Source organism: Larus michahellis, chromosome 1, assembly GCF_964199755.1.
Source record: "Larus michahellis chromosome 1, bLarMic1.1, whole genome shotgun sequence".
In the NCBI taxonomy this organism is placed as follows: domain Eukaryota; kingdom Metazoa; phylum Chordata; class Aves; order Charadriiformes; family Laridae; genus Larus; species Larus michahellis.
The window spans coordinates 73,727,185-74,015,542 of record NC_133896.1 but is presented as its reverse complement, the minus strand read 5'-3'; the positions used below and the strand labels follow the sequence as shown (position 1 = coordinate 74,015,542).

Sequence of the window (288,358 nt, the reverse complement as noted above, 5' to 3'; positions counted from 1 at the left end):
TGATTACTCCCCTTGATTTTATATAAGATCCTCAATCATTTGAAGAATTTGGAGGTCACAGAGGCAGAGATAGTGAAGATCACTAACAGTCATCTTAAAGGGGAAATCCCAGGTCCCAGGCAGGCTTCAAAAGTGTAGTATCTCTTGCCAATGCCTGTTGTTTCAGTACATATCCTTACACCATGATTGCCTTTCATTAGTGTTGTGTAGTTCACTCAGAGTAGGTTTCAGTGGTCTTTTTTGTTACACTGGGCTAACTTTGGAATAATCTCTTTTGGTCACCTGAGCACCTATTTTTTCACTTAAAACTGCCAGGTGTACTCCAAAAAAGATACTAGATAATGTGGGCTGGTGTATCATGATTTTGTGAAACTGAAAGAAGTAAACTATGTAATAATTTTTAATAAGCTATTATGGAAAATAGCTGATTGCCTGAAATTTGAAATAAAGTTTTCTTTAGTCTTTTGAGTAGAGAATGCTTATGGGGTGACTTACGATGAATTTGTATACTGCAAATCATACACTTCCAAGTTCATGTGCCACACGAATGGATTATACCTCATGAAAGTGGACAAATTTAATGCCCAACTTGATCACATGCACATAGAGTCAGTTGCTCAAAATCTTCGTCTTGATCTGGTCTTGGAGGCAAATCTTAAGTGGTTTGTGTGTGTGGTTATACCCCCTTAAATAAACTTCTTCACTTGCCTGTGTTTCATGTTTTCAAGTAGCTGGTTTCACAGCACTATGTGCTTTCTGCCTGTGTTTGTAAAAAGGTAGGATTCATCTCTCTCTTTTCTGAGCTGTCAAAGCCACCTCAGAGTTTCTATAGAAGGATAATCTTGTAAATTGAGCAGAACATCTAGAGGATTATTTGGCAGGGTCTTCTTTCATAGAGTTCCCTTTTTGATTAGGCCTTGAGATCTCTACTGCTTTGGGCTGTTTGGTGGTGCTTGCCAGGAGAGTTGAAGAGAGGGGAGAAGGATGGATGGTAGCGTATTGTCATCACGTTTGCTAACTTTGGCACAAGAGGTAGGGGTTAGCCCTTCACCTACTTCTGACTCTATTAATTTATTTTTATCTGATCTTTGTCCTATTCAATATATATTACTCTCCTGTTCTGTGCTATTTGCTGTAGGGTGATCCAACGTGTTCTGACCTTAGTTCATTTCAAATCAAAATGAATCATATAGAACTCAGCCTTTTGAGATCAGAGAGATTTTATAATACTTGATCATTTCAAGTTCTTAATACTTTTAAACTTTGAGCACATAGCTTTTCCAGAGCCTATGTGGGAAGTTTGTTGTGTTTTTTTTTTTTTAATTATATTTTCTATTAGTATTCTCTTAAAACACGATTTCCTCTTTCCAGAAATAACTCCAAATGAGTGTAGTTACACCCAGCAGGACTAATTATCCTAAATGTCAGCATTATAAGAGCAATAATAAGGTATGTCTGTGGAAGAAAACACTTATTATCTGTGAACCTGTTGCATAAATGAGTTAGAAAAACTTGTCACTAATGTACTTGTCCGAAAAATCCTTGGATGGTAAGTTTATTTCTCATTCTTAAGACAGATTTGCCTATCCCCATTTCTGATCCTAGGTACATTTATGTGTATGGCTCTGGTTTAATAGAGTTTTCCCACTGCTAGAGATACTGGAGGAAGGAGAAACATTTGGGAGCAGTCCCATTCTATAGCTGTCTCCCTCACCTCTGTAGCATTACAGACCGCTTCCCCCTAAAAGGGTTGCCTTTATTTTCTTTTTGCAGATGGAAGGATTTTTTTAATTTTTCGTAAAAAGTGTGTTAAAGGGAATAAGCAGTGAGCAGTACGGAGGCAATGATACCAAATTATTCAGGTTAGTAAAAAGCAGGGCTGATGAAACTGAATAGATATGGTGTGAACTGGCACAGGCAAGATGCAGGAACAAACACAAAAACGCGGATGAAATGCGAAGAGTAAATTTATTTTTGTTACCTTGCCAATCCAGGGATCCCTGAAGCAGCACCCTGGCAGAGGCACACAAGTGGGGATGTAGACACAAGCACCATGGAGCTCGGTCCATGCTAGAGGATCAACAAACCTGCTGGTTTTGCCTGTATTTCAGGGATTCGCGCAGGCGTAGTTTACTGTTGTTCTTTGATCTTTCCCACAGCAGGGCAGGAATCTCAAGTGTGTTCGATAGGGTGCCTCTAAGTCTATCACAAGACTGTGTTATCTAAACACATGTTCTACTTGTCCAACACACAAGGCCAAACAACAATTAGTATGGTATATGTGTTTTTCGACACCCCAGCTGCAAGTCACTTGAGTGTGTTTGCAGTCTTCCTCACCAATCTTCTGTTATTTTCCTGCAGATATCTATAATAAGATGAGCTTAATAGAAAAAACAATCCTAATGTATATAAAAGATAGCCATTTCTACCGACCAGTTATAATCCAGAAAAGTAACTGTTGGTCTGAAGCGTGTGCTAGCAGTTAAAAAAACGAACTGAAGTTCAGAAATTATTAGGAAAAGGACATAGAACAAAAAGGATAAAAGTAAGTATTCCACTGTATAAATCAGTGATTTGCATGTGTCTTGAATACAGCGTGTTTTGTTTCTTACATGTTAAAAAGGTTGCAGCACTCAAAAGGTTTGTGGGAGGATAAAATGGATGTTGAAAGGAAAGAATCAGGTTCAGTGTAAGCAATAACCAAGTAAGAATCCTTCACTTTGGAAGAAGTATGTTGTGTTAGCTATCTGTAAGACTAAGGGACAGGGAGCTAGGGAAAGATTACTGAAGAAACTAGCAGTGACCGAAAGCAGATGCCTGAGGAATGTAATTTGCCAGGTTTGGTTTGGCAGAGCTTTACAGTTCAGTTTTCCTGTGGCCTCAAAACATTTGCAGCTCATGGATTTCCAATTACAGACGTTTAATAAACCTCAGCACACTTCAAACAGCCTTTGGCCATGTGTTCCGTGAGTCTGACACCTGATGTGGTTCCTCTGGTTCTGAACCTTGGTTTCTTCCTCCTGTTTCTTGTATGGGAAATACCCAAGTGCATTTTTATCCTTACTTCATGATACTTAACCTTACATCTATGGTTCATTCTAAAATGTTAATGTGTAGCTCTGACACGGCATTACTGTTACCGATGGGAATTAATCATCTAATCTTAAGAACTCATTGAAAATAGGGCAGAACTCTGTAAGAGTATGATGACATCAGCTGAATCGGCATCCATTGGTCATAAATACCAATGCTATGTTGTTTAGGAAGTTCTTGGACAAAATCTAATTGGAGGTTGGGAAAATATTCAGGAAAAGTATCGCATGCTTGTCCTATTTGTTCACATACTTTTGCAGGCAAGTTTCTAGGCTAAATTGATGTATAAATGAGCTAGCATGGCCGCTCTCTTGTATTAAACATGGAGATAGTCTCCCCAGGGATGTAACTTTTAACTAAGGCTGTAGTTGCACAATTTTTTATTGCCTGTACAGTCCATGTAAGAGTTTGACTACCTTTATTCTCCTACCTTTTTTTCCTGTCTTGTCCAGAGCAATGGAGCGTGAAGTTGGCAGGGCAGGCGTCCCCAGACACTGACCCTTCTGATCAGTGATGCCCGACTGAAGTGTTGCCACTGATTAGGTGAAGCCTGGGCTAAAAAGCTTGAGAATGGGATGAAGTAATCTGATCTAGACAAATGTGAAACACCCACATTCACTTGACTTAATGAACTTAAAGATTTCTTCAGAATGTTTATCATGATCTGCCTTTGGATTCACTCAATTCTATGAATGCTGCCATGTGTTTTCTTAAAGGAGTTGGAGCTACACTTGCGCTAGACTGGAGTATGAAGGGGTTTTACGGGCAGAATACAACCAAGCCCTAGTTCTGACTTGCCACATCAGTATATTAACATCCTTGTGTCTTTGTGCACTCCCACTGTAAAAAAAAACCTGGGCTGTCTGCAAGCCATGCTGCTTTTTACTTCTTGCTCTTCTATGCTTCATACACCGCCAGGTTTTTACCATCATGTCCTTGAGCACCTTGGAGCTCGTAAGAGCGAGGCTCCCCGAGTTTCCTCTTTGTTTGTTTAAAGGAAGCACAACTTTGATTTATAATGAAAGCCAAGAGATTTCAGGGGGTTTCAGGATGAAGTTGCAGGCAGTGCATGGCAATGTAGAGAACAACGAGCTAACTGGATGCGTGCCTTGCAGTGTGTCTGTGCTGATGCTCCTGCCAAGAAGCAGGGGAGCTCAAGTCTGGCCTGCTTCAATTAAGCGGCTGTCGTTGGTGTCTGAGCTTGGACAGTACAGAGACAGATGATCTAGCTTTATATTGCATTTCATTTACCTGCCAGTGAAGTCCTGCTCCACCTTTTTGGTTTGTTGCTTTTTTTTTTTTTAATTGTAGTATAGGTAAATCCTTAACTTAGCCAGTAGGCAATGCTGTAGTCTGATGAATTTCTCATCCTTCTTAAGTAGCTAGGCAACCAAGTGCAGTTTGAACAGCACAGTGATACCTACCTGGCTGTTGGATTAGGTCTAAGTAGCTCACCAAGGTCACAAATGACAGAGAATAATACACCACAGTTATCCTTTGTTTTAGTGAAAGGCCTTGCAGGCAGAATCTGCTTTTATTACTCCTAAGCGTCAATATTTGCTTATGCGTGAATGCCGTCATCTGTCCCATCATCCTGTCTCTGCTGTGGCTGCTAGTAGATTCTCAGTGGTGTGGACTGATTGTTCCTGGGTACATTCTTGCAGACATTGGCAATCAGAAAGGAAGGACTTCATACGCCGGCTGTGCATCAGGACTGTCCCTAAGTACGCAGAGACAGACCTACCACCCTCAAACCTGTGTCTGACTCCCTTCAGAGTCTGCTTCTGCTTTTGAGCCCCGCAGCATCTTGCAAAAACGAATGCCCAATTCTTGCACAGAGCTTTGCAGTTAAAACACTGCGGTCAATAGATGTCAGTGAAGAACAAACATTTCTATTCCTTTTGGAGGCAGTGCTGCTTCCCTTCTTGCTGGCAGAAAGCCTGGATGGTTGCAGAGCCCGCACCAGAGTGGACATGTCTCTGGTGCCGTGGGGTGTTGGTCATTCACAAGACAGCTATTTCTCCACGTAGTGTCGGCCTGTGGGACCAGTTTGGAAAGAGGCCGAAAGGAGGCACAGTAATGTAATTTGTGGCTTTGTGCTTTTTTGTTGCTGGCTTTTTCACTCGAGCAGCTGTCAGGTGCTCCTGCTCACTCCCTGTTTGGGGCCACAAGGTGCCACCATGCTTCTCTTGTTGGCCAAGGAGAAGCTTCAGGAGCCCAGGAAGGGCAATGTCTCACCACGCACACCCACCGTCTTTCATTGTGCTTTCCTACAGTTTATCGTCGGTGGTATGCAGGACAGGTAGACAGATTGAGGAAAAGGGAGGACTGCCTCCTATCGAAGTTAATAGAGAAGTTGCTGCAGAATTGTCTCTCGTGGTTGCTGGTCCCTTGAAAGAAGGTGGATTGTGGCCACCTGTGAGGCTGGAACTGGTGAAAGAGTGATAGGGCCACTTGGTCCTTTTCCCCCTTTCTGAAATTGGCCCTTCAGCAATTGCCTTCACCCTCACGCTCAGCCCTTTCTCTCAGGCTTAATTCCTCCTGTCTCGTCCCCACTGGGTCTTAGCAGCAGGAGTGCCCTTTGCTCTTTGTCTGTGGTCTGTCACTGTCTTTCTTATCGGCTGGTCGTGAAGCGAGCCCCACGGAAATTCCCTCTGGTCCTCCACATTTACTTTTTCAGCTGACAGATGGTTACAAGTAAAGCCCTGTCTGGATCCCCTGTGCATCTCTGTTCTACTTAGACCCAGTGCAGAAACCCACCAGTTGATCTCCTGCCCTGAGTCTTCTCTATTTTCCTATGACTCCTGGCTTCAGATTCTTTCCCCCGCCTGCTCTTCCCCCCTCGCTTCTCCAGACTCACTTGCATCTTTTACAAGGCGTTCCTGAAGCTATTTGGAGAGATTTTTTTCACTAGTCAGTTGTTTTCCTCCAAGAAACTGCTTTAGGCATCAAACCCATTGTATCAGAACTAACGTGATTTTAAGTCAGGTTGCTGGGATGTTTACCTGAGCACCTTTTCTTCTCCGAGAGCTACTTTAGAAGATAGCTGTGTGGTGTTTTCAGGGAAAAGGTCCTTGAAGCAAGGCCTGGAATTCACTTGTTCCTCTCACAAGAGTTCTGGCCTTCCAAATGCTCTTGCTCTCTTTTTCATCTGACCCAAAGGCCAGGTAATCCTGGGTAGCAAGCAATGCAGGCTAACTTCAACAAGAGCAGGTAGAAACCTCACATCTCACCTCTGATGGTGTAAATGTTTAATGCTGACCTCTCTATACCTCAGTCAGTCTTCAGAAGAACACTTATTCAGGATGGTGGACTATATGACCCGAAAAGGAAAGCAGTATTGTAACCACTTACATGTAATAGAGATTTCACAGGGCTTTGTTTCTTCCAAATCTAGTATTGTTGTGGTGTAGGTACATTTTGGACCAGTATTTTAACATTTTGTAGGGCTGAAATTTCTCTCTCTCTGAAAGTTTTAACTGCCATAGGAAAAAAGAAAGAAAAACAGCGAGGGGAAGAGACATCTTTACACCTCACTATGGAAGTTTTGAAAATTTTTGAACATCTCCATGATCTGCCAAAATGACTTGTGGAGCCGGGCTGGCAATTCTTCGAAAAATTCAGTTTGAATCCCCCTGCTGCAGTCATAGGAGGGGGAGGGGAAGTAGCAGCCCAGTGGGGAGAGCAGGAGGAAAGATGGTGAAAGAAATGGTAGGCGCAGCAGCTGCTGGGAGACCCTGGTTGCCAGGAGCTACCGTCGCATACCCCCGTCCTTTAGTAACAGTGCCCAGCGTAGCTTTCCGGACCCCTGACGTAGGCGAGTTTTGCTACACTGTCCGCAGCTGCCCTGGGCTTAGGATGGACCTGCTACCCCAGAGTTGTACTGGCAGAAGCCGCTTTCTTCCTCGGGCTATTACTCGCTGCCATCCGGTTGCGGCAGTATACCTCAGGTGTGGCTGCATTGCGTAAAGCTTGAGTAAAGCTGTATGCGGAGATTAAAGGCGCCGCGTGAGTACAAAGTGTGACTGAGAGGAGCTTTATTTTGAAAGACCGTTTAACTCCGCAGTGCAGTGCGGAGAGCTGGCAAAACACTCGCTACCTTATATTCTAACGCTAGCCCTTCAGCCGGCTCAGGACTGTGTGCCTTAACCCCCTCATTGATCCACGTGACACGTCCTCACCCTGTCCCTTCACGCACAGTTTCATATTGTGGATATACATATAAATGCTTACAGCAGTCTTCTTAATGCAGTTAATAAACTTCACTTGCCCAAGGACCCTTTGGCTTTTTTCCATGATCAAAGGGCTAGTAAAAATAAGTCTTTAAGTGAAATGTTCGAGCATCTTCATTAGTTCATCTCTGGTCATTTGTTAATAGTGGAAGAATGACACCTGAAAGGAGGGCAACAGTGGTTCGTAGCATTTTAGAGAGAGAGTGAGTGATTTTAGTGTCAGAAGAGCAATGCGACACCGACTGATTTCTGTTTTCCAAACGGGTCATTTGCATAAAACAGTGCTCAGGGCGGCATCTCCCTTAAATTGTGTTGAAGCGGCAAATGGCAAGGGCCTGCAGTCAAGCAGGCATTTCTCGCACTGATTTCTTCAGCATGTAACTTCTGTATCATTTGCGCAGGTGCAAAATTGGTAGGTATTGACGTCGGCTTGCACAAGCAAAGTATGAAATGAAAGGGCCGTGTGGCCAGAGTGAAACGTGCGGCTAGAGAGAGAGCACTGGTGGTCGCTGTACGTAAGGCCATACCTCAGCTCTTCAGAAACCACCCGCCCAGAAGATGAGCTTGCCTTACAGGTGCGTACCTTCGGAGCACACAGGAGTCAAAGCAGAGTAATCGTGCTTGTCTGCGTGCGTTTCTTTTCAATCAGCTTTTGCTATGTTTTTTTCTGCCTGCTGGTGGATGGGGAGAACTAGTTTGGGGAGAAGAGTCCTTAAAGCTAGCCTACAAAGCAAATGGAAGGTGAGGGCAGAAAACACACCACGGAATAAATCAGAAGAAAAATCTTCACGGAGTGCCTAGAATAGTCCCTCGAATTTGAACACAGACAGCTGATTCTTGGAAAATCTGTCTTATCAGGGCAGGGTAAATAAATAAGTGGTGTTCAGATTAAACTGTCTCTGAGCAGCGGCTTGTTTGCCACAGTGGAACTGTGGAGTTCTATTGCACAAGGACTGGGAAATAAAATGGTTCTCATCAAAACACTGGAAACAAGCATTTTGCAGGAAGAAAGTCAAACGAAACAAAAAAGCATGTTTATAGTTCCTTAACATACGATATGCAGAAATTTACACGGATTTATATCAATTGCATTTAAAACACAAACGCTATACAGTACTTAACCCAGAAATAAGTTACATCGAAGAACTACATGTTGTAAAAAAAAAGAAAAAACATTATATAAACAAACTTCACTTCAGATCTTCAAATGTACAGCTGTGGTTTTCAACTTCAGCATCAATAACAAAGTCCGGTAAGACAGGCACTTTCCAAATCATGGTAGATCAGGGATGGAGCAAGTCTGGGGTCAAATCCTTGGTCATTTTCTTATGTGTTTTTAGACTTTTTACATATCTAGATTCTTACCGATTTGGTTTTTGTTTTGTTTTTTTTTTTCTTAACGTCTTAGGTAAAATTCCTAAATCAAATCTAAGAAGTCCATTTTTATGCTTACTAGAGAAAAAAATAAATAAAGCTGAATGGGAGCCCCCATTTTTAGAATCTCCCAGCAATTGCTCTGTCTGTGTTTGTTGATAACTGGATGTTGTTCTTCACACGGAGTCAAAATTCATAGGTGAGACTTTTTGCCATTTTGCTGAGTTTCATTTTCTCATTAAATATCTCCTCAAACCTTCGATTCTGTTTTGGAGTGAAATGGTTCTTCCAGTCACCAACAGTGCCTAGGAGAGCAGGAGCAGAAAAAGAACAGTGAGGCTAGCTATATATGGTGCAGAAAATGATTTAAAGGCAGACCAGTTTTGTGAATGTTGCATTTGGCACAAATTACTAATACATCATTAACCATCGTCTCTGCGGTAGGTCATGATCATGCATAATTGTTTTATCGGTCTGGTGAGACTCTGATGGAAGTAGCTGGACCATCAGCCATAAAGGCTGTTGGACCCTCAGCCTCAGACTTGGTTAGTGCCAACAACGCTAAGCGGTACACGAAGGGCAGTAGGTTTCCTAGGTGGAATTAGAGCTCTTGGTCATCTCAGCAGAGAGGCCTCTTGCCGCACCTTAGATGTGTGCAGTTAAGGTCTCCACCTGGGCTCTTTCACAGTCAGTAGAGGAAATGGTTACCTCCTAGTCACCATCTAAAACTCCTCAAATGAATGGTGCCCCACAAGCAGCCATATGTCTCCGTTGGCTAAAGAAGACTTCTAAAAAAGGAGCCCAGAGCGACCTGATAGATGAATCCCATCCTCACACCTGCTCCTAATCTCTAGGGCTTTCTACGGATGAGATGTCCCACTACTTAAGCAGGCAGTTAACTGCTTGTGGGTGACCGTGCACACTGATGTTTCACAGAGTGTTTCAACTGTTAGCCAGTTTGAGCAAACAGGAAATTGTGCTCACATGTACATCCTCTAAAGACCCTGCATCCTAAAACTGCTGAATAAAATAGCATTCCAGACAGTAAGGACAAGAAAAGAGAGCCTGAAGAATAATATATACAAACAAATCTTCTGTAAACTGGTTGAAACTAGCTAAACCCCTGGGTTTTGCATAGGAACTACTTGGAAGTGAAACTATTGGGATTTTTCAAATTTTTCAACATATCTTTGTCAGAGTTCACTGATTTAGAAAAGTGTATCTGAGTTTTTTTGTTTGGTTTTTACTGACATTGTATTTTGGCATTTGCTTCAGCTCATTGGTAAAAATATTCTGAAGGAGCAAAAGGTACCATTTCCCTCTTTATTAATTGAAACAACTCTTAAACTATCAATTATTGTTCAAAAATTAATAAGGAAAAATAATCAAACTCCATCTAAACATGACGGTTTTTGATTTACTTATTATCCAAATGTGAGGAAATGTCTGAAATGTCAGGAGCAAGAAAACAGCTTCTGCAGGTGTTTTGAAGTTACATGTGAGCTAAGCACTGTTGAAGATTTTACTGCAGATTCCAGCTTGGCCAAGGTCTGAAGGCTACCTATGAGGCCATCAGGGATTGAGTCACCCATTTTTTCGTTGTTGTCATTGTCAGCATATTCCTTTTGAGGGAACATTTCAGTAAGATAAGAGGTGGTATGGAGGATAAAGGCTACAAGCAGTCTCCTTCGGATGGAATGTGTCTCGCTCTCTCTCATTCTAGTCAACTAAGTGACCTTCGCAGGTGATATCAGCGGGGACATGTTGTAAAAGACTGAGGTGGTCAACTTTTAGATAAAAAGAGACAGATAAAGAGTAATAAAGACTAATGCTTCACGAACCTTTCCTTTTAGCTCAAAAGTTCCCACAGAGCAATATTAGTCAGACTGTTGTTCAGGCTCCTCCGTGTTTCTCTGGTATAAGTTTGCATTTGCAACCAGAGAACTTAGAAAGAAAGTGATTTTTTTAAGATGGTTTCAAATTGAAGCACTGACCCAAAGCATCACTACAGTCCGGGAAAGACTGGACTGTGGCCTCTGGCTGGATTCCCACTCCTGCTGAGTTAAGCCTGGCACAGGGAACTTACCTTTTCGGAAAATCAGCTTCCTGTTGGATGTCAGCGCGCAAACGGTGTGACTGGGATCGCTGTTCTCCTTCTCTGTGTCGCTTTTCATCTCTGAGAATGAGGACTTCTTGCAGATGTCTTCGATATCATTGTCACTGACATTTAAGCCCAGGAACAGACTAATTTCATTTACAATCTTAGGGAGATCCTGAGGTACAAGGCAAATAAAGCTTTTATATCTCTGAGCTGATCATCAGCCTTTTAGTTGATATGAAAAGGATCCTTTTTATTACATATCAAGGTTATCATACATCTGTTTGCTTTCAAGCAAAGCTAAACATGTCATTAGACTGTGTAGATGACAGGTACGGTGAACCTGATTCCCCTCTTATCCATACTCACAGAACTGAGTAAATGCTGAGTATGTGATATCAAATACAGTTACACTGCCAATTTTACTCCCAGTTCAGGCAAAATATTCTCCTGTCTCAGAATTATTTCACTGGGAATAGAGAAATACTCAAAGCTCAGTTTCTGTGTAAGTAGCTTATTTCTTTGGAGGTGCTATATCTAGAGATCCAACAAGTGACTCAGGATCCAAAATGGCTTGTTTCTATTCCTCATAGTGGATTTGATTTTATTTTTCCCAAAACTGAACAGAACTATTTTAACGCAAACACGAGAAAGTGTTCTATGTACCGAAAGATTCATTCTCTTTAAGCTAAGGTATGTTGGTGTTTGAGTTTTCTGCGTAGTAATTTCCTTTCATAAAAGCTTTTTTCCTACCCCCCCTGCCTCTAATTTTCTTCTTTACTGGGAGCACAAGTCCTGCTGACCATGAGTAGTTCTGTTGTCTCACATCACTTTTTGAAAATTTCACCTGAAATGTCAGGCATAGCAGGTTAATGTGTGGCCCTCAGGAGATGACCTTGGTTGCTCTTTCCATAGGACCAAGAAGAAGGAACTTAAAATTCTTCCTGTAGCCTGGGGAAAGTCATGTAATATGTGTCCCACTCCTGCGTCTACGAAATGCAGCTCTCACGGGATTTGATATTTATATAACTAGTGCAGTCAGAATTAGCTCACTGATAAAAAATATGCAAAATATGCAAATATAAAATATGCCCAAAGACATACATTCACATTTTCCTTCTTTCTCCTTCTTCGTGATAATTTGCTCTTTGATATTTTAATGATGTTAATTTACAAGTAATGCATTCTGAAATAAGAGCAGAGAGCATATTTACCTTCTTCATGTCTTCGTAGAACAAAAACAGGATGTTTTTGTCATTTTCATGTTCTTCCCAACTTAGGAAATGATCAAACCAGGATCCGCAGACAACTGAAAAGAAAGGCCGTGTAAAAGAGATTCATGTAAACTTTATTCATAAATAACTCCAACTGTATCTCACAAATTTAGGGCAATGATCCCTTCTTAGTGTGTACCCTGTATTCCTCTAAAATGGATTAAATTCTTTTTGTGAAGTGACTCAAACTTGCAGACCAAAGAGGTTACCATTCTTGTTGGAATTTGGTTTTGTATCAGAGGTGCAGAGATACTGTTCTGAGATATGATTCTGCAGCACAAATAGGCTCCAAATCTAAGGAAAGGCCAGTAATGAAGGAAAACGTACTGGCCTAACAAGATGTGAGCATCTCAACAAATGTCTGCATGTCTGTGATCACAGCTAGAAATGTGATCACCCTAGAAATATGGTCACTTCACTAGGAAGTGCAATAAGGAGTCTGTTAAATGGAGCACACTGTCGTTAGCTCTATTTTTGTCCCAGCAGAGGGGAATCTGTATTATTTTTAAAAGTCAAAGAAGAATTATGTAAAGAGGTTACTATGCAAATGCATCATTTGGCCAACAACACAGATAACATGGTTGACTCATAGTACTTATTTTGTCTGAATACTTCTTTTGCGGAACCATGGGAGGAGAGCTAAATTTCAGCTTTCTTTTAAAAAACAAAATTCTGACCCTTCTCGTTGAAAGACAAGGTGGACTGCATTGAAAGGTGAGTTGAAGGACTCCTGTAGGGCCACAAGAAGAGGCCTGGACAGAGCAATCACAGCCAGCACTCTCCAGAACTGTGACTTTGCTTTAATAACCGCCCGCAGAAAAGTATAATATTGTAACGGACATCATTTTGGTTGCAAACTTTGAGTTATAATGAAGTATTTTGTTGAATGCTCCAGTCTGTAGCTGCCTCCTGCACTCTAAGGCATGTGTGCTCCATGGTATGCAATTAAACCCTGCTGAACTGGTCAAACACACTGGTGGTGTGGCCAACAATAGCATGGAATAGTCCTGTTGGCTTCAGGGGTACAGCGTACAGCCTCAGAGACTCCAGGGGCAGCATCACTGCTGTCTCTGTGTGTCCTCATCCTTGTTCTCAACTGAGATTAGCTCTGCAAGAATACTACAAGGTCTGAATCAAGCAGCACAACCTTCATATGTTTCTACTAGGAGCAAAAATGACAGCCTCTCTCTCTGCATCACCTCTTACATAAATTTCTGTTGTAACCAACATAGTTATCTTTTTATGCCATGCGTAAGCACACACAAAATAGAAGGTGGCTACTAATTTACAGATAAGTGGGAGATACTTTTTAAATTTAATATAATTCTCTTTTCCTTTTTTCACTATTGTATGTTCGGAGTTGATACTAAACAAACCAAGATCCTGCAAATCACTGAAGTACGTGCCTTAGGGCTGCTCTGAACTAGGAACACAAGATCTGAGCCAAAGCCCACACAAGCCAGTAGACAAATTGTCTTCTGGAGCTCTGATATGAGCCCATAATGACTGCAATGGCACTTTTCTTTCAAAGTTTTCAAGCTGATCTATCATCGTTCCTGTTACCATCACTATGGTTGTGTAGCAGGAACACGTGTCCTCAAAGGAGTAATAAAACACTAAAAATGGGAGTGGGTATCTGAGCTCTGTTGTCAACTTCCATGCCACCACGGCCACTCATAAAAAATCTCACTCTTGTCCTTGGTCTTTGGACCCTGCTACTAAGACAACACGTCAGGTGGAGTGTGTGCAGGAGGGCTTTATGAAAGCATGTAGACTCCCTTGGAAGGGCCACCCAAGGCTGCCTTCAAGATTGGAGAAGGCACACCCCTGCAAGCGTAGGTCTCAGTTCAGCCTGGGTACAGTCTCCCCGGCTGCCCCATTGCCCGCAGTTTGTCACGGCAGCGAGCCACGTAGAGCTGGCTGGGCACCTTCAAACAGAGCACGTGCCCCACCAGCCTGCTCGCCGAGGGCAGGAGCTGGCTGCGGCGAGCCCAGCTGCCCTCACGTCTGCTTGGGAGGATCTGTATACGCATACCTCCTCTATCAATCTATGAATTCTTGGTAGGAAGCAGCCCGTTACTGTGGTTCACAAGGCAAGGTTGGAAATATTTTAACAGAGGCAAATCTGCATCAGAATCAACACACTGTCAGGGGTTTTAGAGCATTTGGGGGAAGGAATGAAATCAGTAAGTTGTCTGTGAGAACATGTTTTTCAACAGATATGTCAAAGAACAGCAAAAACCTGCAAAGAGCAGTTGTGCTGAAATAATGCAGCCGCTTATCAAATTGTCTCCTGTCTCTTGCAGGGCTGAAGATAGCATCCTATTATTTGCTCTTGTTTAGTTTGGCATTAGAATTTATCCTTAAAAAAACCCAAACCCAACTAAAGCCATATGAATGAGGATTTTTGACACAGTTCACATTTCTTAACTCTTTCTGTGCGTAATAAGCTAATGTAAGCTGCAAGGAGAAAACATAACCTTTATCCTTACCGTCTCCTTTTAAGAACAAGTCAAAGAAGGCAGTCCAGGTGTCGACGGTGGGAAGGTTTGGGTTTTCTCTGTAGTAATGATACATGGAAACTGCGGTATCTTTCGGATTTCTGCTGATGTAGATCATCTGTAAATGAGGACGATGTGGTTATTAATGACAATATCCTTCCTTTATTTCAGAGGAGCTCTGTGCATAAATGTAGCATTTTCTTAGGCAGTTTGCAGTGTCAAAACCCTTTCTTTTTGGATTCCTCCATCAGTGACCATGCCATTCAAATAGAAATGTATTTGTCCCTGCTTAGGCAGAAGTCAGTAGTGGTTAGTAAACACTTCCATGTGGACAGAGGTGTGTTTGCTACAGCTGGTTAATGTTTATGTTTTATCAAAGAGGCTACGTTCATTTTAACTCATGAGTCATTATACTATCTCATATATCTAACATATGAAACCATTTAACTAATTAACATTCACAGGACAGGTGTAAACCATTAAATTTTTGGCTTTTGTCCAAATTAACCTTGTCCCAAAAGTCTGGATCTGAGCTTCTAACCTAAAATCCGATGCCCAGAGCTGATTTTTTAAAGACCTCCTACACTAGCATGGGAGGCACCCAAAACTGTGATCTGAATCTGTCTCCCGCATTTCAATTCTCCTCTGTTTGCCCAGTATCTCTTTGGGTCTTCAGAAAGCTTCAAGAGGAGGGGCAGGGTACTGCCACCCCCAGAACAGCCTATAAGTACCCATAACTATTTTGTAAGCCAGTGCTACAACCACTAGGAAATGGGGCCATGAGAACACCCACCACCCCTAATAATATATTTCTGATTGAAATACGTTGATGTTGTGTTTTGTGTGGTGCCTGGTATACAAATCACCCCGTGGGAGCTGTGGGGCAGGAGCAGAAGAACCCAATCCCTAGCCTAAATCTCCCTTCATGCTGCCTTCAACTGCTGGTCAGCTGTGTCTCCAAAATTCACAGCAAAGCACTTCTGGGAACTGTAAATCATTTAACAGTTATTAAGGAACAACGAGACAAAATAGATTCTTAGTAGACACTTAGCATATTTTATTGCTTTTGTATCTTTTTTTTTGCCTTACCTTGCATTTTTTATTCTTAAAATTTGGAGGTAACATGTTGTAGTCTAAGTGCGTTGGGATGATTCTCTTTGATGAGAGTTTATTCAGTTCCTCCAGTTTGGAAATATCTCCAAATTCAATGGGAGATGTTAGTGTCACTTGAGTATTGTAAAGCTTTGTTATGACTCCTGCAAGCCAGTGAGTGCCTGCAGAAAAGTAATTTTAAGGAAAAAAAAAAAAGGAAAAAAGGAAAACTTGTTACTGAGAAAATCTGTGGAACATGCATTTTGTGTATGGAAACAGCTTGCTAGTGCACAAGGGTCACTTCTAATCCCCCAGATTCAAGAAACTTCACATAACCGAATAATCCTGTTGGCTCCAAATGTATAAATATTGGAAAAATTAGGGCTATAGCTGAAGTACAAAGTAACTCTGTGAGAAGTGTTAATATTGGTAACAAAACAATCTCATTAGACGTATTACTTGTCAGTTGAGAGGTGGTTATATTCTTTTTATGGTTATATTATTTTTATCATTTATTTCAGAATAACCTGGGATTTTTTTCCTCATACAGACTTGAGTCTGTAAATTTAGAAAGTACTGATTGAGCTTCCTCATTGGTGTGTGCTTCTGTGTGTGAGTGAGGCGGGGGGAAAGGGAATAAGAAATTAATAAATATAGAGCCAAGAGCCATACAAATAACTCAATACAACTCTTGACTTGCTCATAATTGAATGTAGAAAGTCCTCAGAAAAATCCTTCAAGTACAGATTTTGCTTACAAGAAATAAATACTTACTTGCTTTCCAATATGAAAACACCTGAGATTATTTGCAAGTAAAGAATCAAAATTTAGATAAAAGACCCATATTTTTCTGTAATTTGAACACTTACCAACAGAATAATACACTCCCATACTCAAGCATCCTTACCTGGTTCTTGTACACAGACATTCCCCAACTAGTTTAAGCAGGGAACATAAAACAAACAATTGAGACTTCTTGCAATGAATATTTACAAGTAGAACTTACCAGATTTGGGATAGGAAACTAAAAGGACGTCGTCTTCTCTAGCATCAAAAGTATCCAAGGATTTTAAAAGCTCTGGAGAAGACCTGGTGGTAAAGGGAATCCCCTTAAACATATGAATGAGTTCTGCCTCACTGGACATGGTTGCTTAAGTCTTGGATTCCTGCAAATCAGATAACAGTGAAATGACAGAAGGATTTAAGAGTCACTTCTAAGTCAGATGGTTTGCAGTGACAAATTGAGATGAAGCAACACAAACCTCATGCTTATATACTTTGCTAAATACCATGGAGTCCTATCAGATATTGATTTTTCCAGGTAGTTGATAAAGTAAAATGAAATATTAGACGAAACTTGATAAATAACTGAAATGCAGAGTCATGACAAATTGCATGTCGTTTGTCATTTATTAGCTCTTCAGATAAAGTAATGAGGTGATAGTCAAAATGTATTAATTGTGGAAAATTACAAGAATGAACGTTATACGTTGCCTTAAAATATGCTTAATATGATTATTCGATAAGTTATACTTTCTTGGAAGTTGGTTTACCTTCCAAGGAAAAAGCTGTATCTTAAAATACTTCTGTGAATACAAAACCAATGTCTTATTTTATGTGAATAAAATATTTTTGGTTTCTTTTTACAAAGTATACAACAGCCTGAGTTTTCAAAAGTGCAAATCCATTCCAAATGCTTGAATTTTGTGATGTTAAGGAACTAGCTTTTTGAACATTTTAGAATTTCAGCCTGAGGAATCTTAAAAACAGAGACACTTAGAGGCACAATCATTTTTTTAAGCTGTTATATGTCTCCGTAAGAGGAGTACAAACAACAGAAATCACAAATTTAAAATAGATATTTAACATTGGCTTGAACCCTACAAGTTTCATGACTAGAAGTGGTTGAAAAATTTTAAATCTTGCCACAGAATATGCAGATTCATCAAAATAAGTGTCGCTCGCATAAAAAAGGCAGTTCTCAATTAATTACCTGTTTTGAAATGTATTTTTTGAAAAAATTTGAATCTGTGGAAATCATCGTTAATGTTTTTCAAACTGAAAGCTCCACTTTTGTTTAAAGTGACTTGACGCAATGTGAATGCACCACAGTAAAATAAATAACTCAGTTTTGAATCAAAATGTTTTGGAATGCTTAATATTTTCAATTTTCCTTTCCATGGCCACAAATTAATTTGCTCATTTTGACATTCTTTTCCTCAAACATCCAGTGTCTTCACTATTCCTATTGAAAACCTCCTACAATATATTGAGCTGAGGCCCTTCAACGTCTTCAACTTGAGAACTTGCATGCCAATCTTGTTTTAAAATAAAGCAGTCCTTCAGGAATTTCCCAAGTTTATTGAGGTCCCAGTTCTTGTTTTATTATTTATAATGACTTAAGCCTGATCATGGGAGCTGACTACCAAATTTGCCTCCCATGACCCATGGTAAGAAGTTAATGATTAGAGTTGCCCTTCCAAGAAACAACTGAGCAGTCAAGGTTACTCACAGGAAGTTACCAGCTTCTGTACTTCTTTCTAATTCAATCTCCAGAAAAACCAGCATAGTAAAACGGATTCCTTCCTGCCCCCCACTTTGCCTATAAAATTGCCCTTAAATCACTGTCCTCTGCAAAATGTGCAGTGTGCCACCAGTAAACTCCACGTTCCAGTTATGCAGGGCCAGGTGGGATCAAAATCATGGGAAATCTGCTCTGGAGAGACGTTCCCTATCACTAGGGATGAGAGGAGATGGGGGAGTCTTTCCAGAAGGTAATCAAGAGAGTCAGTGAGAGTACAAGAAACACATGGATACTGATGCTCAGGTAGGAGCTGGGGGATCTCTCAGTGATGAGGAGCTCAACATTTTTCTTGTACTCCCGGTCTGAAGACCTAGGCCATCGCTTCATGTCTCAAGGTGTAAATCCTTATAAATCTATCCTGTGTCAACAGATTTCGCTTTGGTTACTTCATGTATACAAAGTAAGCGTGGAGACATAAAGACATCTGTTTCTGTGTTATTCTGAAGATCTTTATTAGTCTGAATACAGAGATTTCTAAGATGTATTTTGCAGTCATCATTCCAGCCATATGCATTTAGCGCAAGCTAATAAAACTGTATTATCGTAACCTAGCAAAAATAATCTTATTGCAATATGCGTTGCATACTTACTACGCCTTTTCCCTTTCGTTTCTTCCTGCATTCCTATTGTGTTTGAGTCAGCACATTAGCCTAATTTAATCACTTGAACCTTAATTAATCTTTCACAAATGAAATGGCCAAGGTGTAAAACAGAAGCAATACACTAGCAAAGAAAATTACGATTCTCTTAACTCATCTCAATTGCTTTTTATATTAACTTCTCTGTTCATCGTGCATAATGTTAATCCGGGGGAATCAAACTGAAATTGCTCCTCCTCAAATGCTACCTCTACTTGGAAAAAAAGACCCAGCCCTGCAAGGCTACAGTATCTTGAATTGCAATGACTGAAGGAAAAAGAGAGTATTCAGCACCTTGCAGGAAAAAGTTGTTTTAAAAACTACATTAGCATAACACTGTTATAGCTACATTACACAAAGAGAGCACGGGTTTAAATATGCCATGCCAAATCCTCCATCCGACTTTAATTTTCTCCCTTATCAGTACTACAACGCAGAATGTAGACTGCAACTGATGCATTTTGAACCGGCTGAACACAGGCGCGGGGAGCTGCTGCTGTTCAATTCCTGTACCTATCGGCTACATCTCTGCCACAGGCTCTGAGCAGCTTCTCCCAACAGCAGGTTGTCCTTGTCCTGGTCTCTGGCCCTGCTATCAGGGCAGATGGAGTGCACATTTTACCAGCAGGTTTCACAGATACTTGCTAGCAAGAGAGCGATGTTAAACCGGGAGTTTGGGGTTTCTCTGTGGTTTGAGGTAAACGCAGCTTGGTAGCTGGACACTGCACTCCTGGGCTGCTTCAGTCCAGCTCCTTCTGCCTCCGTGTCTGACTTACCTTCTCCCGTCTATGTCCTTGTCTGGGCGAGTTACTTCTTTCTGTTGCTTTAAATGACTCAAAAAACCCGACTGTTCTGTTCCTGCCTCTACCCTGCCACCCCCACTCCAGGCTTGACGTTCTCTTCTCTGCTTGATAAAAGACAGTACCATTTACACCTCCTTCAACTGAAGATTTCTCAACTGAGGCCAATGACAATACTGTTCCCCTCCAAACACATCTCAGGCAGCACGTACTAAAAGAAATAGTGACAATGTGGAAAATATGCAGATGACATCATATGTGTTGGTTACATGAGTCAGAATTGGGATGTACATCCACAGGGTTCTGAATGTTTTTAGCTAGCGCTGTCAAGCATCAAGTTTCTCATTTTTTGAAGTGCCCTAAAGCCATAAAATATAAGAGTCTGGTCATATTGACTAATAAATGGAGAGGTGAAACTGACACTGCTGGTCATAAGGTTTTGTTACTGTGATTCTCCACCAGATACACCAGCCACCTGAGATTAGAAGTTATGTCCATAAAGATTGTCCTTGTGCCTCTACGTAAAATTTGTACACAGGCTCTGCAACAGTGATGAAGGAGCGAAATCTTCCAAGACTATTTCAGTGCAGAATATCAGACACAGCTGCTGTTACAAAGTGTGCAAGGCTGATCTCCAATACACAGCTTTGGCCAGAAAATCCACTGTTATGGACAAGCTGGGTAGTCCCTTCCACAGCTCCAACTTCTGTCCACAATGGTGCCCAGAGTCATTTCTGTACGGATCACTCTGTCCATCCTTTGCTTTCCCGTATTGCAGAATGACATCCCTCCTTTAAGTTCGTGGTGAATGACTACTTAATAGAGACAGCCTGCAAAATGTTAAATAGAGTATGAGTGCTCAGATTGATTGGGAAATTAGGGCACCTCAGTGCCTACATGTTAACAGTTTAGGAACCTAACCCTGGGCTTCTATGTGGTTCTAAAAAACCCCCAGTTGCAAGGTGGGTGTAGGGCTGTCCACAAAACAACAAGACTCGGTTGAGCTGTAGTAACTGTCCCTTGGTGCGATGTGAGCTGGTCCTGCCTGTAAGGTAGTGTGACTTAGCCCAAACCACTTAATTAGGATAGAAATTGCATTACTTTACACTTCTAACAGCAGTCCTCTACCTAGTAGGCTTCCTTGCAGTGCCTGTACTCTTACAGAGAACCCTCCCTCATTGTCTCATAGTTCAGGAGTAATGAACTACAGTGATTTAACAGCTGATTGCAGAAGTCTCTGATTTCATAGGCATTGCTGTCTGTAGCAGCTATGCCTGCAATTAGGTGTATACTGTGAAGGAAGTCAACCGTATGTGCCGAGTCATGTTGCATTTATGGCATGTCAGATTATAAATTTCCTTGACTTTCTTTTATCCCTCTCACAACAAATCATTGCCTGAGGACATTTTGTGACAGCTGATCATAACAATTCCATTGCTCTCAGAAGACCTGTGCCCTTTGGAGAGTTCACATGCAAATGCCATGGCTGTTAGGTTACCACCACTCCCCCAGCTCCTACTGTGCAACAGCACTTCAAGGCGTGAACACACACGTAATGAAGACATTCAGGGGAGAGGGGGCAAAAAAGAAAAGCAAACAAGGGTTTTAACTTTCATTTGGGTAAAAAAGATGAGGCTGTGTATGTGCAGGAGGGCTCAGCCAGGTGAGTTCTCTCTCTGACAAGTGCATGTCCATCAAGTTGGGATTGCCTGGAGACATTCCCAAGTCCTGAGGGTGAGAGGAGAGGCCTTGGAGGCCTGGTTTATTTTCTGCTTATCTTTATTGTCATAACTAATGTGGAAGCTTACTGGAGTAAGATTAAATGTAAGAAATTAATGAGTCACCCTGTTATTGCTAGTGCATGAGCACTTCAAGTGATGTCAGTAACTACACTAGTGACTTAATGGTTCCACCTTGGTTTCGTTTGTTAGCATAACTGCATATAAATTATCTGATATTTTGAAGCATGTATACAGTACTAGGCTAAAGTATTCTGTAGGGATCCAGATAAGTTCCAGAAAATAAACCTTTTTGACCTGTGTGTCCTTCAGAGATCTACACCCTGTGGAGCATCACTGCACACAGGAAAATCAGAGCAAACAAGTTGGACAGTGAATGCTACCCTGTCGGTTCGCACACTGCCTTTAAATCCAGCAACTGGGGAAACCAGCAGTCCAGATAACCACAACTACTCTTGGGACGGCTTGTGGGCCACAACCAGTGAAAGGACACCAAGGGGAAGAGGAGGCCTTGTGTCCATACGCACAGTGAGACAGTGCCCAGCGTGCAGGTGGTTGCACTCTGCGCCACCTTTCTGGTGGCTCCAATCCAAATGAGCGGGGTGATCCTGAGGTAAGAGACAATACAGTTTACATTTGAGGGGACTGACTGGAAACCTTGGGCAAATGCCAGAGAGGAGCAAACCTTGGCCATGAGGGCTCAGAGGCCTCCAGGTCCCCCAGCTGCACACAGAGCTTGCAGACCCTCACACAGGACAGCTGACAGCCCCATTGCACCATGTCTCATTTGCCCATGTCCTTATGACAGTCAAAGGGCCAGCTAACGTGTTGCAGCATAGGTCTGGTGGCCAGGAGCATGCATCTCTGGTTTTGCTGTCCCTCCGTCCAGCCCACTATGACTACTCTGCAAGAACATCTCTTCTCCCATGAGGAAGCAACGCAGCCATCCACCACTGCCAACCTCGGCGTTACCTCTCCCTGACCTAAGGAGGCCGACCCGCAGACTCCAGGTCTGCACCCTATCAGTTGGGTGGTTCCATTCAGGACATCGACATTGAGACCTGATAGTGGCTTTGCTGCAGGACCCATATCAGCAGTACAGACCTCACATTGCAGCATGGCTCCTATCTGCAGTGGAAAGGTCAGAGGGAACATCTTGTTCTTAAGAAGGGACACCTCCGTAGCACCTGAGAGGAGTCAGTGGTAAATGCAAATGTGGCATGTCTGGTCAGATCTCAACAGCCTGTTGCAAACAGGTGTGTTATCCATCTAGTCTTATTTGAAATATAATAGTTCAAAATAACAGATAAGCTGCTTCAGGCATTCCTTTCCTGGTAGATAATTACTGTCGCTGTTATACCTGTGTCTAACTGCTAACTTAGGAAAGAAATTTTTCCAAACGTAAATAACCACATATCACTCTAGGTTGTTTTTTCTTCCACTTTTCTGGGAGATGCTGAAAGATAAATGAATAAAAAAACCTTTTTTTTGCCTGGATTTTCCATACACACCATTGTCCTAAGAGAAAGTATTACAACCAAGACTTAAAACATACAGTGCCGAAGACTGAATGGGTTCCAGTCTCTTCGGGATTTTATTTCTATTATAACACTTGCACAAAGCAGAGACAAAGGAGGAGGATGTCTCTGGGTGTGGGCAGCAAAATGCCATGGGGAGCTGGCCACTAATTGCTCTGGGCTGGGAGCTAAAGCTCTGTTGCTCTCTGTCCTGGTTCGAGGTAAAACAGAACCAACTTTTTTTTAGTAATTCTACTTTTCAGTTAAGCTCTGTGAAATTAATGTCATATTCTTCAGACAGTCTCTGCTGCCAGGGGGATTAGGCCCGATGTTTATAGTTAGTGCCAAGGAATGGTATACAGAAAGGCTGTTATAGCTTATTGCCATAACAACCAAGGTCAGCTAACTTTGTTATGCACCAACTTGGAGGGTCGGGAGTGCAAGAGCACAGAGGGGTCGCCCCTGTGGGAAGGAATGGACAGGACAGGTGACTTGAAACTGATCAACAGGCTATTCCATCCCATCTGCATCATCCTCAGTATAAAAGCTGAGGGATCAAAGGGGTCAGGCTCGTTATTCAATGGCCGGCATCCGAGAAGGATGCTCTCTGTTTGTCTGCCTTTGATCCCAATCTCTGCGTTCCTGAATCCAGATTCGGAATCCAGTTCCCGTACGTCGCTGAGTCCAGTCTGGAACTTTCCCAGTGCCTGCTGGTGACATGATCATCATCCTGTGAGCTCGATACAGTTTTGTATATATTGTATATATTTCATTATTTTCTTACTAATATTATTGTCTTTCTTTTTTGACCCATAAGTTCTCTCTTCCTCTCATTCTCTCTCCTCTGAAGGGAGAGGCTCTTCCTTCTCTGAAGGGAGAGAGGTCAAAGAGAGCATCTGTCATTCATTCAGTGGCTGATCCAGCCCAAACCATGACACACTCAGATATCCCAGGTGTGACCAGGATCCCGTTGGGCTAATGCAGCGCACAAACTGGGACTTGCAGCAATCTTCCTGTGCTCCTGAGTGCTCACTCTCTCTGCTCGGATAGCCCCAAAAATTCATGAAACTGGCAAGCAAGCTGATTTTGGGCCGCTCTAGTTCCTCTCTGGCTTGACATGATGATGGTTGTAATCTGAAGGTTTAATAGCCCTTGTTCTCTAACAGATGTTCAAAATCGGGTAGGGATATTGGCTCAATCAAATCAATTAACCACTTTAGTTATTAGATTCTGCTTCTATTTATTAACGTATATTTATGGAATATACACATAGTCTAGTTATTAGATTCTGCTTGTGTTTATTAACGTATATTTATGGAATATACACATACACGTAAACACCAATTGCAGTAGCTATTTTGTGCATTCAAGTTGCTGCAATTTTTTCCCTCAAAAGAAGAAGGAAGAAAAATAATTTATTTCTCAGCTTCTTACCTGCTTACAGGGTATGGAGTCTCTTCCCTTTGTGTTGGAGGTCTATGCACAGCCCTTCATTAAGAGCCACACAGATCTGCCTACGTGTCACTAGGACAATCCAAACAAGCTCTCAAAGGCATTGTGCTCAAAGGCTAGTACAGTCACATTGCTGAAAATACAGACAGGGCTTGCAAAGAGAGATGTTTCCTGTCCAGCTGATTTTGTAATGACGCTGGGGTGAACACAGATCTGTGCAAAACATGCACAGATGAACTACTCTTGAATGCACTGCTGAAAACAAGCCTGGCTATATGTGATCTTTACGCAGATATGAATATGAGTCAGCAGTGGTGAACTGCATATTGGGCTGCATAAGAAAGACTGTAGCCAGCAGGCTAAGAAAAGTGATTATTCCCTTCTGTGGGGCACTTCTGAAGCCACACCTGGAGTACCATACCCAGTTTTGGACTCCCAGAAACAAGAGGTATTGGCAAACTGGGGTAGGTCCAGCAGAGGGCCACCAAGCTGGCCAGGGCTGGAGCACGCATTGTAACAAGGAGAGGCTGAGAGACCTGGGTCTGCTTAACCTGGAGAAGGTCAAGGAGAGTCTTTAATGCTGTTTGCAACCACCCAGTGGGTGCTTGTACAGAAGGTGGAGACAAACTCTTAGCAAGAAGTGCACAGCAACAGGACGTGGGGCAACAAACACAAGCTTCGACAAGGGAGATTCCAGTTAGATATTAGGAAAACTTTTTCACCATGGGAGTAGTCAAACATTGGAATAGGTTGCCCAGAGAGGCTATGTAACCTCCATCCTTGAAATGGTTCAAGACTAGAGTGGAGAAGGCCCTGAGCAAACCGATCTAACTTGTCACTTTGGTTGCTCTGAGTAGGGGTGGGAACAGATAGATAGTCTCCTGAATTTCCTTCCTACCTGGATTGCTCTGTGGTTCTGTATTTCAGAATTGAATGATAGGACCACTGTTGAAACACAATCCTCATTTGCACGAATTTGAGGAAGGTATTTTCATCTGATGAATGTTGTCTTGATATATATATAGTGTTCTGTGGATAGAAAGATAGTGTAAATGTAAAACTTAATTAAAATAAATGGAGTTAAGATATTGATGGGATAACTGCCAGTGCAAGTTCATATCTTTCCAAGTCAGATCTTAAAAGTGAAACTTCCACCTAAATAAGCAATGAAAGAACAACCACCTCAAATCCAACTAGTGTTCTACTTAGGTCTGTTTTTCTCTTCACTAGCAACTACTTTTTTTCTGCAATTTATCGAAGTACCAGAAAATCCAAAACTTAACTGATGCAGAGTGGAAGTGTGTTCCCCATCACTAGTAGTGAATGATCCTTTTCTGTCCTAAAAGTGTTGGGTAAGGCCTCCAAGTTCTTTGCAGCTTTTAGAATATAATTGAGGAATCATATATTATATGTAATGACATCATAAAACCCATGGTGTAACTTAGCTGAAATAGTTATCCTTGTCTTGCAGGACTAAAAAATCAGAATCCAATCCAGACTAACTAGCCTGAGAGTCTTTAAAGGCTGCTGGGCCGACATCCTCATCGATTTTTAAGTTCGTGGATCCACATTAAGACCTCTTAAATGTCATCCAAGTCGCCAGGCTTAACTTTTCGTATTGGCTGTCTCTCTCTTTTCGGAGTTATCTTGCCAGAAGATATAGTGAAGTCCCTGATTAAGGTGTAATACAGGGCGATCTATTAGTTCGGGTTTTTCATTCTATTTGTCAACTCACTGGGTTCCACACTGCATCAGGGCCAGCCAGCTTCAGTAGCTTCCGTTCACAATAGCAGCACCTTTATTAACTGGCTGAGTGCATAATTTCTTCAGATGCACTTTAATCAGCAGACTTTTTCAAAATTCTCTCATGCTGTCAGCTTAGTATGAGCTATTTTATTTTTCTCTAAAGGAAAGCAAACGCTTCTGAAGACCGACAGGTTAAATGCAAAACCGAGCAAATTAGTACCGGCATTGCCGACCTAGAATTCCAGCTGCTTTTCACAAAATTGCCCTCAATTTCCTGCATTTTCAGATCATTATTTCTTATGCTTGTACCATCCTGTTATTATTGTACAAAAAAGAAGAAAAAGTAGCTGGCTGAGAGATAAAAAGAAAAGTTAATGGAAGAGAAAGAACATGCAGTTCATTTCTGCACACTGAATGGCAGTCAAATTCCTAAAAATGATCTTTAAAACAAAATAAAATACAGATACCAAATACAACTATTGAACTCCAGACTCATATTTCTTAAAGGTTTCAAGTATATCCAGCGTTTTGCCTCAAATCCATACACTTAATTAAAAAATGTTTCTTTCTTTCTTTTTTACATGATTGTAACTCAGTACAGTGTTTATTATTCAGAAAATAGGAAAAAACATTGAGTTTAGTGGGAGCAGTATGTTCATGCACGGATGGCAGGATCTGGATTTTTCACTAGGTCTGACTGATGGGAAAAATTTTTTTTCGGAGAACGGAAATAAAGATATTAAATGTTACCAGCTGCAAGAATGTCACTTTGCGATGGTTCTTGATGGCTGAATATACAGTGAAATAGTTATGCGCATGGCTTCTTTAAACGTGTATGCGAAAGTCATGCACATGTATGGAGGACATGGCTTTAGAATGTGGAAATGAATATATGAATATATATGAAATGAATATATGTAAATGTAATCTGGATTTTCTTTTATTCTTGAAATCAGAGAGATCTTCAAATTAATATTTATGATTTGTGCAAACATCTTACACAGTTAGGTCTATTTTTTTTTTTTCTTTAAGCTTGTAAAATGATTTATCCTGCTGGATTGGAAGATTTAGCATCAGAGTTCTGCCCTCATTGTCAGGCAGCACAATAAGCAGTGACTACATCACTCGCGTTTGGTGAAGATATATTAAAATCTCCAAGCTATTTTTCAATTACTTCTGCTGCTCTTTTGATGAAATGTGAAAGAGAAGAGCAACAGAAAAAACAATGCAGCCAGCCAGTACCATGCACCTTAATGCAGAAATAATGCTTAGTAATTTTGGAGACAGAAGCCTAGAGGTGTACTTTTTGTGCTGGGCATTGTGCCACTGGTTAGTTTTAAATCAGCAGATAACATTTTGATTGATCCAAATTAATTTCTAAATAACCGCAAAATTAGTTTTGCGGTATTTATTTATCCACTTAGTGAACAGAAGCCAGTTCTACCATTAAGGCATGTTTCTACTGACCAGCAGCAAAGAGAAGTCAGTGTAACATATATTCCTTCTGTTATAAATGTATAAATTAAGGTGTGGCAAAAAAGAGTGCTTGAATGCTGTTCCAGATCTCTCAGTTTTGAGCTCTGGAATGTGAAGATCCTGCTTTTAGATAATAATAATATAAATACCAATTCTAGTGAGTCTAAAATTCATAGATTGATAGTAACGCGTGCTATTAACGTCTGAAGCTGAGCAAATGAAGTTCTCCCTCTGGTCTGAAGGTGCCCTTTTAGCTGACTGACAAGATTCATTCTGGCTGCCTGATGCTGGTAGCTCTCTTACAGTACGTTGGTAGACTTGAGTTTCACAACTCAGTCACAGGCGCGGAGCAGCAAACCAGTTTGCCCCAAGCCCTCTGGCATGCGTCGGGGGGAATCGCAGGGCCTCTTCTCTCGAGCCTCATCCTCTCTCAGGGAAAGGGGAGGATGAAAGTCTGTGCAAAGGCACCTGAGCTCTGCCGTGAAAAGTGCTGCGGAATGAGGTCTGCTCTGCTCTGGAGCAGGTTGCAGACCGAGCTCAGGTCTAGCCGTACGTAACTGTACAGGTACAGCCTCGGTCAACGCCCTCTGATCTTGACAGACATATCAGCAGGGACCCTGGTAGCTAAGTGGGGGAAGCTGGTATTTCTCTCTTGTTGTACAGTAATTTCCCCTCTACATGTCCTTCTCCTTCTCCTCCCCCTTCCAGTGCTTCCACCACTCCCTCACCATGATGTGCTATTGAGCTATTAGTACTAGTGGTAAAGACTTTACAAAAAAAGACGATCTTTGCTGACTGACAGTTCTTGCTGCTGTGTAGGCACATCACAGCCAGCAGTTTATTAAAGGACGTCAAATCAGGCCCTTAATAGCTGATACATCTCCCCTTCTGCTGACTCTCTCTCTTTCCCTTCCCTCAATACCTGTGAAAGATAAAAGACCCGTACTGTTTCTCATGCGAGGGAGGTAATGAGAGGTGCAAGAACCAAAGGCGATTATAATTTGGAGGTCTTGTAGAGATGTCCAAGACCCCGAGGCTAAGTCCTATATAAGTCCTCCAGGACTTATAGCTAAGTCCTGCTGTATATGAGCAGGTTCAGCGCAGGTGAAGGTCTCCCCCGGCCTGCAGGCCAGTTTCCCACACCCAGACTGCAGGCTTCTCTAGACACCAGGACGTGCGCTGTGGGCCAAGAAAGCTGATCAGTCTGGCCGCTTTCTAGCCAGGAGTCCTCCAGATTTCTGATCAGCAGAGGAAGGGAGAAGACTGGTCAGCCATGATCACACCATGGAGAGATGCTTCCAGTCACTGTCTCCCTCCCCACCAGCTCATGCGGGATCGCCCTTTCAGATCCCTCGCTGTATCACCAGTGTCCACTCACTGTCATGTCCACATCAACCCCTCCATACCGCCTCTACTCTCAATCTCTGGCTAGCCGCGGTACTTGTAATCTGCGGCTATTCTCCTGAAGCTTTTGTCAACAAGAGTTCACCAGTGCAATTTTTATTCTTTAAAATGTACTTCAGGTTTTGCATAGTTGAAGGCAACTGCACCTGAGAGCATTTCTTACCCTCTCAAATAATACCAACAGTGGCTTTCTTTTTTTGGTTTCTACCTGTCACTCTCAGGTTAATGTTGTCCGAGTGCAGTTTAGATTTGATAACACAACACAGCCCTTTGGACTATTCAAATCACGTGGAAAACAGCTTTCTAGAAACCGTCTCAAAAACTCTTCCTGCACATATGTAGGACAGTGTATTGGTATGCGAGCATTTTGCATAGACATATCCATACAGCTTCACTCTTTTTGAATGTCATTATATTGGTACTGTCCCAAATATGTAGAGGTAACTATGCAGCAAATAATAAAATGTGGAATGTCTTAGATTTGGGGACCGTTATAAAAACCCGGGAGAATAAGAAACATTGACAAATACATTGTTTCATTTTTCAAAGCAGCAGGGTTATATTGGAGAAACCCCTAATTTAAATGACCCCTTTTTTGGCTCGTTAGCCTTACTCTACAAGCCATTAATATGCAAGCAAATTTCAACAGAACAAAGGACTTAAATCGCTTAGAACTGACATTTAAATTGTATTCTTGTCATACACTGATAATATAAATGATGCTCTAGCGTGATACAGGGTCACAGGCAGGATGATTTTGTGTGTAAAAGGAATGAGATACTTTTAGGACCCGTTTCTCATACAGAACCCAAGTCCTGTGGTCTGGGCTGGTGATTTATAGTGTATCACCTACACTCTGGCATGCGCAGGAGGCAGTTCAGACCACATCATGGGAAATGCCCCTGCAACCTGACAGATGATTTGCTATATTGGATATTTTAAGAAACCAAAACTGTGATCAGCCACATGACAAGACAAATAACAAGATATTTTTACTAGTGATCTCTTCAGGAGTTACAGGAGCACTGAATCCATGACCTACTAACAATACAATTGTTTGCAGCACCCCTTATGCATGAGACAAACGGCCAAGACACTCTCAGGCAAGTATTTGCAAACTGGGGGAGGGGACACACACACACACAAAATCCTCAAAATATATGAGGTTGTTTGAATGGCCAATCCATTCCAGCTCTTCCTGATTAGACTTACACCTATTGGGACAAATCCTCCTCTCGCGTCTGCTTCTGCAACCTTATTATCCTCTTTTGGCCCATTGTGTTTAAACAAACCAAAGGAAAAATGAGAAGTAAAATGAGCATCTAAGCAACATTAATTCTATGGATTTGCCACAGGTTTCATATTAAATTAGTTTCTGGAGGATGCTGCAGCTGCTACCTAGAAGATCAATCACTTGACTTTCATTAGATTTGACAGCTATAAATGCTTCTAGATGCAGAGTCTGGCAGGCTTAGATTAGTCTCCTTACAAGTGAAACATCGCACATCAATGCAAGCTTAGGATAATTGCCCTAGTTGGCATTTACAAGGGGCTAAGACAAAAAACTTTCATATTTGGGTAACTGAATATATTTGGAAAACAAAAAAAATAAAGTAAAACATATTAAATCTTGGAAAGTAAAAATACAAATATCTGAGTTACTACTTCTGGCATAATAGAGCAAAAGGCACCACAGTGAGGTGAGACTCAGAAATCCAGATTCCTTGCTCTGGAAAGTGATTCCACTATTCATTTTTGTTTGTTTGTTTGTTTGTTTGTTTGTTTTCAGGGGGCTTTGTTTGTTTTCTTGCTTCTCTGAAATACAATAAGACCTTTTTGAAAAGCTGACTGATCAACTGTACTAGGCAGATTTCCAAAGCAGAAGCATCTTCCAAAGCTGATTGAAATCAAAATAAAGGCCCTTGTGTATTCATCTGGTCCAACGTAAATATAGAACTTCCTTTATTTGGAGACCATCCTATATAATTATCTGTCTCAGGCAGTCCAGTCCCTTGGGTACTCAGCCCAAATGGGCTTAGTTCTCTTCCCACAAAATAACATATACTATGTTGAAAGCCGTCAGAAAGAGTGCAAAACAGCCCAAGACATGCAACTGATCCAGCTTGAAACATCCTCATGACACCCTTTTCTGCAACCGTCTTCCTTGTAAAATTTCTGTTGAAATGCATGAGAGTGACAAAGGACTGCATGGTTTGGCCTACTGAGCGTTAGCTGAGGGGGATCTTATTTCTAGTAGAAATATTTCAAAGCTTCTAACTGTTCTTTTGGGAAAAAATCTGATTCTGGGTAATAATTGGGCCTGTAGAGAAAACAAACCATTTAGCGGAAAAAAAAAAAAAAAAGAGATAATCCTTACCCTGATGTTTTTCCAATATACTTTCCAAAAAATGAACCATTACAAATTTTGCTCTGCAAAAAAATGCAGACTCCGATCAGTCATTTGCCATCAGCTGGGAGAGGCATTATAGGCGGATGAACACCGAAAAAAAGCAAAGTGCCTTCTTCAGCTCCATACAAAACGCTCCGGATCTTTACGTTAAGTAGATCAGCCTCTGTCTTACATTCTGATGACACTTATACTGGAAAGCATATGTTTCTGTAGACTGCTTGGGTTTCGATAAGGTGGTATTTTCTAGCAGAAAAAAAGTCTTCAATTATCTAGCCAGGTCCATTAACATCTCCAGCAATTCTGTCTGATCACTTTACTTAACAACCTCCCCAGCTGTGACAGGTATGTACTCTCACAACTTAGCACAAATGGTACTCACAGAGCTTTGTAAACACTGAACTCGGTGAGAAATGAAGGTATTTGGAATTTGATCCATTGTCTAATCAACCTCTGCACAACCTTGAGGGAAGGTAGGTGAGGTTTTTTCTCCGCTGGTGATGCTGTTGTTCATTTTCTCCTTTTAGAGCTCAACTCTGGTCCCAGAGAAGTCAGTGGGTCTCCGTAATTCTCTCTGTGGCCGTGTGATCCCAGTGGTGCTATTTCACACGTCAGAGGGTGTAGGATGCTGTCGTGCTGTAGTTGAGCTTGCTTAAATTAGGTGAACTAAGATGTAGTGAGGTAACAGCAGAAAGAGTCACAGATGGGATTTACACAGTGGATTTTATGAAGAAATGTTAAAAATGCATGGAGTCTTAAAGGGATTAGTGCCCAGGTGTCTTACTAAATGAAGTTTCATAACAACATCCCTACAGAAGAGACTGCATGTATTTAGGCACTGACTGAAGGGTGGAACTCCCCTTGTTATTCACCTGTGCTGGGTTTGAGCCACTGATTCAGATGTTCAAATCCATTACTAAGCCCTTAAGTTTATTCAGTCCTTCTGGGTGTATTTTTGTTTTGGTTTCTAGTCAGATTTGTTGCTTAAGAATTTAACATCTCTACTTTGGCTTTTCTGATGTCTCTAGATTAAATCTCTCCCGACCTTCAGAAGCCTGTTTAATAAAGTTTGGCAGAAGAATTTCTACTGAGAAAAGAGAGAGAGGCAATCTTTAAACAGGAGGGTATTTTAGTAGGGATTGTATTTCAAGAAAATGCAAAATAATAACTATAAAAAATTCAGGTGCAACAGTCTCCATTCCCCAGGTCGTTGCCTCTTAAGGATGCAAGGACGTGCATTAATGAAGGCTTTACACACTTTATAAAAGTATTCAGTCCAACCATAAATAAAATTTAGCCTGAGTTTGGGGAAAGGACAGACTCCAGTGCCCTTTCAGCAGCTTAGCTCCATCTATTCAGTCTTCAGCCTCTGCCAATCATAATGTTCCCACTCCTTTCTCTAGTATATCCAAAGCAAAGACAATGTGACAAATACAGAACAACCACTGAAGTGATTGATATGCATCAATAGCCATGTTTTAAAACAATTCTTTGACAAAAAGACACTTTGCCAAGGCCTGCCTTCACATAAGAAGAAAAAGTTAATGTATGTTGCCAGTTTTGTAGCCCTTACTGTGAGCATCCTGTGTCCTAGTCTGTTAGTTCCTTTGAACTTCATTATAGGTTTGACTAACCAAGGACTTTGGAACTGCCCTTTTACTCCTTAAAACACAGCATAATTATTAAATGTCAACTCAAAACCTGTTTCTTGGTCTTAGTTTTCTGTCCCCATCTGCCATCGTTGTACCTTTTGGGTTCGGGCAAACAAGAAGAAAAGCCCACTGAAAGAGCAACAGGAAGAAAATTGACCCAAGCTCCAGTTCCCCAAAATGTGTCAGCATCTGAGTTCCAGCAAGGGATCAACAGATTTTTCTAACACCATTGAATAAGGTTTTTAAAGGTATGATGTGTATGATCTGCCTACCTATTTTTTCTTAGGACTGAGCCATAATGAAGACTAGGGATGGTGGGAGGAGATTTTGACTGACAAAACTGAAGAAAGCATCAGGGATGATAATGGATGGTATAGGAAATAAAGAAAAAAGATATTACAATAAAGATTGGATAGAAGTGTTACTGGCAGAGGATATGTACAGAGAGAAGAAAGAACATTAAAACAGACATGAAACAAACATCTGGGAAAGGAGAATGACCCTGGGGAAACTATACCTATGAGGAAGAACTAGCCTAATCAGACATTAAAGAATCATAGAATCGTAGAATCATAGAATCATTTAGGTTGGAAAAGACCCTTGGGATCATCGAGTCCAACCATCAACTCCACTCTACAAAGTTCTCCCTTACACCATATCCCTTAACACCACGTCTAAATGAGTCTTAAACACATTCAGGGATGGTGACTCCACCACCTCCCTGGGCAGCCTATTCCAGTGTCTAACCCCTCTTTCCATGAAGAATTTTTTCCTAACGTCCAGCCTAAACCTACCCTGCTGCAGCTTGAACCCATTCCCTCTCGTTCTATCACTAATTACCTATGAGAAGAGACCAGCACCAACCTTGCTACAGTGTCCTTTCAAGTAGTTGTAGAGAGCGATGAGGTCTCCCCTCAGCCTCCTCTTCCTCAAACTAAACAGTCACAGCTCCTTCAATCGCTCCTCGTAAGATTCATTCTCCAGGCCCTTCACCAGCTTCGTTGCCCTCCTCTGCACTCGCTCCAGCACCTCGATATCTCTCTCGTATTGAGGTGCCCAAAACTGGACACAATACTCAAGGTGTGGCCTCACCAGTGCTGAGTACAGGGGGACAATCACCTCCCTCCTTCTGCTGGTCACTATACAAGCCAGGATGCCATTGGCTTTCTTGGCCACCTGGGCACACTGCTGGCTCATGTTCAGCCGCTTGTCAACTAGAACCCCCAGGTCCTTTTCTGCCAGGCAGCTCTCCAGCCACACTTCCCCAAGCCTTAGCTTCGTGTCATCTGCAAACTTGCCGATGATACACTCTATGTCCTTATCAAGGTCATCAATAAAGATGTTAAACAGAAATGGTCCCAACACTGAGCCCTGAGGGACACCACTTGTGACCAGCCGCCAGCTGGATTTAACTCCATTGACCACCACTCTTTGGGACCGCCCATCCAGCCAGTGCTTGATCCAGCAGATCGTGTGCTCATCCAGGCCATGAGCTGCCAGTTTTTCCATGAGAATTCTATGGGGAACAGTGTCAAATGCTTTTCGAAAGTCTAGGTAGACAAAGTCCACAGCCTTTCCCTCATCCAATAATCGGGTCATCTTGTCATAGAAGGAGATCAGGTTCGTCAGGCAGGACCTGCCTTTCATAAACCCATGCTGACTAGGCCTGATCCCCTGCTTGTCCATTATAGACTTGTAATGGCACTCAAGATGATCTGCTCCATGACCTTCCCTGCTACCGAGGTCAGACTGATAGGGCTATAGTTTCCTGGATCCTCCTTTCTGCCTTTTTTGTAGATGGGCGCTACATTTGCTACCCTCCAGTCCATTGGGACCTCCCCAGTTAGCCATGACTTGAAGTAAATAATGGAAAGTGGCTTGGCGAGCACGTCTGCCAACTCTTTCAGCACTCTTGGATGTAGCCCACCCGGTCCCATAGACTTGTGCGCATCCAAGTGGTGTAGCAGGTCACTGATCACTTCCTCTTTAATTGTGATGACAATTAAAAAAAAAAAAAAGAGCAGCAAACCTGGCTTTGCCATCAATCTCTGCCTCTCAGGTAAGCGTTTTGTCTACTGGGTAACACTGTAGGATTCCAGTTGCAATTGGAGCTGCTGTGTGCAGCTCTGATATATAAATGGCAGATGGTATGAAACTGGCAGAGGGTTTAGGAGATGTATGAGGAAAAGGGAGAGCAGACAGAGGTGGGCAAGAGAATGCTTGTGGCAGGCAACGTGCTCAGAGGGCGTGCAAAATGCCATGAAAATAAAAATTCTGAGATCTGCTCAGCTCTAGCCATAGGGGAGTACAATGTCAATGATACGAGGGAAGGCAAATGTGTGATTCCCATTAACATTACCAAAATACATGCAGCTAAGTCCCCCGCTGAGACCTCCAACAGCTGGATCTAACAACATGGATAATTTACTCTGTCTGTTTTCATGTGCTTCTGTTTCGTTGACCTGCTAAAAATTTCTAATTGAAACATCATCTCTGTAAGTCGATGGAGCACTTGTGGGGACAAATGTCAGATGTGTTATTATTCATGCCAAATCACTGCTGGAGGTAAGTCATTGTAAGCAATGGAATTACAGCAGGGAGGAGTTAGCCCTGCAGTAGTTAAAATGTCTATTTATACAGCTGTTTCAGGTAGCTGTGCATTAGGTAGAACTTCGTAAGCGACAGTGGTGGTGACATTATAGTGAGGAACGAAAGGAACAATACTGTCAATTTAATTCTATCTATGGCCACAGTCATATTAGTCTCGTTAACTTAAGTACAGTGGGATTCTCTTCCATTTTAAAGGAGAGTAAAATCAAAATTATGGAGGGGAACATTTCCTGTTGTAGTTGCCAAACCAGCTACGGTAAATAAAACAACATCAGTGCATGCTTTGTGCAGACATGAGTATTTAGGCAAAAAGTCAGCTAGGTCAGGGTTTTTCATTTTTGGAGAGAATTCTATCACAGTAGTAGTTTTGAGAAGTATGCTGGTTTTGTAATCTGTTGTTTTGAAAAGGGCCATTTTCAAATGAAGAGAAAATAAAGTCCTCCCTCTCCTCACGTTTACCTATTCACTGCCCAAGCAAAAAATACGGGGAACATTTGAGTCATTTGCATCACAGTCAAACAACCCCCCAGGGAGGCCCCCATGTGCACCTGTAAACCTGGTGAGTTTAGTAGTCACCTCAAAGATAAATTGTGATGAAAAGATGAATGCCACTTTTTCCCTTTTGAGCTGCTGTACGTACCTGCCCTCTGAACTGGGACAGCTTTTTTTTCGAGGCACGTCGCAAGTACCTGCAATGACACTGTGCGTTGCTCAGCCTTATGAAGGGAATTGAAAGCAATCAGAGATGCGCTGCTTCTACGGTAATCCAATTTGTCAGTGTCAGAGCAGCCTGGAGATACCCTGATGGCTGGAAAAGAGACGTTTCTCTTCCCGGTTCTCACTCTGGGGAGGCTTTTGGGTGGATAGGGCCTGCTGGTGCCCTCAGAGGAGCTAAATGGGCATGACAACTCTATCCCACCTGTGATACAACTTGCACAGCTCATCCCCATGTTGCGGACGCTGACAGAAACCAGCCACCCTGGGCTGGCAGTGAGTTTGAGGCTGGTGGCACTTGGGCTCCAGTTTTTCAGGATGCCATTGGTCTATAATACCAGCTATGAGTTGCTGACCAGGGCTATAGTGGATTTGCTCCAATGACCAAGTGGTTGGTAGTGATCAGGTCATTTGCAAAAGCAGATGAAATTACCACTGAGGTTTGTCAGAAGAAAATGAAAATTTATATTGAGGTGAGGGGCTAAATGTAAATATCTTCAGCTTATAATTTTCATACAGCCTTTGGAAGCATAAGAAAATGTCACCCTCCAGCAACATTTTTTCTGCAGAAGCCCTGCATGGAGATAATATTTTAATGATTCTCATCTTGTTGACCGTGGACCCAGAGGAGAAATACTGATTTACTTATTCAGACTGATTACAAATGGCATCAAAAAATATTGATTCCTGAGCAGAAAATATTGGCTGTTTGCCCACGTTTCACTGCTACACTTTCAACTGCTCATTGCAACCTTTATTTTACCTTGGACAGAGAGAAATATATAGCCTATGTGAGAGAACACTAAAGATGCCAGTCTTGAAAAACAAATATCCCAGTCACACAGTCAGCAGCAAGGACACCACGGCCTCCAAACCAAATTACTATTTTAGCGACCAGGATAGTTGCTCGGAAGGGAAAGAAAATGATGGGGGGTGGGGGGGGAGCGGGGGAAAGGTGTGGTGTGGAAAATGGGAAATGGGATAACACGTACAAAAATATGTAAGAAAAAGGAGGCCATCCAAAGTGACTGACGTGAAAGGAGAGAAGTGCAGAAGCTCCTAAGCCTGACCCAGCAGTTCTGCAAGCTCAGTTCTCAGAGGTGAGCAGGTGGATGGACGCAGGAGAAGTATGGCAACACGAAAGCCAGCTAGCAGCTGCCGAAAAGCGGGCGACAGGCTGGCAAGCACTTTGGAGCTTTATCAGCCACTTTGGAAGAATGGCTGTACATTATGTATTGTCATAATGCAATTTTGATAACATGCTAGTGGTACTGCCACAGGTATTAATAGCAAACACTTACTACAGGATTAGATATATTATTCTAAGTTACTACTACCATTTAGACTGAACTATCAGTGACCCCAAAATAAGAATGTGTAGAGTGAGCTTTCACAAGAGGATAGGTGAGGTTTTGAGAATGGAGGCATGGGATGAAGTCAGCAGCCCCAGGGCTATAAACAGACATTTTGAGTGGCTGATTACTCATCATTAAAGGAATACAACTATGAAAGGGACTAGTTTTATGTCCTAACAAAATAAATAGCCCTTTAACAAGGAGGTATGCATGGCTAGATTGTGTTAATGAAGCCATTAGTTGCGTTGTGAGCATGTTACATCTCAAAGGCTGTGGAAGGGGACCGGCGACCTCGTGGTGAGTAATTGTATACACATCCTATAACTAAACCATAAAGAAATGTATTATGTATGCCCATAACTGATTATTTTGAACAAAGACATCTTTTAAAGTGTATGAAGACTGCAACTGAAACCATTCATTGTGCAAGCACTAATGCTTCAGAATTAGGTATGCAGAAATGATCACTCCGTCACCTTGCAGCACTGTATATGTATTATCTTACTACTGCACAGTATATGTATTATCTTACTACTGCTGAAGGGAATTATATCTCCAATGCTTGTGTTCGGTCTAGTAACCAAAGGTTTGGCTGTAATTTGGATGCAGCAGTATGAATTAGTAACAAAGCGAATGAAGAGGGAGGGCTGCAGGTAGAGGTGATGAGTCAGTTCGTTGGGGAGATTCATTTTTCTGATAAGGAAGTGATCTGGGGATGCAACACACTCTGAATTTCTGCCACCCAGCCAGCTGGGCTGGGGTGAAGCAGTTAGGAGCCTGGGCTCCGTGTCCTGATAGAGCCTTGAAATGAAGCCAGTCACTTGCTGTGTCTTTAACGGAGTCCTGCCTGTGGGCTTGCCTGTTTGGATAAGCTAATGTTGACTCGGCCAGGCTGTGAATTTACTTATAAGTTCAGCTTATCCTGAGCTACCTTCCAGGGTGGACTCCGAAGCTGTACTCAAAGGCTTAGGGGTGTTTAGAGCGGAACACAGGAACTTAGTAGGCAGAAAATTGGAAAAAAAACCATGTAAAAAAATGTTGACAGAAGTTATTCCAAAGTCATTCTACTTGTGGTGAGTGATATTTCTTAGAGTTCTGCTATGTCGATATAATAACACCAGCCCCAGTTACTGCAAAATAATGTAAAGCCTACCCAAGCAATTTTTCTTCAGGACCCCCAGAGGCATAAACGCTACATTCTTCCCAAAGCAGAGCCGAAATCAATATTTCAATTTGAGGCAGCATTAAAATTTTCAAGGCTAATTTTGGAGGGAAAAAGTACATTTCAGCTCTGTAGGACAACCCCCACTGCCCGTTTTCAACAAAGGACTTGAAATTCATTGTTTACAGTTACCATTTTTTGATTCACGTATTTGAGCAGTAGTACTAACATACCCTGGTTTCTGCTCCACCTGGTATTTGAAAGAGGGAAAGGGGTCCCCAAAGCTTTTTTTTTCTGAAGAGTGGCCTCCCTCCATCCAGGGCAGGCCTATCTCTCCCCTCTAGAAAGAGGATAAATCCCCTTTCCATTGACAGCAGTTCATGGCGTGTGCACCGCTCACCCCCAGGAACCACAGGGCGGTGTGCCGGCTCCACGTCTGCGTGACCAGAGAGTTTCTCACGTGCCTCAACACTACACCTAAATCACAGCATGGCTTCCCCCACCATACATAATAGGCTTTCGGGTTGATCACCTGGCTCACACTATGGCAGCCTGGGGACCAAGAGGCGACCAGCCGTGCACTGGAGTAACAGTGACAGACAGCTGCCTAATGGATTAGTGACATACCATGAATTTTAGCACATATTTTCATCAGATGAAAATGTATCTGTTATCTTCTATTATTTCTACCTGAAATAATTTCAGCCCTGAAAAGCTTCCTTCTCAACTAACTTGCATTGGCCTAATGCCATTGATTGACATCATTAACAAATAAGCATCAGGCCAGTTGAATTATTCCATCGGGCATCCAAAGGCATAAACATGCATATAATATGCTGCTGATTGCCCAACGCTCTGCACGGTATCATTGTTTCCCAAGCTACCTGTCTCTGAGAAGTGCCTCAGAAAACACAAGCTCAGCTAATGAGATCAGGTATGAATGACAATTAATTTTCGCCCACTTGAGCCCACTAGCAGAAATCCTGGAGGCTGGGCTTTTGCAAACACATTGTCTTGCCACGGCTACTCCCTACACTAAAGCTTATTGACTTTCTGAGATATCTATTTTACCCCTTAGAAATATTCCTGCCTGCTCACACAGCAGATTTCTGCATCAACAGAGAACCTGCTTGTGCTGTGGGGCATCCAGCGAATGTCAGAGCAGTTGAGGGAATTTCTATTTCATGTCTTTCTGTATCCTGCAAAGAAAGAACTGCTGCTTCAAGAGACAAAGATTTTAGCAGGAAATCCACGGAGCACTTAAAGAATTCATTCAAGTTCTCCTCTCTGTGATCCCGAAGCAAAATAGTAGCAGATTCCATATAGACAGCATTTTGACATTTTTGCAGGCAGTAGATTGTGTATTGGACTAACGTTCAGGACTCCTGAGTTCAGTTCTTGACTCAACAATTTCTGGGTGACCGTGGCCTTCCCTGTGTTTGCACAGCAAAGGTGAAGCAGTGGCATTGGTACAGACCTCCTTTGCAATCTAGAGCCAAATCCATTACAGGAGAATCAGATATTATTCTTTTCAAATAAGTGGTTAATAGCAACATCTTATGTCTTTTCAGAAACAGATGAAGTTGAATTTGGGAGGTAAATTTGGGAGGTGGAAGCTTGTTTTGATAGCATCAGGGTGAGAGTTTTGCAGTCCCAGCTCCCTTCCCTTTTTCAGCTCCTCTTAATAGAGCACTATGTGTAATTTAACTAGATGGAGTATTGATCTGGTAAGACACAGAATAAAACACTAACAACAAAATCAAGTGGAAAGAAAAGAAAGGGGACAAAAAAAGGATCCTGAAACTGCTTTTAAGTGCTTATATATTAAAGAGTTATTAAAGAATATTAAAGAGTTCAGTCTTCAGTAACCCAAAGGATGCTCCAGTCCTTCATTTTCTTGCAAGCTTTTTCAATGACTGGGAAAGGATGCATTCATTTGACATAAATCAGTTACCTAACTATCAGGCCAAGGTAAGAAGAAACCAAAGTATGTATGACAAGCAGACAACACAGTTTCCAAACACTGCTGAAAGCACAGGAACAAACAGCCGGGTGCACTGGGATTCATCTTACCCAACTTCAGTGTCCACCCGAGGGGACCCTATGAGCTTGTTAACTGAGCTCCCTCTGTGATAAGGGGGAGCTAGGTGTGTACGGTGTGTACAGAGGAGGGCTGACATAGTTGCTATCAGCTGACTTTGTCTGTGGAAAGACATATGCATTTCAGGTTGCAGCTCACTTAGTTCGGAAGTCAACGACAGACTGAGACAAATTGGACCCTAGAAATACTAATTTCTCTTTGCTGACCAGAACCAGAACTTGGGCAACAGCTCAGAAAACTATGTTGGGTCAGATAATTATAGCAAGGCCTTCCCACTGGGCTAGGAAATATTTGAAGAACACACTGAAGCCTCTTTATGCTTTACCCTTTGTAGCTGATTTAGTCCCAAAAAGAACATGTCTTTGACAAATATTGTGACAGGAACTTCTTGTGTCATGCAGACTGAATGATGCCACAAGAGTACTACTAGTTATAAATCCTGCAAACAACCGACGGCTCTGTAAACAGACACTGGTGCAAGGTCCTGGCACAAAGAGGTATTTCATGATGGCAAGTCATTAACTCATTAAGCATATTTATTTTCAGCTGAGTGCTAATGAGCATTTATAACTAATGAATGCTTGCTTGCCTTTTTTTTTTTTTTTTTTTTTTAACTGGCCAATTTGACAGAGAAAGTGCACAAACAATCCTCACAAACAATTCCCACCCCGTCATCTTTGATAAAACTCTGATAAATATAATATACCTCCTTCTGTCTGTGAAGCTGTTGAAAAGAGTCTGACTTTGTCTGCAGCATCTGCAGTCCTTGGTTATTCCTGAACAACGTCTGCCGACAACGCAGGAGTTCCCCCCATGTACCAGGAAGCAGTAACTGGTGTACCTTAAGCACAGATTTTAACTGTGTGTTATTGAAGCAGTACAGGGAGGACTCAGAGGAAGCAGGGATGATGAGCTGAGACAGTTGTGGCGGTGGAGGAAGAGAGGACGTGGCACACAAATCTGTAGGGAATCTGACTTTAATTGGTTCTGTTGCTCTTTTGCACGTTTGTTTTAATCTTCAGACCGTCAAGTGAAGAAGTGGCAGCTGCAGGGTCAAAGAGAATTAAATGGATTAAGTAGTAGCCCTGGCAGTGCTACTGCATCTGCGCTCATTTCCTTTTGCTGAAAATGAATTCTTTGCAGGCAGCAGTAAAACACTTCCTAGGAGAGATTTTGTCTTAGCCATATTATCATAAAAGGATCCTTCAGATGAAGAAATGTTTCTTGTATCTTCTTCTTGACTAGCCTAAAATCCCTGAAGAATTTTCCTTACTGTTCTGTGGGAGGGAATAAGTGGTTAATGACATGATTTTTACCACACATGAGAAAAAAGGGTAGTCTTGTGCTTAAGACATGATAAGAGCAGCTTGTGTTTCAGGTCCTGATTTGCTTCAGAATTTGCAACATGTGAGAAAAGACTGAAGAATGGTAAAGGATAGTTATGAAACACGGTTCATTTTGTGTTCTTTTAGTCCAATATCTGCACATTTAATTTCATATTGGAATTACATGTCTGGATGTGTATGAAATTAAATTTTGTTTCTATTATGAATTTATTTAAAAACGAGACCTTCAGGATGCACTGCAGGGTTGTGATCGGTCACAGACTCACAGTATATTATTTGCGCTCCAGGGCTAAAGGAACATAACTTTAGCTTTCAGGACATTTCTCACATGATTGCTCATTGAAACTTTTGATTAGCTTCCTGCAAATACGTTGGCTTGAAAAAGTCTGGGAAAAACTTGTTATCCAGAATTGTGTCCTAGTCTTCCACTTTTCCGGGTCAAAATAAGATATTCCAGTTCCTCTGTCTTGAGCACTGGCTAAGCACCAATTCATAGCTTGTGTTGTCTTGTCTGGTAATCTGGATGGGGGGGTACAGAAATCTGACCCTCCCACAGCACAGCGTAGTGGAAGAGTGGGAAATTAGTGGCATATTCCTCTCAAAAATAGAGCCATAGTCCATTAAAAGTCACTGCCATGGAAACCAGGTGCGTGGCCTTCATGCGAATGGCATTAAGTTCCAAAATCCTGCAGTTGGCAATGTTTGGCTATCCAGGGTAGCTTCATGAAAGGTGGTACATTTATAACTGAGTCATTAGGAGGGAGAGTAAAAGATCCCATCTAGGAAAGCAATCAACTGATTATCAGAAAAGTGCGGAGAATATCACTTTCTCTACATGAGAGAGGACACAAATACTGCCTGTGTCCATATCCTCTGGGTGCTTCTGAGAAGATGAAGTCTTGTAACAAGCTTGGTACCAGCTGTTTTGCTAAAAGAAATGAGGTGAGACACAGGGGAAAAAAAAAAACAAAGCACCTAAATGAATTGGAAAAAATGTTTTCTCAGGAATTGCTCCGCTGTTTCTTGACACGACGTCGTATCACCATGTGGTCATTGGCTTCTGAAGCAATTAGGAACACTGCCTGCTTGTATTAATTACTACAGATTCTTGAAAGAAGCAATAGTCCTTTCCAGAAGGGAAGAAGTCATCAGGTTATGACAAAATCCTGCATTAAATCTGCAGATTAAACATCAGTGCTGGATTAATTTAATTTATGGGCATAAATGAATGGCTTTAACCTTGAAATGAAAGCATGAAACAAAGGCTTCCTTTCACCATGTGAACAAAACCAAACTTAAAGTGGATGGGAAGGAAACAACGTTGGTAAAGAATACAGGCAAATTACCTCTTCTGGTTCCCAGAAAATCTGAATTCTCTTCCACTATTTACCATGACATTGCTGCAGGATTTGGGGTAAGACTCTTGAGTGGGATGTCTACACAGATTTAGGTGAAGAAGCACCATCTTAGGCACTGGTGTGCCTCCAGTTCTTGTCACAGAAGCTTCTGCCTTCAGTGTTTTCCAGGCATGCAAATGTCTGCCTCCAGAGATGACATTCCTCAGCAGGCTTTTGCATTCCCCACTCCATCTGCTGCACGTGTTTAGTAAAGCAGGGCATATATCTCATCCTAAAGACGGGTGAGTCCTATCGTGTCTGATTCTCCACCTCACAATGTATTTATATATGCAGATTTTTAATTTTTGGAACATCAGACTTGCTGCACATGTTCTGAACGTGTTCCCAGGAGGGATGGCACTATCTGTTGAGTCAGTCACGCTGCCTCTGAGTAAGTAGATAAGTAATTGTGGGTTGGCAGAGAAGACAGAGAGCAACACCAATTTATGAGAGGAGTAATCAGAAGAGACATGAAAGAAGCAGAGAAACTATCGTTTCCACGCGCAAGGAGGTGGATATGTAGGCTAAAAAGCAATAACAATTGCCTAGGAAATCTCACTACTTTTTATTCTGGCACTGGAATAATTGAAGTATCAGGATATGTGGGAGATACCACATCGATGGGAACAAAATAAACTGTTTTCCGTCTTTCCCACACTGCTCTTCCCAGGCGGAGAATCTTCTCAGTGTTGTTGAAAACTCTAGATATTTACACGTCTATTCTTCACCACCACCCAAAAATAATCTTCTGCTGTCGAAGCCATCTGTCTTGCTAGCAGGATGGAAACATTAACCTGATCCTGTGGAGATGGAGACATTAAGTTGTTCTTTATGGATGCATTACATTTCATGCAGTCAGAGGGAAACACACAATAATTCTCTGAGCTACCCACTTTGTTAAGGCAGGTTTTAAAACCATTAATGTAAGATGAAAAATGATTATTCCATGGAAGGAGGAATCATTCTTAAACTATTCAAACTGGAATTTCATTTAATACATATTTCTTCCTAGAAGAGCCACATGACTTGTCTCAAACAGCCAAGCCAATTATCTTCAGAAGAGCCAGAGGTGTCCACTTTTTAAAAAACACATTTTCTTGGCTGGCACCATTCTGTTACAGTCCACTGACTGATTTGACAGTGTACATTCTTCTCCAGTGAAAATACATTATAATTTTAGATATACAACACAGGCAGAACTAAAATGGATGAACATATGTTTCTTTGAAGGCTGTTTGCTAACAGTAATTGCTTTTACTTCCAAAAAATTTGTGAGAACTCCTCTAGCATTTATCTTGCAGGGTTATATAGAAAGTGAAAAACAACTTTCAAAGATAAATCTTTCAAAACCACTATGAAATTCATCAAGTAAATTATTCAATGGTTCAACCTATCTGAACTATTAGGTTCAAAGCTGGTGGCAAGGAAATCTTGCTGTAATTTATCACACCTGGAAGACAGGTAAGATGGATCGTTGTTAAAACAGAGAAGCCAGGGTCAAATCAAAGCTTATTTTAATGAACACTGTACTTCTGGATCCAAATTTTCTAAGGTTCAGACCCGTCTTCAATACTACGTCTATAGAAGTTTCCCTGCACAAAGCCACAGGTTCAAGTTTGGAGCATGTGGTGGGTCTGTCCTCCTTTTCTTTCATTCCCCTTGCTTTAAATTTACGAGACTTAAATGGCCCATGACAGCTTGTTCTTTGCTAAATACAAGAGTATCTTGCACGGAAGGCTAAAATGTGTATTGGAAAGCGACAGGCATGCACATTACTTCTGACCTCTGGAAGTCTGTGTCCATGACTTGGCTCTCTGAAGGCAGTTGGCGGGAGGCAGTCTAGCCTGACTGGAGGAGTGTGGGGGCTTTGAGTGTGCTAGTACTGACTCATTTCTGGCTCTGCCTCTTCTGCCTTCCTACACACTCACCTACCATCTCACCAGCTAAGACATTGGAGGTCCAGGCATTCAGAACATCTATATGAATCTGTACAGGGAACGGATAATTTTTAAAGCTCTTTAGGTGAACACCGGTTGTAAAAATATCCAGTAGCCAGAAGCTCAACTACAAATTAGAAGTAACAAGTCTTTAGTGAGGCAAGCAAGTACAGACACCAACTGAAAGGAAATATTCATCCTCACTCAATCTTTAAATCATGATGTGATGGCTTTCTGAAGGATACACTTCAATTTAACTGAAATTTGTTGAAGTGCAACAGGGTTCTCTTGCCTAGGAGACAACGTTATTTCCGTCTATAGGTGGAAATACAAAGTCTATAGTTTACACCATGCAAGAGGGCCAGCTAGCTTAGGGCAACCTACTCTTTGCTTAAAAAAACCCAAATGCTCCCTGTGTCAGGTAAGATAATGAGAGAAAGACGTGGTGCCCAATTATATAACGCCACGTAGTATGCCAGCCCCCTGCCTCCCGCTCTTCTGCAGAGGTGGGAGGGGTAAGTTCCCAGGGCTGTGGGAAAGGGACAGAGGAGAAATCTACATCTGTATGAAATTTTGGAAAACTCTGGTGTCTGGCTTTAGATGCCGCAACAGTTCCAAGACAAGCTAGAGTATAGTCACCTCAGACTAGAAAGTTGCTAATTTTCCTTTGTGTTTGGAAATCTCTGTGAACAGTTTCCCTGAAGAAGCAAGGTCAGCTTACAGCTATGAGCAAATAGAACCTTGACCATTCTGCATGAACCAGCCACATCACAACTCATGATAGGAAAGATAACGTGTTTCTGATCAACCACTCTCGTTCAGAAGGCCCTTTATGTTTTGCGTCGTACACAATGTATAAATAGAGCAAAGTCAAAAGACTGTGTTCTACATAAGGGTGGACTGCAGAGGCATCTAAGTTTAATGAGGGACAGAACAAGTGATCAGAAATTAGAGGGCTGGGCTGGGCTGCGAGTGCTGCATAGATATGAAAATGTCCTTGCAAATCCTTATTGTCTTGCGTAAACAGAGAAATAAACTGCGCTTTTCCCTATTGTCATCTGACACACATAAATCAAAGATAAAAAACTAGCTGATGTACCCATTCAACTGCTGTTCTCAAGTTGGAGTGTCTTTCTGTGCTTCGAGGAAAAGAAACATCAGCATAATTTTCCAGACTAACGGCACAAGTTATTCTAACGCATCCCTGTGGGAATACCATAGTGGTTTCTCTGCACCTTTGTTTCTTCATTTCACTAAGTGTGTGGCCCTCCTTCAGGTACAAATAAGTCTGAATTGCCATAGAAAACACATGAGTGACACCACTGAAGCAGGTCACGTGAGCTTGGTTACATATAGTATAATTTTCCTCTTGTGATGGCCGATCCATGGCTGGATTTTCCCCTATGTTTTGCAGAAAAGGGAGCTGAATAAGAGGATATCTGGAAGGAGGACAAGAAATAGTTGTAGCATAACAGATGACAAGAAATTAAATAAGTGCTTTCATTTCTTCTGAAGAACAGGAAGTTAACCCTGTAAAGATATTTCATGTTTCAGAATAGTATAGGAACCCAACAACAATAATAGACATAGATTAGAATTATAATATCATCGCATTTTCTTCAGAAAAAAAACCCCAAGATTTAAGGCTACAAGGAAGGTTTAATTCCCATTTTGCTAATAACACACAGGAAACCAGCATTTCCCTTGTGGTTTCAGTTCAGTCCATTCCTCCTCTTCTTGCCTTCCTGTACTAAATTTTCACGTAACGCTGCAGTTCACCATTAATCAAATATTTTGCTCTGTCTTCTTGTTGGGTGAGATGATTATTGTGCTTTGACTTTTTTCAACATAGAAAGTACTTTCTATGTCTGACTTTGATTTGCGGCTGCCTTCTCTGGTTTTTTTTTTTCAGAAGACTAAACCTTGGCTGTTTTATTTATGGAGTGGTTTTCCTCGTTAATGACTGAAGGACTCTTTCTCTCCATTGCACAAACAATTGGGTAGCCGGGGAAGACTAATTGAAAACCAGCCAGGAAGAACCCTGTATGGGAAGGCATTTGCTACCACAGGAAATTAAGAAGCTGGCAGGAAGGGGACTGACTTGTTTTCAGATAAAGACCTATTTATATTCTGAAGTGCAGCTTGACCTAACTGTTCAAAAGCTATTATTTTCTGTGAGGGAGAAATGTCAAGAAAAGAGTATTGTACCATCTTCAGCTTCAATTCTGAGTTCCTGTGTGTGGCTACCCTTGTACAAGAAGCCAAAATCAGAACAAAGGGACTTCTTATTCAAAACCAATGCCTACTGAACAACCAAAATCTGGCATGGCTTTTTATTTCTTCAGAGTCAGTCAGAAGCAAAACTCTCATATTTTGAAATGGCCTTAAATTACTATGCCTTTTTTTTTTTTCTGCATAAGGTCCATGACTTTAAGAAATTGTAGACATATTCTGCATATCCATACGATCCTCCGTATTTTTGTACTTATGGTTACCCCGTCTGACTAGCAATTAAGGAGACTCAGTACAATTAAAATTTGAACGCAATTAGTGTGTAGGGATGCAGCTGCTATAAGCAACAGATATATCTTCAATAAATAAGCCAAGCAACCTGAAATTTCACAATGGAGGGTTTCATCCACAGTATTTGTCAATTTGTTACAGCATCTGCAATAATCCTCAGCAGCCGCAAGTACTACGAAAACTGGAAATAAACTGGATAAGCCAGGAGCCTAATGCCAAGAGAACATTGACATGCTCGTATTGCAAAAGTATCAAGGTAGATATTTCCTTGCTTTCTTCAAGAATATATATTGGATCCAGACAGTTTTGGATAGCCAGACTGAAATAGCCTATAGGGAACCCCAACCTCTGACCATTTGTTCTCCTGTGACTCATTTGATCTCCTTGACCTCCTGTAAGTCTAAGGATATTCCCAAGATCCCCTGAGCCTCTCTTTTTCTTCTGTCTGCATCAGCTGCCAAGTGCCTCAGCCTTCCTACCACCTGCTTTTGACCGGGCTCTTTCAATTTCTGACCAGCTCAGATATGAAGTCTAAAATGGTGCTGACAAAACTTTTTACAGTGAGCGTAGCTGCAAGGATGCGGAGCTCAGGAGTCAAACATTTACACAAATTGAAACTGAAACTCACTGAGATACACATTTTTGGTACCTCATCTAGTCATTTACTTGCATTGAGGGTGCTTATTTTGACATCTGAAGAGTGGAGCTTTAGTATCAGGATACTGTACTTCAGCAATCTGAGATTAACCTCCTATGGTCAGGAAAAAAAACTTATAACTTGCATTGAAACCATCTCAAAGCATCTCTGTTTCCCTAAAACTGATGCCTGCATGAAGTCAATAACTGTGCCATTTACTGTATGAAGTACTGAGGGGGAAAAGAAATGAATAATGTCTTAATAGCTGCCATGGATGTGGGCTGTTACAAACCATTTTAGCTGCTTGATGGACTGCAGAAAGAGTAATTTTCTGTGAGGCAACCACAGGGTACAGAGCTTTTGGAAAAAGTGTTCAACCACTAACTAAGCCGAAATGTACCACAGCGTCTCAGCTGGACAGGATTTGCTGCACAGAGAATCATTGCACAGGTGTGCTCTGGTGGGTCTAGGAACTGTGAGCCGTTGAAAAATTTTCTTTTCTCAGAAGTTTTTAATTATGACTGCAAATTCTTCAAATATTTCACAGTGGAGGGGAAGAAATGGTAAAATCAGAGAGAAGTACAAGGTAGGAAAATATGGAAGGGAGCAATAAAAAAAATATTAAAGATGTTACGAAACCTTAAACCAAGAACGTTTTCTTTTTTAAGTTAAAATGTAGTTAAGTTGGCAATATTTAAGTTGGCAATGTTTTAAATGCTTAGATGTACACATCTATGAACACCTGAGTTTATATCTACCATTTATTTTTTTTGTTGCATGTTTCAATGTGAGAACAATACAGACTGGCAAAGTAATCTGCTCCTGTGGAGTGGTTGCAATGCCACATGCACGGTGACTGAATGTCTCCTGATAGTGAAGGGACCTAAAAACCTCCTACCAATAATGGAGCTTCTCCCACATCGGGATACAATGAAGTTTCTTTGTTTTTCTCCTTTTAAATACATTAAGTAAAGACTTATGTTAGACTTCAACGTATTAGAGACTGAAACCTAGTCTCTTTACCTGAAAACAGAAGCAGCAATTTTAAGGTATCATAGGTGGTAATACAAATATGCCTTCATAAAAAGTTGAATAACAAAATAACTAATGACAGTCAGTATGTGGTCACAAGAATAAAGACGTAGTTTGAACTAATGTATTTAATTTTTTAATTAGACCGACACATACATTGCTAAATATGGGAGCTCAAGATGGTTGATGGAGACTTGCTAAGCTGCACGATGCTTAAGAATAAAAGTTCAACTATGAAAAAACTCAAACATGTCTGGCATGTTTCTCCACAACCAAGATACAGGCCAATAGGAAGGAAGAGATACTTTCTTTGTATTTCTGGAGTTGACCGGCCAATTCATCCACCATTTGTCCCTCTCTTTCCTTCCAGGCCATTACTGCCAATAAATTGGCAGATGATGACAGTGCACTTCATAGAAACTTCTGCCACATAGGTCGAGTGCACTTGACTTCATCTGGACCTTCGGAGAACTGCTTGTTATTCAGGTCATCATAAATCACCTACAGCATGGCTAATTCCCTCAAGTACTGGATAACTCTCTCCATGGCGGTCCACTTGCCTGGATGACATAAAAAATCTTCCTTGAAGGGATACCTTTCCTTCACGCCTGATAGGGGTCCCATCCAGAGGCTGAGGACTTGTGCCACTTTTCCAATCGCTTTGTCAATGCCTCCTTCCCTAGAAAGGCATCCCAGCTGCTTAGCTTTCCTACCCTCTAATTCCAGGCTACTGGCCCCATTATCACAACCTTGGAGCAGACAGATGACTGTGCTCACCTGGATGATGGCTGAAATCCTTTCTCATATCTCGCAGCTAGCTCAGGGATAGAGATCAGGCGGTTACCACCTCATTTATGAGTTTTTCCTTTCCTTCTGAGAAAGTGGAGGAACCCTCCCATCGATCTTGAGCAGCCGCAGTGCCTGCTGTGGGGGGGTTGAGTAGCTGCAGTGCCTGTTGCTGGGGATGATCTCTGAGTGGTAGCCTTAAATAGTTGTATAACCCTAAACAAGACCTGAACCACATTCAGGAGACACAGCAATAGGAACGTGCTGGTTTGAACGTTCTAGAAGGGGACAATGAAGGCAGGTGCCTCCCCGACAGATTGGGTCTCCGAGAAAAAGTGTAATTATTAATAGTTTCCGATAGATGGCTCCCGAGGTATGGACACGACGGCAACGCTGGGTACAAATACCAGATTAGTCTCATGACCAACAATTTTATCATATCATAAACCAGTATTACAAAGTACAGTAAGACGATAAACTTGACCCATCTCCTAGAGGTGATAAACAGCATAACAGGGGACAAATACAGCAAGTAAGACGTTACATAGCACAACTCCAAGAACAAGCACAACTTTGAAAGCAAATAAATCAGCACTGTGATGAATGACTGTTAAGCTAATATAATGAATGCTTATAAAAAACTTGTTCTAACTCATTCTCGTTAAATCTGTCATTATCTCAACCCATCATGCCCCACGTTGTGTGCCAAAAAGGACTGTCGTGGTGTAACCGCAGCCAGCACCTAAGCACCACACCGCTGTTTACTCACTCCCCACTGTTCCCCCCAAACCCCAATGGGATGGGGAGGAGAATAGGGGGAAAAAAGTAAAAGTCATGGGTTGAGAAAAATACAGTTTAATAAAACAGCAAAGGAAGAAATATTATTATTAATAATAATAGAATATACAAAACAAGTGATGCACAATACAATTGCTCACCACCCGCTGATTGACGCCCATCCCTGAGCAACAATCATTACCCCTCAGCGAACTCCCCCAAGTTTATATACTGAGCGTGACGTCACATAGTATGGAATATCCCTTTGGACAGTTTGGGTCAGCCAACCTGGCTATGCTCCCTCCCAGCTTCTTGTGCACCTCCCCGCTGGCAGAGAATGGGAAGCTGAAAAGTTCTTGAGTTAGTAGAAGCACTACTTAGTAACAACTAAAACATCAGTGTGTTGCCAACATTATTCCCTTACTAAATACAATCCACAGCACTATACCAGCTACTAGGAAGAAAATCAACTGTATGCCAGATGAAACCAGGACAGTACCAAATTTTAATATCTTTTCTTGCATGTAAGAAATATAATATAAGGAACTACTGGAGGGAGTCCAGTGGAAGGCTATGAAGATGATCAAGGGACTGGAGCACCTCTCTTATGAGGAAAAGCTGAGACACCTGGGTCTGTTTAGCCTGGAGAAGTCTGAGAGGGCATCTCATCAATGCTTATAAATATCTGAAGGGTGGGTGTCAGGAGGATGGGGCCAGACTCTTTTCAGTGGTGCCCAGCAATGGGACAAGGGGCAATGGGCACAAACTGGAACACGGGAAATGCCATTTCAACGTGAGGAAAAATTTCATTACTTTAAGGGTGACAGAGCACTGGAACAGACTGCCCAGAGAGGTTGCGGAGTCTCCTTCTCTGGAGATGTTCAAAACCTGCCAGGACACATTCCTGTCCAACCTGTTCTAGATGACCCTGCTTTGGCAGGGGGGTTGGGCTAGATGATCTCTGAAGGTCCCTTCCAACCCCTACCATTCTGCGATTCTGTGATTCTGTAATGAATTAAAGCCTTATGCAGATCCTGCAGTGAGTATTGAATACAACAGTGCTGTAGTTTAGCCTAGCGCTTGCTATATACAAGTCTCCCCAAGTTAACCTTTCATATATCAAAATAAAATCACTCAGTGAGAGATTTTGCCATTAGTATGCCCTATAAGCACATAAAAACACTGACAAATTGTATTCCACACCCACTATATTGCACAATATTATCGCTAAGATAGAGATGGAAATGCAGCGTTGGGTCATTCTGATACCGGCAAGTCTATGAACCATTGAACAAATAACCCTTCCCCTGCAGTGCAATGATACATAAGCCTGTCTATCCTCAGACGAGAATGAAAAATACGCATGCAAGGGAAGTTGAAGCTTGACCTGGAAAGCTAATGCATACCCTGTATTTGACAAACGTATTTTATATTGTATACAGATCTACTACTGAAGTAACTCTTCTGAGGGAAGGATGGGGAAAGATGAAGTACTGTGATCTCTTAAAAAGTCAGGATGTATTTTTAACGGAAAGCAACGATATTAATAACGCTTCATGTTTCAGATATAACTTATTTTTTCCATAGTCGCTAATGCATTGGCTTTGTCATATAATAAAATAATTGTAACTTTGTGGATTATGAAGTAAACTGAATTATTCATATGAATGTCACCGAGACATTTTTACCACTAATTGTGGTGATCTGTTCCTATTTTGTTCTGCCCTGCTATCAGACAGTCATCAGCTAATGGATTAAAATACATGCAGCGGATTAAAATGATGATGTTACGGACCGTTCACCCAGCTTAAAACAAAATGTCTCTAAGGATATCAATGAATTACATATAAGATTAATAACCGTGATGACAAGGAGGATAATGTGTGAGTACAAATATAGCGATAAGCCTTCACTCACGCATGACCGGGGCTGAAGTCATAACAGATATGCCCAAATTGCATTTTGAGGTGTGCTCCAGAACTACCTTTAAACACAGATTTGACTTTTTCCCAGACAGCGAGCCGTGGCATACAGGCACAGGCCACTGCTGGAAGGTGCCCTTTGGAGTGAGACATAGAAAAACGTGTCACCCTGTATGCAGAGGGAGGCAGCCCAGGAGACCCCAGTAAGGTACTGAGACAGGAACTCGCCGCCCAGGCGTTGCACAGCCGTCCTGCGGCCGCGGCTGCATGTGTGTGTGCGAAAGGGCTGGGAATAGTCTCTGCTTCTTGCCACTAATAGGAATAAAAGGCTGTTGGCTGTGCTGGCCAAATTCTCTAAGTATTGATTAAAGAGATTTAGAACCCAATTAATCAGATGTGAATTACCAACCTGGGGAATTTCTGAAGCTGCAACAACTGAGGTGGAAAAGCTTTGATGTATCTTTGTAATACTCCTGTATCTAGATCTCTCTCTTTACAACAAGAGACCAATAAAATTTCTGAACATCATCACAGCCAGGGAAGCCAATTTCCCCCGTTTTTTTATCTTCTTTGAAACATAATATTCTATGTAGCAAATTTAAGAACATCTTTCCTGGTCAGTCCCTGATGCGTCAGGCTTGCTGAATAGAAGCTATCAACAGGACCGTATTGTCCTTTCTGTTTGGTATTTTTACCTAAGATGTGTAGTGTTATCACTTATTACTTTTTTATTAATCACAAGTACACTACTTAGTTTAAGAGGAAAGTATACCCTACCATGCAATTTGTTGGCTACTGCAAAAATCTTAATAAAGAGGATTCCTGGGAGTCGTGTGATTGCAGTTACAGCTCTAACAGGAGATAGGATGGTTCCTTCACAAGGTGTCATAAGGTGAAAAAGGTTTTTATCCCTACACTACTTACTGAATCTTACAGAAAAGTGCGTGCACGCACACGCACACATAGACTATGGCTCCCCCTCCTTACATCCTGCCCACTTAGCTACCCTGAACCTTAATTGTGCTAGGCTGAGGCTGAACGTTTCAGAATGTAATTTTCTTCAGAGAAAAAAATAGACTTTAATTGCGCTTAAGGGCCAGATGCAGACCAGAAGGGTGGCAGCTTGAAAAACAGGCACTTGACTTTAACAATGATTCCTATTACCTTCTTGTTTGGAATCAGTTTTTTCCCCCTTGTCTTTTCTCACTGGTATCTCTTGTTCCTTGAGCTACAAATCTCTCATTTAGTCTCCCTCCGTCCCTCTGGACACAGGAGTCCCTCCTGCATGCAGCCAGCCACCAGCAGAGTCCTGGCCCGGAGCATGGGCGCGTAGATAACCAGGGAACTCCCCAGAGACAAAAGGTGGCACCAGTTGATTTAAATGCTTCCAAAAATACGTAGTCCCAAAAAGAAGATGTTCTATGCCTTTCCCTGTGTAAGCACCTCCTGCTTCCAACCAGTGCCCGGGGAGAGAGACCGTGTTGGCCTTGTGGGGCAGGTTCACAGCCTTTGCATCCCTCCTGTGAACCCGCAGCAAGGTCCAGAGCTAGCCTGTAAGCAGCAGCATCCTCACTTTGAATATGTGGGGAAAGGAAGGGAAGCAGAAATCAGAAGATTTGATTATGACTGGGCAGAAAAATTTTTACAGATGTGGAGAAAAAAACACCCCAAATCTCCAGTGTCTCATCACTGGTAAATAATAGCACCTTCCATTTGCTGATTTTTCTACTTCAGCAAACATGCTATCAGTCTAAATGTATATGGTAGCACTTCATGTGTTACACTGACCAAAGAGGCAAATGTCAAAAATGACTAAAAAGTAAGGTGAGGTCAAGGCTAGGAAAAGCAAGTGATAGCATTGCTGAGATTTTCATACTTCCTCATTATTAGGCTGGATTCATTTTTAATGACTGAAAATTTTCTCTAGCCATTTTGATGTTTGGAAATGCATCCATTACGTGCAATTCTATGACAGGTAATCAATCTAACATTTTTTTAACAAGTGGGAAACTTTGCTTCAGCTATTCAGTGGCCATTAATTGGGTGGCAAATTGCCTCCTTTCACTTGGCTTTTTTCCCTTTCCTAACTGGCTGAAGAACCTAAAACCAGAAAAAAAAACACCAACAAACAAACAAACGAACAAAAAAAGAACTAGAAAAAACAAGCTCCTACACTGAACTTTCATATATAATTCTGGGGGTTAAAACTTGGAATTTTCACTCAGTTTCGTTGCAGATTATCCGATATTCGTACATAACTAAGAAGGCAGCTCCAAATATTTGGCTCATGTTAATGGCCAAATCTGATTATCTTGAAGGCGAAGATGAGTGGGAATCAGCTTCAGAGATGAGAACAACACATATTCTCCTGCCTATTGTGAAGCATTCTCTTCAGGCATAATCAAAGGTCCTTTCACCCATGCCACAAATGCATAGATGCCCATGGCCATACATCTGCGTGGAATGCCACCCTTACGGATGAGCTGGCAATGACTATGTATGAGCCTGTGCTCTGACTTTTCAGGATTGCTGGACACCTGCATATGCAATCATTTCAAATTGGCTGGTGTGGTTAAAACTCGGCTCATTAATCTCTAGATCGTATAAAACTGCACTTGTTTGCATTAGCTTGTACTAGCTGCTGCCTTGCTTTTTTGGCACTATGCCAGGGGACTATAGTGCTTGCTTTCATTTATGTTATGTTAATGCATCAAAGGAATTAGCATAACATGTGGCATTACTTCAGCATCAAACACCGAAGAGAAACGCTTAGTTTCTGCAACAGCCAGTGCTCTCTGCAGCTTTTGAAAGGAACATTTAGAAACAGGGTTTGCCAAAGCCTTTTTCGTCGCACTCCACGGTATAATCTCATGCGCCGTTTGTCTGCAAGGTTGACAGGGGGGCAACAATATCAAAAAGTTCAAGTTAAAGCAGTGGGGAAAAGATAAGAATGTCAAAGCCTTAGCAAGCAGAAAACAAAGGCCTGCTTTTATCCTGAGATTTGGAAATAACCTTAGAAAAACTTGGTGAGCTAGGAGTGTTAACCTGGAGGTGACCTAAGTAGCTGGAGCTACAGCTGGGGACCAGCTCCCAGGCTGCTTGGGCAGAGGGGAGAGGGCAGGCAGTGGGGTGTCAGAGACCCAGCCTCCCCTCTCACACTCGGATGAGGGCCAAGGATTCTCCACCTGTGCCCCACCGCAGTGCCATCACCGCAGGACCAACCCGCGCTCACGGTGGGTACACCGTGGAGTTGATGTTCTCCTGCACCTTCGCCAATTTTTGAGACCTCCAGATGGGCAGAAGTGCTGGGCAGCTGAGCTGTGCTGGGCACTCCTGATATAGCCCCTAATGTCCCCTTGGCCCCATGGTAAACCTGCTCCTGTTGCACAAAGAGGGGAAGCTCTCAGGTCTGTTTGAGATTTAGCCAGGTAATCTGGCTGGAGGTGTGGTTTTGGTGTGAATCTCTATTTACAAGGGACTTGCTTAATTGTTTTGGGCTAATTGCCTGGACTTATTTATAAAGTATGTGTGTGGAGCCACTCATCTGGTTACCCCACCACCTAATCCTCTCCCGCCTTTGGTTACCTTTACATCAAAGGACAGTCTGTTTCCTGAGGGAAAAACCTAACCATCCATCCTAACAAAGCATTGTGAGAAGGAGGATATTAAATACTGTGAGGTCTATAGCGCGGTGCTCAGTGCCCTTTCACAGGAGGGGAGGCCAGGCAAGTCCTAAGGAGTGATCACAGCACTCGGTAAAAGCAGCAGAGGCATTTTCCTCTTTCCCCCCTACTTGACTTTGTGCAGGCTTCACTCACTTGTCTAAGCAGAGCACTGGTCAGGTGATGCTCACCCAACAGCAGGCACAAGGATACAGTCCCGTCCCGGCTTCTGCCCAGCAGCTTTTTACGGTTCCAGTGGAGCAAGGCGCTTTCTCGGGTGTCCTCCCTCTGCCCAGCAAAACCTGACTCCAGCGCGACTAGAGAGAGTATTTTCTGTAACTGGCTTTAGGGAAGCCCTTTTTTTACTCCACAGCCTGACAGTCAGAAGTCGAAAGCTACTGAAGGAGAGCCTGATAACCGCTCTTCAAGAATGGGAACAGCCTCATCAGGGAAAAGCCTGCAGGTCAGCTTCACATGCCCTGTATCGTGATGACTGTAGCCATCAAAATATGTCCTGGCTTCAACCTTTTATCTCCATCTCAATGGGTGGTGTGTCAAGACTTCCCATATGGTAACTTCTCTTTCCTGAGCAAATCTCGCTGCGTCTCTCTTGCATCCTGAGGGCAAACATCGGGACACTTGAGTTTCTTCCGCGTAGCTACCCAACAATCACTGCACTGCACAACAGAGCTCTAATATTATTTGCAGGGTTTTCTCAAAGTTTCTCCTTCTCTACTCTCCCCCGCTATCCCCAGCTTAACTGAACTTGAAGTCCCTACAAACCTCTCCCAGTAAAGGGGGTTCAAAGATGTGAAGGGAGGAGGTGGTCCTGAAAAAAAGGGAGACCTGGGATCCTTCTTCACTCCTCGTGGCAAGACTAGCGTGACAGGGCTATAATGTAGGGGGTGGCTTTGCTTTGTGGCAGGATATTGCAACAGTAATATTGCTATGGCATGGTCCCTGGCGAGGAGAGCTCGTCCCGCAGTGCTCTTCGTGCTGCCTTCCAGCACGGTGCTTTCACCTGGGCTTTCCGTGGGGCACCGACAGACAGCAGCTCCAAGTACCCTGAAATGATCCACTTGACAATATCGCACTTCAGATATGTAGCACTCCCCTGAGAACTGTTTCAGCACAGTTAATTAGTAGTGTTCATTAGTAATAAATGCAAAGCATAGAGATAAACCGTGGCATACATGGAGAGGAGATATTTCATCCTCTGTATGTTTCCCTAAAGAAAGTACAACTCTGTCATATCTGTTCACCAGTGGCAGTAAAACACTGTCCTCCCCTTCAAGGAAGCTTTAATTATTTAATGCCTGGGAAATTAAATAGATGGTCTTATTCATTCTGATATACCGCAGGCAGGTTTGATTTAGTAGGGAAGAGATATCTGATTATTCTGCTGAGAAATGAAAATAGCTAACAGCAAAATTAATTAACTACTATAGTAATGAACAAGTGGCTCTAAAATTAATCTGAAATCTAAATTGAAGTGTATGCGGATGGGTGCTTGAATGAACTTCAATATTCAGGTTAAACCTAAAGTGAGATTGGTGGTTCTTTAACGTTTTTGACCAGTGGAAACTTCCCTTTCTTTGACTGATGGGAAGAAAAGTCTCCTTCCCTTTGTACAAACCCAGTTCCCTGGGTTAGGTCCTTACGTGCGGTGAATCAGCCTTTCTGTGCACAGCGTGCCCACTCAAATCAGCAAAATTAACTTGTTAATACACAAGGAAAACAGTGAGTCAGAAAGCAACCCGGAGCCTCCAGTCCCATATCCCAAACAGGATGAAATGTGCGCTGCGAATATGGATACCCGCTTTATAAAGGTAACGCTGGCTTGAAAACTGAAGCACTCCCATGCTTCTCTCGCACATCAATTGCCTTAGACAAAAAAAAAAAAAACCCAAAACAGTCAAAAAGCAGTTGAATCAGGACCAGATCCAGGCTTTTCCCTGTTGACAGGTACACGGGGTAAACACGGGTTTATGCAAGTAAAGGATCCAGGCCAGCTCCTTGGGTTTCTAGAAGGACTGCGTTTGGAAACTGTCCAAGATGAACAAAGTTATACTCATACACAGCTACTGTGAATGAAGACAGAGAGTTCAAGAAGCCAGACTTTCATATGAAGAAGCTTGGGAGCTAGCAAATCTGCTATTTTGCCCCTCTTTTTTTTTTTTGTTACAAAGGTTGTATTTCGGTCCTATTCTTTGCAATAACTTAAAATGACCAATTAAATCTTGTGCTGAAAGCATTGGCTGGATTTTTCCAGCAAGTTCTCGAGATTACAAGAGTTTTCATTACCCCCCTGCAGGAGCTACCTCCCACGCACCCTTATACACTGCAGAGAAAACTTTGTTGCAAAAATAATGGAGAGCGCTGTTCTTACAGATTACTTGAATTTATAAAGGCCCTAATGGCTTTTTTTTTTTTCTTTTTTGACGAGTTTACCACAGGGAAGCATGTGGTAATTACCTGGATCTCTGTGTTTGTTAATGGAGAGCTTTCATTCAAAATTAAGCAATTACAGTGGGAGGGGCAAGTGTTTTTTACGTGTCGGGTTTAGGCTTTCTCAAAAGACAAACAGGAGAGAGGCGTGCAGCCCGGAGAACTGTTCTGTAAGTGTCGCTGATCTATTTTTGTCTATGCCAGACTGTTTTGGTGATTGATCAGAGACCTGAATATTGAAGACTGGGGAACGTATCCCCATCTGAGGAAAATAAAACAGAGATAATTTGTTTCCGGTTTATACTGAGCTTGTTGCAAATAGTAGCTGGCTGGGGTTTGTTTCAGGTTCCCTTGAGGCTATGTGAGCTATTCAAGTTGCATCCAGATGCTGGCATGAAATCTTCTCCATAGACATAAATAATGGATATTTCTGTTATTATGCAGGACAGACAGAGGAATGAACGCCTGTCAATTACAGTCGTAGGCAACAAAAGGTAAGAGATTTTCCCACTTTACAGTTATCTGTATTTCTTAAGAGGCTTTGACCTTCACGTAACATTTGTTTAGTCCTGTAGGCACATCTATGTCATATCATAATGGCTCACATCTGTAAAAGCATGTGTCTGTCACTCTCTGATTTCCCTCCTGATGAGTGACCAGAAGAAGTACACGGGTAGGTGGACTGGCAGGATGGACACGAGAAGACATCTTAACTCAAAGCTGGGGAGAGCTTCTTGTGCCCTGCTTTCCAATTCTGTTTAGGAAACCCACCCCGGCTGCACATGTTGTGATACACAGTAAAACGCTACAGCTTGACTGTGAAGATGACTTTCTTTGGTGTTTGTTACTAACATAGATCTTTTTTTCACTGCAGCTGCAGGTCACGACCTCATTTGGACGTCTCCTGGCAGATTGCCCCACAAGTTACCCTGCAGGGGAGACATCTGCATACAGGGATGCTACATGTACGGTAAATGTGCTAGGGATAAGCAGAGCCCTTACTTTACAAGGATCTCAGTCAGGGGTTCCTTACAACGGTTGAATTCACAGGCAGCCCCTGAAAAGCAAGACTTGTTTATAGACCGTGCTCTGCTGAGAACCGCGTATCGTTACGTTGGATCATGTCACTGCTCTCTTTGCAGCCCACGGCTAGCCTGGGAGTCAGCCTTCCTCTCAGTAGGTGGGAAGACTCACCTGAATACATGGCCGCAGGTCCGCCGTGTCTCAGCAGGGATCATTTCCCATCCGCCAGAGTCCCTGGAGGAGGTGCCAGACCCACATGCCTGCCTGCAAGTCTTACAGCAGCATCAAGCAGATGAGAGAAAGGGAAAGGACAGCTAACACTCCCCCGTACCAGCACAGCGTGTCCCAGAAACCTCTAAAGGAGTCACTGTTAATTTTCCCTCCCACAGTCTGGTGGGATGGTGTGGGCACAAGAGTGTGGAAAAAGCTTTCAAAACTGTGACTTGTGATTTCCCCCATGGGGGCTCGGATGGCAAGTTTAGGGACAAGGGAGGGAAATGCATGAGAAGAGGCACTTAACTGCTCCTTGCAAACTGCTCTCCACCGCCATCAAGTAAAAATCCCTCTCGCACTTCCCCAAAACAGGGGGGATATGGCATTTTATTTAGTGTAAAGCCGCCTGAAGAGTTGCCAGCACCTGGCTGGCACCCTACAAGGCACAATTCTGCTTCTAGTTGTAGGGCTGTGCTGTGAACTCAGAGGTGAGAGATCTAAGTTAAAAAAATAGGCTTCCCGTAGAGAGATGAACGATGCTTTCACCATGACCATTTCAGAGCTGGCCTTGCCATGCGCCCCAGGAAGAGCTGCCTTGGAAGAGGTGAAGGAACCACATGGGGAGTGAGAGGCTGGGAATGGGATAGGGGACCTGGGCAAAGGGAAGAGGGTGAGTGGGCAATGGTGGAGGAAGGACCTCTTTTGGCAGCTTGGCCACCGCTGGAAACCTAGACTCTAACTGATCTCTATGAGAAAGAAAGAGTGCAGCATTTCAGCACACACCCTTCCTGATGGAGAAAGAAAGGAGGAGCACCTGTTTTGGGAAACTCTTTCCCACTCACGTGCATTTCATATCCAGGCTGTGCCCGCAGACAGCCCAGCAGGCAGCTATAGGCTTCTTCTGGCCAGGACGGAAACCAGTCATCCTGGTGCAAGTGGCCTATTCCATTGCTGCATGCTCCAGAGAGCTGCTGTTAATGCATGGAAGATAGAGGCATTTCTTCACAGAATGGGACAGAAGAGGAGATTCCCTGCAGGCTACAGTCTGCACTTTCATCCGGATAATGCCGGGGGGGGTCATTTGAATAAAAATGTTTATATTTGTTTCAAAACCATCAGCGTTAATCGGAGTGGTGTTGTCTGCCCTCACACATTATTCCCCATTGCTTTCTCTTTCCCCTTATTTCCTTAATTTCTTTTTTTTTTTTTTTTTTTTTTTTAAGCATTAGTCCTTAAAGCAAGCTGCACTGTACTTGGCAAGCTGTGATTTCACTTCCGTTTCAAAAGAATGTGGTAGAGAGGCACCCATATTATACTGGAGTCATCTGAAATGGAGAACCAGCAAGCTTGGCCAAAGGAGGAAAAAGCATTGCAAAAGCCTCATAATAACCAAAAATTAGCTTTATTGGCAAAGGGGAACATTGTTTCTCCCCATGCTCTGCATTCCAGAGCGGTCCAGGGTCAAGGAATGCCCCGCAGGAAGGGAGCTGTGAGCACTCAATTAATGGAGAAAATGGCACCATGCAAACGACTGCGGCACCTCAGCGGACCGATCACAAAACCAGGGCATACCCAGCTGTACCTGGGTGCGCCAAGCCTCCTGCTTGTACCAAATGGCACCTGCATGTGTCCAGCATCAGCAGGCCGCCACCGGCAACCCCACAAACGCACAGGGTCTCACCATCACCTGGCGCCTCTGCCATAAAACCTATGAGGACAGGAAGAAGCTAAGAGGAAACCGTGCTTGTTGAGTTGTGGGGATCCACACAAAAATGGTGAAGTCAGCTGTAATGGGAGGAGCCTGGAGGCATCATATTCTGGCGTGAGGATTAATCCTAAAATCTCCGTTCTCTTTTGTCAGCAGTTTGGTTCCTGTGACATGTGTGTACACACCTGCACATAGGAGGAACGGAGGTACTTACAGGTAAAAAGCACACCATGAATAGAACTGGTCAAAAATCCAAAGCGTGTTTGATAAGTGGGACTTATTTTCCTTTTCCATTTGAAAAGTTGGGTTGGTTTTTTTTTACTGTTTTAATTAAGTAACTTGAGTCATGCATCAATGGATATTTTTGTATATGAGCTTGGAATTTATCTGTATCCTAAATCTATTTTGTATGCATGAATAAATGATGTACATACCCTAACATCAATGGGTATGGGGCCTGTTTAACAACCTTTAAGAAAGATAAGCAATTAAAACTTAGCAGAAGACAAAGTATATGCAATTTTTAGGTAATTTCCTTTGGCAGTATTTTATGTTGGAGGCAAAGAAAGTGCTGTGGAATCCTGGTGAAATGCAAAGCTGTCATGTAAAATGCTACATTATCCGTGCACCTCATGTCTCCAAAACCTTGCAATTTTTACAACATGCTGAGTACAATTTAATTAAGAATCTTCATGCAGGGACTGTTGTCAAAGAGTGTGCTTTTCTCTCCATGCAGTAGTTAATAGTAAAAAAAAAATTACAATCCAATAGCAAGTGGAAAATCTGCAACCAGACTCCTGCAAAGCCTCTGAGATGCCAATTAAAAAAGATTAAATAAAACAGAATGTAATTTTGAGTTATTATTTCAGAAAGCACATCCATAAATTATAAAGCACTGTTCCCACTGGAAAGTTGCAGAAGCTGCATGCCTAATACAAGCACATTAAGACACTGGTGCCTTCACAAGGGACTGTCAAATAGGAAATAATATTGTTCTTGAAGAAAAAAAAAATATTAAGCAAACCCACCACAATGATTTAAAGGCAGAATGTATTATGCTGAAGGACGGTGTGTTGACAGCGCTACCAACAGAAATGCTTTGTTGCCCTGTAGCACAGGTACAGGGCTGGCCCTACCTCCCCATCCCCAATTCCAGCCATTTATCCTTTGCAGGGTATGTTTGAGCCTCTCAAGCTTGCCAACAACTAGGGTTTGAAAAATCAGCCTCTCCCATCTCCAAAATAGGGCTTGCACTTTGAAATTGTCCAGCCCTGCTGCTGAGAAGGAGACAGAAAGCAGAAAGACAAGAGAAGAAAAGACAGAGAAGCATTTTCAGGACAAGCAAAAGCAATTTCGCAACATTGTGGTCTCAAGCAAGGTAGCAAAATTGAAGTGGAATCGTTCCAGTGCTGTTGGAGGAGCGAATTCTTGTCCACAGGATTGTAATTACTGATTTTTATCAACTTGCCGTTGCAGCAAGTAGTACAATATCTATGTGAGGCATTTAAGCACTTTCATCTAATCCTAGGACATCCCTGCTACAACTGGCTTTAAATGTGTGCTAATTTTATATACAGAAATTATATAACAATTCGGCCACTGCAGGACCTCTAGCAGGTATAATTTCAAACTGTTGGAGCAGTCAAGTAGGAAAATACCGATTTCAAGCCCACTTGACATAATTTTTGAACATACTAGAAATAATTTGCCTTTAAAGCATGCAGTATTTCTAGCACGCATGCCCCCACTCACAGCGATTGCCTCACTCGGTAACGCACGTAGGACAGCCTCACACCAACAAAACGCGAGTGGCTGAGAGACCCTGAACTCTTACTTATTCGTTGGGTGTTAACATTAACACCAATTGCTATAAAAATACAAACAATAATTTGGAAAACTGGTAAAAACTACCTCATCTAAAACCATTGCTGTGACAAATCTACGCTTCCTTCAGCATCGGTTTAAGAAACGTTAAGAATGCCAAAGTTCTTATGACACCGAATTCGGAGGTGAATTTTGATACCTGATTACACAGAGGACACTGCCGCATTTCAGCAGTTCGGATGTCTTTCAGATCCTTGGTTGCTCTACATTTAGATGCCAACATATTCAGAATTATCTAACTGACCCAGAATGCTACATTACAAAATGCAGGAGTACGTCCATACAGCGAATGTGCTTTGCTCTACGATGTCAAATTTATGGTGCTATATAAATGGTTAATAATGATTTCATGAGCTATGTAAGTAAAACATACAACAACCATACGTCACAGAATACTCAAACTATAGATCACACAATTCAAAACAGAATCTAAAAATGGATTGTGTGAGGCTATAGTTTTCACTGTTTGGATTTATGGAAGTGCAACTTTATTTTACACGTTACCTGCCTATACAGTGCCCTGGATGTCCCTGAGAAATTTTTATTTAATGCATCAGTGAGGAATCCTAAGCTATAAGCCAGAATACCTCACATCTAAAGGTTTAGAACCACCATTAATTTAATAGTGTATCTTAAATACAGAGCAAATAGCTCCTAAAAAAAATGTACAGATCCCTTAACATCTAAAGAGGGCTTATAACCAATATGAATGTAATATTAAATTTCAAACTGAGCGAGAAAAAATTAATTTGTAGTCTTGCTATGAAGATAGAGCAGTTGCAGAAATCCCTGGAGACTTCAGACCAGATATCCAGCTGTTTATGAAGTGATGTAGTTTTATGTGTGCAGTAGGTTGTCCACTATGGAAATTTTCTAACACAAAGAATGATAGGGCTCGACTGACTGTGGTATGAATAATTCAGTACACAAATCTGAAGTAGCATCTGCTCCGAAGGAAAGGCAAATTAGGCTTATATTACTTCTTGCTTTTCTTATGAGTAAGACTATTAGGTATGTAAATGCGTGAATTTAAGATCTTGTAACTGTTTGAATGCTAACTTCTGTGCCAGAAGAATAAGGAACCAGATTATTGGCCTAAATCCATGCTCATCTGGTTTGATGTTGTTATATCTGGATATAACACAGACAAGTGTTAAACCCACACATACAGTTTAAAATGGGAGGAGGTGGGCCAAATTCTGGCTCCCCCCGAATGATCTGGCTGGTGCTGAGGCGTTTGAATGTTGTACGTTGTCTTTCCTATTCTCTAACTTGATGACTTTAATTCTTACTTACCCCATCCAATTATCCTGCCCCCTAGTAATATGCAGTGACACGTTCAGAATATGTGAATCTAGCCAAAAAACTGTGTAGAAAATACATGGTTTTGCATTTTTCTTCTTGCACAGAACACGGGTGGGGACACCTCTTTGTCGGTGGTGCAATGTGCAGGATCCAGTGAGGCACGACAACTTGATCCTTAGATGGTAATTGAAAACACGCCGATAAAGGACCCAGATCATCAGTTCAACTTCAGTGGAGGTAGGTGGCTAACATCATCTGACGATTCACTTCACAGATTATTAATAGAGCAGTCTATTACACAGCTAGCTCTTATAAAGTATTTATCTCTCTGCTATTACAGTAGTGTCTCAGTGTTTCTGGAGTGTTAAAAACATATTTACCCTCATAAACTGGTAAAGTAAGAAAGTACTCACTTCACAGATAAAGACATAGTATACAAGTAGAGCATCGAAGGAGTTTAGGTACCTGCATTTTGGTAAATAACAAGTCCTTTGGAGCATCTGTGCCTAAATTCCAAGCAGAAGTCGCACGGGAGACCTGGAGGGTGAGGGAGCAAAGTGAGACAGAGGACTGGCCCTGGCTGTGCCGAGTTTCAGATGCCCATACCTGAGTTATTTACCCATTCTGCTTCTGTTTCTTGCTTATTCCAGCAAGCAAAATTTCTAAGAATACCTGATCTCCTATGCTTGGTCCAGCGAAGTGCCTGGATAGCCCTGTATCCCCTGTTTAACAAGGAAGGCATGTAAAGAAGGGTCCTGTCACAACTATATATTCTTAAATTCTGGCAGTCAGTCATTTAGTATTGTGCTATGACTGTATTTAATAGCGTCTCGCAGAGCTTTCTTCTGTGACTCTCTCTGGCACCTTTTTGAACTTCTTTAGACTTTTGGCCTCCCAATATCCTACAACAGTAAGGTCAGTAGTTCAACTGCAAGCTCTGTGAAAAATATAATTTATTTGTTTCAAACAGGCAGCGCCATGAATTCATTGGATGCACTCTGTTTCTTGTATAACAAGAAAAAAGTGACCAGTTGTTCTCTGCCACTGCATTTTGGGGTTTTTTTGGTAACTAAAACGTTCAGACTGCTCTGACTCTAATGATTTTGGAAAAATATGAAAAAATTCACCTGGCAGTGGCATTTTGGGTAGAACTATTTCTAAAGATATAATAAAAAAAAAAAGGAGAGTTAATAAAAATAATAGGATCTACAGAAAACTTGCAATTTATACAGTACGCTTTGATCATACTGAAAACAAACTCTAAAACTAGAATTCTCCTGCAGTTTTTTCTAACACAGCAGGTCTTTGTTCTTCGTTAAATAAGCCTTATGACACCTCCAGAAGTTAAACAATATTCAGACAATTTTGCAGACTTGCCAAGAAGTCCTAAAACAAAACCCTGTTAAAGAGAGCATTTCTATTGGGAAAGCTCTTGCACACAGGGTTAGTTAATGAAGTGAAGATGACAACTTGTGTGCAGTTAAGCGTATGTTTGCTTCTGTCCTGAACTGGGGCTTTCCCAGTGATACAACTACCACTAAGACTCAATATTACAGTAAACAGAAGCCCATTACTTCTTGCCAAGTTACCGGAGTTGGAATTTCAAATGAACCTACTGGAATTTGACATCCAAGTCCTACTGAATTTCAACGGTCCGTTCTTTCAGCAACCTTTCAAAACCCTACCTTAAGGAAACAGTTGGCCCTGTGCTTTCACAAAATGGACTAAAGCTTGCTAGCATGTTCTTCCCACATAAAATGTCCCTTGGATAAAGCTTGATACAAGTCATTTGCCATGCACGGTAACTTTTGGTAACTTCACAAAATACAGACATTAAATGGCAACCAGTCTTAGAAACCAACAAGAGTCAGTGGTCTTGCTAGTCCATAACAAGGAAGACATTGTTCCATGGCATGGCATGTACATCAGTCATCGCAGCAGCTTCCAAATTACACAAATGCTTCAGAAGAGAGAGTTGGCAGCTATCTTATGTTCCCTTATCCTCGAGTCTCGTACTGCATCCATCACGCTATAAAGCAGTCCACAAGCTGGAAAAAATAATCCTACAGAACAGCACCAAATATATACTATTGATCTGTATAGCTGGGATTTGGCAAAACCCCAACCTTCTCCTCCTCCTCACAAAGCAGCCACAGGTTCAAAACAATTTCTGACAGGAAGACACAGAGGCCATAAAGTCTGAGACTCCTTCAAAAGTGACTGAAACAAAGCTTTCACCCCATTAGATTTATAGCTTGGAAAGTCGTTACAGAATTCCTTTCTCTCCAATAAATTAGACGTCCTCTTCTAACTGATCGATCCACAGGGAGAATCCACACTGTCTGAATGCTGTGCCTGAGCTCAGATGCTATATTTTAAACATGATGCAAACCCGTGGACAGTTGGGACAAGGCCCCATGAAATTTTGCATAGATGAGCTAGATGGGAAAGAAATCCCCAGACTTCCCCAAGCTGCTCCAGCCTTCCTGGCTAGCAAATGCTCTCACGTACCCCGCCATGGAATCAGGGTGCCAGACCCAAAATATTTTAAATGAAATCACAGTGTTTGCAACACGTGGGCTTGTCTGGTGTCCCAGGTTGCATTTGTGCTTTTTCTCAGACTGTACAGGAAAGGGCGACCTGTTACGCTGCGTTGAGATCCCCAGTCCTGATCTGCCTCCCTCTCTGTGTTGTCACCGCACCGTCCGAGCTGCCTGGATGTGAAGCTGAAGGGAAGTATGTGCCTATTAACAGGCAATGTAGAAACCAGGCCATACTTTGGACATATGGAACCTATTAGCTTTTAAATCTCCCCCGGAGACTGTCTGTATTTATGATGCCACAAAGAAAACCTGTGTGCTTGGACATATCGAGTGAAACTGAGACTATCAAATGTGTTTACACAATGGTGGAAGCCAAGTGATTGAGAAAAAGGTTTAATTAAAAGTTTATTGCTTTGACAACTGCCACCAATGTTTTTGTACAGAAACCTGGTTTTTTATCATTATGATTAATGCTTTTTCTTGTCGTTTTAACTAAAGGGTTTAAGCAGAGGACATTTATTTTGTATGGCATTTAAGCAAGATTCTGAGCAATGCTGGAGGATGGATAGCTAGAAGGTAAAATAACGTTGCCCAGTATAACCCTTTAATAACTCAAACCGAAGAGTTCATAGTCTGAGGAGCAGTGGCTCACTAACCTCCAATAAATATCTTGCGATACTACAACATGTGTCTTACTATTAAAGAGCAACACCAAGAAGGATCTGCAAAGCACTTTTACTAATTCTGCCTTCTTCTTGGTGTATAATTGTGACACTTAGAATTCCCTGTGCACCAATCTTGCGTTTCCTTTCCATGCTGTGTATCATGTGGAAAATCTTAGGGCATGGATAACCCCCCAGAAGAGCTCCCTTTAAGCCCCAGGTTTGATCTACGCATTCCTCCTAAGCTACTCATGAATGCTGTTTTTCTGTTGCAGCCTTTTGGTAGCAATAGCATAAGACAACATGTCTGAAAGTGTACCAAAGTCTACATCTTCCTGTGTTTAGGGGCAGGTAGGACTCTTCACTGGCAAGCATGGAAGAGGACACAGTGTTAAAAGTCTAACTCCTTCTGCTTTACCCCAATGACGTATTCATTTTGTTTTGTCAAACCTCCTTCTTCCAAATATACAAGCTCTGATGTTTTCAAGAAACGTGATCTTTTGGGGGGAGGGTAAGAAGAATGGGTCCTCATGAATTCTGAAGACTAGTTAATTATGCAGTTGATTAAACACGCTTTGGAAGGGTCCAAAGAAACTGAAGTTTTCGCTTTTGTTACTAGGCCCTCTTTCATTCTACTCCCACCTTCACATCACTGGCACCGGCGCCCGGCTTTAACCATACACGCACTATTCCAAAGAAGTTCCTCTGAGTGTGGTTGAGGGAATGCCAAGTCCTTGCCCACACATCCTGTGTAGTTGCGTCAGACGGGGACCAGTGTCCAAGTCAGAACAAGCAATCATTTTGCTTACTGAAGTGCAAGCCCTCCGCCTGCGTAGGAGAGTGACGCCAGCATTAAATGCTAACACACAACTGTGCTGACAAAGTGCGTATTCAGCCACCGGAGTGCGCTCATTAATATTTTGGGACTGGGTTGTTAGTTCCAGTGACCTCTGGCTGAGAGATTGAAGAGCCATCTAAGATGCTGCAGCAATTACTGAAGCTCATGTATGTTATGAAGCAGCAACTGCCTTCTCCCCTTTAATGAGGGATGTAATTATACCTAAAACTACAATAACATGCCCCCTCAGCCTAAACGAATCTGAGACTCCCCCTACCCTTACCAAAATATTCCAGTTGATCGTTTTCCCCTGCTGCCCCCCTCAGCAATTGCCAGCACAAGCTGAGCGTGGTGTGTGGGGCAGGGCTGAGATGTGCAAGAGTAGGGCTGAGAAAGGACCTTTTATTTGACAGATGTTCTTCGCTTGAGAAATAATTTTACAGCATAGTAAGAGATTGAATCTGTTACCAGTTAGCTCATCTCCTACACAATTGAGCTTGTGGTTGTACAGGCACATTCGTGATTTTTTTTCCTGCATCTTTGAAGAAAACTGCATTCGTGGAAGGCAGCAACTTACGGACCTAAACTCCTCACAGGGTCTACCAGCCTATTTCAGGTGTGACATTTACACTGCGTTGAAACAGTGAATTGCTATTGATCAGGAACCATTATCAGCTTTCCTAAAGTGAAATGAACACTCTGGCAGTACGTTTTTACCTCTGTATTCCAGGGTATTACATACAGACATATAAATTGACTGCAAGCTGTATAAAGAAGCTTAACAGAAAATATAAGCTTTATTTTTTTTATTTCTTTTCCAGCAAGACACTGAGTTCATCAGTTGGCTAGGACTTAGGAGCTGAGACATTTTCATTGGCACGTCTTTACCGACAGAATTTGTTTTTATGTTATTCGATTAAAGCGCACTCAGGGAATACTTTGTGCTTAGTGAGGATAAAACAATATTTAAAACTTAGGGGAGTTTTCTTGTTTTGCTAACACCATTTAGGTTTTAAAAGTAGAAAATCCTAAAAAACAATTTACTTTTGATTGCATTGATTTCTGCATGTGCATGAAGACACCAAAGTAAAGCTAGCTAGTTTCAATTTGGTGTACTGACACATTGGCACAATTTCTAATTAGCATATTGCACATGGAAATCCAGGCATCCATAAAACCTTCCATAGTTTTATAATGATCAGTGAAATTATTCAAAGTTATTGACAATTAAATTATTTGAAATTACTTTATAGCCTTTTTCCCAACAGCTCATCTATTTATAGAAACAGGGATCTTCACAGTCTTTAGATGAATAAAGAGCAATATTTTCCCCAAGAACACTCTTGAATTTTCCTTCTGGGGACAATGGGAGCATTTCGTTGTGTGCTATTCTCCAGCAAGGAGTGGGCAGCAAAAGAAACCCCAGGTTTAAGTGACTGGACTCACCAGTCAGTAAGAAAATCAGCTGTGATACTCTAAATAACAATTTACCTTCAAGTGGCAGAGGTTTGGTGGGGTTCTTGGTGCATTGTGTCATTAATAACTTCAGCTCACCTCTGCTATGCACTAAAGATGGGGTTTCAGCTCCTCATCTTTCAATCAGCTTTCAGATGGCTGGATTCATTTTGCATCATACCCAGATATGATCTGCAGTGTGCCGAAACCTTCTGCTTATTCACAGCATCTCTTAACAGCAAAGTCAAGGGCATCAAGCCCTTTCAGGGTGAAGTTTTGACAAAGAAGAAACCCACTGCTACAGTACACGGACTTGTCAGGATTCTTCTTTACTCTGCATTTGCGTCATCCTTTATGGCCACTGATTATTTTTGGCCAGACAGGACTGTAATGGTCACAACTATATGTCACCATCCAAGGCATCCTACCTTAATTCCTATCCCAAGCTCAGGTTGAGCAAGACCATATCTTTAAAAAAAGTATCCTATCTTGATTTAAAGATGGCAAGCGGTATAAAAACCCTGTCCCCTCCCCTTTGCAAGTTGTTCCAGTTCACAGCGACTTAATTGTTTTAAAATTTATGTTGTAAGCAGAATTTTTCTCTCTCGGTTCTAGACACCTACGCCAGAGCTAGGCTCTTTTTATAGACAGTGGGAAAAAAATAGGCATTGCCAAAGCACAGCTCGGCTGGCCTATTTTATATCTGCTGAAGAGTGACCTACACAACTCACTTCTTTTTCTCTCATTGGCTAAAAGAAGGTCTACTTCAGGTATGTGTACCAGTGGTATATTTACCAGAGATATATAATCTCTGTGCTTGAACTCCAAGGTACATAGCCTCAGGTAACCTACATTTGGAAGGGTGAATCCCCCCTTACCTTTACCTGGATCCTGATAATTTTATCTAAAGAAAGATCTTTCTGCTCCAGCCACAATCAAATTATGTCCTCATGCTCTCTCCAAAGAACTAAATGAAAGCGATTTCAAAATTTTTCAAGCCTTGAAGTCACGCTGTCGTCATTTGATGAAGCCCTCTCCAGTTTTTCAGCATTTTGGGGGATGATGGACGGCTATATGTGATTGCGCTTTGCAAGCCTGATCCCAGCTGTATTGTGTATTTGGGTACAGAGGCACTAGCAATGGCCCTGGAGGGACATATAGACACCTTACTGAGATGCTGTGCCTTAGCTAATTAGTCATGTGCCTCAGCCACTTAGTTCAGGAAAATTCTCATACTGGTGTGACCCTATTCATTCACAAGTGACTTGGTTATCTCTGCGTTGCCTTGCATTGCACATCTTAGACATGACTGCAGTTGGATTTAGAAAAATGTCATTCTGATTTGGATGTCTATCACCGAGGAGCAGGAGAGCAATGAATTTAGCTTAATATACCAAACGATGGAAATAAGGAAAACGGCAACAGGGAAACAAAATACCAGACATTAACTAAACATTATAATGGATATATTTCAATTTGGAGTGTTCCTTAAATATTCAGCAAGGGAAAACAGCTTACTAGCTGGAACACATTTTATATAGCAAAACTTCCAAATAACCAAATCTGGAAACCTATCAATATCAATAAAATTGTTCGCAACTACATGATCTGTCTTTATGCAGCAGCTGGTAGTTCATCCCTACACGATAATTGCTTATTTGCCTTAAGCAAAACAAATCACATACACAATTAAGGTTCACAAGAATGCTAAGGTAAATGCATCTGGCTTCGGTGGGTGTGTTTTATCTACATATTGCTCTTAGCATCAGAGGGAGCAAATTCACACCCTGGTAAAGTCGATGACGAGGGAATTCGCAGCTAGCTCTCCAAACAGCGCACATGCCACTAGCAGATGAAATTACATGGATGGGTGCAGCTGCTGCTTAATTAGCAGGATGACAAATCCCAGGGGAATGTTTGCCCTCTGTATGACAGAAAAGCAGTGGCAGCCCAGTGGTTGGGGGGAAAAGTCAGTCCATTCTGCTAGCACTTAAATCACTGCTGTCTGCTCAAACTCCCCCTAACGCTGCAATCCTGACGCCTGACCTGGAGCCTCACAAACTGCACTGGAGACCTGAGGGGGAAAAGGGAAAAGCTGCAGTACATTTGAAGCAGCTCATTTTGAGCTGAATCTAAAGGACTGGCAGAATTGGCAGATTTCTTTTTCCCTAAGCTCAACACACCTTGCCTTTACATTCTTATTTTATTGTGCAACTAAGAGAGAGAAATGAGTGCTCCAGACCTCCTACCCAAATTAGGTCAAAGTCAGTGCGTGCTGAGATCTCATCATGCAAGAGGCCTGGCAGCTACAGAAAAGACAGGATGGGAAAACACTGAGAAGTACTTCACTGCAATATTTATGCTTGAGTCTCTATCAGTATTTCTTCTTCTGATTGATATAGTTTGCTGTGCATTAACAATCTGGGTTTTTCCTTGCCTTATTTCTTTAGAAACCCTTTTATGATACAGCCATTTCCCTTCTTTTTAACTTTTCCAGATCAGTCATTTAGTCATTGGACAAGATTTGCTTTCTGTCTCCATGGAATGAATGGCATTTCCTTGTGAAGAAACTTTGCCTCATCATAACGAGGATGCCCTTGTCAGCACCATTCATTCTTAATGACAACCTGAAGCAAGAGGGTACACAGAGAGACAGCTGAGCTTTGTAGCAGGCTGAAAGGCTAATAATTAGTGGCCCCTGCATTCTGTCATTTCTCAGGAAACATTGCGCTGTAACAGCTTAGATGCCTGCATGGGAAGAAATCAGTCTAATCTCATTGTCTGTATGAGTTTCAACCCAAAAAACAATTTAGGGTAGGGTCTAAATTATTTCAGAGAGGACCTTAACTACTATTTTAGTTGTTTCATGCTTGATATATGTAATTCTTTAAGAAAACAACTCAGATAAAGTAGAATTTTTCTGTTTTGAGAAGTCACCAAGGCCATAAAATGGACTCTGTACTGTAGGATTTTTTCTTTTATCTCTAATTGAATGGTTTCTCCTCTTGTTTTATGACCTCCATCTTCTTCAAGGTCAAAGACAGATAAACTGTTTTTCAACATGGGAGTAGTGCAAGTGAGACTGAAAGCGAGAGCTAACACCCATCCAATTACTTTTCTCAAAGGTACAACACAATACAGGCTTATTCTTTTTTTCCGGCCACCAGCAATAAAGAATTATATTTCACCGGCAGAAGCAGTCACTCATTTTTAGATCTGTAGAACAGGGAGACAACATAATATATAGCATCATACATATGTTCTCCTGCTGAGGCTAATCCTGGCTTGCTCCCATACAAATTGATGTCAATGTTATGGTGATAGGGCAGCTCTTTTCAGAGATTAATTAATTTAGAGATGGAGGGAGAGCTGAGCGAGCAGCTTACAAGTCACAATTTCTCTGACAAACAGCAACTGTCTTTCCATTCCTGGTATCTTGCACCCCAGTTGGGGTAAGGGGCAACTTGTATCACAAATATGAACTGGAAATAGAGTCCCTCTGTGGCTCTGCTTTCTCCACAGAAGAAGAAGGAAGGAGCAATACTAAACGAGCAAAACAAGAGGTCTGTTGCCATGACAGCTTGGCTCTTCTATCTGCTTCGTAGGTACGTGGAGCCAAAGCTCCATGTTATTATTGTTGTCAGCGGATGACATCATCAGCCTGACCCCATATTTTGGCAACCCACAAAAAGCTCTAAGAGAGGAAGTACGTACTTTCACTCATGTCTTTGCTTTGGTGTGTAAGCCAAATCACGTCCTTTAGCCCCTTCTTACTTTTTGATGAGGTGCTGAGATGTTTCGTCTCACAGCTATGCAACGTCCAATCCAGAATCGAAACCAATGTGGCAAGCTGGCCATGTTGGAAGCCCTCTAATAATGGAAGAAAACACCTAATGGAATAGCAGCCTTACTTGTCCTCAGAGGTGTCAATGGAAGTTTTGATGGCCAGAGAATGAAACTAGGTAACTTGCCAACCGACGGATCGCAAGTGATTTTTAAAACTCTGAGTTGTTGTTAAAACTGGTAGTGCTCCCTTGGCTCTAGAGCATGAGCTAAGACAACGGGGAGAGGCCATGGAGCTGCTAATAGCTGCCACTTATTGAAAAGGAGCGAGCAACAAATCCATGAGGCAAGCTGAGGTAACGCCAGATGACTGCAAGGGATTACTTAATGAATAATGTAATTTCATCCCTCTGCACACAGAGTTAAAATGCTTCTAATTATTACTGCACAGATGGGACCAAGATCCTCTGTGGTTGGTTTGCTGCTCCCTGGAGAGGCAGAGCTCCATTAGAGAGGGATATAAGCCTAATAAAAAAAGAATTGATGGCTATTAAAAGAAAATATGTTTTTTCCTTTCCTTATATTGTAATTTCCCAACTGACAGGTTAGGTAGCAAAAATTTAGGGTAATAAAGAAACATTTACCAGAAATGTGCTGCAGTATTTCTAAGGGCACCAGCAGGTGCTGCTGAATAATTAATTTTGAATGTATTCATTCTCTTTTACTGTGAACATTGACAGCCATTAGCAACATAAATAACAGTAGATTCTCTTTTGTGGACCAATCTCTTGTCAATGTTCATTTTAAAAAGAGTAGGACAAAATATTCTCCATAGAAAGAGGAAATGCAAAAATTTCACATTCAGATGCAAATACACACACACACGCACAAGTGTATACGGCATTTTTTTCAGGGAATGATCTTACACCATCAGAGAAAATCAGATGAGGTAGCTTAACAGCTCTTTGCCCTCTCTGACCTCCGATTTTACTTTGCATTTAAAAGGCATATCTTCCTATTTACCATCTCTTGAGATAAAGGACTGTGACCTGTATTGTACAGCACAGATTAACAGGCTAAGCAAGTTTGTTGAAACAAAATTATTAAAACTCTTTAGAGAAAAAAACCAAAAGCGTGAGACAGATAGCTCTGTCAATACATCAATCCCTAGCAGTACAAGTACAATAACACTGAGTAATTAAACTAGAAAATCAGACGGTGAATATTAGGTTATTTACTGAAGCCAAGAAAGCAATCTTGATTTGTTCCACTGATACGTCATGGCTATTTTTCCTTCCAGTTAACTGAAGTCCACTGTAAACAAAGAGGGTAAATCTGATGCCATGCAGTGATGTATCTCTAAATAGCGGTTCTATTTGAAACCAAGGTCATCCCCTTTGATTACTGCCCCTTATTAGCATGCCAGGGGGTGCAAGAATTTAGCCCAGAGCCTCCAATGATGTTTGAGCACCAGGTGAAAGGGAGAAGTGCAAATACTGCTACCCATGCGACGTAAGGGGTGTTTGCTGTTTGACTCTGATGGGTACAGACATGCGTTTTGAGGTTCTCGTGGAGGTGCGCTCAAGACCCTGACGTCTATTTCAGGCCATTTTGTTGTAACTGGTTTCATACCAGTTCCAGAAAGTGGAAAAAGCCAGCGGAGTCATTTGCGCAACCGTCGTTCACTCAGCTAACCCAGACTGTGTTTGAGGGAGGTCCTAAACCTGGCAAGTCTCCTCTGGATTTCAAAACAAAAAGTTTCGGGCACCTCTAGAAGTAGATGAAAGGGCTATGCTTCTGCACATCGCAGTCTTTCCACTTGCCTGCTGGGTGCCACTTCAAATACAGCATTTTGCTGTCGTCTGAGAACACGCTTGGTGGAAAGCCTCGGTGCAGAGCAGCTGCGTCATGTGTCACTGGGATGGCTGAAGCCCGACAAGAGACTACAGTGTTTTCTCCAGAGCAGCTACACTCTCCCAGCTTCAAATCTGTCAAAGCTTCTGTAAATGTGCATTTAAGCATTTCATGAGCACATATTTACTCGATGGACCACAAGATCACATGCTCTCCAGGTCTAGCCTTTGACTATGAATGTAGAGGTTGACTAAATGTAGACATTTTTTACAGTGATCTTTGCTTAGGAGAAGAAGTAACTGTTATTAATGACAGCTAAAGCACAGAGAGAGTCCTTTCTAACAAACTTATTTGCATTTTTCTGAATTCTTCAATTCAAAATGGGGACTAGGATTCTTACAATAGTAGCAGTGATAGCAGCAGAGAATTTGGAGCATTTCAGCCCCCTGCCACACTAGCAAGACCAGGACCTGAGTTTGTCTTGCTGTCCCTGCCCTGACGGGAAGTACGTGAAATGGCCTATAGCGCAGAGAAGAATAAAGGCTTTTACGACAGTCCGATAAATTTGCCCTTTATCTTATCCAAGCCTCCGGTCCTTCTTAAAGTCCCTATTTTGTACATCCACCACAGGTGTTACTTCGGCCTGTTACAGAAGAATATGGTCCCAGACCCAAATTCCAGATGTGAGCGCTGCCTGTGTTTGAAAGCCCTTTTTATCCCTATCTCCTGTACAAGACCCATGGGTACAAAAGTTGTGTGCTGGGATCCAGTTAGCAACTATCTGATGAATTCTTTCTTATGGCTCTTAGGCATTTCGAGAGAACTTGCCAGAGGTGTTTTGCTGGTGTGATTAAGTGGTGTCTCCTAGCATTACTTTCTGCTTTCTTCCAAGAGAAAGCACAACATGATATGTTTGGCTTCAATTGAGAACGATCCTGTGAGTTGAAATAAAGCATATTTACACAAATCCCTTGGGAAACCACCAGCTTTCATGAATTCTTGGTGTCAGTAAGCTCTGCAGAAACAAAAGGATGTAGCACATTCTCTTAAACGTATTGGGAGAAAGGCATTTCTTCTTTTATTACAAAGGCTGAGCATCTCCTAAATTACACATACCAAGGCCTCACAATGAATGCACCAGGATGTTTCAAACAAGCCTGCAAAAGACCACGAGACAGAGCAAGCCCTTGCACCACAAACTAAGTACCAGACAAGAAGTTGTCAAATAAAACTACCCGGGAACATTAGAAAAGAGAAAGGAAGCTATACTCAAGATCCAACTGAAATGGTCAACTTTACAACATTCAGGGGAAAACATTCCCCCTAAAGAGCCACAGATTAATGCTTGTTGTTCACATCAACAGTGCTGCAAAATTAAAAGGGCTATTAATCAAACTTCAAAGGACATTCGTGCAGTCTTCTGGTAATAATGCAGTCAAAGGAGTGCGAAGTTCTTCCCAAGCAAAGTGCTAACCATGTTTTAAATTGTTTAAAATGCTCTTTGTGATGCCGGTGGCCTGTCTCCCCCTCCAGCCTAAGAGAGAATGAAGAAATCTAAACAGCGATATGCAGAGACCTTCCCCATAGACTTTTAAGGTGCTTTTGAAAGCAGGGGTCATACTAGCGATGGTCTGCATGCCAGAAACAACTCCCACGGCAAATTTCCAGAAGCATGTGGAACTCCAATGGAGGAAGAAAACAGGAAAATACAAAATCTGCAGGGAGGTTCATCTTTGGTTTTGTTTAGGCGAACACGTATGCAAGAACAGGGGTTCCCCCGCAGGGAACAGGCAGGCCTGGCAAACCGAGGCATTTAACAAGCAGATGCCTCTCGCCAAAAATTTATTCCAGGAGGAGCAGGCAGGCTTTGTGGAAAGGTGAAACAGCACGGAGGAGGAAGTAAGATGATTGATCTGAAAACAAATTTCTGGAAACAAGGCTCACGGGTCCGATAAACTTCTGCAGTTTTAAGATACAGGCTGCATATAAAAACGTGAATCCATTGCCATCCACAAATAAGTGACTCAATAAAGACAAGTGAAGTGGAGAAGTCAATGTGCAGATTGGCATGGCTAGGAGTCAAATCAAGGCCCAAGCCCCCAGACAGGGCAGCTGCCTTCTCAGATGCGCTCCTGCCTCAAAGGAACGGTGGTGGGAGCATCTTAGACCTCGCAGGGAGACCTTTGGCTTCCCGTGGCTGTGTGTTCAGTGCTTTAGAAGACAGTGGTTTCAAAACAGTAAGACCATGTGACAGAGAGGGAAGGACAACTCATCAGATTAAAAACATGCCTTTTTGATTCTTTCCTTACTGATATGGCTGGGACCATTTGTGTTGTTCCATGATCCTGGGGAAAAGGCTGCATGATGTTTGTCAGAACTGTGTTGATGGCAGCTACAGCCAAACTCAACAAATTCTTTTAGCCAAGAAGGACTTTCATTTCTGGAGGATTGGGCATGGAGGGAAGAGAAAAAGGAGTGAGAAATTCAATGTTTTCATTTTCAGACTTCTTGGCAAAGGACTTTGTTTCACATTTTGCTTAAGTTTAGTCTTTGAAGGATCTCAGTAATCATAACTAAATAAAATACCAGGAGACAGAAAAAAAAATATTTTGGTCAACTAAAACCAATATTTTTAAAAATTATTGTTTTTCTTTTATCAAGAAAATAACATAATCCCAACTGGAGGAAAAGACTGGGGGACAGGAGGGCGGGGTTTGGCTTTATTTAGGCTCCACAGACAAAGCAAAAACTCAGTTGTTCATGCTTTCTTACTCACAGTCTGTTGGCATTTTTAGGATAAAAAATTCTAGTGTGCTGCCCTTCTTCTATGCAGAGCATATTTACAGAGCCCTCAGATCTGCTCTCTTGTTAAACAGAACTGAGTTTTAATATCAGACATAATCCTAAAGCTCATAGGCAGGGCTTTCTTCCCATTTTATAATCTCAAAGGGAAACGCATAAATGGAGTAAAAAGGCAAGAAAAAATAAAACAGCTGTGAAACACTGGTAGAGAAAGAGCTGGTATAGTTAGAGAGGTCCTGTAGCCATGTCATGTGAAAAATTCATCCAGGACACTGCCTCCAATTTGTGTTATTATCTTCCAAGACAGATTTTAACAATATTTACTTATATAACTGTCCTCCCTTAGGGCTCCGCTACGCTGCTGACTCATTTGAGGCCAAGGTTCACCAGGCATTAGATAGATCCAGATAATAAGAAGGAAAGATAAATTGAGCCTAATGATAAGCTGGGGATGACACATGTTGAAAACCACTGCTGCTGCCGCCACCTGCCTCCTCGCAGCCTCCTCTGGGGAGGCACGCCACCCGACCAAGGGTATCGTATGTGAGACATAAAGATGTGACAGCGTAACAATTTCCCCCTTCATCAGAGCGGGACTGTCAGACCAGGGTAAGCTCTGCCAAGGAAACCTGCCGCCACCAGCTCCAGCCTTCTCTGCCCTGTATTCCAGGCCATGAGCAAAGGAATTTTCTGTGCGCGGCATTGATGGCTTTATTCAACTTGTGCTGCATGTGACATATGTTTCCTAAAGAGAAGGGAGAGTAAGTGCAGAAACAAAAAGGCTCGCGGAGAAGCGCACAGCACCGGGCAGGGTATTACGCAGTCGACGCTGAAGCAAGAGGCATTGCAGGTTTATGAAATCCCTCAGTCTTTCTCTCATTTAAAGCGCACCTCAGCAAAAGGCCAGTGAGGGAATCAGGAGGTTTTCTATTATCTGTAGAGCGCTGTATCAGTCTCTTCAGAGGATTTAGATGAATGCAGGTGAACGAGACAGTTAAAAACCTCACCTATACAGTAATAAAGTCAGTGCGAGTAAAGGCTATCACCCTGATCTAATGTGGACAGCAAGGTAATGTAAGGAGGAAGACATGACTTGTACGTCTTAGATCAGCAGCTGAAAGACAGTGAACACTAATTTCAACTTTAACTTGTTTCGTTATTCATGTTTCCAGGTTAGGCATTGCCCATTAATAAAAGTGACAACAGAAAATCTTTACAGACTTTGAAGAAAACAAAGTTCTTTAATCTTAAGAAGTTATTTCCCAAAGCTGCCTCTAGCTTAGGGGGGCAAACTCTCCTGGCTTCACCCACCATACAAGATCCTCTCTGAGGGCAATCCAAAGCAATTAAAGCCCAGCTCTGATCTGCTGTTGACTGTAACAGGAATTTAGGAGGTGAGCTTTTGAAAATATCCTCCTCAGACCTCATTTGGCTGGAATACGGAGTTGAATAGACTGTGAAATGGAAGGGATGAACAGAAAATTTTGCCTCATAAGGGTCCCAAAGAGGTTCTCTTATTTGTAGCGGGGAAGGGGGGAGAAGGAAAAAAAAAAAAAAACCCACATTAAAAAAGTCACAGAATCGGAGGCATTATATGCAGTGCTTCCCTGCTTATTTCTGGGGATTATCCTCTCCTTCACAAGCAATAGACATTCAAATCAGCTGTAACCAGATTATTCTTCTTAAAGATTTGTATTACAACTACAGCTGGGGGCTGCATCTGTGATTATAATTGATGTCGGCACTGTAAAACTGAAGCACAGAAGAACCTTAGCCACACACACACAAAACCAAGTTTATTGTCTAACCATACAAACCAGACAAAGGGATAGAGAAGAAACAAAGATGAAGAGGGCAAAGTTGCACCACAGGCCAGTGAGAGAGGAGAGCAAATTTCCCCAATGCCAGCTCATTGCCTTGTCTAGTAGTCTATATGCTGCCTCTTTTGATGAAACCCGTGATGAACTAGTGTTGGCAAGAACACTGCCAAGAAATGCTATATTAAATAAATGACTAATATTTGTCCTAGAGCATTGTCATTAAGGCTGAAGGGTATTGGAAATCAGGTTTGGAAGACAGAGTAGGGCTAACGTAGAAGCCTTCATGCATGTGACTCAGAAAATCAATTTCAGAGGACAGCACTTTCCTACTCCAGGAAGCCAGCCAAACATCAGTCCAAATAGAAAGTAGCCACACTGCAAAATAAGAAACACAAAAGGAGGGAGGAGCAGAAGGAGCCAAAGAAGCCCTCAACCCTAGCTTCTCCCAAGTGTTATAGTACACAAACCTGTGTGGCAGCAAGAGCTTTCTTTTGCAAAGCCTTTCATCCACAAGGGTTTTTCAACAGATGTTGAAAAATGACTTTGTACGGGCCAGCTAGGAATCGAGGACTTGAGGAACGGCTACTTCTCAAAAGCCTCTGATGTTCCCCCCCTCCCTGCCCCAAATGTAGGTGAATGGCAACTGGGGTCCTAACTCAGCTTGAAAATTTTCCCCAAAGTCAGTAGATATGAATGGAGTCAGCATGCTGACGAGTCATTCGGGTCAGCAAGTCTCCACACAGAGAAAATTAGATGTCAGTAAAGTCATAGTCTTCAATATACACTGGTTTAAAATTGGAGGTTAGTCTTAAAAACTGAAAAAACTCTCTTTCTGAATAAGCAATAAGTGTCGTGTCACTGTATAAATAATCAAAACCTTTTGAAAATGCAAGAATGTGAATAGAGTGGATAAGAGTAATTAACTTATGTCAAATCTGTAACGGCATTCAGCTGAATATTAGCTTCAATCTTACTTCACTCAAACATTCCTTCAGATAAGTCAGTTAATGGTTGAGTTAGGGAAGTAAAAATTAGAAGATGAGGTAAGAGCAATAAAGGCAGCAGCAAACTCCTCAGAAGCAAGACACAGGAGAGAACATGAATGAAGGGAACACATTCATCCGCAGGCAGGAAAGACAAAGCAGTCAAATAAGAACACTTGAACAGCCAAGTAATACAAAGCAGGAAAAAGGCACAAGGCGAGAAAATTCAGAATGAAAAGCCTAGGTGAAATATGCGAAAGAAATAGAAAGCAGCTGAGATACTCATGCAAAGGGGCATGTCGCACTAATTGTCTATCATTATGTACAGCAATTTTTTCCCTGAAGAAAAGATTAAGTCAACATAGATATAAATTAAGAATTTAGCAGCTGGCTCAGACAATACCTGACAAAGAAGTGGTTATAAAGTAAATTAAAAATACCTTAGTAGTAAACTATGTAGCCCACTCAAATACATAGAGGAACAGCAAAAGTTAAATAAGAGTCATCACAACGTGCATTTGTCAAGTAGGTGTACAATTTGGCATCCAGCTTGTTTAAGAAAATACACAATTTGGGCAAAATAAACAGACAGTTTACTATGCTACAACAAAGGAATTCATTGGGACAAGCCGTGCACGCCAGGAGTGGGTAGGGATGTAAAACGTACAAATCTCATTGTCGTATGACTGCCCCCACCTTCATTGTTCAACTCAAACGCTTTTGTTGTTCGGCTTGCAACTGCTATCCTCTCACACCCTATTTATGTCGAACTTCCTGGGACCTGATGCCCTACTAGCTTACCCTGAGAGTTCCAATACCTTCTTGTCAAATCAGACTTCAAAGCAGCACAGTGCCCCATTCCCAGGAGAACTGAATGTTCCCGAAGCACCTGGCTTCCCATGGGAGAAAGAGGTGCTTTCTATGCACGGCTGAAAAGGTGCACTGCTCCTTTCCACCGATGCTCCTTGCCTGAATTACGTTGGCACTATGCAGCTGATTGATTGCTAAACTAAGTTAATAGTGATATCTACCAAGCATCAGCTCTGCTATCCAAGAAAGGGCATTTAACATGTGGAAGAGCAGCTTGCAATAACCCCGTGCTGGACTCTGGTTTCTATGCAGACAAGCAAAAACCTAATCCAGCAAACCGCTGCTGGCGCTGAAGTCCACAGCAACCAGACCCAAAGACCAAGGGACTCAGCTTTTTCCAAAGCAGGGCAAGTGAAGCCTAGGACCTTTATATAAAATCAATTATTTTCTGAAGGGATGGAGAAAAGCAAGGTGCTAAGCTTCTCCCTTACCTGTGTATCCACGGCCTGAATGTTGGTTATGTGCTAAGCAAAATTGGTCAGATGCTTGCCAACAAAATAAGAACAGAATAAAATTTCTCATAAAAATATGAGCGATGAGCAAACATTCAGGTCCTCGACCACTTCGGTAGCGCCAGTGGCAACAGTACTAGGCATTTTCTGGGGATATCATGACAGGTGTATTTTTTTCAAAAGACTAATACGAAGAAGCATCCCATTGCTAGGCATAGCGCTATTAAACCTCTGAACAACAGTTTCATGTTGCTCCAGGGGACAGTGGAAATGGGTAGCATGTTTCTATCCCTATTGCCCTACTATCCTTTCCTCCTGCCTGCCAGATCTGACCTCTGGAAGGGAGCCCCTGGAAGGGGCTCGTCACTGCAGACCCCGCTCCACGGCCAGGTGGGCCTTGATGTCCCTCCACCAGCACAGCATCGTCTGAGCCCCCTGAGCCCATAGGCCCCGCACAGCAGCCCTGATCCCCTCCTGCTCAGAGGAGGAAGAGCATCCGTGAAGAACGGAAGAGGAGGGGCAGCAGGAGGGATCCCTTGTCACTTGTGCACTCTCTCTGTGGAAGACTGTGGAAAAAGTAGTGGCCCAGATCCACGGAAGAGCCAGGGAGAAGGCAAGTTGAGGTGGGACTGGTTAGCAAAGAGCAGAGCTGGGCTACCCACCCAGCTGAGGACAGCTCACACAGGGCACAAAAACAGTGTCTAGAGCATCGAGAGATTAATTTTGCTCTCCCGTGCATATGCAGGATCCTGGCACTAGCTGATTAGCCCTTTCTGCACATCCTTACTGCAATGTGGAAGTTTGAAGTTCAAGCTCCTGGTCTGACTAAAAAAAAACCAGATTAAATAGATTAAAAAAAAAAAAAAAACAGATTAAAAAAGATTAAATAATTTCTGAGAAGTCCCTTAGCTTCCAGGCTGTAGTGTGAGGATATTCTGTGTTCTTCTTTCATCTTTCTTCTTTTTTCCCATCTTTCTTTTTTCTTGAAAAATTCTTCATTTCATTACGATGTAAAAATGGCAAACATTGAGATCCCAAGAAAATCCTTTTGGGCAAAATGTGTTGATGACATACACAAGTTTATTATCAGAATTCACTGGAATTTCAATGTAGCTAAGCGTATTCAATCTCTACTGAAGTTTAAATGTATATTTTGTAAATTTAGATCTTAAACTTATAAATGTTTTGCTTCCAGTTTTGGCCCATGGAAACAATGACACGTGGATTATTCTCAAACTGGATGAATAACTAAACCACAAACTTGATCTCATGGACTATATAATATTGGTTGTATTATGAGAAAATCATTACAAACAGGACGTTCCCTGCTGAGGTATCCGTGCTTAATAATACCGAAAATTGTTCATTTCCAATGAGGTAGCAAGACAATGTGGGACAATACGCTACTAACACCCACTATCTAACGCCAAGTTGTCCACCGGCAGAGACGTGTCACCCCCACGTGCAGATCTCTGCACTGACTCAGAGCCCAGAGCACATCAGAGAGTCCATCCTTTCAGAAATACAGGACTGTGATGCAGATGTAGAAAGTTATCTCAATCTTGAGCTTTTATTAAAGATGGTTTACTTGCCATGCCTGCAACTGGCAGCACATACAAATAGCTGCTATGTGCCTAATAGAATTTCATACTAATAAATGCATCACCAGGAAAAGAGATCAGGCAACTATTGATTTACACTGATGTGATCAGCAAGACGTTTTGCATTGCTCATGCAGGAAGATCAGCTAGCCTGAACGGCAGCAGCTGCAACAGGAATCTAGAAAATTATTCAGAAATACTGATTTGTCTCAGAGTGAATCAGAAAAAAACCTGCAAATCACAAATTACTGAATATAAATAAATAGCAAACAATGACAAAAATTTATCCTAAGCAGAGGTAGATGACTTGTGACTGAGATCTTGAAGGAGATCTACAGAAACAGGTGGTTTGAGGATCCTGCTCATAGACAGCTGATGACAAAATGATAATCAAGAATTTGACGTTTCTAATTGTACACATCCAACATCCAGATATTTTTCTGTTTGTTTAGTCTGCTTTCAGTGATGTGTGCAATAACCTTTTTCACTTGGTCTGAGTAAATGACTAGAATGGAAAGACTAACTGCCAGTGGTATGAGTTTGGTGTCAAATCTCAAGCTTACGTTCCCACATCATCAGTTACAAATATGAGCGTATTTGTTATCTAAAAAGACATTCTTGGGCTTCATGACATACTCCAGTTAGATGTCTATGAATACGAAACCAGTACTTAAATGGCTCATCTCTAAAGGCAATAAAATCTACAGGTAGCATTAGAAATAGAGATGATGGACAGCTTTTTGCATGTGATAATTTACTCAAAGTGTATATCAAACACACAATCCATGCTACAGCAATTTGTTAAACCAACCAGGAATTAGAAACTTTACTAAAGAGTATATTTTTCCAGGTCACCATTATCATTATTTATTAGAGCTACTGAAACCTCAGGTGGCAACTATAAAATATGCTCATTTTTTAGTATTGCAGAAATGTTATGCAAAGTGTCTATTAATATTATGTAACCATTTCAATGGTGCAATGTGATGGAAAAAAACCAGTTAGCTGGAAGCTAGATAATGAGCATTTCATATCTTAAATAATTAAGAAAGCTCAGTAGTAGACAAACAAACAGCTTTTTGTTTCCAGTGCAAAACATTCAATATCTTGGTATTTTCACACACACACACACACACACACACACACACACACAAAAAAAATAAATCTGGGAGTAGCACACAGTACACCCCTAAAAAAAGTCATGTATTACTAAAACAGATGTTCTACACATGATTCAGTAGACCCAGTGTGGGGCTTTTTGAAAGTAAATCTGGAAAGACAAGGCTAGCAAGTTGCTACACTCCATTCAGCCAGGACTAAAATAGAGTGTTGGCTGGTAGCTGCCCTCTTGCCCAAGAGCTCTTTTTTGTAGCCACCTCCTCGAGTCCGGATTGCAGCTGTACTTCTGGGTATAGGACTCCGCCTGGGCCCCCCAGGCCCCAGATCTCCTGTGAGCTGCACAGGTGCCCCCTCAATGCTGTGGTGGGACCCAAAGCTACGTGCCGTCCCTCCTCCCCAGCCCCCTGGGGCCCTGCAGAGGAGATGCTGTTGTCACACAGAGCAGGGGGGGAGGAGCTGGGCTGAGTCTGTCTTGGGCGGAGCAGAGCCCAGGGCCAAGTGCCACGGACCCCAAAATGGGGATCACCGCCTCATTCTTCCCCACCAGAAATCTGACAGAGACCTTCACAACTCTTCTCACAGTGAGAAATGTGCTGCAGTTCAACAGAAGAAATCCCTTATGCTTTTCTCTCCTGTCCAAATACTCCCACCCTTCGTCCCCAAGGGAGGCTCTAGGTACAAAAGATGACCCACAACTGGCTACTGGCAGGTCTGATAGCTTTTGTGCATTACCCTTTTATTCAACCTTTTTTCTCGCATAATCACCTGGAGAAGCACCCTTGGGTTTTCGACCGATTCTTCCACACTTACTTTTGCTGGCACATAAATATCTATAATTTTTATCCCATTTTTTCCCTCTCAGGTTATAGCAATATGAACCTCTTTAAATCAAGGGGCCCGTTCCTTCCTGAAATATTTTTTTTGATGGAGTTGGCAATGTCACTTAGGTCAGAGAAAAATGGAAGCAGAAAGTGTAATGTATTTAAAATTCTGGGAGGTAAAAAAAAACCAAAAACCAACCAAACAAAAACCAACCAGCAACCTGTAGAAAGGAAGCATGTTAAAATATGTGGGAAGGAAATTCTTCCAAACATAATCCTTCTGGAAAATTATGCTGGCTGCTACATTAGCTTACAGCGATCTTAATATACAGTAAAGACATCTCTCGCTATCCACCTCATACTCATTTTTGTTGCAAGCTTCTCTACCATCTTAACGCTGCCTGAAATGACCCTTGGTTGCTCCACGGCTTTCAACTTAGAAAGTGAACACTAAGGTGTGTTTGAAAATCACAGATTTGCTATACTCAGCAGGGATTCATTTTGCACCTAGACCCTTTTCCTTCGTGACATAAAAGCCTGGCCTAGCCATAACAAAAGTAAAGATAAATAGATTGCAAAATATTTTTTGTCTCTCTTCCTCTAAAACACACACCTCCACACATTCCCTGCTATCATGGCCAATACCTTCCTAATAATTTCATCAGTCCCACAACTGATATTCATTTCCATTGATGGGCTTTCCCATTTTCAGACAGGGCTTACTTATTTCCAGGTCCACTGGGTGCTTTAGACGCTGTCTTTTTCAGGTGTGAGGTCTGAAGGCAAGTATTGCAGACTGAGTGACAAAATATCTTGCTAGGCTGTTAAGAAGAATATGACCTCTGAAAATACAATGGAGTTGAGATGTCGTCTGTCACCCAAACACTCCCATAACGTAATTTGGAAAGGGCAGGTGGGATGCAGGTATGACGTGATCGCTTTTCTTCCACGTACTGCAATAATCTTGACATACAAAAGACATTTTGCTGATAAACACAGACTAAGCTTTTCCCTGTGCAGACAGCAGAGCACGGTTATTCTCCATGGTGGAGAGGTGGACCAGACCTCAAATTCTGATACCCTTTAGGTCTAGATAAGACATGTCCTTAAGCAAAACTTACCAAAATCTATCACCCTTGGGTGGGTGTTATTCAGCTTTTCCCATGACTTCCGAGTGCCAGCTCCCACAGCTATTTCCTCTTTTGCCAAAATCAGAACCACTGGGGAACAGAAGCGTTTTCTGCAGAGCTGAAATGCTTTTAAAGTGCATTTCCCAGGCACGTTTCATGAAAATCTATCTAGAAGAAGCTAATTAAGTAAATAAAAATAGTATTGGGTTTAAGTTAAGTTAATCATAGCTTTCTCATTGACTTACAGGAAGAAGGATCAGACTCCCACTTGCAATTATCGTACTGAATACAAGTGGCATGTCACACCATCTTCTTTTTAACTCCTGTTTATTAGGCATTGCTAAATGCCAATGAATAGAGTTTCAGCAGTGTTTTCTCTCATCAGGTAATGTCATCATTAGTACAAAATGATCCAACATCAAATGTACCCTGTTCTTTTAGCTTGATGCTTTGAAAGATCTTAGAAAATAGTCACTTGGAACAGCAAGGAAGAATATATACAAGATTAATATGTGTGGCTTGGTATTAAAGATTTTTCTTCTCTCTTTTCTTCTCACAATTCTGTCTAAATGAAAATTCCTTTGGGAAGCTGGGCTTCCAGTTTTTGCTAATCCTGTTTTCTGGCATGTCAGAGCAGCATACCACAAATGGTAACACAGATTAGAGCACTGTCACGTGTCCCAGCCAAAATCCAGGAGAACAATGACAATGTAAGAAGGGGAGGAGGACAGACTGGGGGAAGGTACTCTTTGGGGCTGTGACAGACTCTAAACCAGCTGCAGGTTGAACTTACCTGGAATGAGCCCTCTGAAAAAGGTCGAAAGGCTTTGAAATTCAAGCCAAACTTCATTCAAATGAAAACTAGAAACTTAACTTCTAAATGAGAGAAGAATTCAGAGCAAGCACGGAAGGCAGAGCAGTCCGACTCCCAGGACACAACCCCATGGCCCTTTGAGAGGCTGTAACATATAAGCACACAGAGCACACAAAAGCAGCCGGTGTCACTGGTGAAAGGGGCATTTCAAAACCTGGTAGTAGGTTCTGGTGAAGATGTTTCCGGGCTTCAGATTTGTAGCTGGTTCTCCACCCCATCTTTTTCCAACCTGGAAGGGGTTTTGTTGCAACTTGTTATCCGAGTTGTGGACATCTTCATATTTTTCAACCACTTCAGAAGGTCTCCTTTGTTGTTCCTGCCCATCCAGCAGTGATGAGGAAAAAATGTGGGGAAGAAAAAAAACACCAAAACCACCCACATTTCATCATCTGATTTCAGGTACACCATTAGTTTCCACAGGCAACCTTGCTTATGCACTTCAAACCAGATTCACAGGACTGTTTCTAGAAGACACTCTGTGTCTGATAAGAATCTTATTTCTCAGCTAAGCCTTCCAGAGCAGTTTCTTCTTTTCCTTTTCACTTTTTCATGAAAAAAGTGAAAAGGACTAGTGGGCATGATCCTTGCCCCCTACTATCTGCTCTTGAGAAGACCCATACAGCTAGGGAAGCAGCACGTTATCAAACAAACAGTCGTGTGAGGGAACCTGGACTTTACAGCACACTGCTGCTTGCTCAGGCAGCCACTTTGCTGGCAGCATTGCTTCCCAGATTCACACAGTACGGTCTGTGCCAAGAGGCGATCTCTTTCCCTATGAACCTTAATCCACCTGCCTTTGCACGTCCCAGCTGCAGCCACACTCACAAACTCATCACATATTCCAAGTAGAACAGGTAGACACGATTGTATAAAAAGGGCTAATAGTTATTAAAGTACTATTCTTCTATCTCTATTTAGCTGTTGTCAAAATAAGTAATACACAGGAGTCTCATTTTCAGAAGACCTAAATGGACAGAGTAAGCTTTAGCAAAGCCAAAAGTTGATAAAATTACCGCAAATACCGTGTAATTCCACTGTGCTAAGGAAAACAGATAATCATAATGCCTGCTAAATTTTAAATAGCACTTGTTATCTACAGAACTCCGAGGTCAATATCGCAATATTGATATCAGCTGTTACTTCGTCAGAAGCCCATTACCAGATGGCAGCAGGGAGGGAATGTAGCTTGCTCAGTGCCCTGTAGTAGGTTATTAACAGAGCTGCAAATAGAAGCAGATCTGAAGTGTCCTAGTCAAAACCTGTACACACTTGGCTGCCCAGCAGCTCACAGAGTTAGGATTCGTAATTCTGGTTTATCCTTTAATAAACAGAAGCTTTATCCCAGGATTACCAAGCACCATGATAGTAATTAAGAGAGGGGGTTTTTTAAAGGACAAATGTGAAATAGACACCTGTTAGCTTGCAACAGATGCTAAATGCCCGATTGCTCTCTTTGCCTTTGAAAATCTCTTCCAATCCCGCAAGCAACGCAATTAACGGTGCTATTTTTCATCTGGGAAACAGCCTTACAAAGCAGAACATGCCCAAAGTCTGTGAGTCCCTGACCGTTATCTGGGGAGGAATCACAGGGCTGGGAACAGCATCCCCTGCCTTACAGTTAGACAACATCTCGCTCTGTTAATTTCATGTACTTTTTCCAATTCATTAACTAAAAGCGAGTCATTACCAAGAATGGAAAATAAATAACTTGCACGGCTATTTTTCTGGTTCCAGTAGCAGTCCTTTCCCAAAGGACGAAGCATGATGAGCTGAAAATTATATGCAGAGATAATATGCCAAGAGCCCTGTTCTGGGCCAGGTTATGAAGAGGGGGGAGCACCATGGAAGCTCTTAACAGTTTAGCACACTGCCACTTTTTAGGACCACCTGCTGTAAAGATAGTAACCTGACAAGACGACAAATTCTGTTGAAACAAGGCTATTGTAAAAGGAAGCCTTTAAGCAGCATGATTAAGCAGCGTGATGTGAATCTACTATATATACATGCACAAATGGGTCTATACATTGTCTAAAATCTTCAGCTTGTGTAAATATCTGAAGGTAAAAGCTGAGTGATGCCAGATGGAAACATGGCCCCACAGTGTGGCTTTGCAAAACCACCAAATTCTCATCCCACCTTACTCCTCCTCAAAACAAAGCAGAGCTCTTCCAGTTGCAGGCTGCAGTAATGGTCTCTCATGTCATTTTGACAGTCTTGAAAGATGCAGTAGTGGTTCCTATCCATCCGTTTTGATGATATGCACTGTACAGCTGCCACAGGTCTGTTCCTTCCGTTGCCTCTTGGCTCTGCCCCAGACACTCACCTCCTGTGTCCTCCCCAAAGAGCCCGATGCCAGGTCCCCAGGAAACTCCTGCAGCCAGTAAGAGGGTCACCACAAGGCCCTTTGTGAACCATGCAGGAGCGCAACAGTCAGGTTCTCAGCTCGGGCATTTCACAGCTCTGGAGTCCAGCTCGCCCTTATTCAAGGGATTAAAGACAGCTTGGTTTATGTCCTTGAGCTCTGGACAAAATCTCAACCTCAGAAATCTAAAAACCAGTGAAACAACAAAACAATAGATACTCATGATCAAAACCAGTCCTATACTAAGGACTTTCTGGTCAGCAGATGGCAAACAGTACCAGGGTAGGATCTCATTATCCCAGTGGCTAACTACAGGCAGGTTAACACCATCACGTGAGGCAAGAGCTCTGCTTTGCTGCCTGGAGAGCTAGTGCTTATAAACCAAGGGAGGAGATATTCCTTCTTGGCGCTGGCTGGCTTTCAGTCAGGAGTACTGCACTTACAATATGGGTGCTTTGCTTAAAGAGAGACAAATTAAAGCCTTCAAGTAAAGAAACAAAGCACCTGGAACAGGCCCAGCAATGTCAAGGATTGATGATTTTCAGCAGAGGGGAGGAAGACTGAGAGGAGACATTAACATTTTTACTAACGGACAAAAAGATGCTTTAAAGACGACCAGGATAAAAAAATTTCTCATTAGCACTGAAGATAGAGCAAGCAATAATGAGCTTAAACTGCAGTTGTGAAAATGTAGGTTAAACAAGAGAAAAAAATTATAACCATTAGAATAAGCAGCTAAGGGAGGTTATGAAACCAGGAACCATGAAGGTACTTAAAGCTACATAAATATGCATATATTAAAGATAATCTACTGCCACTCTGCTCCGATTTTACTGCCTTGCATTACACCGGCAAAATCGGATTGAGCCTCATTTGTAGACGAACTGAGGCCTTCTTACATAAAAATAAGTATATCTATCCGTAGACTCTAGAATTGGTTATTCCCGTGACTGTTTTCATGGAAATAACAAAGGTTTTATTGGCACTGGCTTCTCACCCGAAAGTTCACCCTCACAAGGTACACTTACTTGCACCTCCCAGAAAGAGGAACCTGCTAGGGACATCGATGGCAGTTTCAGAATCCAGAAATCCAGTTTGCCTCAGGACACCTCCAGCACGCTCATCCTCCCAAGGCGGGCAGGGGTCCGCAGCCCGGTGTTGGCAGTGCCAGCAACGGCAGAACGGACCAGGACCTGGTCGGAAAGAATTAGTGAGTGCAAACGCACACACAAAAAAAGGAGAAGGCACTTTAGAAACAAGGAGTAAGGTGACCTATTACCAAAACACAGAGAGCAGGAGGTCCTGCTGCCTTCCACAATTGTCAGAATTTTAAAATGTTAAGTGTTGCTGCCGGTAGTTACAGCTAAACCTGAATATTGTAAGGGACTTTTCCTACAGCATCTAGTCTCTTCCAAGGCATCTAGAAATAGGCAAATCCCAAATCTGACAGGACATACAAGAATTCATGTCGAATTTTGCATCAAAATCAATATAATGTAAGAGGAACCACTCATAGCTGCGGTAACGTCATCGCATCTGGTTCCACTTTTCAGAGCTCTTCCCTCCATTCTTAACAACTTTTTTCCTTTTTTATAGTTTTGACTTTGCAGACAGTGGGTCATTTGGTAAAAAGCAAGATCACTAAACCCAGCCTTGCCAAGGTCAAAAACAATTTGAATGTGATGTTGCTGGCATTCTGCTTTTGACCAGGCTGGCGATGTAGGATCAGGCTTCCTGCATCCCTTCCTGCCACATTCCCTGACATTCTGCCCGGTCCGACTGCTCCACATCCCCAGGAAACCACGTCATACCATTAGCACCTTTCACAAGCAAGAATCAGAAACATAAAACAAAAGGTGACATTTTCAAAACCTTAGCTAAAAGCAAGAGCTTTTGTCTCACCGAGAGTCAATACAGAAATCATCTTATCACACGTAGAAAGATTTTAACCTCCCCTAGAGAATTCTGTAAGTGCTAGAAAGTATTAGAGATCAAAGAGACAATTCTCTGTCCAGTTCTACAGGTTTTTAGGCTAATTTTTGTTGAACCTTGCCATATTCTACAAAATACTTCACCAAAGTTTGAATTATTTTTGCCCTGACAAACTCTTTTCCAGCTGGACTGTTGATAACTGAAACTCGCTGAGGATAATAGATGGGAAGGTGCATCTCAGTAATTATTATCTCCTGGGGTTTGATCCCTGCCAACAAATGTATCTTAAAATGCAGCATTGTTCCAGGCAGGATTCGGGACTGTTCAGTCAAAGAAGAAACAACTGAAGGGAGATGTAACAGCAGTGTTCAAATACACCAAAAACAACTGCCGCAAACAAGAGGATTATTGGTTCTCCAAGTCCGGAGCCCATCAGGCTAAGAAGCAATGAGCTTACATTACAACAAGGGGGATTTAAGGTAGTGATTATAAAAAATAACTTTCTAATCAGGAAAATAGTAAACCACCAGAATGGGTTGAGCAGAGGTGACTGTGGAGACTGCCTCCCTCAGCAGACGTTCTGAAGAAAAATTAACTAAATATTTTTTTTATATAGTTCAGGTCAGACTTGATCCGACCTTGGTGTAGGAGAAAGGACTAGATAGTGTCTTCAGGTTCCTTTCCTAATATTAGCCACACTTTTTTTAAAAGCGATTTTTGCTATCAAGCACGAGGAAGGCGATTTATGACCCTTGTGTATCCATCATCACACCCAGAAAGAAACCAGTGAACCAACGACTGACCCATGAACAAACCAAGGCACTGTGTCAGCAACACGCACAAGCACAGCAGCCCAGCTTGGCTGGCAGCATAGTTGGAGGAAACCTACTGCTTATTCTGACCAGTGCTCCTTGAGTTATCTGGTGGATTAAGGTGCACCCGTATAAGCTGATCTTTTTGTGCTGGGTCCAAACAAGCACATTATTGGCACGGCAACTAGCAATAATAAGTGAATTTATGCCACTGTCAAACTCAGCCACATTAGTGCACCTGTGATGATTTGTTCCCTACCTTACACGCCTTCCCTGCTTATCTTCATTAGGGAAGTGCCTGATGGTGGGTCATTAAAGCATGTTACTTTGATGGATGCTGCAAAGAGATGCCAAACAGTTGTGTTGCTCTAGCTAAATGAGTAGCCTGTTAGCTACAACTGTCTTCCCTGGAGACTGCTACTCCAGCAAGGTTGGAAGACCTTCTTCAAGGTGAAAATAAAATTATTGCAACTTTTCAAGGGGGAGGGGGCTATTCCTAGCTTTGTCAGTCCCTAGTCATTACATCCCTCGCCTCACGCCCTTCTGCTCCCCTGCTGCTGCTAGCTGTTGCCACCTTCCCTCATCCAGCTGTTACTGCTCATGACCCTCAGCAGGCTCCATAGGCACCCTTGTCAATGAGCATTAGGGAAGTACACTAAAAAGCCAGCAGGATCAAAGCCCATCATCGGGACTTAGGACTAAGTGTGATAACTAAAGAGGAAGCTTTACTAGAGCAGAGGAAGTCAGTATTATGGGACTGCAGGCAGTCTGAGAAAGGCATTTTGGAGGTTTCGCTGCTTTAATTGATCCTACATCTGTGGCTTCTACTGTCTCCTGGCAAAAGGAGGTGGGGAAGGCTTGCAAGCAACACCAAGCAGAGTTATCGGTGGTACGGCCCATGGGAACAGTTATTCTCCCCTGTACTTAGCAGAGCCAAAATCTCTGCTGTAAGTGTATGCGGTAGTACTTTCCCCAGGGCTGCTCCTGCTCTTGGGAAAGTGTAGTGCCTCGGCTGGGAGCACGTCGGAGCTCTTGGGGGATTTGGAAAGAGGCAGAACACTGTATGATGAATGCGTGAAGTGACAGTAAAGACGGAGAGATGTTTTTACTGCATAGTAAGGTACCCAAGTGCTTCAGAGCTGATTAGTATGCATGCGTGAGTAGCACCAGGTATATTATCTGAAGGTAAATGGGGCCAGCACAAGTTCAGTGCAGTGATTAAATCTCTTTTTGGATCTAGCCCAAAATATGTATAGGACAAATCAATTTTCCCCATCTCAAAGCGTTCATTTTCCATTCAGCTGTTAAGAGAATTTTTATGAGGGATGATATAGATGGAAGAAATGGAGTTTTCTCCCAACACACCATTTATTTTATTTGATTTGTGATTCGCCATCTTTATATGTATAAACCCCATCTTATCTAGTGGGAAACGGGGACCGTATTTTTCTGTCTCTCCCCTCTTCTGCAAAATCACTATTCTTTCAGAGGTAATATAATTGATAGAACTCTAATTCCCCAAGATTTCTATCAGTTGATTTTTTTTTTAATTTAAGAACTTGAGATTAAGTTTCAGATCTGCCTACAGACTTTTATATATCATATTCCTGATAAGTGACAGGCTGTTTAGTATTATGAAACCAACCGGATTTTCATTTTTGATATTACAGTCCTATATAATGGAATTAAACCTTGAAGCAATCAGTGAATTTGTTTAGAACTGAATATTGGAAAAGGAGGTGGTTTTCTAGATACTGCTTTCATCTCTGACATTGCCAGATTTTTAGTCTCATTAATGCTGCTTATAAAAAGCAGAATAAGAACTGACAGCTAGAAATAAAAACCAGGAAACTTCAAATTAGAAAGAGGGCAAAACTTTGCAAATATTTTTGCTAAAGTTGACTACCAATTAGAAAGAAATCAGTGGAGAATGTAGCAAAATCATTAAAACAATTTCCAAACAGTCCTGAATACTTCTTGGGAGGGTGAAAGTTACCTAAACGTACGTTATTTAGCTCAGCCCAGACATCTACTAGACAAAATTTTGCCCCGTGTTACTCAGGAGACCAGATTAGGTGAAAAACACTGCAAGGCCAGGACATTACTATTACCATTTGCAGATCACAGCTATTTTCATTTCAAAAAAAACGGAAAACTCAGCAACTAGAAACTAGATCTTGGACCTGCATTGGAGTGTCTGGTGGGATGTGTGTATAAGTCATACCTATATAATTCCTGTTTCTATTATCTGTCCCTTCATCTGAAAAGAAACTTGCTTTGCAAATGCCTACACATGCATTTGCTGTTCCCGCTTATTCCTGTGACTTTATTCTTTCTCTAGCTTTGCTTTGCTCTAGTTCTGACAATATCTGTCGCGTCTAAATGAAATGCGACTTCTGTCTATTGTTACAATTGTCATCTGTTGAGACAGTTCCAGCAGTAGCATGGATATTCAATTATCCCCTTGGATATTCAATTATGTTCTCTTTCCTGGTGTCCTCAAATGCTGTATAATGAGCTGCCCAGGAAATGCCAGTGCTTGTAGGAAATGCACTTTTTTTTTTTAAATATGATTCTTTACAGATTTTGGATTAATAGTTCATGAACAAGAAGTAATAGGATTAGCACAAAGCTTCCTGTAATTGAACCAATAAGAATTATAGATCACTTTGTTACACAGCTAACAGATTATCTTCTCCCATGCATTTGCAAAGGGCTGTACTTACTACATGTCTCTGGGCATTAAGATCCTCAGCCTTATACATTTCGACATGAAGAGGAACATCCTTGTTGATACACTCCGCTAGTTTTCTATTAATCACTCTTAATGGATACAATTTTAGTATTGATTTCACCATTCATTTAAATGGGACCAAAAATTCATAAGACCGGGCTAATCCTCTGAACTCTTAAGCTGTGAGAAAGAAGGTAATGCTAACTGCTTTCCTTTTCTGGACACAATTCTAAACTAGGGAAAACTAGTTTTTAAATGTTTGTTGTTTTTGTTTTTTTTTCCTCTGGAAGAAGGAAATTTTTGTCAAAATCACTTACTTTGAGGGGGGAAAAAAAAATCAAAAGGTGAAGACTACTGCAAGGAAAAACTGACATGACATTTTCTGAATTTCATTCTGAATTTCCTCATCTTGCTTTAGTTCTCATTGTCTCACCTTTTAAAATTGAGTTATGTAAGTGGCCATGTATAATAAACTACTGATAAATCAAAATGGCAATGGCAGGCGCCTTAGCTAATTCATGTCTGGGACCTGTGTAGGTACAAAAGAGACTCACCTGCCTAAATATCAGCAACCCACAGTGAAACATATGTTGATTTCTCTGCTCCCCTTCCAGCAACATAGCTTAAGGGTTAGGGTCTGCCACGCATCAGTCCAATCATTCAATTATCTGTAAAATTGTGAAGGCTGCTACTTTGCACTGACTGAAGTTTCTCTTTCTACATCAAAGCCTCCCATTTCTATCATAATTGAAAGATTCTGCTCCTGTACAACACAATGCTTTTGAGCTGTGCATCAAGTACTTCTTTGATTACAAAATGAAGGCAACATTTTGGTCCTCCAGGGATACGAAAGGCTTCATGCTCTGTTACATCCATACTAAACTCACTCCTGTAAGAAGTTCCATTTGTATCACATGCATCTCTAGTGGCTCACACATTTGAGACATACAGAAACTTTTTTTTCACCTTTTCAGCTATGAAATCACTTACAACATGATCAAATTTTAAAATAACCTGGCATAGTCATAATGTTACCTCCGTTATAAGTCTAAAGAAGGTTTCGAAAACTAACAATACATTGCTCACAGTTCTGTGGTTTCTAATCACTGTTGCTTAATAAGTGGCATAAAACAGCATGGAAGACTTTTTTTTTTTTTTAAAGCAAAATAATTTGAAGTTATTCTAGCACAATAATTTCATTGTAACATTAAATGTACTTTCACACACTGAGAAGAATGATTCATCTGCTCTGTATTTTTTCTTTTCAGTAGTTTGTACTGTCACTAAATTAGACCTAGAGCTCACAGCCATTTGCACTTACAATTGATCTTCCAAATCTGGGCTGTTGAAAGCGAGATTTATATGCGTAATAATTAGATATTTCTCTCTTCTCTTGCTTTAATTTGGTTTAGTAGACAACTCATATTCTTATGTTAGAGTAACTGAATCATTACTTTTATTTTAGAAAAAGCTGGTCCTTGCAAAGGAGTACACTGATCACGAGGGTGGTGAGGTATCTAAGGGTTTATTTTTACTCGCTAATTCAACATTACAGTGCAGCTCTGGCTTTACACCAAGGACGCATTAGCAACACATGGAACCCCTACTGTTATTTCATCTGTACTTCATCAGGCTTCATCTTGCCCGTTACTTCTCTTTTGCACCCTGGGCACCAGGACCAAGCGAGATGCCAAAGCAATACTGAAAATGCACAAACCCTCTTGTTCAAAATGAATTTGTCATGCAGGTCATACCATGGCTCAGTTTCAGCTATGGCCAAACAAATAATGGCATTGCCAAAAGAAAGCAATGTGGGGATACAGTGGTAATATGGAGCTGTTGCACCAGAAAAGCGTGACAAGAAGACTCCAAATGAGGTCCTTACAGATAGGAATAGAAGATGAGGGGAAAACAAACCCGGCACTCATATTTCTATCACAGTAAATTGCCTCCAGTTTGTAGCAGAAAGAAGAAATTATCGCGTCACCTGTTGAATAACGTTAATAGAGAGAGGCCCTACTGTGCTATAATTGTCTTTTAGGAGCACAAAACTTCAGAGTGATACCAAAGAGCATCAAATGTGCCTTTGAAGAGGGATGGGGTGGGGGGGGATACTTCTCAGAATGTGAAGCACTAAGGAGGTGGTGAAAGATCTCACCATGAAGAGAAAAGAAGGAAAAAAGGGTAGTACAAAACATTTAGAAGAAGCAGCACAGTCACTCTGTCATGGCTCTTTGACACCACATCATCCTTTCAAGCCCTGTTTTTGAACTAACCTAGGAATATCTTTTTCTCTTTATTATCACAGCCATCTCCAAGGGATCTATCAAAAAACTCATAAATACTAAAAATGACCCAGGTAAATAAGCAGTGCTCAGTACAAATCATTTTAGGTTTTGAACTGAGTTTCAGCACATGTCTAGGTAGCGGAAAGCAGCACACCTTCTGTGACTCTGTTGTAAAACTACAAGAAAATTAATATATTTAGTCAGAAGTAGATTTTTTTTTTTCCTTTTTTTTTTTTTTTTTAATCTGAAAACAATGTCACCAGACTATATTTCTATCCCCCGGCTCAGATCCCCTTTCACTTGCCTCTAGAAGCATCCTGGATTCCTTATGATTCATGCCAGCCCACTCTGGCCTACATCTGTCTTGCTGCACTACAGCATGTGTACATTTAATCTTCCCAAAATATTCAGCTCCCAGAGATTTGAAGACGACTTCTGAGAGTCAACTCTAATTTCCCCCAGACTTTTTATTTTGTTTTTAGCTGTGAAATCACTCATGGTTAATTCTTTATGAACTCATGCAAGCTTCCTCATGGAAACAAAGACAGACTGGCTGGAGGTTGTCTCCTGAATCGGCAGAATTGCCACACAGCTATAATCGTCTGAACCAATAATCCAGTTTTTCTTCAGTCCTGTATGTGTTCCCCTGACATGTAAATCCATGAAATGTTGATGCTCCACTCTCACTAAAGGAGAGCTTTCATAAGGAACTTTCTCATTTGGAAAATTTCCTACTTCAATTAGAATTACTGCCGCAAAGATTAGATCCCATGCTTGCAACCATGATTAACAAGAAAAGGAAATTGGAAGTCTTTTCGTCCTACTGCCTGCCGTCATCTGTGGGGGATCAAAGCATGTGATGGTGGCTCAGGGTGGAAGATGGAGGTTTCACCATCTGATTAGCTTGTCTTCTCTTGCAGGTCTGCTAAATGACCGGCTAATCAGAACATAAAACAATGAAAAAGCTATAATGTGGGAGAAGGCAGAAAGGTAATAACAGGTTGAAGAAAATATAGCAACTATATCATGTTAGACCTAGGGTATATGCAGCAGGAATAACATCGGCATGAGGGATTTCATGCCTTATTGCATGGTATTAGTTAAATATTTGATATGTTTCCCAAGTATGCTTTTCACTTGAAATGACAATTAATTTGTGCCCGTTGTTCCCATCTCCAAGGGTCTGCTTTTCACGATAGCAAAACATCTGCGTTGCTCTAGGCCAAACTAATATGAATTACCAAAAGAATTGTAATTTACCCATTTAGACATTTGCTGTCAACTGTTGGACAGTTGAAAAAGTTTTCTGTTTTTGATTATCACAGTAGTCAGTTTTGCACAGCTGACTAATTGCTCCATAAATGGTGTGTTTTACATGAGGGTTCACACTGCACGGAAAGGAGAGAGCATTCAAGAGAGCTTGATTAGCCAAAAGTAATAGCCAAATGCCCAGCACAGGGACAATTAAACAAGCCAAGTCAAAATGTATCTTTTTGCTTCATTGCTGACTCTATATGAGTCCCATAAATACTAAAAGAGTATAAAATTGCTTGTGCTGAAGCACAGCCTGCTTTCCAACCTATGATATTTGTCTATAGTAATGCACCTGCTGTGGCTGCATGGCACAAACCAAATTGAAAAAGAAACCTGTTCATAGTAACTCTCTACATTTTTACTTAGTGGCTTGATCAGGTTTTGAAGCCTAGGCTTAGTCTGTGGAACAACGCTGCAATCTCATCATACCCATTACAGTTGATACGACATATGAAATCGATAAGAATATTAGACTATCATCGTATTAAAAAAATGTAATAAGCTGTATGAAGAAAGAAGGAAATAAAGACTTCATGAATTGATGTAATTAAAATGTAACCTTCTGTTAGGATAAAATCCAGACAACGGCAGTTCGTACTCTATTAAATCTGTACTTACTACTGATATGAATGCCTTTCGAATACTACAAGCTGCTTTGCTGCCCGCATTTCAAGAAAGCTTTTGAAAAAGCAGAAGACTGAGGAAAGCAATCTGGGAGTTGTTAAAGCATTACAACACATTCTGCAGCCAGTCTTGAGGAGCTCACATTGATATTTAGTGAGGCAGCGGGGGCACGATGTTCACAGGTCTGCAGATATTTCTGTGGGGGCAAATATGTGCAAATATAGCTTTCTTCAATCTAGCAGGCAGGCACAATAAGATCCAGTGACTTTACCATGAAGTCAGATGACTTCAGAGTAGAAATGAGGTGCACAGAATTATCACTGAAGTTATCTCATCACCGGAACTATTTCCAAGAATGTCATGGTTTGGGCCCGACTTGCCACTGAAATGAATGACGGATGGTCTACCCCACCTCTGTCTCCAAGGAGAGGGAAGAGAGAGAGAGACTTAGGAGTTTAGAAAGAAAATAAACTACTTTCATGAAAATATCAATAAAGTAGTAAAAAAAAAACCAAAACCAAAATATAATGTGGCTCTCACTGACAGACCATCTTAAAAATTAATTAAACTTCTTAATACTTCTGTGCCATCAGAAACAGCATCTTTCTGCTTTGGTTCCCTTGCAGCTTATGAAAGTTTCCCCCTGTAACCATCCCTCTCTGGGTCACTTCTGTTCAGATAGATGCAAAAGGACACAATTTCTGAGAGTACAGAGCATCCACATCTTCGCTGACACTCCCAGTAGTTGGCGAGGACTATGTGCTGCTAAGGTAAGCGTAACTCAACTGCTGGCCAGGTACCAACCAGCTGGGTAAGTGTAGACATCCGTGGTTTCTTGGGAAAGGATGATCACTGAGTTGCTTCTGGTTCTGTTTTGTTCTTTTTCCTTAGGGTTTTGTACCATTTCAAGTCAGTAGTCCTCTTTTGTATCCTGTAGTTGCCAATATCACCGATGCAACAACTTTACTCCGTCATTTCACCTTTCTCATCTTGCATGGCTTTAGCCCATGTACTTTCTCACAACTCAAAAACACTTTTCTCAGTAAATATGACCATGGCCACACAGCTCTACTGAAGCAAACTGGGCCGTGGCTCACCACCAGCAAGACCTCTAGGGGAGAGTTTATGGTTCTGCTGGGAGACCGTCTTATTCTAGATGGCTCACGGGGAGGCAGGGGAAGACCTGCTGAAGGCTGAAGGCCATTAGAGACCATGTTTAATCAATGCATCAAAAGCAGGACCGTTCAGCGTTCATTACAAGAGTTTCCCTGGTAGAGGTCTCAGACATTCCTAGTACCTGGAAAGGCAGGGAACCATCCCAGCACAGGGTGTTGAGAACATTCAAGAGGTTAACACACAAGTGTTAAAAAAAAAATAAAATCTGTAAAGCCAGTTATCCCTTGGGTAGACAGCAAATCAAGAATTCAAGTAGGGTATAAACTGTAGCACTGAGGGAGCGAGAGCACTGACCTGTTCTGTAAAGCCTGCTACAAAGAGCATAGCCTATCAGTGAGAAAATTTTAATTGATCTTTTTCCTGTAGCAGAGTTGCTGTGTCACCAGCAGAGCTTGAAGCACTGCTCACGATACTTGCACACGACCTCCACCTCAGATGACACCACTAAAAACATTTGTCCTCCTATAATTACAATTTCCCAAGACTAGGTGTGAAGACCATTTCTGTGACCCTGGAGTAATTACTTAGTGAAATTACTTACTGAGACTTTTCTGCATCTACTTTACAATGTGGCAATTTTGCACAGGAAAGCAGAAAAGCACACTCCATAACTGAGGTTTCACAGGCTGTTTCACGCTGATGAAGGTGGCATGTAAACTGATCCTGAATTTTTATTCCAGCGCTGACCTTGTTCTTACAACAGCTCAGGCAAACCGAGCACATAATTGTCCTCCTCTGGGTAATTGTCTCTTTACTAACACATTAGTAAGAGTCATCCTAATAAGGTTTGTGGGATTTAGTTCAGCCTTGTCCCTGGGAAAACTCTCAGTGAGGTAGCGTGGCTAACGCAGTATTGTACTTCCCCGTGCTGTGTTTAGACATGCCCAGGACAGAAGAGAACACTTCCTAGTTAAGAAATGTCCGAGGCTGGGGATACAAGCACCCGTACGAAGCCTGTCTTCCACCACCCGTATGACACCCGGAGACCACTCAGCCTCGCCCAGGGCATGGCGTGCGGAGGATGCAGAGGGGCACAATGAGCAGGGGTTGAGCGCAGCCCTTCCCTTGCAGGCTGCCTACCCACACCATCCACCCCCAGGTGGGACTGCGGTTAAGGTGCAGGAGCGGGAGAGGGAAGGATCATGACTCTCTTGATCCTTCCTAATGCGGTCAGCGAGGATCACGCCTAAGCCTGATGTGACCACCACTTTCTCTTCGTGCACAAGGGCTTCTTGTGTTGCTCCTGATGTGATTTTTCTCCTACAGATGCTTTCTCTCCCTCAAAAGATTATGCAGACCTGCCCTGTTCTTGCTCTTTGATCATGTCAGATATTGTCAGTGCTCAGGTCAGCACTTTTGGTGCTTTTCTGTTAGCAGGCACAAAAGGAAAACGATATAGATGATGTTTCAAATGAACACAGAGACAGAGTCCCATTACTTCCATGTGTGGAGGAGGTCACCTCTAAAAGCAATACATTAAAATCAGTCAACCTTTTTCAAGACCTCTTAAAATATTTATTTCTCTATTAAAGGGAGAGTAAGGTGTCCAAGTTCTTAACTTGTCTCAAAAATGGGTTAGATTGATACACTATACTTGATTTATAGATTAATACACTATACTTGATTTATAGTTCTGGTGATAGAGCATTTAGAAGATTTTCTTTTATTATTTTTTTTAGTAAACATCACTCCCAAGTTCATCCTATCACTACAATTATAAAAAGTAAAAATTTCTGCAAGCTTCTGTAGTTAATCTACAGTCCTGTATTTTATACACAGGCCTAGTTTTATTAGATTTCTGATTTAATTGCAATATATTAGTTTAATCTATTTTGCAGTATTACCTTATAATACATACGGTCAGGATTTACAACCGCAACTTCTATCACTTGAGCATTCAGAAATCCTCAGAGAGGACAGAAATCTCCCTCTTCTGCTATTTACAGCTATAGGGAAGAAACCCAAGAGCTATAAAATTACTTGCTGACAGTCCAATTTCATTGCAGATTTCCGAGTTGGAAAAATGTAATGCTTTACCAAATCAAAAATTACCTCTGTGCAGGGAGTGCGGAAGCAGGCAGGAAGACTGGGGCTGGCTGGCGCCCTCCTTGCCCACACTGGGACCTGCTGGTGTAGCCATACCAGGAGCATGCAGGATGAGGGCAGAGGCTTTCATCACCAGCGGTGGGAGAGGGGATGATCCCAACTCCCTGCAGAACAAATTCCGAGGCCTGAAAATGTCACTTCAAATGGCTACCGTAATTATTCCATTGTAAGGAGCAAAAAGGGAATGGAGACTCCACTTATCCCAGCAAAACATGGCCAGTAGATGCGGCCTAGGTCTACTGGTGAAAATCCTCTATGCCAACAACCCGTATTTCAGGGGACTATCTTCCTTTACCTCAGACTTCTTTCCAAACAACGCACAATGAACCAGAAAATATTCAAGCACCTATGTAGGAGACTATCTCGATACACAAGATTAAATGCATGCGTCAGCTTCTTCCAGGAAGGAAACCCATAAAAACACCTCTCCACCTTAGGTATGTCTAGCAACTTAAAAAAAGGAGAGAGGAATGAGAGAGGGGAGGTAAAAGGAAAAGACATGAAAGGCAAGACTCGAGGGAGCTGTAAAAATTTATTCTGCTGAAAGTTGTCTCTCAGCTACAGAAGAGAGCATGTGAAAGTATGGAATCTAGCCTGCAATATATATCACTGTTTGTTAGACGCTAAGAACCAGGTGCCTCTCTCATCCTACCAGCAATGCCTTGAAAACAATAACAGCTTTCCTTTCTGAATTGTTTCTACAGCCTCAAAGTACTCTGCAGCCCCCAAAATACAGCACAGGTGGGGTCCCACCAGGCCACCAGGCTTTCTGGAAGCAGCACTTTCTCCCATCGAGGTGCTAGTATGTATAAAGGCATGGTTTTTCTGAGCAGGGGGTGCCTGCAGGAGAAGAGCTCACAGAGCACTTTGGTTTGGGGCCAAAGGAACTGAGGCAGCTTTCTGGCAGGGGTGTATGTAGAGGCAGCCACAACAAGCAGCAGCGGGTTTGGGGGTAGTTTCAGGCTACCCTCCACAGCTGGATGGACGGTCAGTTTTTCCTAATCCAATTTGCTGCAGGTCATGGCCAACATGACGGTTGGCTCCATCACCTCGCCGTGACCGAACCGTTAACACCCCAGGGCTCAGCATTGGGATGGAGGGGAGGGACTGTGCTTGATCCAGGTAACCCCTATGCCTCCACCCTCAGTAAGGACAACTCTTCTTCGCCTGGATGTTACGCTTACGACGCATGTGCAACATGAGGATGGCACTGAACATCTTCATGCTCGCAGAAAGCCAACAAGACAGCCCTGGGAGCCCTAATTGCCGTTTTCTTCATGAGGCTGCTCTATAACCACTTTCACGTATTCAGAACCCCCTTTTTAGAGGGGAGAGTAGAATAAATGCTGCAGAAAGTTATTGCTGTGTGGTTTCTGCTGCACTGCTCCCAGGAGAGAGATAAGGTTTCAGTCTCAGCAGAATAACCTTGCAACAGCCTACAGTAACCAAAAGCAATTTGGATGCAGGGGTAGCTTTGATTTCACTAGGCTGTACCGAGGTTACACCAAAATAAACTCCTTTGCCGCTGTTTTCTCCACTTCTGCCAGCCCAACATAACCAAGGAAGAAAACGCAAAGGCTAAATTGCCCTTTTAAAGACTGAAACCCCGCCACTCGCATGCCTGCATTTAAGGACTCTTTCAGAGCAGGGGCAGGTTGCTCCAATTCACCTCTTTCCGCTCCTGCCACAGTCCCGCGTAAGGTCCTTCTCACTGGCAGAACATGCTGGTGTTGGCAAATGCTCCCCAGAAAGCCGTGCTCTCGCCGGCGAAGATCTCCACCACTCTGCGTGGGAGCAGGGCTCTGGCAAGGGCACCGGCGGCTGGCACACGACGAGAGCCACAGAAGGGCTCGCCAGCTTTGAACAATGTCGGGGCGGTTTCCACCAAGTCGACGTCTGTGCTCTAAACAGCCGAGCAAAAAATGACCTGGCCGAGCACAACTGCTGAGTCTGGGTTCAGAGCAGCCAAACTCATCCCGCCTGCAACTTCAGAGGGCAGTGTTTCTCTGGAGCATCGCGGTGAGGAGAGGCTGCAGGGAAATGAAACTGCGGGTAACCTAGAGGTGAGGAGATGTGGAGATATTTTATTTTTATGCTAAGAAACATTTGACTTTATTAAAGGTGGCAGCTAATTTAGGAACTGGAAGAAGGCAAATCGCAGTTCTGGTCACAAAATAAATCATTCCAGTACTACCCACAGCTGAATAGTCATGACACGCTGCAAATGGATGTTACGAACAGGAGAACAGGCTTAATGTAGATTGGGATATGTAAAACATAAAATGCCCATGACCCCGCAAAAAATCCACAGGCAAGTAAAATAAAACTGAAAAAGTAATTCATGTTGAAAAGCCTTAAATATGGGAAAATAAAATAAAAACCAGCGGTAGTAAAAAGAAAGCATTCTAAAAGTGAAGTGAGAGCAACAATCGCACCAGATGCTTTGGGACAGGTACAGTATCAGAAATACTCATGGATCTGCAAACCAGACGTGGTTGGAAGCATTGCAGAAGGCAACCTATCAGTGTGGGAAACCATAGAATCTACTGTTCCTAGTGCAAATCCGGATTGTGCTGGTGCACGGGTGGCCTCCTGCGCGTCTGTGAACCTGTGGACCTTCACAGCACCGGCTGCACATGAGACACGGAGGCTGACTGCAGCGGCAGCCTGCGAGACAGTTCTAACCAAAAGCTGTCGCTACCAGACGGGGCTTCTGGAGAGCTGCTGTGAACCGAACGGTTGGCTCCATCCAGCTCAGTTCCCAGCAAGCAGCTGTCCGCCCTGTTAGACGTCACGGGAGAGGCTGCCAACACCACGAGTTTGCACCCTCGGAAGCAAAGCCAAGGACCAGCTCTGGTCCTGCCAAGACAGTCGGGTCGTCAGAGCAGTGTACAGCCTCGCCTTTTCTGCTGCCTTTGGACCAGCACTCCAGGGCTGCTGCTCTTCTGGCATTTTCACAGAAGAGAGGGAAAAAATTATTTCAAAATATAAGCATCACCTGAAGTGTCTAAAAACAGAAAAAGGGGGGGGGGGGGGGAGGGAAGAAAACAGTAAGCCAAAAATGAGAGAGACAGTATCTACATAAAAAAAAATAAACTGCAAAATGTCAGACTAAAACAAAGATAGATCAAGATAGATCATCTTGGCTCCACGGCAGTGTGACTTTAAGAGAGGAAACGAGTGCAGGGAGTTTTCAGTTGCACCTTCACTTCCCTTCAAAGTTAGTTAAAATCAAGCAAAAAAAAAAATTCACTTCCACTAATTTTCCCCTGAGCTCCTCATGAGAATAGAACATTCTGCTACTCATTTTACCCTGTTTGGCAAAAAAATATTTCAGAAGCACTGAAATCTATGTGTTGCTTTCAGCGGTTTGACATTTCCAAGCTAGTCCCCAAGAAGCGATCTCCGTCGCAACTGGACCTCTCCCTTTGAGCCAGCCCCAAGCTTCAGATACTGACTGAAACTGAGAGCCTGATCTGAGATCCCAGCTAGCCACAGAGGGGGAAGTGGGAAAACACTAAGGATGGGTCCCTGCATTATTGCTTTGCTCCCGCTAGGATACCTTTGAACTTTTGCCCGAAGGCTTACCTTCCTGAGATTTCCAATCTGTTTTTCATGAAAAAAACAATGCCACTAGTTAGCCAAAAAACACTCCTTCCTCCAAATCCAGATAGCGTGCCCATCCATTGCTCTTACTTCATAAATTTCTCCCCTTACTCTAGTACACATCTGCCTCAGATAGAACCAGATTTACTAGTGGTGTTTTTCCTCTTAGGCTTTTACCCACGTCCTTTCTCGGAGGATAGTGCTCCGACTATAGTTTCCATGTCTGCAAATACATGGATCGTAGGAGCCGCTTCCTGGCTGCTACTCTGAGTGTGAACAGCACGACTGCTCTAGGAAACCCACGATATCCCCGCTACATTAAAATAGACTACAAGTTGTAGTAACAGCTACACACTCCAAGAGATTACCTTCATCTATCAGGACACGTTAGATGAATGCCTATGCAATCCTGGCATACCTAATTGCTCTGTGGAGGTCATCTTAATTGCTGCAGAAAGAGCTTCTCTTTTGTGACAGTTCCTTTTTTAATGACTTGTTTACACACTGGAGTCAGTGACTAATGCGCATTTTGCAAACAGCTTTATGTCGTATGCTCTGCCCTGGAACCCCCTTGGCAGGGTGGAGCAGGAAAATTAAAAGATGCTAAAATCTCTTGTTCACTGGCGCAGGTAAGGCAGGGGGAGGTGGACAAGCTCTGCACCGACCCACTTCGAACTAGGCGAATAGGGTGCTGTGTTTCATGCCCTGTCTTGTGGTCCACACATCTGTCTGAGGGAGAAGCACAGGGACAGCTTCCACCTCACATCGGTAGATCTCCCCACCTTGCTTCTAACTCCCCTGGCGCTACCAACAGGCTGATGTGCATGGGCGGCCAAAAGGGCTGCGCTTGCTGCAGCGCACCAGGACTTAGGAAGGCACCTTTCTGCATTTGGTCAGCTCTAATAGTGCTATCGAGATACCTGCCAATATAGACCATAGTAGCCATGGGTTTTTAATTTGAGGGACAAGGTATAATCATCTAGTTAGACACAGTATGTGTGATCGCACAGCCTAATCTGCTCTCAAACTCCCAGCACTACCTTACTGTGATTTAGGTCCATAAATAAAAAGCCCACAAGCTGTGAGAACCCTCTGTTTCGGGGCCTGGGCTTCAGGCCCTCATGACTGATATTGTGGCACTCCACATCATACCACAGGGATGTCGAAAGTCTGGCTTGGAAACTAAAAATAAGAAAACCCCAACCAACGAATCTACTGCTCTTTCCTCCCACACAGACCCCAAACTACTTCACCTCATTTTATAAATGACCCAGTTGACAAATCCAGATCCAGAGGAGTATGAGAGCTTTGCAGACACTTCTGCTTCACTTTTGTCTACCATAACTACCAGCCACATTTTTCTTCACATTTGCAAAGCAGAAACTACAAGCATTATCCATTTCCAAAACCTTCTTGCAACAGATAGACCCAGGGACTACACCTATACCAATAAATCATGCCCAGTGATTTCCGTGGGCCCTTTTCCATTCTTGCCTACATCCATAATTTATAAACTCCTGTCCAAAACAGGAGACTGGCATACAAAGTGATTTTGGGAATGGTCCCTGGATTGTCCTAATTCCTAAACTGTGCCTGGCAAACATTGGGAGGCCTCCAGCTGGCAAAAGAGCGGGATCATGCTGGCAGCTTACTGGTATAAATGGTTGTGTCCATGCGCCTGGGAGCCAGGCCAGGGACCACGGAGTTGACTAGGAGAGATGCAGCCATGAAGCCTCTGGCAGTGACAAATAGCGGATCATAACTTATCTTCATTTCTGCAGCATAGGAGCCCACCGAGGACACCAGGAGCCACTCTGTTACACTACATTTAGACCCATCTCCCCTTACTGAAATGAATGCACTTACTCCGGCATTTACTGCTACAATGAAGTCATCGTTCAGTCACCAAATAGCCTCGCATGTGTTTAGACAAAAAGCTTTCTGCATGGACCTCAAAGTGTTATACAAACTCCCCCCCGCCCCCCAGTATTCAGATGTCAGCCAGTGTCAATAGCTGTGGATAATGATCACATTAATCAGTTACATGGGATTTGCCCTCCTCGACCCCTGCGTTGGCTAATACACCTAGCTCTTGCAGAACAATAGGAGAGGTCTGTAAGGGATATTTACTTCTTTCAGTAAAACAAACAAACAAACAAAAAATCATCCCCACAGCAAGCTGCATTTTTAGTGATTTTGGGAGGATCAGTTTTTGCAAGTGGAAGAGCCTGTCCAAGAGCAGCATCGTTCTTAGAAAGGGTAATGCAGACAGCTACTGAAAACCAGGTCCCAGCAATGCCTCAGGCTGAATCTGGAAACTGCCCAGGATTTAGCTAAACCACCACTGGATCCTTTTGAAAATTCAGACCTTAATCTTTTGTTGTGGTAACAAGAAGTTAAGGTGAGGTATTTAGCACTGAGATTCTCACATCTGAAAACGGAGTGTGGAGAGAGAGTATCAGTAACTTTCAACAATAAACTCTGCTGATGATTTTTATTTCACATGTGCTTCTCCAACACTGCCCGGGTAGCACTTGAGTCCAGTTTTCTCTTCCTCTGGAAGTCTGTCTTTGAAGGGGTAAATGTATACCAACCCTTCACAAACAATATCTGAGCCTGACAGCGATATCAAAGGCTTACAGGGATGTTGAAAATTCCCAACAATTTTAATAGAAACGTAAATTACTAGCAAGATTCTTCACTATATATTTCTGTGCGGTTTCATTTCTGCTTTTTTCAAATCAAACTGAAGTACAGTTTCTAATTATTTTGCCTTCAGATTTTTGGTGAACTGCACTTGAACTCAGCTTACATTTTTAATAATCCTGTGTAATTTTCCCAGAAATCCTGCTACTCTTCTCTTTAAATCCAAACCATCTGTCCACAAGTTTCTTTCACACAGAAGTGAACTTTTCCCTTTACACATCAGACTTATATGGTTCACACTCAATCTGAAATCAGAAAAGTCTGGTTCATATTCTGTTTCATTAATTGCACGGCAAAAGGCTTATGAACTATTGACAATGGATTAAAATATGACCTCGTTCCTTCTAATTGCATTATATCTCGAGACAGACTTCGACAATCATGTTTCTTGATGAGAGGCAGGAGGGAAGAAGGAAACATTGTTCTGGCAAGTTACGAAATAGTAAACACCCTGCTCTTTAAGCAAGCTGCAAAAAGAGGTCCACATTTTCCTCCAGAAGCTTTGTTTGCCGAAACTGTTAGCTCTAACTGGGCTCAAACTCAGCATTTTCAACACAGAGACACATCTGGGAATGTACACAAAAGGCACCTTGGGGACAGGGGCCAAGTGAGAGCCTTGAAAATCCAGTCCTTTCAACACAGAAGTGATACTGAGGCAGAACGTAGTTGGGCCTGCGTTAATCCATTAGTAAGGCTAAATGCACGTGCACATCCACACAGATAGCAGGGCAATTTGATAATATAAAAGAAATCAATAAAAAATTTTAAAAGGGTAAAAAGAAAAACAAAAAGAAGATAAAAAGAACCAGAGATCTAAAGATCTTGCCCAAATCGTTTCCCTACTGCCAGAGCACTGCTGATGCGGCATCAACACAAGGCGCTCGCTGCGTGGAGCGGGCCAGTGACAGGAAACTGCCCAAGCCGTGGCCATCAGTTGCTAGTTACTCAGTAATTCAACAGTTGAGAGAGAAATTATTATCTATCTGGCTTGAACTTGAACCATGCAAAAAGTATTTTAGGCCAGAAAATCAGCTAGTTGAGACCAAAAAAAACCAGATACAAAAGTCAACCAGCTTTAGTTACTGGACTCGCAGAACTCCTTTTTATTTATATCCCCTCTGACTCAGCTCTTCGCAGTGCAGACACCTTCCCAAACTTTGCCTACTAATGACATCTATTCCGCTACCAATTTTATGCTGGAGATGATTGTTTATTTAACATCCTCCATAAACTTCACCTTCACTAACCTCCAGACACTGCCCTGCTGGCTCCAGAGACCATGAATTACTTCTGCTTCTTGGAGTCTACAGTATGATCCGATGATGCCCTTTTACCCGAGGGCTTCACAGCGTACTTAGCTGGATGGTGATCAAAATTAAGAGACTTTTCTTGAGGTACACAAGAGAAAAGGAAGAGATCTGCCCTACTTCTTTTCAGGTGCCCAGCCTGTATCCTTGCCCACTGAAGTTTTCCAAGTGCATTATGACATATATGATTCCCACGTGCACACAGAGAACACTCCTGTGGCCAGGAAATCCCATCTCCCATGGGATCCCCCTTTTTCTTGACCCTTTCCAGCCCTTATGGACCTGCAGTCTCTTTGCTGGAGCTGGAGCAGTAGCACCAGTGAGAGTCAGTAACAGCCTCTATTAAGAAACCTCTATTAAGTAACAGTCTGATATTAAGCAGACACAATAGAGAGATCAATCTTTTGAAGGCTAACAGTGTTATAAAAATATTACTGGTTCAACAAGGCCGGACTCAAAAACATACACTGAGATTGCTGGGTCTTATCCAAGGTTGCTTCCCAAACTATCCTTGTGTATATAGCACCTACTTGAAATGCTAAGAGCACTGGCCTTGAAATAGGGGCAACAGCAAAGAAAGATCTCTGGCTTGGTGAAGGCTGCACTGTGAATCCTGTGCTTATCACCTGCTATTAAAGCAATTTGCATTGATACTTCCAGGCTTCATACTGCAAACCTTGTGCGATGTTGTGCTCTGCACAGCCTGCTCCGATCACACCCTGCGTAATCCCACTGGTCCCACCGTGCCCTTGACCTTCCATCCCTCCCTGGGACTGCGGCAAAGCATTTGCACCGCTACACGGTGAGCATAGCTCAGGGCTGGGATATACCCTTGTTTGAATTTGTACAGTTTATGGCACTCTTCCCTCTGCCCTGTTGAGTCCGGAGAAGAAGAACTCCCTACTCATAAAAGGGAATTTTGACACCCTGTCTGCATTATGTTACTGCTGTGCCGTGTACTGCAGCACGGCGGGGCACGCTGATGGGACCTGTAAACAACCCCCTGGATTTTGACATGGTTCCCAGAGCAGCTGGGCAACAGGCAACGGCACAGCTGTGCCAGCCAGGGCGCCTGTGACCTCTCTGTCAGATACTCTGCTTTAGGGATGTTCTAGCAGACACCAGTTCACAGACATCACTTGTAATACCAAAATAATAACAATTTTTATTTGCAAGGCTTCCTTCTGCCACTTTGCATAGAGTATTTTAGATCAGCTATCCCGCCCTGTTCAATGGGTTTGTGATGCTGGCAGTAAATAACGGAGATTGCCAGCCCGTGCCAGGCATTTGTGGAAAAGGTTGCATAATATTTGTTTCCACTTTCTAAATACATCTGTTCTGAGCTCTGCCTGGTGCCAGCAGGGTTTGCAGAATTCAGCTCAGGGGATCTATGAACTCGGGATTGCACACGCTTTTATAAATATTAAGTTTCATAACAGGCTTGTGCTGTAGATAATACCCATCTGGATTATGGATGGATAGCAGTATTTGTTAGAAGTGCGACACTGGCATCATCTACAAAAGCACCCTTTTAACAGTATTGGGTTTTGGTACTCCTCCTTCTCTCCCCATGGCACGGTACACTGGTGTACGTGATTCTTGTCCTTCACTTATTCAGGTCTGCTGATATTCAACGTTACAGAGGGCTAGGATAAAGTGGAGCAACGCACAGTGCAGCACAGACATAGGGCAGTGCTAAATCAGAAACTGTCTTGCTTTTCTCTGTTATGACCATTTCTTGCGTGACTTATATGGAGGCATTAATTTGAAATTATTTTGGAGGTTTTGCATGAGGCGTACAAATGCAGAAGAGATCTACAAAGCCATCAAGCATCAGTACTGCCATGCCTAAATGTCTGGTTTTCCCATTCACGAGCAAGAAGACACCTGAATCTTTGCGCAAGAGGCAAGGGATGGAGATCAGACACCAGGGTTTGAGAACACCAGGCCTCCATCAGCAGCAGCCGCTTTCCCTCCCCACCCTTGCACCGCCAAGAGGATTGCAGAAAAAGAGCAGTTTAACACAAAGCTGCCTGGAGCAACACACGGCGGGGTTTCTCAGGAGGGGAACTGCTGGCTGAGGCTGTTCCCATGGTGTTCAGAGAGGCAGGACTTCAGGTGCATCCTTTGAAAAGAAGGAAGATGACACTAAGAAAACAAAATCTGTCCATTCTGTCATGATTTTGTCCTCTTTGTGTTTACCGCTTGCAGCAAAAGGGCGAGAATCTAACAGTTTCCTAAGGAAACCCTATCTCAGGAAAGATAAAGTGTGGACTGGCTCTTTTGGGGCAGGGGGAGTACAGACTCGCCAACTCGTTTGACGTGCACAGGACCCAGTGTCGCCCTATGCACACCCAAGCGTCATGGGGCTCTGTTTCCAAAAGGCAAGGACCAAAGTCTGTCCAGCACATCCACCAAAAGCTCAGAACAATAGTTCTCAATACGCTAGGCCTCGGGTGCTTAGAAGAGCATCACAAATAGAGAGAACAGACAAACAGAATGTCTTTGTCTTCGATCACAAAGGCCCTAACATGCCATTGAGGAGCTTCCCTACCCCAAAATGTTTCACAGTGTGATATATGGCCCTTGTCTTGGGAAAAGCAATGGTTTGTTATCAACAGTGGGGGAGTGCCTAGAATACCGGCAGAATGATGTTAGAAAAGATACTAGCTTAAAAAGACACCAAAACCCAAGTCAAGAAGGTGAAGCTAAGGTGTGACCCCCCCCAGCCAAATGAACCTGACTACAAATGCTGAGGTGCAGCTGCCAGAGGAGCTCACAAAGCATATGCTCTCCCCTGCTCTCACAGCAACAGCTGTGGGCTTTCGGGGGGCTCCATCAGAAATCTCCAAAGCCTCTGAGAAGAACAGCATGCTGACAAGAGAAATGGAGACAGTACCCTCAAGTGACTTTCCACCCCATGTTTTTTTGGCTCTAGCACCACTTTGATAGCTTCAAAGTAGTCTACTGTAATGACCGTGATCAATAACACAATCTGTTGAATTAAAGTCAGTTCAAACCAAGGTTAGCTATCTGCTGACTTTACGTTAGGGATGGGATCACAAAAGCTAGTGGTGACACTTCATGACAACTCATACTTCAATATATTTCATTTCTACCGATAGCAATTGACTGGGAGAGATACAGCAGGACCGCAAAAATCAGCTGGAGAGTTGCTGGTCCCAGTTGGGTGCTATTAAGAGGCACCTTATCTGCCAAACGCCTGTGAAGAAGTTGAACTAAACTGTGTGCCTAAGCTCAGGATATATAGTGCCAGCCATTGTTGTAGGATAAAATTGAGAGCAATATATTCTGAAATATACAGTATATGGGTTGGGTTTCTTTCGGTGGCTACATTTTATTTTATTTGGAGGGAGAAGGGAGTAGAGTGCCTCCCTTCAAGATGTCATATCCAATTTCTGCAATTTCTGGCAATGCCAGTGCTGCTTTTCATTGGATGAGCACTCTTTTTCAATGGCATGGATATGAATCAAGTTTTAGAATATAAGGTACTATATGGGAGCACTGTAAATGCTGATTTTGGTGCACTATACTGTACAATGCTGAAAAATCTTCCTGTACTTTAAATGGATAAACTGCAGTAGAAATGTGAAAGGAAGAAAATTAAAGGGACAAGGACACCCATTATGCTATATTATGTTATGTTTTTATCATTACACAATATTATTTGTATTGCGTTTTCACCTAAAGATTCTGGATGAAGTTGTAACACTATCAGGCTAAATCTAAAGGAAGGGAAAAAAATTTACAGGTAGGAAACAGAGGCACAATGGGATTTTTTCAGCACCGGAGGTAGAAATTCAACATGGACCTTCTAAAGCCCATGGTAAGAAAGAAAGGAATAAACACATCAAGGGTGTAGCTCATCTGATCTAGTTTAGGACAGTCACCGCACCCCAGCGATGCCCATTTCTTCTCACTGACTCCAACTGGGCAACCTCAGGAGCCACAGCAGGATTGGGTAAGGTGATGAGGCTGCTCCAAACCGGGGCAAACTCACAGTGCAGCATGAGGAACAAAATCAGTCTTCTTTGCCTTCGCTTCCTTAGCAGCCTCACACGCTTGTGGCTGCCTGCTCCAGTTTGCTCCCTCGATCTTCTTTCTGTCTGAAGACCTGAGTACAGACTGTGTCAGAGCAGAGCACACCCTGGAAAAATGCTGTTAAGCTTTAATATTAACACTTAGATTAGATTCAGGACCTTCTTACAGGTGTGATCTGTAGAGGTACCTGTGAAAGTTTCTATAGAAACACTCAGTGGATTACATCAAGCCAAGCTTATGCATTTACTCCAGCTTTTTAGTTATCCTTCTTCCCTCCCCGAGAAGCATTCAAAATTACTGCTATAAACGTCGGAGGAAATGTACAGAAAAGTATATCTGAAAGAACTACATTCAAAGCACAGTAAATCATAAGCCCAAGCATTTCAAAATTAGAAATGCAAGAATTAAGTTTGTCTGTGCAACATCCAGCTCCCAGCTCCTTCCATTTCCCTTGTGCGCCTGCACTGTGACTTACATACATTTTTTTTACTTTTTTCTGAACAGGAATCTCTTCTTTGTATGCTGAATAAATAGTTATTTATACTTCTTTTTCATTCAGCGCAGTTGCCCTGAGCTGTCTAGGGTTCATACCATCAAAATATGCACTGATGAAAAAGCATTTGCTTTCTCCAGGCTACTTTTGTGGCATTTTCCCTACAGCACCTGCCTCAGTCTGTCAAATATCTTTAATGCAGAGCGGCAGTTTTAGTAATGCCTGTAGGGATCCAAGTGGAAACAAGTGGGAAGCTGAGACAACGCGAAGCCTGTGACCAGAGTTGGGGGAGCGGGCAGGGAGCACCGCAGTCGGCAGGACCCAGAAGGGAGGCAGAAGGTTTGAGACCAGAAAGAAGTGGGGGGAGAAAATGGGGGGAGACGAAATGGAGGAGAAGGCGGCAAAATGCGGCGTACTCAACAAAATTGGGAAAGATGAAAGGTCTGAGAAGGGCTGGGCTGGGCAGGCGGGAGTAGGAAAGGATCTGAAAGGCAAAGGGAAAACCAGCCTCACCCACCGGAGCCCAACCCCATGGAAACATGAAGGGAGGTAGACCATCCGCCCGGTCCCAGCCACCCTGGCCCTGTCCTGCCAGCCCACAAAGGAGATACACACCTGTATGCCATCTGGTTGCCCTCCTCTGCATCAGGCTTGAGCAAAAGAAAATTTAGACTTGCAAAAGGAAACCGTGAGGTCCCGTAGGCTGTTGAACAGCCCCACTGAAGAAATAGCAGCAGTCTCACCAGGCAATTTGTTTCCAAGTAGGCAGGCCAACAGCGTCAAAAGAAGTGCTTTTACTTGAGTCCATCTGGAATGAAAAAGAGATTTAGGAGGATGTTCTTCCTTCTCTTGTAACAACACTAGTATGATGTAATTGCTCTTGTCTCCTGCAGTTCATGGAAAACAAAAGGCAGGCTCTTCTCTTGGCAGTCCCATGTCACAAACGTAAGAGAACAGAGCTTCACATCTGGGTGCTGTAGCACCCCACAACCAGACAAGTTTTAGATTTGACCCTCCAGGTCCCACTTTGTCACACAGCAGTATTAGTGGTGTCTCTGCTACTCACAGCATAATGCAGGTTGGAAGGGGTTTCTGGAGCTCAGTCCTAACTTCAGGGTTCAGGCAGGTTCCTCAAGCCTTGTCCAGTCTCATTCTGGATGGACGTCTCCAGGGGTGAAGACTCCACAGCTAGCCTGGGGGCCTGGTCCAGTGTCCGACGAATCTCATAGAAAAATGTTTTCCTTATACCTAAGAGAAGGTTCCTTTTCTGCAGCCTGTGGGTGTTGCCTCTTATCCTTTCACGGTGTACCTTTGAGAGGAGGCCGACTCTGCTGTTTCTCACCCTCCCAGCAGGAAGCTGAAGAGCACCATGAGCCGCCCTGGCAGACTTCTTTTGTTCAAGCCGAACAAAGGGGCATCTCCCCCTCTTCTCTTTGGGTTTCCTGTGCTCCCACGCCACAGCCATACCAACTTTCTCCGGACTCACTCCAGCTTTTTAGTACCTCTGTTATACTAGGGCATCCAACAACAGACATAATACTCCAGAGGCAGACTCACAATTACCTCACACAGGAAAAATCCCCTACCTCAGCCTCCTGGCTACGCAATGCAGTTGGTGTTTATCATTGCAAGCTCATGCTGTTGACTTAAGGCTCAACTCGTTGTCCACTGGAGCCCAGGCCCTCTTGCTAAAAAGGCTGTACCCTGGCCTGCTGGTGTCTGTCCCATGCGAAAAGATTTGCACTTGTCATTTTCTATCAGCCATGAACTTTGCTGACGGCTGATATCTCTAACAATTATTCATCCAGGCAGCTAATAATTCCAAGAGCTGAACCACGTTTGACAGGCCACATGCAATCCAAGCCAAAAGTGCCATGTCACTCAATGAACCTAAGGCCATACCGCTGTCACTCATGATTTCCTTTCGTTGTCATGTTTTTGTCACTCTTCCACTGTCCTCAGACATGTTCAGTATGTCGCCAAGGGTGGTTTCTCTCATTGAGGATTTGTCAGTAACCAGTAAGGGTTTCAATGGCGATGAATGGTAGACTTGGAGATGGGGAGGGTGAGGAAAGCAAGCGGTTAACGCTGAATGGCAAAGCGCCTGATCTACCATAGATGGGTTATCAGATTTTTTAAATTGCCTTTGCTTACAGTACATGTTCAAACTGTTGAAGCCTTCAAATTAAATCTTTTTATAACTTGAATGAGATAATTTTTGAGAGATCTAGGTTCTAAAAGGGACTCTGAAAAATACATTAACCCGAGATAAAAATGCCCAGTTATGGCATAGGATTGTGAAAGAGATTGTGATAGAACTATTTCGAAATTTGTGTTGTCTCTCCCATGCATATTTTCAGTCTCATCTCCTTACTGGAAAATGTTACACTCACTTGATTTTCAAGTACTTTGTTTTATTTTAAAATACCTCTTTTTAAATTTAAACACCACACGCAGAGTCTGATGATGATTTGGCATACACAGTTGTATTTTATTTTTAGTATCATGACAGATCGTTTCTAAAACAGGGATTCTGAATAGCTAGTCCTCATCATCTATAATGCTTCTCTTGTAGTAAGCTTGCATAACACAGTAAAAGAATGTTCCCTTTCTTGGGAAAGTACTCCATGTCTTATGAAATATTTTTTGTATAATAACATGGGTATCGATTAATTTCAACAGGTACATCTGTAAGTATCACCAGTTTTAATTCTAAATAGTGAATACAAAGTTCCAAGAAATCCATGTGCATATGCTACCTGAATATTATCCGGAAACTTTTTTGCGGTACTGATTTTTCCTTTGGCAGTATATACATGTGCTTATCTATTTTTGACCATTTTGCAAGTTGTTTACATTGCTGGTACTGATTAAGAAAACCCTACTTCTTACACTCATTTATGGGTACATAATAAAGTAAAAGTACAAAGTGGATGAACTGACAGATCAAAATATTGACAGTACTACAGGAAGCTTTTTGAGAACTGGATCAAATTGGGTTGACAGGGACTAAAACACATTACAGTCTTATTCCCGTTAAATGACTGGAAAATAAAAGGAGTCTATAGCAGAGCGGACCAGAGTCAGTAATTCCATCTCACAGTATCTTTCAAGGTAATGAAATTAATTCTTTTTCTACTTTAGAAAAGAAGCCCTTACAGATCTTTTCACAGAAAGTATTTGTGCCCTAATGTTCTTTCTAAAAAATATCCAAATGGTTAGGGTTTCTATTTGGATTTTCTACTTAGACCTCTCTTTAGTCAGAAGTCTACTCCAGGTATCTTAAGAGTTCTCATCAAAACCGAGGATGTATGCAGAAATGAAATAGAACATTTACATTAAAAAATAAAACCAACCAAACAAAAAAACCCATAAAGACAAAAATGTTCTAATTTTATATTTTAGTTTCAGTAGCTAAACTCAACAGAATTGGAGATCTTGAGGTTGCCTGGGAAGAGGCTAAGAGCTGGAGATGAGTAAGGCATGATCTGACAGCCACTGAAAATAGTGAAAAGACACCTGGCAATTTAATATCCATAGGATTCTAAACCTTCCATCTCAAAAAGAAAGAAGTAGGACCAGAAAGACTGCAGGGAAGAGCAACAGGCATAAGCAAAGTTACTGGGTGGCTTTCACTAAAAAAAAAGACTAACTAGGCTAGGGAGTCTTAGTCTGGAGGAGAGAAGATTCAAGGCCTTTGGTCTGATAGACGGAGAAGAAGGTGCACTGCATGATTGGAAGTTAATTACCACACTGAATGGGCAATACAGGAAGGCGCGTTATGAAGCATCAGTTTAATCAAGATGAACATAATGCAACCTCTCATGGCTGTGGTACACTTGAAATATTCTCTAAGCATCTACGGCAAAGCAAAAAGTCATGGTGACCTGTGACTAGCATTCAACTGGGTGAACTTCTATAGGCAGAGCAGCTCTTTTCTTTCAAGACTCCAATTCTCTCTGCTAGAATTTTTCAAAAAACATTAAGAGTGTTTTACTCTAACATCTGTGAGAGTGGGAAAAATTAGTCCTTGTTGACAGATCGCAGCAATTTGACATAAAGAGATTAAACAGTTTGAGGGGGTAGGCAGGCAATCTGTAGCAGAAATCACAAGCAAACTCTATTCTCTTAAGTCGCATGTGAGCGTCTTCTCCTGAAAACATCTACTTGAAGTTGTTATTTGTATTCCATATAAACCACTTTCACGGTCACTAGGAAGACAGCACATGCCGTGCATCATCTGCTACCTGATGGAGGCTAAAATCTCTTTGTTGCTGAACAGGCTTGAGCAAACATGCCTCAGCCAACTGGCAGATCCCCCCTGACACAGCAACTTCATAAAACTTCTGAACGGAGTCAGGCACAATTGCACCAGATGGGAACATGTCTGTTAAACCATACTTATTAACGTCACAATACTTACATTGCAGTGCTCACGGACAGGTGATCTTTTCATTTAGTTGTGTATTTTCTACCAGACATCCAGATCAAGCAATGGGTGATATGTAACACCTGCTAAAGTGCCACGAAGAGGTGAACTGGGAAAGTACGTAAAGGAAACAGATACTCAGAAGTTAATACCCTCACCAAGCCACCCAAGCTGGACAGTGGGTGAAAATCTGGGTAGAAGAGGATTTAAAATGAGATACCAAGAGACTTTCCTGCATTGGATAGGTTTCTTTTAACCCAGCAATGACCTTCCCTATGACATTCAAGGATCTCCTGTCAAAGCCAGATGGAGAGAGTCTGAGGTACTGATACTGTTGATGTTTTGCCTTTCCATGGAACATTTTCATACAAGGAATGAATATTAGGTCATTAAGGCTAAAGGCCGAGGAAGAAGAGGCACAGGGCTAAAAAAATATGCCTGCGGTCAGTGGTATAGCTAAGGTATGATTCCCTTCCAGAGATAAAAACTTAACAGTAGCTGCAAGATATAGCTTTCAAGTAGCACTTGACCTGATGAAAGCGAGATGTAGCCTCAAGGACTTGAAGACTGAACTAGGTTTCCCACCGCCCAAGACAGTATCGGCAACGTGCACTATGCAAAAAACAACACAACAGAGAAACCCTGTGCAGAAGCTTCCACCCATTGACAATCCACCTGGCAAAAGTCCTCAGAGGAAGGGAGTGATCATTTTTTGAGCCCCCGTTGATACTTGTCCCTCCTCATAACAGGAAGAAATCTAGTGAGTGACCTTGAGGGAGATGGTACATTCTGAAAATAAAGAAATATTAAATGAGAAGAACAAGGAATTCTTATTTACTCACTGGGTAGGAAAATGCATTTAGGGAGAGGAAATAAACGTGCTGGAGAGCCAAGGAAAGTTAAGGCATCGTCTGAGGATTTCTGTCCTGGGACTTCAACCCCAACTGGCTTCAGCAATTTGTATCTGAGTGAATCAGAAGTTAAATGGTCTCTCATTCATCTTCTGTTCACAGTTGTTTGAAAAAGAACAATTGTGGCTAAAGGAAAGGGAGCTTCTGTCTTCCCTTAGCAAAAAACATCTTTGCTATGGATAATTCTTCCAATAAAATGAAAATGGAGATGCTTGCTTTTTGTATCTACCAGGCTGAGGAACCCTACTCCAACTGTCCCTGGAATGGCCAGGACCATTTCATCCTATATCTTCCATTGGTGGGGGAGTCAGGGGGATGTTTAAAGTGAGGGAGGATATTTTCATAATTTCAAAAGGAACTCTGTATGTATCAAACTCCAGCTATCTTGAAGAGGTTTGAGCACAGAAAATCTAGCTTTTCTGGCTTGAATATCTAGAGACATCTAAGATAGATCAATCTGATGTTTAGATACTAGAATCACCATTTGCTTTAGAAAATGTACTCAAGACATCTTATATGGGTATTAGATTGAGAACTGGAACATCCAGTCCAAGCAAGTGGGATTCAATTACACTGATTCAAGTGCAGAATGGGAACCTCTTTGACAAAATGCCTGTGTGTCCTTGGGATTCCTACGTGCACCCAAAGTTGTGTTTCTGGGTTATTCTGGGAAGGCAAAAATGTACACGTCCAGCCCCAGGTTAATTCTCAGACTAACATTGTAGATAAATTTGTCTCATTGACTAAGCTACAAGGGAAAGGAATTGAGTACGCAGAATAACCAGAAATATCAGATGAGGACAATGGATGCAAATCTTGACGTGACAATAGACTATATGGGACAACATAAAAAGGAAGAGGAAATGATCTTGATTGTTTGGACATACTGAGTTAGAGAATGGGGAAAAGAAAAGAAAAATAAACCCCACAAATACTACTTTCATTTCTTAAAATGGAGATATTTATTTGTTAAGATAATTAAATCCAAATTATAAATAACATAATAGGTACCTTTGAAAAATTCCATCAAAATTAAACAAAACAATGAGCCTGTCCCTTCTGATCATGCTCATTAAGACTCTTCAGCTATGAAAAAAGGCATGGACTACTACAAAATTGAGATTTCTTTCTGTCCACTTGCACGAATATTATAAATAAGACTTTCCTTATAAAAATCACATGAGATGCTTGTGGCATATTTTGTAAAATGCAACTAGAAAAAGACAACAAGATACTGTTAATAAATAATACATTCAATAACAAAGCAATTTTTGCTACTGAGAGACATCTAGACATTTTGGGGTACAGTCACCATGAAAACACCTGAAAAAGAGACATTCTTCAAAGGAGCGCTGCACACTACTTTAAAATGAACAAATCTACTGACATAATAGAAAATACATTATTGCCGGGCAAAGAAAGACAAACCCTTAGTCCTTGTAACAGTGTTATCCGACAGCAAACATTTGCTACATTGGAGAGAATTAGATCGAAGCCCTAATCACAAGACTCTAAACCACAACACGCTTCGTGATGTTTAACACACTCCACACAAGTACCTTTGCCCCTGGTGTGCCAAAGTGATGGTAAGTCAAGGAGATGTTTACCCAAGGGCTCACATCATTTTGACACAACATCCAGCCTGTAGCGCTTACATACGTCATAAATGATACAATAAATATTACATGCCAGTCACTGGAGGTAAGACAAATCCATGGACTTACACAACCTCAGAGGCATAATGGTTTCCTTAGCTACTTTAAAACCACCTCAAGACATTGAACTACCACGTTACCATCACATTTTCCAATAAACTGGGCAAGATAAGAAGGAACGCAAATCAAAGTACTAGAATTACACAAGGGCAAAATTCACCAGCTAACACTGACATCCCACATCACATTGCTCCTTTGGAAATATTGTGTGAGAGAGCAAAAAGGGCAATTACGCCCAGTCCTTAAAGAGACAGGAGACACCTTGCATCTGTCCTGCCTGGGCTATTGTATACCAGCATTACTAGAAACCACAGACTGATCCCAAGCCAGCTTGTTTTAACCAAACGCTGAACTCCTTCCAAACATACGGTTACGGCATGGTATGTTTCACCATCGGTTCAAGCATCACTTGCTTGAGCACCCCAGGAGGAGGAAAGGCTAGCCCTCCCGCTCACAGCCAGCCTTGCAGATAGGGCCAGCTACAAAGCAGCAGGTCTGAGGCGTGCAGATGGTATGAGAGGGAAGGTGAGAGCAGGGACCTTGGAGCTACAGGTGGAGGCAAGCAGAAGCCAATCGTGATCCTCCCAGCAACGCTGCCTGGGCTGCTTGCCTTCACATAACCTATTTTGTTCCCAAAGCAAAACACGAGGGAACTGGTATAACCCCAGTGACGAGCCAGCTGTGGGTTCCCTGCGTGCCTGTGGCTGGGCAGGTATTTCAGGATCGCTGCAGCCTGGGGATAAGGGAACAAATGTCAGGCCCTCCTGAAATCACTGACTTCTCATAAATACCTCAGTCAGGTAAATTCAAAATTAATAATTTTGAAAAACCTCTGCCTGGCCCATTTCTGTTCCACTGAAGCTCAAAACTCCTTCCTCAAGTTGCGCGCATGCCTGTGCCTACAAGAAACAGAAGGGAGCTCACGGCATTTTAGGCTGCACTTCAGCTTCCAGCCATAAGCAAGCAGCAAACCGCACCAAACCAGAGTCACTTTCTTCCTGGCACAGGAACAGACTATAGAATTCCATGGGCAGGAAACACACGGAATGGCATCATCAGTGAGCCCAACTGCTCTCCCTGCCAGTGCAGCCCTACGAGCCCACGCCTGGGAAGAGGTCTGATTTGCTGGAAATGCAAATAGTTTTTCCCTTACAATGCTGGAAGGAAGCGTATTTAACTTTAGGAAGAGAGCAGGTTTTTTTATTACCATCCTAACGGTAAAGCTTACGTTACCGGAATCTGAGTCTGTTTGCAAAAAGGGAGAGACAGACAAAACTGCACTGCAAAAACCGATAAACTATCTTCTTTCCATTTCACTTCTCTTTTCGGTATTTTACCACTACAGAGCTCATACTAATAATCCAGCTCATGGACACCACGACATTCAAATAAAAACACATGCAGTCTTTTACATTCATCATCATCCGCATGCTACATTTCACAGTTCGTTATCAAAGCAATGTACCACTCTATAAAAATATCGCAGCGAGGCACCTTTAATTTCCTTCACATCTGTGTTTGTTTGCTTTTCTCTTGAGCTTTCAGAAATAGCCAGATGGAACCAACACTGACCCAGGTTAAAGCAAGGTGTCTGGTATGCGTAAGAAACAGAAAGGTTTAGAAGTCCTTAAAGGACTTGGACCGTGAAGGCAGGATTGCTGCGTCACCGTGAACTGACAGAGCTGGAGAAGATGAAAATGACTCTACAAGATTTCAGTTGCTAACTTAGATACTTACAATTGCTCTTAAATACATCTTTTAAGAAAAAAATCTGGGTTTCTAAATAAAAATAGGAGACATTTCTATCCTATGCCAGGGGTGAAAAATTAGAATTTAGAGCAAACTGTTTGCACATTCAAACTTGCTCTTGACCTGTAAGTGGCTAAAGCATGGCATGAAAACGCTTTGCACTGTCTTTCCTCCCACAACAAAGGAGGAAGAGCCTTGTTGCTGTCACTGTTGCACTTGAAGTTTCTTCTGCTTTTAAGAGGGCCCAGACACCTGCTGGCTCATCCCTCAGCAGAGGTCTCGGCTCCACTGTGGCACCGGGAGGCTGCAGTGCGGAGCCGCTTGGCCGAGGGGAGCTGCCAGCACCCAGCTTTGGTGATGAGCTGCTCAGGACCGGGAAAGGCAGGGCTGGAGACAACATAACCACGCTCCATGATTTTTCAGCTGGGAGACAACTTCTCGGATTCAAAACTGTCCTTGCCAGCAGGGTCAACGAGGCTGGCTGTGTCTGAGCACCCGGCGGCCCATGCCACATCCTGGAGAGAGAGCCCGGAGGAGGCTCCTGCTCAGCCTCCACCAAGCGAGGGCTGGGACAACACTGTGCATTTCATCCGGGGCTCGTACCACCTTCCGCTGCCCCGCTGGCTCCCCTCTTGCCCGAATGGACTGTGAGCACCCAGCAGCCTCAGGAATAGCCCAAATCCCTGTGCCAGCCTGGCACAGCCCAAAGTACAGCCCTAGCAGCGCCCCTGAGCATCTCCCAAAACCCCAAGAGGTGCTGGAGCCAGGGGTTGCCCTCTGTGCCGGGGCACAGGTATTCAGCACAAGCAAGACAAGACCCAGGCAGTGGGTTTTAATGCCTTGCTTTCTCACCCAGACAGTTCTCCCTCAAGAAGAGGATAACCCAGCTACATTTAAAATGCAGACTACCAGTAAACTCTCCAGTGGAACAGAAACCTTACTGAATGCAATTCCTGGGCATAATAATTCAGGTATTGGACGACAATCTGAGAGATATTCACTGAGATGCCAACAAAAGAAAAAATGAAAAATAATGCAGTCAATGGAAAGAATACACGTACCAAAAACAAGAGGACAACCAGACTGATACTGATTTCAGTTGTTTATATGTTAGTCTAAGCTTGTAACTTCCATGAGACATAAAATGAAAATAAAAAATATTTTTATCACCGTGGCGGTTACACGCCATTATTAAGAAGGTTTATTAAAGGCCCCTTGTTTTTCACCAAGGTTGAAAGCAATTTTGGAAATGAATTTCTATTTTATTGATGCTTGATTGACTATGAGTGCACTAAGATACTGAAAAGATTCAAGATTTGCATGCAATTTAGGCTGAAACACGAAGAATCTTACAGCCAAGACGAGATTTTATGAAAGCCAGAAGAATTTTTAGCACTCAAAGACTTTTAACGGTTAAGAAGAAGATAATTTGTTGAGACTTCATTGTTGATCATCATATGTAGAGTCATAAAAAGAAGATACTGTGCACAACACAGGAAAAAAGCATAAGACCAACATTTTTAAGTCAACCAGCATCTGAAACTAGAATTGAGTCTTAGATATAAACTGTCGTTACAAAAAAATGAGAATAAAGAAATATTTCTTCCCTGCAAAAACTATCAGAAAAGAAAAACTGCAGTTGAATAGCGGGGTGAAAAGATCATATCATTACATCAATAAAGTCTAACAAAATTATTTAACAATGAGTGGAAACGCTAGCAGGCATCAAATCCATCATGAACAATAAATTACTTGAGGATATCTAATTCCCAGATACAGCCAGTCAATGGTGAGGCTTCGCACTACAGAAAAATCCTTTTTTCATTTTCACTCGGCTCATACAATGCACTTGACAGATAGAGCAGCGCATGGATCGCTTCTACGCAACTTGCTGAAACAAGGACATGACTTAGATCATGATTTGATTTCAGACTGTGACACCTTGGCACAGCAGATGTTTCAAATGCAGCAAGATATCTGTGTTACCGAAACAGCCAAAGAATAGCACAAAGTACGCATGATGTACACTTGTGGAAAAAAAATATCAGTAGCTTACAGAATAGGAACCTTGAACTAGGTAGCATAATCTGGCATTGCTTTAAAATACCTTAATTTAAAAGTTTAGTCCGATGAATTCCCTTAGATTTGAGAACAAGCAACTGGTTAAAATCCAGGCAATTCTATTGATTTGACAGGAGTGAGAGCTGTAAAAGAGAGCAGAGAATTTGGCATATAAATTGAAGGTCAGGGCAGAGAGAAGAAAACCTTCTTCCCTCATTAAAATGCATGGCTTTTCACTTTCCTACAATCTATGTGTTATCTGAAGGTAATGTCATAGAATCATAGAATCGCTGAGGTTGGAAGGGACCTTTAAGATCATCGAGTCCAACCTTTAACCTACCCTGACAAAAGCCACTTCTAAACCATGTCCCTAAGTGCCCCATCTACCCTTTTTTTAAACACCTCCAGGGATGGTGAATCCACCACCTCCCTGGGCAGTCCTTACTATACTTACTAACAGGGAGGGTGGATTTAAACACAGAGGTATAAATTCAGTCAGAAAAAAAAAGGTTGGCTTGTTTGCTTGTTCTCACTGTTCAAAACAGTGAAATCTATATTTTATAAAATTTCTGGTTTTTTGACTTTACTTCCCAAGCATGAGTTAACTAACTCTCAGAACATCTAAGCTAAACACATTCTCCATTCACCCGACAGAGAAATCACTGTAGGAAGAAAGATTGCAAACGTTCTAGGTTAAGTTGTATTGGAAATAAGAAAGCCTTCATTTTAGTTCTGAGTTAATGCAGTAATTAGTACCAGGAAGATGTGAAATACTGCATACAAGCTTGCTTGCACTCAGTATTAATAAACCTGGAGTGTTTTATGTGTCTCTGTTATGTTTTTAGGTTTAGAGCCCAGAGGAAAGTTCACGGGAGTGCACAGGAGATTTTAAACGACTTGTGAACGCAGCAGGTTTCACCCCAGTAAAACAAGAACCCAGGGAAAGAGAAGCGAAAGAATAAAGACCTAACACCTGCTAATAACTTTAGGTCACAATTCAGCCAAGCATTTAAACACATGCTTGCATCCCTTTATGAGAAATCTTGCTTATTTATCTCCTTTCTGATCTTTGTGTAGTTCTTCAGACACCATGACTAAATGGCAGTACATAAACAATAACAGAATTCAGAAGACCTGAACCTCTGTCCCGAGTTTGTTTTTCTTTCTTTTTTGGCTACATTTGGAGTATAACATTTAATTTTTTTATCTAAGGACACCACATGGAGCAGTCTAAAATTGGAAGCTCTGCAGAAGTTCGGACTTGAACACAAAGCTAGAGGCGCAGAACAACTTGAAAACCAGGGGAAACACTCACGTATCTCTAACATAGCGCTTTTTCAGTTATCAGTGTATTTTAGGAGAAAAGAAATGGGATCTTTTTTCACATGTAAAATTTGTGCAATTTTTTATTCATTAAATGATTTTAAAGTAATTCTAATTAGTGCTTGAGCTATAAACTTCAGGCTACCGGCTAGTTTGTTTACAGTTATATAATTGTGTGCCGATATATTGTTTGGGTAGTCTGTAGAGACCTCTAAAAAGGGCTAGTAAGGGTTCTGACTGACACTTCATTCCATTTCCAATGCATGGTGTAGAGCGCGAACAAAAGAAAAATCTACTGTTTCTGCCTGCGCACGGAACAATTCTTGGAAATGCTTATGGGGTAGGAGTTTTAAGAGCACTGAATGCTGACCTAATGCAATATTGGCTCAATGGGGATTTCATGATTGGTATAAATAAAATCACAGTAAGTGTTTTTTGGAAGTCCTTGCCCTATGCAGCATCATGCATTCACCTTCCAGTGACCTCCTCATAGATGCAATGTCTCATACTCAGATAAAAGGGCTTTCGCATACAGAGAAGTCTGTTTTATAACAGGCCAAACAATCCAGCATGACCAAATGATAACACTTAAGGACTTATTTCAAGTTATTTCAATGCTCGTTTCAGTTTTCAGTACCTTCGAAGTCCGTTCCTTTAAAATTAGTCAATGTATGGTCTTCAGGAACAAAGCCCTCGCTTGAAGAGCCCTCACACAACTAAGAAATACCACTCAGCATATGGGAGACATCGAGCAGGCAGAGCTGCAGCTAAAATATCTTTTTTTTTTTTTTCTTGTCAGTGCAGCACGCTCTGGATCATCTGCTGAAACGCTACGGGTCAAGAGGCAGCAATCAACGTGTGTGTTTGCAGGAGCCCTGACAGACTACTCCAAAACAGCATTCTCCTGAAAACCGGACATCTTCTGTCAGTTTTCCGCCGCATACTGAAAGCTATGGGTATCCGAAAAGAAAACTTGCGCACTTTTGAAAAGGGGAGTGTTTCTTTTCATCGCACGTACAGACTATATAAAAAAGTGTTCAAGCATTTTCTACAAAAATTAATACACGTGGAGAAGAAAAAGAAGTTGTGATTATGGCACTCCCGCAGCACACCAAGATCCTGGTCGAAGACATCCGAGCAGGGACTCAAATCTGGGTCTCAGTGCTCCAGATTATACTAGTCCAATCAAAATCTCTTTTCCTCTGTGCATCTGTTCTCAGTGGAAATGTTTCCTTTACTACACAGATAATCACACAATAACAAAGCTCCTCGCAGGATATGTAGATACCCTAACTTCTTGGTAAGAATTTAGCTTAAAATATACTATGCATCTGAAATTGCTCCCTTCCAATGAACAGAAAATGATGCAACTCATCTTTGCTATGGGCCCCATCTGAGCAAAACAATTCATTGACTATACAATTAGAAATCAACAGGAACTATTCAAAAGGTACTTTAGTGTTTTATTGAACACCAGGTTATTCATAAACCCAGAGAACAATTACCTGTGGCGTTGCTCTCTTATACTCACTTTAGAGTCACTCACAATAGTTAAATCTAGCGTAAAAGAAAAAAAGGGTTTAACTTGGAAAGTGAAGACACCAAATAACACAGTAAATTCCAGGTGGTCCGAGTGCTAAAGGTTCACTTGCCTCAGAGGGACCCAAACCGGATAAACACTCAGCTCCACAGAATGCTGACCAACTCAACAGCAGCAGGGAGTACACACAGATTATTTTAAGATGCAGTTTTAATAGGCCCTTCTGAGACTTGCCAGGGATCAAAAGTGTTTCAGGGCAAGAAGCAGGCTGGTCTCCAAAGGGATGAGCTGCCATCATTTCCAGCAAGCCCAGCACTTCTGGCTGTGAAGCAGGAGAGGGCTAACCTTGCCACAGGTAATTATCTAGGACCTGCTCTGCAACAGCACTTCCGAAATTGTACCGAATCTAAGCGGAACCACTCCGGCGACTGCCAAATCCCAGCAGCAGTCAACAGCCTTGTCCTTACCTGCTACCGCCCTGAACGTACCTGCTGCCTTCACATGGGTGAGGGCTACTCACTGTCCCCAAGCCCCAGCAGCATGCCAGGGCTGGCTGAACTCAACACACAGCTGAACTCCTAAGAGAGGGCTGGCGTCATCCGCATGGACTACCAGGAGCAGGCCACCGAGCCGCATCCCCCGCCCCATGCAATGCCTGAGCACCGGTTAGGACACCATCGGCGGGCACCTGACAGAGCCACAGCAGTACGCTCACGAGCAAACTATGCACCACTAGGGGAAACGCTTGAGGTTGCGCTGGGCCCTGCACAGCTTAGCCTTACAGACACAGCTGGGGTGGTTTCAGTCTTGTGGAGACCTCCAAATGCAGCCTATATTCAGAAAAAAGCATGAATTACCATCTGGAGATGCCCATCTCTCCTGACTGTAGAGAGAACCTATGCAACCATTTTCAATTAACAACACTTTTTTTTTTTTTTTACAGCTGAAAAGACAGAGTGAGATTCATTTTTAAGTATACGCATTAAGCTGAAGAGGCTGAATACACTAGGGCTCAACCTGCTGTAATAAAAAAATGAAGAGAATGAACAATCAGGGAGGAATAAGTAGCTGCTTAAGTTCTCATTGCTGCCAAAGAAATATCAGCTAGGGAGAACAGGTTAAGCCTCCTGTTGGGCGTTTGTGTTGCACTTAGGAAAATGAGTTTGCTAATATTTAATAAAAATGCCAGTAAGTCTTTTACTAATTGTTCTGTTCAAAAACTACCAAAAAGTCAAACATCTGATAGATTCCAAGTGATGAAATTGGGGAATTCAAGGAAAGAGAAGCTAATTTACAATAATCACTTTGAAAAGTGCAGCCGCCTTCTATCTTTTTCCTCTTCTCCAGTGATAGAATTACCAACGCGTAACTGAAGTCATGTTTTCGATTTGGAGCTAACTCTTGTTGGATTTACCAACACTTTAGAAGAAAAGATGGTTCAAAACAACAAAGTATATTAGCTACCTTATGGCTGATTTTTTTAACTCACACTTCTAACCCCAATGTGGATGGTTATCAGGAAGGACAGAACATAGAGATCCTTTAGGATGACACCTTGGGGCAGAAATACAAGTCCAGATGATCCCAGAAGGAGATCTGATGGAACCACATGACATTAGGAGCAGGTCCCATTAGGGAGGTCACAGCACACCAGGACAGCCACAGCCCCCAGAAAATTCCCCAAATAGCCATGGAGCTGGTGGATAGGCATTTCTGGACAAGGTCTCGTTAATTTTGTTTACTAGGAAGTATCAGCTACCAGAAATCCCACCATATCATTTCATAAAGGAGACAAGTGACTTAGAATAACGGCTGGTTAGTCCATTTTATCTATGTGTTTCGGGGAGAGTGGCAGGAGAGAAGGGAAAGACAGATTTTTCATCACAATTCATTGTTCCATTGTATTTCCCTTTCTGTTTGATCCGAGTTTCCCCTCCTCATCGCCTTTTGCTTTGCTGCCATCCTGCAAAAAGCCATTGGTAGGTCATAGGTAGTTCATTTTTTCACAGTCACTACCAGAAGAAAATGTCCTACTGTTGCTTAGAACTGCAGATCTTTATCAAGACTTGCTACGCTCCAATTTGTTACACCACCGACTTGATCTTCCTTTTTTCCAGCATCATCCAGCTCTTCAACAACTGCCTGTCCTTCACATAACCTGGACTTCTTCCAACACTTACTAATCTATCGAGCTGAAGAAAAGAACCAGAGCAGGCAGCAAACGGTGAGACAGCATTCACCTCCTTCAACGTTCTCACTCCTGTTCTCCTCATTAACCGCAGGCAAGGGCGAGACAGATATTAAACCAGCTTCCATGAAGATGGACAGAGGAAGGGTTTTACGTAACTATCACAGCTCAGCCGTTCAGTTTTAAAAAAGCAGATGCTTTGCTTAGTTTCAGCTCCCATGGAGGTGCGAACTCAGCAGCGTACGCTGTGACACCATTTTGATGAAGCTAACAAAAAGGTGAAAGTAGTCAAGTCGACAAAACAGCCAGTATTTCAAAATTCTACAAAAGTCGAGCTGTAACTGAGGCTTGGACCTTTGACTTTTGTAGCTGCTTCACCCCAAACCTGTTATCTTCGTTTCAACAAAAATATAAAAATAGAACATTCATGAACAAGAGTCCTTAGTATGATAGCAAGGTCTGTGCCAAAATTATAAGTGTTTTTATTCTCATGAGCACACACAGCCCTTTCTCTATGATTTTAGTTTGCTGGCTTCTCTTTTGCTTGTCTGTTTTAGAAGGAGCTCCAAAGGCTTCGTAATCAACAGGAAGGAGAAATTTTACATAGCTTTGGTGCAAGTTCAAAAACTGATCTTGATTTACTCAGAAGCATATACACCACCAAAGAGATTATATCTAAAGCGATTTCAGTGCTGAGTATCTTCCATGTACAGCTCTTGTAAAGGAACTGAACTTACTCTACTTAGAAACTTGGGGCAATGCTTCCTATGCAGAGCAGTGACTCCAGAGTCTGTACCTTGTCACCTCTATGATAAAATTAAGAACTAAGAACATTAATAAATCATTTGGCCAGTCTGAACTAGTTTTTATTGAAGATGAACTGCAGTATCTTTCAACCTGGCAAAGACTTGTGCAGCTTTATCTACTCTATTAAAGAAATTCAGAGAATTTCCGTGGCAGGGGAAACAGAGAATCTAGAGTAGGAAATTTCACTAACAAAATAAACATCAGGATTTCAAGTCACTTCAAGGAAAATACAGCAACGCAAGCAATGGGATGTGATTAAGGGAACTGCCATCAATGGATTGGAATCCATCAATAGGTAAATGCTGGATCGATATAATCACTCTGACCAAAGTTTGCCATGACTGTGAGATGCTGATTTCTCACCGTTAATACAGTTAGCCTCCTGGATTGGCCTGTGCCTGTCTTTAAGCAGAAGTACTGTCGTATCCCATGGTGTGACCCCCTCCTGAAGAAGGGCACAGCTTCAGTCACTTGCATGCAGTGCTATATTTCACATGAATGATCCTATACGTGGATCCTCGCCCCTCCTAGATTTAGACAAGTCAATCCTCACACTGAGCAGCAGCACGGGCAGAGAGTATTTGCTCCGATGTTTCTGTCAGGCAGCTGCCATTTCCATGTTCCCAGCTGCTTTGCTTTTGCGTTGTGTGTGTGTGTGCGCTCTTGCCACAAAACATGTGCAGGACTCTCCTGTGTCCCTTTTTACTTGCTGGGCAAAAGGCCGATCGTTCACCAGTGTTTGCACGGACTGACAAGTCGGCCAGCTAAAACAGGTTGTGCTCTCTCAAAAGGGGCATTTATTTCTGGTTCTCTTCTTTCCTCGGCTGCCAGTTTTCTGGAAGTTACAGAAAATTATTTACCCTTTAAGCCTTTACTTCCCCATCAAACACAGTCGTCTTTGTAAGATGCAGTTATATTCACTCCACATAAATGTGAATAGAGACAGAATTACCAACTTCTCCAACACCAGTCAGACATCACACACAGTCTCGGTCTCTCCTACTCCCATAGTTTTTTTGGAAGCTATCTCCTTGCAAACGTCAGAACTGTAGGCATCAGAAGGGACTCACAAAGACCGCAGGCCACAGGTTCGGTCTGCCTCAGTCTTACGGAGGTGGGGAATACAAGATCTCCAGATACCCAGGGCACCAGATGAACATGAACAAGCTAGACATTACGAAACACTGCACAGAGTTTTCCTACAAAAATACATGTTTTTCTCTTGTTCTTCTAATCCGATTATTTTCCCAAGGCATGAAAAAAAGGATTACCAAAGGGTTGGACAGCCGTCAGAGAGGTTCAGAACTAAATTCCCAAGTATTGGTAAAAATACACAAAAACGACCAGCAAAGAGGCAGTTCCCCGCTACTCTCCTCATTCCCTCCTCCCCCCCAAGGAAATACCGGCATCCTGCTGAAGTGCCATTTATCACACCATATTTCAGCTGTTGTTCTCACAGATAACATCATCTTTAAAGCACTAAAAGGCGCAAAACTTGATGCGTACAATAAAAACCATACAGGCACCTCTTCTTCTCCAAGAAAGGCAGCTCAGTAAAATTCTGCCATAACAAGCAGTAAAGAAAATATTTTACTTTCAAATTTTTCAAAACTTTACTCATCAAATCTATGATGAGTACCCACACCATAGATAAAACAAACATAATGAAAGGGAACGAACTATCAAGTGATGTTCCATCAGCGTGTTGACTGTACTTTTAACAAAAATATGGACAAAGATAAAATGGCTTATAGAAGCACATTCAGATTTTAACAGAACAATCTCTAGAACACTGTTCAATCCAAATCTCCACGTTACAGTTTAGCACTGCCCTGTAATCCTATGGAACAGTGCCCACTTTATGCTCAGAATATCCATATTTAGAAAGAAGATTTTATTATGAAACACAGGTTCAAAAAGCAAAACATGATTATTTTTTTCCTTCATAGATAGTTGAATTATTCATATTTTAAAGAAGAGCCACGGATTTTGCTTTTTTTTTTTTTTAATTATAACTATATAACTCGCAGCTGGTAGTCTACAAAGAGAGACGTTGAGATATAAGACGTCTTATGATAGGACACACCCCCCCAAAACGCTAGCACTTCGGAGCTAAAACAGGTAGCACAGGAAATTGTTGTGGAAACCTGATGATAGTTTTGTTGTTTCAACACTTTGACTAGAATTTCAGCTACTAGTGACGGAAGGATAAGAAAGAGAACACTGGTCTGGATTTTAAAGTTAATGGTGATAACACCTTGCAGTTGAAATTGCACCATGGACCGAGCTGGTATTCTCTTCTTGTCCTACAGTGCTAAACCAAAGAAAGCAAACAAAAAGATTTCTCATTTACATGGCGATAGGACCATCTGCTGCCCAAGTAATAACCCAAAATAAAACAGTCCTTCAGGCGCTGCGCTGACCGGAGCAGCGCTCGTGCAATGCGCACGCTGACATAATTCACCCACTGCGAGGAGAGAGGCTGCTTTACGTAAGGGCCTGCTGTTTTCCTTTGGTTTTTTTTTTTTTTTTTTACTTTTTTCTTGCTGGCTACGCAGTTTTTCAGTGCTCCCAAAGGCTGTTTCATTTTATTTTTCAGACTATCTTTATCCAGATACAATCTTGCGAGAAAAGCACAAGTCTTTAAGGCTAACGTTACAATCCAAGCAGAAGAGCTAGTCACACACAGAGAAAGGATTTTTGAAGCTTCAAACTCGTTTTAAATGACTTACATTCATTTCTGCAGTTTTTCTGCTATAAGCAAATGACGAACCTCATTCTGCGTTCCACTGAACACCTCAAATCCCCTTGAACATTCCATGAACATCTGGAGTCCAAATGAATACAGAATTAATCCCCAAGGCCGGACAGCAAAACAGGTCAGGAACCATCCCTGCTACAAAAGTCACTGTGGAAATCTTGCGGCAGGTCAACCGAAACCAGGCTGCACTTCGCTACTGGCTTTGTAACACAAGTTTTACTTCCAGACCAACTTCCCTTTACCAGCTCTTGCCCACAGTATAGCCTTAGCGTAGCTACACGTGCAATGACTTCAGCTATCCTGATAAAACCTACAGCAAGCAGGCCCACCCCTACTCAGTCGCAAGGCATTCCTAGGACACTCTCCTAACCAGATTCTTAGCACCCGTCACTCTCCCAAGAGTCTTTGGAGGAGTTGATGGTATACCCAGCTCCTGGGGCTTTTAACCCTTTCCTTTTCCTTCCATTGGGGGGGGGGGGGGGGGGGGAAGTAAAAGGAAAAAAAAAAGAAAGAAAAAGGAACGAAACAAAGAAAGTCAACAACACACACATGCTCTCCTACACACCCACGCGCACAGAGGGGGGAAAAAAAGGAAAAAGGGAAGTTGTACGAGGTGCCAATCTGGAATGAAATGGATTTTTGAACAGACAGTCATATTTGGCACTGTCAGCAATAGCTTGTGGGTGGCCCTGTGTCTCTCCGAGCCTTAATGCCCTTTTTACATCGGTCATTTAAAAACGTCCCTTGGAAAGTTCAGCTGTGCTACTTCTGACATTATTTTCACAATGCTGCTGAATGGACTCGATGGAGAGATTCACTTTCCCCCAGCCCAGTTCCATAAAGCACTACACATTAAGGACGTATTCCAATTGGCCTTCAAGTTGCATTTTTACGGTCCATGCAGATCCACGATTATTTTCCCTTTAAAAAGAATCAACAGAAGACAGAACTCCCTGTTGGAGAGCGTGGAAATTAAAAACTGCTGGATCTCCCAAACTGACTCCTACAATCCTCAGGCAGAGGACTGGATTAAAGGGTCCTCACATGGTTCTAGCTGCATTCTCAGTACACCACTTTTATGAAGAAACCAGAGCTGTAGAAATTCCTCCGGCATGGCGTGGAATCCAGAATCGGGTAAGACATTGTCATAGTAATGATGGCTAATAAACTTCCCGTGCAGGTCCACCGAGAACGGCCAGAAGCCATAAATTGTTACTTCTTCACACAGACCAAGGGCGGCACTGACTAGGAAAAGTCCCGTGGAAAGCCGTTTGGCGTGGATCCCTTTGCTCTTCCAGAACTTGCCGATGTCACGCAGGAAATTGGGGTTGGCGAAAAGGACCGCCTGCTTGGCACCGAAGTCCTCCAGGGTGTAATAGACACGTAGGGAGGGTCCTGTCCCTGTCTTCATGGAGAAGGCTGGCATGTAGATGTAGCTGTGGTTATACACCTTCACACTGTCCACAAATGCTTTTCGAGACCACAGCAGATTCTGGAACCTGTGAAACGAAAGAGAAAAACAAGTTATCACACAGAGGTTTTCACAGTCATTTCAAAACCCAGCTAAAGGCTGCTCTTCATACGCATATTTACAATTACCTGCACAGCTTTCTCGAGCCCAGAGAAAGTCGAGCCAAACTTCTCACTGTCTGACGCTGCCTCTCTTCCAAAAACACAAACCTGAATAGACAGTTGAAAACTCTCTGGTACCCTGCTAGCTCTGGAAACCAAAACATTTCTGATTTCATCTTTTCAAAAAACCCTGAATGAATACTGAAAGTTTTCCTGAAAATCAATCATTTTTAGTGACATTTTTGGTTTTGTCCAAAACCCAACTTACTTTTTTTCAGGCACGGGAATCTTTAAAAGAAATTTTAAAGCCTGTGTTGTTCTCGTTTCTTAAAGGTATACTAAAAAAAGAATCCAAGTTACATGCTGAACAAGCAATACCAAGAAATACTTAAATAGAAATTTTGGACTTATAAAACTTGTAAGACTTGTAAGAACTGCTTTTGTTATGTCAAGTTGTGCTGACACAATAGTTAATTCTTGTTCTGGAACTGAGAGAAATCTCAAAGAACATACTTTGTTACAAACAATAAAACAGAAATCAATGAATTTTTAGGATAAGTGGCACCACAAAAATTTAGCACCAGGCTCCAAATACTATTCGGAGTGGGTGTTTAAGACAGCATGATATACACACTACTATACCTTTCACGGCTATAACCTTGCCTTACCACATGCTTCTGGATATGCCAAGATGAATGAGACATCTGGCAGGAAATCCTAGGCCATTCTCACACACCAAAACCTGCACTGATGTTTGACCTGTCCTGATGTCTTGACACTAAACAAATCACATTTCAGTAAGATATTAAAGTATCCCAAACATGTATCTTGCGATGTAACCGATACGGAGATCACGCAGAGCCACAGGTAAAATCCAATACCTAAACCACAAACTTGCTAAGTAACACTCACTGTCCCAGCGTGTTGGCTGCATTGGAGGGTACCTTTGCATGAGAAAGTCACTATGATTTACACTTGATAACCTGCTTTCTTTCCGGAGTCCGCGTAATCTTCACAGCACCAGTAAGTCCTCCCTGCCTTTACGATGTGATGGTATCCGTAGACTTCATGGTGCAGGCAAAGTTCACTACCCTCACATGCACTCCTTTCAGGGCAGCTGGGCTGCTCTCCCGCACGTGATCCCTAATTTTTTCTCAGCTCCTGAGTGCCCACCTTGCCTTTGTTGGTGCCTCCTCTACCTGTCTCCTGCAGCTACAGCAAATGTGCCGTGACTCATTTCATGCAGCAGAATCCTCAGAACAAAAAACTTGAGACAGCAGCACTGGATTTTTTTTCCTCTCTCTGGTGCGGGCAGAGATAGGAACACGAATACCTTTTTTAAAGGGCTATGAAGAGATAAGTTTTATGTATAGAACTCTTTGAAACAACAGCAAGACTCACATACACAGCAAGATAACACAGGTTTAAGCAGGATGCCAGACAACCTCATGAAGCACCAGGTAAAATTTCAGCTGAAACAATTGTCAACAAAAAAATATAGCTTCAACAGCACTGAAGTGTCTTATGAACGTGTGCCAGTTTTTGGTTTTTTTTGAAGTCTCTGCTTTGGCAGAAAACTTGAAATATTCCTAATAAATTGAAAGCTGAAAGGTTTTGTTGACATTTTCAACATGCAATATTTGGTCTCGTGATTTGCTACAACTTTCTTTCAGAGTTTCCTTCAAGCAGGATTAGAAGAAGGCTGTTTTGAAGCAAACCCCCTGAAATCTGCCTGGGTCTTCATTCCTGTTTTGCTCTGCAGATCTGCTCCTACTGCGTGATGCTATTTGCTAATGTAGACAAAGCCACTCTCTTCCAATCAAGAAATCAATTCAACCTGAACGTACAAAACAAAACAATAAAAATCATTTCATAGCTTATTGCATTTGGCATTCTTTTCTGTTGAAACAGACAAGATACAGCTGAATATGGAAGGCCAGCCAAGACCAAGGTGCCCTGGCAGAAATTCATTGTCTGGCTGTAACTTCTCACGTGGGCCCTCTCACTCCGTTACTATCAGACGTCAGTTAACTAAATGTTCCCCAAAACAGGCTTTACCATCCTCTCTTTCTAAGGACCAGCAGGACAATCTGTCAGATTATCAGGTACAGGAGTTGGGTTTACCCTATCAAACTTGTTCCATTTCCATCAGGACACAGTCACTGAGGGTAAAAAGAAAAATCCCTAGCTTAATACTTTCAATATTCACCTTGGTGCTCAGAGCCTCAGCATCCAAACCCTTTTTTAATAACTCTGATTGAGTTTAAAAGGTAGAATAAGACCTGCAGCAGGCTTTCGGACTATTGCCCTCCCCAGAATCTGGGACATCCACTGGGAGGTGGGAGATGGAGGTTCAAACTTCCTTTCGCAGCAAGGGGAACTTGAGCACACAGCTTGACGCGATGGTGTCCCTGAACCTTGGCTGAGGGGAAGGCAGAGACAGGTCCTCTGTCACTCCTGGAAGCCGATGTCCTTTCCCACTTACAGCTAGTTAACAAATTTCCTTTCAGATGGCAAAATAGATGTGGTTATTCTAAAACTGCATTTTTTCAGCAAATTTACCATTCACAGAAAAGCACCGCGCAGCTCTAAGACAAATACACTAAAATTGCTCAGATACAGTCAGAGAGGGCCAGGAACTGGCTCTGAATATTCATTTGCTATTGTTGCCACAATGCGTTTACATTTCTTCTAGATGAACCTCCCCAGATGCCTTAAAGTAACGAGAAGTGAACGGCACTGCCATGAGAGCGGTGCATGGGACGGACTTCCTGCAGAAGGGACAGCATTTGTCATGCTACTGCAAACTGCCCTTCAGGAACATCATCACCCCCTGGAAACCCGCGCCTCGTCCCAGCGATCTGGATCGCAGTGTCGGTAGGCATCACGCCCAGTTCAACAGATGGACGTTACACAGGTGGCCAGGAGCCCACGTAGAAACATAAAACATGCTGATTACGGCTGGTCTGGTGGCCTAACACAGCCAAGAAGCTGCTGCCCATCTTGTGCTCCTCGTGAGGGGAGATACTAGAAGGAAATGAAATTTTCTGTTCCCCGTTTGTAAAAATAGGAGCCCTGTCCAGCTTTGTGATGTTTCACAGGCTGAGAAATCTGGGGACAAACACTGCGCAACAGCAAGTTTCTAGAAACGGTACTGGAAGCTCAGGTGTATTTTCCTTTAACTCCCATTCCAGACAGGGAGTCCTGCAGGTAACCCCATTCCAGTGGTGGCTTTGAGGGTACCACACTGCATCCATCCTGGCAGACAGCGAGGAGGCCTGAGAGAGACCAGGAGGGCTCTTCCTCTGCAGCCGACCAGCTCTGTAGCATACGCGTGAGAATGACAATCTGCTTTTTTTCCTGCTTATCCTGGCATGGACGCGGCCAGCCTGGCGCAGTCCTTGCATCTGCATGGGCACAAACGCCTTCCCTCGCGCCGATCCTCACCCAGCCTTCTTTAAACGAGGAGCCGCTGGCTCCTGGTTGCTGCTTGCCTCTACCTGACATGCTCTGAACATTGGGCACTCTCAGTGGCACAGCCCAGAAGCTCCTCCCCACTCACCGGGCTTCAAAAGAAACGCATCAAATGATCCAGCCCCTCGTGCAAGAGTGCATCTCGGGTGACATTATCTCCCCAGCTCAGCTCTGAGCAAGAAAACAGCTGAACCGCTTTCAGGGTCATCCGCTGACCTTCTGCAGTCAAGCTCACACAAACGCAGGGCGGCTTGCCAATTTAAATAAAACTGGATCTGGAATCTCCGGAGCCCTGAGCAGCACCTGAAGCCAAGTCAAGTTGCTCAGTAATTTGCAGTGATGTGTCCCGGCAGCTTGACGGCAGCCTGAAGAGGCGCTGGTGATTGTGAACGCGGCACGTTGGGCCCAGGCGCTTTGCTTCCACTACTCTCATTAATGGACAGCGAGCAAATAAAATCATCAGCAACGCATTTTTGCTGTCAGGTCCATACGACAGATCAACTTAAAAAGGACAATTTTCAACAGGCACGTGTGGGCACAGCTGCACAGATATCAGAGAAATAATTTCCTTGGTACCAGATGCAGTATTCCCTTAAATGCTCTGCTTTTCCAGAGAGAACCACGCATCCAAGAGAAAACTGCCAGAGTACATTGTCATGACAGTACAATCAAAGACTTAAGAGCTTTAAGCGTTTTGCTTTTTGTTTTTAATACAGTTTTAATGTTCTTATTGATGTTCTTTAGGAGATATTTGAGGACAGGACTGCTCTCTGGTACTGAGAGACGAACTCCAGTAACCACAAAGAATTTGCTGCAGTGACATTGAGCTAACCCGCTTGCAGATAATAATGGCAGCATTTTCTCACATCTTGGTTTCTTTTTAATCTCCCTGGAGAGTCGCTATCTCATGCCTTCGATATCCCAGTTATTTACTGGGTTGGCATCTGCAAAGTCACAAGTTCAGCGTCTTGGATTAATTGCAAGTTGGCTTATCAAAAAAAAAAAAGATTGAGTAATGAGGGGAACAGCTTGGATGTCAAAGAATTAGTGTATTATTTTAAAATTAAGACAAATAGAGCTCAAGGGAATAGAGCAGAAGGCATATAAAGACTTATGTATTTGTCCCTATGGCAAAGGATAACCTTAGAAGAATTATTTAGATAATTTGATGTCAGCATTAGCCAAGAATGATTTAGCAATTTGCTGCAGCTGTTGGAATATGCTTACAGATGGGGTCACAACAAGTCAGCTTGCAACCACAGAGCTGAACCTCCACTGCAGCGACAGAGGAGTTTTACTGCACTCATTTCTCAGAGCGCTTTTATGCTTTCAAATAGTGATGCCTTCCTCAATGCCCTGTGCTCTCACTCATATCATGCGCTTCTTGATTATCTGCACCTTTGGGGCTTGTGTAGCCAATGTTGCCCAAACACAGGCTGTGTCTGAATTAACAGCACACTAGTTTCCCTGTGCTCATTCTCCACACAGGCACTTTTAGCACGCATTAGGTGCAAGGTAGACTATTCTAATTGTCCACACAGGGAGCCAGAAATGAGCACTGGAAGTACTATAAATTGACGTCCTTTCTTATTTTATCCCAGCTTCCCCAACTACACAAGCCACCGTTTACTTAGCCTAAGGATAGCTACCTGACTTAAGATTCAATTAGAATCCCATTCAAGTCAATGGCAAAACCAACTCTGATCTCACTGGAACCACGCTTGGAGCTTCAGGCAAAAAAAAACCCAAAAATAATCAGGCCTGCAATGCACTTCAGGGAGATTAGAAAAGGTATGAAAAAACACGATCGAGTGAAATTACAGACACCAAACGTTCCCCACCAATTGCAGGAGGCTTTTATTCCTGTTGTAGAAGCCCAGTGCTTTGCCTAATCTCGTTTCAACCAGCTTCAGCAGGAGGGTTTCCCCCCTCTTCTCACTGCGGGTCCTTCCACAGGCACCATGGTCACTCAGTGGCATGGATGGGGTGATGCTATTCCCCTCTTTTCCTTTCCTTTTGCCCTCTTCCCTACCTCACCTGACTACCCTTTATGGACCCAAAGACAGCAAATCTTCTACTCAGACTCTCAGCAGAGATGCTCCCTCCTCTCAGACTGGCTCCAAAACTCACTTCAGCTGGTCCCTCAGGCACAGCCTGCAGCCTGCCGAGACCCCACACTGCCTCCTCTTTCTTATGGACGGGGGCTTTCAACCTCTAAGAACCTGTGCCTTCCTCTTGCCTCCGGTCCCAAAGATTAAAGACAAACAAATTAGCCCGATTCTCCTGTTTATACACCTTTTCAACAGCATTTTCCAGGTCAGGGATTCTGGTTACTCCCACCATCAACTCCGAAGACCCAAAAGCAAGGAAACACACTCTTTCCACAGTGACTGCAGACCACATCTTTCTCCACCAGGCTGTTTCTTTATGACTGGCTGTCCTTAGCGCATGACCTTCAGAATAATTTGATGCACTCAAAGTCCAGTTGGGCATTGCAGAGGTAGGCTCTAATCCCCATGAAGAGGCAGGCTCCCCTTCTGACTGAATTTGGTATTAATCAGGGGATTTTTTTTTAAACCTCCACCCATTACTGCTCTTACACCGTCACCCTGGGAATACTATATATAGTGCCGAGGGAAAGCTGACTCTCTGTTTTTCAATGGAGCACAGAGCTATCCGATATAGCAAAGCAATGAAACATTAAAATCAGTGTTCACTGGTATTTTGGGACTGTGTGTGATCCTTATTCTGCCAACTCAAATTAGAATGTGCTTTTAATAGCTACTCTTTCCAAAACCAGCAGAGCTAAACATCAATCCTTTCTGTTATCTGACAGCTTGAATCTTAGCTTTCAAAAGATGAGCTGTTCATCTTAGTTTGACTCTTTGAAGATTGTGGCTGCTAAAGTCACACACAAGTGGAAATAACATAAAAGAATAGGCAGAACAGCATGGCTGTAAACTACTTGTATTGTCAAAATGAAATTGCTGCCTAGTATTTCTAAACCTTCTGAATGTTTCACAGCTCTTAGAGCCGAAAGTCTGGAGGATGAGAAAATAGAGAACCAATGAAATCAGCTAGGGGAAAAAAAAAAAAGTTACAGAACTAAGCCTGATATCTTTAGCATTTAATTTCACTGGACTGCATGCCACAGTGAGCCTGTAAGAAGAAACATAACCAGATCACACATTTTTCTCCGGTTTTAATGGGAAAAAGAACTGCAACAAAGCCCAGATACAGTCTTCAAAAGATTTACGTTTGATTAAGACGGGTTCCCTAAGACAGTCTGCTGTGTCTTTGGGACAGCAACCAAATACGAACAGAACCGTGCAGCACCTCCTGTGCTTCTAGGTCTTCTACCCGACTACTGTCCAGACACAAGTCTACCTAGATCACAGCCTGCAATCGCATCCCAGCAAACACAAAGCTAATAACATTTTGCTTTCCTGTCTCTTCATGCTGGCCTTCTATGCTTTGTAACCCAAATATAAAACATACCAAATGTTTGTAGCCATGAAAGACCTATTTATAGGAAAGAACACTTTCTGGCTGGTATACTGCTTGATAAGTCTTTTGAGTTTTCTCTTTAAGCTCCATGACCTCCTTAGCATATTAATAATTTGCAAGCGTCAGTGAAGGTGACATTCAACTGTATGCTCTCTTCAATCTCTCAGAGTTGTTTCCAAAGAGAACTGGATGTAGAGGGAAACCGCAATGTTTGAATTAAATGTGTTTTCTTGTTAAAGACACTTTGTGCTACAAAAGTGTAGACTGAAGAGAAATTATTTAGAGCAGTGGGTGCTTTGACAGTCATTATGACAACAACCGTAACTAGGATAGGCTCTTTTTTAAACTATGGTATATGTATCACTGGTGATGTCTGAGGTCACAGCACATGGCCTGCAGCTGGAGCGCAGATCCCTATTAAACAACATCGTCAACTGAAAAATCAGTAATAAAAACAGTTGTTCAGAGCCCATAGGAATATGTGGTGAATCTACAATATTTCAAACGGGGTAAAATCAATTCACACAACTCTAAAGTATGCAGAAGACAATCTCCGTATTTCCTCTACTAGTGGCACCCTCTGGACAACCTCACCTGTTTTGGCATCCCTAGGGCAATGAGCGTTGCAATTAAATGATAAATTAGTGGCCAACTGAGTAGAAGCAGAAGGGGTGATAAATTGCTCTGCAGCGGTTAGATTAGCAGAAGCCAAACATGAGGCCAACAAGATGGAAAAAGGGAGAAAGAAACAAGTTTTCTCAAGTGAGGAAATACACGCTAGTGTTCTTTCAGCAGTCATGGGTGAGTCCAGTCCTGCCAATACGTTCACACCCATCCTGTATCTGTACCATAAATTCTCTAACAGTTACCTCAGTGTCAGCCTGCTGAGTCTCCCTATAGGCAGAGAGAATGTCCTCAGTTTCTTCCACAGCAAACGCAGATGCAAACAATTCATACTGTCTCTCTGTGCCTTCTCTGACTCCTGTTACACCTGGTCGCCCATTGCCCATACACACATTATGGCAGATGGGGGGGGCAGGTGGGTGGGTTTTGCTCTTTTTTTTGGCTTGTGATGTTGCCTGGAAGGAGGATGTAACATTACGCTTTCATTCCTCTACTTCTTTCTGGAAACTTTTTCTGCCTGCCACATAGATAAAATATTTAATCAGCCAGAGCTTATAATAAATTCCATTTCTTTTGGAAACAACTTCGGCTTTTGGTAGGACCTTTCCCTGTCTCCATTAATCTCCCTCTTCTTTGCCCTTTAGTGATATCAACTTCCTTTTACCTTTTCTTAAGGCTTGATGGATGCTCCTACCACTGTGCTTCCGGTATGGTACCCTTAGGAGAGTCCACTATTTTGAGTGGATCATCCAGATATATTTTCCAAGACGTATGGTGATTAATGCAAAAATGCCACTTAGGTCTTTTCAACGCTATTAAACTGCCAAGGCTTCTCCTCAACTGTAAGTACAGCTTGTACTCAATTTAAATTGCTGTAGCTAGAACACTCTTGATCAAAAAAAAAAAAATTAAAAAAAAAAATCCAAGTACAGATAGCTGAAACATGCTTGAGCTTTTGCTAATCTCTTCAACTGTTTTGATACCTGTGAAAGTGACGGAGTTCCTTCCTTTACCTTTTTGCCCCTCATTAACTTCACTCAAAGGAGATACAGCATAAAAGAAGTAAAACACAAACTTTTTTTTTTTCTTTTAAGGTAGCAGGAAATAAATGCTATTTGCTAGGACTAAAGTAATACTTTTGAAAGGCAGTGCATGTCACCGAGTACAGCCCTCGACGCACTGCCTGAGTAAAGCGGAGCAAAACGTTCAATTCACTCAACTTCTCTTAGTTTCCAAAGGCCAGAGAAGGGTCAGTGATACTATATTATTTAGGAGCAGCTTTGTAGCTGTGTAGTTTGCGTTCTTCCCCCGTCACGCATCCAGAGGTGCTTTGCCTCTTGTTTTATGTAATACACTATAACTCTGACGCGGTCCCACCTTCTCACATTCGGAAACATCCAGCAAAAAACCCTTTCTCTCTTTTGTTCCCTGTCTCAGGGCACAGTCAGTAATAACAAATTGTCAGAACAGGGTGGGGTTTGGCTCCAGAAAACACCATCGCCAGGACATTCACCCAGGCAATGCAATCTCAAATTTCAGCAATGAGTGAAGAAGGGGTCTGTACTGGGTTTGCGTGGCAAGGTTTTAGTTGCAGGGGGGGATACAGGGGTGGCTTCTGTGAGAAGCTTCTAGAAGCTTCCCCTATGTCTGACAGAGTCAATGCCAGCTGGCTCCAAGACGGACCCGCTGATAGCCAGTAGCCATCAGCAACGGTGGTAGCGCCTCTGTGGTAACATATTTAAGAAGTGGGGGGAAAAAACCCTGCGGGCACAACAGCATTCAGGAGAGAGGAGGGAGAATATGTGAGGGAAACAACTCTGCAGACACCAAGGTCAGTGAAGGAGGAGGAGGAAGATGTGCTCCAGGTGCCAGAGCAGGGATTCCCCTGCAGCCCTTGGTGAAGACCACGGTGAGGCAAGCTGTCCCCCTGCAGCCCATGGAGGTCAACGGTGGAGCAGATATCCATCTGCAGCCCATGGAGGACCCCATGCTGGAGCAGATGTGCTGGCAGGACTTGTGACCCGTCAGGGGACCCACGTTGGAGCAGTCTGTTCCTGAAGGGCTGCACCCTGTGGAAAGGGCCCACACTGGAGTAGTTTATGAAGAACTGCAGCCCCTGGGAAGGACTCAGTGGAGGACCGTCTCCCGTGGGAGGGACCCCATGCTGAAGCAGGGGAAGAATGTGAGGAGGAAGAAGAGGCAGAGACAACGTGTGATGAACTGATTGCAACCCCTCTTCCCCTGGGGGTAGAAGGTAGAGAAAACTGGGAGTGAAGTTGAGCCCAGGAAGAAGGGAGGAGTGGGGGAAAGCTGTTTTAAGATTTAGGTTTTATTTCTCATTATCCTACTCTGATGCAATTTGTAATAAATTAAAGTAATTTCCCCAAGTCGAGTCTGTTGTGCCCAGGACAGTAATCGGTGATCTCTCTCCCTGTCCTTATCTCGACCCACAATCCCTTCATTATATTTTCTCTTCCCTGTCCAGCTGTGGAGGTGAGTGATGGAGTGGCTTGGTGGGCACCTGGCATCCAGCCAGGTTCAATCCACCACAGGGTCTTTCAATCCCTCCTGTTAAAGCTAATTTTACTGGGCATAAAATACTCATTAAATCAGAGAGGAAGACAAGAAGAGAGTGACCATCTAAACTGGTGGTGGAGGCACCTGGCCTTCAGGCTTCCCCTGTTTAGTCACATGGACTGGAACAATATCAGCAGATGACACTGATGACACCAGCCCAGTATGCCCCTTGCTAATGGTTAGGACTGCCTCACACTAGATGAGAAGCAGAGGTTTAAGTCTTCTCAAACAGAACTGAACTTGGACCTACCACAACTCAGTGACTGAGGGGACTACTCACCTCTCACATAAAATATGGCATCGCCCTTGGGCAGTTTCTTGAACTGAGCTCTGTGTTGTTCAGCTGAAACTACTCAGTCTGATTTTGTGAACTGCTTGAGGACAACTTCAACTATATTATCTGAAAGTTTTAGTCAGCAAAAGAACATACATCTAGCCCCAGCTTCATTTCTTTTTATATGACTCGGGTCTTTGCACCAATTCCCTTCATGACGGTACCAAAACTTGACTGCAAGAGCAGTTAGATTGAGATGACCCACTGATACCACATGGGTTGCAGAGGAGATGGTAAGCATCTTCCCAATTAGTGCTACATGTGAAACTATAGTCAACCTTTAAACTAGTTTTGTACTCATTTGAGCCACCTTTTCTCTCTGAAACACAACGAACATCAGCTTTTGCAGATGTTCACATTCAAATGATTAAGGAAAGCAAGTTGCCATCTCCTACAAAATCAAGATTTCTTTCAGATTCAGGCAGCACAAAAAATAAGCTCCTTTTCTTTAGTGCTCAGAGTAATTAATACTGAATTATGTTAGAAATTCTATCAGAGGCCTTCTGACAATCACATTAATACTAAATAACTTCCACATGCTTTATGTGATTACAATAAACTCCAAAGATGTGAACACAGATTAAGCCATTATTTTAAAGTATTACTGAATAATCAGACAGGAACAAAAGCTATCCATTAGGGGCTTGTCTCCCTGAAGCAACAGTAGCACATTACCAGAAAAAAAACCTATAGACTTGGACCTAACAACCAGGCCAAAGGGTATTGTGGAGTGAGGAGGAAGGTATGGTCTCGGGTCTACAGCACAACTCAAAGACAGGAAAACAGAATACCTTAAGGGCGTGCATTTGATAAGGCCAGGGTATTTTTCAGATAAGGCCAAATTGTAGGTTTGAAAGTAGCTGTAAATGTCAAGGCTGTCAGCAGCTCTGAAGAACCTGAGGTTGTCCATGAATCACACCGGACAAACAACAGCCACTGCCATAAACACCCCCTTGAGGAAGGAAGGGGGGTTCCCAGAAGGTTTCCAAATGCGGAGAGGAACATTCAGTGATCAGTTGCTTTGGCTGCTAGACCTTTAAGTCCCTAGCAGCTCAGTACACATACTCCCAAAACAGCTAATCAAACAGTAACACTGGTGAAATTCAGCCTTTTGTTTCACAGAGGCCAGAATAGTTCGTACAGTGATGTGCAACACTCGGAAGCTATTGCTGAGATTTTTATCCAGAGGCTTTATCCAGATAATGATTTGGAAAACAAATACATTTTTTAACAAGCAACATAATTTTATCTGAATTTGCCTCAAGGCCAAAATTTGCCTTCCCTAATCTGCTGCTCTAATAAGCCACAGTGCACAACGCTGCTGTGCTTTACCAAGCTGGAGCCAGGAACCTTACATGCTCCAGCAAATCTAGCACTTTGCTTGTAATACCAAGTCCTCTTCAGACTGGTCCTGCTTGTTCTAAAAATTAGACCATTTCCTCTATCTCCTCCCATATCTGCATTTTTTATGTTAAAAAGAACAACCTGACGAATGTCGCATTTTAAAGGACTCTGCTATTTTGAATATACCTTGAAATGGAGTAGAAATATAATCATTAAGGTCCTGTCTTGATGCTTGAAATCGGCACAGTTCCCCTGACGTCAACGGATTTACACTAACTTTTCACTAAATGCGTATATAGGTCAGTCTTTATGATCTCATCCGCCAGGTATTTAAAGTTTCAGAAACACCAGTACACTGCATCATTCAGGAAGCACACTGTGAACATACAACTAAAGACAATGATATTATCTGGATGCACAAGGCTATGGAGATGATTCATTCAGCATGATCATTTGCATTCCTGAACCTTGGATGTTTAATGTACCAGGAGAAATGAGGGATGGCAGCAACTGCGCTGGAGCATGAAGTGAGGAAAAAAAACTTAGTGCTCTGCTCTGGCAGAAAAGTCCCATGTGCTCTATTCCAGCAGCCGTACCCAGTTCCATTTCCAGCTTAATGGACCTAGGAGCGTGGCGTCAAAAGCATAAACAATTTGCACGAGGCCATACTAGTGTGCCTAATGAATTCCCTTTCAGAAAGCCAGTTGGCAAAAATAGTTCAGTCAATACACGCCAGCTAGTTGTCTGGTTTCTTTTTCTCAATGCCGTTCTCTGCAGTCCCACGTGCTGGAGTACTAGGTACGCAGAGGGCAGATGCACGACCTAGTTCAGCTACAGTATACCAGCCACCACGTCTCTTGGGATAGCCCAGCAGCGGTCTCTTTTTCAGGGCAATCTAACTTCAATCGTTCGTGATCAACTCATTTGTATGTAGCAGCATGTACAAATTTCCCCAACAGCCAAGGGAAACAAAGGCGCAGGTACAAAGGACCGGAGGGATCACCTGGGTTTACGGTGGCTGCCTCAGGGCCACGCTGCAGATGTTCTGGCAGAGCTGAGATGCCAGAAAGGAACCCGAGGAGGAACGGAGAAGAGGCAGAGCAAAGAGCTTGTTGGAAATCCTGCCGTGTCAGCACTGTAAGAGATGCTGACTTCAGAGAAGGCTCTTTAGGATCTTCCAGCGGCCCTGTAATGCTTCCTAATGTCCTGCGACTAACATAAAACCTGTAATAAAGAATCAAATACTACAACTGACAGATGTTCAAAAAAAAGCAGAAGAAATCAGGGGCATCACCAGCATCCTCTTGCCTCTAAACTATGATGATATTTGCTATAAAAAAAAAAGGTCACAGATGATCTTAAAAAGCCGCCCGTGGCTTGTACTGCAAAATCTCTGAGCAGACCCACAGTTCCCACCAGTGACATGGAGAAAAAAAACCTTCTTGCTCAGCCCAGACGCAGTGATCGGTTTTCTCCCAACACTTTCTCTAAACTTTTTCTCCTTTCCAGATCAGGATGCCCAAGCTCCAGCTCTCAAATCCCACCCAACATGGTTCCAAACTCGGTGGTCTCAGTTTCTAAGACTGGATGGTTCAGACCCGCACAAATTGAGACATACAAAGCTAAACATACAGGCAACTGAGTGCAGCCATACCATCTTCACTGTCTAACCCTTGTTCTAAAAATTCTCCTGCCCAAGAGAACACTAAGAACTTGTGCAGGTATCTGTTTTCAGGACAACAGTTTTGTACAGCCATACCTTATAACTGCTGGGGACACAGTGCTGTAATAGTGCTGAGAAATTTATTGTCCCTGTTAAATTAAAAAGGACCTCAAAGCCAGCGGCAGTGCTGGACATTGCTCACATAGCTTAATGATGTTAGCTCACCCTTTGGCTCTGGTCCAGGTGCTCCAGCTAGTTCTCTCCAAGACAAATACGCTACAGGGGCCTCAGTCAATGCCCTCATAAGCCAGTCTGCGCTGCCTGGCTTCGGAGTCATGGATTGGTCCCTAGCCCTCTCTGTTTACTGGTGTAGCTATGCCTCCACTGCACATCAGGTAAGGCAAGTGCACCAGTTCAGTGCAAGAGAGAGAAGGAACAAGCCACATTTTGCCATTGTGACAAGCTAACCCTGGGACTACAACTGGGAGCCCAGGGCCGCACGGGGAGGCAGACAGTGGACCTGTCTTGAGGCTGTGTAACTTTACTAGCCAGGAACAACCAGTGAGGGTCTTAGTGATGTCCCTACAAGTCAGGTCTGGGATCTTACAAGGGAATTAGAAGCAAAGCCCTGAACACTTTGCTGCTGGTAAAAGGTTTGTGATCACGCTCGGGTAGAGGTCACACATGGGCTTACTGAGCCGAGCCCGCCAAGGGCAGTGCTTTGCTTTCCTGCCAGGTTCACATCTGAAACTAGGAGTAAACTTCATGCTCCAGATATTTCCTGCAGAAAAAAAAAAAAAAACAAAACCAAAAAAAAAACAGGGCAAGGCCACCAAAGGCCGGGGAAGGGCAGAGCACTCGCTTCAGGCTATACCAAGCTGGTATCTCAGGGAGGAAGGACCCAAGGAAGGACAGTAAGTAAGTGCCTCCCTTTGAAGGATCACAGCAATACACTCCCCACTCTAACAGGAGGGGACAGAGTATTGCATAATACCCTTTACAGCACAATCTGTGCACTGTCAACAGTTTTTAACATTATTTTTACATTTATGCTGAGTATGTCGCTATATGCTTTTACATTCTTTCAGCTTCCATATGCGTGCAATCTTGCACTTAAAATATCCTGCTTGTCATCTTGCCGAATTTCATTTCCTTTGTGAAAGTTCCTGCAAGGTTCAAGTAGCCACATTCTAATTCGCTGCCCTGCGTGATGAAAACATCCCCAACTTTCTTCCACGACAACATTCTGAAACTTCACAGCATGATATGTTTTCTGAAATAAATGTGATAGATTAGCAGCCCATACCCTCCACATAGAAACCTCATCCAAAAAAAAAAAAAATCCTTGTTGTGTTTGAAAAAACAGTGATGATAAAGAATAAAATTCTAGGATCACAACATTCAAACTCACAAACTCACAATTTAAAGAGTTATGTTACCAGTTTTACACTTGAAAAGTACAACAATATTTTAAATAAAGCTCCCAAATAACTTAAAACCATTAAATTTGTATTAGAAAGCTCCCTATTTACATTTCTTTAACATTAGCCTTGGCATTCACAGCTAAACTGTAAATTAACAAGAAATCTAGTCCATAAGAATAGCTTATTACAACCATAATGGACAAAGTTACTTTCTCGTTTTCGTTCCACAAATCCTCAGATTTCAGTGGCCCGAAACTTTTAAGCATCTGCACTGCAATTGGTGTGTTTGATGGAAGATTAGGGGCTGTCGTCAGTGAAGTACATATTAGCTAAGAAATCTATTACAGCTGAAGAGAGAATTTTGCTAGGGGTTTTTCAGCTAGTATACTAGAAAAATTCTCCCTGCGCCCCACGTGCCACGAATTAGCTACATAGGTAAATAAAAACTGTTTAATCTATTTTTCTATAAACTATTTTTCTAAAAACTGTTTAATCTATTCTAAAATAACTACTGTTATTTTTTCATTGCTACTGAAACAAAACGCGTAGATTCAAATTCTACTTTTAATTCATTCTGGGGAAATTTTTCCCTCGTGAGAACTGCATTATTCTCTGCCCTATTAAATTGCACTATACATACTGACAGCCTGATTTTCTCCATCCTGCTTTATCTTTCAGAAGTACCATTTGGTTCTCTCTCAGCAAAATGACAGCTTTTGGCAGGTTTCCGTTTCCTCTTCCAACAAACCAGCTATTGTGGAAAAACGATGAAACCGAGATGAAAAATTCCAGCGGATCAGCTTTAACCTACCAAACTGCTCCATGTATCTTGAAAGCCACTGTGCTTTCACTATTTACTTTTTCAAATCAGAAATTAAAAAAGCATGACTGCTAGAGAAAAAGAAAAAAAAAAAAGAGAGGAGGCAGGGAATAGAAATTAAGTATTAGGGTGGCACATCTCTCATTTAACTAATTCTGTAGAAGTTCTTGCCTGTAATACATTCCAGACCAGATGGCAGAAAACTGCCATGAAAAACTGATTAAAACAAACTTCCCTAAAAAGAGTGACCCAACTTAGGATGAAAGCGGTTTGTGCCATTTGCTGTGTTATCCAAATAAAGCAGTCAGACTAATTTCAGCCATTCAGCTTTTCCCCAAAAGCTACACAAGATAGAGAAACTCAGTCTTTAAGTTTGAATGTGTCTAACTTAGCTGGTGAGATTCATTATGGGAAGGAATACTATTCCTTTTACAGACAAGTGCATTTGTTGGTATAAAAGATAAAGACAGAAATCCACAGAGGATTTACTGGCTTAAAAATAGAAATTTTACCCCCAAAAAAGCATGTACAGAAATCATAATTCATTATTTTTGTAAGTATAGCTACTCTCTTTAAAAAAAAAAAAAAAGTAACTTTTTACTGCTTTTTCTTCCTGTTCGTTTTGGAATCCAAGAAACACCAAAATTAGGCTGACTTTCTTATGTCTTACACATCATCAGCTCAGTTTCTTAGTAAGGGTTGCACCCACCTCCCATTCGGCTTTTTCTGGGCAATGGATCTGAGCTCAGCTGAAATCTATTATACTTCTTGCAGAGCACCAGAAGAGGATAAAACAAGATTGCCAACATTTTTAAATCATTCTCCATGTGCTGGAGATTGCAGGATCCTTTCCTCAAAGGATTTTTCAATTTCCTACTGTAATGAAGCAGTGAAAGAATCTAATGGGCGAAGACAGGAGACATGATCTGAAAGACAGGATTAAGCACATATGAATGCCACCTGCACGAAGTACTAAATCCAGATGGGTTCATCAAGGCAGAGAAAAACAGAGCATCCTGGAGGCTTGTTTGAGTGGCAAACAGAAAAGAAACAATTCGTCATGAACTTTGTGTTCAGAGGTACAACAAGAGATTTTTGCTCTTGGTAGAACCACTTATTTCCAGCACACGCTTCCCCTAACATTCTTTCCCCTTGTGTTAGTCTTTAGGACGTTTCTGCCTAGACCTTTGTTTATCTTGGTCAGTATAAAATGTTATTTCCTCTTTCTACTCCAATCTACTATTTTCATCTGTTACCTCTTTTTTTCTGGTGTTGCTGGAACAATTGCTTAAAACTTTCTATGCTGCCTGTGCTCCTCTCTCCCTTAACGTACATCCATCTGGTTCTTACATGCTGCTTCACCAAATACTTCAACAACCAATTTTATAAAAGCTCTCTCTTTAAAGTTTATATAAAGAAAAGATACTATGTGGTATTATTTCTTTTTAAAATTGCTTTTTAGTTCCTAAAGAAATTGGGCAGGGGGAGGCGGGGGGAAAGGTAAGGGTACGTGGAAAGAGACCGTCTGCTTCTTTAAGGCTATCTGGTCAAGGACCTCTTCAATAAATAAATATTTTTGTGGGGTTCCCACAAAATCCATAAACAAGAACATACAGGGACACAAACCTGACCAACAAATGACAAGGAAAGTAGCGAGGAGAAGCAAGCCTGGTCAGTCACACTAACCAATAAAGGTATGAAGGAGTGTGCGAACGTTTATTCCAGCAAGGTTGTCTGATCAAGGAAGTCCCAAATTGGGATGATAAGAAAAGGAGATGATAAAAAAACCCAAACATAGAGAGAAACAGACCTGACAGAACAGACATAGAGACAACAAGAAATAAAGCTCACCATTCATAGTCATTGATGGGCTTTCAAGAAACTGCAGGTGCTACTACCAGGAAGATCAACCTGGGCCTTGCAGCTCGAAACCAGAGGAGGTCCTGGACACCGGCCTGGGAGGGATGAGGGGGACCGGTACAACTACAGAAATCAATGAAAAGATGGATGAAAGGACATGCAGGGGAAGGGGAGCAGGGAGGAACAAAGCGAGGGTAGACAGAAAAGGCTATAAAAGGGGCTGGTCATGTGTAAAACACTTGTAAACTACACTTGTCTGGCTGAGCCCTGTGCCTTGCCACCACAGCCTATCCTACCTTCTTATTAAATCTTTTCTTAACTATCTCTCTGTGTAATCTCACTCTCTATCCCGTCTGTGTGCATGCTGCAAGGGAACAGGCTCCAGCTTTTGAGGCAACCAGCGTGATTGCACTGGGGGCCAGCTGCTGGAGTCAGACCAGGGCTGTAGGTATCCTTGGGTCCGTGCTGCCAGCTGCTGAAGCAAGGGGAGGTCTCTGCCCCCAGCCACTGGGGCAGCGGCGGTGTATTTCCCAAAAAACAGCTACTGGGAGGACTGGGACAAGTCAGGTGCCAGCGGCTGGAGTTGGACTGTGGATCACAGCCCATATGCCTGGTTGGTGCTGGCTGCTGGAGGCGGGCGAGTGTCTGTACCTTCCCCAAACCTGGCGAGGGCCAGCTGGACAAGGTGGTAGTATGAGGCTCTGGTTGAATCTGCAACTGGGAAAGCAGCAGCCATGTCCCTCAGCATGGGGAGAGACCCTGGGACTCCTTGTCCCCAGGGCATTGGGCTGGGCAGGAGGGTCCTGGTCAGGGCTGCCGGAAAAGGTGGCTAGTCCTAATGCCCCTTAACAGGAAAAATATTTTTCTTTCCTTGGAAAGAAAAGGATAAAATGTTTCATTTTATGCTCTGATTTTTACTCATGCCAATAGAAAATGCTCGGTTTGAATTTGTTACCCTGCACGTCATGCTTACTTATAGATGCATCTTCAGTACATTTCGGAGAGGGATCTTACCACCTTCTGCAATATAAAATCATTTCCTGACCTGAGATCTCCTGACTGCCAACCTTTTCTGTGTCTATACTTGGACCTTTTCTTTTTTTATGTTCGCTTCTGGACTTTCAGTTATACTTCTTGCAGACCGTTTGGAAAATCTCAAAATGAACTAAGATTTTTATTGAATAAACTACTACTGTCTTGAGAAGAACTTGTAAACCATTTTTGTGTCTTCCAAAATGTAATGAATTGTATTTTTCGATGAATAAATTATTCTTCTGGAAAACGTACCCCAGAGCTATCCAGCAATTGCAGCCCCACCACCAAGGCATGGGAGCTGTTTGTAATAAATAAGTTATGGATCCCAAACCTACCTCCTATACTGTGAAGGGTGATAATAATCAAGGTTCTGGAAATCCTTTCAAGACAGCTACATTCGAAATTATGCTCATGATATATTAATGCTTTATAACCACAAGCATCAGAAAGACATAGATGCCCTGATGAACGACGAACACAACTTTAGAGCTCAGATCTAAAATCTCAGCTTTTGTCACTCAGCTTTTGTCCTTTCCCACCCACCCTCCCCAATTCATAAACATTATATTAAAAGAAAACACTAAGAAAAAAAAAAGTGGCTTAAACTCCAAGGGCACTGGGCAGGGACAACCCCAGAAGAGCACTGGACTAAGAAAATCAGAGCTTTAAGGAGCCAAGATTGGTCAGTGATTAGGAGACAGCCGTCCTACTCCATGGACAGACACACTAGGAGGAAAGCACGCCCTGAAACAAAACACTTCTGCCCGAAATAACAGATGCTGTGATAGCCAGGGACAAGCTGCTCAGCATGCACATGGTGGCTGTTGATGAAGAAAAGTAATGAGGAGGAAGGCCAGAAAGACATGTTCAGATTACTTGAAAGGCAACAGGCTTCCTTGCACACTCTTGCAGTTCTCCACAAACCAGAGGCAGAAACTGTGTGCAAACTTAAAACATCTTTAAAAGTGTATTTTGCTGGATTAAGGCTGTCACTGGTGCAAATTGTATGCACATTTCTGATGAAGAGGGTATAAAAAGGGAATGCCAGTGAGCAAGCGGTCCTCATAACACTTGAATCGCCAGTCCTAGATGGAAGCTCAACACATGCTGGATGTATGGCAGGGAGTGGTCCTCCTAAGTATGCCGTATCTTCAATGTGACCGAGCAAAAAAGCACAGTATAAAAACCATGCCTCATCAGCTCAATGAGGTGCATAGAAAGCTATAATGAGACCAAGGGAAAAAGGCCAGAAGCAGACATTAAAATGCATGTAGAAACAAACAGCTCAGAGATGGTGAAACACAGAAAACCCTGGCACGCTCTAGAAACAGATGCCATCGAAGAAAAGAGACAACAACAACTTTCAAACAGGAGTGTCTGATCCCACTCCCAGAGAGCTTAAAAAGAAATTCCTGTTGCCTTCAGCATCCAGGAACACACTGCATAAATCAAATGTGGTAAGAATTGTCTGGAAAGTGAAGCTGTCATCACTTGACGAAAGTGGACTTATTATCCAGCTGCATCATTGCCACACCAAGAAATTCACTGGGATGAAGTTATCTAAACCTAACAAAGATTAATTCAATATCACCCTGATATATATACCAGGCGAATGCACTTTTGAGATGATATATATCAGCTTAGCTTGAGAGATTGCATTTATCCTTGTAAATTATGGGGATGATGGATCAGTATGTTATGCACCAGCAGTGCACCCTGAACATGTTGTGAGAAGTAATCTGCTTGCCAGCAAAGAATAATGCCTTATCTAATGTCGGGATGTTACACCGAACGTGCTGGTCAGACAACGAAATTATTGAAAACGACAAAAAGTCTGCCAGTGCAAACACTGACCACATCCAAATCCCCGCGCTGCGACTTTAGTGCTGAGGCTGCACCTCCTGTTTAAAGATGTTATGCATTTGACGTAGTTCCAGCGCCCCAATTCGGGACTAGGGAAGTGTGCTGTGGGACAGGAAAAATGGACCCAACGCTCGCTGCCTGCGCGACGCTGCTGATGTCGTGTCTGACCTTGGTGGAGTCGCTCCAGGATTGTTCTCAATTAGGGCACAATTAGTCCGGCAGTAGCATTTTGAAAGACGGTCAGGGGAAGGAGCAAAGGAAGAGAGGAGGAATCTCTGGGGCCTTATCCAGGCCTTTTGGAGTCAACAACGGTCCGTCGGCCTCACTAGGCCCTGTGCGAGAAATGGGCCACGACCCTGAAGCATGGCGACTTAAAAAAGCCTCCTTCGCCTTTAACTACTTAAGACACATACACAAATATTGAAAGGAGGTGTGCGGATATGCCTATCAGGCAGAAAACGACAGGAGTGATGAAAACAAACAATTTCACCAGACGCACAGCGAAAACACTGCAGCTGCGATCATGAATAAAAACAGAGCCCCATCAGCACCGCCTGAAAGCCTGCTTGTACAGCACAAGTGCAGGTGGTCAAAGATCAGGCATAATAGCGTCATAGCGGTTTTTAACTCCCCAAGGCAATGTCTTGCCCAGCAGACGGCCCATCCTCCTGCTTTTTCATTGTTAACACCTCGCTTGATCTGTTTAATGCACCCCGTCCTCGCCCTGCTAAAAAAAAAAAAATTGCACCGTGCGAAATTATCTCTGCCTTGGAGCACTTCGAGCGTGTTAGGAAATGAGGTAGCTCCACAGACTAACACCAGCTAGCAGATGCAGACTATTTAAACGGCTAATCGTGCCTTTGTTGCAAGGCTGGGGCTGTAATATAATGACACAAGCAAAAGGCGGAGCCGAAAAAGAGGAAAAGGTTAGACAGACCACCCAGGAACAGGCGGAGGTCAGAGCCAGCAAAGAGATGCTTTGAGGGCTGCAGCGTAAAAGCCGAGTGAGCCAATTCCCAATAACACATCAAAAAGCCATGAAGTGGAAATAATTTTTTTAAAAAACTGGCAATGTGCAAGCCACAAGAGAGTCACAGGTTGAGTTCATTTTATGAGAGGGTGAGAAAGGCAAAGACACCACCTTATATGGAAGTATAAACACCTTTCAAAAAATCTCTCCATTGCCTTCTCCAGGCTATGGTTCGTGCCCAAAGGCTCCAAACGTGGCAGGGCTTCTCTGAACCCTTTCATGCTTTGCTAACATCTGTCAGCAAAATCTTTTCTCTCTCCCCTAGCACCAATTAACGTTAATTTAGATCCTGGGGGCCACCACCGTCCCTACAAACTATATGCTGACCCAACACTGAAGAGTTAGCTCCATCATCCAGCCGCCTCCTATTTCATTAAGCAGAATCACAGGGCCAGGCAGCCGATCGCTTAAGAAAAGGCTATGCTGGTGCTTCTAATTGTTCATGATGAAGTACGACATTTCCCCCCTTTTTTTTCCAGTTTTATCACTATTATCGCACTCAATAAGCAGTATCTGAAATGGTTAGTATAGTATGTCCCCAACGCAGGCTCTGCAATGAAAAAGTTACGGTTTAGGAAGGAAAACAAAGCAGACTTACAGACGCTGTCAAGACACCAAATAATATAGAAGAAACTTACACAGCTATAACTAAAGCCTCACAGAATATCATAGAACCATAGAATGGTTCAGGTTGGAAGGGACCTTAAAGATCACCTAGTTCCAACCCCCCTGCCCTGGACAGGGACACCTCCCACTAGACCAGGCTGCTCAAAGCCCCATCCAGCCTGGCCTTGAACACCTCCAGGGATGGGGCATCCAATATGAGGCACGTCAGATGTTTTTATACTCTTTTACTGACCAAGCGAAAACAAAAGCCAAAGCAGCGGCTACACTAAGGAATAAAACCCTCCAAAATATTGCAACTAGAGAGACATGAAAAAAATATTATTTTTAAGGAGACTTTGCAAAGAGTTCTTCATACCAGAGTTTCTCCAGCAGCTCAAGTGACACGACGGCACGACACGTTTACCCCAGATGTGGATCTGCTGTTTGTGCGTGCACATGTTTGCGTATGTGCAGTGATAATGTGGCTTAATGATTACAAATAGGGGCCTGGCCCAGCCTGTGCTGTCACATGCTCTCTGCTCCCATTAATCTTTTTGAAATTGTTGGGGGCATGGCGGGAAGAGATAAGGCAGATGAGGAGGCAGGAAATACACGGCACGTGCTCAGCTCCTCAGAGTAGGGGCGCATACAGCCACAACGAAGAGAAGCCAAGAGAAATACACACAGGGAACAAACCCTCTCAAGGAAGGGCAGTGTATTTTAAACACTGCACAATATGGAAGGAAAGGAAGAGGGTACACAGGCAAATTCCTTCAGGAAGCTACTTGAAAATAGAAGGAGGTAACAAGTAACTGACAGGTTATCACCGAAGACAAGGACAGGGCAAGTGGAATGGTAAACTAAAGGAGAAGCAGAGCCGGTGGCCTCACTGCATCGTTTTTAAATACTGATTTAAAGGGCAGAAGCAAGGAAGAAAAGGGAAAAAAAAATCAGACTGCATGCAACTGCTTCTGGTGTGAAATGAATGGGACCCACCTGCAATTTTTAACTCATTTTCTCACCCAAGGAGAGCTGCTCTTCACTGGAACCAGGCGGTTCCTGCTAAAGGCAGAGTTTAGCAAGGAGTAAAAATGCTCATCAGAGCTGCTCCTGAGGATCCTGGAAGTCCCTTTGCCACATCTGTGAGAGAAGCCTTATCCGCAAGTGGCGAGAGCGGTTTGCCTGACCTGCCTCTCTCACGCCAGAGGGAAACCGAGCAAACAAAAAACCAGAGAGAGAATCTGCCCCCTGGTCAGTACTGCAGAGCTTTTCTGCACAGTAACAACTAATCACCCCTTTGATCTAGCCACTATTTCTCTGCATCTCAAAACCTCTCAATACCTTCATCATGACTGACCGCGAGGGATTTTCCTCATCAAAGGCCAGTCTCTATTGTTAGGCTGATCAGGAGACATCTTTGCAAATTATTTTGTAGCTAGGCTGATAAGGGCAGACTGATTTTTGGTGGTTTGTTAGAGGTTTCACATTTTGATGAGCAAACGGCAGAGAGGAGAGCTCTGGGGAAGAAAAAGCAAACCTAACCATTGCCTCAAATGTCTAAGTCCGCAGGACTTGGATTTATAAATATGTAAATAAATACTCTGATTTTATTTCTCACATTTCATTCTGTTGGAAATGGGAGCTGCAATCATGACAGCGAAAGCATTTATTTTGCTTATAGGAACACTAGCAAAGTAATAATCAAACTGAGATGGTTCAGTAACATGCTCCCCATCCCACTAAACTCTCTGGAGGACCTTTGTCAATTGACTTATAGCACAAAGTAAAATCTCATAATGCTTCCTGATAAATGATTTTTGTAGCAAGTACCTACACTGCACAATATTTCTCACCGCCTCCCTCCCTGTTTCTCCTATATCTGCCTTTCCTCCTCGCCTCCCAAGAGCATCTCATGAACTCTCAGATGTCACCACAAGCCCGTTTCCTAGTGCTTCCTCTTCCTATCCCTGCTCTTCATTAATCTTTTCACATCCTCCACAGTACAGTAACACACAGGTGGATCTTACCACAAAAATAATACACAGCAACATACACAGCATTTGCATCAACTGATGGCGTTGACTGCCTTGAAACAAGGCCTCCAACAACAACAAGAAACTGCCTTATTAGCTGTGGACCCAAGGGTATTTTTGCCTTTGCTTCCCAGGAAGCGACATCCAAGAGGAACCAAAGTCTAATGTTGTAATTGAGTCAAAGATCAGGGAGGAAATAAGCTTTAATCATCTTTGGGATTTCAAACAACAGCTTTCACTCTCAGATCTCTTGAGCACATATTTATAGAACTTTCATTTAATTTGTACTGAGATAAAGGAAAAGTGAGTGCAGAACAACATGTAAAGGCCAAGTAGTTTTACCGCTTTCCCCTTCATCATTGAACCATTGCTCAAAATATTTCTTTCCTGGGGGTAGATCTACCGCCAGAAGCAAGGCAGACACACTGTCCCTTTCTTTGTGACTCTGCTAAATGTGCCAGACGTATTTCGGGTTGGGAGAAGAAAGGGCTGCTTGTAACAAAGAAGGAAATAATCAAGGACCTCTATTCCTCTTTCAGTCATGCACTCTGAATTACATGTTTGTCGCAGCTTATCAGTGCAAGAAATAAAGAAAATTAAAAAAAATATTTTCATTTTTGTGAGGAGAACATTTTTGAGTTTCTGGGGAGAAAACCCTTGATATTGAAAACAGCTGCCTCCTATCCATTTTTAGCTAGCATGGCTGTTGTGTAATTCAGGGATCAACTTCCCACTTTTGCTGATTTAAAAAAGCTTTACTCTAAGCTCTCCCTCTCATTCTACAACAGGGAACTCTTAGCAAGAGCGTCTAAGCTTCTGCTGTGCTGAGGCAAACAGGCTGATGCCACTTACTGAAAAAAAAAAGACGCTCCCTGTGGAGCATTCAAAATTGTGGACTATAATGTTCCCTCCAGATATCTCAGTATGGCTTACTCCAACTGTCCTTCTATCATACACTGAACAAATATAAATTCCCCGTACCTCTGGGTTTTTTTTCCTAAGAAGTATATAGCCATCACAAATCAATTCTTACTTCTCACTTTTAAATGCACTTCAGGCGTGATTTTTTTTAAATTATGTTGGTGAAATTACGACATCAAGAGACACTGATGCTGGCAGACGTAAATGACGGTCGGCCACACAAAAGCAACACTCCTAGGTTTGATGTCCTATATAGCAAGGACAAGAAAAAAGGATGCCTATTTAAAAGGGGTTACAATACACAGTCGAAAGCTAAACAGAAACAGTTGGATGGATTTGCAGAATTGCTTCAGGCTTTGACTCACATTCATTGTGATGATTTCAAATGTAATGACCTGTTCACCCAACTGTTTGTTCCTGCCTCCTGCTAGGGGTTACTACCTCCAAGGAAAGTCAGTAAAATGAAACTTATGAGGGCTGCTTCAATGCAAAGCTCTGCAACTTCACTAATGCCGCACTCAGAGGCGCGTTGAGCTCCAGCCACGGAACACGCACTAGAATCATAGAATGTGTTGGGTTGGAAGGGACATTTAAAGGTCATCTAGTCCAACCCCCCTGCAGTAAGCAGGGACATCTTTAACTAGATCAGATTGCTCAGAGCCTCATCAAGCCTGGCCTTGAATGTCTCCAGGGATGGGGTCTCCACCACCTCTCTGGGCAACCTGTGCCAGTGTCTCACCACCCTCATTGTAAAGAACTTCATCCTCATGTCTAACCTAAACCTACCCTGCTCTAGTTTAAAACCATTGCCTCTCATCCTATCACTACATGTCCTTGCAAACAGCCCCTCCCCAGCTTTCTTGTAGGCCCCTTTCAGGTACTGGAAGGCCGCTAGAAGGTCTCCCCAGAGCCTTCTCCAGGCTGAACAACCCCAACTCCCTCATAGCAGAGGTGCTCCAGCCCTCTGATCATCTTTGTGGCCCTCCTCTGGACCCGCTCGAAGAGGTCCATGTTCCTCTTGTGCTGAAAGTTCCAGAGCTGGACACAGTACTCCAGGTGGGGTCTCACGAGAGCAGAGTAGAGGGGGAGAATCACCTCTTTGGTGATTCTCAAATTCCGCCTTGAATCAGTAGCAAGCAGCGAGGGATGGGGGACAGGTAGCACTTAAATCCGCCTCCAGTGTTGGCTAAGTAAATACCTAATGCATAAGGCCCTTGTGTCTAAGCCTGTGAGCCTATGGAAAAGGGCCAGAAATTTAAAGCTTACCTGAAGAATAGCCACTTGGAGGGATTTCACCAGCTGGTGTTGATATGCTTTTATCTGAGGGAATGATTCATCGTCCATAAATTAGCTGATTATCCTTTAATCAGCATTTTTTTGAAACATCAAAAGTTAAAGATGTAACACTTTGCACTCGTTAGCTTATTTTTAATTCATTACAATGGTAAGTAAACGGGGAAAAACTGATTTTCTTAGTTCACAGCAGAACTCCATAACCAGCTAGTGGGGATTAGGATCTCCTCATCTCCCACAGGGAGGATATAAATTCACGTTTCACTGCTGCTAAAAGAGGGTGAAGCAGTAGGCATGGCTGTCACATGGGAGCAGTCTGTCCAGCTCGGCCACCGACTCCAGGGCTTCACACGTGTGTCTGGTCTCAGACTACGATTGCCAGGTGCAACTTTCAGCTCTCGGTGCTCAGCTAAAAGATCCATATCTTTTCCCCTCACTTTATAATCAGTTAAACTGTTCTCACTGCCATTGAAGCTGTGAAACTGCAGCCACTCTGGCCATTTAAATGCAAGGAAAGGCAAAGGAGCTTTTCCTCATGTTCAGACTGCTCAAAGTGTCCCCTGGCAAAAGCAAAATCAAGCAGCAGCGCTGTGCAAAAATGCAGAGGAAACCAGTCATGGAGCTGGCTGCAGCGAGGTGCGGAATAGATGGTACCTGTATCTACACTAGAGACCGGCTTTGAAGGTGACAAATACGTTAGCAATTAAATTCAGTTGCAGGAAAAATTCATAAATCATAATGGGCAAGACCCACTATGTTGTCGTTAGAGTCACAGGGCTGCTTCTTGGTTTTATCGGCCCAATATCGTAACTGTTGCATGTACAACACTTAGAAATATTAGCCCAAAATAGGAGGTACTCCTCTGTCTGGAATACTGCAAAGTCGTACTTAAAAATGAAGACTACTTTACTAGAGTCTATCTATCTCCTTAGTTATAGCATTAGCCTATTAGAAGAACGTACACTGTGACTCAATGCTTTTATGTACGTGCATTACAGTAAATTAAAAATGGGATAACATAGCCTTTTTTTATAAATAATACACTGCTGCTGCCGCACGTATTACAGGCTGTCTGATTCCTAGAAAAATGAATGTTAGCATTCTGGTGGCCAAAAGCAGACTGCTGTTTTATGGGTAGTCATTAAAATGTCATGTTTCAAAATATTAGACAGCCTTCCCTGCTATACACAATAAAAATATCCAATTACACTTTCTAAAGAAATCACATGAATTTAAAGGTATAGGCACCAGAAAATATATAGGAACTGAGAGTGACAGCCTTTTGGAAACACTAAGACATCTATTAATATTAATCATGGCTAGAAGGGCTCTCTTAGTCACTTTGAAGTTCATCATTGAATAAAAACAATGTGAAATTACAATTTCAGCTAATAATCAGTAGCTTCTTGTTCTTAATACCTTTGGGTTCTCTACAGAACAAACCCAAATTCTGCTTTTAATTATGTAACTGCAAACCCAGAGTAACTGATTTGGGAGATAAAATGCTACTGTGAGAAGCCTATTAAGAGTTTGATTCAGAGTTTTTCTGCTTGCTGACCTTAACTGATGGGAATTAGGCAATGTTTTTGATGGAGCCTTTTATCCGAAATGCTCAGATGCAAATCATCTCACAGTAAGAGCTGGAGGGGAAAAGTATCAGGACATTTCAATATATTCTAAACAAAATAAAGTCAGGGCTTGCTCTAAGTTGTAGTTCAGATTTCATTTTTCTCAAATATAAATACTTCTAGCGCTTCAAAACAACATTAAACACTCCAGTCTGATCCCTCAAAAACATTTCTTAAAACTCAAAACAATTATTTTACTTTCTTTGGACCTTCCAGCTAACAAAATAGCTATTTGCACTGTTCTTAGATTAGACTGTCAGAAGTGAATCTTGATAGTTTATATATATATGCACATGTATATGTACATATATAAGAGAGGGAGAGAGAGTTGGGTACATTTTACTGTTTCCTTGAATGGTACACACAGTCTGTTTCAGTCTATTTGCAGTAACGCTCATTAGCAAACAATTTTTGGTTTGTGTGGGGTTATCAAACTGACAAAAAGAGCCATGTCAAGTCTACTGCACAACAGTAACAAATCAAAATTTCTTATATGGAACATCTTCCTAAATCGAAAGCTGCTGCTAGTTATCAAAGACGCTTTCTAAAGTGCGACCCAGCAGCTGCAAACATTGCTCATCAGAAACGGCTTCTCTCTTTGAGAGATGGGAGAGGATTAGTTTTGGAGAAGGGCTAAGGCACGTTTCAATCTAAGCAGGTCATTTTAACAACCCCTGTCGCCAGCTCAGAGCAATAAACACCTTCCAAAGGCAATTCATCTTCACAAGGCACTCCCCCCTCTCTCCGTTAACCACAGAAGCCCAGAGGAAACCCTAGACTTCGTGATACCCACCGTTAGGTGAGATGACTTACAGCGGGGTTGGATCTGAAGCTCTGTAGCTGTTCCGAGTGAACAACTGCACTTACAATAGCAAATTCTGTATTTTGTGACATGGAAATGCAAGGGTATTAAATTTCATCCAAAACAGTGCTTCATTTGTCCACGTTACTCCAGTCTTACTCTTTTTAATACATTTGGCCAAAACCAGAAATAATGCTGGAGTGTTGTTTTCTGTACTGAAAATTTTCCCAAGGACTAAGGAAAATGCCATTTGAAAAATATTCAAAAATTATCGGCCTATCTTTAAGAACTATAGGGTTTCTGTAATAGTTTGTATTTGTTTGTGTTTCATTGTGGACGGCTCGAGAGCACATACAAAAGTGGAAACGGGGAATCTGTCTCTGATTAATTAAGGGTTACAATATGAAATGGTCTTGTGAATTGCTAATTTAAATGACGAGCCTTAGTTCAGTGCTACCTTAATTACAAATGAAAAGTAGAGTAAAAAGCACAAGTACCTCACGAGAAACCTAGATCTGGGCCTCCAGAAGCGCTGCGTACACCTCAATTTCAGGGAAAGGCAAAAGCACCTCCCAGCTTTAACGCTCAGTCATTCGAAAGAAAAGCCATTGTTTATAGGGCACTCTGCCCTACTCAAACACAAGGGATATCATTAAGTTCTGCTGGAGAAGCACAAAGGCCCAAACATAAGCTTTGGCAGCTGAGAGAAAGAGAGCAATTGCAGAACTATAGCTGTTCAGATGGTGAGAATTAGTGTAGCTCCCTTGACTTCACTAGAATTATAGGGATATAATACACCAGCTGAGGATGTTATCCATTATCTGCAACTCCAGCTGTGCCTGCATCGCTAATCCAGCCAGATCTTTGAGTCAAGACTTATATGGCATGAAGCAGACTGCTTACTATAATTTAAATACAAAGAAAAGGCTCGGAGATAATTTCTGCCTCAACTCACAATGACTCGGAGCAAAGTTAACATGGCAGAGCAAATAAACCAACACCACGGGTTTTGACAGGGTTACTGGAGAGTCCACTGAGCGGTCCATGCACACACACAAAAAGGCATTGAAAATTATCGGTATGTTGAAATGACTTGTGTTGTGCGATTTGTGAGCAGTTTGTTGTGAGCATTGAACACTCCAAGTCGTCACTCGGCATAAAGTCCAAAGCTGCTGCAAGATGGGACATAGCCAAAGGGTTCCTACCTTATAAACAGTTTGCTCTTAAAATTCTTTGCTTACCCACCCTTCTTTTTTCTTCCCCTTAATATCCCATAGAATTCAGGACAAATTTACAGATTCAGCAAATACTTTAAGAAGAAATGTGCTTATCTGTTGTAAGCAAATGTAAAAAGGGAAGAAAAATCTAGGTCTGAACAAATTTTCTCAGCAAGTTAAAGGATATGCACAGAAAAACAGTGACAACATATGCCCGGCTCTATTAGTGAGCCACCATCCTGAAAGCAGTCAGTTCATCGTGTACTGGGATGTCTTCCTTCCTCAGGCTGCTGCTGTCAGAGCTGCCTGAACAGCTTGCGCTTCTTGATTACAGTCTATGCACGCAACCGCTCAGTCACTTTGCACGACTCAAAACTTCTGGCAGAACTGCGTAAAAGGAAGTTGCAAAGAACCCTCTGAGCAATTCACAGAGGAGTCCTTGCCAGGCGGCCGCTGAAGGACGTTCATGACTAGTCAGTACGCAATAGAGAGGAGCAGAAGGAACACAGGTCTCGTTAGGGGCGCATGTTGCCCCTACATCCGTCAGACACATTAGCGTTGCTAACTCTCTCCTATGGCACCGGCATAGTTTTGCTTCCAATCATGCGGAGCTGGCATTACACGTTTAGTGGGTTCCATGCTCAGTGAGGAAAGGGGGAAAAAAATAACACAAGAAAGATGAGAAGCGGATCTAGGGTGCAGCTCTTTGTATCTGCCAACCACCTGCACACCACTCTCTTCCTCCACCTTGTCTTCCAACTCTCTGTCCCATGCAGCAGCTGCCAGTCCCCCCATACCTGCCGGGTTTCAGCAGCAGCAGCAATTTTCTCTTTGTCAGGCTGTGAGCAGGCCCTGAAAGAGCCACTTGGCTAGCCAGGCTGCGTTTGCCGCTTGACCAGCGATTCCCCATCTCCTCCACAGAAAGGGAGATAGACTGGACAGAAGCTTTCCAAAGACTAGATTCATCGCGCCACCCCCCAGTTAAACAACGCTGCTTTACATATAAAGCCCGATTAAAGAGAAGAATAAAGGATAAAATAGAAAAGGGGAATGAGATTACCTAATATGCCAGCTCAACTCACTTAAAAGAACTTCACCCTGCTCAAAGGCAAAACCAGTCCACTCCAGTTTTAAGGAGAGGATGTTATTTGAATTCTAACAGAACTCCACAAAAGGCTGCTCCAAAAATCAACCCCTTCTTTGCCAATGAGTATCATGACAGCCAATTTTTCAAACAAGTGATCCGAAGCAAAAATGATCTTTCCTGGCATCAGAAAGCTAGCACACAACAGAAATCTTGCTTCCCAGTTCTTGCCCTGACCACTACAATGTCCCTGCCACTATGATCAACAAGTGTCCTTCAGGGAACGAGAAGTCTTTCTGAATAGTGCAAAACAAGCAAAATTCAAACGGAAAACTCGGGGTCAGGGCTTCAGCTGCCGTACCTCTGTTGTGTTAACAGAGCCAGCAGATCCTTAGTAGCGTCACCCGAAGACAACAAAACAGAATTTGAAGATTGTCACGCGTGCATGTCTTCCTCCATGTGAAGATGGAATCAGTTCCTTAAAAGACAGTTCACTGCGTAGGACAGAATTATCCTTCACAACTAGTAACCACACAAAAAGAAAAAAAAAAAAGGCATTAATATCTCACACCCACTTTATTTCAAGTAAGAAATTAACATTCACCACCACTGATGAATTTTTTTTTTTTACCTTGGGTTTTCTGGACCATTGCTAACGGTGGTTATTTAAGGCACAGAGACACATTTTCAGGCAAGGTTGCAAGTGGCAAAATGAGAGGGAAGGGCAAATATTACTCCAGTACTGGGCTGACCCAGCAACATCCAGGAATGCTAATGAAAATAAAAGGAGGATGTTGAAGGTCCTTCCATGCTGTGGCCGCTCAGTGACTGTGGAAAACTAATGGGAAGGGACACATCCCTGAACAACTCACGGATATCATCTGCTCTGTAGGAAAGTGGGATGCTCAGGTTCCTGCCAGTCTGTGCCAGAGGAAAATTCCTTGGACAGTAAGTTTGCACTTGATATACACCTCTGTATCTGAGGAAGAAGCATCAGAGATGAGAACCAAACCCTGCAATATTCTGACAACGTGTGAACAGCAATTAGCAACTCTGTAGACAGAAACAGCTTCTCTGGCAGGTCCCATTAATCTCTTTATGCAGATTTAATACTCACGAAAGAGACTGCATGAGTAGCCAAGAATGTGAGTCTGCTCTTCACACCGGGTACCTCATCAAACACCTATGATTGAAGACTGGGCACAGAGCCAGGAACACGCTGCTCTGGACTTCGCTCTGACTCAGTGTTGGTCTGTGATGGCTCCCTCGTGTTTCTGTTATCCTACCTGAAAATGCGGGACGATGGTACTTCACCTGCCTTGCTAAATGCTTCAGCTCCACAACAGCCTGTAAACAGCAGCTTGGCTTAAACTCCCTCCATTTACAAAAAACCCCACCTTCTGAAGTGGGATGGAGATAAAATCTTTTATATCACACCTCACAAACAAGCCTTTTGTTTCCTGCTCTCCGTTTTACAGTTCCTGATCAGCAGTCAGAAACCTTTCCTAAAGGCCAACTGCAAACCTTGCAGCTGGCTGTCAAACGGGCTTTAGTACCACCCACACTCTGCAGCTTTTCCGAAGGCTCCTTCCTGCCTGACACAGAAGGACGAGAACAGCTAAAGTCGTCATTCACTGGGAGACTGACTGGGACAAGGCATGAGTGCACTCCAGCCAACAGACAGCCCGCAAAGGAACTGCGGTTCCGCGCTGCCTCCCATTTTACTGGTTAGCGGAATCCAGACGCCTTCGTGCCAATACGAACAATCGTTTTTATTTTCGTTCTGCCTCCAAGCAGCTTGCGCTCGGTGATCCAAGCCTGTTCTGTGCTTACGTTAACTTCTACCGGCCTAGACCAGAGTCCAGTGAAAATCGGCACGACCAAGTGATGTACCGCTGGACAGAACGTGGAGCGTGACCTGAGGACAGAGCGCGACTAGGACTCCTGGGATATCCATCCATTTGGCGTGTCCTTACTGAAGCCCCAGCTGCATCACCCGGGAGTAAACAGAACTTACCTGACCCTTTTAGGGCTGATGGGAAGAGCATGAGTAGATCATGAGCTGCCTGTCTCCTGTAATGAATCATTTAGAGAATAAGAGCTTTACCGGCTCATGCAGCTGTGCTTTACATCCATGAAAAGGCCTGGATCTGTACATGCAGTGTGATCATTTTCTTATCGGTAAACAAGCTCAGTATTACTCCGCCTTAGCCCCTAACCTGATTCAGATTTACAAGGTTACTCCCCTGGCTATTCATCCTTCCTATTTTGCACAAATAACGGGAGCCTACAACAAACCTGGCGCTGATGCAGGGTCTTCACTGTATTTTAGTTAGCAGCCTCCGATATGCATCGACTAAATCCGATTCTTCCGTTTTAAGGCCCAGGTCTCTCAAAATCGAACACTGCAGCTGCTGTTAAAGAACGGTGTGCTTGGTTTTGTTTGTTTTTCCTTTTGGTTTATAACTCACTTGCTTTCTTAAAAAATGAGGCTTAACTCTTACTGTTTTTCTTGTCCTGACTATCGCTCAAGCAGTCTACTGTCAGGATACAAATTCAGCTACTTCTTGGAGTGTTGTTTCTGCCAAAGGTTAGTCTGGCATAAAAACAGTGCCAGGTAGGATGCAGATTGGTCAGAAATATCTGAAAAGCAATCCTTCACCATCTCAAAAGCAAATCAAATAGTTCAATTAGTCTAATGAATCTAAGAAACACCCCTTTTTAGCTTGTACAGTGTAAGGGGATCTTCCAGTCACTGAACTGACCTTTACAAAAAGAAAAAATAACTGTCATGTTTCATTCTTTTACCCTGCTTACTACATTTTTTCTTTCATCCGTTTTGGCAGTTATTCTTTCCAGTCGGTTTTTATTTACTTCCAGTTAGGACACAGCAGGGCAGTGCCACCCAACTCGCTGCTCCATGGGCTGGCTAGCACACAAAATGGAAGAGAAGCACAAAGAGCAAGCTACTAGATAGTAATAGGGGGAGAGGAAAAAAAAGGAGATTAAAATCACATTATACAGAAGATGTGGTTATATCACAGAGCTTCAGCTGAAGTTCTAGCAACTACTGATGGCATTCTCAGTTACACACATCTAAGCAGATCTATCAAATCAGATACCTCAAGTGACACAGGGACCTCATGTGTGAAACCAGGAAATTCTGTTCAAACACAGAGAAAAGTTTTTTTTCTGTCAGGGTGGTCAAACACTGGAACAGGCAGCCTGGAAAGGTGGTGGTGTCTCCATTCCTGGAGATAATCAAAACCCAACTGGACATGGTCCTGGGCTGCCAGCTCCAGGTGGCCTTGCTTGAGCAGAGGATTGGAGCAGATGACCTCCCCTGCAACCTCAACGGTTGTAAGGGGTTCCTTGCAACCTCAACCATTCTGTGATCCTGTGAATACTTATCAAGCTTAGCTGTCCAAAAGGTTTCAACTCCATCCTGCCAAAATGGCGGCTGTTTTGATTGTGTGTTTGCAGCACTGCAAAGACTTGGGCAAGTAACCTTAGCTATGAAAAAGTCTGCATCCATTCAGTCTCTCCAGAGAGTAAGGAGAATTTTAACAAATGACATGCTTAGACTTGGGAATGTAAAAATCTACCCACAGGATTTAGCCAAGTCTCTGCCTGAAGTGAAGTTGGAAAAGGTAATATTAAATTAGTGTCTCTCTTAGTTGGATAGTACATACAACTATCTGGCATAAGTCTACATTACTCTATTATAGTACTTCATTACTAGATAGTGCAAGATAGCAGAGAATGAAGCTGACAGAGTTTGACCAGAATCAGGAAGGAATTTTTGATCTAAGTTATAAACGAGCCACAATCTTTTAAGCCGCAGGATGACCTCTTGCCATAGAAACGGTGATGGACTCAGCTCTCTATTCTACACTGTGCTTCCTGGCGGCGTTACTCACTAACACCAACCTGCTGTATGAAACGGGCATGGCACTGAAAAATTGAGCCAAGACTATTTCTGAGACCAGTCCATACTCACCACTGCTATTGATTTGAAACATTGCTCTGGGCATAAACCCAGGCAGAAACACTGCCTTATTTGTAAGTAAACCCTGCCAACAGTAGCAGAAGTAATAATTCTCATGCAAGAATCAACACCCTCCCAGGATGTAATGAAATAAATCAATTAGAAATTCAAGAATACATGTATTTTGCACATTGTTTGCTATCCTTTCGGACAGAGTAAAGCAAAAAAGGTAGGAAAGTCACAGTGGAACATTCTAGTCTGAAAAATGCATTTCCTTTTCTTTTTAAAGCACAAAGAATCCATACCCCTATAGATAAGCCAATTAGAAGGGGTGGCGCAGATGAAGTTAAAAAGAATTGTAAGATTTCATGTACAAAAAGTTCATACAGTGGCTAAAATTTCTTCTTCTAAGACACTCGAGAAATCTCTTGTGTGTTGTTTTAAAACTCATGTGAAATGAACACTTAATTTCAGTGTGCAATTTGACTCAAAGAGTCAGAACCTTAAGGGTCTGATTTTAGCAGCCTGCCTGCTTCAGTGAGAAGTACAGAAGTTATTCAAAATGCATAAACAACATGCCAGAATCAGCAACGCCAAATCTTACAATTGTATATTCACGTACTCAAGGGAGAGTTTTAAAATTACTCTGCTGGAGTTCTTTAATACTCGTACTTTACAGCTCCATCTTTTATTACCTGATAATAATACATTTGAACATTACAAGCTGTCTACACACTCTGATCTAGCTTTCTATTCTAATTGATCAAATTTAACCGCATGCAAGCCTGAGCTTATTTTATGATTATTCCCCAGGTAGTCAAGGCCTAATTTTTTACTGTGATGTCATACTTTTCTTTGCAGCTCTCAGCGTAACTGGGTGTTTGCTATTTAAGTGCAATCTCCAACAAGAAAAAGTGAACGCTGTGTACAGACCAGCCAGATTGCAAGAAACCATGGTATCTAGGGACTTTGGTGGAAGTTGCTCCGAAGCACTCGAGATAAGGCTTCTGTTAAGGTAAATCTAAGGTTTTTGCTTTAGAAATTGCATCAAATTCAAGGAGGCCACTCTTATGTCTTGCTTTATGACCAAAGAGAAGCAGATTTTGTTTACAAGAGCAGCATAGTAAAAGGTTAAGAAACTGAATCCAGCCTATGCATTGGCCAAGTGGCTTTATGAAAAAACAGAGCCCTCAGGCAATGCAGAGGCTGCTGCTAGTTATGCCAAACTGTATGGCTTTGTTGAACTCATCCGTGTCTCTGGACCGTTATTCCTTGTCCTTCACTTCCACCACAAGTTCTTTGGAGCTGTCCTGCTCCATCTTTCTGTCTTTTGTTCAGACAACATCTAGCACTGTGGGGGCAGGGATCCCCAACTAATGCACGTAAACGCCCTGAAAACTTTCAGTCTTACAGGGATGACAAAACTGCTGGGACGTAATCTCAAATTGCTACAGTATCCCTTGGTATGTCCTATGTGCTGATGGAAATCAGGGGAAGTCTCTGTGGTTTAGTTCAAGCAGGCGGGTACATTCCCCAGCCCAGCTCACCACCGCATGGGAAAGGACAAGGTGTCAGATGGAGGACACGAGGGGGATCCCTGCCCGGTCAGATGGCTGATGCCACATGTTCAGAGCATCTCCCAGCTGACGCTGCAGCTTTTGGTCCTAATCATCTTCTTGCTCTCCTGTAGCCCAATCTTTCCGATTGGTCCAAAATAAATGCAACTCCCATTCACTTTGAGCCCAAGCAGAGAAACAATAAACATGTTCTCCCTGTAAGGTATTTCTAGCTTAGTCAGAAAACAAAACCATAAACCAATAAAACAGTCTGAACGGTCTTTCATGTTTACAAATAATCATGACAGCCTCTCGCGCCACATCCCAAAATGCAGACACCTCTGCTGTGTGTTTTCTGCGTTTACATTTGGACAATCAAGACCACATCAGGAGCTCCACAGATACTAAGACTTCTTTCATCACTAGACTGTCTCCCCTGTCACTATCATCCACCTTTTGAGGTCCTTTTACCCTCTTGCGAAGAACATCCTGCTGCTAAGCAATCTGGTGGAAGATGCGGAGGAACGGATGCCACTATAGGCCACACATTACACTTTCTTTGAGTCCCTCTGCACCGCAGAATCCCTTCCCCAAGGCCCAGGGAAACCCTTAAAGGAACTCTCTGCAACCGTGACTCGCTGTCTCTCGTTGGCTACTCCAGGACCGCCTTCAAAACCAGGCTTGTCTTTCTTCTGTGGTATGAATCTGTGAGTCCAACTTCAGGTGCCGCCAAAACGTGGTCTCTGGACCAAATCAGGCTTTCATTACTAAAAACACTCATGAAGGGAAAGCCCCAGGCTGCCATTAGAACAGAGGCAATACCCTGGCTTCTATCTGCTTTGGAAGCAGCTCTTTCACTGCAATGTAGGCATGGCTTCTGTGGGTCTGAGGTCAACACTTGAGAGGATTACTGGCGCTACACTGCCTACAGATGGAGCAGAAGAGAACTGGAAGAAGACCTATGCCTTTACCTCCCCAGCAGATAAACAAGGCAAGATCTATAGGGAGAGGTAGTGTCTTAGATCAACTGATTCATCATAAAAACCAGAAATAGTTCTCAGAACTGTTGCTGTTTAATTTGGTACTTTTTCTTGCTTGTGTTTTGTGGAAGGGCTCTTGTGTGCTTAAATGCTTGGCTATATTTTTGTCAAATATCCTCTCTCACTACAGGCCTTATCTTTGGTATCCCTAAACTAATATAGCTACAAGAAAATTATTGTTGCTTTCCAGAAGATGCTGGACTTGTTCCTGCATCAACAAAGGAAGCAAAACTCTTTCCATGCATGATGAATAAAGAGGAATCTACCTGCTGTATCCCCTTGTTTTCCATATTGCTCCTCCTGGAAGGTCTCCAAATAGTTTTCCGGAAATAGACCATGACTCGGTCATATATTAACTGAATCCTTCAGTTTTGAGTTTAAGTTTCTTCACAAATTTAACTAACTTGTAAAAAAAATACAAAGACAGGGCCATTCTGGTAAAAAAACTTATCTGTCTTTTTATCCCTGCTATGTCATTTTGAAATGCTGGCTTCCATAAATATTCTACCCATTTTACATATACACAGTTCCCTAATCGTTCGTTCTGTCAGCCTGCATACAATATGTCTACACGACATGTCTACAATGAAATCAGAACATTTCTTCCAAACACCTCTTAATGAACAGTAATGAGTCTGTGGGTAGAGCTGCTTGACGCTTTCTTCTCCCTCTCCCCCTTGCCTCCAAGTTTAAAAACACAATCCAGAGTTGCCAGAATTAAGCTATTTACAATTTTCAAGACATCTTCTGGAACATAAATCAATCAGTATGAGAAGAAGCTCACAAACTTCTGAGACAGACTTGAAAAATTGACTTTCATACCTTGCACATCTTGGCTTTGAAAATAGGCTTTAATCCCTGATGATACTTTTTCCTCAATGATGATGCCATTTAACTTCTTTGTTACCTCCTGTGAAAGGCCTTCTGAACATCTAGATTCTTCCTTCAATGTTTAACCATTTCCACTCTCTTTCTGTGGACTAAACTAAGTCAGAATAACTAATTCCTTCTGTCCTTCATTTTTCCCCACTCTTTTAATACAGGTACTACTTTTCCTTTTTTACCATTTGCTGAGAACCTGTGGAAAAATAGTCCCAAAGATCTTCCCTTGGTGGTTCTGAAACCACTCTAGCTATTTACTTTTAAACTCCTGGAAAAAATTTCTCCAGATGCCTCTAACTTCTGGTTTACCTAAAAATCCCTTAACCTGTTTGTTCTCCATTTTCATTTCTGTTCTGACCCCTTTGTTAAGACTAAATGTTTATTTTTGCTTCACTATCATACACCAGACTTTCTCTAGCCTACGTCCTCCTCTTTCTTTCAGCATGTTACAGCCTCTCAAATGCTAGTTTCCTCAATGATATTAGAGTATTGCCTTGTAAGTGTTGTATTATTCCACTTTTAATACATTCCTAGCGATTTCTCAAAATTTTACTGCAAAATCCTTGTTTGGAATTTCACGAATCACAATTTTAACTTTATCGTGTAATGATCAGATTTGTTTGCCCTTTGGTCATCCCACAGAGAAACTAACGAAAATAATGAACTATAAAAGATAAAAGATTCAATTTTGCACGCAGGTACTTTTAAAAGGTTGTTTCTTCCCCTCTACTGTTCATGCTCTGTTTCTCCTACCTCTTCAAATCACGTTTTAACATTTCACATACATTTCCTTCAAAGTCAGTTCTTGTACTTAGAGCAGAAAATACAAGGAATAGTAAGGGGAAACAGCAAACAAATAATAAAATAGAGTGGGTCAACATCCAGCTCCTGAGACAGAGCATTAAAATAGAAAGGGGATGAGGCTGTATTAAGTAGCGCCAGCGCTGCAGAAAAAAAACCACATGCAACCAGCTGTACCTCACAGGAAACTGCTGATATAAAGCAAGACAAGGAGTGTCTGAGTTTCTGAGTTAGTAAGATAAACACACGATAGTCCCTCCCTCCTCCTTTGTCAGTGGCACCTCACCGGAAAAAATATCAGATCTTGGAGCCAGTCTCCAAGATAGCAGTTCCTGAGTTGACAACGGATCCTGCTGTATCTCTAGCTCAACACAGCCACCAAATTCAATACTCCCACATGATGATTTTGATACATCTAATAATGAGGAGCACTGCTGGAGATGTGTCCATCTAGAGTTTGTCCCCTTCTTCCCTCATAAGCCTCTACCAGCAACAGGCATGAAGCTATTGGGAAGGCATATGCTCTTGAGTAGTTTATTTCTCAATCCGTACAGGTTCATCAGAAAAATCTTTCTTCCAGTTGCTCTTTGCCAGCAGACAGGATGGTCACAATGATGGACATCAGCATGGGAGAAGAGGGCAGTCACCCCGGTGACTGCTGATGCTTCTCACAGCACATTACCTTAATTCACAGGCTCCTTCTGTGTTCTGCTCTGTGCAGAGGAAACAGACAGGAATAAACTTGGTATCATAAAATCTAAAACTGGTCTTCTTTCCTGAAGGAGGAAAACTCTGATGTCCGTAAGTGGAAGGCACCTTTTCCCATTGCCTCCTCTTTCTAATCCTCTCTTCATCCCTTTACAGTCAACTTTTTACAGCAGTTCCTCTTCAAAAAGACTGTTTTTGAGAAAGGTTTCCTGACTATACTGTCCCTTCCCTTAGAACCAATAACGTATTTCCTCATGGTTTTAGAGATGTACTGAGCATCAGAACTTCATAAAATCTGAGGGACAGGGTTAGCTGCTAGTATTCATCTGACCCCAAATGACACCAAAACTCTCATACAGAGAGCAACAGGCATCCTTTTATAGCTGACTTCAGTTTTACAGCAGCTGATTTTTTTTTTTTCTGCTCTGAGAAACCATGGAATATTCGCAGGAACCAGCACCAGGAAGACGACCTGAAGAGCAACCCAACCCAAACCCCTGTGTCTGCCTATCTAACCAGAGCAACCAACCGTTACTGATCACCCTACGCCTTCTCACGCCGTATGAACCAGCCTTCCTACGCACAAAATGATCCAGTAGTTTAGTCACATCTGAAGCAAGTGTATCATTTACTCTCCAAGGATCTTTATAGCTAAATATTTAGCTAAACAAATACATGGAAAACACTAATTTGACAGCTGTCAACTTCCCAAATCTTCTACAGAAGTAAACTGTAGGCAATAAAGTGTAAATGCCAATTTTTACAACTGGATTTGTTCTGCTCAGAAAAATAGCAGTTTCACTATAAAATAAAACAAACCTGCCTCTACTTGGAGGTGTATTTTCACTGAAAATTATTCTATTTCTGTTATCGTACATAAAAGGCTGATCATGAAAAATGTTCTCTCACACTTACAGTGAGTGACTCATTTCCAGCAATTTAACAGCATCCTCTTATAAGAAAGATACAGAAGTTTTTTAACATTCTGATTCAAGACAATTGTCCTTTTAATCAGCTCCAGTTTTGCTTATAAAAAACTTTTCATGAGTCACAACCTCTTACTCCTAGATTTTAAAACTGCACATCCAGCTTTTGGGGGAGCGTAATAGTTTGAAAAACAACAAATGTCAACAAATCTTTATATTTCCCAGGGATGTAACAGGAATTTCTTTAGCTGGGGACTGTTTAGGACTAATTTAGGGGTTTCTGTGAGACTGTCTTCATGATGGACTATCTCCATGGCCCCACGTTGGTCATGAAAAAGGATTGTCATGGTTTAACCCCAGACAGCAACTAGGACCACACAGCCACTCACTTCCCCCTTCCTCCCCAGCAGGGTTGGGAGAAGAGGGAGAAACAGAGGTGAAAGGGAAAAAACACTCATGGCTTGAGATAAAGGCAGTTTAATAGAACAGTAATGGAAGAGGAATAATAATAATAATTAATAATAATAATGGTAAAAGAATATACAAAATAAAGTGATACAACACAAGTTACTCTCACTACCTGGCGATTGGTTGCCCAGCCCATTGCGAGCAGTGATTGAGGATTCCTGCCGCCCACCCAACCCCCATTTATATACTGAGCATGACGTCTATGGCATGGAATATTATTCCTTTGGCCGGCTTGTCCTGTCTATGCTCCCTCTCAGCTTCTATGGGAAGCTGAAGAAGTCCATTACTAATGTATTAGCAACAGCTAAAACAATATGTGCTATTGACATTCTGGTCATATTAAATCCGAAACACAGCAACAGCTGCTAGAAAGAAAATTAACTCTATCCCAGATGAAACCAGGACACTAGTGAAGTGCACTTTGGCTGCTCACTAAGTCTACACAGTAAACATTGGTAAGATGGTGGTGCTGAGATATCCTACACGTGCTGGTACTAACCCAGTTACAAGAAATAACCAATCTTGGGTCAAAAAGGTGCTCTGATTTCCACACTGGCTAGCATCTAGGGTGCCAGCTGGCTAGAACAGAACTCGCACTGGTACCTACAGCTGAAAAGTCTCCAGTTAAAGACTACACCAAATGCTTTTGCTATGAAGCATCAACTTCTTCCTTGCCTCTACTAGAGGCCTCTTAGTATTGATGCTTTCCAACAAATCAACCGGCCTACATTTCTCTCAGAGAACAGGTTATACTTCCAGCGCTGAGGGCGGGCAGAGGAGGCTGTCTGGACTCCAGAGCAGACTGGGAAAAAGAGATTGTCTCATCCACACCCTGTGGGATTTTTCATCTTGGAAAGTCCAGCCAAAGGCTACGTGAGCGCGAGAGCCAACCCTCCCTGATGAGAAAAAAAATCCCAGTTGGGTTTTTGGCGGGTGTCAAGTACTGCGGTGGGAGCTACACCAGGAAAGAATCTGTTCCCCTAACGGACTGCACATTGGCGTGTCTCTCTCCATTCGTCCTTTCCTTCAGTGTCTATTTTAAGTCCTACTGATCTAGTCTTCTCACTGAAATTCACATTGAAATAATGTCCTACAATGTTTATTGAGAAAAACATTGCTTTTGGTAATAAACAAGAAAATCTTTCTGGATATTACATGAATGGAAGTATTAATAGCCTATGAAAACTAAAATTTCAGCAAAAAAAAAGCATTTCAGATACTTTTGTATTCGTGATAACAAATTGAGAGCGTAAAAATAAAAATGGGGAGGAGGCTTCTAAGGCACAAGCTCTTGCTGACCAACCCAGCAACGGGTTTCCCAACCTGCCTTGGTGCCCAGACTGAAGCCTCCTGTATAACCTAGAGCACAGCCCATCAGCCTCTGCCCGAGATCAGCAGCGCTGGGATCTCACAGATCTGCACAAATCGGCAGAGATTAGCAGAGGAAGAAAACCCACCAGTCTTCTCAGCTAGATTATCTCACTCCCAGCAATGTCCTCCACTGTTTAATGAGAAAATAGATACTAATTAACCTCTCTGCCTCTTTGACACCTATGCTTAACCTAAAGCTTTTGGCCTGTGGCTAAGTCCATAAGCATAATTCTTACACTCCCGTGACTGTCTCCTGAATTTGGAGGCTTTCTTTGAAGGATCACATGACTGCAGATGCTACTAAAAGTGAACGTTATTTTTTAGAGATGGGAACAGAAGAAAAAGTGGGAATGTCACTATCGGACAGACTGCAGAGAAGTTGTAGTTTTCTGTGTTCTCATTATTGCGTTCTCTTTCGAATTGCAGGATGCCTTGTATCTTCATTTTTTTAAAAAAAAAAGAGATATATTTGCTTTCCAATCAATATCTGAAAAAAATCCAAGAGATGGGGCAGCGATAGAAAAATCTGGGTTAAAGCAAAGACTGCAAAGAAAGATTAGTTATGTAAACATGGGTCAGGCACTTAAAAATCGTTGGGGATGTTACTCAGAAAAAAAACTGGGTCGCTCATACAAGACACTAAATTGCCTGATCTAGCAAAACACGTATAAATTATTCCACTGACTTTGAAAATATTACTCACATACTTAGGCGTGAGGTACTTGGGTATGCTATTCCACATACTGGCAGTAGGATTTAGAAGTTCTCACATCAAGTCCTACTGCAGCAATATAAGGATAAAAAAAAAAAATCACCTTAATTAAAAGCATTATTTGCTCAAGGACATATATAGCTTTCCCATTTCACAAACCTAATAATGGAAAATCAGACAGATGGTCGTCTTTCTGTTTGATACCGCTGGCAGGCTCTTCAATACAGTGGTCTTAAGAAAACACCAGGAGGCGTGGGGGGGGACAGGGGGAACACCAAAAGCAACAGTCTTCCTGCAATGGCTTGCCAAGGAAATGAAAATGTGTGAGACAATGTGTTAATGAATATCAGCACATATGGGCAAGCACTGGTGATTTTGGTAAGGCAAAGATTTGCAATTAAAATGCCGTTCACAATAGAGATAACTATGACTATCATCAAAATCCCAGTTTAAGGTAGGAGACATCCAAATGCAGGTGTAATATAATGCATTCTATTCCTCTCCAATTCTACAATAAAAAAACATTAGAACTGAAATGTGAGGACATTTCAATCAGAAATCCAAGTGGATTGTTTAAACCTGGTATCTTCTGTCTCTGCTTTGTGATAATTACTAATAAAACATTTATTTTTGTTTAAGAGAAAGCATCAAACTATGACATCATGACACTTCATTTATCATTTCCCATTTCATCCCCTTATCAATTGGCCCTTTAAATTACTTTTACATGGAGACTTTTATAGAAGTCCTCTGGGATGTTTTTCCTAATATCTAGCAATTGCTTTTGCTGATGAGGTATCGTCCTCACCTCCACCACCTTGGCTAACCCTGGGAAACTGTTACAGCTCTCCTCAGTCTTTCCTTCTCCTTTTTTTTCTTCTACCAGATTAAACAGCTTTTCCCCTCAGTTCTCAGTTTCCTAACCCAAAATTTCAGCCCATTGTTTCTCATCTCATCAACAACAAGTGACATTTCTCTTTGAAGCCACCGGTACCTTTCGAGACTCCTCTAGATCCAATTGTCCTTTCCGTGAGGCTTAGGCTTCATAGTTCACTTTCTTCCTGCTCTTCACTGCGCTTTGCAGTTGGTAGTCCAAGTTTGGAATTTGGGACTTTTTGGAACACATGGTGCCAAAACCGAGTACGGTACCCCAGCTGAGGCCATAGTTGAGCTTAAACGTATCTCTTCATGCATTACGCTTATTTAGATAACGCAGCACAGCATTTGCTGTTACCTAAATAGTAGGACATTGCCTATTCATGCTCAGCCACTGACCTAACACCACATGCTGCTTCTCAGGAGAAACGCCACCTAACCAATCACTCCCCAATTTCTCGGATATTCCTCCCCACGTGGAGGACTCTCCATTTGCTCTTTCTGGGTAGCATTCTGCTTTATTTAAATTTTCATTACACCTCTGAATTCTAACACTAATTCTTGCAGCGCCACTTTAGTTGGCATTGCCCGCACATCTGTAGTGGGAAGACAGATGCTTTTCAGTGTGACTGATCTACTGCTATGATTTCAAAAGCTGACTTTAAAACTGGAGCTGTACATGTGGGGTTTAATTCAAACAAATTATTTGGGAATGTTTGATTGGACTGCAAAAGACTGTTCCACGTAAGTCTCCCTAGATAGGTTAGGATTTCTAGGTCACTGAGAAGTATGACTTTGCAGCCAACCGCCGCCACTTTTCAAAAGAAAAAAATCATCTAAATCTCATCTGTAAAAAGCAGAGGAAAATACAAAACAGATTAACATTTTTAAAAAGTATTCCATATACTTTTCTTACTTCAAAAATAGATTATAAACCTGTCCACACAGGAAATTAAGGAGAGACGGGGCAGATAAAAGGGTAAAAGCCATTGATTTAAATGGGATCAATGCATGGCTGCAATAGCATCAAACTGTCCTAATCACAGCATGGCTTTGCTACAACTCCACGTATTTCTGTTCACCAGCTAATAAATCACAAAAGCCCAGCAGAAATTCTGGATTTTTTTCCTGGCTCTGCCTTTGGCCTGTTTGTAACACTGGCAAGTCCCCTCCATCACCACACTATCACTTCCTTTGCTGTTCAAATGAGGACAAAAATAGGTGTTCCTCGCAGAGAGAAACTAAGGCTTCAGTTTTTAATAAATGTAAAGCTTTGAAAAGAATTTTGTATTAGAGGAGAGGAAAGACTGATTACCAACAAATGGGGCTCCGTGCAACCCCCACATAAAGAAAGGTTTGTTACAGTCTTGCCCGTAAAGAAGTGCTTCCCAGAAATTTTATCCCCTTGCTGTTGGCAGAGATGTTCACAGACCCTTGCAGAAGAACATAAAAGATAGTTTTGCAATGTGAATGAACACAATGATTCTTATCACTTTGGCGTGCTTCTCAGTGAAATAATCTGAGGTATATTCAGATACCAGGAATGAAAAAAGAATCTCTATGTGAGTTATTTAAAATTTGGTGGTTAAATGACTTCAGAAGGAAGGATCTTCTCATCACCTGACTCCTAAAGAAAGAACAAGATGAACAAGAGGGGTTTTCCTCCAATAACTTATTTTATGGGTGGGTTGGGTTTTTTTCATTTTCTGATCTTTTTCAATTACCAAATTAAAATGTAACTAGCTAGGAATGGAATACTGTAGTTTTTACATGGAGACACAGTCAAAAGGAATTCTGATGTTTCTGATTTTTGAAATTTTGAAATTTTGAAAATGCTGACGTACCATTTTCATGAGTGTCGGCAATGAGCTTAATATTGTACATTGGTATAATCAAAAATGAAGGAAGTTTTCATCAAATTAAATAATTGCCTTGGTTCTGTCTTTTTATTCTTAACGGTTTAAGCCAGTTGGACTCAAAGATGTCTTCAGGACTGAATCCAGGAAAGATTATCAGCTGGCTCTATCATGCAGGGAGAACGGGAAAGCAAATTTAATCCCACTCAAATTTCATGGGAACCTAATAAACAGCAGCAATATTTAACTGACATTTCAAAGCTCAGAGGCAGAATCATTGCATTTGTTAGCCTTTAGTCTCATTCCTTCACCTTGCTTTAGTGAAGGAAACTGGATGCAGCAAAAACTTGTCAAACATCAGGGAGATCAAAAAAGTGAATTAATTTACTGAAAAAAAAAATGTTCACATTCAGCGATGGAAGTTCATACTGCGCTGCAAAGTGTAATGGCTGATCCTAAATCTGGTTATCCACGTTTCAGTCTGACTATTTCCATTAGCAATGTTAAAGAAGCGTTGAGAAACTCCACTACAATGACTTAAATAAAAATATTCACCTTTCAAAGAATGAAGATTGATACCACCTCAACTAACCCTTCACTTATTTCTGTATTCAAAGCAACAAGGCACGCTCTGGTAGAACCACTGCAGTAGCAGCAACACGGATCACCTACACCCTCACCCCACCTCTGACAGCGCAGGTATTTCATAGAAATGTTCATAATGAATTTAATTACAGTAACCTCCAAAGCCCTAAACGCATACAGGAATGACCCAGTCGTCATCCAATGGGATTTCCATGATGAGGGGAGAGGGTATCAAACAGGGGTGGCAGAGCTCTGCCTCAGAGCCCGGCTCTGCAGCGCACAAAGCTCCCGCTCTCGGGGACCTGCGCGGTGCCAAAGCAGCCGCAGAGGAAAGAAAGCTGGAGGTGGGGAAGGTCACCTTGGCTCTTCCCTCCAGCAGACGGGCACTCCTCTCCTGCTAGACCAGCAGCATCAGTCCATGCTCTGCCCCGGCCATGGACTGATGTGCTTTCCAACACGGAGGGCTCAGGCAGCAGCAGAGTCCGAGCTCTCCCTTCAGCGGCGAGAAGGAGGCATGGAGGGGTTTCTCCAGGGAAAGGAGCAGATCTCGTTACTCATCATACAGCAGGGGTTGCGAGGACAGAGACCCCGAGTTCCCCTTTGCCATCCGCTCCTCGAGCAGCAGCCGCAGCCCCCAGAGCAGCCACAGGGCTGCCTGCTCTCCCCCAGCTGCAACACGTCTTCCTTCCAGCACCACCAGTGCTCAGGAAAATACAGCACCCTGAAAGGAGAAGCGGGAAAAGCTTCACGCAGTTCAACCGATGATCGGATTACGTCTCAAAGACAGTGTTGGGAGGTGGTGTGTTACATACCTCTGGGGCTTCTGTCGGTTATACCGATGCTGAATTATGGCGAATAAAGAATGCTACCGTAGTCGTTGTGCCATTTTCTAATGAGATTATTTCTGCGCAGGTCAGAAACACACAGCTTGTGGACAAAATACTCACCAACAAACATCAGTTGATCTGAAACTTACGGAATGCTGGGAAACCATCTATTTGGACTATTATATCCACACCAGTGATGATCTATGTGTGCATGAGTTAGACAAGAATAAGCAGACGTGGTGACTAGAAAGGAAGACTGCTGCAAACAGCACTTGTTTGCAGACTGAATTAAAAGTTTAGACAAAAGGTAAGAGTATTATTATATGACATTTCCAAGAGTTGCTGAAGATGGAAAGAAATTGCTAGAATTTGCTTCTCTTAAATAGCCCAGATTCAGTGACTTCAGAAACATATCCATATCCCAAATCGTATCTCTTTGTATGTCATACTCAAAATCTGTTGCCATTGATCAAGAATCATCACTACCTATTAAAGCATTTTTGTGTTCACGTGTGATCCACTGACTAGTCCCTCTCCGCAGCTGTAGACAAGTGTTCAGAATATCAGCCTTGCTGTTTTTTTCACTAAGGCTAAGAACAGCAATAGGCACACCACAGGTCTTGCTACTGCACTGCCTCTTTCCTAGCAGTGACTTATAGCAGCTACTCATAGAAAGAAAATAAAGCTCAGGATAAATAGAGAATAAACTTCTGCCTACAAAGCGTCTCCCTACAGTGCCACCCCTGACTAGGGTGGCAGGGGAATGAACTGGAAACATCAAAGACACCAACCTTTTTGCAGTCCCTCAACCGTATTGTGGGATAGAGGGAGGGAGAGGTCGCAGTGGCCCCAGGAGTAGCTTTATGAAACTTTTCAATCCCTATTGCAACCTCAACCCAGAGTTTGACAGAGAAGTGAGGTTTGAATGCAAAGGGGAAGAAGTTTTACACAGGCTCAGAGGACCATGAGTTCCAGTATTAGTTGAAGGGAGATGCCCGTGAAATATTTTAGACCAAAAAAAAGAAACTGGGGCAGTCATCACAAGACCTCTTAGTCAGCTGGGCAAATTTCTATTGTAATACCTCTATTGTCAGTACTCCTGTATTATATGAAGCAAAGTTAGGGTAGGAAATTCCTCATCATTTTTCAAACCCAAATGAGAACTGAGCACAATATGTTACAAGTCAAAACTGTACTGCCTGCACAGTCATATTTCCTGCTGAGAACGGAGTAGGAACTTGATCTCTAATTCTTTCATTATTATTTGCCTACTCAAAGTTTTGCAGAGGGCAATGCTGAGAAAATATCTCTAAAGTCAGCGTACTCCCAGATTAAAATCTTGACTCTCCCATCCTAAGGCTTTAAATCTAGAGGGAAACTAGATGGTAGCTCAGGTATCACCCCACAATAATTACTGCCAACAATTTCGTTTTCTAAAGGCAATCATGCTGGTTTTAAAACTACACAGAAAATTGCGTCTACATCCCTGGTATGAAAACTTTGGCCTATCCAACATGCCTCATCATAAATTATCTGGTAAGGATGAATCTTTTAGAAGCCATGAATGGTGTTGCAGGACCAATTCACTAAATCTGCCATAACACACTTGAGAGATAATTGAGATGTCAAGCCTCATCAATATCAACCTACTTAAAGTAAGGACAAGAGGAGAGGGGAAGAATGATAATGAATAATACCATTATGTGAAGCTTATAGCTTAGAAACAGATACATATCAGTCACCAATCTGAATGTCCTTGAATTTCATGAAAGTCTGGACTTATAAGCGGTCTTAATTCCTTTAAAAGCTTCTTTCCATAGAAATGGATTATTTGTTGACAGAGCAGTAGTCTTTTTTCTATTTTACCTTCCAAGCTTTCACTTTTTGTTTCCAACTCTAACTTAAAACACAGGAGGTAAAATAATGAGTTTGATTAGCATACAGGAAACATCAGTAAAATATTATTTAAAAAAAAAATATCTCCTCCTGACCAGGCAGAGGAAGCAAAGTGTCAGATCCCTCAAGAGCTCCAAACCTCAGAGGAGGCTTCTGCCAATTTTCAGCACTATGAAATTGTTCTCTTTGTCATTCTCAGTTACTGGTTGTATATCTCCTCCTAATCAATACACAGGCATATACATAGCACATTACTTTCTCATCAAAGGTCTTGCATCGCAGTTATCATCCACTCACTTTGAAAACTGACATTGAACACAATCCCATTTCCTGTGGCTCATCTATTCCTTCCTCCCTTTCTCTCTTCCCCCTTCCCTCCCCCTCCACTCCTCCTTGTGATACCCCCTGTCACAAATTAGCATCTCACTCTCTCCATCTGCATCTTCAACCATCTGCTCACCCCTTCCTTCTTGCTGGATAACTCCACAGACTCTTTAGTGGAGCTCCATAGTCTCCCTGTAGCAGCACTAAAACTCCTTTTCCTTTTCCTATTCTGTTCAAAAATAGTAAGTACAGCAAGCTTTCCACTCTAGGCATTGACGGGAGGGAGGGTGCAAAATAAATATGCACGAGTTTAATAATTCTCTGCCTTGACAGCTGTAAAATCTTTTGTAAGCTTCACATTTCACATTGCTCCTCTTCATTTTATCCAAAATCCCATGGCCAAACCGATCTTCTTAAATTAACCTCATTAGCCATTTACGTCCCACCGGATTTTCAGATTCCCCGTCTTCAGGTCCACTGCCCTGAGCAGCTCCCTCTTCTCGCCTGGCACCATCCTCTGCCAGTTCTGCTTGGTTTGCTTTGATCTCATCCCACAAGCACTTCTGTGCCTTCTCCTGTTCAGACACTCTCTGCCTGGAATGAGCTCTTGAAGCTGATTACTACTCCATTTCCCTCTTTCTCGCCCTCTTTTCTACTCTGTCAAAGGCTGTCATCTTTTCCGCACACAAAACTAGAGAACCCTTCAATTCCTGATAGAGAGGAAAAATACTACATTTAAATACCATCAAACATCCATTTCCAAGTCTGTGCCTTTCTTCTTTCTAAAACACCTGGCTTTCTATTATTCATTTTATTTCCCCGCTTTGCTTCCTTTCACAATCCTTCACCTCCCAGTACCCGCATTATACATTTCTTTATGCCTAATAATTTCCTGTTCATCCCCTTGATTTATGCCTTTTCTCTGCATTTTTCAGAGAACGTGGCAGGTTACTACAAGATCTTGTTCTGCCTAAGAACATTCTGGGTGATAAACAAATAACATAGCAATTAAAATTCAGGAAGGCAAAAATCAGAGAGATGGCGTTGACTTTCTTTTTTCCCCTCCCTCTTCCCCTCTATCATCAGCTACTGACATTTGGAAAATTTCAACCAACTCTCATAAACAAGAAAAATTTGTACCGGTTTCCTAAGAAAGTGAGGCTTGTATGATCACAACCTGCCAGTCAGTTCCGTCCTAACCGCTTTTGTACCCGTAAGTCAATATCAAACAAATAATACGAAGACAGTAAGGACCCAGAGGTGATCAGTAGTGAAGCAAAGAGAAACCAAAATTAGCTTCTTTGTTAACTGTGGAATGCAGCAGCCAGCTGGCCTGGCCACCATAGTAGTTTGGGCCACCCATCAGTACGTTCCTGGATTGGGAGCAGCCAAAGCACCTCTGGCACGTGCCCAGCACATCGTAAGGGGAGGGAGCTGGAAGCACTGAGGGGAACATGGTAGAAGAAATAACTCTGTAAAAGCCAGACCCCTTTAGTTTTCCTGCTTACAGTGAAAGGATTAGGGGTTTAGTCTTGAATTATTTCACCTAACACCAAACCATTGCCTATTTCATCTTTTCCAGATCTTTTTCCAGGATCAGAAGATTGTTAAGAACATAACTCTGATGCACTAATATCTATAATACAGATGAAGCATTTTTCGTTTTGTTTCCCCCAACTGGAGAAGGAACAATATGCTCTCTACCTTTTCTGAATGATACTGGGATTTGCAGTCACCAGCTGGGTTTTCAATCCAACGTCCTTGCTGTATTCACTGGATAGAGGAGGAAGGTTGCACCTGTGCACAGAAAGACAGCAAGATTTTAAATGACATTCAGGATTGACAGGCTTCAACCTCAGTCTTCTTTAATCTGCAAGTTTGCAGGCATTTTATTTTTTTTTTTTAAAAAAAAAAAAGGAAGCTGTCAGAAAATGTACAAGTGCTGTATAAATCCTAGACCAAGCTACAAATATTCTCTACTGTACCACACCTACAAGCACAACAGGACATTTTTGTACCAGATTGTGGGGAAATGTAGAAATAAAACTTTTTGCAGAGATGATCTTATGTAACTACTAAGCAAAAACAAAGACACGGACTTGGAATTTCTCACAGGCTGAAAGGCTGTGGAAGAGGCCTAGGCACTACCTACAGGAAAGACATTTTTTTCTCAAACTCTTTTAAAGTTCCGCTTTTCACTCTGTTCTGTCTTGTTACCAGTATCAGGCTCCAGACTGTTACCACTCTGTGGTATTGCAAGCGTTACAGGGCTTACAAACAACGGGCGACTGGCATTTTTAATATTACACTGCGGGGTATCTTCAGCATAGAGAATTTACCAAGAAAACATAGAGAAAAATTGTGAGTGGCTTTATTAAATTAAATAGGCGCATCTCAGTTCTGCTCAGTCTTGTTCTGGTGGGCAGGGTGATAATATAATAAAGAGAAAGTGACTGAGCAAATTTACTTTGGAAAGCAGAGAGTCAAGACTCAAAAAAAAAAAACCAAACCGAAGTAGAGACAAACTTCCAGACAATGAACAGCCCTAAATGCTCCGTAGTAAAGACGCAGAAGAAGGCAGCAGGCCCAGCAAATAAAGAGGAAAATACATTCAAGCAGTTATGCACTGCTCCAAAAATTACAGTCAGGAGAAATCTACTCAGTATATAGAAATAGCAACAAAAATTGGTGACAAAACATTTTTCATTTCAAATTTGTCCATCTCTCAAAATCAAACATATGAACAATAGTTTTAATGCTTAAAAGGCAAAAATGAAAGCAGGATTCTCAGAAACAAGTAGAATCTGGAATTTTTTCAGAAAAAGACTTTTAGGTTTTTATGCTTTGGTTTTTTTCTTGGGGGGGGCGTTAAAAAAAAAAAGTTTTGAGCTCCACCATAACCAGATTTGCCCTCCAATTTTTAAGTTCAACCATCAAATCAAGACATCCGCATTTGCAAGTGCTGGTTTCGTTGTTCTTCTGCAGCACACTGGAGAAGCGCAGTTCAGAGAAGGAGCACACGAGGTAAGGAAAGGTAAGGGGCACGCTCAGGCACCAGATCCTGCCTCTTCGTGCTCCCACCGAGAGCGTGTGCTGAGCAAACGCTGACCCTAAAGAAGAGGGTGAAGCAGCCTCTGGTTGCTTTAAGCTCTGCAGACAACCACCCCCACAGAGGATGAGGCCCCAGCACTGGAAGAGGGCAGGCGGCGGGGCAGAGAGTTGTTGTTTCATATTCATGACTTCTCCTCCCAGTACCAGGGAGACACGGGTTCCTTTGCTGCACACACCTTACTCCTGTGAAGATGTACGTGTTCAAGGTGAAGATGAAGTGTTCAAGGCCAGGCTGGATGGGGCTTTGAGTAACCCGATCTAGTGGAAGATGTCCCAGCCCATGGCAGGGGGGTTGGAACTAGATGATCTTTAAGGTCCCTTCCAACCCAAGCCATTCTATGATTCTATTATACATCGTTTTTCTCACTTTCTTCTCCATTAAACTCTCTGTAGCACTCCGCTTCTTCTGTGTGCGTCCTCCAGGCAGCTGGCATCAGTCATGAAACCCTTGAGTCCAAAAACAGCAAGGTGCTTACCCAATCTTTTTTTATCTTAATAATTCAGAGGCCCATTTCCTACACATGTGTGAGGCGGGATCTAGGGAAGCGAGCTATGGTTTGTTTTTTTACAGCAGTTTCCAGGGGCTACGGCAGAAACAGTTGGGTTTTTGCACTATGGGTTGCCATACCCTTCCTCCACGCTGGGAAAATCAGTCTGTCACGAGGAAAGCCCTGGCTTCCACCGCAGTCACTGCCTCCGTTAGCATTTTCCCTGACCTCTGCAGCATTCAGAGAAGGGATCCAGGCACTTGGGACAGCGGAGTGCAGCAAAAGAGGCTGCACAAATTCCTGGCGGCACCTCCCTGTGTTACGGTTTTGTGCAATGTCGGTGCCCGGAGAGGGCACTAGTGTGCACACGGTATACTCCCTGCAATGTTAGTTAATGCAAAACATCCCATATTCCCTAAGGAAAAAAAGTGCTAATTTGCATATATATGCATACAAATACCAGCTCTCAAAAACATATTCTTAAATTCTCCTTAAATGCCAAGGAGAAGGACAGCAAAATCCTTCTTTGGAACATAAGATGAATTCAACTACATTCACCAAGAAAAATAAAATTTCCAGGAATGTTTTCATCTTTTCATGAGAGATGTTACACATTCGTTAATATATGCGCAATGTATTGAGATCTCAGTTAGGAAACGGCCTCTAATTTGGTGTACCACAATTTTAGAGAAGCTAGACAACTTAAAAAGAAGCCAGAAAAAGAGGAATCAAAATAAGAGGTTTCAGAAAATGCAATCATTGAGAAGAAGGGAAAAAAAGACAGACTAGAAGCATAGGAGAAGTTTAATTCCCAGACATAAAGAATGACAAAACCTCAAAAATCGAGAAAGGTTTACCCAAAATTAGATTAAAATAAAATAATAAATAGATAAATAAATAAAGGCAGCAATAGGTTGTTTCCTGCACCTGCACTGGATAGCATACAAATTAATCAGATTAATGCTATTTGGAGAGGGTGTAGAGACCCTCTCAGTAGCAGTTTTCAATGGCAGGTCAAACAAATATTTGTGAAGCAAGATATATAGGTGATTTGCCTCAGAGCAGAGAGATGGCATAAATGACCTCTGGCGAATCACAGTATAATGCTCTCCGATTTGAATAAACACCAACTCATAAGGCAAACTTTCAAGAAGTCATTTTTGGTTGAAGTTTGTTTAAAAGCACTATGAAGGACCTAGTTTTTATCATCTTAACATCTCAATAATGAAATTTCTTTCACAAGCCGGTCCCAGATGCATTATTTAAACACGTCTAATTCCTTTCATCAGTAAGTCTCATTCCCAGCTTGTTCAGCATGAAATATTAAAAAATGGCCTGAGTATCCAGTATCCTCAGTATTCTTACTGAGGAAACTCAGTAAGAAATCAGTTGGTTGACAGAAACTTCTTGGCTTTTCAGATTATTTTCTTGAACAGGTCAGCAGAGCGCCGAGTGTTGCGCCAGTGAGGAATACATCAAGAAACAAAAGATTCATCATAAAAAAGAGCTCTTGCTCCTGGTACTGAGGAGTAAGCATGTGAATGTGCAGGAAAGAAGGAAGTACCAGGACGGCATTTCAGGACAGCATTTCTGACATGAGCCTAACTGGAAGAATGGAACATATTGGTCTATATAGAAGACCAATATGACTTAGACCCAGCCCTTAGTTGGGGAGGGGGGAATCATCAACAGGCACAGCAGTCTATGTGTGCCTTTTTCACATCTGAGACCTTCCAACTCAATAGGTAGAAACAGCAGCAAGGGTAAAATGAGAGCGATCCTTCAACCTTCACCAGGCAGAAATAGCTCTTCTGGGTTTGGCCCAGACAGAAGTCCATGTCCCGCAGCTGCAGAGAATCCAGGCAACTTGTCTGATGCACGTGCATTTGGTAGATGCTATGTGACTACCTAGCCATTTTAGAATGTGATATATGCACGTATACTAAACACTAGGTACTAATATGAATTTAGTACGTAATTGCAAGCATTTATTGTTATTCCCTTGCAGCACTTTGGCCAATGTCATGACAAAATTGCCTAAGGCAGCTGAAAGCCATGTTTCTCTGGAATTGTCTAGAAACCCCAAAGTGCCACCGTATCTAACCTCCCCTGCTCCACCTGGGCTGGTATGCCTAGATGGCATGATTAAAAGATAAGAGCTTGGCCTCCCCAAACCAGAACAGTCACTAGTCGGCTTGAAATAGCGACAAGTTGCTTCTAGTTTTGGAATAAATCGACGAGCAAACAGCTCGGTGAACTCCCCACAATCCCCCTGCTACTTTGCAGAGAGAAACCCTCTCTCTGGGAGACGCACAAACCACAGCAGAGCCATGGCAAGTGGCTGGGGGAAAGGGAGAATTGCGAGATGTAGAAATAGTTCTTCAAAATCTAATGCCAAGAAAATGTGTCTCTCCTGTCAAAATACAGACAAAGAACATTGCTTAGGGTTTAGTATCCAACACTTGCCTCTTAAAATAAGTGTTAGCAGGAAGGGAGAGAGCAAATCAAAATTTTTTCTTAGAAATAAGGATTGCAAACTTGAAAACCAGCCAGATATCAGAAGAAGAGCCTATTATAACCACGCTGCCTGTACAGGTAGACCATATGCCATGCACTTTTTCCAATACAGATGCAGTGTGCTATGCCTGAGGGGCTGAAATTTGCTCTTTTAATCTCTACGTTGGTACAACTGTGTTTGTAGAAGATGCTCAGCAAACGAGATGAGTTTAAACTCATCAGTTAACCTTAGTGATTACAATATATCAGAGAAGATGGCTGCAGTCATATGACAGAGCTTATGGAAATACACTTAAGTGAAATCAAAAACCATATGAATGAAAGAAAAGAACAAGGGCAAAACCTGGCATGACATTACATGTAGGCTGCAAAAATATTTAAAGATATTACACAAATTTATTACAAAAAAAAAATGAAACGTTATGCAAGTCACTATTGTGCTCTTTCTCTCTCAGCTCTCAGATGATAGAAATCAGATTTATAAAAGATCAACTAAATTCTATCTTCCACCCGCTATAACAATATTTTCTCCTAGTGGTATATTAGCTTCTAACCCAAAAGAACTGAAACATTTTCCGTAAATATGGCTGCACATCACTAATACAATACAGCCTGCAGGCAGCTACTGGGATTTTTGCAGGATTTTCCATGTCACTTATTTCCAATTCAAAATAAGTTCTGTCCGGATAACGGTTGCTTTACCCTCCCTGGACAGAAAAGGATTTTTCTGATCGAGCTACACCAACCGCTATTTTTTTTTTTAAAGGTTTCTATTGTTTTTGTTACTGATTGCTCCTACAGCATTTCAATTTCCCATTGCATCTAGATAATATTAGCATGGTATATACCCCACCGTTTCTTATATTTAGTCTGTGGAACACCTAAGGAGTTTTGCAGTTACGGCAATCAGCACACTGCCTCTCTCTCCCCCTGTGCCTTACATCTTCTCTTCTGTGAGCGCTCTAAGCATACGTTTCCTTTTGCGTTTAGTTTGCTGTATTTCTTTGCTTTAACATTAAAGGCATTTCTGGTCTTTGAGATGCAAACCAGAAATTACAGTAATACTGTTTGGTTTGCAGCAAATTTGTATGGATTTGTAATAAGCCTTCAGGATCTAATAGGGAGACTTGTTAAAGTGGGTGTTCATTATGCCTCCACCTCAAAACTCAAAGAAACTTAATTTCTCATCTCTTTGGGAGCATTCCTCCAGTTTCTCCCCCACAATGTTTTTCTTGTTCATGTTTAACAGGGAGGAACTAATTTCTGTCTTTCTTCCTTAAAGAATGCAGACCTAGAAAGTGCCAAATTCAATCACGAAAGCAGTAGCTGGTTCAACATCCCTCCTGACAGGTTCTTATAACTTCAGGAAAGCTGGAGGGAAACGTAATGTGAGGAATCCCACAAAAACTGCATCAGGGAAAGAGGTCTGGCCTTTCCTCAGACAGTGTCCTGGTTTGAGGTAAAAAAGAACGAACTTTCTGTTTGGTAATTTTACTTCTTAGCTAGGCCTCTTCGAACTCTGAAATTAACAGCATGTTGTGCAGAAAACAGTTCATTCTCAGAGTGATAAGACCAATGTTTACAGTTTGTGCCAAGGAATGGTACGCAGAGAGGCTCTTGCTTACACTTATTGCTATAACAACCAAGGTCAGCTAATTTCGTTATTTGCCCCATTGGAGGGTTAGAAGGAGAGGGACACAGAGGGGTCCCACCTGCGGGGAGGAGCGGACAGGACCCAAAACTGAACAACAGGGGTATTCCATCCCATCTGCCCCACGCTCAGTATAAAAGCTGAGGGACCAAAGGGTCAGCTCTCTTCCTTCAATGGCTGACGTCTGAGGAAGACCCTGTCTGTTCATCTGCCTTTGGTCCCGATCCGTGTGTTCCTGACTCCACCTGTGGAACCCAGTTCCCACCCGCCGCTGAGTCCAGCCTGGCACTTTCCCAGTGCCTGCCAATGATGTCATCCTGGGAGCTTAATACGGTTTTGTATATACTGTATCTATTTCATTATTTTCCTTTTTTTTTGTTACTAATATTTCATTAAAGTAGTTTAGTTTCTTCTAAACTCGTAAATCTCTCTTTATCTCTCCTCCTCCTCTTTGTGGTTGGCGGGGGGAGCGTCTGTCGCCGGACATTGGCCAATTTGGCCAAAACCACGACAGACAGTCAGCCAGAAATCAGTCTTGAGGGAAGAAAAACACAGGAACGTTTTAGCTTGTTCCCGCGCACTTCTTAAGCCTTGCCCCATAAGTGGGTATTTACCCAGCTTGAGTGCAGTGGGTTGCATGTGACGGCATTTAGAGTTGCAGAGGACAGAGCACACTGCAGGACGAGACCCTGCCTAAGACTGCATGATTAATGGAAAAAGCAGCTCTTCGGTCCCTCTCCGTGACACTGCACAATCTGTCCCAACCTTAACCCATCATCTGCAGATTGCCCCCCCACAGCACACACATGTGCAGAAGCCAGTCAAAACTCTCTTTTTGCCCCTCCTCACGCTTTTACCCAAGTCACTTGTGCAAAGCATCCTGCAAAGGGGTGGGATGGTGGGGGGACACAAGGCAAATTATAATTGATTAATCGCAACTGAATAGCTTTGAAAAGTCCGAGACTTAGCAGGGGAGGGGGGAAGACAATGTGTCATTGAGGTTTCTGTCTTACCGCATGACAAAATCTGCTTGATCTATTTGTTTGCCACAGCCGCTCTTTTTCAGGATCCCACCGTTTCCCACCACGGAGCATTTCTTCAGTGGCAGCTGGAAGGGAGTAGCCTAGCAACACAAAACAAGGAGCAGTTATACAGAGGAGAACACACGCATCTTTGTAGCAGCCGCTCCTGAAGAACCCGGGGAGCCGGCAGGGCTTAAAGTGATGAAAGAAAAGCAAGAATTAGGAATGTGTGTGTGGGGGGGGGTGGAACATACAGAGATTAGCTGGTAAGGAGACATAGGACAGTTCTTATCCCCATTCCCCAAACCAGGATGCAACAAACGTGATACAGGAGATAACACCATCTCTGCAAATCCAAAATTGCCTGAAGTCCTGATGCACATACTGACCAAGCCAGGCAGTCAGGTCAGAACGAGCCTTCTAGCCAAGCTGCAAGGACACAGGGGAAATAAGACAACCAGGAGGAAAAAGAAAAAAAGGAAAAAAAAAATGCATGAAAGTGACCTTCCTGAGCTGATACACAAAAGGCAGCCCTGGCGAAAAAAGGAAGGAAGGAACAGCGAACAAGGCGATGGCAGAAGGGTACTGGGAATCAGGAGTCACCCTGGCTCCCTCCATGCTTGTGTCGCTGGGACGGGTCACTCCAAAGCCTTAGGCAAAAATATTTAGAGCTTGATAGCAGCTCCTTAAAACACTCAGCTGCCCAGACACAGGATAAATTAAAAGTAGAAAGGGACCATTTTAACTAAGGTGCTCTTGTGGCCGCTTAGCAGGGCATAAAAGTGCAAGGTCAAATTGTCATGCTACCCTATGCATCAAACACAGAAATAAATTAGACCTGTGTAGTCTTTCTCATTCCAGAGGATCTCAAAACCACGGGTGGGACATCTTCCTGTCAGCCCCAAGTCATTCACCTTTAGTGAGGCTGGGACGGTCATTTAGACAGCACACACAGTGCATCAGTGCAGCCTAGCATATACATATAAAAAAAAAAAAAAAGGTGGTGAAAAGACGTGTGAATTTAAAGCAGTGGGATTTAGTCACAGAATGGAATTTGTCTACAATACAAGAGTTAACATTCTTCTCATGCAAAAAAATTGTGCAGGGATTTATTATTTATCAAACCTGTCAAAACCTGACTTTGCAGTACAGACAGAAGTTACTGCACAAGCCTCTGAGAATGCAAATGCCACGGTGACAGGATGCAGCATCACAAAACAATTCTCCTTTCCAGGAGGACAATGTAGAACAGCGGCAGCACTTGTCCTCACTTACATTGCTCTGAAGAGCAACATCTAACATTGCATCACGTATTCACCAGGCATTGCGACAGCGTACATGGTCCAGAAAATAGACTCAACATAATAGCACAAACTTTGTATGTGTTCGGATTTATTTCTAACGTCTTATTTCTTTTCTTCCTTGGATTTATTTGCTTTATCTTCTTTTCTCAGAAAACTAGATTCCATTCAGCTACTATAAAGCCACAACCTGCTTTCTAATGAAAAACACTAAAGCATTTTGCTTATCCTAACTCTGGATTAAGATATGCTAAAGCAGAAAAATAATTTTTAGCTCCCCAACGCCTGGCCACCGTTAGGAACCCAGTGATAGCACGGTGGAGCAATGCTGGGTATACAGCTGCATTCTTGTCCTGCATCTGCCTTCTCAAGAACATTTTTCAGTTTACACAGTTATTGAACTAGGAGCATATCTTCAAATTCAAAGGACATCTCATCTCTGAGGTGACCCTGACCAAATGAGAGCTCACATGCTCAGTTAGGGGGGGTGGATGGGTGCGAATCAGAGGAAATGTAGGAGACAGAAGTTTTATAAATAACAGTACTTTTCTCATTCAAGATAGATCAAAGCTCCTTCCAAGAGAGCTAGTTACACAAAGGCAAGGCTGTGACAAATCACAGGCAAAGGCAGCAGCCACTAACTCTTGATTTTAGGAGTTGTGGTCACACCATGACATAAATTATGTGACTTTAGTACATATCGAGTGACTTGAGACCCCCTGATGAGACTCCTAAATAAACATTTAGGAGTTACTAAATGCTTCAAAATTCTGTGCGTTGCAAACAGCTTTTGATATTGCTTGGGATGACTTGCCATCCCTCAAGGGAGGCTTATATCCTGTTATGCTCAAAGATTATAATATTAGTTGTCATTTGCATACGTACTTTAGTTTCCAAAAGCATGTGACGCTTTGAAACTCTTGTCCTTCAGAGAGTCCAAGAAACAAAAGAACAAGATCAGGGCTGCCAGGGTGATTTGAGGGAGCCAAAGGAAAGTAGAAGGGGCAGATAAAATCACCACGGCGGTTGTCCCTCTGACTAACCTCTGAAGAAATCCACTCGCTCCATGGGCATAGGAGAAAAACAAGGCTAACCACAGTTCCCTGTGAAAAGCCACCATGCCCACAAAAGCCCGCAGAAGCTTTTGCCTCCCCGATCAAAGTACTGAAAATTCAGGACATGGCACGGACATCAGACAGAGTCTACATCCCACCGTTTAGCTTAAAACGTTCAAACGTTCCAAAAGACCATACTTACAAACTTTCTAGAGACCTAGAAGCTGCTACGCAAGAGACCTAGTTCCAGTACCATAATGGCAGCAGGGTGTCTAAAGGCCTAAGGATTAAGTGACCTTGCTGCTTGGCAGGATTACAGCCGCTTTTAGCTTAATGAAGAGCAATTGCTTAGGATGACATGGGAAAAACTTGTATTTGTTATCTTGCACACGACTTTTCTTCAAACATTTAACTCACAGCTCTGTATTACCGCTCAGACTGCGGGAGCATTTCAGGAACTCTGCCTTCAGCCTGTTTGCTCAAACAAACTGCCTGGTCATATACAAATCATACAAGTCTTCAACACAAGTGTTGCCCGTAAGAGACTATGAAACATTTGGTTTCCTTTGGCTCTCTGCAAAAGGCATTTCTCTTTTCCCTCTTCCAAAGGGAGAGGGTCCTGGGCTTCGAAATTGCTGGGAAATCACCATCCTGCAATCTAGTTAGTAGCAGCAGAGCCAAGCCGCTGCAGGGGACGTTAGCGCGGATGGCACGCTTCCCTCCGCTCCACAGCCAAAGGATGGTCATGGGACAGAGAGCACAGATAAAGGCGCTCAGAGGCTCTTCAAAGCTGAAATGCTGTGGGCTTCATTCTGTGACTTCCCATAAGCGTTCAGCGCATTCCTTCCTTTGGGCTGCCCAGCATATGAGGTGCAGACAGGTGCAGACAAGCAAAATTGCAGCATAATTAACCAAAAGGAAGCTCCAGCCCTAACAGGCAGTAGCATTACTGAGACTATTACTAGCTTCCCACATCGCTACTGGGCTTTCGAGATGCTTCTCTGCATCCTCTAGCCGTTCCTACTGCTGGTTTATCAGGATATGCACTGTGGATTTAAGGTTGAATTTAATATTTAATTAATTATCAAAAACTTGGAGTTATTTTTTTCCTCTAAGGGTAAAAAACGTGATCTGGTGATCTGCCTTCAGATTTTTTGAATGCTATGTTGGGGTTGAAGGGTGAGAAGAAATACTACAACTTGCTCCAGCATTAAATCGGTTTTACTTTTTTGTAAAATAGACTTGGGCGTTACTTGTAATTTCAGTAAGAGGTAATTTTCAAGCAAGACTGTTATATTTTTAAGGTGATGGTGCTATTTGGAGATAATACGACACGGTAAACCCAAGTTTGCTTCTAGGTTTCTATTACTGGCAAAATATGTTTCACAGGGCTTATAAAAACGTTCTCACGCTTTCCCTCTTTACCTCCCACAGTGTAACTCTTCGCTAGGCAAATTGTCAGTTCATAGTTAACAGCATATAAGTTCTCATATTGTGGGGCCCCAGCTGTCATTTATGCTAAACACTCACAAAAAGCTCAGTTGTTTTTCTCCTTAGACGTGTAAGCCGGCCTGAAAAATACTGGCTTTGGACTGTAACGTTGTAACAAAAGCATTTCCATTAATATTAGCTTCCTGAAATTCTGTTATTTTCATTGTCAACACACTTGTTATTTTCTTCATTCATAAAATGTTAACGAACAGTCGGAGTCCTGTGGGTGGACTAGGAAAAATAGCACGGCATCAGTTCATCTACTGTAACAGAGAAAATGTGAAAATAAATTACCAACTCACCTCCATTTTTAAGCAGTCGTTACCACAGGATTTGCAAGTACTGTTAACTAAAAACCCCTTGCATATTGGAAATAAGCAGGATGAATTCCCTTTAAAAGTAAGTTTCAAATGATTTTAAAAAGGATTTTACAAGGTGGTTTTTAAAAGGCACCTGCAAACAAAATCAAAGATGGAAAGGCCCCATTGTCTCGTTTTCCCTAGTTTAATACAATGAAACTCCACTGATAATCAATGAAGATGTTCTATTTCATATTCATGTAAATGAAAGAAGAACCTGCACATCCCCCTGTGAATTCAATGACAAATAAGCACACAAAGCAATAGATTAAAGACTCCCAGTTGAATATGGGACTAATTTAACAAAGCATCTATCCAGCAATTCACTGATTAGTTTCATCATTCACCTAAGTAGAAATAAATCATTGTCATCAGTTAAAAGAACATTACACAGTACTAACAAAATATAATTTATTTTAGATAATGCTACTCTAATTCACTTCCATTTCATTGTTACGTTGTTAATGCATTAATTTTTGCCCACTTCCTGCCAAAGACTTTCATCAGCAACCAAGTTCTTCCTGGGAAAACAGGAAAAATTACAGTATTCAGCCTCTGCTTTAACGCTGAAGATGTCAAAAATGTTGAAAACAATGAGAACATAAATTAGAATAAAACGTTTTCTTAAATAAGCGTTTTGAATTTGCAAGAGATGCTGTGATTTTACTGTCCCTTTTGAGAAGGCAGCATCCTGATGAGAAGGGTGTTGTTCTACTGATTTTCCCATGGAGACACCAAAACCCTGAGAGCTAACGAGAAGCCAAATTCAGCTCTTAATAAAACATCTTCTTGCACCTTTGCATAAGGAAGCAGCTGACACTTTAAAGGGTAAGTCTCTGCGTGTCAGCCACAGGTAACATGGCATTGGTTTTTTACGCTCTCAGACATGGCAGGGCGGCAAATGCTCCTTCTTCATTGTTTACAAATCATCTTCGGTCTGATGGGCCTTTTGTTCCTCCTACGAAGCTGTCGAGACATGACAGCTTGACGGCAACCGGCTCCAAAAAACATCCATGTCAGGGACGGCATGTTCTCTATAGGGAGATGTGGAAAGTAGCTGTGGTTCCCTGCTTTTCGTTCGCTCCTCCCCACCAACCTGCTCCAGTCCTACCCTGACCCGGCTACGGGAGCCCAGAGCAAGGAGAAACGACTGACGGCAAGGTAACGAACACCACAGCCGCTCCTCCTAAAAGAGAGAGGTCTCGTCACCCCACCTCCTGCACTATACCACCACGGGCAGACAACTGACGTTCTTCTTTCTGTCCTTGAAATTGTTATTTTCTTGGGAAAATAACTGTTTTCACCAAAAAATGCTTAGGGTTAGGGTTTCTTTAGTGAAAACTGAAAATTTTGAAAAATAAAAGATGGACTTTTTTTTTTGCAGATTTCCTTTAAAATTGGGTGCACTGTTATCTAAAAGCTGTTGCACGTAGTAATTCATAACTTCAGGCATTTTCTGTCATACACCTATTCTCAGCCTGGCCTTTCTGTTTGTAGTTATTGACTGAAATAACTGCACAACGTTCGAAATACCTGCACAAAGTCTGAAATGCATTTAAAGTCTCAACAATAACTCACATCTCGCACACAACGTCTGTGTGTGAGTGCTGGAAAGGGAGAAAATCCTTTCCACATCATAAGTCTTGAGCAAATGTTGTGGGGCTGGAAGATGCGTGCATTTTAACATATTGATTAACCCCACTGATACTATCCTGGCAGATTTACTGAATGCCATATAATTCCTAAATTGTTTTGTGTTCACACAAAGCCGTATTACAAAAGCACTTTATTGAAACTGTTGAAAGCTGCATTTCGCATGTGCAAAATCTTTCAGAACCGCAATGTACATTCCACTGAGACTTGCTAAATGTGCGTTAGATACAACTCCTACAAAACTCCCTGTATTCCACTAATATGTGAAATAACGCGTGAAATGTAAGCAAGAAGCAAGCCAAAACCCCTGCCTCTATGCGAATGCTGTTGCAAAGGAGAGGGATACCTGCACAAAGTCTGAAATGCATTTAGAATTTTAACGATAATTTACATCCCGCACACAACGTCTGCATGTGAGTGCTGGAAAGCCCTGTAAGCACACTTACGATCATTTTGTGGAACAGACCAGAACGGAGCCCCTGCCAGACTGATCCCAGGTCTGTAACGCACCGCCCTTTTTGTGTATGATAATTCTGAATACCAATAAATAAGCTGAGCATAGTTTTTCAAATTCTGGACTCGGGTATTATCAAGCCCCGATATTTGATTACAAAGCAATTATTACAGGAAGAAACTGCGACAGTGACAAACTATGAAACCCCACTCGGAGATAAGAAAGAGATCACAACATGAAGCTCCAGCTACCTCCTTCGGTTTCTGTTTTTTAAGTTTCCTTGCTCCGCAGAGGCACCGCCAACTAACAGTTTTTTGAAACCCGAAGCTCACTGGTTGCACAAAAGAGAAGTGGTTCAGACGGGGCAAGCTCCTCTGTAGTACCATGCAAGCATGTCTCAGTCATGCCAGCAATGGCTTTATCAAGGATTGAAGTGGAATTAAACATTTGAGCTCATGTAAACTTTGTGCTCTTCACAAATACGTACTTCAGGTGGTATTGCTTTTGCACGAGATTAACACCTCATGAAATATTTTACACGGGGACACAGGACTGCAAAAGACCACTTAGGAGACTGAACGCGTTCCTCTGCTCCTGCAGGAAACCCTCTTCTATCCAAAAGGATACACGGGGTATTAACTGCAGAGCAAAAACACACACAAAAAAGAAAGAAAACTTTGCAACATACCTGCATATTCACAAAAAACACGGAGTACCAGTAACTAGCTGGCAGTCACTTTTAGTTCAAGCTGTACTTTAAGTAGGAACTTCAAAACGGTACGCTCTCTAATAGCTTTCCACCCAGCATGAAGTCGCTGCAAGTGAGTACTTGCTGTGAATTAGAAGAACATTTCAAATTGTTTCTGTGGCATTTAATTCAATGGAATCAACCTTCATACAGCCAGGACAGCACAGTGTGGGGATTATGGGGGGAAAAAAAAAAATCACATTTGGAGATTGTAATAGTTTATTTTAGAAAACAGACTATCGATGGTGTATCATAAACAGTATTTTAAACAATAAATGCTCTGGGAATGTGAAGGGAATTCTCCTTTGTAAGACGAAGAGACATTAATGGGTGGGAAACTCCAGAGTTCTGGAAGGTTTCTGGATCCACACTTTATCACCTGCAATGCACTAGGGCCCTAAACTTTGGATTAAAAATGATAAAAAGGAAATATTGTTTCATGATTTGGAATGTTTCCAAATTTAAAAAAAAGAAACTCAGCCTACTGGGGGTCAGGAGGGTGTCTCTCATTCTGGAAGATGTCATAGCTTCCAACACTTTCACAACTGGGAGGCCTCAAGAAGGGCTTGAGCTTCCTTACAACCAGAATTTGTAAATAAATGCCTCCGTTGGCTTCCCTAACCACCTTCTCATACACTTGGATAACTCACTTTTTATTTTTTTCTTTTCCAATCCTGTGTGATAAGAAGGATAAACTTTCATTCACAGGTCAGATCACTAAACTATGCCAACAGCCATAGGAAACACTCAGCAAATCCTTCCTTTTACCTGACCACCTGCCATCACCAGCTGCCACAACGAGCCGAGAGAAAAACACCAGCCATTGTGTGGGACTCTCAGCCCCTCTCTGCTTTGCCCCCGCCTCCAGAGGCAGGTACACAACACCCTCCCACTTAGATTTCAGCTGACTCAGACTTTTACGCTCACACTGTCCAGCATTTACACACCAGGCAGCAACTCCGCTCCCAGTTCACTGGCACTCAGTGGCAGAAAGACATTCAGACACACCAGGTATTCCAGCGGTTATTTAATATTGCACTGCTCTGAATGCTTAGCAGCAACCCCTTATCCTTTTGGTCTGAGAGGCCTAACTTGCAGATTCTGCTTTTGAACAGTTTGCCCATCCTCCACTTTTTCCCCGTTCCTTTCTTAATCTGCCCCAAGACTGAGCAGAAGAGAAAACACAAAGTATATCAAACTCTATACACCAGGGTTGTGTTGATACAATGCTCGAAGCTTAAGTCAAAAAAAGTGCATCGAAATATTTCTGAATTTTGACTAGATATTTCATGGAAACAAAGGTAAGCACAAATCGAGGAGGGGGGGAAACTGTTTTTAAGGTCATGCGTGTCTATTAAACAACAAGAGTAGTTACGATTTTATGAGAGTTTAATGAGTTCTTCTGCAGGCCTGGGAAAATGCAGTATAAACTTTTTAATTAATCTATCTCCTGTGTTGCAGTGTACAATTTCCTACCTGAGGAAGTTACTGTATATACGCGCATGTTTTAACTTTCATGCACAAAAGTCTTTGTTAAAGTAAATAACTATTATATTCCAGTTAGAGAAATGCAGACAGAAAACCAATAATATGATTGCCCAGTGACAATGTCCTCCAGTTCTGACTGTATTCTCTTCCTCAGCGATTTTAGGATGGAAGAACAGCAACAAGCTGCAACCGAAACAGAACAGGGAAAATTGCAGGGTATCTGCTTACGTATGCCCGGTGTTAAGAATACGTAGAAAAACGAACTCTCATATCGAATTAGCCTCTTGTGAGAGCACGGGACAACACACAGTCAGCAAAGATAGGAAAATATTTGGAAATTTTGCAAGACCGGCTATTGTTCAGTAAGGGATACTACTCACTTATTTTCCCAACTGTACAAAGGATTTCTCAACACAGTGGCATACATGTGCAAGGTTATAGCCAGGACCAATCCACAATCAAACACACAGTTCCTAAGCATTTTAAGATCAATCCTAACCCTGCAGAACTGATGCAGGATGAATGTTTCTACAATGGCACGAGCACCTTACAAATAGTTGTGAAATGCAACAACAGCCTGCGCCGAACGTGGGAGGGCGTAGGATACGACTAGACGCAGGAAGACTCTGAAGATGTCAGGAGACCTATATGCATGTATGTGGTTAATTTACTAAAAAGCTCATTGAGCTACAGAAACACAAAGTTCTGTAAAAGCTCATTGGTAGCACACAGTCTATGCAATAAATCAGGTTACTTTCAGCTCATAAAAAATATAAAGGGCTTCCAATTCTACTTGTCTAAAAGACAATAGCACTTAAACAAAGGAATGGCTCTCTGAATCCCTGAGGGCCCGCTGATCCCACTGATATGAATAAGGAGCTACAGCAAAGGAAATTAATTAACTTATACAGGCACCAAAATATGGATTTTGTTATCATGTGATAGATACCAAAGTTTAAAGCTTTGGCTTTTATTTTTCAGGCTGTCTTAAAAGCAACACACTCCCATTTAGCTAGAATATTAAACAATGAGCTTCTACAAGGAAAAGATCCCCTAATCAAAAAATATTTCTTGCCTTTGCTTTATGTTTAAATAGTTCAGAGGAATCAGTGACGTCTATTGAGAATCACTAGTTAAAAGGACATCAAAGACAACTAGTGAGGATTGATCTCTCTAGGAAATTTGCAATTAGAGTGTGAGTGGAGTTTAAACATGGAGATTGGTTTCTGGCAGCATGGAAGCACTGTTGACTTTCTTAACACTCACAGATATATGTTTTTTCTTCTCTGTTAATGAGAAAAAATAAGCCTCTTAAGAAAGCTTTACTTATCTTATAGATAAAGAGGATATATCTAACTATTTTAAGTCATTTTAGACTTTGAAAATTCCAAAGTTTACAATACAAATGCAGATTTATTTACCAGTCTTTCTTTCAGTAAAAAACAAAACAACTCCCTCTGATTCCAGTTAGTTAAATGCAGATGAATAGCAAAGGGAACCACAACAGAGAAAGGTTACCTAGGAAACATTTTAGGGGCTCTAGTGTTTCGAGGTGTTTAGAATAGTTTGTGGGTAGTGACTGGATTGAAAAGCCTTATGATATTGGGCTGCACAGAAACCTTAAAAAAAAATCCAACATGTAATATCATCTTACAGACACAGTGGGTTCATTTAAATGCACTAGTGAATCAGATGAAACTACGGCATGAATCCAGAGAAGTGAGCAATCACCATTTTTCCCCCTCCCATAGCACACAGTCAAACCAAATACATAAAATACACTAAGAAATAAGAAACTGTTTGAGGAATCAATAAACGTACTCAGCTCCAAAGACCCATTCTGTGTGGGCCAGGTCAGGAGCCTGCATCAATCTGTATCTTACATCTTTAGCCTGTCCTTCATCCACAAGCCTAGATGGCATGTGAGTTGGCTCATGTAACTAACAACACAAGAAGAGTTGACCCATAAAAGTTGAAAAGCAAATAGTAGTACGCAAAGAAAATAACACAAAGAATTTTAAGTACTGCATTAAAGCAAGGGTATAGGTCTTCATTTAGAGTACTATCTTTCTTTAAGGCAGTCTTTCTCTAGAGAAGTAGAGCCAAGATTAAAAGACCTTTCTGAAAAGTACAAAAGGTGGTTAGCAACATAATAGGATTTACATATAATAAGTGACAACAAAATTGTTTAAAAAGGAATGTTTATCAAACAAGGAAGTAACTAGAGAAAAGTGCAGTGTCATGTAATGTCACGTCTAAAGGCTAGGAAGACAGAAGTATTTCTATACTGTATTTCTATATATTCAATGTCCAGGGAGGCAGAGGGGAAAAGCTGTTACAATTACAGAATCAATTAAGTTTTCATACATTATTTGTTTTTTCTGGTAATGAAAATAAAACTCCCTAAAATGAATAGCCTTTCACACAAAGGCGTGAGAATAATTCATGAACTTGTTTGAATAACTTATCATAAACTGATCTGAATAAACAACAATAGTTTCTGTATCAATAATAAACCACTTAGTCATATAAGATTAAAATGGGGAAGAGTGTCATTTCATTATATAATGGTGTATGTTCCCCAAAAAGCAAACAGAAAGTGTCATTTGTTGCAAGCCTACACAAAAGCTCATTTGGGGCTAGCTCCTCTCCTGGGAGCACAGCGAACACGGGAGGCTAGATTTCAGGGACACAACCCAACCTAAGACTGAAGTCTCAGTAGTGCCGTGTACCTATCAGAAGCCGAAAATTAGAAGCCAAGTTCCATTGTGCATACGGAGGCAACTGCAAACCTACTGAAAGGCAACACAGAACAAAATTAATTTCACATAAAGGGACGCTTTTTTTCACTGACTTGGTTGTTCCCTTGGTTTTAGCCTCACATGATTCAGGTGATCTAATCCAACTCCCCTGCTCCAGGCAGGGTCACCCGTGAAAAGTGGTCAATGTATGCTGTTCCTTACGTGCTTCAGTGTCTCTGCATCAGTCAGGCAGTCTTTGACTGCAACTTGCTGGCCTGTTTCGCCGACCGCAGCCGCTCAGGGCCCGGCCCAGCAGGCCCGGCCCCGCCGCCTCCGCTGCCCGCGGGTCAGCACCCTGGTCAGCTCCGGCCGCCGCCGCCGCCGCTCCCCGGCTCCCCTCGACGCCCCCCCGGGATCCCCGCGGCTCCCCGGCTCCCCCCGAGGCTCCCCAGCCCCCCCGGGACCCCCATCAGCGGCTGTCAGCCCGCAGGGATGGTCCAAGATACCCGCCGAGATTATTTCGGTTTGCATAACGGAAAATGCTAGCCTTTGGGGTCCGGTTTTCACCTGAAGAACTGCCGCAATAAGGAACGGGGTACCTCTATGAGGCAGCGCTTCACACTTCTTCATACCTCGATTATCCTGTTGCTCTGAGCAAATATTCTCGACGGCCCATTTTCGACACATCTTGTTCACGGCATTCATGTGCTACTCCCCGTTCCATTTGATCTCTCTTAAGAGATACAATTACATTTCCGTTTGATCAGGAAAAAAAAAATCTCTTAGAGATATAATTACATTCACTAAGCTAAGAGGTTCAAAAAATTACGTGCTGTCCCGTGTCAGAGGTTGCAATTTGGAAATGACAATGTTGAAGTTTTAATAAGCTGCAACTCTCTTCTGCCAGCGGAAAAAGAACCCACAGAAATCGGAGTACTCAGTAAGACATCATATTCTTTTTTTTCTTTTTTTTTTTTTTTTTAAACCTATTGTCAGATCCTGGGAATAGTTTCTCAGCTTTCTGTTAGACTAAGTTAGTTAAAACTAACTTTATTTTTCACTGAAAGCTATTCCAAAAGCAAAAGCAATTCCAGGGTAAACTAATGAACGCCAAGATGACTCACTCAGTAGGAAGCTATTAACATAACAAGAAAGCACTGGATTGATTACTCCCTCAGTGCTAAGCGCTACAGACCAGCAAACTTCTCAAGGTCTGGAAGGCTTTCCCTCCACTTAGCTTTTGGGGCCTGCTTCAGCCTCTTTCAAACGCTAGGCTGGGGAGAGAAGTTTCCTAACAGTAAACACTTGAGCCTTGTGACTTGGAAGAGGACAGCAGTAAAAGAGCAAAGGACTGGGAGTTTAGCAGTGGAGAACACCTGGGTCCCCAGTAGGGATAATAGTTCATTAATTAGCCTCATGTTGAAGCCACTCTTCAGTGCTTGCTACCATATAACACCAACATTCAAACACAACTGACAACCGTAGCTTACATACAGCATTTTTAAATATGTATCCTTGCAAGACTTGTTTCTCTGGCTAAGAAAACCACTCCGGGCTCTGCCTCTTGAACTCCTTGTACTGCTTTATTTTTCATCCTTTTACAAAGACAGAAGTCATCCAAGAACTGCCGTGACCTTCCACCCTTTGAAAACTGGCTGGTCTGATTTTGATACTCCCCAAACTTAATCTTCTAACTTTTCCTTTAGCTTTCTTTATTCACATGAGGAATTTCATGGAAAAAGACAGCACAGGCTGGTTGTTGGCTTTTGATAAGACATGTAACTGTCCTCTAGTTTCATCTTCCCATGGTATCTCTAAGTTTATTTTTAGAGCTCTCTCAGACAGTCAATTAAAGACAGATATTCAAGTGGTGTTGCTCTCCACTCATGTCTGGATAGCCTTTAAAGGGCAGACTTAGAAAAAAATGATTGTAAAATGACATTGTGAATGTTGTACATTATATTCCTTCTCAATTGTATCCAGCTAAAAAATGTCACGCTTAAAATACAAAAGATGCTTTTCCCCCTAGGGATATAATCTCTCAAAATATGACCTGTGATTAGAATGTCAGATTAGGGTCTTTTCTCTTTTTGTATTTTTTATGATCATTAGTAAAGATTCTGCGTAAGTGACTACTTAGATCTTCCATTCTTGTGCTGGTCTCCTGACAATGCCATTCGTGATACCTGGAAACAAAAGGCTATTAGACCATTCCACTGTAACAATCAATTTAACAACAATACTGTGCTTTTTTTCCAGTAAATGAGGGTGTAATAATTTCAGACTACGCAGAGGACAAGTAGATTAAATAGATTTACAGCCTCTCTCTTCTAATTACATTTTCATGCCTCTCAACGTATATCTGTACTCCTTTTGCTGTGAACAAATGTGACTCCGCTTGCCTCGGACGGCCAGGGCCTACATTTTCTCATGCTTTAACAAGGCATGGAACGTTTCGGGTATTTACCTTCATTGTTTCTACCACCAACACAGACAAGTTGGCCTAATATATGTAAAATATCCATAATAAAGCTTATCTGCCTAGTACGTCTCCAAGGTATATAGTCAAAAGCCATGGTTGCTTTAACTGTACAAGTCATCCTTTGCATACCCACTTGCAGAAGGAAGCTATTTGCCAAAACATAACAGGCCAATGCAGAAGTGCACCTTTACATAGAGGCGTATGTGGTGGCACTAGCATCCTGCGACCACATACAGAACGACAATTGTAATGGTCATAATGCATCCCATGGGCTAGCGCTGGAAGCCACATTTCTGACCTGTCTCATTCTGTCACACTGAGAAGAGTACTTTCTGAGAAGCAGCTTCACCAAAGACAAATTGCACTTGTTTTGAGGGCAGGAGGCTAAGAGCAAGCAAAAGAGGAGGTGAACAGAGGGGGTCTTGTGCTATCCCCTGTCAAAAACATTGCTGATATCACCAAACTTTACCTCTGTTATCAACTATGCTTGCTCCCTGGATTAACAACACTTGTTTGGTATGAAATAAGATCAGTTGGGCTGTCATCTTTATTGAAGGTTAGCGTAGAGATAACCTGGATGCCCGTGACAGGTTTACTAAACCAGAGGCCTCTTGTGAGAAGGATGGTAACAACCTAGGAAAGGTAATGGTCCTTCTTGAGCTGGAGTGAAAGACCTGCAGGCTTCGACGACAGAAAAGGCAACCTGGAAATAAAGATAACCCGCCAGCACAAGATTGGAAGTCCCTCAGCCCCTTGGAAGCCTAGCAGAGCAACAGCACTATATAAAACTGCCTGAAGAGTCTGATAATAGGGATCAACTTTACTGTATAGAAGTTCACACGTGTAATACCTTCTTTTCTTTCCCTTCAGAAATCAGATTGGTTCGTTTCAGTGTTAAATCCCAAAGTGAAACCTTACCAGAACTACTGAGTCTCATGGAGTTTTTGCATTAAAATCTTGGAACCCTGTGAAATTCATAATCTTTCCAAATTAAATCAGGATTCAGCTGAAAAATTTATGGATGTTAATGAACTAATGGCCTGCATTTTTTGTTGACAACAAAGTCTAGTTGCAAAGCTTCCATTTAAGCAGTGAAAATTTTCACCGAGGTTTCATTAAGCCTGAAGAGGATACTTGTAGATACAACTGACTGGCAGATACTGCACTCCAAATTTGCAGTGAAGTGAAGAGGAGGTTGTTTTACAACACCGTGCTAAAGATAAATTAGTAATGCTTCTACATTAGAATTCAAAATGGGCAAGTCTTTCACATCGAGCTTGGCAAAGCTGTGGGTCACAGGCTACAGTATTTTGTTTAAATCACTTCTCCCACTCCTACTTAAAATTCAAACATCCAAATTCACTACATCAAGGAAATGCCACGGCTCCATTGAACTTGCAGTAATTAATATGTAACGGGACTCTCCACAGCTCACTGCATACCCAGAGATCTCATCCCACAACAAAGCAAGAATAAAACTCATGTGCTTCAGAGTAGGTGCCATAATCTGTCAGGTCATCCAGGGGCTGAGAGAAAATACCTCCTCAGACCTCTCAAGCCTCAGATATTATGAATGAGACTCATTCCCAGCATCATATTCCCCCATTATGGTGCCATCGACAAACAAGTTAGCCATCCTCTCCTGCTTTAGGAGTTTTTATCCCGAGTGTACTTGCCTGATTGATAAGCACACAAGTTGTTAAAGAGAGAGAGAAGCTGCAGTGTAACTCCTGCCACAGCCTCATGCCCAGAGAAACCTCATGAAATGCAGTTCCACCCAGGGTTGCAGCTTTGCCTCACAGAAACCTCCCACGAATATCGCATACAGTCACATCCACTATCTCATGGTACAGTTAACTTCTCCACATGCACCTCTCTGCCTCTTCCTACTGAGTGGCCCAGGGAATAGCTCCACAGCGTTTCGTATATTGGGTCAGTAAAAGGTGAAGAGATACCTTTTCCAAGACCATCGCATAGCGGGTTGCAAGATTTTGGGCAGCCAGCACTCAGCATTTGTCCCTTTCTCTCTGCTGCCATGCACAAGAAAGTATTCCAAAATGAAGACACCGAGGCAGACAGACAGAAAGACAGGTTTTTAGCTGAGGCCTGTAGATATGGTTGACATGAAGGACAGACCTCTAATGCAAAAGCTCACACCTTAGTCAGGTAAAAAAAAAGCTGTTAGTCCTAACCACAAGCACGTGTACATATGGAGAAATATCAAGCCGTAACAGGAAGGGTGTTCTACTGGGTCACCTTTTTCCTTGGTCACTTATTTTTTTTGGTCGTTTACTGCCAAAGTGCCAAATGATGTAAATTTATATCCATATATATCACACACATATACCTATAAAGTGAGAGTACCATGACAAAAATGCAATTGTAGACTGTAATGGCTGGGAATAAGCATTAAATAGGGAAAATTACAATGAATCAAGCTAAAACAACAAGCTTCATAAATGAATAAAAAGAAATACTGCAACGATTTTGCAATAAACATAACAGAAGAGCAAATTCTCATTGTTGACCCAGCAGATGAGGTAATATCCTGTACAGCTGATCGGACACCCAAGAGATCCCGACTTTCATTGTCTCTAAACACTGATGTAATCTATATCCATTTGCACAGACGGAGCAATGCTTTAAATAACCTGAAGCACAGAAGTAAAGAAGCTCAGTCATTCAATTAACAGTCCAAGCAGCCATGAGCATAGAAACAGAAATTAAAATATTTTCTCCATGGAATCTATATTTTTCTACACTGAATTGGACATTTAGGATAATGGCTAGCATTTCTCAGCATTCTGATTGCAATCATTTGTGCTTAATTGTTCATGCGTTTCAATGATATGGTAAGGTAATATATTTTATATGTCTTGTCTGCATGGCAGACCCGGGTAGCAAACTTTCTAAAAATCAATGTTTTAAGCCACAGTGATCTATTTTGGTATTGGATAGTTCGATGGGCAAAGTCAGCAGTTCTATTCCAACATTTATACTTCTGGGGATGGTGGAAATAAGATGTATTTTGGATGCAATAATGAGTTACTGGAACTCATTATACCGGGGTAGGGTGAACGCTCCATCAAAAGGAGCCTTTTGTATTCAGATGCAGCAACCGAGCCGTGGCACAGTAACTGCAGCCTTGTAGCACTACCATGCTGCAGGTGAAGCACAGCTACTGTCCTAGACTAAGAAATTGCCAGGTGGAGCCCTACTGCTTGAGTTACTGGGGAGGTCAGGCTGGGTCATAAGAGTTCCTGCTGCCTTTAAGCTTGCTGCACTGGAGGTAATGACACAGGGCACCGTGCGCCTGTAGGTGCCAAAGTATCTGAAAAAAAAGTTAAGTTAAGTGCGGCTGATAGAATAATAATCATCAGCATACGTATGCTGGGGATCAGACCTGCAAGCAGCCTTTCCATGGCACTCCAAGCACAGGCAATGGGGAATCCAAACCCCAGAGAACCTATGGGCTGCAATATAGCCTCTACTGTAACTGATTTATTTTCTGTTTTTCCCTCTCAAATTAAAGATCCTGTTCTCCATTCAAATGAAACGATCACAAATGATTCCTGACAAGTCCCAGGAGAGTGGGAAGAATATCAATGCACAGTGTAAATTGCTCTTAACACACCGCCAAAGTAAAAAAATCATTCTGACTGAGCTCATCGTTTTTGCAGAGACAGCTTTTTTCCTCCCTCGACTAAGTAGCTAGACATCTGTTGAAGGTAAAACATAAAGATATGGCAATCACAAGGCAAATTTTAAAGTACAAAACCGTGTTTTTTAAATTTACTCCTTCTGACAGAGATTTGGAGTACGCTGCCAGTAAATGGTAGTTAGGCATATGTTAGTGAAATGAAAGACTCTGAAAGGATAATTTCCGAGAAGATGCTTTTTGAGAGAGAACTTCCATGAATTCCGCGGGAAGGCTACTCATCAAAGCCGCACACATACCTGTCACATTTTTGCAAGTTATACTGTATTTACCTTCCTTTAAAGTACAACAGTATATGGGATGTTGACCTATTTGCCAGAGGATGGAAGAAGCTTCTTAAATTTACAGGTAAAAGGGCTGTTAAGTGACTGATTTGGATTGCTGTCAAATTAGGAATGCTGCACATCTTAGATTTTCTGCATTTAATCAAGTTTCAAGGATATTTCAAACAAAATAATTTTATACGGTTTCCAAAAAAACTGACCTATAGAGCATTAAAATCGTATCAAATTCAATTTAAAATGCCACAGACAAATATCATCACAACATGTTAACTGAGAATGGAATCCGGGTAGTTTTGTGATCTAAAAAGATCAAAAAAACCCACACAGAAACAAACGGAGAGAGCAAAAGAAAGAAACTGATAACTTGCCTATGGTCTTAAATCATGGGTTGGGGAGGGGGCTAACAGGAGGGGATACTGCATGTTCAGAAATGCAAGAAAAACATCATTACAAAAATAGCGCAATGCCATAACGGAGAACTTCCCGCTGCAGAAACATTCAGAAAATAAGTATCAGCAACAAGATTCTAATTATGGAGGATTAAAGAAAAGATAATTCAGCTGAAGGTAGATAAACCCGAACTAATCAAAACTCCCTGAGTGCATGTCTAGTCCTTATGAAGAATCATCATTTCGCCTGGTATTGCCTGTGATTAGTAAGTACCCTGCCTGTTTCGACTTTACGTTTCCTCATGAAATTTAGCAACTAACCAGTTACATTTCATAAGCTGGTGCATCAAGCATAGGATATGAGCTTGAAGTCCACCAATCTGAAAGGAAAAAAGACCTTTTCAGGCCAGTGAACCTTGTGAAGTCCTCTTTCACCACTGAGTTATACTGGACAAGACTGGAAGCTTATTGACTTAGATCAAGCAAATACAGAATGTACCAAAACCTCACCTGAGCATTAAAAACCTCTAAGAATTGTGCACTGTTTCCTTCAGACATTGCAAACCAAACTTACAACCTATATCATACATGTTCATTAAACTGGAGTTCTGCTCTAGCTTCTGCTCATCACCTAATCACCTCAGGTAACTGTTTCCCCATCCATAAAACGGAGAACAACAGTAAAATCTGTACTGTGGGGTCTGCAGAGAAACAGTGCCCTACAACAGCTAAGCTTATCTTGCTTTAATGAAAAAAAAAAATATTACCTCTCCTTACAAAGTTTGTTTTATCTGTGTTCTTATACCGTCAAAGCCACAACAAAGCGATCAGATTAACAGGAGAACATTATTACTATGAGGGAAAAAAGACATCTAGACAACAAAGGAATAGGCAACAGCAAAGCAACCGCAACCCCTATCTGACACCAATCATGAGCAAATCATTTTACAGTTGCAAAAATGACCATGAAAACCTGTAATTCATTTCTAGAACATTTTGAATTTCACTCCAGCTGTGCAAATTACCCCAGTATCGGACTAATGGAGCAGCACTTAGGTGGAAGGGGGTTGTCTCATCTTTATGTAGGATTCAGATCCCCGCAGCAGGATAAAACAGAGAAGGCAGGAGAGTTACGCTGCTGTGGAACAGGTGCAAAATGAGATTCACTGCAATGACTCTCTGTCTCTAAGGTCTATGATAAGCTGCATGAACTCCACGTAATGTGACAGCAGCCCAGAAAGCTCTAGTGGGGGAGTCAGCTGACCCCCTAACTGTGATTAAAAGGCCACCAAAGAGATGCTGGTAAAAACTGAAGAATAGCAGCAGCAGGTGGGGAGGGCTGGAGACTACCGAGGAGAGATGTCAGAGCCACGTGAGGAAAGCAGGGTAAAGAACTGATGCGGCAGACCAGGAGCTGTCAGCAGTGGCTTGGTGCAGGATGCTTGGGCTGGAACCCAGGACAGGCTGAGTTACTGGAACATTAAGAAGCCACGAACTAGGCTCCCTCTGAACAGAGCCAAACCAAAGGCTGCTCGGCTTCTGGTGTCTGGGGGTAACTTTCTTTGTGCCATGTATCAGGGAAGACAACAAAGGTTTTCTCTATCAGAGAAGGGAACACTGACCCAAAGGGACGCTGTAGACAGCAGATGTCTTCGACAAGAGACAACACAAAATTACATGGGAATGAGCGAGTTATGAAAAATATTGATTTACTCTCACCCTCTTACCTGTAATAGGATTAACCACAAATACATCTATAGTATAGTGTTCATACTAGTTCATCTTACTTCTATATTATTAAAATTTCCCCTGCAATCAGACAAAAAGGTATATTTACTGTGGTTTTACGTTTTTTTCACCTTCTCAGTCAGACACCAGCTCGAATTCCAGCTTAGGCATGGACGGATCCTGTCTCAACTGACAAGCCAGAGTTTTGCTCTTCCAGACTTAAAGAGAAAGTGCCTATTATGAGAACATGTAATTTCTGAAATCAAGACCTCTGTTAGGTCTCTTAGTAAATCAGGTTTGATTCTGACCTGCCTTGTACATTGTCAGCTCCATGGAGAAGCAAGGATAACAGAGACCTGTAAAATTTTAGCACTTGACAAATATATGATAAAAAACCTTATTAAGCTGGCAACGCTAGTTAGGAGCAAGGCAACATACAATTCAGCTTGCTCTTCTGTAGCTCATTCTGTAGAATGTGCTCTGAAGGAAAGTCAAGAATGAAAACTTGCTTTCGTCAGTGAGAAGATAAACCTTGTGGGTATGAAGGAAGGGGCTCTGTTGAGTAAAAAGGTGCCACTTTTACAAGCTCACATTTCTGTAAATATATGCAAGTTAAATGACTTGATAGACCTACACGCACAGCGAGCATGTTATGCTAAATGCCCTTCACTCCAGCTTCCCTCAAGAACTTTGCTGGAACCACCAAATCTGAGTCAATAACAGCCACTACATTAAGGTCCCTGCCAGGTCAAGCTGGCCTTCCAGGTTACCTTGCCCTAAACAAATATTACCCTCAACTAAAGCTGGCAAAGAGAATAAAGCGCAAAGTTACATGAAGTGCAGACCCAGCAGTACTCAGAAGCAGGGGGAAGAAAAGAGGAAGGATAACAGGGACATAGTTATTAACATGCATTGTACAAACCAAATCAGCGTGAAAATCAGGTTTACATGGTTAAGAAGAGCAATATTGGATGGAGGTAACTGGCATATCAAACTTCGGAGTGCTTGGAAAAACAGAAAGAAGGGCAGAAAGCTTATATTTTAAAGGTATAAAAACAGATATTATCTCTTGCATACCTAATTACTATGAATGAGGAGTTCTACAGCTATGCATCATGCAGGATCAAAATGCTAGCAATGAAACCAGCAGGAAAAATCTAATTTACATTGGAGTCGAACCACCACAAACACTTTCTAACTTTGCCTCCACATTTTTCATCTCTGATACAGACAACCCTTTGAAATCACAAAAAGCAAGTTTCTCATCTTCGCTGAAAAAGTTATTTATTTTGTAGGCTTCATGCAACAGCAGGTTTCAGAAAAGTATTCAGCCTTACAAGTGCCCAGTGGGACCAGATATTACACTTTAAAGAAAAACCACTATTGCTAATTATCACTACATAGGTTTTCTTTACAACTTCTTCATCTCTTAGACGGTCTGTTCTCAAGTAACCAGATACCCAATTTGAAAATCCCCAAGCACACGGACTGTCCAGGCATCCTGGTGACAATATGGGGTAATTTCATACTTGAAGAGGATACTATCTGATCCTCTCTCAAGAAAAAGCTGCAGAAAATAACATTCCCACTACTGCATGAGGAAACCAGGACTCCAGTGATTTCACTTCTTTTGTTGGGTCACATGTCAAGGATCTCTGTACCACTTAAGAACAAAATAAAAAATAAAAGTCACAGAATCACAGAATGGTAGGGGTTGAAAGGGACCTCTGGAGATCATCTAGTCCAACCCTCCTGCCAGAGCAGGGTCACCTAGAGCAGGTTGCACAGGAACGCGTCCAGGCAGGTTTGGAATGTCTCCAGAGCTGGAGACCCCACCACCTCTCTGGGCAGCCTCTGCCAGTGCTCTGCCACCCTCAAAGGAAAGAAGTTCCTCCTCATGTTTAGGTGGAACTTCCTATGTTCAAGTTTGTGCCCATTACCTCTTGTCCTGTCCCCGGGCACCACTGAAAAGATCCTGTCCCCATCCTCCTGACACCCACCCTTTAAGCATTTATAAGTGTTGATAAGGTCCCCCCTCAGTCGTCTTTTTTCCAGACTGAAGAGACCCAAAGCCCTCAGCCTTTCTCCATGAGAGAGGTGTTCCAGTCCCCTGATCATCTTGGTAGCCCTTTGCTGCACCCTCTCCAGCAGTTCCCTGTCCTTCTTGAACCGGGGAGCCCAGAACTGGACACAGTACTCCAGGTGCGGCCTCACCAAGGCAGAGTAGAGGGGGAGGATGACCTCCCTCCACCTGCTGGCCACATTCTTCTTGATGCACGCCAAGTCAACAAAACTATGGATATCCTCACTTTTATATGGTGATGTTGACCATTGTGGCATGCCATTGCAGGCACCTTCCTCATACACAGACTTGGACAGGCATACAAAAAAAGGCTGCCTCTGCCCTGCAAAAGTAACAGTCTTAGCTTAAGACCTGCTCATTGAGAGAGACGGAGAAGCAGAAAAGTGTGTCCAGATTCTGCAAGACTTACACATAGCCTGTTTGCAAGGACTCTGTGAAGCATTGTCAGGGATGATTCCCTGCTTACTGGCATAAGCAACAGAAAGGACGTTATCAGTTGGGATGGGGGCAAGGAAAGGCAGTGACAAAAAGCTCTATTTTATCTTGTCTGAGTGGCTGTGTCAAATCTGCCTGGCCTTTTCACTCAGGGACTGTCTTGCGGGGTACAAAAAAGCATTTTTCAGTCAGACTAGATGAAGAAGAAAAATAACTCGTTCACCTCATTCACTACATGAAAACAAAGGCTAAGAAAGGCTAAGAAATGGGCGGGGGGGGGGGGGGGGGGGGAAGTCATTCTTTGTTACCCAGGGAGAAGCCACAAAACCAAATTCACGAGTCCCTAGCAGAACTGTACTCAGTGAGAAGGCACTGTTGGCTAAATCCTGTCCATGCTGAAGTCAACTGGAACATTGCCATTGACTTTGGTGTAAGCAGGCTTCATTTGACCTATTTTGCGACGTAGCTCATTTCCCCACCATGGTTCTTTTGGTGCTTAATAATGCATCACACACATTTCCCTGCTTAGTGACCGCCTTGAAAAGACGAATGCAACCACCGCGCCGACTACAGCCACAGCTGTGCTAGGATGGGCGGGTGCCAACCCTGGGTACAACTGGGAGGACAGACCCTAAACTGGGGAACTGGAACTGCAAAAAGTCTGCCATGACCAGAGCCAGGAAAGCAGCGCTGGTGAGCTTAAATGAGGTAGTCCCACTTTTCAAAGGCCTTGCTTAATGCCATAGGGCGGAGAAGAGCTTCTGTCTCCTATATTCATATACTGCCCAGAATATCACAGGGGCTCTCTAGGTCTCTCCTAATTTTTTGTCTGTGAAGCAAAAGGAATAGTGGCTCAGCATCTCTATCTGTTTATTGTAAGTAAAAAGGGGTTTTGCAGTACTTCTTCCCCATATACTCCCCATGCAGAAACACGCATTTTAATCATCTCCAGAGATTTCTAGGCATAGATTTAGCTGTGCACTAACACCATACACTGAATTTGAATGACTGTAAAGTGCTTAAGGGAAATGTTATAAAGAGCATCATACTCGTACCAATGATTATTTATCGTTGGCTTTCTCCTTTCTTATTCTGGCACAATAGTGGATCATGGAATATATCTGTGTAGCCTTCGCATTTATTGCCTCTTTTCACCTAAACTGTCTCCTATTCAGCCTACTCCCATCACTTAAATTTGCAGCATTGCTCCTGACTAAAAAGCTACACTGCGCATACGCCAAGCCCTGCTGCAAGGGAAGGGAAGTGAGACAAGCCAGTGGGTTTTAGATTTAGGAAAAGGCTGGAGATGGTCTGGATAGAGGAATGTCTATTAATGAATTCACCTAAAAATAGGTTAGCCAGACTAAAAACCAGAATACACTACACATTGCCATTCTACATTCTTGTCATATTCACAACCTTGTTAATAATCGTCAACAGAGAGAAAGTGTTGCTTGGTATTATTTCATGCCCTGAAGGCAGGTCTAATTCAGCTTGGCTCTATACACTGGGAAATAAAGGCGTACAATAGTAGCTCCATGCCATCTTCACTGTGCCCCCTGGAGAAGGGGCTCACCACTGTCTGTCTCCAGCTACAGAAAGTACCTTCAGTTTACTGAGGCAGAGAGATGGGCGAGAGTAGCTAACACAGACCGTCAGAGCTGTGACTGCAGCACACAGAGATCTTACCCTGGAAAGAAGATACACGAGGTCCATTCCCTGTGCTGTCCTCCATACACATGATCAAGGAGAAAAGATGAGCGTGTGTTGGGACACTGGGTTTGCCTCATTAGCAACGACATCCAGTGATGATCTGGCTACAGGAATAACCAGCAACACTAAATGCAAGCTTGTTCAAGCAGAAAGGTGCCTTTAAGCTCCACCGTTCAGAGGATATGGCACCGATGTTTTGTACCGTCTCCAAAGGGAACGTCTGAGGATACACTCTGAGGGCACCAGATGGTTAATTTTCACACATCTTCCTTACAGACCATCAGAAAAAACAAAAACATTCAGAGGTTTAGAAAAAATGATCTGACAAAAAGAGTTGCAGTTGTTTAGCCTAGAGAAAAAGACTGTGGGGAGACTTGATGGCAGTCATATGTGGAGAAGAAGATAAGAAAAAAATGTTCTTAAATTATAGCCAAGGGGGAATTTTAAGTTAGACATCAGGAAATACACCCTACACATACGGACAGCAAAGTACTGGAATGGACTGGCTAGTGGGCTGTGGAATTTCCATTACTGGAAGCTTTAAAAAATTACTGGATAAATACCTGTTGGGTACAGCCCAGGCAGGGCTGTCTGCCATGGTGCAGAGGCAAGAGGGCAGTGGTCACTGAGCATTCCCTCCAGACAATGACTTTGCGCGGGTTTCAATATGATACAATCAGAACGAACTGTCAGTGCCCCTGTACTTCCGTGTATCACTGCCTAGTGAACCCCTGTGTGAAGATGCAAGGCTTTTTCCCCTAAAAGCCTGACTTTGTAAAAGTAAAATCATAAATAGTGCTGCACCTCTGGATTATGTGCCGTGATTGAATGTGGGGGTTTTTGTGCAGTTTTCTGAGTGCCAAGGCAACTACGTGAAAATAGGCTTGGTCTTGTTGATCTTGGCTTGGTGTCATTCAGTTGAGGGGCTACAACCAAAGCCCTTGCTCTCTGATAACTGGTGCTTCTTGCCCAAGGACAGCAGGTAGAGGACGGAGCTAACAAGCACACTCCACAATCCCCACCTGTGGCTGCTAGGCATCCCCCAGCATACATCTGCAGCTCACTATGACACATACGTACGTAACTAGAGACAACAAAATCAGGGAGATGGTACAGTAAAGGTGAGTGAGGAGGGATCTCTTGAGGGATCTCTCCTGCCCGTGCATAGCACCGATGGTTGCAGTGACGTTAGTGTCACCACTGTCACCTTCACCACACTGTCTTCTTTCCTTCGGTCGCTGTAGGAAAGCCTCATTACCACGGGACTTAATAGGTTGCAGAGACTTTGGTCACACCCCATAAAACCGTAAGTAAGGAGATGTTATACACATGAGAAATTGGCCTATTGGCATTACATAGTACATTTATCCCTATCTGACTGAATGGCTGACTAGACAGCCCCATCAGTGTGAGACAGCAACACACTCACATTTCAGTGTAATAAACCTGTGCTTAAATTGTTCTGTGACTGTAGACCTTGTCTTAAAATAAAACCTTTAGCCCACACTTTTCAAGCTCAGGATGCGAGGAATTAGGCACTTCATGCGTTCACGCTTAGCCATACAGCTCTTCTGCTAGGAAGACTAGTTAGGGCAGTAGTAAGTGGACAAGGGTGCTACACTATCATTAAGACAATTGACTTCCAAGAGCTGTTTCATATCAGGTTTATTCAGATCACAAACTTTACTCCTTCATGCTAAGGATAATTTACTCATAAAAAAAAAAGCCCTCTCTGTCCCCTTCCTAATAAAAGCACACTCTCGGAGCAAAAGGAAAAAGCCAGCCTCCCCGTCACATACAATTTTTCTTCTTCACCTATCGTGCAATTCCCATGCCCGAGAATGAAGGTACTCAAATGCACCTGCATGACTTGGGGTTCCTAGAAAACATTACAGGTCTCACTAAGCTAGTATTTGGGATATAACTCAGGCAATTTCCTCCTCACCAAATGATCATCTGGAACCAGTGCCTTTCATCTGAAGTTTCTGAAATTGGAGACGATTAGTCAAGTACGTTTTACATGGAGACAAACATAGCCATTGGAGACCAAGTGTCCATGAGACAATATTCAGGTAGCTCTGCTGCAGACACCACGCCGCCATGCAGGAACCTCAAACCTCCACCCTAACGCCGCTCACAGGATTTTATAACTGACTTTCAACTTATAGATCAAGGGCTCACCTAGGAAAGAGTGCAGTAACGCTGTCAATAACGTACCTCACATGAAAATATCCTGCAAATGCCTGCAGCAGTCTTCCTGGGACTGATGGACAGGGTTAAAGCCAATGAGCCTAAGCCATGGTCTTGGGCTTAAGTTATTTCTCCTTCAAATCACCTGCAAAGTTGCTCGTCTCCACAACATGCCTAGACTAGCACTGCGAACTGTCACCAGCCCCAAATGCCCATGGTTCGCAGAAGTGCCTAAGACAGTCTTTAAAAACTAAATAAAAATAAAAAAAAAAAAAAAAAAAAACAAGAAAAAAAAGACACCATCTCCACACTGGAAAGAGCTATTTCTTTCTGCATTTGGGATTCACAGTTACATTACAGAAGTCCAAAATCACAAGGCTGTTAAATGTCATATCCTGACTCATTTCATATGGAAAGACACCAGTAACCTTGCCTTTGCCTCCCACTACAGACTACCCCTTTAGCCACCACACACAAAACAGTCACCTCAGATTGGTAGTTACTGGCCAGCAGACGACCTGCAGCACAGATTTAATTGTCAAATTTCTCCTTAAAAACTCTGAAAAAGCATAAGCTCTGTTGATCAAGAAGGAAAAGGCAGCCTGAATTCTTGATCTGAGCATCAGCAAGTTAAACGGTACTTGACCTGCACGTCCAGCATCACAGGATTCATCCGGTGCATCCTGATGTAAGAAAACCACTATTGTGTTATTTTCCCAACATCCAAAACGTCATTTGGAAGCCAATGCCTGCCTCATGGGAGCCATTGAGATGATAAAAGTTGTTCCAGAAGAGAACCACAGCCCTTCCCCTCCACACCATATCAGGTTATAAGGACTCTAAATCAACCATGCCTGGCTACGTAAGTCAATTCCTGAACTGTAATGCAGCAGATTTCTCATTAAATGTAAAGCTGGGCTTACACTCCCCTCTAAGCAAGAAGACATAAAGGATCTTTTGAAAGTCACTATATAATCCTCCTACAAGATTTGTAACCGTGCTACCCCTTCTTAATAGCTTCTGCAGTGGTGTAACCTTCCCTGACTGTCTCCAAGCCTGCAGGCTCTGCTAAGCCATGCTTCCACCCGTATTTAGGAACACCTGGGATAAGAGGGGGCTACACCTTTACTGCAGGTAAAATACTTGCTGAACATAATCGGATGCCCTGCCCCACTCCAGCAAAATTTACATGAGCCATATCAAGAAACCAAACAACTGCATGAAAAATAGAAGTCTGTAATATTTCATCAATTTATACTTGTTATTCCGCCAGGTGGTAAGTGCCAGGCATGAAATGCAACCAAACCTAAGCCTCAAATAAGCCAGTACTGGTACTAAGCCTGTCTTAGAAGTATCTCTTCAGAAAAGCTAACTACTGAATACAGCAAATTAATGTAATGCAATCTTATCACTGAATAATTCAAATATACAGTCACATATACAGTAAAAAGTCTATTAACTGAACAAGATGACTCTTAAAATTCATAAATAATAAGAAAGGCTAACAGGTGGTCAGGATATCAAGGATAAAGCTTTCTCAAGATTTAGACATTGACTTTCAAAGAAGCAAAGGTCTCCTTGCACCTGTAGGTGGAAGCCTTGGTATATAAACGAGTTCATTGCCAGAAAAAACCCTGCATGGAGAAAGAACCTCCTTTTAGCATCTAATCAGTTATATAAAGCTACAATAAAACAAACAAATCTATCTGTGTTGCCTTTGGGCAGCTGAGAACCAACTCTTATTTCTATTTTTATACCCTCAGACAGGCAGCTCGTATGCCCCGTAGTGGCTCCTAGCCATCAGAATTTCGCTCTTCCTATAGCTTAGCATCTGTGACCACTTCCTTTAATTATTCTTCTGCTTGCAGCATTTCTTGCTTACAAAGCAGCAACTTTATGTCCCTGTAAAGCAGATGAATAATGACTAAAAAGCCCATAAAATTCCCAAGGCACCTGTACAGCCTCTCTGGCCGTCTTTGCCCACACTGTCCACTTCCTCTTTGGGTTCAGAACAGCCTTTTTTGCTCCGTGCTTTACAACCCCACAGCGTAACATCTCTTTATCTGTAACTGTGACTTCCAGATATCATCAAAAACGTTACTTGAGGTCGAAAATTTCCGTGATGCAGCTAGTAAGTAGAAACATGCACTAATGTGCGGTGCTGCGAGACCCTCCCTGCCTCTGCTAGCAGATGCCTTTGACAGTGTCCCCCGGCTCCCTGGGACAGCACACCACTGCCCCATCGCTCAGCCATGCCCGTGTTTCCAGCCCTGCCGCGGCCTCTTCAGGCTCAGCGGATGCTCCACGTGCAGGCTCGTGTTTTGCTAGTCTGTAACTGTACAGCCCTGGGTACCAACAGAAATTTAATGAGTGCTCTTTGAAGCACTTTCCAGATATAAGAATCATTCCAAGTTGCAACACCCTCATGGCTGAGTTATCGTCTTGAAAATACCCCATGTCTCAATGTCCCTGTTGTCTTAGGTGGCTCCACAACAATCCCACAGGGTTTTATACCTTTTTTTCGTACTGCTTGACAGCCAGAACAACACAGAAGCTGGACTACGTCTTCCACACCCTCATCTCCCCAAAATCCCAAACACGGGTGGGATTGATCTGTGGGGTTTTTTTAATGCCCAAGGGCATGAGGGTCTGTCTGGCAAAAGCACTGGTGTGTGCTGAGATCAGCTCTTGCGTTACCTAGGAAAGAGAGTGACTGATGCTCAGTCACTTTAGATTTGAAATAGAAATGTTGAGTTAGGGCAGCCATTCCTCTTCCTTTGCCAGAGGGCCAAACTGACACTTCACAGCCAGATCTACTCCGTCCCTTCCTCTCTGTTACATTCGGAAAGGTCAGCGTCTATTTATGTATTTGCACTGACTGAGATAAAGCCAATTTGGCGTGTGCATTATTGCAGATAAACTCCAGACAGTCAGGCTCACCAAAGGCAACCTGGCTAAGCAGCTTGGCTGAAGACATTTTAGCAAGCCCAGAGAGACCAAAGCACACATCCAACGATCAGCGGGGACAGAAGGCTGCTTGGTCTACTTTAACTCGTCTCAACGAAAGCACGTTCCCCATCCTCTAGTTCATTACTTCAAACTATACACATTGCATCTCAGTCGTTTTAGCGTAAGTTTGATTTTCATGTTTGCATCTCGTCTATATGGAGTAGTTTCGGATGGACTATGGCTTTTGCTTAACTGACCAGATAGAACAGATGACGCCCTATTCCAGCTTTGCTAACAAGCTGCACAAAATGGCCCAATTACACGGTTCTTAATCAGTCGGTATGCAATCAAAGTGAAGGTAGGGGTTTCACTTAACTAAATATTAAGACAGATTTTTGATCTCAAAGTAGCCAATGGCTAGAGATTATCCAGGACTGAAGGGAGGACTCGGGCTCCTGACCAATTTGTCAGGTCTTTACAGATGGTATTTCATATCCCAGTTTATGAAAGGCGCTGTATGATACAATTGCTGGAATAATTTAGAAGATGTCTTTTTAATTGCATTCCTAACATGCAGATGTCACTTCACAAGATATACCTACCTCTCCGCCTTTTAGTATACAATGTTTTCCATATTTGCAATAATTAATGTTTATTATATTTTTATTTTTAATATATATATGTAGCCCCAATCAAGAACATATTTTGCATGGGAGGGGGAGAAAAAAAAAAGCGAGGAAAAAAAGGAAGAGAAGAAAAGGGACAGCACCAAGAAATTCCCCCAAATCCTAATTAAATACCACTCAAAAGTAGTCAGGGATGTACTATTTAGACAGTAGAATTAATGGAAGTAAATACAAGAATCGCTCAGTAAATGTTAGGTCTGCAGGCATTTCATGCTTCTACACAAAACCTCAAGAACAAAAATCAGGACGCACATGACACCAAGTATTTAAATGTATTTCTCCAAGCAGCTATTAATCACAGAACTTTACTGAAAACGGAGGGAGTACTTCAGTAAGTTAGATTGGTAGCAAAAATTAACAGAGTGCTTCCAAATTCAACACCAAAGGCAATAATTTCATGCCTCCTGGCAACACTGCAGTCCACCAAATAAATCCCACCCCCCTTCACTTCACGTGGTTTCCCCTATTATACACAATTTTTGGATCACCTGCGTCTAAAATCGGTTCAAACAACACACAGCATTTGCCCTAAGCAAGTTAACATTCTCCTCTTAACGGGGTTCACATTCCTTAGACAGCTGTGGCTTCACGTTCCACCCCGCGTCTGCGCAGCAGCCGCGCTCCCACCTAACCCTTCCCGACACCCGCTGCTCCTAGACCTCACCTTTCACTTGCCTCAAACTGCCATTTTCTTCCTCAGGGTGAGTAGGTTTTTCCTGTAACCCTCGTCATGCAAAAAGGGGAAAAGCCCGCAGACTCTACACCGAACTCCCTTTCCAAATCTGAATTATCTCCCTGAAATACTTGCAAATTATTCTATTAGCTGTGGGCTGTAACTGTAAGACCAGGGAATTCGCTTTGACACAGCATGAGTACCTGCATCAGAGGAGGACATGATGAAAGCTCTGGCCAAATGCGGAATGTTGTGAGCAACCAAGAAAAATTAAACGAGCTCCCAGAATCTAACGAGCACCCTGAATAAAAACCACAAATCGCATAGTACAATCGTAAAACCATTCACTGTTACCCAATACAAAAAATCAACTATTTGCCTAACAGCTAAATACTGGGGTGAGCAGGTTTTTTCCTCTAATGGTAAAGCAAGCCTGAAATTTGCTTTTGAAACATTGAGGAAGGAAAAGACAGGAAGGAGTGCAAAACTACTTCAGAAAACGTTTGAAACTGGGGCTTGATTTATTCCCTAACTCGAAGGCAGATGAGTGTCAGTTCACGTTTCTCTCACATGGTTTTGAGTTACATCCCAGCCACTCTGTGGTTACATCACATTTACTCATGGCGTCTAAAAATTACTGCAGCAACATATGGAAGAAACCAGGCTTCCACATTAGTCAGACAGTAAAGGGTGGAAAATGCTAGTCATGCCTTCTGTCATGCCTCAACACAACACAACAGGACCAGAGCTGCATGGCTAAACCTCCAGGCTGAAAAGCAAGGAGGAGGGAGAAGTCCCCTGTCAGGAACAGGACTCCTGAACGCTCACCAACACAAGGTTCCATTTTCTCTATGATAGTTGGACCACAGTGGAGAGGCAATACATTTCCAAGTCACCCATGGCCTTTAGCGGCCAACCTGAAACATGGCAGCCTGGCTGTTCAGAGGTTTATCCAACCATGCCGCTCATCTCGACTGCAGTAGGGTCTCCTCCATCTCTGAACTCTCGGTGCCCCCAGACACGTACCAAAGTTACTGGCTAACACTGAAACTTCAAGTCTACATGAAAAGCTTTAGAAAAGTGGTAGGTACACAGTAGGAATAACCTCTCGTTGTTAATGCTAAACCACACCTACAGTTATACGCAGACTCTACCCTTTTTGTCTCCGAAGAGTGGGAAATAAAGCTGCAGATCACAGCAAGTAATACAACAAAGCTGCTGTCAAGAAATGCCTGCTTGAAATGACGCTCTCTTATCCGACAGCCCCAGGCAATGCCACCATAGCACGTGCTGGGAGATGAGACGTAAGTGGGGTGCCCGCCCTCACTGCACGCTAGGCCGTCTTCTGTGACGAGCCACCTCCTGCCCTGCGTCTTCTCCCGACTGCTAGCTATTGACAATGAGCCACTAGCAGTTCTTCTCCAGGACGGGAGAGATGGTGCAGTCTGTGTAATATTTAATCTCTGTTTCAAAAAAAAATTAATTCTAGAAATCAGGGGGGAAATGACACTGAGAGAGGCGGAGTGTAAGAGGAGCCACTTCCAGCTGCTGGAATTGTTAGTTCACGCAAAAGTCTGCGACTTCAAATTCTGTTCTCATAAACTGAAATGAAACACTGAATGACTATTTCCACGTAAAAGCTTTTTTTCTTTGGCAAATTTCTGCCTTGGCCAATCAAAAACTTAAAAAAGAAGAAAAAAGGAGGAGGAATATAATCAAGCAAAATCTGAGAAAAAAAATAAAGCTAGCAACAGAGCTGATAAAAAAAAAACACAGTTGAAATATTACATTCAAAAAATGGTAAAATGAAATGTCGTAACACCACCAAAACCTTTTAACCTCTTCATTTCACAGAAAAATTGAAAAACCAATGAACTGGTACTAAATTTATGTTTTGATGAAATAGCATTTTTATTGGAAAAGCACTCCATCAGAATATGTTGAACCAGCTGTAAAAACTTTATCTACAGATTACTCAGAAGAAAAAATACTCTATTTAGTATTGTTCCCATTCGAAAATAAGTGACATTTTAAATATTAAGTTCTGGCATACTTACATTATTTCTGTATCTCTCCATTGATGCATAGCCAGCTTATTCTATGCCATAAAATATAGCAAGTTTCCTATTTAGTTCTGAGTTACTTTATCCTGTAAGTTAATAACTGGTTCAGGACTGAGAAATACTCTGCAAGCACAAAATGTCTTAAACCCATCAGATTGATGTGGATGATGCCTTTTATATTTATGACAGAGGAAATATTTTTTTTTATTATATCAACATAGCTGCGGCCCTTTACATTCCAGTTACGTCCTCTGAGCATTTCAGAGTATTACCCATATTTTATGAGCGGTTTTAAGCTTCTGGATACTTTTGAAAGGAATATTCATCTTCACAAAAATCACTTGCCGGTTGCTAGCAAGCTAATAGACACCATTCTTCAAAGTAGAAGCCTGAAAAATTTAGGCAAGTATTTTTCTTGAAACAAAGAGAGGTAAAAAAATACTTAGTTTAAGAATTTATTGCAAATAAATCTTCCAAAGCTTTTACGCCTAGCAGGATTTCATCTGATAAAGGTTTACAAAATTCCTCTGGGCAAAATACATAGGAATAACACACCAAGTTAAAGGCAGTGGTCCTTGCAAGAAAAGAGGGAGCAGCAGTGAGCAGCACTTGTTAGAAGTGAACTGCCCATCAGTTCATTAAAGGAACAGCATTTCTGGCACCGGTCCTAGAGCTGCTTTCTAGCACTATTCTGGAGTTGGGACGTCATTAAAAAAAAATAATCAGCTTTTCCACTACCACCCTAGCCATCCTCTTTGCAGCCTGCTTGGCAAGCTTAAGGGACCCCAGGGACACTGAAGTCCCAACTCCTTAGCTCATGTTGTCCCTCAGCAGTTTGTCTCTTCAGGGTTCCCCAGACCCTTGCTCCCGATCCAGCCATCTGATAAACTTTGGGGACAGGCTTGAGATCTTGGGAACCACCTGAGTTTCCAAGACCATGGCTCCTCTCTAACCAGCGTTTACCTCTCTGAAGGAGTCCATGCAGTTACTCTGCTCTCTTCTGTGAGAGGAGACAAGACACTGCTGTGGCCAGGGAGAGTGCTAGGTTTCAATCCAAAGAAAACCAAATCAGAAATCCCAAATCCACCACAAAATAGTCACCTCCCTGTGCCAGCCCAGGTGGGGCTTTTCTGAAATGTTGGAAAGGATGTATATATTTTGAGCAGTTGCTGCCAATATCGTTGCGTGGTATGAAGTTCACAGCTCTGCCAAGGATTTCAGTTTTCTCCAATAAATGGTGCGATATTGTAGCAACAAATCACACTAATCATCATAAAAAAGATTTACAGCTGCTACTCTGCCACGCGCCATAAACTTTCTACCAGTCTCGAAGGCAGGGAGAGAAATTCACTCCAGCTGGACAGCCCCTTCCCAGCTCTACTGCAGGAAAAAAAACACTCGCCGTGCACGTTTCAGCATCTACTTGTTTGCTGAGCTTGCAGGGACACAGCGGCTGGGGAGCAGAGGGAGGCAGAGGTCCATCAACCGGTTCATTGGAACAGGGGCAGCCGAGTGACAAGACAGTGGACCCGCAGCTTGAGCAAGACAGAGCTGTAACACCGCTCCTCCGGACCGTGTCTTAACACACAAAATGGCTCTTCCCATCTCCTCTCCCCTACACTTCAGTTTCCCCTCACTCCTTCTCCACTAAAAGAAACTCATTCAAAGTCGTAACTCTGTTGTTGAGATCTGGAAACTACTTTTTTAAAAAAAAAATATTAATGTTTTTGATGTTTTATTTGCAGGATGAGTTTAAGAAGTAAGAACTCTGCTACATGTTTAACTGAAACAGCAACAAATGAAAAGCCCAGTGTGAATGACTCAACACTGAGAAGCTTAATAAATACCTATGCCTTTAATTTGAGAAATTAAAGTAACATGTAAACCAATCAATACGTCCAGACGTTTGGCTTTCTTTAAATGTATAGCCACATAAAACATCTCTCCTTCCACATACAAAATTCAATATAATAAACTCATTATTTAACATCAGTTCGTATATTAACTAAAAATACAAGGAGCCTAGATAAGTATTACAAATTCCCAGTGCTCTGAAACCATGCACTTAACCCAAAACACCCTTGCTGAACAACAACAAACCATTTCTAATATTCAAAAGACAGCAAACCATTTCTAATATTCAAAACACAGCAAGAATTGACAAAGTCAAGTTGTCGGCTTCTGTTCTTGGGCTCACACTGGTTACCATCAATAAACTTAATTCATTGGGAAGTAATTTGGATACCTTCACGCAACACGCTGTCACATTTTAGCTAAACAGAACGGAAGGGAAGCAACCCTAGATGAGGGAAGATGCTCCTAGTGAGCACAATCACTGACTGAAATGTAGAAACCACCTTCTTAAAACAGCCAGCACTTATTTTAAAAATCAAGACAGGTGAGACAATCTCATCCCTTGTGCACATCCATACACCTGAAAAGTGGCCAAGGAAATATTAACATGCATACAAACGCTTTATAATTTTCAGAACATAGAAGGAAAAAAGCAGAGGAGATTGTTTTGTGCTGAGAAATGAAGATACAATTTCTTGATGAGCATTTAGCCAATTTATACTCACTGGTACACCATGTTACCATTTAGTGTATTAACATATTAATACTTAAAGTGAAAAGAAAAAAAAGGTTACTAACCTGTGGGAAGAGAGAGTAAGTTGCATTGTCAATAGTGAAAGAATATAAAAATTCCCCATCAAACCAGAGGTTCTTTCCCATCGGGGAGTTCAGCTTTGTCATAGCAAAGAGCTGCCCGGGGTCGCAGCATTCTTCCAGCAGTTTCCTAGTGAAGGCAACCAAAAGAGAAAGAGACGCATTAATTAGAGCCTTGGCACGCCTTCTCTAAAGACCACCCCTCATCGCCGCTCTTAGATGCTCCAAAGCAGGCTGTTCATCTTCCCAGCCAGCAGATGAACCGTGGGTGACTCTTTTTTAACTTACGGAAGGGCCAGAAAGCCTGATTTTATTCCAGAAAATCTTAGAAACAGACAGTAAAAAAATTAAACCCCCATTCACTTTTGAGAAATAGAAATAAAACCAAGACTCAGCAAGAGAAAGTCCGTCCTCTACAGCCAGTTCTAATAAATAAAAAAACCTGTTCTCCAACACATACAGAAATCAGAGAGGCCCTTTTGAAAATTAAATCTGAGGAATACGAAAATTCAGTAGGAAACCTTATTTGTGAAGAGTAGGCCTCCTAAAGCCCCACAGTTACATAACTTAAATATGGAAAAAAATTGACGTCTCTCTCCAGTAACTAAATATCCTTGTGCCACATACACAGCAGTATTAGAGCCTGCCTTCAACTGAAGTCCAGCTTGAGTCATTCCAGTATGAGAGAGATATATGTATATATGTAGTGGGTATTATACTTCTTGTTTCCTCGCTGAAACTGCCTAGCCTCTTCTACCTTCATTTCCCCAAAACAGTTATTACTCAGCTTGAGTAGAAATTTGAGAGCTGGCAAGGTGGTTGAAGATTGCACTGAGCAAAAGAAAAAAAAAAAGAAAAACACAGCAAATTCAGCAATTAATATCCTAAAATACAGAATGATGAAAAGCTCCAGACGTCTGTAGGCCAGGAATATCCTGTCTTTCTGAAGCCCGCACGGGAGTAGCTCTTTATAGGAAGGGCGATGCTTATATCAGTTTTTATATATAATAGATGTATGTAAAATATAGGCTGCAGAATTATGTCATTACAGTATATTAATATATTTATATTATTCTATACATTTCTTATTTATTTTAAAAGGAATCCTAAAGAGATTGACGCCATTTCCACTGGCTGCATAACAGTTGCAAATGGCAGGCAGAAAAACATCAGTTATTAGTGACCACTTAAATGTTTGATATAGCCGTTCTCCTTGGTGAAAGAGAAGATTTTATCCAAAAACCATCATGCCATTCACAGAAATACTTAAATTTTTTTAGCATCTTCCAAAGTTTTACAGCTACTTTTCTTCGCAAAAAATTGAAATTTAAAAAAAAAAAAAAATCAATATTTTCCCCTATCAAAAATGGATTTTGCCATAAGTTAATAGTTTTCTGCAACCGTGTGAATACTATTTTCCATACATACTTCAACTGAAAATTTGATGAAAGCCGTAGAGTGGATTTGTTGCAATCTTAGCAGAAGAGGAAAGAGCTTGAAAATGTTGCATGGCAAAGAGAAAACCTAGGGGTGTCAGTGCTATTTGTTAGCTTTCCCCACTGGAGAAGTTCAGCGATTTGCTCTGGTTCAGCTCCAGGACAGCGTTGCCCCCACCGATGGCCTGTGTCCCTGGGACACTTCCTTGGTGGAGGAAGGCTTTAAAGGACAGCGAGGACGTGAGCATGGGGAAGTTGGACTGAGGGCAGGAGGTCCACCCCTCTCCTAAAACAGGTACCTGAGAGTAGCCTTTGCACATGACATGCAGGCAGATTAAACTGTTAAAAGGAAGGAAATTACACAAGGTAACTGGATATCACATTTTGTTGGAAGTCAAGAGTCAGCTTCCAGGAAGGGCCGCAAGGTAAGCTCTCCCCTTGTAATAGGCTGAGCAGCCCCTGTGTCCCCACAGCCAGCCAAAGAGGTGAGTGATTTTTACGAAGACTCAATCAGAAGCTTATGACAGGGCACTCCATGACTTACGATTTCAATATTTTGTCCATTTGACCCCGCAGCACTGCACAGCGTGATGCTCCACCACATACCCAGGCCTTACATTGTGAGGCTACTGGGCTCACAACCCCAAAGCATGCTGCTGCTCAGGCTGAAGTGCTCCGAGAACTAACTTGTTTCCGTGTGTTTTCCCCATGCACACCTGAACTCCTCCATTGGTATCCATACGTATTTCAGAAAAGATGTAAATCACTGTGCTCGGGTGCATGAGTCAACCCCGAATTAACAAAGGCTAGGACAAATCTGTGTCCAGTTCTAGACCCCACAATTCAAGAACGCCACAAACAGATTGGAGAGGGTCCAAAGGGAGGCCACGACAATGATCAAAGGGCTGGAAAACCTGCCCTGTGAGGAAGGACTTAAGAAGTTAGGTCTTCCTGAAGAAGACAAGACTTAGGGGGGACCTCATCACACTTTTCCAATACTTGAAGGGCAGTTACAAAGAGGATGGAGGTTCTCTCTCCACAAGGAGCCACATGGCAATGGGTACAAGTTGCACTGGGAGAGGTTTCATCCTGATATAAAAAAGACATTTTTTACAGTGAGAACAATCATTCCCTAGAACAACTTCCCCAGGGATGCAATGGAGTCCCCATTGCTGGAGGTTTTCAAGACACAATGGGACAAGGTGCTAGATAATCTCATCTAGGCCCCATTTCCTACAAACGGTTGGACCAGGTGATCGTTCAAGGTCCCTTTCCCACCTTGTCAGTTCTGTGATTCTGGAACCGTGTTCCCTCAGACTGCCCATTGCAGAACTGGTTTGTCTCCCTCAGCAATGTGCTAGCCAGAGTGGCAATTTCCATTCCTAGAAACACCAATGGGTCTACCTATACCCACCACAGAAAGGCTTCACATCATCCTCCTACTGATGCCCAAATAAGCCTTCATCACAGAACTGTGAAAATCAAACTACAGGAAATTTTAAATCTCTTACCAAATAACCTTTGCAAAACAGTTTAAGACAGACATGGAATATTGTTCCAAGTAAAAGATTGGGAGCGGAGATTTTTCTGGCTGTCCACAAACTCCAGTTTGCAGCCTTTGGAAAATTATTTCCCTCTCTGTCAAGTGGAAAGAAAAGAATTTTTGCCTATCTTTCTCCTCCTTTTCTTTGTATTTTCTATCCCCATGGCAATTTTTTCAAGAAAGCATAAGGTAATCCAAAATCAGCTGGAGCCTCAACTCTATGTACAGTTGTTTCCTATACAACTGTATAACAAAATTAAAATTTCCAAGTGAAATCCTGCAACTCAGATCTTCTCTGGAAGTCTGGTCTGAGCAATATGCACAAAAATAACAGATAACTCAGTGGAAAAGTATCTAGGGAATGTTTTATGTTAATGAATCTTTCCTTAGCCAGGGTAAACTGATGAGCTAAGGAACCACTCTTTGTACGATTCCCCCCTCCCTCTCCCATCTATTAGACTAGACACATATACCCACTCTCTCCCCTCCCCAAAATGGCATTCTTCCAGTTCCCATTGAATCCTTCGCTAATAAACCTATCATGAAAAGCAATAGGTGCCTCCTGGAAGATCCACAGATAGACAGGTCACTAGTTTAAGTACGCATCTGTATGTATTAGCACAAAAATCTTGTGCGCTCACATGCGCTTTCTGTCAGAAAAGAATAATTATTAGAAGTCTCACATTATTCAGTCTCTCTTTCTGATCCAAATCCCAAAATCACAAAGTGAGAAAAGCTCCATAAGAAAACGTGCATTAAAAAGCAGAACGGATTCAAAGGCGAACCTAAAGCAGGGTACTTTGCAGGATCAAGGAGTCTGAACTGATTTGCTGAGCTTGATTAAAATATATAGCAAAAATGTTACGATAGAATTTGCAAAACTGCAGCAGCTTTTAGCCAAGGATTTCAATTCACTGCAAGCATTTCTTCGCCCACAGGACATAAATAATATGGCTTTGCCTCAAAGTTATCTCCAATTCAGAGGAGACCCATGTATGAGAGGAATTAAACAACTTGAATATTGGTATAGAACTGAAATTCAATTGGTATTGAAAAGGCACTACGGGCCCTCAGATCTGGGAGCACTTAAGGGACAAATCCCTATTTGTGAGAGAAGCTGGAGAAAAGTTACTTTGAGAATCTCACTTCGGGCCTCTCGGATTTCATCTGGAATTGGGCACCAAGCAGGTCATTAACTACAGGGCAGCATTAGCACCGAAGTGGCCCTGCACATTAACTCAAGCAGCGACCTGTGCAGGAGGCGGGAGCTGAGCAGCAGTTTTGAGGCGTTGGCTGTATCCCCACGCTGTACTTTGCTGAGGTTCTACCAGCAGACATTGCACATTGAAAGAAGGAGAGTGAAACGGTTGGTGCCAAGGAGCCTACATCCGCATTTCATGGGATTTACTGCAGACTAACTCTGGTCTCATTCCACAAAGAGCCTGTGAGTGGCTGTAGCACATTGGGTGCACTGCTGAAGCGCAGTAACTGGGGACAATCTTTCTTACGGAAGAGAGATAACTGGAGTAACTGGAACATCTCTCTTATGAAGAAAGGCTGAGGGATTTGGGTCTCTTTGGTCTGGAAAAAAGATGACTGAGGGGGAACTTTATCAACACTTACAAACACTTAAAGGGTGGGTGTCAGGGGGATGGGGTCAGGCTCTTTTCAGTAGTGCCCGGGGACAGGATAGGAGGTGATGGGCATGACCTTAAGCACAGGAAGTTCCATCTAAACATGAGGAAGAATTTCTTTCCTTTGAGGGTGGCAGAGCACTGGCACAGGCTCCCCAGAGAGGTGGTGGAGTCTCCATCTCTAGAGACATTCCAAACCCGCCTGGACGCGTTCCTGTGCAACCTGCTCTAGGTGACCCTGCTCTGGCAGGGGGGTTGGACTAGATGATCTCCAGAGGTCCCTTCCAACCCTATGATTCTATGATTCTGTGACAATCAGATTTGCCTCAGAAGCCCACTTCTGATCACAGATGCACCCTCCTCCACCTAAAAGCAGAGAGGAAGCCAGAGCTCCTTGCAAAGTCTAAACCTAAATTCATACACAAAGTCAGTGAAAGAGCTTGCATAAAAATCCCAAACTACTTATTCTTCATCTTCAGTTAATGACCTTTGCAGTTTAATTTCAGTTTGCAGCCAGTTAATGCCTAATCTCACCCGGGTTTGACTTGAGTCCCAGGCAATAGTGACTCAGTACCTAGTTCAAACATCCCAAATTGCTTAAAACCAGCAAATAAAACACCTACAAGCAGAAATGGGCAATTCCACAGCATGGGTTGTCAGCCTGGTGGTTACAGCCCTTTACTATCTCTTCTCCACAGGTGGAGCAGGTCCTGCCTCCCCAGCACACCACCACTCCTCCAGCTCTCTTTGCCACGCCTGCCCTGTGATGCTGCGCTACATGAAGCGCATCAGCCCTACCAGCACTGTGCAAGGGAGGGGGAGCAAAATCCTTCCTCCCAAATTTTTCCTTTTAAACCTATGCAAGGGGGATGTAATATATCTGCGAGGAAAAGCTCAGGTTGATGGGGAGCCACTTGTCAGGGAGCAGCAACAGAAGAACAACTTCACGGAGGAAGACTGAAGGCTTAAGAGATGGGCAGAAGGTGCATGGCATGGCACAGCATATGAGGTGAGGGGCTAAGGGTCCCTGGTGAGCCTGGTCAGGGTTATTATGACCACCTGGTACGCTGACACGGGAAACACTGCCGAGACCCCTTTTTCTGCCCTAAGAGGACAGCAGTTTTACAGCAAATCCCTTACGCACATTTGCTGAACCTTGCACTGAACGGGACCCCATCCAGGTCTGCAGAGCAGTGCCCCGTGAAGGATGATGCTGCACGCACGGGATGGGGAGAGGACGGGAGGGGCTACAACTTGATGCTGCTCTGCAAGTGGCAGCAGTCCCCGGGCTCAACAAGGGCATTGCTTCAACCATTGCTCAAAAATGGTAACGCGAAACTTACTATTGCTGTTTCATTGCAGTTTGGCTTTAATGGCAGCATTAAAATAATGACTGAGGTTCAGGTTCAAGTCTGAGATAAAAATAACTGGTCAAACCAATTGCTTTAGTGAGACTGCTCAGCTGCCTGGATTTAGCTGGTATCATGCTAGCCCACGTCCGGTGACTACGAAATGGAGCCAGGAGCTGACAGCACAAGACTGCAGCATTTGGTCTGACATAATCCTCCTTTTCTTTACATTGCAGTTCACGTTCGCCTCAACTTCCCATGTTTTGCTTTGGGATCAAATGAATCTGAACCTTCAGATAAAAAAAAAAAATGAATCTGCCTCTGGAGTTTCAGCTGGTGTCAACCCAAAACCAACAGATCTTTGCTCACAACCAGTGATTTGTGAAACTGATGAAATCCAGAGTACGGGTGGTCGCTTGGGTTTGTTAGGGAAGATTTCAACAGCTCCATTTCAGTGCAATTGCTTAATTGCTTCCATCTACATATCCCCCAGTAGAGGCAGGAGGACCTAACAACAGTCTCATGGACTCCTCAACTAAATCAACACCTATTTCCCAGAACATGCACGCTTAAGGGACCCTGGGTTATAATATCGATCGTGGCTCTGAAACACAACTGGTCTGACCACCTCCAACACTATGAGTCTCAAAATCTAATCCTGAAATTCTCTGAATTAGGTCTTCAGCATAATGGTTCCATAAGATTAATACATCCACATGTCCTTGCAGGAAGTTTTGGTGGCAAAGGAGAAATGCAATTGTTGCTTAACGGTTAAAATCTTGTCTTTAACAAATTTACACCCCATGTAGAGTTTGAATTTTTGGCACTTCAGGTTTTTTCTGACTTTTTTAATTACTTTTCCCCCCCTCCAACTACAGGGACAAAATGAGGTCTCTGTTATTACCCATGCGTCCCATGTCCAAGGACAAAGCACATTTAACTGATTAACTATTTAGCACTCTTTTTGCTGCCAGTGCTTCCCAGGATGGGGACATCCATCTGTAACTGCAACTTGCACTCCGGTTTGCTAAATGTGAGATTTCACATATGGCTCTATTGAAAATTAGGAAGCTTAGCAGGAAACCCAGGCTGCTTTGTCTCCTGGGCTTGTCCCCTGGATCAGTTGCTGCCCTGCTCCTTTTCTCATCTGAAAAATTTATCAACGATATTTTAATGTTGTCTTGCAGATCACCGATTAAAAGAGATGCAGAGGATCAAGAATTAATCTGAGCGAGTTCACACCTGGACGCATCCTGAACTCATCCATCCAATGACCATCACCACGCAGGAACATACAAAAAAATCTAGCCCCGTATCCAATCTCCAACAGCAGGCAGCAGCTCATGCTTATAGCTATAGGAGAGTCCTCTCATGTAGCCACATAATGGCTATACTTGTGGCCATTTTTTGCTCCAAGCTGGCAGCCTGAGAATTTTATGGCTCTACAGAAGGCTAGAGAAGCCATTCAATAACAGTAAAATCACTGATTAAATTACAATCAGCATGGTCAGATAAGCTTGTAGCTGCAGTTGGCATTTGGCTTCTGAACATTCTGTGAAAACATCGTTAGTTGGGTTTGGTCACACACATTGAATTTTTCTTTCCCAAAGAGCTAAATACAGTATTTGTAACTGGGGGTTGGCTGAAGAAGTCACTGAGGCTTTACGGTTTTCGTGGTGTTTAAAGTACCTTACTATTCAAGGGGTTCAAGGCATGCTAGCCTGCACTTTGGCAGGGCACAGGACAGCGAGCATAAGGAAACTTCTCTTACCAGGGCAGATATCACACACATCAAACTCTTGCTTCAAACACCTGAGTGCCCCAGTACCAAGGCTGTGGACAGAGCAGGAGTAACCACCATGAATTTACAAGGGAGATGGAGGGAAGAGGCTGTCGCCTTTCTGCTACCACCAAATGCTAAGGGATGCACTGGATGAACTGCAAGTCACGCAACACGGAGCCACGCGGTCTTTCTCCTTCACATCAAAACCAAAACCGGCTTCAGCCTTGTCAAGTATTTTGGCACCACTTTTCTCTATAGCCAACTCCGCCCCACCCGAGAGGAAATTTAAAACTACCCTCAGCACAACTATTCAGGAATACGATCTTAAAATCGCCCTCCTCCTAAGAACGTCATGGGCAAGTACCAAAAGAATAAGAGAACAGCCAATGCAAATGCTCTTGATATTCACAAAAGCATACCACATTGGGTTTTGGGGAAAGCAGTGCTAGTTTAAGCTCTAAGTAAAATTAAGACCTTTGCCAAAAACAACATCTAAATACATTGCTCTGCACAGGTTCGTTTCCGAAAATCCCCCAGTTACCTAAGCTTGAAGAATAGGTCTAAATGCAACGAAAAAGAAATATGAACAAGAGCGGACACCGCAGAGCAGAACAGAGAGATAATCTGATCTACTTCCCAGGCAAGCTTTCTGCAATATGATAAGATTTTATGAAGACTAAAGTCATGACAGTTTTTCTCCTCACATTTAATATTATATTGTTTCATGTTAGGAAATTTTCAGCCTGTTTCGGTGCCCCCTGCAGCAATTCCTGGTACCTGGACTTTACAAGGATCATGTAATATTTCCCCCACCTTCCTCAAGAGAGGAAAGATATCAGGATAATAAAAAGGTCACAGGCAGAAGCAAATCAGGTACTAAACTGCCTGGTGCTGCGACCTGCATGAAAGGAAAGAAGCTGCAGAGACCACAGATACTTCTCAGAATAAGGACAGTTCATGAAAACCACCTTCATTAGCTTAGCAGTAGAGCTGTATGTGACTTTATACAGTGAGTAAGAAATTTTAACTATAAACCATTGGATAATTTGCTACAAATTGCCAGATTAATAGTTTGGGAGGAAAATTATGAAATCAAGCACTTCTATCTTTTCTGCATCATCAGTATCTTTTCCTTTAGGACTTTCTTCCAGGTCTTTCTGAGGTACCCAAAAGGGAAACAAAATATTTTATTTAACCTGAGAGTATTGAATCTTTGGGCTTTCACTATTTACTTTAAAAATCACTGAACAAATCATTTGGTGCCACGCACGTAGTATAAGAGTTTACAGTTCTGTTTTCCAGTCTGCAACAGAAATATAAAACTGTTTTTTCCTCCTGTGGGTTGGGCTACCCTACCCTTGCTACGGGGGCCCAGTACAAACCAACCCTGCTGCCTTGCAGTAGGCAAAATCTGAGCTGTCAGACAGAAATGTTCAGAGTTATCATGGAAAATATTTTGGGTTTTTTTTCCTCTACCCTCCTTTCAAACAAACAAAAATAGACTTAGTGCTTCAAATTTCAATGATCTTAAGTCTTTTACTCATTTCCAGAAGACGGCAGTAGCAACGGTACTACATGGCACACCTTGTAATTCCCCAAACTTGCCTACATTCTATTCTCTTAAAATTGAACTGTGGCTCAGACGAATCTCTGAATCTTAAAATGATTTTGGATTAGTTAATCTCTATCAGATTGTCCTTTGGATTTAAACTCAAATTTCAGATAGTGTGATAAAGATATGCAGTTACTTTAGTTGATTATGCATTCTCTCTTTGATCAAAACCCTGAATTTTAAGGGAAGTAATTGAAAGGATATACTTTTCTACCACTGTAAACAGACATGATTCTTTTAATAGCATCATATAAATTTATTCCATACCTTCATTAATATTGCAAGCACAAAGGAGGACTGAACTGTGCAACATTTAGATTGTAGAAGTACAGATGAGGCCAAAATTTGCCAGGGACTATCTTTGTTACTGAACAACATTCATCAACTAGAAGAAACCAGGATATTTCTCAGCGAATAGAAGTCTACCTGAACATCTGACAAGCCTGAAGTCTACCTTTCCTCCTACCAATTTTTTTACTTACAAACTGAGCAGATTTGATCTGGAAAGCTATTGAAACACAGTATTGTTAGCCTCATTTCAGAGAAAATACATTTTGATTCATGCAAACTTGCTTCAAACTGCTATGCACAAAGCCTGCTTATAAGCTCTGAAACACAAATTAGAACGTATGAGCTATAATGTGTGAATTATAGAGTATGAATTCTAGTACTCGGTCAGATGAAGTTTTTCTAAGACTCTCATACCAGGTGTATAAAGAGCTATGTATAAGGAAACCACCACAAGCTGTGACTTGCAATAGCAAAAACAGCACCGTAGAGCTGCTCTATTACTCACGCGGTAAAATCTGCTGGCATGCAGGATGCCTCCGAGTTGTCTATATTGTTCCCAATGAAGCCTCAACCTCATCCAGGAGAGACAGCAGCGGCAACACGTCATCTCACCTAGGAACTGTGACGACTAGCCACATTCCCTTGAGAAGTGATGAATTTGAGCATGAGCTGACGGTTTGCGGGCAGCAGCCAGCAGCTCAAGAGAAATGACCTCACGTGACGCTGGAATTCACTGGCACTGCACCAGACTGCTCCTCTGCTCTGATAATTGCCACCACCACCAGCCCCTAAATACAACAACAGTCTTTGAGGGCCCATCCCAGGGAAGACACAGCGTTCATCTTGTTTCATTTACAGTATTTGAAATGTAAACACCTCTATCCAAGTCACTCCAAGAGTAGCAGGGATAGCTTCTTTTAAGATGTGAGTCATCTCAAACTAAACAGACACCCCTTTCCTCCCTAACGACCATAAACAGGCCGACCACCTTAGATGGAGACATGTAGGTTTGGCAGTTTAATTCCAATCCACGAAGCCAGACGGGCCGCTCCAGACCCTAGAAAGCCTATCAAGGCTTCTGCAGTTAATGTGAGCTTGTGAGGGAGGGACTGTAGGTCTTCTGCCTGTCTGCCACATCTCACAGAAGGCTGCTATTTGCCAGCAGCCTCATCTGATGGCCTTCCAGCTCTGCTCATACAGCCCTCACAGTGGGCTGTCAGAAAGATGAGATGGCGCAACTGCATGAGCTGGTAGTTTCGTCAGAGAGAATTCAGAGGCAAAGGGAAGTGGGGCAGGAGGAACAGATTAATTGCTTTGCACGCTATTCTTCTTTTTTTTTAATCTTTATAAACCTGGCAGGAGGGGAGCAGCTTTCACAGAGATGAGGCTGAATTAATGAATCACTGCCTTGCAAAACAGCAGAACCATCAACTGAGAGAGGAAGTTACAACACACGACAGTGCTGCTGCAGGGGGGGGAAAAATCAGTTGTTCTTAACACTTCCCTCGTTCCTTTCAGCAAAATTGCTGCTTGCTTTGCAGCGCTACAAGCACAAAGAAATATTCGGCTTCTACAAGGGCACAGGATGGCTGTATTCTTCCAGGAGAAGGAGATTCACTAAAAATAAATTGAGCGGCTCTAATCTTACATTTGAGCTTGTAATATCTACAGTGATGATACATACCACCTAGATCTAAGCAGTCAATTATCACACTACAGTGACTTCTCCACCTGCTTCTGCAACCCAGATAAAAGCCCTGGAAGTATTACATAAAGCCCCTCACAAAAGTGTCCCCACGCTCCGGTCCAAGAAAGTCCATCGGAAGCTTTTTAGTAATCTGGTCAGTTAAAGTCATGCCCCTCCACAGACGGTGAACCGGACAGCAAAAAAAAAAAAAAAAATTAAAAAAAAAAAAATATATATTTTTTTCCCCCATTTCACAGATTTAAACATCATGAAATGCCTAAAAACTCAGACCACAGAAACGAAGAGAGGAATAATCCTCCACTGGTCAGTCTGAGCGCTTTTTGATGCAAAAACCGTAGGTAACCAGCCAGCCGTTGCCTATACACGTGATAGAGACAAGAATATGTGAAAGTATCACATGAACAGGCATGAAAGAGCAATACATTTTCAAAGGCATATGAAGCTTCACGTTTTGCGGGGGGGGGGAAGCTTTAACCCATCGAAGACATACGAATAGATCTACAACTCAAGGAAAAGAAACTTGTCCCTCTCACTTTTCAGAAACTGTTTCCCACATCTCATAACTGTCAGTTGTTGAGGAGACAGAGCGAGTTTTGCCTGGTCGGGACACATCCATCTGATGCCCTGACAGCCCACAGGAAGAGCTGATCGGCCAAAACAGGAAACCTCGGTTTTGACGTCTCTCTTCGATCCAGCCGCTGTTTTTCATGAAACTTGTAGGAACTGACTACCCTTAAGACTTCTATTGTTCCGTCTGATTTGGATGAAATTAGCTAGCGAGACAGATTTCATAAAGGGGACGGAATTATGATTGAGATTCCAGTCATATATATCACATTTCCTACTGACTGAAAGTGAAAAAAAAAAAAAAATCCAATAAATGCCAAATAATGCCTTGTTTTAGCTTTCTTGAAAAGGACACTGACAAAACTGTGCGTCCTTTGTTGCCCCTGTATGCCCAGAATTATACACCAGTTAAGCTGTAATGGCCCGATTTTGGACAAAAGCCATGATTTAATGCACCGTCAAGCACTGACACTGGACTTCACTTACAGTCCGAGTTGTTGCAACCGTCAACATCACTTTTGAAAACTGCTGATGATCAGTTGGCCAAGCATCCAGAGATATTTCTGAACTGAGTTCAGTGATCCTTCCGTGTGCTGACGGATGGCTTCTAACAGATGAAAATGAATGGTAAAATGATCACAGATTAAAACAGAGACATTTACCTGCAACATATCTTGAACTTGCATTTCCGCTGTTTGTGGTTACAAGTTTCATTTTTGAAGCAGTTTTGCTAACGAGTTTTAAATCTTGCCTGAGTACTATGTGCTATAAAATCAGTTTCACTGATGCAAATACTTTGCTAAATGCAGTAAGTGGATTAAAATAAAGGAAAGGCACATCCAATTTGGAACACCTTTTCATTAGAAGCTCCAATTCCAAGTCTTTTTAAGTCTCTTTTCCTCTGGTGAAGTCACAGAAAAAAGTTAAATGGCAATCATCTTGCACTCATCTTTAACTCCATCATATCTGAATTCTGGCTAAGTCGGTTTTACAGACTTACTGAAATCGTAAAGGATCTCACTAGCTCTGAGTTGAAATGAGTCTGCTCTTACAGGGAAGGCCAGCTGACGTGCTTTCACCGGTCACCTCCAAACACCTTTCCCAGGGACAAGAGGCAACATAACCCCCCTCTGTCTTCACAGCTCGCTCTCCTGTAGGCCCAGCAAAAAAAAAAATAAAAAATAATCAAGTTTATTGTTGATCATCAGGGTATACTCCTGAACTGGGACTCTGGTATGATAAAGCAAAAGCAGAAGCAAACGCTAAGCCTGTTGCTGGACCATAGGAGTTCTTTTTGCAGCTCTCCTATTTCCAATCTCAGTGGCTGAGTGACAGCTATATGTTGTATTAATTGATTCATGATGCAGGAGCACTTAGTGGTTGAAGCCCCATCTTGCACTCACGTAACAGTCTACTGGCATGCTTCAGGTCCCAATGTTCTTCCTAAGACACGCCACCAAAGCCCAGCCACCATGCAGTTAGGCATCCATTTTATGTTGGTCCTCTAGACTTTCCGTGGTCAACAGAAGGACGTTTACCCTTCCCTAACACAGTTATCTAAGGCAGAAGAGAGCTGTCAGTAGCTGCAAGTACCTCTGCCTGTTCATTATTTATAGCGGGAGGAAACTATAGTAGGAGTCCTAGCAGAGAAATTTAACTTTTAGAAAGTTAAAGGAAGTGTGATGAACCTCAATCTGCTATATCCGTAGGTGACTATACATCATTAAAATCTGTTGCTTACCCCCTGGCCTAAACAATAGGAACACAATCGCAGGAAAGTGACTTTTTTTTTTTTCTTTCTGAACATATTTCAGTAACAAAAACTGCCATATACCGCACTCCCTCTAGCACCTCATTAGAAAGGATAAAATGCTGATGCAGAAGTAAACTTTTGCCATTTGCTCTCAACAGTGCTGCCAGCTTACTGACAACTCTATGTAAAATGTCTCTCGCAATTACTTAAAATGTGCTTAGACCTCCACTCCGACCAATGCGCACTACTGCAAAGTAACCTAGCTACTATCTAGCAGGAGGTATGGAAGAGTCCAACAGACATTTTCCCACTTTCCACCCTCATCACCTCATTTCTGAGTCACGCCACTCCTTCACTGGCAACCTAAGCTGAGCCAAGTCCCTTTGGCTAGAGTCACAGCATCAATTCGCTGTTCACCACCACAACTACGCACTTTGACTCCAGGGTGTATAAAACATCAGGAATTTCCTGGGCCAGCCTTAAGTCGCCAGGACCTAAGCACTCCATGTTTCCTCTAAACATGTACTCTGCATTTCTATTAGTCAACTGCTGCTTTCAAAGGACACCCAGAAGCTTATCATCTGAGCTACTCCAGACCATAAGAGGAGCTGGCAGGATTCCCCTGACCACTTCCCCCAACCAGCTAGAGAGAATTTGCCAGTGTAATCAGGGAACACCAACCTGGCCTTTCAGGACAAATATTCCCATGCTGCTGAAAGCACAGTTTCCAAAACTCACAATTCCAAAGCTCCCAGAATTTCACAGGCACATCACTACATCTTGCCAGGCCTCTGAAACAGTCCTTAGCAGAATCCAAACAGCTTCGGCCATCAAGGTCATCACATATTTAGAACTCCAGCTTCCAACTCATTGCACGCTATTTTGCCATTACCATTAAACAACTGATATTTGGCAGCACTCACTGCGAACACAGAGTTCCACGGCACACCACAATTTTTTAGTCGTTTGGGTTTGGTTTTGAGGGTTTGGGGGTGGGGAGGATGCCTCATCAGGCATAGAAGCAGCCGCAGAAGCAGAAACCAGGCAGCTGCTTAGCAGTGAAAACAAGAGGTGGGGAGGAAACAGGAACCACATTCGAGTCTATCCTAACCTAACTCGTATGCTGCGCCTTGCTCTGTGCTGCTGGGAATAGGTCAGGAGTGCAAAACCCCCATTACCCAGAGCAATCAAAGAGCTTCTCTGGGGATAAACATGATTTACGTACTAAGCTCTTGTAGGCCTGAAATCCTGGGGGGGGGAAAAAAAAAAAAAAAAAAGCAACATATCCATCTTCACCCCCCTGTCAAGTCTAGTGGCCTTTAACAAGTTAACACTAAATGTGAGAGAAGAATTCCTAAAAGCCTGTCAAACACAAAATGGTAGCGACTACTACATGCTATGACTCCTACCTAAGTTTGCCAAGATGTTTATTTTCCATCTACCTCTCCTGCCTCTGCCATCTGCCGGACCTGCTCCCAGCTATACAATCACACCTCCTCTGCACAGGCACACACGCCGAGCGGGTGGTTTTGGGAAACCCTAGGGTTCCAGCGCTGCAAAACAGCCTCCCTACAGCTACGGGAAACGTTCCTGTCAGAATTCAGTTCCAGGGTTTTACTTCCCCCCGGCTTTCTGCTCCACTGGTTGAGAGCTTTCCATCCTTCTTAGACTTCTTTATTCCCAAAAGCCCAGTTACAGGATCCATTAGAGTTCAGGTAGTAAACAGGTGAACTGCTGCTGTTTAGATAGCTGTCTGGCGTACTACAGCAATGCAAAACATGCTATCTTGTAATGCCTGCAAGAACTATATATAGTGCAACATTATGAAATTCTAAATAAAAGCGAAACATCAAGCGTTTGACATATACAGCCACACATATCACAGGAAACTATTTTTGCTTGAAGGACTGCTGAAATCCTACATTTAATTAGCTGCTGTGCTCTAGTTTTCACAGACTACCCATAATCCAAACAAATCTAAACAATAAAAAAATACTGGAACTAGGTTCTGAAAAGGGAGTTTATAAACCAGCAGTTGCAAACAAGACGTAAAACTCACAGCCGTGTAAAGTCTCTCAGGCTAGCATGTCCAAGCAATCCCACTGAACAGGAAAGGGGGAGAGGATTATGCAAACTCTACACAGCCGGAGCTCCAACAACCAGAGCCCCTCTCCATAGCAAACAGGCAGCAAGCTGGAGCGTAGTGCATCTACTCAGACCTTCTGCCGTCATCTCACACTGGGTAACCACCACCATGGGAAACAATTTCAAGACAGCAGTCTTGAAATAGTTTAAGCACTGTCACGTAGCACTCTTCTGCCCAAGGGAGGGAACGTCTTCCCGTTTCCCATCCACCTTCTGCCTCTCATACTCACCTCCAGCTGCTGGTGGTCTTGAACAACTCCCCGTGTCTCCTACATACAAATCAGTAACCCGAGTTTGCTTTCATTGAGGCGTCCACGTTGCCAGTGCCAGAAGAGTGAGGCACAGTGCTGGTAACAGAAACCTCCTTTAAACAACTCTAGATGACAAACTCTTGGTCTACTAAGAGACTTAACGTCTCCCTGGCATCTACACGAAGGGCAACACAGAGTGATGCAAGCAACTTGGGAGATTTCTGGAGTGTGCCAAGGATAATTTTTGATACAGGTATCGATGGGCCAACTTACGTCTGGACCTACTATTCACCAACAAGGAAACACTGCTTGGGGATGTGGTAATCAATAGCAACCTTGGCCCATGAAACAGTGGCATTCCAGATCCTGAGGGGAGTGAGGAAGGAGAGTAGCAGATTCTATAATGTATTGATTGATATTGAACTCATCAGTTTGGACTGGAAGTAGCTCATAATCATTTATGAGTATTGTGGAAACTACATGTCAAAACCAAGGGTCCCACAGCAGCAACATGGAGCTGAGACAGTCCCTGGCCCAAACAGATGGTCACCCAGGACACTCTCTCTTTCTGACCCCTTCCTCCCCAGCGTGCCAGGGCAGCACTGGACTGATTTCATCATGAACCAACAATAGACTCTGGTACAGGAGTTTGTGGTTTTTCTTCCTGCTGCTGAGTGAACATGAGAAATGTTTCCTGTCAGGCAGATAAATGTTAGTCTCCGTGACCAGCATCAGAAAACTTTCACGTTCACACCCATCAGATGTTTACTGCACAAAGTTAACCCAACATTTGCCTTCTAGGATGCTTCATGACATTCGGAGCTCCCCAGCCTGGAACTAGCTGATGAAAATTCATATAGCGTTTGAAAGCATCCAGCAAACGGGCAGTCCAACTGGCAGCTTTTCAGGTCTCAAACTCATCCTGAAAATTCACCTTGCAGCTCAAGAATGCATGACAAGTTATAGAGCTATATTTAATCATGGGATTGTCCTTCAGTTGGTCTATCTACTCATCTCAAGAAAGTCAAGCAGATAATTATTTAGAAAGAATAATCATATTTTAGAAAGAATAACCATATTTCAGAAATAATAACTGAAGAATTTTAAAGAGCAATAATTCAGTTTTCACAGTAATTAAACAGTTTACTACAGGGCTAAAGATGAGCGATTTAGTTTTCAGCAGCATGATGACATTTTGTTTTCTGGTACAATGTTACAGTTTAAAAATAAACCAGATAAATAAGCAAATTAGTACAAAAAGAGTATACCAGACGAAGAGGAAATATATTTTTTAAGTGATTAAGCAGCAATCTAAGAATGAGACATATATATTTAAGAACTAACCATTCTGAGAACACCTGCATTTCCTAAATTAAACATAATGAAGGTTAAGAAGGGACTGATTGTTTATGTATGCACCAAGAATATGAGAGGTTGTTATAATTAACAACAGTAATTTTGAATGAGGTATTAAATTAAGTTACTGAAGGGTGAGCCTCATAACTATAAGAATCTGAGACACGGATTCATTTGGGAGATTATACTACATATCCCTATCTATTGCATGACTTTCTCTGCAACATTTGGTGCCAGCCCTTGACAGAGGTAGGAAACTAAACTAAATGGACCTGATCTAGTAATCTGTCCTACTAAAGACGTTTCTGTGTTCTTATTCACTGTAATCGAAGTCTGTTATCAATTGATTTATGCTGCACACTTCTCACAAATCTGCCCTGCAGATCCCCACAGGGTGTATTTTCACAGCACTGGAAAGCAGGTATAATTTGGGGCAGAAGCTAGATGATGAAAACGTTGCAAAATGAGAGAGAGAGAGAGAGAGAGAGAGAGAGAGAGAGAGAGAGAATACCTAAGACACAGAATTCCACCGCTTTCCACTCTGCCTCCTGCTCGGTGAGATCAGTTTGGAGAAGGTGCTGGCATTTGACAACGAGAAGTGCAGAAGCCCCCACAAATCCCTCGTCTTCACAGAGCTGTTCCACAGTTTGAAACCAAAACTAGCCAAGTGCAGGTGGCCAAGGAATTCTGAAGTATCTCAATATCCTCAGCACAATGCAGTTTTGAGACCCACATTATCCAGGCATCAATGTAATGCCAACCATGCATACAACACTACTAGAACACCAAGTGAGAGGTCATCTTAGCAGAAATTTTATGGGTGGCATCTGAAGAGAATAGAGAGTGCCTCAGTTTTGAAGTCTCACCTCAAAACCGTAGTAACCAACCCCAGTTTTAGATATGAGAAGTCAAAGAATTGCCCGTTGTAATTCATTATCCCTAAGCATGAGCTGCTGGTGTCCCAGAGGACAGTCTAAACCTCAGCAAACATAAAGTTCACTAGATGCCAAGTCTGTGGATTGTCTAGTTGGCAACATGCAATCACAGAATGAAAAAAACAGAGCAACAAATGTTGTTTTCCTGTCTTATTGCTAACCATATGGACATTTTCCCTACCACCGCTCTTAAGTAGGACAGGTACCAGAGATAGCTGCAGTGAGTGGGCTGTACTCCACATATTTCATCATCTACTTCCAAATCTCACCACTTTAACAGTCATCTCTAGAGCAAAATGACTCCCATTCCTCCTATCTCGTGGCATGAAAATGCCCTCTCCTATTACAGTTTCATAGCTTTATACCTCACAAAGACCGTTGAAACTGGACCCTCGATTTACTCAAGTGATCTGCTTCCATCTGATACTTGATCTTCTTAACTGAGATTATAACTTAACCCATGTTGTTTTAATTAATTGTTACCTCCTGGGGTTATCTTGCCTAACTAACTGAGCTGTTCTTAAATTGTCCACTTCACTGCATGTTTCATTCTTAATTGATTGCCCTTCTGCTTTATCAGCATATTTGCTCTCAAATTTCCTAACTACAGTCTTTCTTTCTCAGTTACACTGCTTCACATAAATGCTTCTTTACTTTATTCTCTGCTTCTAATGTTTCTTCTTCTTCAATGCCCTTGCTATTACAAACTACTTGCCTCTGTTGTGGTAAACCCTACCAATCTTCCACCTCCCTTTCAACCTCACAGTGCCCCTCCACCTCACCACCTTACCATCACCCCCTCCCACCCTGCCCTCCAAGCACATATATTTTCTTTCCTTCTAAAGTACCCCACTCCACAATCCCTTCCTCTCATCCGGCAAGAGGGTTCTTACGCGTTTCCCAATAGAAAACTCGGTTTTCAAGTAAGAATAACACTATATGAAGGAAGACATTCTGTCCCTGAGAATAGCCAGCAGCCAGGACAAGGCTAACGCAGGGAGGGGAGAAGGAATATTGTACGTGGTCTGTCACAGGCAGGAGAGAGCACACTCTTGTCCTTGAGAATACGTGACTTTGTCTGCTCCCGGCGCAACGGCTCGCTATAGTTTATGGTTTGCACTGAGCTGGGGAGTCCTGCTGGGAGCAGAAAAGAGGTCTGGCAGCAGTGGGAAGCTGCCTGCCCTCAGTCACAAAGAGGAGGCTGTTCCCCGCTGAGCAGGCTGGCCTGGCCCAAAAAGGCTGAAGAAGCCAGAGAGCCAGCAAGCAACTCTGAGGGCACCTCGGAGATATATTTTAAATCGGCAAACAAAGCGTAAGTGAGGGCACTGGCTGACATACCCGTCCCGTCCACCTCGCAGACTCCTGAATTCGTGGGTTAACTTCAGCAACATTTGAACAGGGAGGAGGGAAAGTACCAAATATGATTAAGAGCCTACAAGTTTTGTGAAAACTTGGGTAGAAAGGAGACCCAGATTTATAAGCCCCATGCCGTCAGAGCTGGGCACCCTGCCCCAGCGCAGCCGGCAGCTCGGTCAGCACCTACTGCCTCTCGCTTCGCTCCATGGTCACGTCACAGGGGACAACAGGAGCTGAGGGAACTGGGACACAAACGGAGCCTAATTAGCACTGCTATTTATAGAACAACTTACTCTTTAAAGTGGGAAGAGCTGCTGGTGACAACACAGGTAGGTTTGGAGTTGATCCAAAGCATTAAGGTAATCCGCTTCAGAAACACCGGGGCACACGTTATTCTTGAGCCGGCGCGCCTGCGATGTCACCTGCGAGTAAGCTCTCCAGGGATGGCATCCACAGCCACCACCTGGCCTCCAGGCAGGGAGGGATGTGAGGGTCTGATGAGGGAAAGGAAGTAAGAAACCCTAAGAGTACCTCCCCACCGGCACAGCAGTAACATTTCTTTCCCTTCCTAACGCTGGGAGGGTCCAGGTATTATGGCTTAAGACAGCAATGGATCCCTCCAGCAAAGAGCCGCAAGAACAGCACAGGCACCGGTGTTCAGAGGAGGCTCTGGTAAGCAGAGAGGACGCTACAGCAACACCGGCTGTAGAGAGTAACTTTGAGTAGAGTCTTCAAGTATTGTTTCAGTTCAAAATAAATGGACGGGTGGACCAGTGCCGGTTTGCCATCAAGACCCTCAAGGTTATACAAACACTGATAATCAAAGAAAGAAATGTTAGTTAATACTCTTTTGAGAGGAAGCGTACCAGTTTCCCCAGGGGAAGGACAAGCCCAGAGTACCCAAAGTACTTTTCATTGTGAATCAACTTTCTTAAGTTTTATGGTCTTTTACAATATCAATATTTAAAAGATGCCGCTAAAAAGAGTGAGCAAAATTCTTAAACAAACCTTCAAGCAATTAATGCAAGAAATCTGCTAAGTACGAGGATGAAAGTAAAAATTCATTAAATAAATCATTCATAAATCATTCAACTAAGCATCTTATGATAGGCCTATTGCCTGAAAGTTGGCTTAAAAGTACTTTTAAATCATGTTCATGCGCTCGATGCCTAGTCCAGAGCCAGTGTGTTTTGGGAGATTTTCCTCCTTGATACATTCAACCCAGTTACTTTAGAGCCAAAAATCTGATAATGAAATGACAAAACCTAGCTATTTATTCATTAAACTTGTTGAAAGCTAATCTGTTCTTAATGACCAAACTGTTTAAGATATACCTGTAGACTGGGGACATTTCATGAGTGGAAACAATTTACTTCTCAGGGCTTTTAGGATTTCTTTTTAGTTTCTCTAAGGCAAAATAAGTTATCAGTCTTAAATGGCAAGGAGTCAGCGTCTCACAGGACAGACTGCAGAGAGCCACACAAGACACCGACTGAAACCAAATGATTAAGTAAATTTGGGAAAGAACTTATTAAACTCTACAGTCTGAGCAAGCTCATATTCATCTAGGCTGGCCTGTGATTTCAGGTGAAAGCACACTACGCACATGCTCCGTGTTACGCTACAGAGAAGACAGCCCGCAGCCCGCTGGAAACCCCACCAGCCCATTTGCCCTCATGCCAGCGGAGGTAACTTTGCTTTTCCCCATGATGCAAATCTCCTGTTCCACGGCAGAAGAGAAAGCAGAATTTGTACTAAACTTATAAAACCAACTGACAGTATAACTACTCAGGCCCGCCAGTACATTTTTCCACAGATTAGGTGGGGAAGAACAACAAACTCAACCCTCTTAGTACAAGACTTTCACTAGCAATGGCCTGTTTGACAAGTGAAGCACAAAACAGATTTTTTTAAAACAAAATAAGAGAAAGCACTATGTTCACTCATCAAAGACCCAAGGCAAAAATAAACATGTTATCACATGCTGGGCCCATTAGCATTTACTGAACTACACTAGATAAGTGTTTTCACTTGTTCTGTTGTCTAAACAGAACTATCAAAACACATGATTTCTCTAATGATAGGTTTACTTTTTTGTTGTTGTTACCATTTTTGGATCAGCTAGCTCAAGTTCCACACTCTGCCATTCCCTTCTGGATATGCTTAAACATTTAAAGGCAATGACTGGAGTGGGATAGAAAGAATAAATATGTCATGTGCATTTTTACTGCTTCATCCAACTGGGCATACTAAACCCTGGAGATGTTCAGCATTTGTCCATAAGGCTCAGCAAGTGTGTTTGCGCTAGATGCTTGCTGGGTGCCAAGACAAAATGTTCAATTAATAGTATGACCTACAAATGAATGCCCAGATTGGTTTTGTTTCTCCTATTCCCTTCACTGTTGCAGTTTCCTTACTTAAAAAAAAAAAAATGCATCTAATTATAGGCTGATATATAATTCTCACTACAGCAATCCCTAGCATTTAAAAATCAGGAGTCAGGCCCCCAAAATTATGATTAAGGCACAGAAATTAGGCATCTGAAAAACAACAACCCACAATGGAGCTTTATTTGCCTTTTGGGCCGCCATTCATGTTTTCAAGCCCTTTACTTTAGCTATGAGGACTAAAAAAATTCCTTCTTCGTTTTTATTCCACGAAATCAAGGCTACCACACATTCACCTGATTGCAGGAGCTGGCACGACTATCACAAGGGTGGGCAACAGCAGACTCTGTAGCATTCCCCAAGTTACGTTAACTGCCCCTAACTGCAAGCGTACATAGCTCAGCATCTGTTCCTGCTTTGCTCGGGGAGAGGAGTAACCATCGCCAAGCCAGGTGAAACTTCTCAAGCGGAAATCCCCAGGACTGCTGAGCCTCGGAGCTCCGGAGCTTGAAAACAGTCAGAGGGGTCATGGCCCTTGGCAATAGGTCTCCTAATACTCCTAAATTAAGACCCTCACGGTGGTAAATTTTAAACTCCTCTCCAAGAACCAAGGAATAGCTGTGGCTGAAGTATAAGCTTTCTGAGAACTTACAGGAGAGCTATCTGGTTTACAGATAACTCTTCAGAAGTGCAGGACAGGCATCTGCAGACAGTTTCTCATCCCGTATTTCTTAATACCATAAAAATTACAGATGTCTAGTAAAAAGCAAATAAAAATTAAATCCAGAACGTATTTCTTTCAAAGTTATTTTCCACTCAAACTGGGTTGCAATCAACTGCTCCAGCACGGCCCATGATCTTTCTGTGCACTTCACAGGCCCTTCCACAGCAGTTTTTTTCCCTCCTTGCTAGAAAAGCATTTTTCCCCTCTTTTTCCTGCCCAAGACACTACTTACTTTCATCGAAGATTCTCCTTACTTGTTCACCTCCCTTTTAAAACTTTCTTTGTTCTGACTTTTCTGGAAATGTTGTTGCTCTGCAGAAACATCTGGATCCCACAGAAACACACAGCTTTCCACTGATGCAAGCTCTTCAGCTCTATATATGCCCACACAGGCTTATTCAAGCATTAGCGTGAACTTCAAGCATCTTGGTAGTTCACTCACATATTTCAGAAATTACTATCCTCGTGATATCCATCAAACATATATATACGTACTGCCCTAGACTCCCCACTCCCCGTAAACATTTGGAAAGCCTTAACCCATGTCAGGCAGTAGCACGCATCACAAAGAATCCTACATAAACATGACGCAGAAGCATCCTCCGAGCTTCAGACCTGCCCCCCACCTCACTGATCTCACTGCACTGCTCTTATCCATTCCTGGGCTTAAGCGCTGCGGGAAGAAACAAGCCAGCACTTTCCCAGCTTCACAGCCCTTTGCGCCTGCTCCCTCTTCACTTGTTTTCGGGGTCGGCAATTGCAGAAGCTGCTGTGTCACTATTTGCCCTCCTAGAGCAGCAATCTGAGGGAGGCCAGGAAAGGCAAGGGGAGCCCTGCACGCCGCTGCACGAGCACTGCTACAATCTATCTCCGAGCAAGCTGCAGTAAGAGACCTCTCCCCATCATTCCCATTCTTGTCTGATCCAACAGCACTCCTCCGCTATTGCTTCATGAATATTGCATTACCTTTCTATCCCATATTATGGCCATACTCTATACGGAAGTATTCTCATGCCTTTTACATTGCCATTAAGTAGTAAATGGCACAACGCGGGAGACTGCAAAGAGTCTGAACCTTGCTCAGACAAATAAGAACCTAATGTCGCTGGAGTGGATGGACAGTAAAATTACCCATAAACAAGCAAGGGTAATCTAAAGGTTACAACCTAAACATTACACTTCCAACTACTTAGGGATGTCTACTGCAGCCCTCACTGCTGCAGTCCAGTGACAGAGCCCGCAGATCTTGCAGCTCCCACCCTTCTTGAGGCTCCCAGCTTTCTTGCTCCTACCAAGCTTTCACACAACCCAGAGACTGAACAAAGTCGATGGCTCCCCTGGGTCAGGTTCACCATGAGAGAACACGAAGGCCAACTGAAAAGATGCTTCAAGAAAAAAAAGGTAATAAATACTCACGCCCAACTCCCCAACTAGCCTCATACCTCCTTTCTCTTCTCTGCCTCCTTGCCTTTCTCCATGTCCTAATTTCCCCCCATTCCACACAAGCAGCTCTCACTGTGCTACAAGCTGCTACTCGCCAAAAACCATTTCACTCTCCGGCTCCTACAGCTGCAGCAGGAGTCTTGAGGAGCACCTGAGGATGACACGGAGGTGCGGCCATGTGTGTAGGGGACCGAAACACCCCTGTGCTGTGGGGTGAGTGGGTCCGAGACACAGGGCAATGCTGTAGGGCCCGAAGCACAACGCCACATGAGGCACCACAGGAGGCATTAGGGAACGCCGCTGCTTGGGGGCTGCCAGCAAATGCAACGTGGCAGTATGAAGCTGGGGGATGTGCTGCTGACCGGCAGCGTTGCTCAGTAAGTGAGAGAGATGACTGAACGCTCTAGACACATCTCGGGGGGGGAGGAAAATGCACGTACCAGGCAGCTGAGCCGGGCAATGGCAGCAAACAGCACACAAACTCTACAATGGCTGTGTTTTTGCTCCCCAGGTGGGACTTTGACTAAGACAAATGGAAAGAACAGGGAACAAAGAACAGCTAAAGGAGAAGGACAATAGTTAAAGCAAGCAGTCACTTAGCCCAGAGAATAAAAAGTGTGGTCAAAAGTAGAGAATTTCATCATTAGCTGAAGATTCATTCTTTGGCTTCTTTATTAATCTTGGGCTCTGGTTAATCCTTTCCTGTGTTTTTCCCAACAAAGGCACGTGTCTGACTCCACATGCGTGCTTTTAAATACTGAGCCAGGCAAAGTGTACAACCTATTACAAATGGTAAGATACCAACATTTAAATACTGGTACGGACTTGTGACAAATGTAAGAGTGAAACATAATTAAAGTATTTACCCATCAGTAAATAAGTTTACTGACATTTAGAAAAAAGAAGACCATGCAAGCATTGCTAACATTGCAACTCATCAGGGAAAACAAAGTAAAACTGTGAGTTTAAATTCAGGAACAGGGATTCATTTCTCAAGCAAAAACTATATATGGAATAAAGACCTATTCTATTCCCTTTTAAAAAGATGAATGCTCCAGTGAAAGCCATGGAAAAAACACAAACATTTACACAAAAGCATTAGGCACTTTACAGGCAGTAAGCTGGTACCTCTAGGTACCAGTAGCAGAAGGACCAGTACCCACCAAACCCTCGGCGCAAGTATTTTGATCGTTCTTCCAGTGAATATTCAGGTGGCCTCCCACTAGCAAATAGCCCAGGTATTTCTTCGCATTAAAAATTGTACTAACAGAGGGAAAACCCAGTCCCTTAATCAAACTTCCTCATCTGCATAGCTGGTGTAAATCTCACTACACGCATTCTTGGACTGAACGTACTTCAGAGTGTGGAATGTCTCTCTACAAGCTTATGGCACAGTATAAATAGTAGTTTCTGTACAGACTGGTAATTATCCACAGGACTCCCTACTGACTTCAGTGGTGATCTAGAGCTGAAGCTCAGTTACAAAAGATAACCATGGCATGGAGACACCATTTTCTTAACTTCCTTTAAAACTTTATTTCCTTTTCGCTGTATAAAAGTAACTGGGGAACCAGAATCAAGTCTCCCCGACAGTCAAAAGTAAAAAGATTCAAACATAGCTGAGTAACTTGAGAGTCTCCATTCCACTTGCCATCAAGCCTAAGTCTTATCGACTCTCCCTGAGGGAGGCAGGCATCAGTGAGCCTTGGATTCGGCATCACCCCCTCGTTGCATATTTGAGTGCTTTTTGGGCTGGTTCTCAACTCTTGTGGTACTTCTGAGTACTACCTAGAGCCGTAGATACTTCATCGCCCTGCGCTGGGACATACTGTACCGCGGGACTGACAGCGCGAGTGGAACACTGGATATAGTAGAAACGCCAAACCTTGCAGTAAATAAAATAGCATTACCAGAGCTGACATTTGGCCAAGACAGAGTACATCATAGGAAAACATTAAAATTTTTTCCGGGGTGGGGGGGAACGTTTTGTTTGTTTGTCTTTCATCTTTGACAGGAAATACAAAGCCGTTACTCCTCTATTACAGCAACGGCCACTCCAGGCATTCCAGAAATAGGGAGAGCAAGTTTTCCCACAGGAAAGCATGCAAGACAGCTGATCTGTTTTCCTAGCACTCCTTAAAATATAGGCAAGCTATACAGCAGCTTTTAAATTAAAGCTGGCTGTGCATCCTCAGAGCAGAGGAGGCCTGATAAGTAGAGACTTTATCTTGCTACTACATTAAGCCAAAGCCTGCGGTTTACCTGGGAATCCTGATAGCCAACTACTGGCATGTCAAGGATGGAAAACGACAGATGCCCCAAGCATCAGTAGGAGCTGCAGGGCTCTGAAGAAGGTGACTGGCAACTCAGTAGGGGAGGGAGATAAAGGAGTATATAGTTTCACAAGAGTTCTTTACGTCACAGCTATGGATGCTGATTGGATAATCATAAAAGGAGCCATCTAAAGAGTCTGGGCATCCCTTGAAAGCTGAGGAGGACGTCAAGCAGCTTAAGAATGGGAATAGACTGAAGAAGAAACAGAGAGGGGGGAAAAAAGAAAAAAGAAAAAAAAAAGATAAACAAAATAGTTGTTCAGGAAATTACATGATGCTTACAGCAAACATGGAAGACAAAATAAGTTAACCATTTCTATTCAGCTATTTCTAGCATTGTAGCCTCATTGTAGCCACATCTCCATTTGAAAAGAGAATCTTTAAACCAAGAAATACAGGAGGGCATTTTCAAGGCAGATGGAACAGGAGAAGTTGAAATAATTCAATCTGTTGATTTAATGCAACAACAAAAAACCCCACCACTCTGCTGGCCAGAAAATGTTTTATAACAATCTAGTTTCACAGCCTTCTTTTTTTTCCCCAAACGGAGCAGTGGGAAAGTGCCCTCCAGAATCCTGGTTAAAGCCAGGATGTTGTTCTCCACAGCATAATTCACCTTGCTAAAAATTTGAAATACCGCTAAGGTCGAGGCAACAGGCATAGCTCCTTCACGAAGCTCAGAGCTTCCGCAATAATTACTTTACAAAGACTTTGCTAGGGTTAAGTGACTCATCGGTGCCATGTCCCATCCCACCCTCTGTTTATCTGATCAGTTTAGATTCCAAGACCTGGGAGAAAAATTGTCTCTGGTCTTCTATATGTAAAAATTGTGGTGCGACAACACCTGAATCTCCACTGAGGCTTGCAAATACTACATAATATGGATTAATTAATGTGCTTCAGTATTAATTTAACTGCATGCAGCTATGTTAAAATTATTTAACATTAGGGGCAATTTTCTTGCATTTTGGGAACTACATGCAGCATACAGAAAAAGATCAATATATATACACAGATTTAAAGTTAAGTATTTTTTAGTTCTTCGAAAACTGGAACAACAGAAGACTGCAGTCCAAACAGCCTCCTCAGTTCAGTGGGGTTCATCCTCACTGGGAGAGGATAAATTCTAAAGGAGGAAAGACAATTCATTTTCCATGCATTTACCTAGTAGGAACTGGCCTCAAAAATAGGTCTTTTTATATATATTACTGAACACGCATCGAATGGGAGCAACACTCTTGGCTGCTCTGAAGATGAAAATTACGAGTAGAGGAATAAATCACCAGTTACTATGTTGTATGGATGATTCAGTGCCCACTCCATCCACTTTAAGGCAGAAAAAGGGAAAGCACAGATGTGAAAATACGTACATACAGCAGTGCCTGCGTATGTACATACCAGACTTTCGGGGCCCTAGTTGGGTAACCTAAATTCCAGTAAAGTCTGTGTTCCTCCTGTTCCCCAGTGGCTGGCTCTGGGCCTTTGGATGCTCCCGGTTAACAGGAAAAGAGCCTCAGGGAGTTGGCTACACCCTACTGTAAGTGCTGGCAGCACTGGAGTTTTCACAAATTCAAAGTAACGCAGCAATCCAAAACTTTGCAAGAGCAGATACTAGAAACAGGGCTCTCGACTGTCTGTTTCGTGAGGGAGATGGAATCAAAGCCTGTAAGAAAACACTACTTAGGGGCAAGGAAGGAGGATACCATGAGCTGGAACTCAGGAATTTAAGTCAATTCCTATCTTGCCGCCACAGCTCTCATCTGCAAAGAAGCCATGAGCTAACTCAGATAATTCTCATTGTTTTCATGCAATTTAGGTATCCAAAGACACCTAGAGACCTCGAAGATATGGAGACAGATCTCTCTACGGCTTGCTTTCTTCATCACAGCCTCCAAATAATAAAATAGAATACGAACATTTCTTTCCTCTCACTTTTAACCTGCTCTTCAAATTGTACCTCTTCACCAAAACAACTTCCCATCTCAGCTGGAGACACCAAGAAACTACAAATTACAAATACCCAATCATCACCAATTCAGCAAATACAACCAAAAAAAAGTCATTTGAAATGTTAAAAACTGAGTTTAAAACACAGCCGGGCAGTAGTGACATTTACTCAGAAGAGCAAAATGAGCTGGATCTGGCCACTGACAACGCACAATATTTGAGCATATCTGACGGTTTCAGAGCAGGGCTTCATGGGCCACGTAGGAAGAACTAATCTAATCCAGCATCTCCCAGCTCTAATCCTAACTCCACTCTTCACATGCCTCAGTGAAAGAAGCAGGAATAGTTCAGTATTTGATAAAGCTGTTTAAGCAGGGCAAAACTCTTATCTCGTCAACCTGGACAACATGACATTTCATCTGAGATTTGCCTTGAAATACCCCAGTAAGCATTGCAACACCCATGTAATTTGCAAAGCTCACATCAAAAGAGAAGGAAAAAAAGCCACCTGGACTAAAAACTCTCGCTGACTTGGCAATGGCATTTGTCTTATGCAGATGGGGAAATGACCTGAAATTCTAGTTCTGTGTTAATACAATCTAGAATGAAACATGATTTGCACAAGGGGATGTTCTTCAGCGCCTGTTGTGATTGCATTCTAGGTACAGACTTTTAACAGCTGGCAGAGAGCGGCTGGCAGAGAAGGTTACATGGGAAGACCCCCTCCTGCACGGCGCGTAGCGGCGACAGAGCATTATTTTTGCAAGGCATGGGAAACCTAACAGTAGAAGAGGCTTCACACAGTCTGTCCACATCCACACTTCAACCACCAGAGTTCACCATGTCCGGGTATTCTGTCCCATTCAGCTGCTGACCCTGTTGTGTGATTTCAGGCTAGTATCTTCTCTGTCCCTGAACAAGAGGTCAAACCTGACGAAAAAGGAGTGGGGAAGCCACCTGCCAAGATAAGCACAGCTGCTTTGGCTCTAGGGACGGAGGGGACAGCATTGGGGAGCAGAGACCCAGTTGTAGCAGATACTTTGGACTGGAGGCAGGTCACAAACAGCAAGTTCACAGGAGGCATCTGCCACCAGTTCAACCAAGCCACCCCCAAAATAAACCCTGGGTGACCTTTCAACATCACACAAAACTGATGCAGCAGAAGCAAGAAGACAATCTGAATCTCCAGGGTAGCCTTTCGGTTGCCTTGCAGATGAGATTGTCCCATCTCTTGCTGAAGAACCTCTAACCTAAGTCACTGATCGCCATCGAACCCTTTTGGTGGGAGTCCTGACAGACAAAAGCCCACTGCCCCCCACAGGTGTACTCACTCCACAGCGAAGATCCACCCCGGGAAACAAGCGGAAGCGCCAGATAAACACACAGTGCTTGGGATTTGTAGTTGTATGGAGCTTGTAAAGTGGATGAAAAGATCCAGGTCTGCCTTTAATCAACTGCAATCATATTAAATAAAATCATCCTAAAGGTGTTATTGTACGTCATTTACTTGACTAATAACAAAGAGCAATTAACAACATTTTTTGCCTAAATAATTTAAGCAGCACTAGGCCCTTAAAAAAACCCTACGCAATCCAATCTGTAAGAACAATTAGGGCGCAATAACATTAACCACCTCAGAGGATGACAAGCCATTATACCGTAGGTAAATTAGATACGTTAGCCATTAGTGACTCTAATGACAGTCTCACTCCTATTCTGACCACTTTGTAGTTCGAGATCAAGCAGTTTACCATCTGACTGACAGACTATTATTCAGCATTTGTCAGAGAGATGTTTCCACAGCAGAGAGTCTGACTGCCCTCAGCCACTAGTGTCTTGAAATTTAAAGGATGCTAATAGCGATAGCTTGCTGGTAGGCTGCGCTCAACTCCGAATGCCCAGAATTTGGGGACTTTAAACAGTCTGTTCAACTGAGGAAAGGATTTGGACTAAGAGCTCTTTTAGTAATCTCAATTGTATCTTCGGGATTTTCAGCAACTGTCCTTCCATCCAACAACCCAGGCAGCTCTTGCAGAGACACCCACTACGCTGCTGGCAGCGGGGCTCAGCGCACTCCCCATGCCAGGATTACTCAGGGAAGCCGGATACGGAGAGTCAAGGCTGAGAGCAGGCTTTAAACACGGACTCACACCGGAGTCGAAGGCTTGATCCTCCTCATTTTGTTACTCCCACAAACTGTCCTTACTCACAGCTGCAGTAAGGCAACACACAACCCAAAAGCAGCAACCCATGGCTATTTACAAGGATTCTTATATTTGAAAACCGATTCTGCAAATCCATATTCAAACACAAAACCCTCATGTAAACCACTCCACAAGCTCCAAAGATCTGACTCGGGTAAACTTTTGCTTATGCAAGAACCCAGGGTGTCCCTCCAGGACAGGAGGGACAAAGTTTAGTTTACCCGAGCAAGCAAAAGTTTACCCGAGTCAGATCTTCACAGGATTTTTCTGGCTGTACAGAGAGGAGGAGGAAGGAGCAGCGGAGATTCAGGAGTTACTGGCACTTGGCTGCCAGGGTTCAACCCAAATCACCCCAGACATTTTTGTTACTTACTGAACTTAAGTTGTCTTTGATCCAGGTACAGAAGGCAAAGAGGGAAACAGCACTTCTGAGGTTTGAAAAGTATATTTTGATCAAGTTAATTACTCCAGGGACAATAATCTACTTCAACAACAGGCAGTCCAGTGAGTTTATAGGAGGAGAAAGATGTAAAACCATCAGATGTTTTCTCTGCATAGCAAGGACTTGGCTATTCAAACACCTCTACAGTACTACAAATGCCACCATATTATACCAAGCAGTAATTTGAAAGCTTGCGTTTTCTCAAATAGATTTTTAGCACAGATAAATTTAAATTTATTCATCAAAACTGAGTAAAACCAAAACCGTCTGGCAACCAGGATGTGGCAGGAGGGCTAGGGAGACTGGCGATTAACGTCGTTCTTAAAGAACAATATATTAATAATATATTAAAACTCACTTAATATTAGGCTATTATGGAAAGCTGTGTTACTTCGAAGTCCACACGCAGGATTTCTGTGATGCCTCCTTCCCAATTAAAAGAGAGACCCGCACTCATGAGCGGTAGGCACTGAAACTTGGAGCTTTTACAGCGCTCTTGCATAGAGACGGCAGGACTGTGGCAAAGAGCGGGACGTTGTTTCTGTTAATCACCTCACAATATACAGCAGCTTACCTGACACAGACTTCAATTTCATAATCTTCTACCAACACGAAGAGAAGCAAATGTAGGCAGCAAAAAGGGAGTTCTACGTCACAATTATTTGACTATTATGGTATGCTCACTACGTATCTGCAGTGTACATTTCCGCTTAAAAACTTCACGTTTTGAAGCAGACTGATTTAAAGCTCATTGTATTTAGCGCTGCACCGACTCATCAAGAGACACAGACAAGAAACAATAGCTCCTTTTATTGCAAGAGACTCTCTTCAATAGCATCTCTGAGATAATCACTATGCTTAGGGAGTGGAAAAACATATGGGCAAGTAGAATAGTTGACGAGCTACACAGTTTTTTTGTTACTAAACCATGTGGTGGAAACGGTCTAAAAACTGTTTTTTAAACTGAAGCTGCTGCAGCATTATCCATCTTCAAGCAACACTTTGTTTACAAACATGAAAAATAATGCATCAAATGCTTCCCTACATCACCTATCAGGGTAATTTTTTAAAAATCCGGATTCATCAACCCCCAAAAAGTGGGAATCTGTAGCACAAGAGGATTAAGATGATTTAGTATCCGAGAAGATCAACGTAGTTTCTAGTGTTAGTTAAGTGTTTTAGGAAAAGTACCTTACATCTGTACCTTATTGCTAGCTCTGTATTAAAGGGAGGACTTCTTCCAGGCCTACCCAATGAGATGATTTTAACACATGTCCGCTTATCACCTCTCGCTGCTTCTACTTCCTGCAAGCTTCAGTGACTAAAGGAAATGAAGAACTGTAAAGTTTCTGTTATCCCAGCAGACAAGATATTAAGCAATCCCATGCCGGCTCCAGTTCACGACAAACGCAAGTTGAGTTGCATTCAAAAATATTGAAGAACATCAAATAAAGCTGTACGCTACTTTAAAAAAAAAAAAAAAAGGAAAGAAGTCCCTTGGAATTTGCATTTACTCCAGAAAAAAAAGGCCTTTTTGTGGGCAGTTTGATTACCACTCACTGATCTTTCATGTGCTACTTAAGAGGATAGGGAGAAAACCCAGCTTCTCTCCAGGAAAGCGAGGGAAATCGGCCTCTCTTTGAACTGTCTATATTTTACCCAGGCACGAGAGAAATTTTCGAGGGGATGCAAATCTCCACTGCCTATGCTTTTAAGCCAGGGGTCATTCAAAAAACCTCCCCACTGCAGGGACCTGGTTCTCCACCATTACCAGATGTGGCACCCTGACTGCAACATTTCTCCTCTCCTGTGCAGCTGGAGAAGGTGAAAAGGTCTCTGAGGACTATCGCCATTACCCAGCCGCATCAAAGGAAAAGAAGATAAAAAAGGTGCCGTTTCACGTGGTTTCTATAATAAACTGCAGCGAGGCAAGGACCAGTGCGGAGCTTCCAAAGTGTTCCTCGGAGCGAGGATGCTGACAGATGCTAACACGAATGAACATCCACCCAGACCTCCCCGTGTGCTTCCCAGGGAGATCCTACAAGCCCAGCTTTTCCCTGGCAGCAGGCGGGCACCCACAGTCATTAAGCGAAGCCAGGCTCCCCAGCCCCTTGCTTTGTTATCAGCCAGAGGGGCTGCTGGTGCAGCTGTCAGCCAGGAAGCCAGAAGCATCCTATTGTGCAAGGCAACGCGGCGTGCCTCAGAAACCTCAGACCTCCTTGGAAAGGCATCCAAGATGGGTTTATTTCCCTACGAAGAAAAATAAGCCTCCATTCCCGACGCCGAGCCCCTTCTCCTCCCCGCAGCAAACAGAGCCACCCAAAAAAGTTTTGCTGGGCAAGAGGGGCCCTGCCTGCCCCTCGCCCGCTGGGGAAAAAAACAAAAACAGAAACAGAAACAACAAAAAAAGACCAACAAAAAACCAACAAAGGGTCAGGTAGGGGAAAAAAAATAAAGTTCGGGGCTTGGCGGGGTGGGGAGAGCGCCCGGCTGAGCTGCCCGGCCCCGGCTGTCCGTCCGTCCGTCCGTCCGTCCCCGGCTCCTCGTCCCCGCCTGTCCGCCCGTCCCCGGCCGCCCGTTCCCCGGCTGCCCTTGGGCCGCGCACGGCGCTACCTGAACAGGGCGACCGCAGTCTGGTTCCTCCTCCACGCCTTGCCCTGCTGCAGCAGCACCCCCTGCACGATCTCCTTCTCGTCGGGCAGCCGGTAGACGGGGAAGACGTAGAGCCAGCAGAGGACGAAGACGCCCAGGGCGCTGGCCCCCACGGGCAGGCGGGTGCGCGGCCACTTCCACGCCAGCCCCGCCATCCTCCTCCCGCAGCGCCGCCGCGGTGCCGGGCCGGGCTCCGGCATCAGGCCCCTGCCATGCGGCGCCGGCGGGCGGGGGGCCCGCCTCAGCCCCGCCGCCGCCCGCGCCCTAAACCCGGCAGCCCGCCCGCCTCCCGCGGCCCGCCGCCATCGCCGCCCAGCCGGCCGGGGGGCAGCCGGGCCCCGCCGACGTCGGGTCTCCTGCCGGGGCTGGTGCCGCTGCGCCGCGGCTGGCTCCTCTCTCGGCGGTGGCGGCTGCCGCCCTTCCTCACAGTCATTTGGTCCCTCGCTTTCCCCGCCAGACGATGCTCCGCCGCTCCCCGCCCTCCCTCCCTCCGCCTCCCGCCGTGCCCCCTCGCTCGCTGGGTGGCTGGCTGGCTGGCTGGCTGGCTCCCCCTCGCCCGCCGCCGCGCTGCGGACGGACCCGGTAAATTTCCACCCCGCCCCGGGGCGCGGGGTGCCCCGGCCCCCGCCGCCGGCGAAGGGAGGGAGGCAGGGGAACGGCGGCCGGAGAGCCGGCTGCTGCGGGGCTGGGCTCCGCGCCCCGGTCTCCCCCCGCTTGGCCCGCGGCCACCGGCTGAGCCGGAGCGGAGGGAGGGAGGGAGGTCGGGAGATCCCGCTCCGGGCTCGCCGCTGCGGGCAGCCCCCACCCCACCCCCCCCAACCGGCGCCCACCCACCCGCACTCCCGGTGTCTGGCGTTCTCCCCCGGCAGCCCCCGGCCCCGGCGGCGGCCGCGCTGCTCTCCAGCGCGCCCTGGCGGACACCGTCCCCCCGGCCCGGGGGCGGCGGCGGCGACCCCGACCCCCTCCCTCCGTCCCCGCACCGTCCCCGCACCGCCTCTCCCTGCGGGGCGTGCGGGAGCGCTGCGCGCCCGGCTGGTCCCCGCCGCCAGCCCCGGGTTCAAGTCAGGAGCCTGGGAGCCGGGATCGCCGTGCCCGCCTTGATCAAAATGCATCCTATAAAGCTATTTTTTGGATAATTTAGCAAACTTGGGGCGGGGGGGTGGAGTACGGCAGGCTTAAAAGAAGAGCGTGCTCCAGCCAGCAGCGCCGTTGTCAAAGCAGCAGCTCTAGGTCACGTACCCACTGGTGTGGTTGGGTCTTTGAAGAAAACACGCTGGGATTGGGATTATACCCTCGGGTGGGAGGTGGGCAGTTGATGGGGCATCGACTGGAGTTGTCGCTGGGGTGCCCCGTGCATGGGAGAGTGGGCAGAGAGGCCACCCACAAGCCAAGAAGCAGCAGCGTGAGCCTTGCGCACCTGTGGCAATGCCCAGATCAGGCTTCCCACACGGAACCCACCACCTGCCCCGTAGGATGAGGGTGCCACAGGCATGGTCCTCAGCCCTCCCAAATCATCAGAGAGAGTGCGATCATTTCATGCCAACAGAGTGACTCCAGCAGTAGAAAGCACCTCCCTGCAATCATCATGTAAGCGGAAACAAGGGAGACATGTTGAACTTCTCGCAGTGAGGATCTCAGAGGCAGTCCCCAATTTCAGAGCCCAATCTCTGGTTCCCGACTATTGCGTAAAGGCAAATTCAGCCTGGGTTGGTACCATCGGTTTGTGTTCAGCATTTCCAGGCACACCTTATCAGACCCATTGAGAAACGCCGTGGACTCCCACATCTACAACTACCCGAAAGGAGGTTGTAGAGAGGTGGGGGTCGGCCTCTTCTCCCAAGTAACAGGTGATAGGACAAGAGGAAATGGCCTCAAGTTGCACTAGGGAAGGTTTAAATTGGAGATTAGGAAAAATTTCTTCCCCAAAAGGGTTATCAAACATTGGAACAGGCTGCCCGGGGAAGTGGTGGAATCACCATCCTTGGAGGTATTTAAAAGACAGGTAGACATGGTGCTGAGTGACATCATTTAGTGACGGTTTTGTCAGTGTTAGGCTGATGGTTGGACTTGATGGTCTGAAAGGTCCCTTCCAACCTAGACAATTCTATGTTCCTATAACCCTGGGAAGAGTTTTGTATGAGTTAGCAGCCAGCTGCTTTCCGGACTTTGAGGAGCACACAAAGGCTTGGCTACTTTGTGCACTTTCAGGGTTGAGTGGTGTAAGAGACGGCCTGTAAATTCCCTGAAACAAATAGTGAGAGGTAAGAGGGAGAAGGCCCTCCAAGTCTTCAGTGGAATCCCTGAAGCATTCACAGGGAGATAAATAATGCAGGCCTGGTGTTAGCCTGATAAGGCTAACAGGCACCTGAAAAGCGGTGGGAGGACTGCCTCGTGAACACAAGGTAGTTCTGCCACTTGTGTGGTGAGCTTGCTAGTTCTCTTGTTCTCCAGGCCATCGTGTCTGATAAGTGGCCTTTGCTTCATTATCTGCAAAATGCACATAAAACTGCAGAGCCCTGCATATGCTAATGAGGATTATAGAGATCATGCTAAATATATATGACTCTGGCACTCATGTCTCCACCCAAACTCCACAGCTCTTTCTCCAGATGTCCAGAACTTCTCCCGGACTAAGGATTGAAGGAAGCTTTGAAACAAGTTTTGGGTGAGGGAAGGAAAGCAAGAAGAAAGTTTGACTGTTAGTTTAATACGTCCTGACCATAAGGTAGCAATAAAATAACAATAAATACTGGCTTTTTATACAGCATTTTCAGCTAAAGATACCAAACAGCTACTACTTTGTTCTCAGTAAAATATAAGCTTGGAAATCTTCATGCCCTTTCAGTGCTTGAGAGGAGGAAAAACATTCTACCTTTCACAGTGCGTTGCTGTGTAGAAATATACACTGACAAAAAGAATATTAACATGATGATGTCTAACGAATAAAAAAAAATGCCAGAAACTTGTAATCGCATAAGAAATATTGTTTTCATTCATAGCTGATATGCTAGAGCTGTCTAGACCATTAGAGCTGTTTTCTCTGGACAAAATGGGAAAAGAAATTGAGCAAGGCATTTTGGCCAACTTCTGGCCAAAAAAAAATATTTCGGGCAGGATAAATATTTTCATTTTGGTGAGGGAACTATTTACCAACAGTAAAATAAACCAAAACCTATTCGGTCACCTCAATTAAAACCAAACAGAACCATTCCGTCTCTGGAGACTAATTCAAAACGTAGTTAGCTAGACTCATAAAAAAAATTAAAAAAAAAAAAATTGTGCAAAACTGTATCCCAAATTAAATTCTGCCTCTTTGCTCACCTTTAGCTGAGAAGAGAGACAAACCAGAGGCTCGGTGTTGCTTGGGAAACCAGAAAGTGGAAAAGAACAAGAAAAAGTAGGAGTGACTGTTATTCTTTCACTGTCCAAACTACTTGCAATGAAGTAAGTCGAAATAAAACTGATACAATTATTTTTTAATTTCTGCAGCAATGTAATCCCTCCCAAAGTAACATAGGGAAGGGTTATTTCTTTAATAAAGGGCTTTTGTTCTTGCCCATTAAGACATGAGATTTTGGGATATCTTTTATTTGTAAAATATTCCTAAGCCTTTCCTCTCCTTTTTTTCTGGATCTATTTCAGCATGAAGACCCCAGGCTGCCCCCTGAATTTACAACTGTCCATGGTCTGTCTAGTGCCATAGTGGTAGCTCCATCGCCATGTCCTGCCTGCCGCCCGCAAGGAGCCGGGTGGATCAAGACAGAGAGGAGGCAGAGCTTGTTATGCTGCTGCTCGCATGTCGTGGAGAACTGCCTGGCTCCATTCTGCCCTCGTGCAGGTTGAAATTACAGATCCGCCAGGACAAGCTCAAAGCCAGGTCTTTTACTCGACAGTCAAATCTGTTTCTAGGCAGCGTTATCAATTTCTGTCCTTTCCCTCAGTCAGCGATCCCTGAAGAGAAGCGCACTGATGCTTTCTGCTGAGGATAACAGTTTCAGGTGGAGAATAAGCAGAAGGTAAGAATGAACTGCCTAACATGAACCTTGCTTACAAAGAAATAGTCTTAAGTACGTCAGTGGCGGTTTGCAATCATTGAGAAGATGTAGAGATGTAGTGATCAACAACCGGTGTCTTTAAATCGAAGCAGAAAATTGAAATTCAGGCACGATTCTTCTCTGTTGCGTTCCATTTTAGTGAGAATTGAGTGGTGAGATTTAAGCTCACCTCCATTACTTTGGTCCCAAGTAAGTTCCCCAGCCAGAAAGGCTGGCTGTTCCGGGCATGGTGCATATGAAGTTCTACTTCAGGAAAAAAAAAAAAAAAAGAGTTATTGAGAGGTGCCTTAAAAAGCAGCACAGAGAAAAGCAATGAGTGAGAACGCATACAACGTGCATTTTAGACATTCAGAAGAAATAGCGTGAGTGATCAGAAAGAAAACACGGTGTTGTGGTTTTCCCGGTCTCGCTTTCTGTCTGTGTTTTCTGTCTTTTTTTTTTTGCTTTTTTTTCTGCTCTTCTGTCTGTGTTTTCTGTCGCCTGTTTGTTCACCACAGCCACAGAAAGGCTTTCTCCTTCACAGAGGGAACCACTTTGCGGTTCCCGCTGTGCCCCTGCGGGAGGAGCTGATGCTCTGCTCCGCCGCTCGAAGCCAAGGCTCAGGAGAGCCGGGCGGAGACCTTTTCTAAGCGTTATAAAGTTTCTCTTCTTTCCTTTACCCCCAGCCTAAAATGCACACGAAGATCAGAGCTGCATCCTTCCAAAAATCCAGGGGTTTGCCTGCTTTCATATGGACAATCTTGTACTCCTGCACGCATCCCTTGGTACCTTGCCTTTGCTCCCTTTCGAGCCCTCTCACTTCCAAAAAAACCCAGGGCTTTCCCCCTCCGCTTCAGCATCCCGCTCACTTTCCGCTCTGCAGAATTTAGCGGAGGAGTTGCATTGGAATCAGCTTTCCGGCTACAGCATCCTTCCAGTTGATGAAAACGTTATCGTGCCATATACCTACAAGGTAAAACCGTTATCTTCCAAATGCACTCAGTTACCGCCTGACTGAAATACTTTGCTTTACGCTGCGCCCTCAGTTCTGCAAGTATTTCATGCTCCATTAGTAGAGTCTATGTGAAGGGTGGATTTGTTTTCTAAGGGAGAAGGGAGCTGAAAAAAAAAACCAACTCCAATTGGTATTTAGTGTCAAATGGCAGCCCTTATTCCCCACTGCTGTAAGTACTCGGTGCTCCTTTGGTATGTGTTTTGACCAAACGTACAACAGCAAAACGTTCAGAAATCGTCGCCTGCCTGAGATGATATTGCAGGTCAGCTTTTGTGTAGTGTCACCTTTGAACAGGCTGATTTCTCTGCTTTCCTCCTATTGATACAGTTTGAAAAACTGGCGTCTGAATCTCACGCCGTTAGAATAACACACAAACGGTGTGAATGCCTTGATGAATGGACGCGCAGTTGCCCGTGCAAAGACCTGTTGGCAAATTCCCATAATGCTTCTCCCTGTCAGGAGTTACTTTGCAGCTCTGTTAAAACCACCAACAAACGTGTATTCTCACTGATGAAACATTTTAAGCCCCTTGTATGAGAGACGGTTTTATATAATCCTATTGGATGGTGAGAATTACAACTATGACCAAATGCAATATCAAATTAATATTCCTGTAAAGGCGTGGTGTCCAAAAGCTAATCTGTTTTGCCTGGCTGTATCAGTTGGCCTTTGAAAAATTGTTACAAATTTTGCTGCGTTTTTGTTCCTCAGCTGTCCTGCTGTAATAATATCATTACTGTGACGACATCTACAGTCACCTTTTCAGCTGCAGAGAGGGGTCAGAAGGCACAAGGAAAGAGCATAAAATGGGAAAAAGGATCTTACTGATCAAAGGCACAGTCCATTCTCTAAAACAGAGAGCCTGTCTTATGAGCAGTGTTGAAAGGACTTTACAAATAAATAATTTTTTATGCGACTGGTGATGTTAGCTGGTAACAAGGTGGAACAAGAACGAGTGAAAACATGCAAGCGTAAGCAACATGGAGTGTATAAAGCCATTAGCCACAGGCACTTGGCTCCTTGGTTTTGCACGGAAAGAAATTTTTTCTCATAAAACAGAGGAGCACAGGGAATTTTTGACAACTTTGCCATCGCTGCTGTACATCATTACAGTATCTCTGGGAAAGCCACAAAACTCAGACTTCTGTTCCGCAGCACTGGCTTCAGGATACATATTTAGCATGTTTTAGTATATGTAAAAGTACCTGTGAAAGACATGGATGGGCAGGAGCACCAGTAAAACGAAGATAAGGAAGCACAGTGAAATTCTGGGTGAAATTCCTGCCATATGCAGTACAAGAACCTCCCTTTCAAAATCAGCACGTATCTATTCACAGTGCACGTCCAAATCATCCTCTCACGCCCGCAACGCAGATGCTCACACAACTGGTATAGTTCTATCCAATAGAAGTAGATGCATCCATAAATCACAACCAGCTTATTACAGTCCTTAAAGGGTTTAGACCTTCAGCACAATTGGGTCCAATAGGTCTGTCCTGTTGGAACACAGGGCAAGAAATCTGCTTCCAGCCCAGATCACTGCAGCATTTATTACTAAAAAGCATCAGAGCCTAGAAGAACCTCTGATTATAAAGTACGCTTCCTCCAAACTGAGAAATCAATTACAAAGAATAGCTGTAAAGCTGTAGAGAAAAAAAAAAAAAACACAAAAATTACAGTGCACACATGAACATACATTACTGGAGACGGATGGGTTCACGGCAGCCTCTCTGAATTCTTCCATGCTGCCATGAACCTGAACCCCTGTGCGGCTCTGTGAGTTGTCCTTACTAACGGGAGCAATCTGCACTGAAGTCCAGGGGTGTACCCACAAAGAGGAGGGCTACTCAGAACAGTAAGGGACCTGCTGGGTTAGTGTCATATATTAGAACATCCACACCAAAAATATTGTGGCTGGAGGGGTCCTGTTTTATTATGCACCATTTAAAATGGAAGTGAAATGCGTGTAAAAGTAACAAAGGAACACGCACATACACAAGCACACAGACTTCAAGCGTATCTCTTGAGCAAGCAGGCACTTCTCTTGTTAGACGAGTTCCTTTTCCCTGGGGACTCCGACAGATTCTGACCTCGTGTCTGACATTTGCTGAAATTTCGATCCGAGCTGTTGCTGTCAGGAAGCCACCATTCATAATTTAGCATTGTTTAAGAAGGCCTGTGCATGAGAAGGTCGTGTCTGATATAGAGAGGGACGTAAATTTGGTCTTGCAAGACGTAATCCCTCTGTACCAGGCTGAAGTATAGGGAAGAAAAGCAGAGGAGAGGAAAAAGCTTGTTGATGTTGTTGCTGTATCTTTTCTTCTTGTAACAAATGATCCTTAGCTATCGTTAAGGAGAAACATGAATTTGTGAGGTATCAGAAGTCCCTCTCTGCTTCCGAGACTAGCTGAGAATTGGCAGTAGATCTAGACTATGTGATCTGTTCATTTGCCCACCTCTAAGGGGAACAAAGAAACGTGTTTAAAGAGAAGTTTCAGAACAGATGGCTGCAACCCTCAAAGCCTAGACAAATGAGCATCTAAGAGGAAGCCTCACAGACACTTTCACTGTCTGTGGCCTCCTCTGGCAAGCACTTGGGCCCCAAGTGTGGCTGGGTAAAACCAGATCCAGCATGCACGGTAGAAATGGAAACCTGACTTAAAACGGGGCAAGAGACAAGGCTTTAGCGATGGGAAATGAAGCAGCCTGGCTAGATGAGACTTCAGGTGCAGAAACCGTGCAGAAATTGCTGAGTTATGGTCATATGTCAGATTTCCCCGAGCTAAGTCTTCCAATAGCCCATTTATTTAGGGCAAAATTTACATGCTGGCCCCAGAAGAGTTTTCCAAAATACATTAATTGAAACATACTCATGTACAGTAACAATATACATACACTAACATTTATACACAGGAACCAGAACCAGTACCTCTCTAGCATTTTTAAGTCGGTCTCTGAAGTCAGTTTTTTTTCCACAAGAAAGGCTTATCCCCATTTAACAGGGAAACAGAGACCTGAAAAGATTTGGCTGATGACCGAGCTAGATCTGTAACAAAGACTTCTTCAAGCCTAGCGCGGTGCTGTAGGACACACATTACAGAGAAATTCAGCTGTAATTCAAACTCTTGGGTGCACCGACAGCTAATATTAGCTAAGTGCTTCAAGATTATTATGGTTGTTATTATTATGCAGCATCACTTCGTTGGGACCCGGGCAGGCAGACAATGTAAGGTCTGGTTAACGGGCAAACAACAGCGAAAATTTGTTTCTCCTCAAATATAATGAAGGCAAGAACAAAGCTTGGCATGGAGATTGTCCGTCAATGGACAGAGATGAAACTAGAAAAAAAATGAAGTCTTATTTTCTGTGCTGGGTGACAGTACAAAACACTAGTGAAGGAGGACAGAAGTATCCTGCAACTTAACAAGGTTTCCAAGGGAAGGCAGCTGCATGCAGAGATCTGCAGAATTGCCCCAAAAGAACATCAGCGTCATCGCTGGAAGATCAAGCGATCAATCAAGGAACCATCGCTAGGGCAACCTGCATGTTCCTCTGCTGAACTTCACCTGTACTTGGCATCCCAGACCACCGCAGCTCTTGCACAGTTGCCAGTTAATAACGTGGTCCTGCCAGCGCTACCCAGGTTACGTGGGCTCTGGAGGCACAGACATCTTCAGTTCTGGAGCTTCCTCATGCTTAGTTTTCTCAAGTTACTTATTCAAATGTGATTCCCTTTAAAAACATTTTAAGGGCCACGCTATCACTCTCTTTTGAGGTCGGTCCTGCAAAACATTTGAAAGGCAAGGAAATAAGAGTTTTCTCTCCTGAGAAGAAACATAGGAGATGGATTACTTTGTCTTACAAAATGTCATACTGTGATGTCTGCCATCTAGAAGGCAAGTTTCACAAGTCATTAATTCGACCAGATGGTGGTGCAGAGTCTAATAGATAACATAAGCTGGCTGGGAATATAAATATCAACAAAGCCTTTTATTTTTGTTTTTTCAGACATGACATACTTTTCAACCTACCTATTCACTTTGTTAGAATTGTGACACCAAACAGTTTAACTTGTATTTTAGCATTGTCGCACAAAGACTGGTGTCTTGGAGGAGAGGATAACAGCCGGTTGCCTGTACACCAGAACCGAAGCAAAGAACAAAATCCTTGCCGTGACATTAAGCAGGCATCTGCTCACGTGTCCCCTTGCACCAAGACGACAAGTGCAGTTGTGCCATCATTGATATGATCTCTGCTGAACTGGAAGGACCAAAATATAGGTAGGCATATAAAAAATGGCCGAATGCCAAACCATTAGCACATTCAATGGCATATTGGTCATTCAGAAACCAATTATTAAAATAAACAAAATCCCCTTCTGCGTAGTATGATGTCTTTTGCAGACTTAAAGATTCAAACAGACCTGATATCCCTGAAAAGTGTTTGAAAATAATGCGTTTGAATATTATATTTGAAAATAATATGCGTTCGAAAATAAAATCTGTTCCACAAACGAATAGAGAGGGACCCTTTCCCCTGACTGCAATACTCAGCCTGAGGTACAGAAAGGCATGGAAGTGACTACCCAAAAGGCCTGCGTATTAGCACCTATCATAAGTAGCTTAGGAAAACACGACAGAAAGATAAAGTTGACTGACAAAATTAAGCAACAGAACTTCCATTTCCCCTCTTCTCCAGGTTCCTCAGTTGCCCCTGAGCAGACACGATTGCTCAACCACCGCCAGGCAGTCTGTGCTCGTGAGATTTCCAACCCAGCAGCGCTTGGGAAAGCTTTGAAATGTAGGCTGCTTAACCAAGCTGCATGAAACCACCAAGCTTTTTGATGTCAGGACACCGGGAAGCTCTAAATTGCAGTGAAGCTATTATTTATAGTTACTGTAACCACAAACTGAGGGGAAAAAAAAAAGAAAAAAAAAAAGATGGATCTGTCTTTCTGGAATTGTGCCTTTTCAGAGAGGGAAGTGGAAATTAAAACTTTATCTATGAATCCTTAAGTAGTAGCTACCTGTACTTTGAAGAGTATAAAAGTGAGGGAGCCTGTGACTCCAAGCAAACAGAGAGGCAAAACAAAGAAACTTCAGTGGTTTGCAAGATGGAGGGTGGATTTCTCGAAGCTGACACTGACTTCTCAGGATACTTGCCTCCAACTTCTTCTCAGTTTGGACCAGGTTTGGATTTGACTTGTGTTTCTACGTCGTGAGTATAAAGAGGAGCTCTCACAACCCCTGTGGTGGTTATTTGGTGGTGGGTTTGGTGTTGCCTGTGCTGGACATCAGTGCAACCATCCCCGACTTTCTAGTCCCAAACAAGAGAGGAAAGGTACGTCAGAGAGGTTTTACTACAACATTCAGTTGCTGGGGTGCTCTCCCCGTCCCAGTGGTCATGATTTATAACAGCTAACGCCAGAAATGGGTGAAACCTGCCTTTGGAAAGGCCCGAGACAAGCTGAGTGCCTGAGCTGCCGGCCTCCAAGGGGACCCGAGCGACTGAAGGGGCGCATGGGCTGCGCGCGGGCTTGAGGCTTAGAGGGGGATTTTGTCTTGCAGTCCCAGCTGTCGCAGCTCGGTGACAGCAAGTCGTATTGGACATTGCAGTGTCCCACTAATAGCAGAGGAAACGTTTCCAAAGGGTGCTACTACTAAGGACAAATCTGGATACCGACCACCTCCTTCCATCTGAAGGGAAGGAGAGCACGAGAAAGGATTTTTAGTAGGAAAATGTGCTCATACACTCGAGATTTGTGGCAAACGTGAAAGCCACTCTTCAGCAGCAAAAAGAAAACACAACCCTGCCCACATGTAGTTACATACTGCGGATCCAACTGTCAAAATACTTCCCACAGCTGAAACCTGGAGGAGAGGCATACACTTTATTGCTGCCGAGACCTATTATTGGAACACATAATGTGCTGTGTTTTGCGGTTACAATAATTATAAGTGTCGCACATCTTGCAAAGTCTGCATATTTTTTTTTTCTTCTGCAGCTTTTCAAAACCCATAAACGCTGAATAAGCAGATAATTCCTCGGATGGAAAGTTGGGCGTTTTGTTTGTATATGTTTGTAGTTTTACAAAGATAAGTTAGTTGTTGCAGGCTGAAGAGGGAATGAATGCGTAAGAACAGCTAAGTACATCTTCAAGTAACACTTTACATCAGCACAGAACTGCTGTGACAAAGAATCCTCTATTCATTGGGGTTAGCGTCGTCGTGATTGCCAAGTGTGGAGCACCAATAAGGGCTACAGTCTGGCAAAATTTCAGTCCTAGGATTTAACTAAAGCCTTTGGTATTCTGCCTTGGGTGCCATGCTCATCTAGATTAATTCCAGTATTGTTTATTTTCCTGCATGACACAGATCAGAGAAGCAGATACACTTCAGGTTTGAGTCATTATCTGCTCAAACAGTGACTCCAAATTTTGGAGGGATCAGTTCAAAATATTCCCAAGATGTCTAATTTCAGTGACTCATTTTATGATTATTCAACACGAGACATCCTTAGGAGTCAGGTTTCCAGAGGGATTAATTACTCACAGCTCGAATGATTCGTAGAAGCTCTAAAACCAGAAAAACTCAGCAAGACATTTATGAACTGACTACCCATCGATGCCTCTAATGAAACAAAGACCTGGTAGACCAGGGTCTACCAAGCGTGTTACCTAATTTCATAAGGAAGCAAAACATATCTCACAGCGTGGAGAAAAACATGAGGAGCTGATGGAGTTTAAATTGATTTTCAATGTGTCTGATAGATTCTCTGAAGATTTTCTTTCTCCTGACTCCTAACTTTGAAAAATACAGTGAGAAATTTGGCTTTTTGAATGTTTACAGCCTGTCCGGTAACAAGGTTCACCCAGTTCTAGCCATTCATTTAGGAACATTCCTCCTGCTCCTTTAGGAGCACTCAAGCACTGTAAAATGGTATACTAACCTATTCATTTATCTCAGTTTTCTAATATGATAGGAATTAGTCCAAGCATAAGTTTAAGCATTTCAGAAGTAACTACCATGATATCGGTGACTCACCATTTTATTGGCTTCTGTGTTATCTCTGTAGCAGACCAGCATTTAATTTGCAATGTCTTCCTCAAATTTTGTCATCTGGTTTTCATGAGCAGTATGTTTTGTCGCCATTGCTCTGCAAGCCATCCAGTCGTGCCTCTCAGCACAATTGCTGCGTAATCTTCAAATATTAACTAGGTCAATTATTTTGTTTAACAGTTTAAAAACCATGAAGTCAGACGGATACGTTTGCGTCGCCAGGTAAGAGTTCCCACAGCAACAATATGTATGGATGCGCTCGGTTACAATTACAGGCATCCAGAAATAACGTATATGGACGTGATATCCATCAATAAACCGGAAAGCTAAGGAGGAAAATAGATTTTATGAAGATTTTCATCATCCGTCTATGACTAAGAAGGAAATTTCCAAAAGTTTCCTCATTCCCACAAATGCTAATTCTCAAATCTTTTGAGTCCTTGGATGTTTGAAAATCTACGGCTAAGATCTCACTACTCATAGAAGCTGTACCTACGCTTGGGTATTTTCCGTCTTTATTCCAGCCATACACACTTTGTCTGTCTTCTGTGTTACTCTACATTCTACTCACTAACTAATCGATCTGAAGACTGTTCTGAGCCTCCAGGTGTCTTCAGCCCCCACTTACCTACAAGGGCAGGATTTTTTAGTAGCTGAGGAATTTTTTTGGACGTTATGCCAGAGAATGGTCAGAAATACTTGAATTCCCTGTCATTAAGGGAGTCAGGGCTAATAAAATATGAGATTTTCTTGGAGGAAAAGTAAGCATAGCTGGTAAAATGCAATAGGAGTGAAATTTGTATTTAATTTGATGTCCTGTCATCTTCACAGATTATATTTTTCTTTTCTCTTGCTGCTTCACTCCCACTCATTCTCATAATCTGCAAATTACTTTAGTCTCAGATATTTCCTGTGCGTTCACTGTATTTCATTGGCTGCCAATTCAGTCTTCTGCTTCTGGCACTTGCATTTGTATTTAGGCAACATGATGAAAATTAATATCATAATTATACCATTCAAGCAAATCACATGAATTAAATCTGTGTCTAGCCAGACAAAAATATCTTTGGTTGTCATTGGAGTGTATGGGTTTTTTCCTCCTCGAGCAGCACCACAAGAAAAATTGCTCCTGTGTGGTTACCTTCCACGGAAAACTACTCCGCAAAGGAAAAGCAACACTCAAACTGGTCCCCTTTTGAAATATCATCTTTCAACTTTCCTGTTGTGTTATTTCTTGTGAAATATTTACTCCGATTTCCTTGAAGCTCCTGCAGAAAAATGCAGCCCCGTTCATTTTGAACAAACTTCTGAGCGAAACAAGCTAGCAAACCCATGGACCCCACTCTTAACTGGCGAGACACCAGGGGCAAAGCCCCGCCATCTAGCACAGGGCTAAGGAAATGCTGCAGTGAAACGGGCTGTCTTGTGCTGCAACCAAGGCAAGTAGGAACCTGGTACTTCCCTGTGCATGGCCCCACTTCAAATAGAATATACAAATTCTTTTGTATTTGCCCCGTTATGATACCCCGTTATGAGATGGTTTTGCCCAAACCTTAATGCTCTTGTGTTCCACCACCATATGAAGGTCTCCCGTATTGCCTTAAAAGGTCTATGTTGTGCTATAGCTCTTATACTGATGTTTCGTTGACTGGGCTTGAACTTTGCTGTTAAACGCTGTCAAAACCCCTCACCTGAGGGCTTCAAAGGAAGCAAACCGATCACAATAGCGACTGATTGCTACCACTTAAAAAAGAAACACATTCTGCACTAGCTTCACTTTACAGCAGGTATTTGAGAACAATTGGCCACACGAGTTTTTAACAGAATGAGATGCAGAGAATCGAATGACACACTGTTGGTATTTTTCGCAGACTGGCTGTTCGATATCAAACAAAGCTATGGTTAACCCGCCAAAGTCATTAATCACTCAAAGCCTCTAATGTCAGACTTCCCAATGGCTTGGGCAACTGCTTTGAAAAGTCTCCTGTCTAAGAAGGTTCTCTCTTAAGTACAGCCAGGGTGCTTGAGAGGTCAGCTGCTTGTCCCACACACCTTTTTAATTGCAAGGAGTAACGACATTGTGGTTCATTAAATTAAATGAGACAATTTAACTGTTTTACTGCAGAATATCAAGTTATATTTATGCGCATGTATTTGAAATAACATTGTCACCAAGCACTGAGAGAACTTCTGTCCAGGCTATTTCCACATTTCTATTTAATATAAGTGATTTGGACACTGATTTAATTGCTGTAGTAGAAAACCCTTTTATTTCAGAGGGGTTTTTTTAAGTCTAGACTCTATCATGAGTTCAGACAAGTCATAGTAGACCTTTCTTCCTAGAAAAGGAATAGCAACTACAGTGTGTTTCGTACCACCCTAATTACATTATTAAAATAACATCAGTTTATTTGTAGGCAAGGTGACTGTAAAAAGCGATGTCTGTTTCTCCCCATAAATAATTAAGTCCATTCGTTCCTGCCAGAAAGTCACCAGAACACAGGTTAGGAGGAGCAGCTCAGGCCGGGTCTGAGTAGTGAGGAAGAAGGATCTTTTTCTCGGTTCAAAACTGAATCCATGTAAAATCTACAGCGCACAAAGTCCTAGGAATAAGAAGGATCTCAGACGGTCATCCAATTCCTCCCCTGATCAGAGGCACGCGCACAAGTCCTGAAAGATGCTCGTCTAACCAGTTCTGTAAGGCGTTTGGTGGAGGATATCACTAACCTCCCCACGCCGTGCGTCAGCGCTTCCTATTCCTCACGACCGCAAGCCCGTGCCTGTGCATGTGGCCTGAACATTTTCCATTCCCCTTCAAGCCCGTTACTTCCTCTGCTGTCTGCTGCGGAGGTAGGAAGCGGCCCTTGAAGACGGTTAGCCACTTCTCTGTTTCACTCACAGCAGCTGAGTCAGCCTTTCCTTGCAGATCACACCTTCTGAACTTCTGAGCTCTCCTTCCTCTCCGTCGGGCCCAGACCTTTGTCGAAGAGCAGCAATCAAAAGCAGGCACAGCACTCCTGCTGTGTTGCGAGCAGGGCAGAGCAAAGCGGCAGCAGCAGCGTTTCAGGTGTCTTCTCCTTATACCTTCCCACGTGGCATCTTCCTTCTCAGCAGCGGCGTAGCATTGTTGGCTCACATTCTGCCTGTAACCTCTGGGTTATTTTCCAGAGGTATGTGTGCCACCTAAATCCCGTGGTGTCTGTTGCAGATGGAAATATTTGGCACGGTTATGATTTAATAGCAGTTTGAAATTTATTAATGATCCGAGGTACATCAGGAGTTAAGTTTTAGCAGCACTTCATCATTAACCGATTTAGGGATTTACAAGGTGATTTAACAAAATAATTGAACAGCGACTCAGTTACAGATTCGAAGATGGCAAGATTCACACTAACGAACTACAAGGTTATCCTAAATGAATATATATATAAGCATGAACATACAAGCATATACCAATTAAGGGGTCACACACACCCCTACACCCTACACCCGAGTTTTAACTATTAGGAGTAAAGGTACCTTCACCACAGACACCTCTAATGAGTCAACGGGTCCCCCTTTCACACGTGCACGGACAAATATTTGGATCTAGTAAAACAGAAGAGCATCCACACTTGTAAAAGCTAATGCGTATATAGAGAGGTGGATGGGAGAGGCTAGCCTGTAGTTAAAATTTCCCTCATTGAGTTTAGAGCACATACTCAATGCCATCGGCCTTCCTCAGCGGGCGATAACTGGAACTGGGTGGGGAGTTGACTCGCCCTGGCTTTTCAGGCTTCGAGGCGTTTGCCTGAGTGGTGTCCCGGCTCAGGAGAGTCGCTGGTCACAGCCCGCTGCGACCCAGGAGAGCTCAAAGGGTCTCACTAGAATCGCTACTTACAGGATCCGAGATAATTGACGTCCGTCGGGTATTTTTCCACTTTGGCCTAACTCGGATGATGGAATGTTCCAGTACTTTCCACCAGTTGTCCAAGCCCAGGACTTGCAAGATCTGCAAGTTCTGGTATAATCTCCCTTTGGGCCACGATCCAGGTACAGATGTACCAGGTTGTCAGGGAGTGACAGTCCCAAGCAATAGGGGAAGCAGGAGCCAGGCGCGTTACGGGAGGGCCTGAACACTCTGGCCCTTTATCTTTTGCAATTCGTGCCTGGCATCTCCTAGGTTGGTATGCGGCCCAGGGATGGGGCAGGGGGGTTGGACTAGATGATCTCCAGAGGTCCCTTCCAACCCTATGATTCTATGGGCAATAGCACCAAGCTGGGGGGGTGGGGGTTGCACCACCACAGCGCCATGCCTCTAATAGAGGTTTCTTGCTGGAAACAACACCCTGGTCACATCCCGTCAGAATACTTCTTGCATCCTGCGGGTGTAAGAGGAAAGCAGGAGCTTTCCTATGCGGACGTCACTACACACGTGTCCGTGAAGAACTAAGGTCGTCTAATGACACTGCACCTGTCGTCGGCAGAGGCTGCAACTGTCATGGCAGGTAGAGCCAAAAAGCAGCGCGGAGGGAGGCGTGAAAAGCTGCGTAAACAACCTTCTGCCTTTAAGGTGGAAACATGTGTATATGTACACACAGAGAATATATGTATGTCAAACACACACACTGAAAGGTTTGTTCATTGGCTTCCAGAAACCAAGCCTACAAACAATGCCAAGATTTATATCAGATAGGGGATTTTCTTCAGACCTAGCTGTCCAGCTGGGTAGAATAATATGGCTATTCTCCTTCAAGTAAGAGGAGTAAAAGTGAGATTATATTTGACAGTGACCTCCTCCAAGACAAAAAGGCAAAGAACTAGACACCGCTCCGTGACATTTAACTCGGAGACACCATGAATCCCAGGCGCAGAAGTGCAGCGGGGACACCTCAGGCCATCAGCCATGTCTTTTACTGCAGTAAAACATAGCAGCTCTCTAAGTAGGATTCGAGAGGTCGAGTCCTGTTGCCCCTAGCCATAAATCCGGACAGCGGTCTAAGATGTTTGCAGAGTGATTCAAGCCCTAACAATGAAAAGTTTCGTATGAGAGGAAGACATTACTGTAGCGGTAGCCAAAACAAACTTTATTTTCAGTATTTCTTGTTTATCTTGGTTGGGCAATCATTACTCATCTGTCTCTCCAATCAGTTATTTTCCTTCCTGTCATTTTTTGTTGGTAGACACTCCATTTCGTGCTTTTTCATTGTTTCCCCTGGCTACTTTATCTTCTTTTATCTAGCCCATCTCTTGCCTTTCCCTTCTTTATCTCAGCCCCTCTTCTTTTGCAGCGGCAATAGGGAAATAGTCCGGGGACACCAAACTCTTTCCGAGCTGTTAGCTGGCCTGCAGATGTGCTCTGCTGTTAGTCGTGGAGACAGACAAAACCAGCAATGGCGTTAGAAACACAGGAGCATTTCACCTTCAACAAATAGTGTTCTGACATTGTCCACAGAAACGACAGTGTGAACGCATTATTGCTAAGTTTCATTCTTTTCACGTGGCCTCTGGATAGGTTTACCAGTTGATATGTGTAAAATTAAAGCGACAATTTAAAAGCCCGTTTGCAGGTTTCTGGCATGAACAAGACATCCCTCCAGACCAGCGTACTCCGATCACTCTGCACACAGAACTTCCATTGACAGGGTAAATAGGTAACGAAGCACACGGTACGCAGCGCAAGGGCAGGATCTGAGCACTGGGGAGGACGGAGGTGGGAGATGACGGCAATTTAATAACAAGCAACTCTTCCATTTCGCCTTCTCTCAGCCATTTCCACTCAGGCAAACAGCACCAACCCTTGGACTGAGGCCAAAGTATAAATAGACCATCAATCTCAGTAAAAGCCTGAAAATTGAATTACAGCTCCGCAATGCAGATAGCTCCGCCGTCCCGCAAGAAGTGTGAACAGAATCTCCAATTTCCGAACTTAAACACGGCGGCCTCCTCTCCTCTGCACAGAGCAAGAGCAGAGGGTAAGTGCATGTGTTGATGCCGACCCCTGGCTACCCAAACCCTCCAGAGACGGGGCAGGGAGAGAAAGAAGAGGGAAGCGCGGCCCAGGGCAGGATCCCGGGACGGGAAGGTGCCACAGGGCTACGGAGAGGGCAGAGATAGCCTGGGCAGAGGAGGGAGGGAGGGAGGAAGAGGAAGGGCTGCTGTCTGCATGCGCTTTCACTTGCTCCTCTGGCTTTTAGAGTGCATGCCAGGAGACAGCGACGCCTCTTCGAAGCTCACCAGGCTGGGATGCACTCCCTCAAAATTTAAGAGCTCTTGGGGGGGTGAATATTCTGCTCACAAGGTTGTAATTACTCTGATGTTTCCAAAATCTCACAAGGTTTCCAGGCAAAGATTGTCTTTGATGAAAGTGTTACAGACGTCTGATTTCAAGAAAATAAAACCAAAATTGGAATCACCCTAGCTCCTCTCCTCCCTACAATTTAAGGAGATATTGATGTGCATGTTAATGGAAATGCTTTTGCAACAAAAATAAATGTGCATCGTTTAATGAGAATGTGCATGTTTATGCTAAAAACCTGCAAGTCAATTGAAATGTGACTCCTGTTTCCAAAAATGAAATCGACAATTTCAAATTCCAGCTTCTACTCAGCAATTTACCCATTGACGGATATAACACAGTAAATTCTTATCCAAGACCATTAACTCCATCTATATTGGTGCAGGCTGCGGTCCATTTTTCAGGCCGCGCGTTCATCCCGTAGGTACAATGGCCACAGACCCAGCACTGCACAGATCTGCCTTCAGCCCGTTCTCGTTTGTCACGCCGTGTTGCCAAGGACAGCATTTTGACGCCTGGAGAGCGACCTGCTTCTCCCACCGGCCCCCAGCACCACCTTGGTGCTGCGCTTCGCACCTCTCCGTCACGGTTACTTCAACCGTAAATTGGAGAAATGACACCAGCCGGTTTTGTGAAACGCTGGAGGTATACCAAGGGCAAGTGTTACCTGATGGGGTCATTTGTATAACAAGGAAGAGCAGCAGCCCAGCTTGCCCTCGTACCAGGCAGGGTTTATACAGCTGACTTCTCCAAAAGCCTGGGAAGAAAGCCAGCCTGCACGCGGAAGAAAGAGCCCTAGAAAGACAAGAGTCCTTTCCTGCTCTGAAAACCTTCAGTGTGTCAAGACTTGTCACGACTAACGCAAGTTATGCAAGTTTAAAAATGAACAATGTTTCCATATTTAAGCCACTGTATCGGCCTACGTCTTGAAACCCAGCCCTTACCCCTGCATCACGCTGCTGCCCAGGCCCCCAGGAGCGCTGGGGGCTCCCCGGGGCGGCAGGGCAGGGAGCAGGGCAGCCGGGGGGGCACTGGGGGCTGCGGGGAGCTGGAGACCGACCCTGCTGCAGCATCGCAGGGGCAGGAGCTGGCAGCCCCAGGGGGCTGAAATGGGGTCCCGGGCCGTGGGCAGGGTGGGCCGAGGCCAGGCAGGGACTGTAAGACCTGCTGGTGCTGCCAGGACCTGACACTCTTCTGCAGACAGGGCAAGTCACTTCGTCCTTTTTTGCTTCGTTTCTGCTTTGCAGAGCCGTCAAAACTGAGCTCTCTCCTATCTACCATAACTACAAATCCTGCGTGTCCAGAAAGTTTTCTTGCCACACAGCCTAAGGCTCAACAGAAGATCTGCAGCTGCTGCGGCAGCACAGTTGTTCATAAAGCGCTTGCCAAGAAAACTTTGTTACTCACTCAGATCGGTCATCAAAGCTTCTGTCTGTCCTTATCTGACCACGGAAAGGGAACTGAGAGCTCTCCAAAAACTTCGCAGTCACAATTGTTTAGTTCCTTGCATCTGTCTTCTATTTTCATGTATCTGCCTCTCAAATAAGTTGCTAGCAGGATATGTGCAGAGCCGTCTTTCAGTTTGACGGAAGTGAACGAGACCCTCAGGTTTCATGTCCAACAAAATTCTAATTTCAACTTAACACCAAGAAACAACATTTGATTGCACTTGGGGGACCCACAATTAACTTCACACCATTCACTAGAGGACATTTGCTCTCCCTTAGCACCTTTCACGCACGCATACCACAGTTCACAAACCAGAAGGTGAACAAGGAAAAAAAAAATGCAAGCTGAGGACTTTTCAACCAGTTCTGAAAACAAACTCCTAGTTGAAAAGAGAAAGAAAACAAAACAAAACAAAACAAAAACAAAAAAAAAGGGAAGTTATTCCAGAAGGCATTCCTAATGCATCAAGCTGGTCAGGACTCCACCAGGAAGCCAACATCTCCCTCCAAGTTAACGCCGGCCCACCTTCGAGCTTGAGTTGACTGACTTAGCGAGCACTACGCATCTCTTAAAATAGTGGTGGCCAGAGAAAACTGTGGCATCAGCAAGCAGCAGCATCACCTGCAGGTGCTCTTCCTCAGTCTGCTGCCATTCTCCAGAGGAGGGGACAGTTGTTCAGGCCCTGAACACTGCCCAGTCACCTGAAGGCCTGACATAGCCCTAACTTCACTGCTGCAAGCGAAGCGGTCCCTGGAGAAGTGGTCTCGTACAGCAGACATTACCACTCCTTTCTAATGAAAAGGGCGATACCACACGATTTATTCACAATATTGATGCGAAGGTTTTAAACCCGAGCTTAGTGGCGCTTCCCAGGGCTGCAGGAAGGAGCAGGGCTACTTTCACTCTACCCTCCGTCATTTGGATTCCTCGAGCCAAGAGAAAGCAGCGACGCTGCGGGATAACCCCGGTAGGCAGCCACACGCCACACAGCTGCTCGCTCACGCTTTCCCTCCCAGCGGGATGGGGAAGGGAACGGGAAGAGGGAAAAGCGAGAAAACTCGTGGGTTGAGGTAAGGACGCGTTTCTCGGGTAAAAAAAGACAAAACAAAAACAAGGGATGCAAAAAAAGCAGCTGTGCACCACCAGCCGATCACGCCAGTCCCCACGCAATGGCAACCAACCCCTCGGGCTGACTACTGAGCAGGAGCCGTACGGTGCGGGACACCCCTTTGGCCAGCCTGGGCCACCTGTCCCAGCTGCCTTCCCTCCCAGCCTCTCGCCCACCCTCGGGGTACTCGCAGAAAGCCTTGACGCTGTGCAAGCACCGTTCAGTAAATTGCTAAAACATCCCCCCCTGCCGTTAACAAGGCAATTTTGGTCACAAACCCAAAACCCATATGAGCAAGTTGCATTGGCTCCTACCCCCACAGAATAAATTCCTGATGAAGCAACGTTCGTTTGAGCCACAAATATCTCAAATGGTACCATTTGCCTCCCCACATCCATAAGTCCTATTCGAGTAAAGAGCGCAGGGTAACTTGCATTAACTGCTCCCGTTTCAGCAGAAACTTCAATGATTCTCCCGCAATCCAAACTGTGTGTTATTATGTCATGACTAAAGGCACCTTTGCATCATTTCAGTCGTTCTGAACGCAGCAAGAGACATAAATCAACCTAAGTTGTAGGCACACAGCTCCTCCAAGGTGTTTTGTGCACTGATTTAGATTTTTAACTTGTATTTTAGTTTTCCTTACATATTCTAATAATTCCCTGAAGTTTGTCTTATGTTTATAGAATCATAGAATGGTTCGGGTTGGAAGGGACCTTAAAGATCATCTAGTTCCAACCCCCCTGCCCTGGGCAGGGACACCTCCCACTAGACCAGGCTGCTCAAAGCCCCATCCAGCCTGGCCTTGAACACTTCCAGGGACAGGGCATCCACAGCTTCTCTGGGGAACCTGTTCCAGTGCCTGACCACCCTCACAGTAAAGAATTTCTTCCTAATGTCTAATCCAAATCTACCCTCTTTCAGTTTAAAACTGTTACCCCTCATCCTATCACTACGCTCCCTGATAAAAAGTCCCTCCCCATCTTTCCTGTAGGCCCCCTTTAGGTACTGGAAGGCCGCTATAAGGTCTCCCCGGAGCCTTCTCTTCTCCAGGCTGAACAATCCCAACTCTCTCAGCCTGTCTTCATAGGAGAGGTGCTCCAGCCCTCTCATCATCTTTGTGGCCCACCGCCGGACTCGCTCCAACAGGTCCATGTGCTTCTTGTGCTGAGGACTCCAGAGCTGGACACAGTACTCCAGGTGGGGTCTCACCAGAGTGGAGTAGAGGGGCAGAATCACCTCCCTTGATCTCCTGGCCACGCTTCTTTTGATGCAGCCCAGGATGCAGTTGGCTTTCTGGGCTGCACGCATGCAAGTGCCGGCTCATGTTGAGCTTCTCGTCCACCAGCACCCCCAAGTCCTTCTCCTCAGGGCTGCTCTCAAGCCATTCTCTGCCCAGCCTGTGTTTGTGCCTGGGATTGCCATGACCCAGGTGCAGGACCTTGCACTTGGCCTGGTTGAACCTCATGAGGTTTGTGAGGTTATACGATCCACTTTCGCCTCTGAGAAATGTATGAGGTTTGATGTTCCAAATGACAATGGATTTGCACACACTTAAGCCTTTTTTTCCATCAGAAAGAAGAAAAAAAAAATAAAGCAATTTAAGTGTACAACTTCCTAGAGGTTAAATTTATCCGTTTGGACCAATTAAGAAAATCTAAATCCC

The 288,358-nt window shown here is 42.9% G+C and overlaps 2 protein-coding genes across 2 annotated transcripts; both read right to left on the bottom strand.

The window, feature by feature from the left end:
- Window positions 1-8,325: 8,325 nt before the first annotated feature.
- Window positions 8,326-16,840, bottom strand: LOC141737785 (sulfotransferase 6B1-like). Its single transcript, XM_074572753.1, has 6 exons — window positions 16,671-16,840; window positions 15,662-15,846; window positions 14,564-14,690; window positions 12,012-12,106; window positions 10,786-10,972; window positions 8,326-9,004 (listed from the first exon to the last, which is right to left on the bottom strand). The coding sequence occupies exons 1-6, from the start codon at window positions 16,807-16,809 to the stop codon at window positions 8,886-8,888; spliced, it is 852 nt and encodes a 283-aa protein (XP_074428854.1). The 5' UTR covers window positions 16,810-16,840; the 3' UTR covers window positions 8,326-8,885.
- A 118,512-nt stretch (window positions 16,841-135,352) lies between these two features.
- Window positions 135,353-266,233, bottom strand: ST8SIA1 (ST8 alpha-N-acetyl-neuraminide alpha-2,8-sialyltransferase 1). Its single transcript, XM_074586813.1, has 5 exons — window positions 265,713-266,233; window positions 231,886-232,030; window positions 196,542-196,651; window positions 189,466-189,558; window positions 135,353-137,733 (listed from the first exon to the last, which is right to left on the bottom strand). Exons 1-5 carry the CDS (start codon window positions 265,949-265,951, stop codon window positions 137,247-137,249), a joined length of 1,074 nt encoding a protein of 357 aa, XP_074442914.1. The 5' UTR covers window positions 265,952-266,233; the 3' UTR covers window positions 135,353-137,246.
- Between the last annotated feature and the right edge of the window lie 22,125 nt (window positions 266,234-288,358).

Coding starts and splice junctions, on each gene's coding strand:
- LOC141737785 (XM_074572753.1), bottom strand. CDS start 16,809: ATGTCCAGTGAGGCAGAACTCATTCATATGTTTAAGGGGATTCCCTTT. Junction 14,691..15,661: donor TTAAGAATAAAAAATGCAAG/GTAAGGCAAAAA, acceptor CCTCATTTACAG/ATGATCTACATCAGCAGAAA. Junction 12,107..14,563: donor CTTGTTCTTAAAAGGAGACG/GTAAGGATAAAG, acceptor CTTTCTTTTCAG/TTGTCTGCGGATCCTGGTTT.
- ST8SIA1 (XM_074586813.1), bottom strand. CDS start 265,951: ATGCCGGAGCCCGGCCCGGCACCGCGGCGGCGCTGCGGGAGGAGGATG. Junction 232,031..265,712: donor ACTGCGGTCGCCCTGTTCAG/GTAGCGCCGTGC, acceptor TGCCTTCACTAG/GAAACTGCTGGAAGAATGCT. Junction 189,559..196,541: donor CAAGCAGATTTTGTCATGCG/GTAAGACAGAAA, acceptor TTCTGTGCACAG/GTGCAACCTTCCTCCTCTAT.